The sequence below is a fragment of the Coregonus clupeaformis genome, chromosome 16 (assembly GCF_020615455.1).
Source record: "Coregonus clupeaformis isolate EN_2021a chromosome 16, ASM2061545v1, whole genome shotgun sequence".
Lineage (NCBI taxonomy): Eukaryota > Metazoa > Chordata > Actinopteri > Salmoniformes > Salmonidae > Coregonus > Coregonus clupeaformis.
The window spans coordinates 24,837,111-25,125,468 of record NC_059207.1 but is presented as its reverse complement, the minus strand read 5'-3'; the positions used below and the strand labels follow the sequence as shown (position 1 = coordinate 25,125,468).

Below are 288,358 nucleotides of genomic sequence, written 5' to 3'. Positions count from 1 at the left end.
TACATAGTCTCTGACGTCATCTGTGAGGGAATCCCACCAGTATTTTCGGCTGATGAGTCGTGTAGTTCGAGTGATTCCGGGATGACCAGATCCCAGCGACGTGTGGCACCATTCCATCAGTTGAGGTCGAAGCGGAGCTGGTACAAACACCTTAGACACCGGGGTTTCTGGAGGGGCTGGTTCCGCTTGTAGGCTCTCCTGAATAGTGTCATCGATAGCCCACCTCACAGGACCAGCACGGCAACTCATGGGGAGGATAGGTTCTGGTTCCACGGGTCTTTCCGCGCGGCTCGAACCGTCGGGAAAGCGCGTCCGCCTTACCATTCTTGGACCCGGGGATATCAGAGACAGTGAATCGGAAACAGTTGAAGAATAAAGACCACCTTGCCTGTCGGGAGTTCAGTCGTTTGGCACTGTGAAGATACTCCAGGTTGCGGTGGTCCGTGAGCACTTGGAACGGATGCTCTGCTCCCTCCAACCAATGTCTCCACTCCTCCAGTGCTAACTTCACCGCCAGTAATTCACGATTACCTACGTCGTAGTTCTGCTCGGCCAAATTCAGTTTCCTTGAAAAGAAAGCACAGGGTCGTGATTTAGGCGGCTCACCTTGGCGTTGGGATAACACGGCTCCAACTCCAACCTCCGAGGCGTCCACTTCCACGATAAACGGCAAGGTAGGGTCCGGCTGACATAAAATAGGAGCGGTGGTAAAGCGTTGTTTCAACGTCTCAAACGCACGCACTGCCCCCTCCGTCCAGTTCAGACCGCGACCCTTGTAGCTGGTCATCGCCGACAGGGGAGCTGCGGTTGTGCTGAAATTACGCACGAACCGTCTATAGTAATTGGCAAACCCTAAGAATCTCTGGAGCTCTTTCACCGTCTGGGGTTGAGGCCAGTCTTGTACCACTTGCACCTTGGATTCATCCAGTTTAACCCCGTCGGGAGTGAGTATGGCCCCTAGGAAGGAAATCGTAGTGACATGGAATTCACTCTTTTCTGCCTTCACGAACAGAGAATGTTGTAGGAGCCGATCCAGAACCTGTCGTACATGGGACACATGTTCACTCAGAGAGTTAGAATAGATTAGGATGTCATCAATGTACACTATAACAAAGCGATCAATCATGTCCCTGAAAATGTCATTCATGAACGCCTGGAAGACTGAGGGCGCGTTAGTAAGTCCATAGGGCATGACACAGTATTCATAGTGTCCTCGATGTGTGATGAAGGCGGTCTTCCATTCATCCCCTTCTCTAATGCGCACCAGATTGTACGCACTCCTGAGGTCCAGTTTACTGTAGATTGAGGCCTGCCCCACCTGCTCGAGGGCTGCTGGGATCAAAGGAAGAGGGTAACGATTTTTGATGGTAATATCGTTCAAACCTCGATAGTCTATACAAGGACGCAGTCCGCCATCCTTTTTCTTAACGAAGAAAAAACTGGATGCGGCGGGAGACGTAGATGGGCGAATGGCCCCTTGCTGTAGCGCCTCATCAATATACTTGCTCATCGATTCTCGTTCCGGCTGTGACAAAGGGTAGATTCTTCCACGAGGAGGTGTAGCCCCGGATAGCAGATCAATCGCGCAGTCCCAGGCCCGATGAGGTGGTAACACGGTAGCCCTCTCCTTGGAGAACACCTGTGCGTAATCCTGGTATTCTGTTGGAACAACAGTAGACACCGCACCCTGCGCATCCTCCACAGTAGACGTTTTGCACGGTAAATTGAGGCACTCTGCCCTACATACCTCACTCCAAGCAGTGATATCGCCAGATTTCCAGGAGATGACCGGATCATGGGTGACGAGCCAAGGGGTGGCCGAGAACTAGCGGCTCCCGTGGAGCGGAGATGACGAACAGGATGATGTTCTCATGGTGTATGGAGCCCACTTGTAACTTTATTACCTCTGTCCGGTGCGTAATGAACCCAGTGCCCATGGGCTCACCGTCTAGCGCGTTGACTCGCAGGGGAGGTTGAATTGGGATAAGTTGAACTCCCAATTCCTCAGCGAGACCCATATCCATAAAACTGGCAGCCGCCCCGGAATCAATAAGACCTTCCAACCTGAGCACTCTCTCTCCGACCGATAAGGTAACTGGCACATACATTTGTTTAGATGTAATGTTGAAAACTTGAGTCTCACTCACCGGTTTGGTAGTTCCGAGGCGATATTCTGGGGTACGGTTTGGTCTTACCGGACATTGACGAATGAAATGACCCGACTGACCACAATACAGGCATAGTCCGTCTTGCCGACGTTGTTGTCTCACCAAACTTTGTAAGGGCGACCGTCCCAGTTGCATGGGTTCCTCCTCAGATTCTCTCCTCCGCTCTGTCGATTGCTTAGGACCTGTGACCGAGGGCTCCCGGACTGCGGATACCTTGTGTTGCACTATCAAATTATCAATAGAGATGGTTATGTTGATAAATTCATGTAGCGCAGTGATATCTCCCCGACAGGCCAACTCAGTCTGTACTTCTTTGCGCAGCCCTCTTCGGAAAACGGTGAGCAAAGCAGTCTCGCTCCAGCCGCTACCAGCTGCTATAGTCCGAAACTCTAATGCGTAATCGGCTACTGTGCGACGGCCCTGCTGAAGTTCACATAGTTGGTCTCCCACGCTACGCCCAGATACTGGGTGGTCGAACACCTCTCGGAACAGTCTCTTAAACTGAACTTCCACATTTAACTCGGGAACCTCAGCTGCCCATAGCGCAGTAGCCCAATCCAGTGCTCTTCCCGTTAGCAGAGAAATCATGAAATCCACCCTGCTACGGTCATCGGAAAACATAGTACGATTATAGGACATATACAGGGACGTCTGGAGTAGAAACCCCTGACATTTGCCAGGTTCCCCATCGTACTTAATCGGTAGAGAAATCGGAGGTGCATGACGAGGACTGACCGTGCTCGGGGTGGTGCCTTCAGCCGCACCAGCGTTGAGTAGCTGCAGGAGTTCATCCATCCGTTTCTCCTGTATCTCCCATCGCCTCTGTAATTCCGCTGGATCCATGGTTTTGGCGAGGTATTCTGTAATGAATACTCGGACAGAGTGGTAAGATCCAATCGCAGAATTGCGATGCTTTATTAGAGTACAGACAAGGGAATAGCTTAATCGTGGTCTGGCGAGCTGTGGTCAAAACCGGGCAAGGCAGAGACAGGCAGAGGTACCAAGGGAGCGGGCGTAGTCGTAGTCGAGGGCACGGGCACGGGCACAGGTACAGAGTACGGTAATCACTGGGATAGACAAGCAGAGGATTAAGCAATTCGGGGAGTCAAACAACGAAGCACAGGTCTGGTACACTGGTAATCAAAACAAACTATCTTCTCTCTCTCTCTCTCTGAACAAAACGCTTAGCAAGTCACAAAGGAACAATACCTGCACCGACTGAACTTCTGAGCACACCTTATATCCTACACTAATTACTGACAGGTGTGCTCAGAACTCAGGTGAAACAGATCGAGTCTGATGACTCCCCCTCTCTGTAGATCGGGGAAGTGTCAGACTCTGTCTAGACCCAGCCAACCCCCGATCCCTTACAGTAAGTGTCATTCAAAAGCATTATGAAGCATCTAAATATATTTGGATTTGATTAGAGCTTTGATCAGCAAGAACATTCAAAGCTGAATATTAAATACATTTTATGAGCCCTACATTAACGACATTAATGAGCCCAAGCCCAAAAAAGCCCAAATGATTGTGCTATTATCCAATACAAATATAATATAGCCTACTGCACATTATGCGTGACAGAAAAACATAAAAGCCCATAGATGTAGCTAGCTATATGCTCTCTTGGGTAAATAAATTAAACTAGCTCCAGTAGGCTCATCTTTTTGAGTGTGAACTGTGTTACTGTTTTGTATTGTATTATACTGTATTATATGGACTGGAATTACACACATCCTTCAAACCATGGTAAAGCAGAAGAGAACATACGATTCTGGTGCAGCACGTGATCTATAAAGTTATAGGCTAGCGAATTTGGTTTTAATTTTGAAATATAATAGGGCATTTGTATAATTAGTAGGCTGACCCATTTATACCTTTCATAATATTTCCCCTAATGTTATTAGCCTACCTTCTCTTTCTCTCACTATTGTTGCTTCATTCCTTCCTCGCTTTCAACAGTTAAATGAAATAAGTTTCATTGTCCTTATCTTCATCATTCTAATAACATCCTTGATAATATAGGACTAGAATTAGATGCAGAAGGCTTTCACCTCCCTTCACAAAGATTGAATGGTTATGGGTCTGAATAAATAACTGTTATAGCCTACCGCCATCACGTGTTCGCTCTTCTTTCAAACTACCCATGAGTTCTATTGGCTGCTGTATTTAACATTCAGCGAAAAAAGCTTGCGTCCCTATTCGAATAGTCTATTGGTATAAGAAATGCAAAAAAAAAAGAATGTCCAGCAAGCTATTCTAGTCTAGCTTTTCCTGCATGGGACTCCAAGAGCTAAGGAGCGTTTTTTAAGGAGAGGCTATAAGTATTTCGCAAGAGACCGGGGCTATAAGTTAGAAGTTAGGTTATGCATAATAAGCTAACTAATTTCTAACTATCATTAATTAGCTAAATATGAGGCTAATAATGCATTGAATGTATTACCTGAAGAGGTAGACTAGGACATCTATATATAGAGTTATATATCGATCTAGAACAGGATAATCTATTTTGGATTTTGATGGAGAGTTGATGAAGAGAGAGAAAGACTGCGAAAGAGTGCTCGCCCATGCACTGATTTAAAGCAATGATACTTGAGTGATAGGCTATTTTAAAACTCTGCAGCTGCAATTTAAAAAATTACAATCTTTACAACAAAAAAACAAGGTGACCCCAGAAAGCCAGATGGAGATGGGTAAATTAGACGCACATTCAATCTTTGTCACAAACTCTTTATATTACTATAGCATAGACTATGCGTTAGCAAATGTAGGCCTACCTGTCACAAGAAAAAAAGTTACCATGATGAGATGACAGGTCTACATGCACATTTTAACAACGTGATTTAACCAATTGAAGTTGGGAAGATAGATGGCAAAAATGCAGAATGGTGTTAAACGCCTGTAAACAGCTTGGGGAATAAAATTATTTAACAGATTTTATTAGGCCTACTGATCTTACTATCTATTTGTGAGCTACTCATTGATAGCCCTAGAGCCACCTGGACATTCAGTTTTCTGCTAAGTTGCAACCTTTGGTAGGCTGATTGAAGGCTACTCAGAGTTAGAGTCTGCGGTACAGCAAAGCCTAATCAAACATGCCCGTGCTCATCATGGTGCATGCAGCTCAAATGATACATATGTAACAACACCATTGGACTAACACCATCAGACATGAAACAACGATACAACTGTAACAGCATAACAAAATTGATCAACAATTTTCTTTTGCAGGTGCCTTTTCATTTTAAACACCAGTGGTTTAACTAGTGCTTTCTAACTGCACTGTGGCTTGTGAGTGGTCAAAACTTTTCATCTTGAGGCGACAGGGGGAGTGGGTGCAAAATGCAATCTGTTAACCCATAAGAGTCTAAGCCCTGTCTAAGTCAGGGGAGGGTGGGTTCTACTAAGCTATATGGAATTGTTTTAAGAAGGTCATACGAAGGGTAATTTTGCTATTTTGAATTTGACTCCTTGAAGTATCCCCACCAAAATGTTTTGGGCCTTATTGCTATTAGCCCATATAAATGCATTGAAAAACAGATTCACTACATGGAATAACAGATAGTCCCCCCCAAAAAAAATCTAATGGAAGTTTGTTCTGAAGTGTCTGTCCTATATCTGAGAGATACAAGAAAGATCAGGCCTCCCGAGTAGCGCAGTGGTCTAAGGCATTGTATCGCAATTAGGAAGTTGCAGCGATGAGACAAGATCGAAAAAGGGGGTACATGTATTTAACCCCTTATTTTTTGGCACTAAACAGTCTCCATATATACTTCCATTCATTTTTTCAACTGAATCACTGGACCTTTAATACCAGATCATCGCAACTAGCAAGCTGCAACCAAATGGATGTAGTTGTTGGCTAATCAGCCCTGAGCTAGCCTCGAGCCAGGCCCATCTCCCGGCTATCTACCTCTCTGTCAACCGGACGGGACCTCCTAGTGTTGACATGGAGCCCCGCCGATCCAACACGACTGGTCTGCCGACGAAATCGTCTGATGTGGTTTCAACAGGCTTCCCGTTACGACGTCGACCACGAAGATCCATCTGCTAGCCCCGGCCCGCTAGCACACGCAAGCCGTGGCCTCTTGCTCGCCAGTGCTGTAGAAGCCCCCGAACTACCTCCAAACTCTCCTATTGCTGTTCACCAGACCTTATGATAACTCAGCTATACAGCTGATGCCTGCTGGACTGTTCCTTTATACGGTACCGCATCCTGTTTATGTTTAGCCTCAGCCCAAACTTTGTCGCCATTACCAGCTGTTGTCTTAGCTCTCACGAATAACACCTGTGATTGCTTTATTCCTCTCTCCCATGTCAATATGCCTTATGTACTATTTCACTGTAGATCCCCCAGCCCAGCTCAACCTGCCTTAGATAGCTCCTTTGTCCCACCCCCCATACACGCGGAGACCAACTCTATCGGTGCCTCCAGTGACGCTATCTCTTTCATCGTTACCCAACACTTAGGTTTACCTCCACTGTACTCATATCCTTCCATATCCTTGTCTGTACATAATGCCATGAATCTATTCTACCACGCCCGGAAATCTGCCCCTTTTTTTCTCTGTACGCAATGCACTAGAAGACCAGTACTTAAAGCCTTTAGCCGTCTCCTTATTCTACTCCTCCTCTGTTCCTCTGGTGATGTAGAGGTTAGCCCAGGCCATGTAGCCCCCAGTATCACTCCTACTCCCCAGGCGTTATCATTTGTTGACTTCTGTAACCGTAAAAGCCTTGGTTTCTTGCACGTTAACATCCGAAGCCTCCTCCCTAAGTTTGAGTTATTCACTGCGTTAGCACACTCCGCCAACCCTGATGTTCTAGCAGTGTCTGAATCCTGGCTTAGGTAGGCCACCAAAAATTCAGAAATGTCCATCCCCAACTACAACATTTTCCATCTCGATAGAACTGCCAAAGGGGGTGGGGTTGCAATCTACTGTAGAGATAGCCTGCAGAGCTCTATTGTACTATCCAGGTCTGTGCCCAAACAGTTTGAGCTTCTACTTATACAAATCCACCTTTCCAGAAATAAGTCTCTCACTGTTGCCGCTTGCTACAGACCCCCCTCAGCCCCGAGCTGTGCCCTGGACACCATATGTGAACTGATTGCCCCCCATCTATCTTCAGAGTTCGTACTGCTTGGTGACCTAAACTGGGATATGCTTAACACCCCGGCCAAACTACAATCTAAACTAGATGCCCTCAATCTCACACAAATTATCAACGAACCTACCAGGTACAACCCTAAATCTGTAAACATGGGCACCCTCATAGATATAATCCTGACAAATGTACCCTCTAAATACACCTCCGCTGTCTTCAACCAGGATCTCAGCGATCACTGCCTTATTGCCTGCGTCCGTAATGGGTCCGCGGTCAAATGACCACCCCTCATCACTGTCAAACGCTCCATAAAACACTTTAGCGAGCAGGCTTTTCTAATTGACCTGGCCCGGGTATCCTGGATGGATATTGACCTCATTCTGTCACTAGAGGATGCCTGGTTGTTCTTTAAAAGTGCTTTCTTCTCAATCTTAAATAAGCAAGCCCCATTCAAAAAATTCTGAACTAAGAACAGATATAGCCCCTGGTTCTCCTCAGACTTGACTGCCCTTGATCAGCACAAAAACATCCTGTGGCGTACTGCATTAGCATCGAACAGCCCCCGCGATATGCAACTTTTCAAGGAAGTCAGGAACCAATATACACAATCAGTTTTCAAACAGAAATTTGCATCATGTATCACTAACTCCAAAAAGTTTTGGGACACTGTAAAGTCCATGGAAAATAAGAGCACCTCCTCCCAACTGCCCACTGCACTGAGGCTAGGAAACACTGTCACCACCAATAAATCTACAATATTCGAGAATTTCAACAAGCATTTTGCTACAGCTGGCCATGCTTTCCACCTGGCCACCACTACCCCGGCCACCAGCTCTGCACCCTCCGCTGCAACTTGCCCATGCCCCACCCCACCCCGCTTCTCCTTCACACAAATTCAGACAGCTGATGTTCTGAAAGAGCTGAAAAATCTGGACCCCTACAAATCAGCTGGGCTAGACAATCTGGACCCTTTCTATCTAAAATTAGCCGCCGAAATTTTCGCGCCGCGGTCATCCCCCTCTTCAAAGGGGGTGACACTCTAGATCCAAACTGTTACAGACCTATATCCATCCTGCCCTGCCTTTTGAAAGTATTTGAAAGCCAAGTTAACAAACAGATCACCAACCATTTCGAATCCCACCTTACCTTCTCCGCTATGCAGGTCAAAATTCACAAGGCCGCAGGGCCAAAAGGATTACCAGGACGTGTACTCCGAGCATGTGCTGACCAACTGGCAAGTGTCTTCACTGACATTTTCAACATGTCCCTGACTGAGTCTGTAATACCAACATGTTTCAAGCAGACCACCATAGTCCCCGTGCCCAAGGACACTAAGATAACCTGCCTAAACGACCCGTAGCACTGACGTCTGTAGCCATGAAGTGCTTTGAAAAGCTGGTCATGGCTCACATCAACACCATTATCCCAGAAACCCTAGACCCACTAATTTGCATACCGCCCCAACAGATCCACAGATGATGCAATCTCTATTGCACTCCACACTGCCCTTTCCCACCTGGACAAGAGGAACACCTACGTGAGAATGCTATTCATTGACTACAGCTCAGCATTCAACACCATAGTGCCCTCAAAGCTCATCACTAAACTAAGGATCCTGGGACTAAACATCTCCCTCTTCCTGACGGGCCGCCCCCAGGTGGTAAGGGTAGGTAACAACACATCTGCCACACTGATCCTCAACACGGGGGCCCCTCAGGGGTGCGTGCTCAGTCCCCTCCTGTACTCCCTGTTCACCCATGACTGCATGGCCAGGCACGACTCCAACACCATCATTAAGTTTGCCGACGACACAACAGTGGTAGGCCTGATCACAGACAACGATGAGACAGCCTATAGGGAGGAGGTCAGAGACCTGGCCGTGTGGTGCCAGGATAACAACCTCTCCCTCAATGTGACCAAGACAAAGGAGATGATTGTGGACTACAGGAAAAAAATTGAGGACTGAGCACGCCCCCATTGTCATCGACGGGGCTGTAGTGGAACAGGTTGAGAGCTTCAAGTTCCTTGGTGTCCACATCACCAACGAACTATCATGGTCCAAACACACCAAGACAGTCGTGAAGAGGGCACGACAAAGCCTATTCCCCCTCAGGAGACTGAAAAGATTTGGCATGGGTCCTCAGATCCTCAAAATATTATACAGCTGCACCATCGAGAGCATCCTGACTGGTTGCATCACCGGCTGGTATGGCCTCCGACCGCAAGGCACTACAGAGGGTAGTGCGTACGGCCCAGTACATCACTGGAGCCAAGTTTCCTGCCATCCAGGACCTCTATACCAGGCGGTGTCAGAGGAAGGCCCTCAAAATTGTCAAAGACTCCAGCCACCCTAGTCATAGACTGTTCTCTCTGCTACCGCACGGCAAGCGGTACCGGAGTGCCAAGTCTAGGTCCAAAAGACTTCTCAACAGCTTCTACCCCCAAGCCATAAGACTCCTGAACAGCTAATCATGGCTACTTGCACTGCCCTCCCACCCCATCTTTTTACGCTGCTGCTACTACTATTTATGCATAGTCACTTTAACTCTACCCACATGTACATATTACTTCAACTACCTCAACTAGCCGGTGCCCCCTCACATTGACTCTGCACCGGTACCCCCCTGTATATATAGCCTCCCTACTGTTATTTTATTTTACTTCTGCTCTTTTTTTCTCAACACTTTTTTGTTGTTGTTTTATTTTACTTTTTTATTAAAAATAAATGCATTGTTGGTTAAGGGCTGTAAGTAAGCATTTCACTGTAATGTCTGCACCTGTTGTATTCGGCGCATGTGGCCAATAACATTTTATTTTATTTGATATGCAATCCGGTTTCCGAGCTGGTCATTGGTGCACCTCAGCCACGCTCAAGGTCCTAAACGATATTATAACCGCGATCGATAAAAGACAGTACTGCGCAGCCGTTTTCATCGACCTGGCCAAGGCTTTCGACTCTGTCAACCACCGCATTCTTATTGGCAGACTAAATAGCCTTGGTTTCTCTAATGACTGCCTCGCCTGGTTCACCAACTACTTCTCAGATAGAGTTCAATGTGTCAAATCGGAGGGCCTGTTGTCTGGACCTCTGGCAGTCTCTATGGGGGTGCCACATGGTTCAATTCTCGGGCCGACTCTATTCTCTGTGTATATCAATGATGTCGCTCTTGCTGCTGGTGACGCTCGGATCCACCTCTATGCGAAAGACACCATTTTTTATACACCTGGCCCTTCATTGGACACTGTGTTAACAAACCTCCAAACGAGCTTCAACGCCATACAACACTCCTTCCGTAGCCTCCAACTGCTCTTAAACACTAGTAAAACTAAATGCATGCTCTTTAACCGAACGCTGCTTGCACCCGCCCACCCGACTAGAATCACTACTCTCGGCGGGTCTGACCTAGAGTATGTGGACAACTACAAATACCGAGGTGTCTGGTTAGACTGTAAACTCTCCTTCCAGACTCATATTAAGCATCTCCAATCAAAAGGTAGATCTAGAATCAGCTTCCTATTTTGCAACAAAGCCTCCTTCACTCATGCTACCAAACATGCCCTCGTAAAACTGACTATCCTACCGATCCTTGACTCACTAACTTTAAGCGTCAGTTGTCAGAGCAGCTTACCGATCACTGCACCTGTACACAGCCATTCTGAAATTAGCCCACCCAAATACCTCATCCCTATATTGTTATTTATTTTGCACCCCAGTATCTCTATTTGCACATCATCTTTTGCACATCTATCATTCCAGTGTTAATTACGAAATTGTAACTATTTTTGCACTATGGCCTATTTATTTATTGCCTTACCTCCATAATTTACTACATTCGCACACACTGTATATATATTTTCTGTTGTATTTTTGACTTTATGTTTTGTTTACCCCAAATGTATACTATTGCACTGCTTTGCTTTATCTTGGCCAGGTCGCAGTTGTAAATGAGAACTTGTTCTCAACTGGCTTACCTGGTTAGAGGGTTAATTATATCATATAAAATTGACATATCTATTTAAATACAGACTAGCTCAAAACATTACAAATCATTGAAAATGACAAATGATCATTTTCTAATAAAAAAGTGGCAGTGAAAAAATATACATTTGCACCCCTATTTTGAAAGTCTGGTTGACGGTGCTCCATTTGCTCCATTGCTCATGCGCCTATGGTGGCATTCTTCAAAGTCATAAAGAGTGGAAGCTATTGAAGCTTTAAGGAAGTCTTTGTTTAATGTAAAGTAAATTTAAAGTCCCAAAATGCAAACGTAATTGCTGTTGATTGGAGGGATGAGGTCCCTGAACCAAAGAGGTCTCTGAAACAATTACAGTTGGTTATATTCATGAAAGTCTTCAGGGGTGGAAGCTGTTGTCACGAACGTCGTATGAAGGAGTGGACCAAAGCGCAGCATTAGTTGCGAACATACTTGCTTTATTTAATTAAAGCATACACACGAAATAACAAAACAATAAACGACTCGTGAAGTCCTCAGTGACAATGACCGAACACGGAACAAAAACCCACCACACCCAAGGGAAAACATACAGTTTAAATATGGCTCCCAATCAGAGACAACCCACAACAGCTGACACTCGTTGCCTCTGATTGGGAGCCACTCTGGCCAACATAGACATAGAACAACTAGACACTCAAAACACAGCACATAAACACACGGAATCTACACACCCTGGCTCAACATATAAAGTCCCCAGAGCCAGAGTGTGACAGTACCCAAAGGCGCGGACTGCGACCGCGCCTCAACAAAACCCAAACAGGGGAGGGCTGGGTGGGCATTCCTCCTCGGAGGCGGCTCCGGCTCGGGCTTGACCACCACCCTTCCATAATTCCCCCGTAGCGCCCCTGGTCGGTCTGACCCGCTGGCTGGATCTGGACTGGACATCGACGGAGCGGATTGCTTGCGCTCCGTTGTGGAGCAGCTGACCGGTACCTGATCAGGCACCCGGACTGACGACGCGCACCCCTGGCTTGGCGCGTGAGGCAGGAACGGACCGGACCTGGCTGACGATCGCCCCCTGGCTTGGTGCGTGGAGCAGCAACGGACCGGACCGGGCTGACGATACGCACCCCTGGCTTGGTGCGTGGGCGAACGGGCCTCACCCGGACTGACGACTCGCACCCTTGGCTTGGTGCGTGGAGCAGTGACGGGCCGGACCTGGCTGACGACTCACACCCCGGGCTTGGTGCGAGTAGCAGGAACGGGCTGAACCAGGCTGACGACTCGCACCCCTGGCTTGGTGCGAGTGGCAGGAACGGGCTGGACCAGGCTGACGACTCGCACCCCTGGCTTGGTGCGAGTGGCAGGAACGGGCTGAACCAGGCTGACGACTCGCACCCCTGGCTTGGTGCGAGTGGCAGGAACGGGCTGGACCAGGCTGACGACGCACACCGTAGGCTTGGTGCGTGGAGCAGGGACAGGCCGGGCTGGGCTGGCGACGCACACCGTAGGCTTGGTGCGTGGAGCAGGGACAGGCCGGGCTGGGCTGGCGACGCACACCGTAGGCTTGGTGCGTGGAGCAGGGACAGGCCGGGCTGGGCTGGGCTGGCGACGCACACCGTAGGCTTGGTGCGTGGAGCAGGAACAGGCCGGGCTGGGCTGTCGACGCACACCGTAGGCTTGGTGCGTGGAGCAGGGACAGGCCGGGCTGGGCTGGCGACGCACACCGTAGGCTTGGTGCGTGGAGCAGGAACAGGCCGAACCGTACTGGGAACACACACCACTGGCCTTAAACGGGGATCAGGAACGGGCCGGACCGGACTGGCAATACACCCCAGTACCTCTCGCCGTGCCTCTACAACTTCCTTCCCTCCTCTCGCCAATGGCTCCCGTAACCCGGTGGCCTTCTCTCCTCGTCTCCCATTTCGCCCTGTGGCAGCCTCCTGCTGCCCAGTCGCCCATGCCGTGTGCCCCCCCCTAAAAAATTATTGGGGGTGCCTCTCGTCCTTCCGACGATGGCACTGCTGACGCCGCTGCTCCTCTCTCGCCAGGGCCTTAATCCTACCCCAAGGTCCCTTGCCCCCGAGCATGTCTTCACAGGACCACGATTTGCCCACCTGGGCCATCGCCAGCCTCTCCATCTCCTTTCCTGGCGCTTCCTCCCATGTCCAGTCTGCCTGCTCCTGGACACACTGCTTGGTCCTTTTACGGTGGGTTTTTCTGTCACGAACGTCGTATGAAGGAGTGGACCAAAGCGCAGCGTTAGTTGCGAACATACTTGCTTTATTTAATTAAAGCATACACACGAAATAACAAAACAATAAACGACTCGTGAAGTCCTCAGTGACAATGACCGAACACGGAACAAAAACCCACCACACCCAAGGGAAAACATACAGTTTAAATATGGCTCCCAATCAGAGACAACCCACAACAGCTGACACTCGTTGCCTCTGATTGGGAGCCACTCTGGCCAACATAGACATAGAACAACTAGACACTCAAAACACAGCACATAAACACACGGAATCTACACACCCTGGCTCAACATATAAAGTCCCCAGAGCCAGAGTGTGACAGCTGTTGACATTTTAAGGAAGTATATTTTAGGTTAAGCAATTAAAATTCATAGAAAATAGCCAAAGTCCAAAATAAAAACTGTATTTCCATTAATTGGAGGAACCCTTTGCATTGATGACAGCATTGCACACTCTTGGCATTCTCTCAACCAGCTTCATGAGGTAGTCACCTGGAATTCATTTCAATTAACAGTTTAATTTGTGAAATTCCTTCCATTCTTAATGCGTTTGAGCCAATCAGTTGTGTTGTGACAAGGCAGCGGGGGTATACAGAAGATAGCCCTATTTGGAAAAAGACCAAGTGCATATTATGGCAAGAACAGCTCAAATAAGTAAAGAGAAGCGACAGTCCATCATTACTTTAAGATTTGAAGGTCAGTCAATATTTACAATTTCAAGAACTTTGCAGTCGCAAAAACCATCAAGCGCTATGATGAAACTGGCTCTCATGAGAACTGCCACAGGAATGGAAGACCCAGAGTTACCTCTGCTGCAGAGGATAAGTTCATTAGAGTTACCAGCCTCAGAAATTAAAGCCCAAATAAACACTTCACAGAGTTCAAGTAACAAACACATCTCAACATCAACTGTTCAGTGGAGACTTTGTGAATCAGGCCTTCATGTTCGAATTGCTTAAAAAAAAAAAAAAACACTACTAAAAGACACCAAAAAGAAGAAGAGACTTGCTTGGGCCAAGAAATACGAGCAATGAACATTAGACAGGTGGAAATTTGTCCTTTGGTCTGGATTCCATATTGGAGATTTTTGGTTCCAACCGCTGTGTCTTTGTGAGACGCGGTCTGGGTGAACGGATGATCTCCGCAAGTGTATTTCCCACGTAAAGCGTGGAGGAGGTGGTGTTATGGTGTGGGGGTGCTTTGCTGGTGACACTGTCTGTGATTTATTTAGAATTCAAGGAACACTTAACCAGCATGGCTACCACAGCATTCTGCAGAGATACGCCATCCCATCTGGTTTGGGCTTAGTGGGACTATCATTTGTTTATCAACAGGACAATGACCCAACACACCTCCAGGCTGTGTAAGGGCTATTTTACCAAGAAGGGGAGTGATGGAGTGCTGCATCAGATGACCTGGCCTGCACAATCCCCCGACCTCAAACAAATTGAGATGGTTTGGGATGAGTCGGACCGCAAAGTGAAGGAAAAGCAGATAAAAAGTGGTCAGCATATGTGGGAACTCCTTCAAGACTGTTGGAAAAGCATTCCAGGTGAAGCTGGTTGAGAGAATGCCAAGAGTGTGCAAAGCTGTCATCAAGGCAAAGGGTGGCTATTTGAAGAATCTCAAATATAAAATATATTTTGATTTGTTTAACACTTTTTTGATTGATGATTCCAAAATGTGTTATTTCATAGTGTTGATGTCTTCAGTATTATTCTACAATGTAGAAAATAGTAAACATTTCGAAAAACCCTTGAATGAGTAGGTGTTCTCAAACTTTGGACCGGTAGTGTAAATGTAATTAATATTGATAGAAAATTGTCAGTAAAGAAATAAAAAAGAATTGCCATTGATTGGAGGGATGAGGTCCCTGAACCAATAACAAACATTTGGTTGTATTCATGAGAGTCTTAAGGGGTGGAAGCTATTGAAGTTTTAAGTAAGTAAATTCAATAAAATTCATAAAAAATAAACTAAGTCGAAAACTACAAAAGTAATTGCCGGTTGATTGCAGTGATGAGGTCCTTGAAGCAATAACAGTTGGTTGTATTGGTTGTATTCATGAAACCCTCCAAAATGTCATTAATTTATAAAAGCTATTGAAGTTAAGGAAATATTTTTAATGTAAAGAGAATGTTAATTGATAGAAAATAGCACCCCCCCAAAAAAGGAATTGCCGTTGATTGTAGGGATGAGGTCCCTGAAACAATAACAGTGTTTTGTATTCATGAAAGTCTTATAGGGTGGCACTGGCGTACCAGACACCCCCGCAGCCCCCACAAGGCAGGGGGGCCCACGAGCTCTGGGGGCCCATGTGCCTGTCATCGATGTCAATTTTTTAAAATGGAATTAATCCTTTTAACTGTAACCCTCCAAATAGTAATTCATTCATACATGTTTTTAATTTCCATATGTACTAGGAAGCTAAGTGTTTGTTTCTTGGGCTTCAGGAATGTGACTGAAAAAGTGCCCCAGGTCGATTTTACTAATTGAAGGTAGAAGGGGGATATCAGCGAACAAATGCCGTGGTCAGGGCTACAACAGCGCCAGTGCAATGAGTGGAGCTTACTCAGGTGTTCAAAAGCTCATATCAGACCGAGTGCCTAATGCTTCTTATGTAGTTCTTTATGAGTTTTAGTTTAGAAAACGATATCTCCGCAGAATCTACAGTTACAGGGATGGTAAAAACAGCTTGATTGCCATAGCATCATTAGTGAAACTCGGCACAAGGGAGGAGTGCTTCAAATACAGCAGTTCTGCAACATCTTTAATTGAGCCTCTCATTCTCCTTAATTGCCGGTCTCAACACGTTACGGAAAGAGATTAACTGTATAGGAAGCAGTGGGGACAGGTCGTCTGGCTACTGGACAGTCAATAAATTGGCAGATGCAAACAGATTATCATATTTAGCGGACACCAGTTCTTGAGGGGTTGAACAAATTTTTTTTGTTTTTACTGGTGTACCGACATTTGAGTTGTGTGGTTGCAATATCAACAGTCCCTTATGTCTGATAAATCTTGGCATGCATCAATCAAGACTGAGTTTAAATTGTGTGCAGTACAATTGACATACACCACATGACCAAAAGTATGTGGACACCTGCTCGTTGAACATCTCATTCCAAAATGATGGACATTAATATGGAGTTGGTCCCCCCTTTGCTGCTATAACAGCCTCCACCCTTCTGGCAAGGCTTTCCAATAGATGTTGGAACATTGCTGCGGGGACTTGCTTCCATTCAGCCACGAGCAATAGTGAGGTTGGGCACTGATGTTGGGGGATTAGGCCTGGCTCCCAATCGGCATTCCAATTAATCCCAAAGGTGTTTGATGGAGTTGAGGTCAGGGCTCTGTGCAGGCCAGTCAAGTTCTTCCACACCGATCTCGACAAACCATTTCTGTATGGACCTCACTTTGTGCACGGGGGCATTGTCATGCTGAAACAGGAAAGGGCCTTCCCCAAACTGTCGCCTCAAAGTTGGAAGTAAATAATTGTCTAGAATGGCATTGCATGCTATAGCGTTAAGATGTCCCTTCACTGTAATTAAGGAGCCTGAACCATGAAAAACGTTCTATAAGATCATCTTCATCAGCTAACGTCACTTCTTGTGAATTTTTAAGCATTTTTGTCATCAAAACAAGCACATAAAGCACACAAAGGCTTCATAATTCATAAAGGTCATGTTGACTGACTGATATTATCTCATAGAACAACATGTGTAAGATCTCAGACCATATTTTCTGCGTTTTTCCCAAAACTTTCTCCATTAACTTCCTCCATAGGAATGGCTGAACGAACTAGAGGTACTTATTTCTACTTTTTAGGACTACAAGCTGGCGAGCATTATAAGTGCATAATTGAACCCCAATTCATACCTCAGGCCACATCAGGCCTCCAAGTAGGGTTGCAAAAGTCTGGTGACTTTCGCCAGATTAAAAAAAAATCCTGGTTGAAGGATTTCAGATTTGCTGCTTTTGTTTCCAGGAATGTTCCAACCATAATTTCTGGAAAACCTGGGTATTTTGGGAAAGTTACCAAAATGTTGCAACCCTACCTGCAAGTCACATTATACTGGCTTGTAAAGTGATGTGTAATTCCTATTGAAAAATCAGTAGTGATGTTACGTTTGATACCGGAGCTCCGTGGCATGCTTCGAAATCACTAAGCAGCTAACTTTGAAGCAGTGTGCCGATGCGTGTATCACTTTATCAGAAGTATGTCATTAATGACGTCCGAAGCTTCGTTTGATCATGAGCTTTTTCAAACCGTGTTGCAAAATGTGTGATCCCACTGATTTCACCAGGGTTTCAGTGCTTTCTTCGATTCCAAGCTGCTCTCAAACACCGACCTCTACTGGACACCGTACTTGCAAATATAATTAGGATTTTGTACAAAAAGTTTCACTTGACTGGTAGTTTAGCAGGTAGAGTAGGGAACTATGGAACATTCAGGGATTTGAGGGTATGTGCTTGAATCCTGTTGAAGACACACTATTTTGAAAATAGTTTTATGTAAAACCACACTCTGCACTGTTGTTCAAATAATTTGTTTTATTTAGTATAGTATAAGCTTCTGTCTTAAGCATCCTAAATAATGCCATAGATTAAGTATGAGAAAAACAGTCAACTTGAAGGCAAAAAAATGGAAGCATGATGTAAGATGCAAACCTGGTTTTCCAACTGATTATAGGCTACTGAAGCCAACAACGTATCAATGCGCCGCGGAGTTTTGATGAAAACAGTGGAGAGAAAAAATATATATATTCACACGCTGCTATTTATTGCTGACCAGCAGAAGTCACTAACGTGCATTGTGAAAAGATAATGAAGCTCAGAGTAATGAATCGTTCTTCAGCACAATTTGCTGAAAGCGCGAAAGCCTTCAGAAAGCCTTGATTTCCCATCACTAGAAACCAGACAGAATTAGGACATCCAACAGCTGGAATTTGTATTAACCTGCAACCTACATTCAGAATACATTCCAAGGTTAGAAACATTGTGAGGAGACTACCTAAGGCATTTAAAATGGAACAAACATTTCATTAACGAGTGCAAAAAATCTTTGTTTGTTATTTATCTTTGTGTAGCATAAGATTAATCAATCAATGTACATGCACAAACATACAGTTGAAGTCGGTAGTTTACATACACTTAGGTTGGAGTCATTAAAACTTGTTTTTCAACCACTCCACAAATTTGTTTTTAACAAACTATAGTTTTGGCAAGTCGGTTAGGACATCTACTTTGTGCATGACACAAGTAATTTTTCCAACAATTGTTTACGGACAGATTATTTCACTTATAATTCACTGTATCACAATTCCAGTGGGTCAAAAGTTTACATACACTAAGTTGACTGTGCCTTTAAATGGCTTGGAAAATTCCAGAAAATTACGTCATGGCGTTAGAAGCTTCTGATAGGCTAATTGACATCATTTGTGTCAATTGGAGGTGTACCTGTGGATGTATTTCAAGGCCAACCTTCAAACTCAGTGCCTCTTTGCTTGACATCATGGGAGAATCCAAATAAATCAGCCAATAACTCAGAAAGATAATTGTAGACCTCCACAAGTCTGGTTCATCCTAGGGAGCAATTTCCAAACACCTGAAGGTACCACGTTCATCTGCACAAACATTAGTATGCAAGTATAAACACCATGGGACCACACAGTACCACCCAGGAAGGAGACACGTTCTGTCTCCTAGAGATGAACTTACTTTGGTGCGAAAAGTGCAAATCAATCTCAGAACAACAGCAAAGGACCTTGTGAAGATGCTGGAGGAAACAGGTACAAAGTATCTATATCCACAGTAAAACGAGTCCTATATCAACATAACTTGAAAGGCCGCTCAGCAAGGAAGAAGCCACTCCTCCAATAACGCCATAAAAAAGCCAGACTACAGTTTGCAACTGCACATGGGGACAAAGATCATACTTTTTGGAGAAATATCCTCTGGTCTGATGAAACAAAAATATAACTGTTTGGCCATAATGACCATCGTTATGTTGGGAGGAAAAAGGGGGTTGCTTGCAAGCCAAAGGACACCATCCCAACCGTGAAGCACGGGGGAGGCAGCATCATGCTGTGGGGGTGCTTTGCTGCAGGAGGGACTGGTGCACTTCACAAAATAGATGGCATCATGAGGAAATAAAATTATGTGGATAGATTGAAGCAACATCTCATGACATCAGTCAGGAAGTTAAAGCTTGGTCGCAAATGGGTCTTTCAAATGGACAATGACCCCAAGCATACTTCCAATGTTGTGACAAAATGGCTTAAGGACAACGTAGTCAAGGTATTTGAGTGGCCATCACAAAGCCCTGACCTCAATCCTATAGAACATTTGTGGGCAGAACTGAAAAACCGTGTTCGAGCAAGGAGGCCTACCAACTTGACTCAGTTACATCAGCTCTGTCAGGAGGAACGGGCCAAAATTCACCCAACTTATTGTGGGAAGCTTGTGGAAGGCTACCCGAAATGTTTGACCCAAGTTAAACAATTTAAAGGCAATGCTACCAAATACTAATGTAAACTTCTGACCCCTTGGGAATGTGATGAAAGAAATAAAAGCTGAAATAAATCATTCTCTCTACTACTATTCTGGCATTTCACATTCTTAAAATAAAGTGGTGATCTTAACTGACGTAAAACAGAATTTTTACTAGGAGTAAATGTCAGGAATTGTGAAAAACTGACTTGAAATGTATTTGGCAAAGGTGTATGTAAACTTCCGACTTCAACTGTAGATATTGAAACAAACAATTCTAAAAATCAACCTGCAATAGAGCATGCTGGGAAATATGATAATGATGTGTGTGGTTTTGATTCAAAGTGATGTGTATAAGTTTCAGGCTCCTGTATTAGGGTTGAACTAAGTCCTCAAAATAAGGCCTTATGTTAAATAAAAAATGTTTTTAATGACAACATATTCACTTAGTGAAGTCCATAGGACCGGAAATGAATGAATGCAACAAACATGTCTCTGTTACTAACAAATACAGTCATGGGTGCTAACTACAATTTACTAGAAAGGCAAGACACTCTGGGAAATATTTGAATAAGGCTTTACACTAAGCAGTGTGTTGATTTAACACTTTGTGTTTGTTTTTTTGTGGATGTTTTTTTTTACAATGGAGAATTTTGCTTTGTAGTTAAAGGGATATCAAGGTTCAGTGCAGTCAGTGCAGTCAGACTACTCTGGGGTAGTCTCAGGAACCCCAGTTGCTGCTTAAACCACAGGGCTGGACTTCATAGAGCAGCTCAGATTAGGAGTGCTGATCTAGGATCAGGTCCCCCCAGTCCATTCATTATAATCTAAAAGGCAAAATGTATCCTACATCAGCACTCTTACTCTTTATGAATATTGGCCCTGTTCTCAGAAGTAAACGACTCCAAACTGAGAGGGGCCGTTGGAACAGCTCGATATCTGTGGAGTCACAAGGACTGGTAGGCTGGCTCTGATCAGGTTAGGTTCAATCCCTGATGTTTGCTGGATCTCAGACTACCGATTTATTTTGCTATATATTTTATTTGCTCACTGCAATGTTGTGTAATGCTAGACTATGATTTTATAGATTGACCCAGAGTGGAAGGTAGTTGAGGTGAATGAAGTGGGTTATTAGAGTCACGGTGAGGCACCATGGAGTCTGCTCTTTCTCTCTCTCTTGCTCTCTGATGAATATGCTGCTTGTTGTAATGGAGACAGATGCTGTGCTGATGTCTCTGTTCAGGAAGTGACCACTGATCACAGCAGAACAGGAACAAGGGTCTGGATGATCACAGCAGAAATACATCACATCATTCACTGTGGGCAAAATATTAAGCTGTCTCATTCTCTTACTGTAGACACTGGTCTCATATTACACTGCAGCCATTCCAAATCTGAAAAACTTTATGGATATTCATGGGTGATTCCGTGGAATAGTCAACCTGAGCATGCCCAAATAAAGTTAGTAATTTCCAAATTAAACCATGTTTACACTTATCCTTAAGGTCCATATGTTGGGGTTCATGCTTTATTTGAAACGTTTAAGTAGGAAATTACATGAATTTTGTCCATTTCAGAGTTTGAGGCCAAGTCTCAAAAAAGGCTTTTCAGTCAATCATATTTCATGGCTTTTTGAAAGAGCTCACATAGCTTGCTTCTCCACTCACAGCTGTCCCCCAATTGTAATGATGAGGATGAGATATTAATGAAACAATACAGACCAAATTGAAGTGTCTAGAATTGTGTTGTAAAGATAATGATGACTTGGACAGGCAATGTAACATTCATAATGTTTTTTAGGAAACGTTTTTGTATAACATGCACCTTACATCGGATCGTCTTGATCATCTCTGTAAAGCTAACTTTCATCAAGGTTATATATGATCTATATGGTCTTTTCATTGTCAGTATTCTTTTTCAGCGTTATGATATCAGTAACATCGATAACAATTTTGGATGTGTTGGATATTGATTAATCAAATCTTAGCTTCAAAAGCTTGTACATTCACCACATGGTGTGTGCTTGTTCATGTAGTATTCAGACTTTTACAGAAGCAATTGTTGATATCTTGAAAAAGTATATGCTGAAATGCATTTCATATACATGGCAGTACAGTTTTTTTTTTTTTTTAGATAGAAAGATGTCTGGTTATAAAACAATCTGTGCATAGTCCTGCTTATGGCATAAGTGGTTGGGGGCGGGTGGGTGGGTAGATACACTATATACACAAGAGTATGTGGACACCCTTTCAAATTGCTGGATTCTGCTATTTCAGCCTCACCCGTTGCTGACAGGTGTACAGTATAAAATCGAGCACACAACCATGCAATCTCCATAGAGCTCAGTGACTTTCAACGTAGCACCGTCATAGGATACCACCTTTCCAACATGTCAACACATTTTTCAAATTTCTGCCCTGCTAGAGCTGCCCCGGTCAACTCTAAGTGCTGTTATTGTGAAGTTGAAACGTCTAGAAGCAACAACGGCTCAGACGTTAATTGGTAGGCCACACAAGCTCACAGAACGGGACCGGCGAGTGCTGAAGTGCATAGCGAGATTGGTGTGGAAGAACTTGACTGTCCTGCAGAGACCCCTGACCTCAACCCCATCGAACACCTTTGGGATGAATTGGAATGCCGACTGCGAGCCAGGCCTAATCGCCCAACATCAGTTCCCAACCTCACCAACGCTCTTGTGGCTGATTGGAAACAAGTCCCCGCAGCAATGTTCCAAAATCTAGTGGAAAGCCTTCCCAGAAGACTGGAGGCTGTTATAGCAGCAAAAAGGGACCAACTCTATATTAATGCCCATGATTTTGGAATGAGATGTTCGATGAGCAGGTGTCCACATACTTTTGGTCATGTAGTGTATACACCGTATCAATGAGGTAGTACAATAGAGGAGAAATCATGCACAAAGAAGCCTACACAATCGCAAAGCACTTGAAATATATGCACGCAGCACACATAGCTAGTTTCAGCAGAATATCAGGCAGCAAGAACCCAATTCAGACTTAGAAAATATACGCCTTTCCTATGCACTTCTCAGTAGTTAGTATTCAGAATGCAGGCGCGTAACGGGCTTTGCAGGCATGGTTCCCTTGCACTCACTGAATAAATTAAATTCAGCTGCTGAAAACCCTCCCCACTTGCTGGCCAACAGATTTTCTTGTGGATTTAATTCAATAGGGTTTTCAGTACATTTATCTAAAGCCATCACTAAGTACCTTTTAATTTGAATTTTCTCGTCAGACACTAGAACATATGGAGAGAACGTTCCAGAATATTAGGGATGAAGGAAAAAAAGCCATGTACAGTGCATTCGGAAAGTATTCAGATCCCTTCCCTTTTTCCACATTTTGTTTTGTTACAGCCTTATTCTAAAATGATTAAATAATGTTTTCCTCTCATCTATCGTCCACAATACCCCATAATGACAATGCGAAAACAGGCTTTTAGACATTTTTGCAAATGTATTAAAAATAAATACAGAAATACCTTATTTACATACGATTCAGACCCTTTGCTATGAGACTGGAAATTGAGCTCAGTTGCATCCTGTTTCCATTGATCATCCTTGAGAAGTTTTTACAACTTCATTGGAGTCTACCTGTGGTAAATTCAATTGATTGGACATGATTTGGAAAGGCACACACCTGTCTATATAAGGTCCCACAGTTGACAGTGCATGTCGATGGGGTGCTGATTGACAATCGTAGATGGATATTTATAGAGCTCTGATCAGGACAACAATTGATTATGGGTGTATAGTTTATGGAACAGCGGCGAAGATTTGTCTTCAGAAGCTGGACAAAATCCAGTATATAGCTTTAAGGATACAGTGGGGAAAAAAAGTATTTAGTCAGCCACCAATTGTGCAAGTTCTCCCACTTAAAAAGATGAGAGAGGCCTGTAATTTTCATCATAGGTACACGTCAACTATGACAGACAAAATGAGAAAAGAAAATCCAGAAAATCACATTGTAGGATTTTTAATGAATTTATTTGCAAATTATGGTGGAAAATAAGTATTTGGTCAATAACAAAAGTTTCTCAATACTTTGTTATATACCCTTTGTTGGCAATGACACAGGTCAAACGTTTTCTGTAAGTCTTCACAAGGTTTTCACACACTGTTGCTGGTATTTTGGCCCATTCCTCCATGCAGATCTCCTCTAGAGCAGTGATGTTTTAGGGCTGTCGCTGGGCAACATGGACTTTCAACTCCCTCCAAAGATTTTCTATGGGGTTGAGATCTGGAGACTGGCTAGGCCACTCCAGGACCTTGAAATGCTTCTTACGAAGCCACTCCTTCGTTGCCCGGGCGGTGTGTTTGGGATCATTGTCATGCTGAAAGACCCAGCCACGTTTCATCTTCAATGCCCTTGCTGATGGAAGGAGGTTTTCACTCAACATCTCACGATACATGGCCCCATTCATTCTTTCCTTTACACGGATTAGTCGTCCTGGTCCCTTTGCAGAAAAACATCCCCAAAGCATGATGTTTCCACCCCCATGCTTCACAGTAGGTATGGTGTTCTTTGGATGCAACTCAGCATTATTTGTCCTCCAAACACGACGAGTTGAGTTTTTACCAAAAAGTTCTATTTTGTTTTCATCTGACCATATGACATTCTCCCAATCCTCTTCTGGATCATCCAAATGCACTCTAGCAAACTTCAGATGGGCCTGGACATGTACTGGCTTAAGCAGGGGGACACGTCTTGCACTGCAGGATTTGAGTCCCTGGCGGCGTAGTGTGTTACTGATGGAAGGCTTTGTTACTTTGGTCCCAGCTCTCTGCAGGTCATTCACTAGGTCCCCCCGTGTGGTTCTGGGATTTTTGCTCACCGTTCTTGTGATCATTTTGACCCCACGGGGTGAGATCTTGCGTGGAGCCCCAGATTGAGGGAGATTATCAGTGGTCTTGTATGTCTTCCATTTCCTAATAATTTCTCCCACAGTTGATTTCTTCAAACCAAGCTGCTTACCTATTGCAGATTCAGTCTTCCCAGCCTGGTGCAGGTCTACAATTTTGTTTCTGGTGTCCTTTGACAGCTCTTTGGTCTTGGCCATAGTGGAGTTTGGAGTGTGACTGTTTGAAGTTGTGGACAGGTGTCTTTTATACTGATAACAAGTTCAAACAGGTGCCATTAATACAGGTAACGAGTGGAGGACAGAGGAGCCTCTTAACGAAGAAGTTACAGGTCTGTGAGAGCCAGAAATCTTGCTTGTTTGTAGGTGACCAAATACTTATTTTCCACCATAATTTGCAAATAAATTCATAAAAAATCGTACAATGTGATTTTCTGGAATTTCTTTTCTCATTTTGTCTGGTCATAGTTGACGTGTACCTATGATGAAAATTACAGGCCTCTCTCATCTTTTTAAGTGGGAGAACTTGCACAATTGGTGGCTGACTAAATACTTTTTTTCCCCACTGTATGTATTGGTGCATTTAAATCAACATCTGTATGTGCCTTACTAGTGGAGGCAGGTGAGATGTCTTTGGATTTACGGTGTAAAAATTGTCATTCGATTATTAGGTTGAAAAGCTGTGAGGTTGAGCATCCCATTGCTACTGTTGTAGATGACTATTGGGAATATACTAGTAGACAAGGCGGTGGTTTTGGTTGGACAGTTGGAAAGCTTGCTGATGAGAGTGGTTTGAGGGAATTGGAGGTTGACCCTTCTGTGGGGATAGGGGATGTTCCTCCATGGTTACTCCCAGATCCTGTTGTTGATCTAACCTTGGTAGAAAAAAGGAAAGATTGGTCAGAAGTCAGTGATATAGGGAAACTGGTTGACAATTACATTGGAAGAAGTTTTTATGCTTTTTTACCGCTTTTCACAGATGAATCCAAGGACCCAGATAGTGGGCGCACAGGAGCAGGCGTTTACGTTCCTGAATTTGATGTGCAGATATGTAGAAGACTAACAGATGAACTGTCAGTATACTCAGTTGAACTGTTGGTGATAATAGTTGCCCTCCAGTGGGTGGAGGACGCACAACCTGTTAGAATTATAGTATGGTCAGATTCTCTGTCTGTATTGAATAGTTTATCATATGGTAAGTCTAATAGGAGTGACCTACCATTGGATGTATTAATGTTATTATGGAGAATTGAGAGAATGAGTGTAGAAGTAAGATTCTGCTGGGTCCCAGCACATTTGGGTGTGGAAGGGAATGAAATTGTAGACCAGTTAGCCAAAATAGCTTTGAAACGAGATGTAATTGATATTAATGTTCCACTGGGTAGAGGTGAGGCCAATGTAATGTCAGAGCCATTTTGATTGATGTGTGGCAGAAGAGATGGGACACTAAGCACAAAGGCTGACATTTATATGCCCTCCAAAGAAAGGTCGGTGGACCAAGATTCAAAGGTCAGATTAGGAAGGGATAGGTGGTGTTTGCTCGATTGCGCTTAGGACATGGTTGGCAAGCATGTGAATGGTTTGTGTCTGGAGTGTATGGTCAATGAAACAGTGGAGCATGTGTTGTTATATTGCTGTAAGTATGTTGAAGAGAGGGAAAGATTGAAGTGTAGGGTCATTGAGGTTGGACGGGTTGGGGGGGTTTGGAAGGGATTTTGGGGATGGGGGAGGGTCTATTAGAAGCTCTTCTTTATTTTCTCAGAAGTACTGAGTTAGGTAGGAGGATTTAGAAATTTTGTAAACCGTGATTGACCACACACACCAGCACAGTAGGTGGAGGCATGCACCTTTAACGTTGGTTTGTGGACCGCCATTATATCTTAGAAGAAGAAGTGCATGTCAGAGCAAAAATCAAGCCATGAGGTCGAAGGAATTGTCCGTAGAGCTCCGAGACAGGATTGTGTCGAGGCACAGATCTGGGGAAGGGTACCAAAACATTTCTGCAGCGTTGAAGGTCCCCAAAAACACAGTGGCCTCCATCATTCTTAAATGGAAGAAGTTTGGAACCACCAAGACTCTTCCTAGAGCTGGCCGCCCGGCCAAACAAAGCAATCGGAAGAGAAGGGCCATGGTCAGGGAGGTGACCAAGAACCCAATGGTCACTCTGACAGAGCTCCAGAGTTCCTTTGTGGAGATGGGAGAACCTTCTAAAAGGACAACCATCTCTGCAGCACTCCACCAATCAGGCCTTTATGGTAGAGTGGCCAGACGGAAGGCTGTAACGTAACAAAATGTGGAAAAAGTCAAGGGGTCTGAATACTTTCAGAATGCACTGTATGTTAAATGCATCAGACAATGTATTTAATGTTTTTCAAATACATTACATTAATGTGTATATATATATATACAGTTGAAGTCGGAAGTTTACATACACTTAGGTTGGAGTCATTAAAACTCGTTTTTCAACCACTCCACACATTTCTTGTTAACAAACTATAGTTTTGGCAAGTCGTTTAGGACATATACTTTATGCATAATTTTTCCAAAATTGTTTACAGACAGATTATTTCACTTATAATTCACTGTATCACAATTCCAGTGGGTCAGAAGTTTACATACATTGAGTTGACTGTGCCTTTAAATGGCTTGGAAAATTCCAGAAAATGATGTCATGGCTTTAGAAGCTTCTGATATGCTAATTGACATCAGTTGAGTCAATTGGAGGTGTACCTGTGGATGTATTTCAAGGCCCACCTTCATACTCAGTGCCTCTTTGCTTGACATCATGGGAAAATCAAAATAAATCAGCCAAGACCTCAAAAAAAATTTGTGGACCTCCACAGGTTTGGTTCATCCTTGGGAGCAATTTCCAAACGCCTGAAGGTACCACGTTCATCTGTACAAACAATAGTACGCAAGTATAAACACCATGGGACCACGCAGCCGTCATACCGCTTAGGAAGGAGACTCGTTCTGTCTCCTAGAGATTAACGTACTTTGGTGCGAAAAGTGCAAATCAATCTCAGAACAACAGCAAAGGACCTTGTGAAGATGCTGGAGGAAACAGGTACAAAAGTATCTATATCCATAGTAAAAACGAGTCCTATATCGACATAACCTGAAAGACCACTCAGCAAGGAAGAAGACACTGCTCCAAAACCGCCGTAAAAAAGCCAGACTATGGTTTTCAACTGCACATGGGGACAAAGATCGTACTATTTGGAGAAATGTCCTCTGGTCTGAGGAAACAAAAATATAACTGTTTGGCCATAATGACCATCATTATGTTTGGAGGAAAAAGGGGGCTGCTTGCAAGCCGAAGAACACCATCCCAACCGTGAAGCATGGGGGTGGCAGCATCATGCTGTGGGGGTGCTTTGCTGCAGAAGGGACTGGTGCACTTCACAAAATAGATGGCATCGTGAGGAAGGAAAATGATGTGGATATATTGAAGCAACATCTCAAGACATCAGTCAGGAAGTTAAAGCGTGGTCGCAAATGGGTCTTCCAAATGGACAATGACCCCAAGCATACTTCCAAAGTTGTGGCAAAATGGCTTAAGGACAACAAAGTCAAGGTATTGGACTGGCCATCACAAAGCCCTGACCGCAGTCCTATCGAACATTTGTGGGCAGAACTGAAAAAGCGTGTGCGAGCAAGGAGGCCTACAAACCTGACTCAGTTACACTAGCTCTGTCAGGATGAATGGGCCAAAATTTACCCAACTTATTGTGGGAAGCTTGTGGAAGACTACCCGAAACGTTTGACCTAAGTCAAACAATTTAAAGGCAGTGCTACCAAATACTAATTGAGTGTATGTAAACTTCTGACCCACTGGGAATGTTATGAAAGAAATAAAAGCTGAAATAAATCATTCTCTATAGTATTATTCTGACATTTCACATTCTTAAAATAATAATAAATAATAATAAAATGAAGTGGTGATCCTAACTGACCTAAAACAGGGAATTTTTACTAGGATTAAATGTCAGGAATTGTGAAAAACTGAGTTTAAATGTATTTGGCTAAGGTGTATGTAAACTTCTGACTTCAACTATATATATATATATATATATATACACACACACACACACAGTACAAGTCAAAAGTTTGGACACCTACTCATTCAAGGGTTTTTCTTTATTTTTATTATTTTCTACATTGTAGAATAATAATGAAGACATCAACACTATGAAGTAACACATATGGAATCATGTAGTAACCAAAAAAGTGTTAAACGAATCAAAATATATTTTATATTTGAGATTCGTCAAAGTAGCCACCCTTTTCCCACTCTTGGCATTCTCTCAACCAGCTTCATGAGGAATACTTTTCCAACAGGAATGCTTTTCCAAGGAGTTCCCACATATGCTGAACATTTGTTGGCTGCTTTTCCTTCACTTTGCGGTCCAGCTCATCCCAAACCATCTCAATTGGGTTGAGGTCGGGTGATTGTGGAGGCCAGGTCATCTGATGCAGCACTCCATCACTCTCCTCGGTCAAATAGCCCTTACACAGCCTGGAGGTGTGTTTTGGGTCATTGTCCTGTTGAAAAACAAATGATAGTCCCACTAAGCTCAAACTAGATGAGCTGGCATATCGCTGTAGAATGATGTGGTAGCCATGCTGGTTAAGTGTGCCTTGAATTCTAAATAAAATCACTGACGGTGTCACCAGCAAAGTCCATATTGACTGACCTTTGTGTCTTTAAGTAATAATGGACTGTCGTTTCTCTTTGCTTATTTGAGCTGTTCTTGCCATAATATGGACTTAGTATTTTACCAAATAGGGCTATCTTCTGTATACCGCTCCTACCTTGTCATAACACAACTGATTGGCTCAAACACATTAAGAATGAAAGGAATTCCACAAATTAACTTCTAACAAGGCACACCTGTTAATTGAAATGCATTCCAGGTGACTACCTCATGTATCTGGTTGAGAGAATGCCAAAAGTGTGCAAAGCTGTCATCATGGCAAAGGGTGGCTACTTTGAAGAATCTAAAACATTTAATATATCTTGATTTGTTTAACACTTTTTTGGTTACTACATGGTTTCATATGTGTTATTTCATAGTTTTGATATCTTCACTATTACTCTACAATTTAGAAAATAATACAAATAAAGAAAAACCCTGGAATGAGTAGGTGTGTCCAAACTTTTGACTGGTACTGTGTATTTGGTAAGTATATTTTTAAATGAATTTGTAAATGTTTTTTTTAAAATATATTCCAACATGCATTTAAATATAAAAAATTTGCCAAATCATATAGTAGTGAAATGGTGACTGTCTTTACAGTGAAACTTTAATAGGCTATTTGTTATCACATTCACTTATGTCAGTCTCATTAAGACTGCAGAACTGGCACTGAACAAGCTTAACCTTTAATCAACTGAGCTAGTCCCCTGTAGCTCAGTTGGTAGAGCATGGCGCTTGCAATGCCAGGGTTGTGGGTTCCTTTCCCACGGGGGGCCAGTATGAAAATGTATGCACTCACTAACTGTAAGTTGCTCTGGATAAGAATGTCTGCTAAAATGACTAAAATGAAAAAAGAAAATGTAATCACAGAACACACCATAACACATTAACTTCCATGACAATCCTTCTCATGGAAGGCCATAAAACTCTAAGACAAAGCCACGCTCCCATCAATCCACACCTCCAAGTATTCTAATAGGCTGCCGCCGCTTCAATATCTTTTCTCAAAATGCATTTTTATTGTACTTGATACATACCAAAAGCACGAACATGCATTTAAATGACTACAAAAATGACTACAAACATGATACGTTATCGGTCATGTTGTGACTCCATGTCTTTCATGTGCATATAACACATAAACAAACAAACTTGACGAGAGCATTGCAACCAACGTCCAAAAGCAGAACTTAACATGTACTGGGTCGTTCCACGAAATGAGGACCTTTTGCATCCCTTTGATATGTTAAGTAGATATTATGCACCAATATTGAATTTTAAAAGCCTGTTATATGAAATGAAGTGACCTTTAATATAGACCACACACATTCTATAAATCAGATTTTCAATATGAATAAAGACTTGTGACTTCTAGGAAGATTTTAACCCACTAACCCCAAAAAATACTCAAAGTTTTCACCATCATTGTAAAGCTCTAGTTATTTAGTTTCTTTGACAAAGTTAAATATACTCATAGTCATCTCCTTTTCCGCACCAATTTGTAGATTAAAAAATACTCGAATCTTGTATAGTATTTAGGGTTAATAAAGTATTCATGAATAATAATAAAAAACTGCTTTGGAGAGCCTTTATGAACTAAATATATTGGTGAATCAAAAATACAGTGGTTCACTTCATACTGAATGTTGCCATATTCAACTGTACAATACACTGTAAAACCAAGTGTTTAGGATCTGAACACATAACTAAACACTTTCCCCTGCTCCAGAGTCCAATGGCGGCGAGCTTTACACCACTCCAGCCGACGCTTGGCATTACGCATTGTGATCTTAGGCTTGTGTGCGTCTGCTCGGCCACAGAAACCCATTTCATGAAGTTCCCGACGAACACTTATTGTGCTGACGTTGCTTCAAGAGGCAGTTTGGAACTCGGTAGTGAGTGTTGCAATCGAGGACAGACAATTGTTACGCTTCTACGCGCTTCAGCACTCGACAGTCCGATTCTGTGAGCTTGTGTGGCCTACCACTTTGCGGCTGAGCCGTTGTTGCTCATAGAAGTTTCCATTTCACAATAACAGCACTTACACTTGACCGGAGCAGCTTTAGCAGGGCAGAAATTTGACGAACTGACTTGTTGGAAAGGTGGCAATCTATGACGGTGCCACGTTGAATGTCACTGAGCTCTTCAGTAAGGCCATTCTACTGCCAATGTTTGACTATGGAGATTGCATGGCTGTGTGCTCGATTTTATACACCTGTCAGCAACAGGTGTGGCTGAAATAGCCGAATCCACTAATTTGAAGGGGTGTCCACATACTTTTGTACATATAGTGTACCTTAAAAAATAAGTAAGGGCGTGTATCAGCAAACCAGTCAGTATCTGGTGTGACCACCATTTGCCTCATGCAGTGCTCATCTCCTTTGCATAGAGTTGATCAGGCTGTTGATCGTGGCCTGTGGAATGTTGTCACACTCCTCTTCAATGGCTGTGCGATGTTGCTGGATATTGACGGGAACTGGAACACACTGTCGATCCAGAGCATCCCAAACATACTCAATGGGTGACATGTCTGGTGAGAACTGGGACATTTTCAGCTTCCAGGAATTGTGTACAGATCCTTACGACGTGGGGCCGTGCATTATCATGCTTAAACATGAGGTGAAGGCGGCAGATACATGGGCCTCAGGATCTTGTCACGGTATCTCTGTTCATTCAAATTGCCATCGATAAAATGCAATTGTGTTCGTTGTCCGTAGCTCATACCATAACAAAATAAATGACAGTATTATGAACATCTAAAGCAATCTCTGAAACTGTTAAGAAAACTTTATTGTTACTGTCCACCATCAGGCGCTCTGTTCAAAACGTTGACATCAGCAAACAGCTGTGCCAGTGAAGGTGAGCATTTGCCCACTGAAGTCGGTTACGACGCCAAACTGCAGTCTGGTCAAGACCCTGGTGAGGACGACGAGCATGCAGATGAGCTTCCCTGAGACTGTTTCTGACAGTTTGTGCAGAAATTCTTCGGTTGTGCAAACCCACAGTTTCATCAGCTGTCCGGGTGGCTGGTCTCAGACGATCGCGCAGGTGAAAATGCCGGATGTTGATATCCTGTGATGGTGTGGTTACACGTGGTCTGCAGTTGTGAGGCATGTTGGACGTACTGCCAAATTCTCTAAAACAACGTTGGAGGTGGCTTATGGTAGAGAAATTCACATTAAATTCTCTGGCAACAGCTCTGGTGGACATTCCTGCAGTCAGCATGCCATTTGCACACTCTCTCAACTAGAGACATCTGTGGCATTGTGTTGCTTGACAAAGGACACCTGTGTAAAGATCATACTGTTTAATCAGCTTCTTGATAAATGGCATATTATTATTATTATTATTATTATTATGATATGCCACACCTGTCAGGTGGATAGATTATCTTGGCAAAGGAGAAATGCTCACTAACAGCGATGTAACCAAATTTGTTAAAACATTTGAGAGAAATAAGCTTGTTCTGCTTATTGAAAATTTCTGGAATCTTTTGTTTCAGCTCATGAAACATGGGACCAATCACTTTACATGTTGCGTTTATATTTTATACGCAATGCCCACTGGAAAGAAAGTGTGTATACGGCATATACCTGTGTATAGACCCCACTACATCACTGAGTATACCCTTCTGTAGTGTCTTTTTTAAATGAAAGCCCACCTAAATATTCTGACTTCATCGAGTGTCCAGAAAATTGGGTTGGCAGTATAGGCAGATGTATATTTTCTCATTTGCATATTTTGTTACAGTGTTTCAGAAAGATCGTAATCTTTTTAAATATATATATATATATATATATATATATATATATATATATATATATATATATATATATATATATATATATATATATATATATATTTGTGTCTACATTCAACTGGTAAAGGTTCATTTTTTTATATATATATATATATATATATATATATATATATATATATATATATATATATATATATATATAAAGTGGAAAAAAAAGTAAAGGTTAGAGTGTGGTGCCTGGTCTTGTATACTATTCAGGCTACTTGTAATTACAAAATCCTAAGGTACTATGCTTTCTGCTCAGAGAAGGGCAGTATTTATTTTACATGTATTTGATATACTTATTTCAATTACTTTTGAGTGTTTTGTAATTTGTATTTCACATTCCTGAACTGCAGTCCAATGTATTTTATAACAAGATACTTTAGAGAGCTGTATTTTGTAATTTCAAAATACAAAATACTTTTCAACAATCCTGATAGAACATTATATAGGGCCTATTTCTTCTAAAATAAGTTGAAATTGAAAAAACTTTGTTGTTCACACACTAAATTTGTTTGATTTACAACTGCAAGGACATTTTAATGAAATAGTCAATAATTGATTTTGAGTTTTTGTTTGCCTACTTCAAATGTATTTTCTGTATTTCCTCAAAAACATTTTTTATCAAAATGTATTGTTAACAGTTTTTCTTATTTTATTTTCATACATTCTTTAGGGTATTTTATATCACGATACATTTTTATGAATCTTTGCCCATCTCTACAGTCATTCAAATGTTTATTCAAACGTGGTCTTGTCTGGGGCTGGAGCTCATTAGAATAATAATACCTAGCATGCTTAGCAAGTGTTCATTTTCACATTTTGGTAATTTAGCATCCAGAGCGACTTAAAGTGGATTAAATAAAGTAGATAAACGACCACATATCACAGTCATAGCATGCAAAATGCTTTTGTTACCATTACTGAGAATGTTGTTGAGGTTAAGGGGGGTACTTGCAAATGTATTTTGAAAATACAAGATACTTATATTTGAATTAAATACAATACTTATTTTGATACATTGGTCTTTAGGATACTTTGTATTAGTAACTTATGCCCATCTCTGCTTCTGCTGAACTTTTAAAAACAGTAAAAATGACAACGTTTTATGATCGATTTGAATGTCTATTTCAGACTCTGTAACATCCGTAACGGAGAGTGTAACATACTGTACATAAAGGTCATTTTTCCTCTCTAAAGTAATTTTGGAAATGACAATTTAAAAAAAGTATTGTTTTTGTGTTCAGCCAAGCCTTTTCTTCGAAATAGCTATTCATGTTTTGACCTAAGACTTACAACCTCAGACTTGCTAATATGTTCAGTCTCCCCAAAAAGCATATCCATTTCATGTAACATCCATAGCGCTTCTTATTTGCCAATATTTAGAAGTCCGCTTTCTCCTCATCAAAAGTTTAATTTATATTTTGTTTGTTCATTCTGTGAGACTTTAAAGTTGTGATTTTGCATGCAAATGTAATGTCTATAATACTGGAATCACAGGAATTTATCTTGATGTTGTACATCAAAACATCCACGTCTATTTTCTGTATGATATAGTAGGATGTGTTTCTAATGGTCTGTGTGTATGTCGTTCCTCATGAAATCAATCACCTTTTTGACCTCACTCCTGTTGATTTGAACAAATGGCTATGCAAAACGGATCAACATCTCCCAAATGGTTGGACAATCTAAAATTCACATTCCGACCATTTCTACTATGGGCAAACGTATATAAAGTGTGTGTGTGTTTCTCTCTCTCATCAGATGCTGTGGGGATGGAGTTGAGCAGAAGAGAGGTGCCTCTGTATGTGAGTATATCCCATTATTGGGTTGTGTTCCACTACCATAGATAGATAGATATATTAAATATTCAGAGCTGGTTCCAGCTAAAATTGCAGACAGTATGGATTTGGATTCGAACTAGAATTCCTTTCTATTGTTATATTGTCTATGTCCACCACCAACTCCTCCAGAGAAGGAGAGGAAATGGTTTGTGTTGTAGTGAACAATGAGAGAAGGGAGAAGGGGTCTCCTCTCCTCCCTCCTTGACTTTGGCAGGTTTTGAGAAGGTCTGAGGCTGGAGAGATTTTTATCCCCATACACAAGTTAATGGATGCGTCCCAAATGGCACCATACTCCTTAAATAATGCACTACTTTTGACCTGGGTCCATAGTGCTCTGGTCAATAGTAGTGCACTATGTAGGAAATAGGGTGCCATTTGGGGCGCCGCCAACGTTTGTGTCCCACAACACTGGAGATTTAGTAAAACTGATATGTTTCAAGTTTTGTCTCAAGCTTTTAACCCTGCGTGAGAGGGTAGTGATCAATGCTGCTACCTCGTTATCCAACCACGGTGCACGAATTGAGAAGCAAACTGAAGAGGAAATCAGAGGCTAGTGGAAGTTCATAAAAAACACTTCTATATCGATAAAACCAATGCTTTTCGGCCGTTAGCCATCTGTAAGAAAAAACGTGATGAAGGCTATGGGCATGTTGAGGAAATAGTCAAGGAATATTGATAGAAAGGTAAGGGTATATTGATTGACTGCAGACCTCTCGTTGCTCCCTGAGTAAGGTCAAAGAAAGGTGAGGGGTTGAGGAGTTCACTGCATACAGTATAACTAGTGACAGACTCAGACTTCTTATTTCCAAACTTGCATTTGCAATATTTAATGCAACATTCTAGCTTTCAACTTATCGATGAGCTAAAATTAAATTGATTAAAACCTCAGCCATCTCCCAAATGTCACCCTATTCCCTACACAGTGCACTACTTTTGACCAGAGCCCTATGGGCCCTGGTCAAAAGTAGTGCCCTATATAGGGAATACGGTGCCATTTGGGATGCAACATCAATCTAATCATGAACATTTTGGTTCTAGAGCCTTTTGTAGGTTTCTGAGACTGAGTCAAGTGAATGAACCAACAATGTGCTAGTGTATGTTCATCTGAAAATTAAAGTGATATTTTGGAGTCTATGGTGTGCATTTATATTCCATTGTCAAGAGAAAGAATGGTGGGTCATTCCACGAAATTAGTGCCTTTGATATTTTAAGTAAAAATTAGTGCCTTTGATATTTTAAGTAAAGATTGTGCACCAATATTGAATTTTAAAAGCCTGTTATACTAAATGAAGTGCTCTTTAATATAGACCACAAGGAGAATTCAATACATCTGAGTCTGAATATGAATATGATATAATGGCGCCGGAGGGGATGGCTGCTGTTTTACAGGCTCCTAACCAAAAGTGCTATTTCGTTTGTTTTTTCACTTATTGTGTACATAATGTTGCTGCTACAGTCTCTTATGACCGAAAATAACTTCTGGACATCAGAACAGCGATTACTCACCTCGCACTGGACGAATACTTTTTCTTTAACGAGTCTGACTAAGGATATACTGCTTTCTCGGGAATGGGCCCAAATCCCTGTCATTTGCATGAAGTAAAGAAGGAGAAAAAGGGGGCAGAGGTCGGGCTGCCTTCTGAGAATTCGTAGGTGAGTGAGTAAACTTCCACAACCATCCGTTCTATTGGCCAACGTGCAATCATTGGAAAACAAAATGGATGATCTACGATCAAAAATATCCTACCAACGGGACATTAAAAACTGTAATATCTTAAGTTTCACTGAGTCGTGGCTGAACGACGACACGGATAATATAGATGTGGCGGAATATTCCATGCATCGGCAGGACAGAAAAGCTACGTCTGGTAAGACGAGGGGCGGGGGTGTGTGTCTATTTGTTTATAACAGCTGGTGTGCGATGTCTATTATTAAAGAAGTCTCGAGGTATTGCTTGCCTGAGGTAGAGTACCTTATGATAAGCTGTAGACCACACTATCTACCAAGAGAGTTCTCATCTATATTATTAGTAGCCGTCTATTTACCACCACAAACCGATGCTAGCACAAAGACCGAACTCAACGAGCTGTATAAGGCCATAAGCAAACAAGAAAATGCTCATCCACTCCTAGTGGCCGGGGACGTTAATGCAGCCACACTTAAATCCATTTTACCTCATTTCTACCAGCATGTCACATGTGCAACCAGAGGAAAACAAAACTCTAGACCACCTTTACTCCATACACAAAGCTCTCCCTCGCCCTCCATTTGGCAAATCTGTTTCCTGATTTCTGCTTACAAGCAAAAACTAAAGCAGGAAGTACCGGTGACTTGCTCAATACGGAAGTGTTCAGACGACGCGGATGCTACGCTACAGGACTGTTTTGCTAGCACAGACTGGAATATGTTCTGGGATTCATCCAATGGCATTAAGGAGTGTACCACCTCATTGATGAAGCCGATGACTAAGTGCATCGACGACGTCGTACACAAAGTGACCGTACGTACAGTGCCTTGCAAAAGAAGTCATCCCCCATTGGCGTTTTTCCTATTTTGTTGCATTACAATCTTTAATTTAAATGGATTTTATTTGGATTTCATGTAATGGACATACACAAAATAGTCCAAATTGGTGAAGTGAAATGAAAAAAATTGCTTGTTTCAAAAAATGCAAAGAAATAAATAGCAGAAAAGTGGTGCGTGCATATGTATTCACCCCCTTGCTATGAAGACCCTAAATAAGATCTGGTGCAACCAATTACCTTCAGAAGTCACATAATTAGTTTAAAAAAGTCCACGTGTGCAATCTAAGTGTCACATGATCTCAGTATATATACACCTGTTCTGAAAGGCCCCAGAGTCTGCAACACCACTAAGCAAGGGGCACCACCAAGCAAGCGGCACCATGAAGACCAAGGAGCTCTCCAAACAGGTCAGGGACAAAGTTGTGGAGAAGTACAGATCAAGGTTGGGTTATAAAAAAATATCAGAAACTTTGAACATCCGACGGAGCGCCATTAAATCCATTATAAAAAAATGGAAGTTAGTTATGCACGCTCAAGGTTTCTGTTTTTTTTTAGTTATTAAAAAAAATATTTTGTTCACATCACCAAAAAAAACTGTCATGGTCCAAACACACCAAGACAGTTGTGAAGAGGTCATGACAACACCTTTTTCCCTCAGGAGACTGAAAATATTTGGCATGGGTCCCCAGATCCTCAAAAAGTTCTACATGCGCACCATCGACAGCATCCTGACCGGTTGCATCACCGCCATGTCAGAGGAAGGCCCAAAAAATCAAGTCATAGACTGTTCTCTCTTCTACCGCATGGCAAGCGGTACCGGAGCGCTAAGTCTAGGACCAAAATGCTCCTTAACAGCTTCTACCCCCAAGCCATAAGACTGCTGAACAATTAACCAAATGGCCGCCTGGAGTATTTACATTGACACCCCTGATAGTTGCTGGTTGTAAATACAATCTACACAGGACCTTCTAATCAGCAGGTTTCCATGGGTGGGAGTTTAGGCTTTTCATGGTGACAACACCATGCAGTAAATTGGTTAATAGACCAATAACAAACAGAGTTCCAAACCTCTCTGCCAATAACGGCTAGTTTTCAGTTTTCCCCTTGCCACTCAGACCACTCCCAGACAGTCCTAGCAAAATTATTGCTTGAGAAATAGTTTTTTGCAACAAAAAAACAACATGTTTTGCCCATTTTAATGGAAATCTTTTACACTAAGGTACTAAATTGATACACATAAATTATTTTATTATTATTTAACCTTTATTTTAACAGGGAAGACATATTGAGAAATAGGTCTCTTTTACAAACATGCCCTGTATATACAACATAAATATACACATTATACCTAACCTACAGTACCGTTCAAAAGTTTGGACACCTACTCATTCAAGGGTTTTTCTTTATTTTTTAAAACTATTTTCTACATTGTAGAATAATAGTGAAGACATCAAAACTATGAAATAACACATGGAATCATGTAGTAACCAAAAAAGTGTTAAACAAATCAAAATATATTTGAGATTCTTCAAATAGCCACACTTTGCCTTGATGACAGCTTTGCACACCCTTGGCATTCTCTCAAACAGCTTCACGTGGAATGCTTTTCCAACAGTCTTGAAGGAGTTCCCACATATGCTGAGCACTTGTTGGCTGCTTTTCCTTCACTCTGCCGTCCAACTCATCCCAAACCATCTCAATTGGGTTGAGGTCGGGGGTTTGTGGAGGCCAGGTCATTTGATGCAGCACTACATCACTCTCCTTCTTGGTAAAATAGCCCTTACACAGCCTGGAGGTGTGTTGGGTCATTGTCCTGTTGAAAAACAAATGATAGTCCCACTAAGCCCAAACCAGATGAGATAGCGTATCGCTGCAGAATGCTGTGGTAGCCATGCTGGTTAAGTGTGCCTTGAATTCTAAATAAATCACAGACAGTGTCACCAGCAAAGCACCCCCACACCATAACACCTCCTCCTCCATGCTTTACGGTGGGAACTACACATGCTTCAACAAAGTACTGAGTAAAGGGTCTGAATAGTTATGTAAATTTGATATTTCAGTTCTTTATTTTTAATACATTTGCAAAAATGTCTAAAAACCGGTTTTTGCTTTGTCATTATGGGGTATCGTGTGTAAATTTGAGGAAAAAAACAAATGTAATCAATTTTAGAATAAGGCTGTAACGTAACAGAATGTGGAAGAAGTCAAGGGGTCTGAATACTTTCCAAATGCACTGTACATATCTCCCTGGCATATTACATAATTTATGCAGCAGCATACAATATATTTTTGGACTCACCTTGTTGTGCTGTGCTCACTTGAACAGGAAGGTGGCGCGGCGGTCCTTGTGGGCAAATTTTTTCATCAAACTTTGTCATCAAAGTCCGGCATTCTCTGGATTTATGGTGACAACTGGGAACTCCGAAAAAAACAAGGTCGAATCATGACGTCAGTGATCTTCAGGTCGGAGCTCTAGAAAGAAGCCTGAGTTCCTGACTTGGAATTCCGAGTTGGATGACCGTTCAAAACGTATTTTCCCAGTCGGAGCTTGTTTTTTTACGAGTTCCCAGTTGTCTTGAACTCACTGAAGTCTGAGATTTCCCAGTTCTGAGTTTTCAGTTGTTTTGAATGCGGCAGAAGTCATGCTGGATTGACAGCATGGCCAATGTAGTCAAGCTTTTCTGGACCAGCCTCCCGAGTGGCGCAGCAGTCAAAGGCACTGCATTGCAGTGCTTGAGGTGTCATTACAGACCCGGGTTCGATCCCAGGCTGTGTCATAGCCGGCCGTGACCGGGAGACCCATGAGGCGGCGCACAATTGGCCCAGCATCACCCGGGTTAGGGGAGGGTTTGGCCAGCCAGGATTTCCATGGCCCATCGCGCTCTAGTGACTCCTTGTGGTGGGCCGGGCACCTGCAATCTGACTCGGTCACCAGCTGGACGGTGTATCCTCTGACACATTGGTGCGGCTGGCTTCCGGGTTAAGCAAGCAGTGTGTCAAGAAGCAGTCCGGCTTGGCAGGGTCGTGTTTCAGAGGACGCATGGCTCTCGACCTTTGCCTCTCCCGAGTCCGTAGGGGAGTTGCAGTGATGGGACAATACTGTAACTACCAATTGGGTAGAAAAAGGTGTAAAAAAACAATAATAATTCTGGTCCATGGTGTTGAATGTTTATCATTTTAAGCTTGGAAAAGAGACCCTTAAACCCAGACTTGGAATTTAGGTCACCCAGGATAATAACTTCTGATTTAATAAAAGATGACAACAAACTAGTTAACTTCTCGAGTGCACAAAGGTTAGCCGAGGGAGGATGGCAGACCCCTATAACAATGGCCGATGGGCGGCAGGTAGCTTAGTGGTTAAGAGCGTAGTGCCAGTAACCGAAAGATCGCTGGTTCTAATCCCCGAGCCGACTAGGTGAAAAATCTGTCGATGTGCCCTTGAGCAAGGCACTTAAACCTAATTGCTCCTGTAAGTCGCTCTGTATAAGAGTGTCTGCTATATGACTAAAATGTAAAAAAAATAACAGTTATGGATACATTTTTGCCCAGACAAAGGCTTAAAGATAGTGGCTGAAATGTTTTGGCAAAGGAAATGGATTTCAGTAAAGAGACAGAAATTATTTTCAATAAGAATGGCCACACCACCACCTTTACCCTGTCTGTCAGAGTCCAGAATGTCCCCAGAGATGGAATGTTATAAACTGACTTACATGGGCTTTGTTTGCTATCATGCAACAGCCCAAGCCCTCTATGTGATATGTAAACCGAGGGGTATTCAAGTTTATGGAATTCACATTTGATCTAAAAGCACTGGGTGGGCAGACGACAGTGGGCTTCTCTTTTTGTGCTAAGAATAGCAGATCTAAGAGTGGAGTTCAAACAAATAAGTACAACTTTACAACTGACAACACCCTTGGTAGTATAGACAACAGTACGACGATAATGCTTAGAAAGGATGGGAGGTATTACCTGAGCGGGGCTTGGTCTGTCTCTGAGTCAATATCTTTACGCAGCCTTGAAATGTGAAGAAAGGGTCCAGGCTCCTAGATGGTTTGGGTCGAGTCCATCATCTCTGTACAGCATCTTTTGTTTCCAAAAAGTGTCGAAATTGTCAATAAAAGTCATGCCAATAGAGTGGCAGTAGTCTTTAAGCCAGATATGAAGAGCTAAGAGCCTGCTGAACCTTTCACAGCCACGAGCCAGCGACAGCACGGGACCAGAGATAATTGGTTGCTTTTCAGAGCCTTTTAGGATGTTGATCAGCTCATTAAAATCCTGTTTCATAAGCTCTGATTTACCCTTTTTGATATCATTTGATCCCACATGCTCTACGACAGCAGCAGCCCTTGGCTGTGATATCCTTCAGCGTGGCCCCCGAGTAGCAGGGTTTTTGCTCCAGGAACTGAGAGGTGCCTCACCATGGAGCTACCAATGATGATTGCTGGAGGAAGGTGAGTGGCCGTGGACGTCTGGCCTTTTCTGAGCCTCCTTGACTGACGGGAGATGGGGGACGGAGGACCCACATCATCAATAGAATTCCTCTGAGAAGGGCGGGGCTGGAGCCTCAGACACCCTCGAGGCATGATGTGAGAGGGGGCTCGGGAGGGTACTGGCCTGTGGCAGTACCCCCCGAGTCGGACCAGAGTGAAGGAAAAGCAGCCAAAAAGTGCTCAGCATATGTGAGAACTCCTTCAAGACTGTTGGAAAACCATTCCAGGTGAAGCTGGTTGAGAGAATACCAAGAGTGTGCAAAGCTGTCATCAAGGCAAAGGGTGGCTATTTGGAAAATCTCCAAAATGTGTTTAACACTTTTTTGGTTACTGTGATGAGTACGAAGTATACGAAGAGGCAGGACGCAGACGCAGGAATTAACAAAGTCAAGGTTTACTTAACAATGAGCAAGAGAAATAACAAAGATAGCGTAAATGACACAAAGCTTAACAATCACACACAACATCATCCAGAACAGTCCAGGGCTAAATAGGGGTGGTGATGAGATGATGAGGTGCAGGTGCGCTGGAGGTGATTAAGGTGCGTTGGGTTTCCATTCCGGTGTTGCCGAGATGGTGGCTCAGTAGACCGGCGAATCAGAGCGCCGGAGGGGAGCAACGGGAGGAGACGTGACAGTTACTACATGATTCCATATGTGTTATTTCATAGTTTTGATGTCTTCACTATTATTCTACAATGTAGAAAATAGTACAAATAAAGAAAAACCCTTGAATGGGTAGGTGTGTCCAAACCTTTGACTGGTACTCAGCAAAAAAATAAATGTCCTCTCACTGTCAACTGCGTTTATTTTCAGCAAACTTAACATGTGTAAATATTTGTATGAACATAACAAGATTAAACAACTGAGACATAAACTGAACACGTTCCACAGGCATGTGACTAACATAAATGGAATAATGTGTCCCTGAACAAAGGGGGGGTCAAAATCAAAAGTAACAGTCAGTATCTGGTGTGGCCAGCAGCTGCATTAAGTACTGCAGTGCATCTCCTCCTCATGGAGTGCACCAGATTTGCCAGTTCTTGCTGTGATATGTTACCCCACTCTTCCGCCAAGGCACCTGCAAGTTCCCGGACATTTCTGGGGGGAATGGCTCTAGCCCTCACCCTCCGATCCAGCAGGTCCCAGCCGTGCTCAATGGGATTGAGATCCGGGCTCTTCGCTGGACATGGCAGAACACTGACATTCCTGTCTTGCAGGAAATCATGCACAGAACAAGCAGTATGGCTGGTGGCATTGTCATGCTGGAGGGTCATGTCAGGAAGGGTACCACATGAGGGAGGAGGATGTCTTCCCTGTAACGCACAGCGTTGAGATTGCCTGCAATGACAACAAGCTCAGTCCGATGATGCTGTGACACACCGCCCCAGACCTTGACGGACCCTCCACCTCCAAATCGATCCCGCTCCAGAGTATAGGCCTCGGTGTAACGCTCATTCCTTCAACGATAAACGCGAATCCGACCATCACCCCTGGTGAGACAAAACCGCGCCTCGTCAGTGAAGAGCACTTTTTGCCAGTCCTGTCTGGTCCAGTGACGGTGGGTTTGTGCCCATAGGCAACGTTGTTGCCGGTGATGTCTGGTGAGGACCTGCCTTACAACAGGCATACACACCCTAAGTCCAGCCTCCCTCAGCCTATTGCGGACAGTCTGAGCACTGATGGAGGGATTGTGCGTTCCTGGTGTAACTCGGGCAGTTTTTGTTGCCATCCTGTACCTGTCCCGCAGGTGTGATGTTCGGGTGTACTGATCCTGTGCAGGTGTTGTTACACGTGGTCTGCCACTGCGAGGATGATCAGCTGTCCGTCCTGTCTCCCTGTAGCGCTGTCTTAGGCGTCTCACAGTACGGACATTGCAATTTATTGCCCTGGCCACATCTGCAGTCCTCATGCCTCCTTGCAGCATGCCTAAGGCACGTTCACGCAGATGAGCAGGGACCCTGGGCATTTTACTTTTGGTGTTTTTCAGAGTCAGTAGACAGGCCTCTTTAGTGGCCTAAGTTTTCATAACTGTGACCTTAATTGCCTACCGTCTGTAAGCTGTTAGTGTCTTAACGACCGTTCCACAGGTGCATGTTCATTAATTGTTTATGGTTCATTGAACAAGCATGGAAAACAGTGTTTAAGCCCTTTACAATGAAGATCTGTAAAGTTATTTGGATTTTTACAAATTATCTTTGAAAGACAGGGTCCTGAAAAAGGGACGTTTCTTTTTTTGCTGAGTTATAAGTATTTCTTTCTTCAGATTTTTCAGGGGTTGTTGCAGCACCCTCAGCACCACTACTTCCCACGACTATGGTTACACACCCCCATTCTCTCATTTATGTTCAATATTAGCCAGTTCCACCTTTGAGACTTCCGCACCTGGTGTCCCATAGGTTGGGCTGGGGTTATGTTGAGGGCACGAATGAGATCGTGTGATGCATAAATTGGGTTAATTTCAATAGTCTGGTTTGCAGGATAGACAGGGTTGGACAGGAGAGTGTGTGAGATAGTTCGGGGGAGAGTCATCCATGCGTGTGTACCTGTGTTACGATGGTGGGAAACCAGGTCAGCTCTTGAGGTGAGTGGAAGAGAAACTGATAAGCTGATTCCCCAGTGAGAGAGATATAGGGACATTTGGGGGAGGGAGAGCGAGTGAGTGAGGGATACAAAGACACCCTAAGGGGCCCCTTTTGTCTACCTCTTCAATTCTCTATTTTACTGTATCTCATGCACCTTTAAATCCAGGAGCTATCCTGACAAGAATGGAAGACAACCAAGCCCTAAACAGTTGCTCTCCATTTGTCTTATATGTCTCAAAGAATGACTCCAAACTTGAGGGTCTGCAGATAACTTTCATTTTCATGCAAATATACCATTCACATCAATCTAAGGTTTCATGTGAAAGTATACACATCTCTAGTTATATGGCACACAGCTCCCAGATCAGTGGTCTTATGTGTTCTGGCCTGTGAAGATCAGGGTAGATCAGATCTGAGCAGAGACTGGAGCATTCCTCTTTTTATTGAGTTGGGGGGTAAGATGTCTTATGTCTTCATAAAGTATGCTGCGGTAGGATTTAGTGTACATCTTTACTAGATCATCCTGACTGTAAATGATCTTATCAAACACCTGTCTGTCTGTCTGTCTGCCTGTCTGCCTGCCTGCCTGCCTGCCTGCCTGCCTGCCTGTCTGCCTGCCTGCCTGTCTGTCTGTCTGTCTGTCTGTCTGTCTGTCTGTCTGTCTGTCTGTCTGTCTGTCTGTCTGTCTGTCTGTCTGTCTGTCTGTCTGTCTGTCTGCCTGCCTGCCTGCCTGCCTGCCTGCCTGCCTGCCTCCCCCCCCCATGTCTCTCTCTCCCCCCATCTCTCTCTTCCCCTGTCTCTCCCCCTCTCCAACCCCCCCTGTCTCCCTTACCCTCTCTATCCCCTCCCCTCAGGGGCAGGCCAAGGTGTTTGCATTGCTGCAGGCCCCAGACCCCTTGCCAAAGGAGGCAGAGATCTTCATCGTTCTAGAAGGTTCTACGCTTGCCCATGTCATCAGAGCCCAGAACGATGTCATGCTCTGCTTCATCGTGCCTGGTGAGAGAAATGGTGTAGAGTGAAGTTGTCCCTAGACACTGATCTGGGTTCAGTTGAGCATTTCCCCACTAGTGGTTAAGGTTAGGATTGGGGAGGAAAAGCTGATCCTAGATCTGTAACTAGTGGAAAGTTCACCCCAACGTAAGAAGGAGAGAGAGGGGGTCGGGGGCGGGGGTGTGAGTGTGTGTGTTGTGTGTAACTGCCATCGGAAAGATGACTATGACCGATGACTATGATCATCTCTATGACCAGTGTGTGTGCGTGTGCCCAGACTTCTCTGTGAGTGAACCCTGTTACCTCTGGGGATCAAACACAGTATGTGCGTCCCAAATGACACCCTATTCCCTACACAGTGCACTACTTTTGACCAGAGTCCTATGGTCAAAAGTATTACACTATATAAGTAATAGGGAGCCATTTGTGACGCACTGTGTTGCGTCTGAGACTGGGCTCTGAAAGGATGTAGTATCTTATCAGCTTTCTCTCAGGAGGGAAACGGTCAGACTCAGCACCTCATAAACAACACCAACAATGGAGAAACCCCTGGAGAACTGTACACTCTCCCCTGGCTGGCTGGCTACAATACACATTACTACACTACCACTCCCCTGTGGGTGTGTAGGTTTTTGCTCCATCTCAAACACTAGCAATCCTGATTCAACTAATCATCATGTCTTTAATCTAGCATAATTAGTTGAATCGGGTGTGTTAGTGCTGGGCTTGAACAAAAGCCTGCACACTGTGTGGCCTCTTGTTCTAAACGTGTTTTCTAAACAAAGTTTCCCCTAGGTACAGATCTAGGATCAGCTTCCCCTCTGCCGATCCTAAACTTAACCATTAGTGGGGAAAATTCTAAACCGACCCAAGATCCACGTCTAGGGGCAACTTCTCAGGTTGACGTTTATTGGAATGAGTCTTGTCCTTGAAGCAGAACTGAGCGATTTACTCTAGATGGACCAGCTGCAAAGTCAAAATTGGCTATATATGACTAGTTTCAGGAAACTAGGCATATGCCGCGGGTCACTACTTCACAGGAGAGCCATTTACTTTGCTAATTATAGCCTAATGTTAGCTAGCTAACATTGAACCAGGTTGGTTAGCTACCTGCAGATTCATGCAGGGTAGTAACGTCATGAGTTGGGATTATGGTTCATTGTTTACCTAGCTAGCTAGCTACATGTCTTAACAAAAGACTCCACTATGCAAGTAACCATTTTGGGTGCGTTCGTAAATTCAGTTTTGAGTATGCCAGAGCACAGAATAACTGATGAATTTCCAAACGCTCAACACCCGTTGAATATGGCCGGTGTCAGTAAAAGTTGGCAAAAAAGCATAATTAAATTGTTGCCAGCAGCACAGTTACAGGTCACCAATGCTCTGGATAACATGAAAACAACCAGCTTTACTAGGGCGAGTAAAATGGTCAGTGGGGTGTTCTCTCATTTGTGTCTGGAAGTAGTTAGCAAGCTAGCCAATTTTAGCCAGTTAGCTTGGGTGCTTGACTGCCGTTGTGAGGTCAGAACGCTCGGATCAACCCTACTCATCGGCCAGAGCGTCCAGTGTGCGCTCTGAGAGCAAAATGAGATGGGTGGGGCTTAAGCTTAAGAGGGTGTGAACGATGCTGAATGGGTGTAGACAAAGTAGAGCTCTCCAGTAGGTACCAAAACATTCAAAGGCCATTTTCTCAAAAGTGAGATTACAAGTTGATCAACTTTCAAAGCAGAATTACTTTCCCTTTGTTCCTCAAATGCAGTGTATGATATACAATTTTGTAGCTCTGTGTCGCTGCTTTTATCCAATGTAAAAAACACAATTTCAAATTTTGCTACATAAGGCTGAATCAAGGCGGTTGGTCACATATTGTAAAAATTCATAAAAACGAGCTTTTGATCTTCATTTAAGGTTAGGGTTAGGCATTAGGGTTAGCAGTGTGGTTAAGGTTACGGCTTAAGGTTTAAAATCAGATGTTATTACTTTGTGGCTGTGCCAGCTAGTGACTACTCTGCAAAGCTGCCTCCAGAACAAGATTCATGATGAAAAGCGCTAACCTGCGGCAACTTCCCCCTACCAGTGTTTCCCAACTCCAGTCCTCGAGTATACCCAACAGTACACATTTTTGTTGTAGCCCCGGACAAGCACAACCGATTCAACTTGTCAACTTATCATCAAGCCCTCGAGTTGAATCAGGTGAGTTTGCCGGGGAAACAACAAAAATGTGTGCTGTTGGGGGTACTCGAGGATTGGATTTGGGAAACACTACTCTACACAGTTGTAAACACTCTGTGGTGTGACATCCTGTCCCATTGTTCTGTAGGTCATAATCTGGCTGAGACTGTCTCAGTCTGTGCTTACCTCTACTCTGAGACCACACCCTTTACCTGTGTGGGAGGGTCCAGGCTCAAGTATGTCCAGGATGACGCCCAGGTAGGGTTGGCACAAACACACACACACACACACACACAGACACATACACACGAGCATGTGCACAAACATAAACAATTACGCAAACACAAACACACACACACACACTAGCAACAATCATTGAAATTGTTAAAAGGTTTTAAAAACAATTATAATAAATCCAACGGTTGGAACATTTGGATGAAGATACTCCAAACTGAATTTTGTAAAAAATTAAATATATAATCCAGCATATATTGACTGAATTGTAGCACATAAAACATTTTACTGGAGCTGACAAATAATGAATGGAGTTCAGAGATTTTGGTGGGAATTCAGGCATTCAATTTATTGAAAAATTTCACTATTGTTTTTCGTAGAATGTACTCATACAGTATATATATTTTCTTATTGTACCAGCTATGTTTTTGTGTGTGTGTGTAAAAATAAAGACAATTATATGTGCACAATTTGCATAAATACACTGGGTGTATTTGCATATATGAATGAATTAGCATAAATTGGAGGAACAGGGCTGCAACCACTAAAGCCTGTCGCATGCTTCTCAGTCATTAGAGATTCTACAAATAGCCACCCTTTGCCTTGATGACAGCTTTGCACACTCTTGGCAAAGGGTGGCTATTTGAAGAATCTCCAATATAAAATATATTTTGATTTGTTGAACACTTTTTTGGTTACTACATGATTCCATATGTGTTATTTCATAGTTTTGACATCTTCACTATTATCCTATAACGTAGAAAATAGTAAAAATAAAGAAAAACCCTTCAATGAGTAGGTGTGTCCAAACTTTTGACTGGTACTGTATGTGACATGGTACAGGTGTCTTCTTTTTTTATGCCCATAACCATGTGTGTGAGGTGTATACTTTTGTTTCAAAGTAGATTTGTTTAAGAAACACTCTGTGTGACCCTGATTTAGCCCACTGCAGTAAAAGGTTTTAAGGGAGTATGCGAGGCACAGATGTTCGCTTCGCTTCAACTAGCCGAGTTCTGTTAGGAGCAAACCGAACCTAGTATGCGGGTGCCTTTACTCTGTCTACCCTACCTGCACTCACCTGCACTATCTAGACTGCCTCATTAATTTCTGTTGTTGTCGATTTCTCTTGCGTATTTCAACAAGTGTGTCAATAGCAGGATACCATCTGATTAAAAATCAACACGCTTGGCTCTCGATTACACCTATCTAAAAATACCTTACATTGTTTGCGAGATCAGACACAATATCACTATAATCCGAGTGTTCCTTTTCGGAAGTTGCTTTTATTTCAGCGCATCTAATTTGTAAACATTTCAAATGTATTAATTTATTTGTTTTTTCAATTACACAAAAAATTAACATTCATCAAAGTAAAGTTATCTTTCTTCTCTTTCTTGTGGTGTAAGTGTCGAGACAGTGCGTTAAATCCTGACAAAGCTTTAACATTCTTATAGATTCAACGGAAAGACACTAAGTCCCATTGAGCCCATTTCAGCCATTGTGTGTTGACAGGTAGTTATGAACATTTCCACGGTCATAACGTAAATGGGGAAAAAACAACAGGCACAAGCAAGAGTATGAAAGAGTCACAATCAATCAAAGCAATTAATACAGCAGATACAGTGACAAGTGGATTTTGCACCACTCAAATACAGGAAATAGATGGCTATAAAAGATAGATCCTCCGTTGGGGTGGCATGCACATTGCTACACACACAAACACACACACACACACGTACAGTGGGGAAAAAAAGTATTTAGTCAGCCACCAATTGTGCAAGTTCTCCCACTTAAAAAGATGAGAGAGGCCTGTAATTTTCATCATAGGTACACGTCAACTATGACAGACAAAATGACAAAAAAATTCCAGAAAATCACATTGTAGGATTTTTAATGAATTTATTTGCAAATTATGGTGGAAAATAAGTATTTGGTCAATAACAAAAGTTTCTCAATACTTGGTTATATACCCTTTGTTGGCAATGACACAGGTCAAACGTTTTCTGTAAGTCTTCACAAGGTTTTCACACACTGTTGCTGGTATTTTGGCCCATTCCTCCATGCAGATCTCCTCTAGAGCAGTGATGTTTTAGGGCTGTCGCTGGGCAACATGGACTTTCAACTCCCTCCAAAGATTTTCTATTGGGTTGAGATCTGGAGACTGGCTAGGCCACTCCAGGACCTTGAAATGCTTCTTACGAAGCCACTCCTTCGTTGCCCGGGCAGTGTGTTTGGGATCAATGTCATGCTGAAAGACCCAGCCACGTTTCATCTTCAATGCCCTTGCTGATGGAAGGAGGTTTTCACTCAACATCTCACGATACATGGCCCCATTCATTCTTTCCTTTACACGGATTAGCCGTCCTGGTCCCTTTGCAGAAAAACATCCCCAAAGCATGATGTTTCCACCCCCATGCTTCACAGTAGGTATGGTGTTCTTTGGATGCAACTCAGCATTCTTTGTCCTCCAAACACGATGAGTTGAGTTTTTACCAAAAAGTTCTATTTTGGTTTCATCTGACCATATGACATTCTCCCAATCCTCTTCTGGATCATCCAAATGCACTCTAGCAAACTTCAGATGGGCCTGGACATGTACTGGCTTAAGCAGGGGGACACGTCGTGCACTGCAGGATTTGAGTCCCTGGTGGCGTAGAGTGTTACTGATGGAAGGCTTTGTTACTTTGGTCCCAGCTCTCTGCAGGTCATTCACTAGGTCCCCCCGTGTGGTTCTGGGATTTTTGCTCACCGTTCTTGTGATCATTTTGACCCCACGGGGTGAGATCTTGCGTGGAGCCCCAGATCGAGGGAGATTATCAGTGGTCTTGTATGTCTTCCATTTCCTAATAATTGCTCCCACAGTTGATTTCTTCAAACCAAGCTGCTTACCTATTGCAGATTCAGTCTTCCCAGCCTGGTGCAGGTCTACAATTTTGTTTCTGGTGTCCTTTGACAGCTCTTTGGTCTTGGCCATAGTGGAGTTTGGAGTGTGACTGTTTGAAGTTGTGGACAGGTGTCTTTTATACTGATAACAAGTTCAAACAGGTGCCATTAATACAGGTAACGAGTGGAGGACAGAGGAGCCTCTTAACGAAGAAGTTACAGGTCTGTGAGAGCCAGAAATCTTGCTTGTTTGTAGGTGACCAAATACTTATTTTCCACCATAATTTGCAAATAAATTCATAAAAAATCTTACAATGTGATTTTCTGGAATTTCTTTTCTCATTTTGTCTGGTCATAGTTGACGTGTACCTATGATGAAAATTACAGGCCTCTCTCATCTTTTTAAGTGGGAGAACTTGCACAATTGGTGGCTGACTAAATACTTTTTTTCCCCACTGTATACACTGGGGTTGGCACAATGATCAAAATTACAAAATTATTTTCCTTTTGGTTAAGGTTGAGAAGAAGTGTGGTCAATGATGCAACACAAATCAATTTGGTTGTTTACCAACATTTATGGTGATAAAAGCAGCTATGGTGGTATAATATGATCATAATATAATATTGTATGTGAAGCACTTTGCACTGCTATTATTGTACGAAACATGTTATTTAGCAAAAATATAAAGACATTTTCCATATGCACAAAAAGCTTATTTCTCTCAAATGTTGTACACATTAGTTTATGAGTATTTCTCCTTTGCCAAGATAATCCATCCACCGGACATGTGTTTCATATCAAGAAGCTGATGAAACAGCATGATCTTTACACAAGTGCACCTTGTGCTGGGGAAAGTAAATGCCACTCCAAAATGTGCAGTTTTATCACACAACACAATGCCACAGATGTCTAAAGTTTTGAGGGAGCGTGCAATTCACATGCTGACTGCAGGAATGTCCACCAGAGCTGTTGCCAGAGAATTGAATGTTCATTTCTCTACCATAAAATGCCTCCAACGTTGTTTTAGAGAATTTGGCAGTATGTCCAACCGGCCTCACAACTGCAGACCACGTGTAACCACGCCAGCCCAGGACCTCCACATCCGGCTTCTTCACCTGCGGAGTAATCTGAACCAGCCACGTGGAAAGCTGATGAAAATGTGGGTTTGTACAAGCAAAGAACTTCTGCACAAACTGCCAAACTATCTCTTGACCTGACTGCAGTTTGGCGTCGTAACCGACTTCAGTGGGCAAATGCTCACCTTAGATAGCAACTGGCACACTGGAGAAGTGTGCTCTTCAAGGATGAATCTCAGTTTCAACGTCGTGTCGGCAAGCAGATTCAATGTTGTGAACAGAGTGCCCCATGGTAGCGGTGGGTTTATGGTATGGTTAGGCAAAAGATAGGGACAACGAACACAGTTGCATTTTATCAATGGCAATTTGAATGCACAGAGATCTTGAGGCCCGTTGTCGTGCCATTCATCCGCCGCCATCACCTCATATTTCATCATGAAAATGCACGGCCCCATGTCGCAAAGATCTGTAAACAATTCCTAGATGCTGAAAATGTCCCAGTTCTTCCGTGGTCTGCATTCTCACCAGACATGCCACCCATTAAGTATGTTTGGGATGTTCTGGATTTATGTGTTGGACAGCATGTTCCAGTTCCCGCCAATATCCAGCAACTTCGTACAGCAATTGAAGAGGAGTAGGATAACATTCCACAGGCCACAATCAACAGCCTGATCAACTCAATGCGAAGGAGATGTGTCATGCTGCAGGATGCAAATGATGGTCACACCAGATACTGACTGGTTTTCTGATCCACACCCTCACCTTTCTTTAAGGTATCTGTGACCAATAAATGCATATCTGTATTCCCAGTCATGGGAAAGTCATAGATTTGGGTCTAATGAATTAATTTCAATTGACTGATTTCCTTATATGAAATGTAACTCAGTAAAATCTTTGAAATTGTTGCATGTTGCGTTTATATTTTTGTTCAGTGTAAATACAGATTTATTTGGTTTAATATTATTGTCCCAACCCTACCCACAGGATCTGGCTGAGCACCTAGTAACCCACGGTCACCGCTTGAGCTCCAGGGACCACAGGGAGCTGAGCAGCCGCTTCTGCCTGGGCGAGGAGAACTCTCGCTGGGCTATGGACCGCCGTGTGGCCCTGGCCATGGCCAACTTGGATATCCCCCACACCTGGAACGTACTGGCTAGTCCTTCTGGAGAGGGTGAGAGGGGGTTTCTTTACATGATACAACTGCTAGGTCTAAGTTGCACGTGACATTTGTATTGTTTTCATACAATACAAGCATCAACATAGAGAGCTGACTGCTTGGTCTAAGTCAATGCATACAATAAAGAAAATACTTTACAAGTATGGAGTTGCAGATGTAGCCACACGTGTTACAAAATAATTATTGTGTGAGATTATTTAGGATGAGTGAAAAGTTGGACAGAATTCTTAGTAGTTGTTCTCATTGTCTTTGCTCAACCGTGGCTGTGTCCAAGCCTCCAAATAAGTTGAACTCTTCAACTTTTATTTCCTCTATTTCTTTATCTCCATTCCTTCCATCTCTTCTCTCTTTCCTTTGTCATTCAGTTCATTTTTGCAAGCTGGCTGCCCAGCAGTCGGAAGTGGCCATGGCTACATGGCATGTGGAGCTCTGTTAAATTCATCAATGCCAATTAACCAGCGTGTTATTTGATTAGGAGAGCTTCACGGACTGGAAGTAGCCCTAGGGTATAGGCAGGGTTAAATAAGCGTGTGTGTGTGTATGTGTGTGTGTGCACCTGCGTGTGTATTTGTCTGTGTGTGTGCGCGTGTGTTTGTGTTTCACGTGGGTGTGTATAGACCTCTAACGTAAATGACAAATCTCATTAAGGCATTAATGTAGTTATGGCAGTCTGTTTCATAGCAAAACGACACAAATGTCTCTCCATGAATTTCCACAGTTAAGTGATCTAATTGGGTAACATGGCCTATGACATCAGACTTTTACCATTGTGAGCATAATACAGTGGGGAAAAAAAGTATTTAGTCAGCCACCAATTGTGCAAGTTCTCCCACTTAAAAAGATGAGAGAGGCCTGTAATTTTCATCATAGGTACACGTCAACTATGACAGACAAAATGACAAAAAAAATCCAGAAAATCACATTGTAGGATTTTTAATGAATTTATTTGCAAATTATGGTGGAAAATAAGTATTTGGTCAATAACAAAAGTTTCTCAATACTTTGTTATATACCCTTTGTTGGCAATGACACAGGTCAAACGTTTTCTGTAAGTCTCCACAAGGTTTTCACACACTGTTGCTGGTATTTTGGCCCATTCCTCCATGCAGATCTCCTCTAGAGCAGTGATGTTTTAGGGCTGTCGCTGGGCAACATGGACTTTCAACTCCCTCCAAAGATTTTCTATTGGGTTGAGATCTGGAGACTGGCTAGGCCACTCCAGGACCTTGAAATGCTTCTTACGAAGCCACTCCTTCGTTGCCCGGGCGGTGTGTTTGGGATCATTGTAATGCTGAAAGACCCAGCCACGTTTCATCTTCAATGCCCTTGCTGATGGAAGGAGGTTTTCACTCAAAATCTCACTATACATGGCCCCATTCATTCTTTCCTTTACACGGATTAGTCGTCCTGGTCCCTTTGCAGAAAAACATCCCCAAAGCATGATGTTTCCACCCCCATGCTTCACAGTAGGTATGGTGTTCTTTGGATGCAACTCAGCATTCTTTGTCCTCCAAACACGACAAGTTGAGTTTTTACCAAAAAGTTCTATTTTGGTTTCATCTGACCATATGACATTCTCCCAATCCTCTTCTGGATCATCCAAATGCACTCTAGCCAACTTCAGACGGGCCTGGACATGTACTGGCTTAAGCAGGGGGACACGTCTCGCACTGCAGGATTTGAGTCCCTGGCGGCGTAGTGTGTTACTGATGGAAGGCTTTGTTACTTTGGTCCCAGCTCTCTGCAGGTCATTCACTAGGTCCCCCCGTGTGGTTCTGGGATTTTTGCTCACCGTTCTTGTGATTATTTTGACCCCACGGGGTGAGATCTTGCGTGGAGCCCCAGATCGAGGGAGATTATCAGTGGTCTTGTATGTCTTCCATTTCCTAATAATTGCTCCCACAGTTGATTTCTTCAAACCAAGCTGCTTACCTATTGCAGATTCAGTCTTCCCAGCCTGGTGCAGGACTACAATTTTGTTTCTGGTGTCCTTTGACAGCTCTTTGGTCTTGGCCATAGTGGAGTTTGGAGTGTGACTGTTTGAAGTTGTGGACAGGTGTCTTTTATACTGATAACAAGTTCAAACAGGTGCCATTAATACAGGTAACGAGTGGAGGACAGAGGAGCCTCTTCACGAAGAAGTTACAGGTCTGTGAGAGCCAGAAATCTTGCTTGTTTGTAGGTGACCAAATACTTATTTTCCACCATAATTTGCAAATAAATTCATAAAAAATCTTACAATGTGATTTTCTGGAATTTCTTTTCTCATTTTGTCTGGTCATAGTTGACGTGTACCTATGATGAAAATTACAGGCCTCTCTCATCTTTTTAAGTGGGAGAACTTGCACAATTGGTGGCTGACTAAATACTTTTTTTCCCCACTGTATGAAAACCCCACTTACCCTCTGTTTTAATATTTAGGGTATATTAGGCATAAGTGAATATAGAATAAGTGGTAGATGGAGAGTTCACCGCTAAATCCAAGTTTGTACGATGTTTTCATACCTAAAAAGTGGATAGAGTAAAGTTATCCGCTCGACTTGAGACCACCTTTGAGGTACCAGCTTCATGCATACAACCCAGTTGTAGGGTTATGGGACCAGCCAGGCAGTATGGAGGTGGTTAGTGGGCCTTTATTAGGGTAAACTGTAAACTGTGTTAACTAGGTTAGTAGAGCAGAGGTGTACAGTTTAGCAGAGGAGATAATTTGGACAGACAGCAGTGTTGGAAGTGGGTCACTGGATGTTGGTTATTGAGTCCTAATTGAAGTTACATACCTCTCTCTCTCTCCCTTACACCCTCGCTCTCTTTAACTCTCTCTCTCTCTCTCTCTCTCTCTCTCTCTCTCTCTCTCTCTCCCTCCCTCTTTTCCACCCTCTCTCTCCCTTCCATGCTCCCTATTTCTCTCTCTCTCTCTCTCTCTCTCTCTCTCTCTCTCTCTCCTTTCCTCCCTACCTCTCTATCCCCCCTCTCTCTCTCCCCACCGCCTCTCTCCTCTTCCCTCTCTCCCTTTCTCTCCCTCTCCCCCTCTCCCTCTCTCTCTCTCCCTTACACCCTCCCTCTCTTTACCTCTCTCTCTCGCTGTCTCTCTCTCTCCCTCCCTTCCACCCTCTCTCTCCCTTCCATGCTCTCTCTCTCTCTCTCTCTCTCTCTCTCTCTCTCTCTCTCTCTCTCTCTCTCTCTCTCTCTCTCTCTCTCTCTCTCTCTCTCTCCCCTTCCCCCATCAGAATTGTGTCCCAGAGAATCCCCTCTTCACTTGGCTGTGCGCTGGGGTCTGTGTTGTCTGGCTGAGCTGCTGCTGTGCCAGCCTGGAGGACTGATGGCAGTGACTCTGCCCAACGAGGAGGGGGTCACCCCCCTGCAGCTAGCACACAACAGCGGGCACACACAGCTACTGGAGCTGCTCACACAGTAAAATATATACCATTACATTATATTACATCAGACTATTACTCGTATATACATCTGTATACTATGAAAAAGGGGTAAGCAGGCACACAGAGCCTCTGGGGCTGCTCACACAGTCATGCCCAATTCCAATTCGACCTCTAGCTCTATACCCTTGTGGAGAAATGAGAGGATTGGATAGGTGGAAGCAACATGGCAAAAAGGTGTAGCTGTTAGATAGAAACTCCTTGAAACCTCATCCAAATCAGATAAGCATGCAAAAAATATGTGAAAGGTGAAAATGGGAATTTCTGATGTGGTATGTCCTACCAATGTGGCCTACTCATGAAAATAAATAATGATTAAGCTAATCTTTCCAACCCATGTCAGAATATTATTAAAATATAGAATGATAGGGATCTATTTAAGGGTTAATTATAACCCTCATGTCTCTATTCCCAAGATGTGACAGGATCATTGATGGCACACTCCCACACTGAACACTGTCACATTCAGACACACACATTTGGCACTGTATAGTTGACTGTCACTTGGCATTTTATGCACTTGAGTTGGTCTCTTAAGTCACATGCTAAACTGAGGAGATGCCATGTGGTCACTCTTTCAGCTACTGCTCTAGTGTACACACTACATGGCCAAAAGTATGTGATTTGGCTATTTCAGCCACACCCGTTGCTGACAGGTGCATAAAATCGAGCACACAGCCATGCAATCCCCATAAACAAACATTGGCAATAGAATGGCCCGTACTGAAGAGCTCAGCAACTTTCAACTTGGCACCATCATAGGATGCCACCTTTCCAACAAGTCCGTTTGTCAAAGAGCTGCCCCGGTCAACTGTAAGTGCCGTTATTGTGAAGTGGAAACGTCTAGGAGCAACAACGGCTCAGCCCCGAAGTGGTAGGCCACACATTTTACATTTACATTTTAGTCATTTAGCAGACGCTCTTATCCAGAGCGACTTACAATTAGTGAGGGCCCCCGTGGTTCTGAAGCATGTAGAGCGTACAAATCGTCTGTCCTCGGTTACAACACTCACTATCGAGTGCCAAACTGCCTCTGGAAGCAACTTCAGCACAATAACTGTTCGTCTGGAGCTTCATGAAATGGGCTTCCATGGCCGAGCAGCCACGCACAAGCCTAAGATCACCATGCACAATACCAAGCGTAGGCTGGAGTGGTATAAATGAGAATGCTACCTGCCCCAATGCATAGTGCCAACTGTAAAGTTTGGTAGAGGAGGAATAATGGTCTGGGGCTGTTTTTCATGGTTTGGGCTAGGCGCCTTAGTTCCAGTGAAGGGAAAACTTAATGCTACTGCATAAAATGACATTCTAGACGATTCTGTGCATCCAACTTTGTGGCAACAGTTTGGGGAAGGCCCTTTCCTGTTTCAGCATGACAATGCCCCCATGCACAAAGCGAGGTTCATACAGAAATGGTTTGTCGAGATCGGTGTGGAAGCACTTGATTGGCCTGCACAGAACCCTGACCTCAACCCCATCAAACACCTTTGGGATGAATTGGAACGCCGACTGCGAGCCAGGCCTAATCGCCCAACATCAGTGGCCAACCTCACTAATGCTCTTGTGGCTGAATGGAGCTAGTCCCCGCAGCAATGTTCCAACATCTAGTGGAAAGCCTTCCCAGAAGAGTGGAGGCTGTTAGAGCAGCAAAGGGGGGACCAACCTGATTTTGGAATGAGATGATCAATGAGCAGGTGCCAACATACTTTTGGTCATGTAGTGTCTCTCTGCCCTAACAATGAGAGTCGTTGTCCACAAAGCATTACGGCGGGCTGTCAAGCTCCTGTCTATTCCTCTTTTTGGATTGGTGGATACATCTCATTATTTGAATACATTTATGAATATTCAATGAGGTTTGTTAACGTCAACCACATGTATTCAACGGAGACAATGTAGTGTACATCACAACATGTTTGCCGTCCTTTTAATTAATTGAGTGTAAATTGTGTGTATTTTATTGCTTTTGTGTGATTCCTGCTTGCCGACCAAATTTCCCTTTGGGATAATTGATTGATCGGTTGATTGATTGAATGATTCATTGCCTGTCTTTCGTTAGCCCCCCCAACCCCCTGGCCACACCCCCGGCGGGTCTGTCCCAGGTGTGGGTGGTCCACTCTCATCTGCTGAGGTTCTGTCACGACTCAGAGAACCTGACGCTGACAGTCCGACAGAACCCACAGTGGAACCACCAGCAGAACCGACAGCCCGATATTCTCCTCCTGAGAGACAGACTGAGAGATGACAACTTCCTCCGACAGGTCAGTAAAATTCAAATTCAAGACTTGAAATGTCAGATACAGTGAGGGAAAAAAAATATTTGATCCCCTGCTGATTTTGTACGTTTGCCCACTGACAAAGACATGATCAGTCTATAATTTTAATGGTAGGTTTATTTGAACAGTGAGAGCCAGAATAACAATAAAAAATCCAGAAAATCGCATGTCAAAAATGTTATAAATTGATTTGCATTTTAATGAGGGAAATAAGTATTTGACCCCTCTGCAAAACATGACTTAGTATTTGGTGGCAAAACCCATGTTGGCAATCACAGAGGTCAGACGTTTCTTGTAGTTGTCCACCAGGTTTGCACACATCTCAGGAGGGATTTTGTCCCACTCCTCTTTGCAGATCCTCTCCAAGTCATTAAGGTTTCGAGCCTGACGTTTGGCAACTCAAACCTTCAGCTCCCTCCGCAGATTTTCTATGGGATTAAGGTCTGGAGACTGGCTAGGCCACTCCAGGACCTTAATGTGCTTCTTCTTGAGCCACTCCTTTGTTGCCTTGGCCGTGTGTTTTGGGTCATTGTCATGCTGGAATACCCATCCACGACCCATTTGCAATGCCCTGGCTGAGGGAAGGTGGTTCTCACCCAAGATTTGACGGTACATGGCCCCATCCATTGTACCTTTGATGGGGTGAAGTTGTCCTGTCCCCTTAGCAGAAAAACACCTCCAAAGCATAATGTTTCCACCTCCATGTTTGACCGGGTGATGGTGTTCTTGGGGTCATAGGCAGCATTCCTCCTCCTCCAAACACGGCGAGTTGAGTTGATGCCAAAGACCTCGATTTTGGTCTCTTCTGACCACAACACTTTCACCCAGTTCTCCTCTGAACCATTCAGATCTTCATTGGCAAACTTCAGACGGGCCTGTATATGTGCTTTCTTGAGCAGGGGGACCTTGCGGGCGCTGCAGGATTTCAGTCCTTCACGGCGTAGTGTGTTACCAATTGTTTTCTTGTTGACTATGGTCCTAGCTGCTTTGAGATCATTGACAACATCCTCCCATGTAGTTCTGGGCTGATTCCTCACCGTTCTCATGATCATTGCAACTCCACAAGGTGAGATCTTGCATGGAGCCCCAGGCCGAGGGAGATTGACAGTTCTTTTGTGTTTCTTCCATTGGCGAATAATTCCACCAACTGTTGTCACCTTCTCACCAAGCTGCTTGGCGATGGTCTTGTAGCCCATTCCAGCCTTGTGTAGGTCTACAATCTTGTCCCTGACATCCTTGGAGAGCTCTTTGGTCTTGGCCATGGTGGAGAGTTTGGAATCTGATTGATTGATTGCTTCTGTGGACAGGTATATTTTATACAGGTAACAAACTGAGATTAGGAGCACTCCCTTTAAGAGTGTGCTCCTAATCTCAGCTCGTTACCTGTATAAAAGACACCTGGGAGCCAGAAATCTTTCTGATTGAGAGGGGGTCAAATACTTATTTCCCTCATTAAAATGCAAATAAATTTAATTGTTTTTGATTTGGATTGTTTGGGATTTTTTTGTTGTTATTCTGTCTCTCACTGTTCAAATAAACCTACCATTAAAATTATAGACAGATCATTTCTTTGTCAGTGGGCAAACATACAAAATCAGCAGGGGATCAAATACTTTTTTCCTCACTGTATACTGTACATCTCCCAACAGGAGATCAGGGTTCAATCCCTGCGTCCACCCTTCCCACTGTTTCTCTCACTTGTGTTAAACAAATGAAAATATATTTGAGATTTGAGATTCTTCAAAGTAGCCACACTTTGCCTTGATGACAGCGTTGCACATTCTCTCAACCAGCTTCATGAAGTAATCACCTAGAATGCATTTCAATTAACAGGTGTGCCTTCTTAAAAGTTAATTTGTGGAATTTCTTTCCTTCTAAATGCGTTTGAGCCAATCAGTTGTGTTGTGACAAGATAGGCGTGGTATACAGAAGATAGCCCTATTTGGTAAAATACCAAGTCCATATTATGGCAAGAACAGCTCAAATAAGCAAAGAGAAATGACAGTCCATCATTACTTTAAGACGGAAAAAGTTTATTCAAGTGCAGTCGCAAAAACCATGAAGCACTATGATGAAACTGGCTCTCATGAGGACCGCCACAGGAATGGAAGACCCAGAGTTACCTCTGCTGCAGAGGATAAGTTCATTAGTTACCAGCCTCAGAAATTGCAGCCCAAATAAATGCTTCACAGAGTTCAAGTAGCAGACACATCTCAACATCAACTGTTCAGAGGAGACTGTGTGAATCAGGCCTTCATGGTTGAATTGCTGCAAAGAAACAAATACTAAAGGACACAGATAAGAAGAAGAGACTTGCTTGGGCCAAGAAACACGAGCAATGGACATTAGACCGGTGGAAATGTGTCCTTTGGTCTGGAGTCCAAATTTGAGATTTTTGGTTCCAACCGCTGTGTCTTTGTGAGACGCGGTGTGGGGGAACGGATGATCTCCGCATGTGTATTTACCACCGTAAAGCATGGAGGAGGAGGTGTTATGGTGTGGGGGAGCTTTGCTGGTGACACTGTCTGTGATTTATTTAGAATTCAAGGCACACTTAACCAGCATGGCTACCACAGCATTCTGCAGCGATACGCCATCCCACCTGGTTTGGGCTTAGTGGGACTATCATTTGTTTTTCAACAGGACAATGACCCAACACACCTCCAGGCTGTGTAATGGCTATTTTATCAAGAAGGAGTGATGGAGTGCTGCATCAGATGACCTGGCTTCCACAATCCGCCGACCTCAGCCAAACTGAGATGGTTTGGGATGAGTCGGACCGCAGAGTGAAGGAAAAGCATCCAACAAGTGCTCAGAATATGTGGGAATTCCTTCAAGAGTGTTGTAAAAGCATTCCAGGTGAAGCTGGTTGAGAGAATGCCAAGTGTGTGCAACACTGTCATCAAGGCAAAGGGTGGCTATTTGAAGAATCTCAAATATAAAATATATTTTGATTTGTTTAACACTTTTTTGGTTACTACATGATTCCATTTGTGTTATTTCATTGTTTTGATGTCTTCACTATTTTTCTACAATGTAGAACATAGTAAAAAATAAAGAAAAACCTTTGAATGAGTAGGTGTTCTAAAACCTTTGACCAGTAGTGTAGCTGCGAGCAGCAATGAACGGGGTTCACGGGATGACAAAAAGGACACAAGATCAGTTGGATAACAAAGCAAGCACTCTATCATGTTGGAACTATCTTAATTTATGTGCAATCATGAGTCTAAATACAAAATCTGGAGTGAATCTGACGTATGGTTGATGAGGAGAAGATACTTTTTTGCTTTAGTGTCATATATGCAAATAATGAGTTGTTAATCGTTTCCTTGTTTTTTGAGACAATCATACAATCAAAACCAAATTCAGTGTGGTTCATCTTAGGGATATCCATGATAGCGATGATAGATTTTAAGTTGATAGGCCACTGTGGAGTGGTTTAAATGGACATGTAAAATCAGATTTTTGATTTGTCAATAACTTAGCCAAGTTAAGACATGTACCATGGGCATACATTCCAAATGTAGTGTCATTTGGTCCTATGGTTCATGAGAAGAAGATTTTTGAAGAATTTTTAGCATATTTTAGCATATTAGCGTATGTGCTAATATGCGTCTACTGGTATAGTGTGGCCATCTTTGAATGCATTAACGTTATTTTCTCAAAGTCTTTAGGGCCCATTGTGATGAGTCCAAAGACCATATTTGGAGTGAATCTGACTTTAAGTCCATGAAATAAGATTTTGTATGATAATTTTAAGCATTACCATTACATAGTCAAAAAGTGAATTGTTAATAGTTTTTTTTATTTTTTAAGATATCAATGCCAAACCTAACATGATTCATAGTGGCAATGTATTTGATGACCCTAAAAAGTTGGTAGGCCATTGTGAAGTGGATTTACAAATGATTTAAATGGACACGTAAAATCTGATTTCGTGATTTATCAATAACTCAGCCATCTCTTAAAGACATGCTCCGGTACAAACCTCTTTCTTTGGGCTGGATGTGTCAATGTGTAGCTCAATCATGCATAATCTATGAGCAGAATTACTGTCTTACCTCAATTAGACATGAAATCCCTAGTTTTCTTGAAGCTGTGCTGCACCATTTGTCCTAAATTTCCCCCCACGTGGACTAGCCCCCTAGCAATTTGAGTTCTAGCCAATGAGCTTCAGCCCCTCGCATTTGATTGACAGCTAGCAAGAGGCTTGTCCAGCGGTATCCAATGAGGTTTTATGGCGGGTCCAACGGATCAGTGGACACAGCAGACAGACAGAGAGAGAGTGAGCAATGAGGTGGTGCACATATCTGCACATATGTGATGTAGTATGCAATTTTCAGGGACCACTTTTGGCTTGTGAGTGCTACTTTCAGAACTACTGTCTAAAAAGTATACAAAAGTAACGGAGAATCTCTTTATTCAATCCCTTAGCTTTTCTTAAACCAAGTTAAGAGAAGTTTTCCAAAATGTCCAAGATGGAGGAAACTCTATCCTGACGGACCTTATGGGTCCTTGAGGCAAATTTGTTCAGCATGAGGAAAGGCACCAACATACAAAGTCTTAAGTCTCAAGGTCAACCGGGGTGGCAGATATGTGGCAGATAGGATTGGCAGATAGGGTTTAAGTGAGACTGCTAATAACAGTGCCGCCTATAGGCCAATCTTGGCCTCTAGTGTCTGCCAAATTAGAAAAAAGTTACCAATCTATGCATGAGTTATTTGACACTGTGAACCCCTAATAATTGACTGACGGAATTGAGATGGAATTGATGCCAATCTGATAATAACATAATTTTACTGTTCTCGTTTATTTACTGTTAGATCAAGGCCCTGAGAAGAGGGCAGTCAGAGACCATACTGGAGAAAGAAGAACTAGTGGATGAACCAGGAGAGAATGGTACTTTAGTTTGTTGTGTGTGTCCCAAACGGCACCCTATTCCCTATATAGTGCAGTAAGTGCCCAAAGGATGCATCATTTGTCTTTGTCTGTGTAATTTCATCAATCCATGTAGTCCAAAGCGCTTGTTCTAGCTAACACAGCCTGTTCCACTCTGGGTAGATATGCTCATAGGCAGTGATCCAGGATCAGCTTACACTCCCCAAATCCTAACCGTAACCAGGGGGCAACCTCATCCTACTCCGACTTTGCGAGGACAGGAGGGCCCAATCGCAAATCGACCCCTAAACCCTACAACCTATGCATTTGTGGAGATCTGACTGGATTTGACAGGTGTAAGCAATATGGCAATAGCTCCATCTTGCCCTCTGATAGACTAGGTGGAAGTCTCACCAATTTGATTTGATTTTGTGGAAGCTAGATCAATGCCCTGAGAAGAGAGCAGTCAGAGCCCATACTGGAGAAAGAAGAACTAGTGGACGGGATTAGCCCAAGCTCTCGTTGGCTCAGATTGTTTGAATCACTGAACTGTATTGCCCTCCACTGGGATATAGGAGTACTACCAGTCTAAGTAAACCAAGCCCAAGCTGACCTATCTGTTTTATATAGTCTGAAACTGACTAGCGCACGGTGAGGCAACTTTAACTTTATGCCCATGACCTTTATGTAAATTATGCATTGCACAATAGCTTGAGTTAAGTGCTCAAGATGGGATTCATTCTAAAGTGGACAATTGGGTGTGTTAGTTTGAACCCATTCTGGACTCATCATTCCAGCTTGTAAATAGTATGCATTAAACCAGAGTGAATGAGTGACTATTCCTCTCAAAGTTGGATGTCGAATACTCGAAAATATAACTGGCACAGGCCTTGCAGGCAGACAGGGCAGGCCCAGTGTGAGTTCCAAATGGCAAGGGCCCATAGGGTCTCTAAACGTTCTCCAAACCTCTCTCTCTCTCCCTCTTCCAGTGTCCTAAAATGTATTCATTAATGTGTACACTGCCACTTAAAGGACTAAAGAACTCCCCTACGTACGGACGCAATTAATGGCGAAATTCTAACCCTAACACTAATTCTAACCTTAACCCCCTAGAAATAGCATTTGACCTTGTGGGGACCAACAAAATGCACACACACACACACCCTTTAAACCCACTATTCTCCTTTGAGATCCCTCTTTCAAAGTCACTGAGATCTCTTCTTCTAGCCATGGTATTTGTATTTGTATTTATTATGGATCCCCATTAGCTGCTGCCTTGGCGAAACTACAAAATGGCGATCCTGTGTAGTTGTGTAGCCAAAATATGCAGACGTGCGCAGACCCGCAATTTGTAACTCTACACAAGATCGGCATTTTGTGTAGCTAATGCGTTCTTGCGTTGTGTACATAGGTAAGGTATGAATTAGGCTGAAAGACTAATGCAGAATTACCCTTCATGTTGTCTGACTGGTGACTGATTATGCACCATGGCCTTGGATAGCAAAGAATCGATCTCATTTATGAATGGTCCAGGGTTGGGGTCAATTACATTTAACTTCTAGTCAATTCAGAAAGTAAACCAAATGCTCCTAATTAAAAAACATTGAAATGGAATTAATCCCAACCCTGGTATGGAGTTGGTAGCATTCTATAGACTTGCATATGGAGCTCAAATACAAAATTGCAAAAATTAAGGAAACACTACGAAGTATATTGAAAGCAGGTGCTTCCACACAGGTGTGGTTCCTCAGTTAATTAAGCAAATAAAACATCTGATTATGCGTAGGGACATGCCCAGTTGCCCATTATTAAAAATGCCCAGTTGGCCATTATTTTGTATACCATAACTTACGTGTCATGGCTTTACACCCCCTGCTATATTGTGGATAAAGAGTTACCTCTCTAACAAAACACAGAGGGTGTTCTTTAATGGAAGCCTCTCCAACATAATCCAGGTAGAATCAGGAATTCCCCAGGGCAGCTGTCTAGGCCCCTTACTTTTTTACATCTTTACTAACGACATGGCACTGGCTTTGAGTAAAGCCAGTGTGTCTATGTATGCGGATGACTCAACACTATACAAGTCAGCTACTACAGCGACTGAAATGACTGCAACACTTAACAAAGAGCTGCAGTTAGTTTCAGAATGGGTGGCAAGGAATAAGTTAGTCCTAAATATTTCAAAACCTAAAATCATTGTATTTGGGACGAATCATTCACTAAACTCTGAACCTCACCCAAATCTTGTAATGAATAATGTGGAAATTGAGAAAGTTGAAGTGACAAAACTGCTTGGAGTAACCCTGGATTGTAAACTGTCATGGTCAAAACATATTGATACAACAGTAGCTAAGATGGGGAGAAGTCTCTCCATAATAAAGCGCTGCTCTGCCTTCTTAACAGCACTATCAACAAGGCAGGTCCTACAGGCCCTAGTTTTGTCGCACCTGGACTACTGTTCAGTCGTGTGGTCAGGTGCCACAAAGAGGGACTTAGGAAAATTGCAATTGGCTCAGTACAGGGCAGCACGGCTGGCCCTTGGATGTACAGAGAGCAAAAATTAATATGCATGTCAATCTCTCCTGGCTCAAAGTGGGGGAGAGATTGACTTCATCACTACTTGTATTTGTGAGAGGTATTGACATGTTGAATGCACCGAGCTGTCTGTTTGAACTACTGGCACACAGCTCGGACACCCATGCATACCCCACAAGACATGCCACCAGATGTCTCTTTACAGTTCCCAAGTCCAGAACAGACTATGGGAGGTGTACAGTACTACATAGAGCCATGACTACATGGAACTCTATTCCACATCAAGTAACTCAGGCAAGCAGTAAAATTAGATTTAAAATACATACAAAAAAATAAACCTTATGGAACAGCGGGGACTGTGAAGAGACACAATCAAAGACACAGACACATGCATACGCACACAAGATAACATACGCACTATACACACACATGGATTTTGTGTTATAGATATGTGGTAGTAGAGTAGGGACCTGAGGGCAGACACTTACTGTGTTGTGAAATCTGTTGTGAATGTATTGTAATGTTTTAAAAATTGTATAACGGCCTTAATTTTGTTGGACCCCAGGAAGAGTAGCTGCTGCCTTGGCAGCAGCTAAAGGGGGTCCATAATAAATACAAATACCATGGCTAGAAGAAGAGATCTCAGTGACTTTGAAAGAAGGATCTCAAAGGAGAATAGTTGGTTTAAAGGGTGTGTGTGTGTGTGCATTTTGTTGGTCCCCACAAGGTCAAATGCTATTTCTAGGGGGTTAAGGTTAGAATTAGTGTTAGGGTTAGAATTTGGTTTAGGGTTTGGGTTAGGAGATAGGGTTAGATTTTTGGGTTAGGGTTAAGGTTAGGGTAAGGGTACGGGTTAGGTTTAGGGTTAGGGTGTTAGGGAAAATATGAATGGGAATTGAATGGGACTGAATTGTATGTCCCCACAAGGTTAGCTGCGCAAGACTGTGTGTGTGTGTGTGTGTGTGTGTGTGTGTGTGTGTGTGTGTGTGTGTGTGTGTGTGTGTGTTTGTGTTTGTGTGTGTGTGTGTGTTGTGTGTGTGTGTGTGTGTGTGTGTGTGTGTGTGTGTGTGTGTGTGTGTGTGTGTGTGTGTGTGTGTGTGTGTGTGTGTGTGTGTGTGTGTCTCAGTCACCAGATCTCAACCCAATTGAACACTTATAGGAGATTCTGGAGTGGCGCCTGAGACAGCATTTTCCACCACCATCAACAACCCAACGTTGTTGCCACTTCATTTCAACCCAAATAAATCTATGTGATGATGTTGAATGAATGTGGAAAACTAATTTTGTCTTTTTTTTCACCCAAATTTTAACCTAAATCCAATGACATGGTGAAATGTTTTGTTGATTTCACTTTGAATTTATTTTAGTTGACAACTCAACCAAATGTAAATCAAATCTAGACGTTGAATTGACGTCTGTGCTTAGTGGGAAAACACCAAATTATGGAATTTCTCGTGAAAGAGTGGTGTTGGATCCCTCCAATAGAGTTACAGACACTTGTAGAATCTATGCCAAGGTGCATTGAATCTGTTCTGGTGGCTCGTGGTGGCCCAACACCTTATTAAGACACTTTATGTTGGTGTTTCCTTTATTTTGGCAGTTACCTGTATGTCATATAGAGCAGTCTTTGAACAACTACTGGACTTGTTTTGAATGGCTGTTTCAAATGTTATCATTTCTGTCTGACCTTATCATCATCATCATGCTTATGTTACCTTTTCTTTGTCAAGGTTTGTATCCTGTCATCACTGCAGGCAGTACAGCTACAGTAGACAATGTGAGTAGTGACTAAGAAATACCTTTTACTCTTTGAGTATTACCTATATGACCCCAAACTCTTTATTTTACTCCACATACTGTATATGAAAGTTCATTCAACCGGCTAAATTCACTGCTGAATGGTAGAATGTTGGCTAAAACAGAACATCGGGGATTTGTGTTCTGATTCAATACTCTACATTGTTCCATTCTGAGTGGCGCAGTGGTCTAAGGCACTGCATCGCAGTGCTAACTGTGCCACTAGAGATCCTGGTTCGAATCCAGGCTCTGTCGCAGCCGGCCGCGACAGGGAGACTCATGGGCGGTGCACAATTGGCCCAGCATCGTCCAGGGTAGGGGAGGGAATGGCCGGCAGGGATGTAGCTCAGTTGATAGAGCATGGCGTTTGCAACGCCAGGGTTGTGGGTTCGATTCCCACGGGGGGGAAGTATAAAAAAAATATGTGTTCACTAACTGTAAGTTGCTCTGGATAAGAGCGTCTGCTAAATGACTGTAATGTAAATGTATTGTTAGGGTGTTCGAGTTGGTATCAAATTGGTGAAAAGTAACTTTTATGAGAGGTGTGGTGTGTGCGTGCTCGTGTGTGTGAGGTGTTTGTGTTCATGTTCATGGTCATATTGTGCTACATCCTTCAGGATAGGTTTATGTGATGCAGGTGGAAGGAAATTGACTACACGTACACACACTCATACACACACAAACACACGCACAGACATGGGCGTGTGTACAACACACACAGAGAGTCCAGGTACCATGCACAAACCTTCTTCTCACTCCCATTTTTCTCAGCCTGTGTAGCATTGTGAAAAGACTCTGTGTCGATGTCTCCATTCAGGACTTGGAGGAGCCCCTCATGTTTTGTCTAAAAGAAGAAGAAGAAGAAGAAGAAGAAGAAGAAGAAGAAGAAGAAGAAGAAGAAGAAGAAGAAGAAGAAGAAGAAGAAGAAGAAGAAGAAGAAGAAGAAGAAGAAGAAGAAGAATCCCTGACATACTCTGGTAAGGCTTTTTATGACTCATCAGATCACAGTATTTCAGGGCCCTTGTTCATAAAGCCTCTCAGAGTAGGAGTGCTGATCTAGGATCAGGTCCTCTCTGTCCATGTAACCGTATTCATTATAATCTAAAAGGCTTTATGAATACAGGGCAGGTGTATCATTAAATAATTCACACAAAATTAATTTCACTGTGAATGTGGGCTATAGCTTCCTTCCTACCATAGATTGTTATGTTTGTAACTGAATCTAGAACATCAGTCTCATTTTAGAACGTGACTGTCTCACAGCTAAAGGGAAAGCGCGAGAGAGAGAGTTGTTAAAGTGCAAGACTTTGACGCTGCTCAAGTGAGGAGACCTCATCTGCAGGATCTAATTAGTGAACGGAAAAGGAAGATTTTGGCTAGCAGACTCCACAAGGACACCATTACTGTACTGTACCTCAGAGAACCACACACCTCTCTCTCCCTCTCTTTTGCATAGTCTCTCACCACTTCTCTCTCTCTCTTCCAGTCTCTCTCCCTCGTTCCTTTCCTTGTCTCCCCTAGCCATAATCTCTCCACAGAATGTAGGATCATGTTTCTGCTTGCTGGCCTCCACTGGGCCCTTCCACACATTTCCTGGTGTCCTTTCGCTCTGCATTAGCTGTGATTATTGCTCTGGGTAAACGTTGGCCATATGCACAGATATGGGATCAGCTTACCCTTCCCGAGATTCTTACCTTAACCATTTGCGGAGAAAACACAAAACCACTAGACCTTAGATCATGGTCTAGTGGTACTGGGTTTGGCTGACCTCTGGTTGGAGAAAAGTTTGAGACGGTGAGAACATCCTGCGGGTTAATGATTGGCTGGTGTGAGCCTGAAGCAGACACATTTTGCATCCCAAATGGCCCCCTATTTCCTACATAGTGCACTACTTTTGACCAGCCCTGGACAAAAGTAGTACACTATGCAGGGAAAAGGGTGCCATTTAGGAATAATCAGACACATGTCTCTGGGTTAGAATGTTGTGGCTGTATGCTCAGGGCTCGAGGTTTAACACTTGGCACTGGACAGCTGTAATTGTAATATGTTGCGGTCTCTGTTGTTTTCACCCTGTATGGTTCAGCCATTTTAGTGACTAAAATGTGTGTGCATTTTTGTGTGTGGGTGGGTCTGTGTGTGTGTGCATGCATGTGTGCGTGAGTGTGGGTCTGTGTACGTTTTGTGTATGTGTGTCAACAGATTTACTAGTCTCTCTGTTCTTTGTATTGGTTGCCACACACACTATCACACACACAATGGTAGTGGAGTAAAGTGGACACACACATACAATCAATTTTAAATCCTCATCACAAATACCAAACATGACATGTGAAAAATATTTGTCAGGCTCAAAATATTTGTCAGGCTCTCAAGCATTACAAATGACCTCAAGTGTTTTTGTTAACAAGTTTGTGGAGTATGACAAATATCCACAAAGCAATTTGTATCCCCTGAAATATGGTGCTCTGACTGCAGTCAATTTGGTAACTAATAGACAAACATAACTCCAGTAAATGAAGTTTCAGTCAGGGGATGAGGAATCTGGAGTGTAGTTTTCATGTTCCTTCTGTTCCTCTCTTGATAAACTGGCTCTTTATTGCTCTTTCTCTCCACTTAACCTGTACCGCTCTCTAACCCTCTGTCCCTATCCCCTTGCCCCCTCTTGCTACCACTCTCCCTCCTTTTGTTTACGCTCATCCTCCTCTACACCTTGATCTTCCCACACCATCCTCCACCGAAATCCTACTCTCCCTTCTCCAACCTTTAGTTCACCTCACCCTCTCCCCCCTTATGCCCTCTCCCTGCCACCACTCCTCTTCTCCCTCTAGTCATCGTTTTAATCCGAGTTTAGTGAACAAACCGCAAAGGCCACTTCATCCTGAGGGCCTCCCTTCTACTGCCAGCAGGCCAATGCATGGATGAACTAAAGAAAGGGGTTCTGTGTAAGTCAGGGGGAAAGAGAGGGAGGAAAGGAGGGTGGGAGGGAGAGAGGAGGAGGAAGAAGGGGGGTGAATGGGGGTTGCCAAGGCTTTGCTGAATGCACATTTTCAGTTTTGGGAGAAAAGAGTATGAATGGAGGATCTGTCGTTAAAAAAACGCTTGCTGATTCTTGTTGTGTTCCCTGTAGAAGTAGAAGCTACTGTACTCCAGCGTCAGGGAAAGAGAGAGAGAGTTGTTAAAGTGCCAGACTTTGACGCTCCCTCTTTCCTCTCCTCGTCTCCTCTTAAGGCTTTTGTCTGAAGAGTTGTTGCAGCCAACTGTAGTGGAATAAAGAGGACACACAGTGTCTCTGTTTTTCTCTTTATTTTTCTCTCTCAGCCCTCCAGGGGGCGTACAAACTGTGTTTGGATATAGAACAATGTGTGTGTGTGTGTGTGTGTGTGTGTGTGTGTGTGTGTGTGTGTGTGTGTGTGTGTGTTTGTGAACTCTCTGGGAGTCTCTGGGTTTCTTTGTGCTGCTGCTGCCTGTTTCCACTCTACTGACATGGCAATCTGCCTTGAAACCCCTCTGTTTCTCAGTCACTATCCTCTCCAAGAGCTTTCTTCCTTTCTGAAGACTACTGAAGACTCTGGTTATGTCTACTTTGACCATATGGGCCCTGGTCAAAAATACTGCACTATTTCGGGAATAGAGTGTCATTTGGGATCCAGCCTCTCTCTGAGGACACCTTTAGAACGTTTCTCTGTGCATATGAGTGTTGTGGTCGTGTGTTTAGTGAGTAGTGTTGTGCCCTGGGCTTGTGCAGTAGGGGGAGGTGTAGTGCTGCCGTGTGTGTTGTGTTCTTTACACAGCGTTAACTCTCTAGGACTGAGGTTAATTATTCTTATCTATGACTTGTCTGACTCTAACTGACCTCCTTGTGGATTCCTCAGGTCAGGACCAGCTGTCTGGCCCTGTGTTTGTCTTTCAAGATTATCTGAGGCGGGCACTCCTCTCTACTCTGTTTCTCTCTCTCTCTACTTCTCCTTTAGTCATTCTTTATCCCTCAGTCACTCGTTCCTCCTCCCCTCCTCATGTTCTGGTCTCTCCTCCTCTCGGCTGTGCATGGTGGGAAAGAAAGAGAGACTGGACGGGAGAGGGTAGGATACAGCGAGGGTTGGGGCAGAAGGGATAAAAGAGAGAATGGAGGAGGAGAAGGTGAGAAAGCAAGAGAAAAAAGAGACAAAGAAAGCGGTCTCGATATGCTAGATGATTTGGAGTTTTGAGGGGGCACAGAGTAGGAGGGGGGGGGGTTTGGCGGGGGAGAAGGGGGAGGGGGAGATGGGGGAACATGCTGGCTCACTGCTGAAGTGTCAGTGTCTGCACTCCGCTGAGACTCAGATGGAAGGAAGGAGTAAACTGGCGTAACCTCACAGTCCAACCAAGACTCCTGAACTGAAGAACAAACTGAATGTACAAGAGAATATCCAACCTAGAGGAAAATTGAAGTTCAGTAAAATATATATATATTTTGTTTAAACCAAAGTGTTTTGGTGTTAAAGCCTTGGTCAGGCTGCAGGGTGCTCTGAGACTCATAGACGAAACACAGAGTCATGGATTCAGACTCGGACTCTCCTTTTAACTACTCCTGGCCCTCTTTCCCCAAGATGAGGATACGCAAGAAGGCGGGCAAGCAAGGTAACACTGGGACTATTTGACATGTTTTCATTTCTTTTTAATTTTTTTATGAAACCTTTATTCATCCAGGTTGGTCTGGATTCAATTTAGTTTTCAAGAAAGACCTTGGAGTCTCCTATGCTTTAACTATCCATTGATTGCAATTTACATTTATGGTTAAATGTGGTTCAATGGATTGTGAGAGGATCACATTCCATGTGGACTAAATGCTTGAATTTAGAATATTTTTCAGAATGTGTTTTACTTTTCCAAAGTTTTCCCTTAGTGGAACATCTCCTTGAAAACAATCTGGTCACTGGGATGTTGAGAGCAATGTCCAAATATTTGTGACTGCATCCTTACTTTGTTGCAGAGTATGACCGAGTTAAAGGGATAGTTAAACCAATTTACAAAATTACCCTGTAAGCAGTCTATAGACAAGGTATGACAGCAATCTATGCTTTGGTTTTGATTACCTTGCTACTGTCTCCAAATGCTATTTTTATTTATTTTTTTGGCCCAAAAACACATTCCAGTCAATATCCCCGATATTAGCATTTGTTGCACTTCATGTCCAATATCCATGTTCTGTTTGTAATGAGTTGGTACATAGCAGATGCTCTTCAGTAAGTCTGTGTTTCTTTACCTATCTCATCCTTCATGTCCCTAAGCCATACAAGGTTTACAGGAAATCTTGGAGTGAGATTCAAAATGCTATATTCCACAAAGACATCAGCACCCGAATCCCTTGAATAATGATAATCACAGTCTTCTTGGCATTGATGTTTCAATGTTTATTTTACAGCATCAAAGTGAAATTGCCCTTTTTTTCTTATTACCCATACTTAGCTGTAAACAGTCGCAGTGAGAGTGTGTTTGCTAATGATGTAACTGGGATAGCTGACAACTAATAGTGGAAGGTCAGACATTCTCTCTAGGATAACGGATTGGCTCGCAGCTTGCGACAGACATCTCCTTAGGCCAGACCACACGCTCTTCCTATTCTGGCAGGGAGAGCATAAATACACCCCGCCTAGAGGTTGCCCTCTACATGACTGTTGCACTTCATTGACAGTGATGGACACTGTCTGTGGCTACTCAACTACCAAGCTGAAATATTTGTATTTTCTTACTATAACTGATTTCACTGATAGCTGCTTTATTGAGGAACGTTTTCTTGCAATGACTGTGATATGTGGTTGTCTTATCTACCTTATTTTAGTTCAGTTTATTAATTAGATCAAAACAAACCCCCAAATTCATCGAGGATTACACACAATAAAGTCTCATCATTGCAGTTACATCGTAGGGTACGTTCAAATTGTCACAGAAGACATCAAACTGTTTTTTACTTTCTTTTTAAAGCTGCCCAGAGAGGACGTCATTTTTATGGGCAGAGGCAACTCATTCCACTCTGATGCTCCAGTATACAAGAAAGTTCCTTTCGCAGCATTACTCCTGAACCTGTATAAGCACACATTAGCAACACCTGATCTGGTGCTGTGATTGTGTGCATCGCTAACATGGGGAAAGTAATCAGTCAGATATCTGGGCGCAAAACGATAAATACTCCTGTAAACCAAACACAGTCTAATCTGGGAAACCCTAGCCTCAACATGCAGCCAGTTGAGTTTGTTAAAGCAGCTCCTGCCTATGTGAGTATGTGGACTCACCTTCAATACTACCCTGATCAGCTTATTCTGGGCTATCTGGAGCTTCCCTTCCAGAAGCTTAGATAAGCCCCCAAACCAGGAAGTACTAGCGTAGTCAAAATGGCATTGAATGAGGGCAGTGTCGCGCACTCTCGTGGAGTCCTTATCAAGCAGCTTGGACATTCTAGCAAAAAACTTGGTCCTGGCATTAACCTTCCCTAGCACTTCAATGGCCATGCTTTGTTGATTTTATCAACAAAGTAACCCCTCTTAGCTTCATCCACCCTGCTCTGTGCTTCATTTCTGTGAAGTTTACAGTGCATTCGGAAAGTAGTCAGACCCATTCACTTTTTCCACATTTTGTTACGTTACAGCCTTGTTCTAAAATGGATTAAATAAATAAATGTCCTCATCAATCTACACACAATACCACATAATGACAAAGCGAAAACAGGTTTTTAGAAATGTTTGCAAATGTATTACAAATAAAAAACTGAAAAACCTTATTTACATAAGTATTCAGACCCTTTGCTTTGAAACTCGAAATTGAGCTCAGGTGCATCCTGTTTCCATTGATTATCCTTGAGATGTTTCTACAACTTGATTGGAGTCCACCTGTGGTAAATTCAATTGATTGGACATGATTTGGAAAAGCACACACCTGTCTATATAAGGTCCCACAGTTGACAGTGCATGTCAGAGTGAAAACCAAGCCATGAGGTCGACGGAATTGTCTGTAAAGCTCAGAGACAGGATTATGTCAAGGCACAGATCTGGGGAAGGGTACCAAAAAAATTCTGCAGCATTGAATGTCCCCAAGAACACAGTGGCCTCCATCATTCTTTAAAAAAAAGTCAAGGGGTCTGAATACTTTTCCGAAAAATCAGGCAGCTCTTGAGAGTTCTTACATTTCTTAAAGGCCTTATTCCTTGCTTGCATAGATTCTAGAATCTCATGATTAAACCAAGGGATAGATCTCTGTTTTACTCTGACCTGTCTAAAGGGAGCCATCAAATTCACCACGTCAAGGAATCTTCATTTAAAGACTTCCCAGGCACTGTCTACCATTACACTATCCAGCACAGGTGACTTGTCAATTTTACCCACTTGCTCCCTAAACATTTCAACACAGTATTTTTTGAGTCCTCTGATTCGAATAGTTGAATGCACTGATTGTAAGTTGCTTTTGATAAGAGCGTATACTAAATGACCAAAATAGAATGTACAATTGGGCTGGTGTCAGCCCAGGCGAACCCTACTCTTGGCCTAATCACTATTCCAATCAAGATAAGTGAGATTATGATATATTTTTCATGGACATGGTTTATTAACACAGATTTGTATAGTAGCTAGGCTGTATTTGAAAAGTTGTTGTCCCAAACTGGCTGGTAGGCCTGTCTAAATTGGGGGTTTTGCACAGCATGATCATGATTTGGCTGATAATGGGGGCCTCGAGGAGCCGATGTGGGGGCCTCAAGGGGAAAAAATGTGCTGGTGTCTGTTAGAAATGCCCGGGCAGATATCTGGTCCCAGTCCGTGTCAGTCCCTGTAGAGTATGGAAAGAGTTTTGTAGAATCACAGTATTTTGGTGTCGAGAAATTCTCTCTGTAATGGTTAAACAGTTCAGCTTTGGGAGAGATCGAGTTACTGCCATGTCTGTTTCAACACTGCTGAACTCTTTCTTCTCCTGTTGCACTGTGGGATGTTATACGCGATAACACACATTATTACCTCATAATTGAGATTGACACTATCAGATGTTGTAAGTGTTATTTCTGTTATTCTTATGAAGATTAGGTGAATGGAGTCCAGTCCACAGTGTATTCTTGCTTAATGAAAATGTTATCTGCATAAACATGTGACTGGCTGAATAAATGATGATATATGTCCAATTTAAGTGTTCATTTTGTTCAAGTATACACACTGTGTGGGAGTCAGTTTTCCTGGTTGTTTTTGCACCTCTCCCATGCATCTGTGAGGTATCAGGTGTACAAAAGTGTATTTCTTAATTATTCGTGAAACTGAGCTCTCCGGCTGAGTAATATGTGAAAACGTAAACACACACATTGTAATGATTGGAACAGGATTGATTGACTGCACAGGTGTCATAGCACAGAATAGGTTTTTGGACTTTAGAGGAGGTTATTTGAATGATTTACCTGTTCTCAAGAACAGTTCAAGTTAAATAATTATAGCTATCTTTTAGCCAAGATTTTGTTATTTTGCACTCTCCCAATTACTTCAATTTCCATGATGTATGCTGGTCTTGAGCAAGTGTAACTATTCACTCTATGACATTGTGATAACATTGTGTGCTCATTTGATTTCACAATCAAATCAGGTCTTTACAGTCTTGATAAACATGCCTCACAGGTGATCACTGTTTAAATCTTGTGTTTTTCCAAGGGGTTATTTTCTCAAACGAAGCACAACAGCCCCCAAACAGAAGGGAACCTTGGAAAAGGCCCTTGTGACAGCTCTGCCCCCTCCCTCTCTTTCTCTCCCTCCTTCCTCCACCCCCCTCTCTCTCTCCCAAGGGTCTGTGAGCTGGTTGGAGGGCAAGCTCTGTTTTACTGGAAACTCTAGAAACCTGGCTGTAACTACTGTCTTTGTCTCTACCTCTGTGGAGCTCTGGCTGCTGGAGCTCTAGCTGGGCTGAGGTCCTCAACTGGAAAGTTCATGCTCATGCTACGCCGTCAAAGACAGATTCAATGCACTCTTTGATTGGTAAAAGGTTCAAATGCCTTTATTGCTTTGGAGTATATGAAGGATAAAGAAATATCATATATTCCATTCCATGACACGTGGTACTTTGTTGTACTTTAATCAGCGGTGTTTCTACCACTGACACCAGTGCTTGTCCTGTCTGATGCTTCATCAGTAATATGTGCTGCCTATCTCAGTCTTATTCTCCTAGTTAACTGATGTTAAACACTAATCTCATCTCTGACAGTAATGTTCACAGAGTCTCTGAGACGGCTGCTGCTGTTGGCTTATAGATACAATGGGTGTCTGTCTATGCTTTTTTATAGTCTAGATGGTTGTTGTAACTAGATGGTTGTTGTAAAACGACATGATCATTCTACAGTGGTCTCTGCAGTGTACGCTCAAACTGGTGTGAATAGAACACTTCATTAGAACGTCTAGTTACTATTGACGCAACAGTCCGCGTTTGAGCTGTCCACAGTTTTTTTCACATATTTTTCTTTGCACAAACACAGTCTTTACAACATTATGTCCTCAATGTGAGCAGTTTAATTTTGAATGCAATGTTCAGACATTCACATAAATAGCAACAGCATAACACAATTCTCATCCAAATGTAGGCTACATTAGTTCTAGCGATAACTGAGTAAAGAGTGAGCTAAAATAAGCGGTCATATTTGAAAACATTCGGATAATGGAAACACTTGGTTTGTTATTTTAACAAAAACATCTTTGTTAATCATAAATACCGGACTTGTTTTTGCATGGATTCCGTGACACGGTTAGCTTTTAATAGCTAGGACTGCTATTTCTTGTCCTGGAATCCTGCTTGAAAGAGCTGCTAACCTAGCTAAGTTGCTAACGTTATCCATCCAGCTAACAAAGTTAGTCCCAGATGCCGAAAAGCAGCCTACACAAATTAAAATTTAATCATGTGCATGTCAATCTCTCCTGGCTCAAAGTAGAGGAGAGATTGACTTCATCACTACTTGTATTTGTGAGATGTATTGACATGTTGAAAGCACTGAGCTGTCTGTTTAAATGACTAGCACACAGCTCAGACACCCATGCATACCCCACAAGACATGCCACCAGAGGTCTCTTCACAGTGCCCAAGTCCAGAACAGACTATGGGAGGTGCACAGTGCTACATAGAGCCATGACTACATGGAACTCTATTCCACATCAAGTAACTGAGGCAAGCAGTAGAATCAGATTTAAAAAACAGATAAGAATACACCTTATGGAACAGCGGGGACTGTGAAGCAACACAAACATAGGCACAGACACATGCATAAACACCCATGATAACATACGCACTATACACACACGTACACATGGATTTTGTGTTGTACAGTGCCTTGCAAAAGTATTCATCCCCCTTGCCGTTTTTCCTATTTTGTTGCATTACAACCTGTAATTTAAATTGATATTTTATTTGGATTTCATGTAATGGACATACACAAAATAGTCCAAATTGGTGAAGTGAAATGAAAAAAATAATTTGTTTCAAACATTTCAAAAAAATCAATAACGGAAAAATGGTGCGTGCATCTGTATTCACCCCCTTTGCTATGAAGCCCCTAAATAAGATCTGGTGCAACCAATTACCTTCAGAAGTCACCTCATTAGTTAAATAAAGTCCACCTGTGTGCAATCTAAGTGTCACATGATCTCAGTATATATACACCTATTCTGAACGTCCCCATAGTCTGCAACACCACTAAGCAAGGGGCACCAACAAGCAAGCGGCACCATGAAGACCAAGGAGCTCTCCAAACAGGTCAGAAACAAAGTTGTGGAGAAGGACAGATCAGGGTTGGGTTATAAATAAATATCAGAAAATTTGAACATCCCACGGAGCACCATTAAATCCATTATTTAAAAAATTGAAAGAATATTGTCACGCCCTGGCTCTGGGGACTCTAGTATGTTGAGCCAGGGTGTGAGTTTTCATTTGTGTTCGTTCTAGTATTGTGTTTCTATGTTGGCCAGTGTGGTTCTCAATCAGAGGCAACGTGAATCAGCTGTTGCTTGTTGTCTCTGATTGGGAACCATACTTAGTCAGCCTGTTTCCCACAGTATGGTGTGGGATCTTGTTCCTTTTGGTTTGTGTTTGTACCGTAGGACTTCACGTATCGTTTGTTGTTTTGTTCGTGTAACATTAATAAAAAGCATGTTCGCATTCCACGCTGCGCCTTGGTCCTCCTCTGTATACGACTATCGTGACAAATATGGCACCACAACAAACCTGCCAAGAGAGGGCCGCCCACCAAAACTCACGGACCAGGCAAGGAGGGCATTAATCAGAGAGGCAACAAAGAGACCAAGATAACCCTGGAGGAGCTGCAAAGTTCCACAGCGGAGATTGGAGTATCAGTCCATAGGACCACTTTAAGCCGTACACTCCACAGAGCTGGGCTTTACGGAAATGTGGCCAGAAAAAAGCCATTGCTTAAAGAAAAAAATAAGCAAACACGTTTGGTGTTCGCCAAAAGGCATGTGGGAGACAATTTAGCTTTTTGGCCATCAAGGAAAATGTCTGGCGCAAACCCAACACCTCTCATCACCCCGAGAACACCATCCCCACAGTGAAGCATGGTGGTGGCAGCATCATGCTGTGGGGATGTTTTTCATCGGCAGGGACTGGGAAACTGGTCAGAATTGAAGGAATGATGGATGGCGCTAAATACAGGGAAATTCTTGAGGGAAACCTGTTTCAGTCTTCCAGAGATTTGAGACTGAGACGGAGGTTCACCTTCCAGCAGGACATTGACCCTAAGCATACTGCTAAAGCAACACTCGAGTGGTTTAAGGGGAAAAATTTAAATGTCTTGGAATGGCCTAGTCAAAGCCCAGACCTCAATCCAATTGAGAATCTGTGGTATGAACTAAAGATTGCTATACACCAGCGGAACCCATCCAACTTGAAGGAGCTGGAGCAATTTTACGTTGAAGAATGGGCAAAAATCCCAGTGGCTAGATGTGCCAAGCTTGTAGAGACATACCCCAAGAGACTTGCAGCTGTAATTGCTGCAAAAGGTGGATCTACAAAGTATTGACTTTGGGGGGTGAATAGTTATGCACACTCAAGCTTTCTGATTTTTTTGTCTTATTTCTTGTTTGTTTCACAATAAAAAATATTTTGCATCTTCAGAGTGGTAGGCATGTTGTGTAAATCAAATGATACAAACCCCTAAAAAATCCATTTTAATTCCAGGTTGTTAGGCAACAAAATAGTAAAAATGCCAAGGGGGGTGAATACTTTCGCAAGCAACTGTACATCTGAGTTTCATTATTTCAAATGCAAATTATAGATTAATTTTTACCATGAGCATCTGTAGACCATCAAAATGTAATTATGCTTTCACAACACACCACATTCTCCTCCTGGTACTCCGCTACCGTTTTCTCAACTGCACTGAAAGTTGGTATGTCTTTCTTTACTCCATGCAAAGAATGTTTGAAATCAAAACAAAGTCGTCTCCAATCCTACTTCCGTGTTCTAGTCAAGGATTTTGGTAGTAGATATTTATGTTCTTATTTCAGATGTGAATAGCACAGTAGACCAAGGTGTAATACACTTTAAGTTTTTGTTTACGTTTTTGGGAAAAGTGGTCAAGGTAGCTGATATGTGTCAAAAGACACAGTTTACTCATTGTCTCATGTTTAGAATGTGCTCCCTCATTGTTAATATTTGAGAGTTCTGAAATGTTCCATGGCAGTTAATTCAACAGTGTGAAGCTAAATTAGGTGATGTGGTTACTAAAACAGTGGTACCTCTTGATTGGTCGTAGACAACACTTAGGCTTCTACTTCCAGCTTATACGTACTATATACATTTTACGGACACAGTATATTTTACATTAGTTATCTTTTTTTTGTTTTTAGTCCCATCCTTCAGTTACACTCAACCCCTCCCATCTATCTCTGAACACCATCTAGTTTAGATTTTTATTTGCCATATATTTTTCAACTGTGCTGTGATGTTTGACAAAAGTTCTGAAGCTTTCTATTCTCATAATTTCTACAGATTGTAAATTAAAGATAAACATTTTTGCTAAGAGTATTATTATATTATTGATCGATTAACTATAACTGTTTAAATCACCAGCAGTGCTATTTGCAGAGTTAGCTCCAGGTAAATGTTGCAATTATTCAGCCATTCCTGAACCTGTGACCAAAAACAAGCTACATATTTACATTTACATTTTTGTCATTTAGCAGACGCTCTTATCCAGAGCGACTTACAGTTAGTGAGTGCATACATTTTTCATACTGGACAGTACCAAAACAAATGATCTAATGATTCTGTCTCTTCACAGGAAAAATCTGCAGAGCTGGTTGTATCTCTCATTTATACAGTATAACACTCTATTGGTTGCAAAAATTTTGTATAATCATTTCAATAGAAAAACTGTAAGTTTTGAATCCGGTGTCATTTTCTGTAACAGTTCATAAACCATGTGCAACGGAATCGGTACATCGAAAATCTCTTCCCAACTATTTTGCAATCAATTTTTTGGGTCCTTCAATGAAACTCGTATACTTTTTTATTAATCACAATTTTCTTTAACCAATTTTGATCTTTAATGCAGGGCCAACAGACAAGATCCTTACTTTCTCCCCCTTCCACTTGCCTCTTCCATTTTTGCGGTAATGCTGCAATTAGTTCGTTGTAATTTTGGATAGATAAGACATTTCCATATATTTTTGGTAGCTGCATGTGTGACATAACTCCACCAGTCGTATTTATTTGTATTTGTATTTATTATTGATGATATATATAACAAAGATTATACAGTTTTCAAACATTTTTTCCATAATATTTGTTGTAATATTTGTTTTGTCTTTTCTGGTGGATTAAACTGAAATTGCAACCAACTTTCTATGGCTTGTTTTAAAAATAGCAATATTTAGGAGATTATTTCATTTTCAAATAATCGAAAGTGAGAGGTTGTAATGTGAATAAAGGGAAAAAGGCCATTCTTGAACACAGGGTGGGCCATTTTTACTAATCTGCTAGAGAACTAGTTCGGATTTAAGAATAGCGTTTGTATGACTGAAGCCTTTAGTGAGAGGTCTAATGCTTTAATATTTAATAATTTTTGCCCTCCAAAATCATATTCATTATATGAATAGGCCCGTTTAATTTGGTCTGGCTTGCCATTCAAAATAAAATGGAATATTCTTTGCTCATATAATTTAAAAAAACAAGTTGTTAGGTGTAGGCAGGGCCATAAGCAAATTGGTAAACTGGGATATGACTAAACCTTGGACTGTATATAATACAATCGAGGTGAGGTCATTGGAAATGATTTTGGCGGTTGATCTACTTCTGTTCTGTGGGTGGCACTGTGTGCTCTTTTTGAAGGATGGGTCCCGGTCTCTCGGGGGCTTTGGGATCTGGGGGGACGGGGTGGTCTGCTAGTCACTGGGACGACAACCCAACTTGGGATGGGGGGACGTTTTAGCAGGTGTAATAGTGGAGAACAATTGGAGGTTTACTTAGTAGCAATGCAAATATCATGGTACAGCTACTGTATATGGACACTCAATCATTATGGTACTTTTTAATGTTAAGTTTACAAACATATACAGTGCCTTTGGAAAGTATTCAGACCCCTTGATTTTATCCATATTTTGTTACGTTACAGCCTTATTCTAAAATGGATTAAATTGTTTGTTTTTTCTCTTAATCTATACACAATACCCCATAATTAAAATTTTTGCTAATTCACTACAAATAAAAAACTGAAATATCACATTTACATAAGTATTCAGACCCTTTACTCAGTACTTTGTTGAAGCAACTTTGCAGCGATTACAGCATTGAGTCTTTTTGGGTATGACACTACAAGCATGGCACACCTGTATTTGGGGAGTTTCTCCCATTGCTCTCTGCAGATCCTCTCAAGCTCTGTCAGGTTGGATGGGGAGAGTTGCTGCACAGCTACTTTCACGCCTCTCCAGAGATGTTCGATCGGGTTCAAGTCCAGGCTCTGGCTGGGCCACTCAAGGACATTCAGAGACTTGTCCCAAAGCCACTCCTGCGTTGACTTGGCTGTGTGCTTAGGGTCGACGTCCTGTTGGAAGGTGAACCTTCGACCCAGACTGAGGTCCTGAGCGCTCTGGAGCACGTTTTCATCAAGGATCTCTCTGTACTTTGCTCCGTTCATATATGCCTCGATCCTGACTAGTCTCCCAGTCCCTGCCGCTGAAAAACATCCCCACAGCATGATGCTGCCACCACCATGCTTCACCGTAGGGATGGTGCCAGGTTTCCTCCAGACGTGACGCTTGGCATTCTGAAAACTTATGTAAATAAGGTATTTCTGTTTTTTATTTTTAACAAATTAGCAAAAAATTCTAAAAACCTGTTTCGCTTTATCATTATGGGGTATTGCCACCATTTGCCTTGATGATAGCTTTGCACACTCTTGGCATTCTCTCAACCAGCTTCACCTGGAATTATTTTCCAACAGTCTTGAAGGAGTTCCCACATACACTTGTTGGCTGCTTTTCCTTCACTCTGCGGTCCGACTCATCCCAAACCATCTCAATTTGGTTGAGGTCGGGGGATTGTGGAGGCCAGCTCATCTGATGTAGCACTCCATCACTCTCCTTCTTGGTCAAATAGCCCTTACACAGCCTGGAGGTGTGTTGGGTCATTGTCCTGTTGAAAAACAAATGATAGTCCCACTATGCCCAAACCAGATGGGATGGCGTATCGCTGCAGAATGCTGTGGTAGCCATGCTAGTTAAGTGTACCTTGAATTCTAAATAAATCACAGACAGTGTCACCAGTAAAGCACCCCCACACCATAACTCCTCCTCCTCCATGCTTTACGGTGGGAACTACAAATGCGGACATCATCCGTTTACCCGCACCGCGTCTCACAAAGACACAGCGGATTGAACCAAATATCTCACATTTGGACTCCAGACCAAAGGACACATTTTCACCGGTCTAATGTCCAAGCAGGTCTCTTCTTCTTATTGGTGTCCTTTAGTAGTGGTTTCTTTGCAGCAATTCGACCATGAAGGCCTGATTCACACAGTACCCTCTGAATAGTTGATGTTGAGATGTTTCTGTTACTTGAACTCTGTGAAGCATTTATTTGGGCTGCAATTTCTGAGGCTGGTAACTCTAATTAACTTATCCTCTGCAGCAGAGGTTACTGGTTCTTCCATTCCTGTGGCGGTCCTCATAAGAGCCAGTTTCAGCATAGCGCTTGATGGTTTTTGCGACTGCACTTGAAGAAACTTTCAAAGTTCTTGAAATGTTCTGTATTGACTGACCTTCATGTCTTAAAGTAATGATGGACTGTCATTTCTCTTTGCTAATTTGAGCTGTTCTTGCCATAATATGGACTTGGTCTTTTACCAAATAGGGCTACCTTGTCACAACACAACTAATTGGCTCAAACGCATTAAGAAGGAAAGAAATTCCACAAATTAACTTTTAACAAGGCACACCTGTTAATTGAAATGCATTCCAGGTGACTACCTCATGAAGCCGGTTGAGAGAATGCCAAGAGTGTGTAAAACTGTCATCAAGGCAAAGGGTGGCTACTTATAAGAATCTCAAATATACAATATATTTTGATTTGTTTAACACTCTTTTGGTTACTACATGATTCCATATGTGTTATTTCCTAGTTTTGATGCCTTCACTATTATTCTACAATGCAAAAATAAAGAAAAACAGTTGAATGAGTAGGTGTGTCCAAACTTTTGACTGGTAGTGTACATTAGCAAAAATTTCTAAAAACCTGTTTTCGCTTTCAGTATGGGGCATTGTGTGTAGATTGATAAGGATTTTTATTTATGTAATTAATTTTAGAATAAGGCTGTAACATAACAAAATTGGAAAAAGGAAAGGTCTAAATAGTTTCCGAATGCACTGTATGTAAATGTTAACGCATTTGCGTAAAATAACACACTGACAGTAACTCTTGAACCGTTCAAGCTAGAGATACCAAACCAATTTTCACATGTTCAGGCTATCCTAACTTCAAATTCTTAAAAACATTTATCTGTATAAACGTGCATTAATTTGCATAACATATACAACCAACTTTAAGTCTTGAACCGTTCAAGCTATAGGCACCAAACAAACTTTCTCATGTTCAGGCTTTCTTGAATGTTTTATCAACTATAACTATTCACATTAGCATAAATTAGCATGAAATAACTCACCAACAGTAACTCTTGAACCGTTCAAGCTACAAACACCAAACCAACTTAATCATGTTCACCCCCCTCTTCGGAGGACAGCTCTGTCAGGTTGGATGGGGAGAGTTGCTGCACAGCTACTTTCACGCCTCTCCAGAGATGTTCGATCGGGTTCAAGTCCGGGCTCTGGCTGGGCCACTCAAGGACATTCAGAGACTTTGTCCCGAAGCCACTCCTGCGTTGTCTTGGCTGAATACTTTCCAAATGTACTGTACATATCAATCAATTTTCAATCAATTTTATTTTATATAGCCCTTCTTACATCAGCTAATATCTCGAAGTACATATCATTCTGTTTGTGAGAAGAATTTTGTATAATAATTTAAAAACTATGTTTTGAATCAAGCGTTGTTTTGTGTATCAGTTAACCATGTGCCACGGAATCGGCACATCGAAAATCTTTTCCCAACTATTGTCAGAATGCGACGGTGAAATGCGGTAGGCGAAGTCAAATGCAGGACACAGAGCTTACTGGAAACGTACTTTACTCGAAAGTAACCAGTGTAGAAAAACAATCTCCACATAAGGAGGATAAACAACCCGCACACGAACACTGCCGATGACGAATACAATAACACACAACACACAATGAACGACAGAGGGTTAAATAGGGAATACAATACAACATAATGGGGAAAAGGTGTACACAATCAGGACAAAACAAGTCAAAGACCGAAACATAGATCGGTTGGCAGCTAGTACTCCGGGGACGACGAACGCCGAAGCCTGCCCGAGCAAGGAGGAGGAGCAGCCTCGGCTGATTCCGTGACAGTACCCCCCCCCCTTGACGCGCGGCTCCAGCCGTGCGCCAACCCCGGCCTCGGGGACGGCCAGGAGGACGCGGAGCAGGGCGAGTCGGATGACTCCGGTGGAAGTCCCTCAACATGGAGGGATCTAGAATGTCCCTCCTGGGGACCCAGCACCGTTCCTCCGGACCGTACACCTCCCACTCCACGAGATACTGCAGGCCCCTCGTCCGACGCCTCGAATCCAACATGGAACGGACTGAGTACGCCGGAGCCCCCTCGATGTCCAACGTGGGCGGAGGAGTCTCTCGTACCTCACTCTCCTGGAGTGGACCAGCCACCACCGGCCTGAGGAGAGACACATGGAACGAGGGGTTAATGCAGTAATTAATGGGCAGTTGTAACCTATAGCATACCTCGTTCAATCTCCTCAGGACTTTAAAGGGCCCCACAAACCGCCGACCCAGCTTCCGGCAGGGCAGGCGAAGGGGCAGGTTTTGGGTCGAGAGCCAGACCCGGTCTCCCGGTGCATACACCGGAGCCTCACTGCGGTGGCGATCGGCGCTCGCCTTTTGCCGCCTGATGGCCCGCTGCAGATGGACATGCGCAGCGGGCCAAGTTTCTTCCGAGCGCCGAAACCACTCGTCCACCGCAGGGGCTTCGGTCTGGCTCTGATGCCAAGGTGCCAGAACCGGCTGATAACCTAACACACACTGGAAAGGCATAAGATTAGTGGACGAATGGCGGAGGGAGTTTTGGGCTATCTCTGCCCAGGGAATATATCCCGACCACTCCTCTTGCCGGTCCTGGCAATATGACCTCAGAAACCTACCCACATCCTGGTTAACTCTCTCCACCTGCCCATTACTCTCGGGGTGAAAACCTGAGGTAAGGCTAATCGAGACCCCCAGACGTTCCATAAATGCCCACAAGACTCTAGAGTTGAACTGGGGACCCCGATCAGACACTATATCCTCAGGCACCCCATAGTGCCGGAAGACGTTGTAAACAGGGCCTCCGCAGTTTGTAGGGCAGTAGGGAGACCTGGCAGGGGAATGAGACGGCAGGCTTTAGAAAACCGATCCACAACGACCAAGATCATAGTGTTCCCCTGGGAGGGAGGAAGGTCCGTGACAAAATCCACCGATAGGTGAGACCACGGCCGTTGTGGAACGGGTAGGGGTTGTAACTTCCCCCTGGGCAGGTGTCTAGGTGCCTTACACTGGGCGCACACCGAGCAGGAGGAAACATAAACCCTCACGTCCTTAGCTAAGGTTGGCCACCAGTACTTCTCACTAAGGCAGTGCACTGTCCGACCAATACCCGGATGACCAGAGGAGGGTGACGTGTGAGCCCAGTATATCAAACGGTCGCGAACCTCGAGCGGCACGTACCTCCGACCCTCTGGACACTGTGGAGGGGTAGGGTCGGAACGTAACGCCCGCTCAATTTCCGCATCCACCTCCCACACCACCGGTGCCACTAAGCAAGACTCCGGGAGTATGGGAGTGGGCTCAATGGACCTCTCCTCTGTGTCATATAGTCGGGACAGGGCGTCTGCCTTAGCGTTCTGGGACCCTGGTCTATAGGTGAGATTAAATACAAAGCGGGAAAGAAACATTGACCACCTTGCCTGGCGAGGATTCAGCCTCCTCGCTGCCCGGATGTACTCCAGGTTACGATGGTCAGTCAGAATGAGAAAAGGGTGTTTAGCCCCCTCAAGCCAATGTCTCCACACCTTCAGGGCATGAACCACAGCCAGCAGCTCCCTATCCCCCACGTCAAAATTGCGCTCCGCCGGACTGAGCTTCTTAGAATACAAAGCACAGGGGCGGAGTTTAGGTGGTGTACCCGAGCGCTGAGACAGCACAGCGCCGATCCCAGCCTCGGAAGCATCCACCTCCACCTGAAATGCCAAAGAGGGATCCGGGTGCGCCAGCACCGGAGCCGAGGTAAACAAGTCCTTCAGACGTTTAAACGCCCTGTCTGCCTCAGCTGACCACTGAAGGCGCACCGGACCCCCCTTTAGCAGAGAGGTAATGGGAGCTGCTACCTGTCCAAAGCCCCGGATAAACCTCCGGTAGTAATTGGCAAAACCCAAGAAGCACTGCACCTCCTTTACCATGGTGGGAGTCTGCCAATTATGCACGGCAGAAACGCGGTCAATCTCCATCTCTACCCCTGACGCGGACAACCGATGTCCCAGGAAGGAGATGGACTCCTGAAAGAACAGACAGTTCTCCGCCTTCGCATACAGGTCATGCTCCAACAGTCTACCAAGCACTCGACCCAAGAAGCACCAGGGACACATGCTCGGCTCGTGTAGCGGAGTTTATTAGAATGTCATCAATATATACCACAACACCCTGTCCATGCAAGTCCCGGAAAATCTCGTCCACAAATGATTGGAAGACTGAAGGAGCATTCATTAACCCGTATGGCATGACGAGGTACTCATAGTGACCCGAGGTGGTACTGAATGCTGTCTTCCACTCATCTCCCTCCCTAATGCGCACCAGGTTGTACGCGCTCCTGAGATCCAATTTTGTGAAGAATCGCGCCCCGTGTAATGACTCCGTCATACTAGCAATCAGAGGGAGAGGATAGCTGTATTTTATGGTGATCTGATTTAGACCACGGTAATCAATACACGGGTGTAAACCCCCATCCTTCTTCTTCACAAAAAATTTACTTGAGGACGCAGGGGAAGTAGACGGCCGTATGTACCCCTGTCTCAAAGATTATGTGACGTAGGTCTCCATAGTGGCCGTCTCCTCCTGAGACAGAGGATACACGTGACTACGTGGAAGCGCAGCGCCTACCTGGAGGTCTATCGCACAATCCCCCTGTCGATGAGGTGGTAATTGAGTCGCCTTCTTCTTACTGAAGGCGAGAGCCAAATCGGCATACTCAGTTGGAATATGCAAGGTGGGAACTTGGTTCGGGCTTTCCACCGTCGTTACCCCTATGGAAACGCCTACACACCGCCCAGTACACTGATCAGACCGTCCCTGGAGAGCTCTCTGCTGCCATGAAATGTTGGGGTCATGAGCTGTTAACCAGGGAAGCCCCAACACCACGGGAAACGCAGGAGAATCAATCAAATACAAACGTACGATCTCCTCATGACCCTCCTGCGTTTTCATCCGGAGAGGCGCTGTGACCTCCCTAATTAATCCTGACCCCAACGGGCGGCTATCTAGGGCATGAATGGGGAAGGGCACATCAACAGGTACGATAGGAATCCCTAACTTATAGGTGAACTGGCGATCAAAAAAATTCCCAGCTGCGCCTGAATCTACTAGCGCCTTATGCTGGGAGTGAGGAGAAACCTCGGGAAACACCACTTTAATACACATATGATCAGCAGAGAGCTCTGGGTGAGTTGGGTGCCTACTCACCTGGAATGACTCATCAGTGCGTCGCCCACTGCCTCGATTCCTAGGAGACCCTCCCCAGCACCGACCAGCAGTGTGTCCTCTGCGGCCACAGTTGGTGCAGGGGACGGCCTCCCTCCTGGTCTCCCTCCTGGTCTCCCTAGCACCAGCACCCCCGAGCTCCATAGGGGTCGGCTCGGAAGTGCTGGGGGATGGAATGGACGGCCCCGAATCCGGACGTCCGCGGGTAGCCAACAGGGTATCCAGGCGAATCGACGTGTCCACCAGTTGATCAAAGCTGAGGTTGGTGTCCCTGCAGGCCAATTCCTGATGCATGTCCTCCCTCAGGCTGCATCTGTAGTGGTCGATGAGGGCCCTCTCATTCCATCCCGTGTTGGCAGCTAGCGTCCGGAAGTCCAGCGCGAACTCCTGCGCGCTCCTCCTCCCCTGTCTAAGGTGGAATAGATGCTCACCCGCCGCTTTACCCTCTGGGGGATGATCAAATACTGCCCCGAAGCGGCGGGTGAACTCCGCATAGCTGACCGTAGCGGCGTCTATCCCACCCCATTCAGCATTGGCCCACTCCAGCGCCTTGCCGGACAGACAGGAGATGAGGGCGGACACGCTCTCGTATCCCGAGGGCGCCGGGTGAATGGTTGATAGGTAGAGTTCAACCTGGAGTAGGAAACCCTGACACCCGGCCGCAGTGCCATCATAAGCCCTCGGGAGCGAGAGCTGAATCCCACTGGACTCCGGAGATGGAACGATGGGTATGGCTGATGGTGGTGGTATCGTAGGAGGAGGTGTGGGCAAACCTCCACTCTCCCATCGCCTCAAGGTGTCCATCACCCCTTGCATGGTGGTGCCCAGGTGCTGGATCATGGCCTCTTGGTGGATTACACGCTCCTCCAGTGATCCACTTGGCACCGCCGATCCTGCTGACTCCATGAAGTTGTGTTATTCTGTCCGAATGCGACGGTGAAATGCGGTAGGCGAAGTCAAATGCAGGACACAGAGCTTACTGGAAACGTACTTTACTCGAAAGTAACCAGAGTAGAAAAACAATCTCCACATAAGGAGGATAAACAACCCGCACACGAACACTGCCGATGACGAATACAATAACACACAACACACAATGAACGACAGAGGGTTAAATAGGGAATACAATACAACATAATGGGGAACAGGTGTACACAATCAGGACAAAACAAGTCAAACACCAAAACATAGATCGGTGGCAGCTAGTACTCCGGGGATGACGAACGCCGAAGCCTGCCCGAGCAAGGAGGAGGAGCAGCCTCTGCTGATTCCGTGACAACTATTTCGCAAACTGTTCAGTCTATCTTAATTTCTAATTCTTAAAGACTTGTACCAACTATATAAATGTGCATGAATTTGCATAAGATAACCCATCAACAGTAAGTATTGTACCGTTCAAGCTATAGGCACCAATGAACTTCATTCTTTGAAATGTGTATCAACTATAACTATTTAAATGTGCATACATTTGCATAAAATAACTCACTGACATTAACTCTTGAACCGTTCAAGCTAGAGACACCATACCAATTTTCACATGTTCAATCTATCCTAACTTCAAATTCTTAACTTTTATCATCTATAGCTAGATAAACTTGCATTAATTGTGTGGTCAGTGGTTGTGCGGTTGTGGTCAGTAGATGAGGTCAGTAGTTGTGGTATTTCGTTTTGGTCATTGTTTTTGTGGTTGTGGTCAGTAGTTGTGGTTTAGTAGCTGTGGTCAGTAGTTGTGTGGTTGTGGTCATTAGTTGTGTGGTTCAGTAGTTGTGCGGTCAGTAGTTGTGGTATTTAGTTTTGGTCATTATTGTTATGGTTGTGGTCATTAGTTGTGTGGTTCAGTGATTGTGTAGTTCAGTAGTTGTGGTTAGTAGTAGTGTGGTTGTGGTCAGTAGTTGTGTTATGTGGCTGTGTGCTTCAGAAGTTGTATGGTCAGTAGTTCTGGTCAGTAGTTGTGTACTTGTGGTCAGTAGTTGTGGTCAGTAATTGTGGTCAGTAGTTTTGTGGTTGTGGTCAGTAGTTGTGGTCAGTATTTGTGTGGTTGTGGTGGTGATTAGTTGTGTGGTTCAGTAGTTGTGTGGTCAGTTGTTGTGGTCAGTATATGTTTGGTTGTGGTCAGTAGTTGTTGTCAGTAGTGGTCAGTAGTTTTGGTAAGTAGTTGTGTGGTTCGGTAGTTGTATGGTAAGTAGTTGTGTGTTTTTTGTCAGTAGTTGTGGTCAGGACTTTTTGGTCAGTAGTTGTGTTGTTGTGGTCAGTAGTTGTGTTGTTGTGGTCAGTAATTTAGGTCAGTAGTTGTGTGGTTGTGGTCGGTAGTTGTGGTCAGCAGTTGTGGTCAGCAGTTGTGTGTTTGTGGTCAGTAGTAGAGGTCAGTAGTTGTGCGGTTGTGGTCAGTAGTTGTTGTCACTCTTCACCCTCGCCATAATTTTTGCCTACACTGCCACATGTGCTCCTCTGTGTCTGTGAGTATCCATAGCAATGGCTCTGTTTGGGCTGCTCAATGATGAGATAGAGAGTTGTTAGCTGACTTTAGCTAGCTACTTTTTGTCACTCTAAACTCCGGCAAACAACTGTAACTTATTATTGGTTGAAGCTATTCCTAAACAGTTTTCAGATTTGAGAAGTAGATTTCATATGCGCTTAGTTTTAGTCTAACTTGTTGGGGGAGTGGTGAAAATGGCAGTTGTTTGGAAAAAGTTTTGAAATAATATGTTAATTCAGTTACTAAAACAGCTGTATCGTTAGATCCGTAGAGGATATTTTTGTTGTTGCGAACAGATTTGAGTAGCAGAGAAGTAGATGAAGATGTCATACTGTCACGCCCTGACCTGGAGAGACTGTTATTCTCTAGATAGTTTGGTCAGGGTGTGAAACTCTATGTATCGTATATCTATGTTTGGCCGGGTGTGGTTCCCAATCAGAGGCAGCTTTCACTCGTTGTCTCTGATTGGGGATCATACTTAGGCAGCCAGTTTTCCTGCCTGGGTTGTGGGATCTTGTTTTTGTTCCTGTTTGGCTTGTTTCGTGTATAGCCCATAGGACTTCACGTTTTTTAGATTTTGTTATTTTGTCTAGTGTTTATTCTTCACTAATAAACATGTACGCATACCACGCTGCACCTTGGTCTGACCCGTCTCTCAACGATCGTGACAGAAGATCCCACCAAAAACGGAACAAGCAGTGTGCCCAGGAGCAGCAGACACCCTGGACACAGGTGGGGAAGTCGTTTTGGACTTGGGAGGAGATATTGGCTGGTAGAGGACCCTGGGCGAAGGAGGAAGCCCAAGCAGGAGAGGAGAAACGGCGACCCAAAAGGACTCGGTCACAAAGAAAGCCAGAGAAGCAGCCCCAATAAAACATTTTGGGGGGGCACACGGGGTGGTTAGCGGAGCCAGGGTTCAGAGCAGAGCCAACTCCCCGTAGTCACGCTAAGAAGCGTGTGACCGTGCAGGCTCCGTGTTATGCTGAGATATGCACTGTCGCCAGTGCGCGTGCACAGCCCAGTGCGTCCTGTGCTAACGCCAGGCACGTACTTTGCGGAAGTGGGCATCCAGCCAGGACGGGTTGTGCCAGCTCTACGCTCCAGACCTCCAGTGCGCCTCCACAGTCCGGTACGCCCCGTACCTGCTCCCCGCACCAAACCAGTGGTGCCTGTCACCAGCCCGGTACGCCCCGTACCTGCTCCCCGCACCAAACCAGTGGTGCGTGTATCCAGTCCGGTACGGACCGCGCCAGCTCCTCGCACCAAACCAGTGGTGCCTGTCGCCAGCCCGGTACGCTCCATACCTGCTCCCCGCACCAAACCAGTGGTGCATGTATCCAGTCCGGTACGGCCCGTGCCAGCTCCTCGCACCAAACCAGTGGTGCGTGTCTCCAGTCCGGCACGACCCGTGCCTGCTCCTCGCACCAGACCAGTGGTGCGTGTTCGCAGTCCAGCAAACACGCACCACTGTGGGATCTTGTTTGTGTTCCTGTTTGGCTTGTTTCGTGTGTAGCCCATAGGACTTCACGTTTTCGTTGATTTTGTTATTTTGTCATTTTGTCTAGTGTTTATTCAGCAGTTGTGGTGAGGTGTGTTCAGGAGTTGTGGTCAGTAGGTGTGGTCAGTAGTTGTGTTTTTTGTGGTCAGTAGTTGTGGTCAGTAGTTGTTGTCAGACGTTTTGGTCAGTAGGTGTGGTCAGTAGTTGTGTGGTTGTGGTCAGTAGTTGTTTTTTTGTGGTCAATATTTGTGGTCAGTAGTTGTGTTTAGTTGTGGTCAGTAATCGTGTGGTTGTTGTCAGTAGCCGTGTGGTTGTGGGCAGGAGTATGTTTTACAGGAGTTGTGGTCAGTAGTTGGTGTCAACAATTGTGGTCAGTAGTTGTGTGGTTGTGACAGTAGCTGTGTGGTTGTGGTCAGTAGTTTTGGTCAGAGGTTTTGGTCTGTAGTTGTGTTGTTGTTATCAGTAGTAGTGTTGTCAGTAGTGTTGTGGTTGTTGTCAGTAATTGTGGACAGTAGTTGTGTTTTTTGTGGTCAGATGTTGTGGTCAGTAGCTGTGGTCAGAAGTTTTGGTCTGTAGTTGTGTTGCTGTGGTCAGTAGTTTTGTGGTTGTGGTAAGTAGTTGTGATCAGGAGTTGTGTGCAGTAGCTGTGGTCAAACATTGTGTTCTGTAGTTGTGTGGTTATACTTATTTTCCACCATAATTTGCAAATAAATTCATTACAAATCCTACAATGTGATTTTCTGGATAGTTTTTCCTCATTTTGTCTGTCATAGTTGACGTGTACCTATGATGAAAATTACAGGCCTCTCTCATCTTTTTAAGTGGGAGAACTTGCACATTTGGTGGCTGACTAAATACTTTTTTCCCCCACTGTAGCTGTGTGGTCAGTAGTTGTGTGGTTGTGGTCAGTAGCTGGGTGGTTGTGGTCAGTACTTGTGGTCAGTACTTGTGGTCAGAAGTTGTTGTCTGTAGTTGTGTTGTTGTTATCAGTAGTATTTTTGTCAGTAGTGTTGTGGTTGTGGTCAGTAATTGTGGAGATTACTTGTGTGGCTGTGGCCAGTAGTTGTGGTCAGTAGTTGTGTGGTTGTGGTCAGTAGTTCTGGGCAGGCGTTGTGTGCAGTAGCTGTGGTCTGATGTTGTTGTCAAATATTGTATGGTCAGTAGTTGTGTGGTCACTAGTTGTGAGTTTGTGGTCAGCAGTTGTGGTCAGGGATTTTTGTTAGTGATTGCGGTCATTAGTTGTGTGGTGCAGTAGTTGTGGTCAGTAGTTGTTTGGTTGTGGTCAGTAGTTGTGTGGTTATGGCCGGTAGTTGTGTGGTTCATTAGGTATGTGGTCACTAGTTGTGTTGTTTTGATCAGTAGTTCTGTGTTTTTGGTCAGTAGTTGTGGTCAGGGATTTTGGTCAGTGTTTTTGGTCAGTAGTTGTGTGGAACAGTAGTTGTGGTCAGTGGTTGTGGTCAGTAGTTGAGTGGTTGTGGTCAGCAGTTAAGTAGTTGTGGTCAGTAGTTGTGGTCAGTAGTTGTGTTGTTTTCAGTAGTAGTATTGGCAGTTGTGTTGTGGTTTTGGTCAGTAATTGTGGACAGTACTTGTGTGGCTGTGGTCAGAAGTTGTGATCAATAGTTATGGTCAGCAGTTGTGGTCAGGAGGTGTGTCCAGGAGTTGTTTTCAGGAGTTGTGGTCAGTAGTTTTGGTCAGTGGTTGTGGTTAGTAGTTGTGTGGTTGTGGTCAGTAGTTTTGTTTTTTTGTGGTCAGTAGTTGTGGTCAGTAGTTGTGTTGTTGTGGTCAGTAGCTGTGGTCAGTAGTTGTGGTCAGTAGTTGTTTGGTTATGGACAGTAGTTTGTGTGTGGTCAGTAGTTGTGGTTATGGTCAGTAGTTGTGTGGTTCAGTAGATGTGTGGTCAGTAGTTGTGTAGTTGTTGTCAGTAGTTGTGTGTTTTGGTCAGTAGTTGTGGTCAGGGTTTTGGTTAGTGATTGTTGTCAGTAGTTGTGTGGTGCAGTAGTTGTGGTCAGTAGTTTTTTGGTTGTGGTCAGTAGTTGTGTGGTTTTTGCCAGTAGTTGTGTGGTTCAGTAGATCTGTGGTCACTAGTTGTGTGATTGGGGTCAGTAATTGTGTGTTTGTGGTCAGTAGTCATGGTCAGTGATTTTGGTCGGTAGTTCTGTGGTGCAGTAGTTGTGGTCAGTAGTTGTGTGGTTGTGGTCAGTAGTTGTGATCAATAGTTGTGGTCAGTAGTTGTGTGGTGCAGTAGTTGTGGTCAGTAGTTGTGTGGTTGTGGTCAGTAGCTGTGTGGTTGTAGTCAGTAGTTGTGGTCAGTAGTTATGGTCAGAAATGTTGGTCTGTAGTTGTGTTGTGGTTGTGGTCAGTAATTGTGGACAGTACTTGTGTGTGAAGTTGTGGTCAATAGTTATGGTCAGCAGTTGTGGTCAGGAGGTGTGTTCAGGAGTTGTGTGTTTATTGGCAGTAGCCTTGTGGTTGTGGTCATTAGTTGTGGTCAATGATTTTGGTCAATGTTTGTGGTCAGTAGTTTTGGTCAGTCGTTTTCTGGTTATGGCCAGTAGTTGTGTGGTTCAGTAGATTTGTGGTCACTAGTTGTGTGTTTGTGGTCAGTAGTTGTGGCCAGGGATTTTTGTCAATGTTTGTGGTCAGTTGTTTTTGTAGTAGTTGTGGTCAGTTGTTTTTGTAGTAGTTGTGGTCAGTAGTTGTGTGGTTGTGGTCAGTGGTTGTGGTCAGTGATTGTGGTCAGTTGTTTTGGTCAGTTGTTGTCGTCAGTAGTTGTGTGGTTCAGTATATTTGTGGTCACTAGTTGTGTGTTTGTGGTCAGTAGTTGTGGCCAGGGATTTTTGTCAATGTTTGTGGTCAGTTGTCTTTTGCAGTAGTTGTGTGGTTGTGGTCAGTGATTGTGGTCAGTTGCTTTGGTCAGTTGTTGTCGTCCGTAGTTTTGTTGGTCAGTAGTTGTGGTCAGTATTTTTGTGGTTCATTAGTTTTGGTCAGTAGTTGTGTGGTTGTGGTCAGTAGTTGTGTGGTTGTGGTCAGCAGTTGTGGTCAGGGATTTTGGTCAGTGTTTGTGGTCATTAGTTGTGGTCAGTAGTGGTGTGGTTGTTGTCAGTCGTTGTGTTTTTGTGGTCACTAGTTATGGTCAGTATTTGTGTGGTTGTGGTCAGGAAATATGTTCAGTAGTTGTGTTCATTAGTCGTGGTCAATTGTTGTGTGGTCAGTGGTTGTGGTCAGTAATTGTGGCCAGTAGTTGTGGTCAGTAGTTGTGTGGATGTGGTCAGTGTCTAAACTACAGTTGTTGTGTGTTAAACCTAAAAGAAGTGCAATGAGAAGTGATCAGGTGAATTATGAAGGGAGTGAACGGTGGCAGTTGTTTTCCGAGGCAGTTGTTGCTAGTCAACAGTTACCTTGGCTGACCTGCTCCCTCTATGGCGAAACCAGTGTGAGAAACACTACATTTGTGCTTTTAAACTAAATAAATACTGCACTCCGACCCACAAAACGTATTTGCTAAATTCATGATAGTGTTTTTAGACAAAGCAAGGAAAGTGAACTTCAAAACGTGATATCAATTTCTTGGAATTAGCAGCCTTTCGTGATAAGTAATGCATCTGCTAGCTTCTGCCATGACTTACTGCATCTAGAAAGAGAGCAGTTGATGGGTTACTAAAACAGCTCTATCTATTGATTTGTAGAAGCTATTTCTAAACACAGAGCAGTAGAGGAAGATTTAATATGCTATACATTTTGTCTGACTTGTTGGGGGAGTTGTCAAAACGGCGGCAGTTTGCAAAAAGTTGGGGAAAATATTGTTAATGCATTTGTATTTTGTATTTGTATTTATTAAGGATCCCAAGGCAGCAGCTACTCTTCCTGCGGTCCTGCAACATTAAGGCAGTTATATACAATTTAAAATATCACATCACATTATATTTCATAACACTTTACCCAATACATTTAGTGTGTTCCCTCAGGTCACTACTCCACTATCACATATTTACAATACAACATTTATGTGTACGTGTGTGTAGAGTGAGTGTCTAAATGTATATGTGTATGTACCTGTGTGTGTGTGTCTCTTCACAGTCCCCGCTGTTCCACAAGGTGTATTTTTACCAGTTTTTTAAATCTGATTCTACTTTTTGCATCAGTTACCTGATGTGGAATAGAGTTCCATGTAGTCATGGCTCTATGTAGTACTGTGCACCTCCAATAGTCCGTTCTGGACTTGAGGACTGTGAAGAGACCTCTGGTGGCATGTCTTGTGGGGTATGCATGGGTGTCTGTCTCGGTTCATTCAGCTCGTCGACACCTCTCAAAAAAACAAGCAGTGATGAAGTCAATCTCTCTTCCACTCTGAGCCAGGAGAGACTGACATGCATGTCATCAATGTTAGCTCTCCGTGTACTTTTAAGGGCCAGCCGTGCTGCCCTGTTCTGAGCCAACTGCAATTTTCCCAAGTCCCTCTTTGTGGCACCTGACCACACTACTGAACAGTAGTCTAGGTGCGACAAAACTAGGGCCTGTAGGACCTGCCTTGTTGATAGTGCTGTTAAGAAGGCAGAGCAGTGCTTTATTATGGACATACTTCTCCCCATCTTAGCTACTGTTGTATCAATATGCTTTGACCATGACAGTCTACAATCCAGGGTTACTCCAAGCAGTTTAGTGACCTCAACTTGCTCAATTTCCACATTATCCATTACGAGATGTAGTTGAGGTTTAGGGTTTAGTGAATGATTTGACCCAAATACAATGCTTTTAGTTTTGAAATATATTCAGGACTAACTTATTCCTTACCACCTATTCCGAAACTAACTGCAACTTTTTGTTAAGTGTTGCATTTATTTCAGTTGCTGTAGTAGCTGACGTGTATAGTGTTGAGTCATCCGCATACATAGACACACTGGCTTTACTCAAAGCCAGTGTCATGTCGTTTGTAAAGATTGAAAAAAGCAAGGGGCCTAGACAGCTAACCTGGGGAATTCCTGATTCCACCTGGATTATGTTTGAGAGTCTTCCATTAAAGAACACCCTCTGTGTTCTGTTAGACAGGTAACTCTGTATCAACAATATAGCAGGTGGAGTAAAGCAATAACGCATACATTTTTCAAGCAGCAGACTATGATCGATAATGTCAAAAGCCGCACTGAAGTCTAACAAAACAGCCCCCACAATCTTTTTATCATCAATTTCTCTCTGCCAATCATCAGTCATTTGTGTAAGTGCTGTGCTTGTTGAATGTCCTTCTCTGTAAGCATGCTGAAAGTTTGTTGTCAATTTGTTTACAGTAAAATAGCATTGTATCTAGTCAAACACCATTTTTTCCAATAGTTTACTAAGTGTTGGTAACATGCTAATTGGTCAGCTATTTGAGCCAGTTAAGGGGGCTTTACTATTCTTAGGTAGTGGAATGACTTTTGCTTCTTTCCAAGCCTGGGGACACACACATTCTAGTAGGCTTAAATTGAAAATATGGCAAATAGGAGTGGCAATATTGTCCGTTATTATCCTCAGCAATTTTCCAGCCAAGTTGTCAGACCCCGGTGGCTTGTCATTGTTAATAGACAACAATACTTTTTTCACCTCTTCCACACTCACTTTACGGAATTCAAAATTACAAAATTATACTTGGATGTGTAGTGTCAGCAATTGTTGCTGGCATGTCATGACTCAGTTTGCTAATCTTGCCAATGAAAAAATTATTAAAATAGTTGACAATAACAGTTGGATTCGTGATGAATGAGCCATCTGATTCAATGAATGATGGAGCTTTGCCTTTTTCCCCAAAATTTCATGTAAGGTGCTCCAAAGCTTTTTTTACTATCATTCTCTATGTCATTTATCCTTGTTTCATAGTGTTGTTTCTTCTTCTTTTTATTTAGTTTAGTCACATGATTTATCAATGTCACGAGTGGAGTGTAGTGGGATGTGGAATCACACGCAGGACACAGAGAATAAATCCAAAGCACTTTAGTGAAAGTCCTTGAGTAAGCCCAAAACCGAACACAGGTCACGGGCGCAAACAAACGCACACTAGAACAAAACATCAGTATGCACAAAGTGCAGGTCTCTCTACAATATAATCCAAAATTGAGAGAGAGAGCAAAACACAGAGCAAAACAACCACACGACAGCAGAACAATTACACACAACACCTAAACTAACAACAAGGAACTAAATAGGGTGCTTAATGAGACATAACACAAAACAGGTGTGACAAACAGACAAAACCAATCAAACAAGAAACATAGAACGGTGGCAGCTAGTACTCCGGAGACGACGACCGCCGAAACCTGCCCGAACAAGGAGGAGGGGCCGCCTCGGCCGAAACCGTGACAGTACCCCCCCCTTGACGCGCGGCTCCAGCCGTGCGCCGCCCCGGCCTCGGGGAGCGACCAGGAGGACGCGGAGCAGGGCGCGTAGGATGACCGCGATGGAATTCGGTCAGCAGGGACGGATCCAGAATGTCCCTCCTCGGCACCCAGCACCGCTCCTCCGGACCGTACCCCTCCCACTCCACGAGATATTGGAGACCACCCATCCGGCGTCTCGAATCCAGGATGGTCCGAACAGTGTACGCCGGAGCCCCCTCGATGTCCAACGGGGGCGGAGGAGTCTCCTCAATCTCAAAGTCCTGGAGTGGACCAGCTACCACCAGCCTGAGGAGAGGCACATGGAACGAGGGGTTAATATTCTTGTAATCAATGGGCAGTTGTAACCTGTAACACACCTCGTTCAATCTCCTCAGGACTTTAAAAGGCCCCACAAACCGCCGACCCAGCTTCCGGCAGGGCAGGCGGAGGGGCAGGTTTCTGGTTGAGAGCCAGACTCGATCTCCAGGTGCGTACACTGGCCCCTCACTGCGGTGTAGGTCGGCGCTCGTCTTCTGTCGACGGATGGCTCGCTGCAGATGGACGTGTGCAGCGTTCCACGTCTCCTCCGAGCGCCGCACCCACTCATCCACAGCAGGGGCCTCGATCTGGCTCTCATGCCAAGGTGCTAGAACCGGCTGGTACCCTAACACACACTGGAAAGGGATTAGTCTAGTGGAGGAGTGGCGGAGAGAGTTCTGTGCCATCTCGGCCCAGGGCACATATCTCGCCCACTCCTCCGGCCGGCCCTGACAATATGACCTCAGAAACCTACCCACATCCTGGTTGACTCGTTCGACCTGCCCATTACTCTCCGGGTGGTAACCCGAGGTAAGGCTCACCGAGACCCCCAACCATTCCATAAAGGCTCTCCAGACTCTGGAGGTAAACTGGGGGCCTCGATCGGACACTATATCCTCGGGTACCCCGTAATGCCGGAAGACGTGAGTAAATAGAGCCTCAGCGGTCTGTAGGGCAGTAGGAAGACCCGGCATGGGAAGGAGACGACAGGCCTTCGAGAACCGATCCACAACGACCAGGATGGTGGTATTCCCTTGTGAGGAGGGAAGGTCGGTAACAAAATCCACCGAGAGGTGAGACCAGGGTCGTTGTGGAACAGGCAGAGGTTGTAATTTACCCCTGGGCAAGTGTCTGGGCGCCTTACACTGGGCACACACTGAGCAGGAGGAGACATAAACCCTCACATCCCTGGCTAACGTTGGCCACCAGTACTTAGTACTAAGGCAGTGCACTGTCCGGCCAATACCTGGATGTCCAGAGGAGGGTGACGTGTGAGCCCAATAAATCAGCCGATCCCGAACCTCGAGCGGGACGTACGTCCGACCCACCGGACACTGTGGAGGGCTAGGGTCGGTGCGTAATGCCCGCTCGATCTCCGCATCGACCTCCCACACCACCGGTGCCACCAGACAAGACTCCGGTAGTATGGGAATGGGCTCCACGCACCTCTCCTCCGTGTCATACCGCCGGGACAGGGCATCTGCCTTCCCGTTCTGGGACCCAGGGATGTAAGTGATCTTGAACACAAACCGGGCGAGAAACATAGTCCATCGAGCCTGGCGAGGATTCAGTCTCCTAGCTGCCCGAATGTATTCCAGGTTACGGTGGTCGGTCAGAATGAGGAAAGGGTGTTGAGCCCCCTCAAGCCAATGCCTCCACACCTTTAGGGCCTGTACTACGGCTAACAGCTCCCTGTCCCCTACGTCATAATTTCGCTCCGCCGGACTGAGCTTCTTAGAATAAAAAGCACAGGGGCGGAGCTTAGGTGGTGTGCCGGACCGTTGTGAAAGAACTGCCCCGATACCGGCCTCAGACGCGTCCACCTCTACTTGGAAGGGTAAAGCGGGATCCGGGTGCGCCAGCACTGGAGCCGAGGTAAACAGGTCCTTCAGTCTCCCAAAAGCCCTGTCCGCCTCAGCCGACCACCGCAAGCGCACCGGACCCCCCTTCAGAAGAGACGTTATGGGAGCTGCCACCTGTCCAAAACCCCGGATAAACCTCCGGTAGTAATTCGCAAAACCCAAGAACCGCTGCACCTCTTTAACCGTAGTTGGGGTTTGCCAATTACGCACGGCAGACACCCGGTCAACCTCCATTCTCACCCCTGACGCAGACAACTGGTAACCCAAAAAGGAGACTGACTCCTGGAAGAACAGACATTTCTCGGCTTTGACATACAGGTCATGCTCCAACAGTCTCCTCAATACCCTGCGCACCAGGGCTACATGCTCGGCCCGAGTAGAACTGTACACAAGAATATCATCTATGTACACCACTACTCCCTGCGCCTGCATGTCCCGGAAAATCTCATCTACAAACGATTGGAAGACTGATGGAGCATTCATTAACCCATATGGCATGACGAGATACTCGTAATGGCCGGAGGTAGTACTAAATGCTGTCTTCCACTCATCGCCCTCTCTAATGCGCACCAAGTTATATGCGCTCCTGAGGTCCAATTTTGTGAAGAACCGTGCCCCGTGTAATGACTCCGTCATGGTCGCAATCAGCGGGAGTCGATAACTATATTTCACAGTCACCTGATTGAGACCGCGGTAATCAATACACGGACGCAAACCTCCATCCTTTTTCTTCACAAAAAGAAGCTCGAGGACGCGGGAGAAGTGGAGGGCCGTATGTATCCCTGTCTCAGAGACTCGGCAATGTAAGTCTCCATTGCCCTTTTCTCCTCCTGTGACAAAGGATACACATGGCTCCGCGGGGAGCGCAGCTCCTGTCTGGAGGTCTATCGCACAATCCCCCCTGTCTATGAGGCGGCAACCGTGCCGCTCTGGTCTTACTAAACACGAGTGCCAAATCCTCATACTCAGGCGGAATGTGCAGTGCTGGCATCTGGTTCGGGCTCTCCACCGAGGTCGCCCCTACGGAAACACCCAGACATAGCCCCTCACACTGAGCAGACCACCCTTTAAGAGCCTTCTCTCGCCACGAAATCGTAGGATCATGGGTAATCAACCAGGGAAGCCCCAGTACCACCGGATACGCAGGAGAGTCGATCAGATAGAGTTGAATCGTCTCCTCATGACCCCCTGCGTCATCATCCTAAGTGGCGCCGTGACCTCCCTAATCAACCCAGATCCTAACGGACGACTATCTAAGGCATGTACAGGGAAAGGCTTATCGACTGGAAGGAGGGGAATCCCTAACTCAACACAGAATTTACGATCTACAAAATTCCCAGCTGCGCCTGAATCGACTAGCGCCTTATGCTGGGAACGAGGTGCAACCTGTGGGAAACAAACAGGTAAGGTAATGTGTACGACAGAAAGCTCTGGGTAAGTAGGGCGCCTACTCACCTGGGAGGACTCCCCAATGTGTGACCTGCCATCTCCCTCACCAGGGGACCCTCCCCAGCACCTAGCCGCGGTGTGCCCTCCGCGGCCACAGTTGGTGCAGGAGACTGCCCCCCTCGGGCTCCTTCCTCTCCTCCCTCTAGCGCCAGCACCTCCGAGCTCCATCGGGCTCGGCTCGGAGGCGCTGGAGGGTGGAATGGGAGGCCCCCACCTGGGACGTCCGCGGGTCGCGAGCAGGGTGTCCAGCCGAATGGCCATGTCCACCAACTGGTCAAATGTTAGTGTAGTATCCCTGCACGCTAACTCTCTGCGGACGTCCTCTCGAAGGCTACATCTAAAGTGGTCTATGAGGGCCCTCTCATTCCACCCTGCATCTGCCGCTAGAGTCCGGAACTCCAGCGCAAACTCTTGAGCGCTCCTCATCCCCTGTCGGAGGTAGAATAGACGCTCCCCCGCCGCCTTCCCTTCTGGTGGATGGTCGAAGACAGCACGGAAGTGGCGGGAGAACCCCGCATAGGTGACTGTGGCGGCGTCTATTCCCCTCCATTCGGCGTTGGCCCACTCCAACGCCTTGCCGGTGAGACAGGAGATGAGGGCGGAAACGCTCTCGTATCCCGAGGGCGCCGGGTGTATGGTGGCAAGGTAGAGCTCCACTTGTAATAGGAACCCCTGACACCCGGCAGCGGTGCCGTCGTACGCCCTCGGGAGCGAGAGCCGAATCCCACTGGGTTCCGGTAGTTGGACGGGCGGGCTGACCGATGGTGATGGTGCGATAGGTGGGGGTGTGGGTACCCCGCTGGTCTCCCATCGATGGAGGGTGTTCATGACGCGGTCCAAGGCGTGCCCGATTTGGTTGATCCGATCCTCTTGACCACGAAGACGCTCCTCCATGATCTCGGTAGGTGCGGGTGCTCCTGCTGATTCCATCAGATGGTGTGTAATTCTGTCACGAGTGGAGTGTAGTGGGATGTGGAATCACACGCAGGACACAGAGAATAAATCCAAAGCACTTTAGTGAAAGTCCTTGAGTAAGCCCAAAACCGAACACAGGTCACGGGCGCAAACAAACGCACACTAGAACAAAACGTCAGTATGCACAAAGTGCAGGTCTCTCTACAATATAATCCAAAATTGAGAGAGAGAGCAAAACACAGAGCAAAACAACCACACGACAGCAGAACAATTACACACAACACCTAAACTAACAACAAGGAACTAAATAGGGTGCTTAATGAGACATAACACAAAACAGGTGTGACAAACAGACAAAACCAATCAAACAAGAAACATAGAACGGTGGCAGCTAGTACTCCGGAGACGACGACCGCCGAAACCTGCCCGAACAAGGAGGAGGGGCCGCCTCGGCCGAAACCGTGACACTCAATTTGTAATACATTTGCCAATCGGTTGTGCAGCCAGAATTATTTGCCATTCCTTTTGCCTCATTCCTCTCAACCATACAATTTTTCAATTCCTCATCAATCCATGGGGATTTAACAGTTTTTGCAGTCATTTTCTTAATGGGTGCATGCTTATTAGTAACTGGAATAAGCAATTTCATAAATGTGTCAAGTGCAGTGTCTGTTTGCTCCTCATTACACACCACAGACCAACATATATTCTTTACATCAACAACATAGGAATCACTACAAAACTTATTGTATGACCTCTTATACACAATATTAGGCCCAGCCTTTGGAACTTTGGTTTTCCTAGATATGGCTACTATATTGTGATCACTACATCCAATGGATTTGGATACTGCTTTCAAACAAATCTCTGCATCATTAGTAAAGATATGATCAATACATGTTGATGATTTAATTCCTGTACTGTTTATAACCACCCTGGTAGGTTGACTGATAACCTGAACCAGGTTGCAGGCACTGGTTACAGTTTGAAGATTTCTCTTGAGTGGGCAGCCTGATGACAGCCAGTCAATATTTAAATCACCCAGAAAGTATACCTCTCTATTGATATCACATACATTATCAAGCATTTCACACATGTTATCCAGATACTGACTGTTAGCACTTGGTGGTCTATAGCAGCTTCCCACACGAATTGGCTTTAGGTGAGGCAGATGAACCTGTAGTCATATTACTTCAACAGTATTTAACATGAGATCCTCTCTAATCTTCACAGGAATATGGTTCTGTATATAAACAGCAACACCTCCACCATTGGCATTTCTATATTTTCTGTAAAACCTTGTATTGCTACCACTGTATCATCAAAGGTATTAAAGAAGTGAGTTTCAGAGATAGTCAGAATATGAATGTCATCTGTTACTAGCAAAGTATTGATTTCATGAACCTCGTTTCTTAAGCTACATATGTTAACGTGGGCTATTTTGAACACTTTTTTTCTGGGATACTCACTTGTTTTTATTGCTTTACTAGGAAGCTTAGCAGCAGTAAATGTGCTCATGTTCTTTATGTTAGTGCACGGTGAGCTGCACACAGTGGACTGCCTCCTCGGGTACACCGGCTCAGTGCTAACAGCATAGATCTGGTTCTTAGGCACATGATTACTGCACACAATAGCTGTAGGATCAGCGGTGGCATTCAGGGCAGTTAAAGGGACATAAATTAGTTTACTTATATTGTGTCTACTGACGCCCCTGATGTAATGTACATTTGCTGAAGCATGGTTGAAGGGATTTTTATCAAAAGTCACAATGTTTACTCCTCATTGTCTCATGCTTAGAATGTGCTTCCCCATTGTTATAATGTGAATGTTCTGAAAGGTTTCATGGTAGTTAATTGAACAGTGTGAAGTTAGTTAAATTAGTTGATGTGGTTACTAAAACAGCTGTACGTTTTAATTGGTAATAGTTATTTCTGTTCTTATTTCCAGCTTTGAATAGCAGAGAACTAAAGGAAGATTTCATTCCATCTAACTTTTTGTCTAACTTGTTCGGAAAGTGGTCAAAACAGCAGTTGTTTCAAAAAATTGATAGAAAAAGTTGTTGATGCAGTTACTAAAACAGCTGTATCGTTAGATCTGTATGAGATATTTCTGTTCCGATTCCAAATGTTCAGTGTAAATGAAGTTTGATTTTAGTTGAATGATGATATAATGATTAGAACGTTTTATGCTATTGTTTGGGGAGAGAATTATGATGGTGCATCTAGTGATGACAGCTCTTTAAATGCATTTTTGTGGTAGTTGAAGACCTACTGATTGCTAGGTGTAGTTCTATCTAATAAATAAACTCTTTAGGCTAACAGTGATCACTGAAAAGTAATGTTCCTGAAGAAAATGTGGTGTGCTTGCTAACTTGTTTTAAAATATGTATGGGTTTGAAATCACTTATAGTAGTGGTATTGTCTGTAGTAGTAATGGTGGTGACTGGTTATAGTTTTAAAACTAGGTAGATGAAAATATTGATTGATTGATTGCTTGATAGTATAGGATAATCTGAACATGTCAGTGTTGTGTGGTCAGAAGTTGTGTGGTTGTGGTCAGTAGTTGTGTTGTTGTGGTCATACGTTGTGTGGTTCAGTAGTTTTGTGGTTAATAGTTGTGTGGTTGTGGTCAGTAGTTTTGGTCCGAAGTTGTGGTCAATAGTTTTGGTAAGTAGTTTTGGTAAGTAGTTGTGTGGTTCATTAGTTGTGTGGTTGTGGTCAGTAGTTGTGGTCAATAGTGGTCAGTAGTTTTGGCAAGTAGTTGTGTGGTTGTGGTCAGTAATTGTGGTAAGTAGTACTGGTCAGTAGTTGTGGTCAGTAGTTTTGTGGTTGTAGTCAGTTGTTGTGGTCAGTAGTTGTGTGGTTCAGTAGTTGCGTGGTCAGTAGTTGTGGTCAGGAGTTGTGTACAGTAGTTATGGTCTCTAATTGTGTTGTTGCAGTCAGTAGTTGTGTGGACAGTAGTTGTTTTATTGTGGTCAGTAGTTGTGTGCTTGTTGTCAGTAATTGTGGTCAGTAGTTGTGGTCAGTAGTTATGTGGTTGTGGTCAGTAGTTGTGTGGTTTTGGTCAGTAGTTTTGGTCAGTAGTTGCGGTCAGTGATTGTGGTTAGTAGTTGTGGTCAGTTGTGGTAGGTAGTTGTGTTCAGTAGTTGTCAGTAGTTATGGTCAGGAGTTGTGTGGTTGTGGTCAGTAGTTAAGGTCAGGAGTTGTGTTCAGTAGTTGTGGTCAGAAGTTGTGTGGTCAGTAGTATTGTGGTTTTGGTCAGTAATTGTGGTCAGTATTTGTGTTCAGTAGTTGTGTGGTAATGGTCAGTAGTTGTGTGGTTCAGTGGTTGTGTGCACTCTTAGAAAAAAGGCTCTGGAAAGTGCCTTCAGAAAGCTTTCATGCCCATTGACTTATTGCACATTTTGTTGTGTTACAGCCCGATTTCAAAACAAAATACTTTTTTTTTTCTCACCCATCTACACACAATAACCCATAATGACAACGTGAAAACATGTTTTTAGACATTCTTGCAAATTTATTGAATATGAAATACAGAAATAGCTCATTTAAATAAGTATTCACACCCCTGAGTCAATACATGTTAGAATCACCTTTGGCAGCGATTAATGCTGTGAGCCTTTCTGTGTCTGTAAGAGCTTTGTTCACCTGGATTTTTCCATATTTGCACATTATTCTTTTTTAAATTCTTCAAGCACTGTCAATTTGGTTGTTGATCATTGATAGACAGCCATTTTCAAGTCTTGCCATACATTTCCAAGGTGATTTAAGTCAAAACTGTAACTAGGCCACTCAGGAACATTCAATGTCTCTTGGTAAGGAAATCCAGTGTATATTTGGCCCTGTGTTTTCAGTTATTGTGCTGCTGAAAGGTGCATTTGTCTCCCAGTGTGTGTTGGAAAGCAGACTAAACCAGGTTTTCCTCTATAATATAATAATAATATGCCATTTAGCAGACGCTTTTATCCAAAGCGACTTACAGTCATGCGTGCATACATGTTTGTTTTTTTTGTGTATGGGTGGTCCCGGGGATTGAACCCACTACCTTGGCGTTACAAGCGCCGTGCTCTACCAGCTGAGCTACAGAGGACCACTAGGATTTAGCCTGTGCTTAGCTTTATTTCATTTCTTTTTATCCTAAAAAAAACTCTGTAGTTCTTGCTGATGAGCATACCCATCACATGATGCAGCCACCATCATGCTTGAAAATATGAAGAATGGTAGTCAGTGTTGTGTTGGATTTGCCCCAAATATAACACTTTGTATTCAGGACATAAAGTACATTTCTTTGCCACATTTTCAGCAGTTTTACTTTAGTGCCTTATTGCAAACAGGATGTTTGTTTTGGAATATTGGTATTCTGTACAGGCTTCCTTCTTTTCACTCTGTCAAATAGGTTAGTATTCTGGAGTAACTATAATGTTGTTGATCAATCCTCAGTTTTCTCCTATCACAACCATTAAACTCTTAAAGTCACCATTGGCATCATGGTGAAATCCCTGAGCGGTTTCCTTCCTCTCTGGCAGCTGAGTTAGGAAGGATGCCTGTATCTTTGTAGTGACTGGGTGTATTGATACTTCATCCAAAATGTAATCAATAACTTCACCATGCTCAAAGGGATATTCATTGTTTTTTTTGTTTTTTTTTAACCAATCTACTAATAAGTGCCCTTCTTTGCGAGTCATTGGAATACCTCCCTGGTCTTTGTGGTTGATATTAAGGCTATGTGAAAGGTTATAGACCTACAGTCAGTGTCCAGATTTCAGTTTTCTTCTAACCCTTCTGAATAGTAAGCAACAGTTCCCTTGACGTGACATAGGCCTGTTTGAAGTCTTGTGACTGTCGAATTTGTATACCGCCTCACAATCATCACACATAACATAGCCAGCACCGCTATCATCCTCTTTTACCACTTCACCAAATCTTTCCAAACATTACTTTTCTGGCCATACCTTCTCTTTATTTTCACAGCTTGTCTCTTATTAAATTAAACTCTGACGTTGTCCATTTTGCCTCTGTGGATGACGTTAACTTTTTCTGCCCTTTCCCAAATTCATTTGGAAATTGTCATGTGGGCTATTTGGCTCTTGTACAGTTAGGCCTAAAATGTAGGCTTATGCACTAATGCCAGATAGCCTAAAATAATGAAAGAAAAACCCAAATGTAGCCTATAGATATAAATTAAATTATACATTTATGGATTCTTTAAGGTATTGTTGTCTCTTTATTCAACCCGCCTGCCACCCACCCACTCTTCATCCACACAATATTTCATGACCCTAAACCCGCCCCCCCCAGCAGATTTGCGGGTTAGGAGTCAACCCATGAGTCACTACCCTATATGGAACCCAAGGTTCATTGAACCAATTTTGGTTCAGTGAATAAGAACCCCTGGCGTTCTGATCAAAGAACCCGACAACATGTGTTCTATATACAGTTGAAGTCGGAAATGTACATACACTTAGGTTGGAGTCATTGAAACTCGTTTTTCAACCACTCCACACATTTCTTGTTAACAAACTATAGTTTTGGCAAGTCGGTTAAGACATCTACTTTGTGCATGGCATACAGTGAGGGAAAAAAGTATTTGATCCCCTGCTGATTTTGTACGTTTGCCCACTGACAAAGAAATGATCAGTCTATAATTTTAAAGGTAGGTTTATTTGAACAGTGAGAGACAGAATAACAACAAAAAAATCCAGAAAAAACGCATGTCAAAAATGTTATCAATTCATTTGCATTTTAATGAGGGAAATAAGTATTTGACCCCCTCTCAATCAGAAAGATTTCTGGCTCCCAGGTGTCTTTTATACAGGTAACGAGCTGAGATTAGGAGCACACTCTTAAAGGGAGTGCTCCTAATCTCAGCTTGTTACCTGTATAAAAGACACCTGTCCACAGAAGCAATCAATCAATCAGATTCCAAACTCTCCACCATGGCCAAGACCAAAGAGTTCTCCAAGGATGTCAGGGACAAGATTGTAGACCTACACAAGGCTGGAATGGGCTCCAAGACCATCGCCAAGCAGCTTGGTGAGAAGGTGACAACAGTTGGTGTGATTATTTGCAAATGGAAGAAACACAAAATAACTGTCAATCTCCCTCGGCCTGGGGCTCCATGCAAGATCTCACCTCGTGGAGTTGCATTGATCATGAGAACGGTGAGGAATCAGCCCAGAACTACACGGGAGGATCTTGTCAATGATCTCAAGGCAGCTGGGACCATAGTCACCAAGAAAACAATTGGTAACACACTACGACGTGAAGGACTGAAATCCTGCAGCGCCCGCAAGGTCCTCCTGCTCAAGAAAGCACATATACAGGGCCGTCTGAAGTTTGCCAATGAACATCTGAATGATTCAGATGAGACCAAAATCGAGCTCTTTGGCATCAACTCAACTCGCCGTGTTTGGAGGAGGAGGAATGCTGCCTATGACGCCAAGAACACCATCCCCTCCGTCAAACATGGAGGTGGAAACATTATGCTTTGGGGTGTTTTTCTCCTAAGGGGACAGGACAACTTCACCGCATCAAAGGGACGATGGACGGGGCCATGTACCGTCAAATCTTGGGTGAGAACCTCCTTCCCTCAGCCAGGGCATTGAAAATGGGTCGTGGATGGGCATTCCAGCATGGCAATGACCCAAAACACACGGCCAAGGCAACAAAGGAGTGGCTCAAGAAGAAGCACATTAAGGTCCTGGAGTGGCCTAGCCAGTCTCCAGACCTTAATCCCATAGAAAATCTGTGGAGGGAGCTGAAGGCTCGAGTTGTCAAACGTCAGCCTCGAAACCTTAATGACTTGGAGAAGATCTGCAAAGAGGAGTGGAACAAAATCCCTCCTGAGATGTGTGCAAACCTGGTGGCCAACTACAAGAAACGTCTGACCTCTGTGATTGCCAACAAGGGTTTTGCCACCAAGTATTAAGTCATGTTTTGCAGAGGGGTCAAATACTTATTTCCCTGATTAAAATGCAAATCAATTTATAACATTTTTGACATGCGTTTTTCTGGATTTTTTTGTTGTTATTCTGTCTTTCACTGTTTAAATAAACCTACCATTAAAATGATAGACTGATCATGTCTTTGTCAGTGGGCAAACATACAAAATCAGCAGGGGATCAAATACTTTTTTCCCTCACTGTAAGTAATCTTTCCAACAATTGTTTACGGACAGATTATTTCACTTATAATTCACTGATTATTGATATTATATAAACTAAGTTGACTGTGCCTTTAAACAGCTTGGAAAATTCCAGAAAATGATATTATGGCTTTAGAAGCTTCGGATAGGCTAATTGACATCATTTGAGTCAATTGGAGGTGTACCTGTGGATGTATTTCAAGGCAAACCTTCAAACTCAGTGCCTCTTTGCTTGACATCATGGGAGAATCCAAATAAATCAGCCAAGAACTCAGAAAAGAATTTTTTGACCTCCACAAGTCTGGTTCATCCTTGGGAGAAATTTCCAAATGCCTGAAGGTACCACGTTCATCTGTACAAACAATAGTACGCAAGTATAAACACCAAGGGACCACGCAGCCGTCATACAGCGCAGGAAGGAGACGTGTTCTGTCTCCTAGAGATGAACGTACTTTGGTGCAATCCCAGAACAACAGCAAAGGACCTTGTGAAGATGCTGGAGGAAACAGGTACAAAAGGATCTATATCCACAGTAAAATGAGTCCTATATCGACATACCCTGAAAGGCTGCTCAGCAAGGAAGAAGCTACTGCTCCAAAACCGCCGTAAAAAAGCCAGACTACGGTTTGCAACTGCACATGGGGACAAAGATCGTACTTTTTGGAGAAATGGCCTCTGGTCTGATGAAACAAAAATATAACTGTTTGACCATAATGACCATCGTTATGTTTGGAGGAAAAAGGGGGTTGCTTGCAAGCCAAAGAACACCATCCCAACCTTGAAGCACAGGGGTGGCAGCATCATGCTGTGGGGGTGCTTTGGTGCAGGAGGGACTGGTGCACTTCACAAAATAGATGGCATCATGAGGAAGGAAAATTATGTGTATATTTTGAAGCAACATCTCAAGACATCAGTTAGGAAGTTAAAGCTTGGTCGCAAATGGGTCTTCCAAATGGACAATGACCCCAAGCATACTTCCAAAGTTTTGGCAAAATGTCTTAAGGACAACAAAGTCAAGGTATTGGAGTGGCCATCACAAAGCCCTGACCTCAATCCTATAGAAAATGTGTGGGCAGAACTGAAAAAGCGTGTGCGAGCAAGGAGGCCTACAAACCTGACTCAGTTACACCAGCTGTGTCAGAAGGAATGGGCCAAAATTCACCAATTTATTGTGGGAAGCTTGTGGAAGGCTACCCGAAATGTTTGACCCAAGTTAAACAATTTAAAGGCAATGCTACCAATTACTAATTGAGTGTTTGTAAAGAAATAAAAGCTGAAATAAATCAATCTCTCTAATATTATTCTGACATTTCACATTCTTAAAATAAAGTGGTGATCCTAAATTACCTTTTACTAGGATTAAATGTCAGGAATTCTGAAAAACTGAGTTTAATTGTATTTGGCTATGGTGTATGTAAACTTCTGACTTCAACTGTAGAACGTTTAGAGGTGCCATATATGAAGCAAGCAATAAAACCCTTTTTGGTTCTATCCAGAACCTTTTTTTCGAAGAGTTTGGTTGTGGTCAAGTGTCTAAACTACAGTTGTTGTGTGTGAAAACTCAACGAAGTGACCAGGTGAAATATGAAGCAAGTGAATGGATACAGTTTACAGTGGCTTGGCATTTTTCCTATTTTGTTGCCTTCAAATCTGGAATTAAAATGGATTTTTTGGGGATTTGTATTATTTGATTTACACAACTACACAACATTTTTTTTGTGTGAAACAAACAAGAAATAAGACAAGAAAACAGAAAACTTGAGCATGCATAACTATTCACCCCCCCAAAGTCAATACTTTTTAGAGCCACCTTTTGCAGCAATTACAGCTGCAAGTCTCTTGTGGTAAGTCTCTATAAGCTTGGCACATCTAGCCACTGGGATTTTTGCCCATTCTTCAAGGCAAAACTGCTCCAGCTCCTTCTAGTTGGATGGGTTCCGCTGGTGTACAGCAATCTTTAAGTCATACCACAGATTCTCTGTTCGATTGAGGTCTGGGCTTTGACTAGGCCATTCCAAGATATTTAAATGTTTCCCCTTAAACCACTCGAGTGTTGCTTTTAGCAGTATGCTTAGGGTCATTGTCCTGCTGGAAGGTGAACCTCCGTCCCAGTCTCAAATCTCTGGAAGACTGAAAAAGGTTTCCCTCAAGAATTTCCCTGTATTTAGCCCCATCCATCATTCCTTCAATTCTGACCAGGTTCCTAATCCCTGCCGATTAAAAGCACCCCCACAGCATGATGCTGCTACCACCATGCTTCACTGTGGGGATGGTGTTCTCGGGGTGATGAGAGGTGTTGGCTTTGCGCCAGACATAGCGTTTTCCTTGAAGGCCAAAAAGCTCATATTTTTTCTCATCTGACCAGTGTACCTTCCTCCATATGTTTGGGAAGTCTCCCACATGCCTTTTGGCGAATACCGAATGTGTTTGCTTATTTTTTCTTTAAGCAATGGCTTTTTTCTGGCCACTCTTCTGTAAAGCCCAGCTCTGTGGAGTGTACGGCTTAAAGTGGTCCTATGGACAGATACTCCAATCTCCGCTGTGGAGCTTTGCAGCTCCTTCAGGGTTATCTTTGGTCTCTTTGTTGCCTCTCTGATTAATGCCATCCTTGCCTGGTCTGTGAGTTTTGGTGGGCGGCCCTCTCTTGGCAGGTTTGTTGTGGTGCCATATTCTTTCCATTTTTTAATAATGGATTTAATGGTGCTCCGTTGGACGTTCAAAGTTTCTGATATTTTCGAATAATCCAACCCTGATCTGTACTTCTCCACAACTTCGTCCCTGACCTGTTTGGAGACCTCCTTGGTCTTCATGATGCCGCTTGCTTGGTGGTGCCCCTTGCTTAGTAGTGTTGCAGACTCTGGGGCCTTTCAGAACTGGTGTATATATACTGAGATCATGTGCACACAGGTGGACTTTATTTAACTAATTATGTGACTTCTGAAGGTAATTAGTTGCACCAAGTCATATTTAGGGGCTTCATAGCAAAGGGGGTGAATTCAAATGCACGCATCACTTTTCCGTTATTTATTTTTTAGAATTTTTTGAAACAAGTAATTTTTTTTCATTTCACTTCACCACTTTGGACTATTTTGTGTATGTTCATTACATGAAATCCAAATAAAAATCTATTTAAATTACAGGTTGTAATGCAACAAATAGGAAAAACGCCATGGGTGATGAATACTTTTGTCAGGCACTGTATCTCTATCTAATCAGAGCAGCAGGATCAACGTACAGCCTGCACTTCTCTTTACAGACAGGAAAACTAGCCGGTTTAGTTATTTTGAGCATGGGGCATGATTCTGAGAAGGAGGACGAAGCTAGTGAGCATTAGAAATCTATTCTGTATCATTCCAAGGACGTTGATTTTTGGTCCAGTTGGATCAAATCTGAACAAATTACAGACATCTATGTTTCACAAGTTTGAAAAGCACAGTACAGTACAGTAGAGTAGAGCACAGCATAGTACAGTACATTACCATTCAATACACAGTACAGTAAAGAAAAGTATAATATAGTACAGTACAGCACAATACAGTAGAGCACAGTAGATTACAGTAAAGTAAAGAAAGGTCAAGTATAGTTTACTGTATTGGACCCTTCTTTACTCTAATTGACTCTACTCTATGAACTAAACTGTACTGTACTTTACTGTACTCTACTGAAATAAAATGTACTGTACTCTACTGTACTGTGCTGGATACCGTACTGTACTGTATTCTACTGTACTCTACTGAACGAAACTCGACTGTCCTGTACTGTACCGTACTGTCCTCTACTGTGCTCTAATGTACTTAACAGTGTCGTACTGTAATGTGATGTTCAAACTTGTTAAACATAGCCTATGATTAATTCAGATTTGGATCTGGTCCTTACCGACCAAATGTGTACTTGTTTGGGGGCTGAGCTCCTTAGAATAATTCCCAGCATGATTTGCTTTGTTTGTTTTTACATTTACATTTGGGTCATTCAGCAGACGCTCTTGAGGCTATCTCCGTGTTAAAGTAGTCAATTTTCTTCTTCTTCATTGGCTTATTGCTCCCAACTCATAGGAATCCCCACCCAGTTGACTGCACTAAAATGACAATGTCCATGCTACAACGGGTTATATACATGATGAGTCCTCTATCTATCTTAATGACAACAGGCACAACTCCGATATAAAGTATTTTTTTTTTCAATGTTGCCGAAATGCCACGTGAATTCACTTTAATCAGTGCAGTCGTAAGAACCTAACCATTACGAAACTTATATTAGATCAAATAAGCCTCATGTAGCAAATTAGCAATTACATTTTTGTTGACTGAATTCTACACTCAATGACCTCCATACAAAAATTCCTCACTTCGTGGGCTTACTTTCGTGGACAGACTTTGGGCTGCATAAATCCTTTCGCTTCGCCTCTTCCGCTTGAATTTGACCCGAAAACAACGAGGAAGTCTGCCGCAGTGTCCGTATGTCAAGCAAAGCTCTTAAGCATGCCAGCCCGCTCTTAATTGACACTGATCAAAAATATAAACGCAATATGTAAAGTGTTGGTCCCGTTTTTCATGAGCTGAAGTTAAAGATCCCAGAAATGTTCCATAAGCACAAAAAGCTTATTTTTCTCAAATGTTGTGCGCAAATTTGTTTTACATCCCTGTTAGTGGGCATTTCACCTTTGCCAAGATAAACCATCCACCTGACAGGTGTGGCATATCAAGAAGCTGATTAAACAGCATGATCTTTACACATGTGCACCTTGTGCTGGGGACAAAAAAAGACCATGTGCAGTTTTGTCAGACAACACAATGCCACAGATGTCTCAAGTTTTGAGGGAGCGTGCACTTGGCATGCTGACTGCAGGAATGTCCACCAGAGCTGTTGCCAGAGAATTGAATGTTAATTTCTCTACCATAAGCATCCTCCTTCTTTGTTTTAGAGATTTTGTCAGTGTGTCCAACCGGCCTCACAACCGCAGACAACATGTAACCACATCAGCCCAGGACCTCCACATCCGGCTTCTTCACCTGCGGGATCATCTGAGACCAGCCTCCTGGACAGCTGATGAAACTGTGGGTTTGCAGAACAAAATAATTTCTGCACAAACTGTCAGAAACCGTCTCAGGGAAGCGCATCTGGGTGCTCGTCGTCCTCACCAGGGTCTTGACTTGACAGCAGTTTGGCGTCGTAACTGACATCAGTGGGCAAATGCTCACCTTCGATGGCCACTGGCACACTGGAGAAGCGTGCTCTTCACGGTTGAATCCCGGTTTCAAGTGTATGGCGTTGTGTGGGTGAGCGGTTTGCTGATGTCAACATTGTGAACAGAGTGCCCCGTGCTGGCTGTGGGGTTATGCTATGGGCAGGCATAAGCTACAGACAATGAACACAATTGCATTTTATTGATGGCAATTTGAATGCACAGAGATACCGTGACGATATCCTGAAGCAAATTGTAATGCCATTCATCCGCCGCCATCACCTCATGTTTTAGCATGATAATGCACAGCCCCATGTCGCAAAGATCTGTACACAATTCCTGGAAGTTGAAAATGTGCCAGTTCTTCCGTGGCCTGCATACTCACCAGACATGTCACCCATTGAGCATGTTTGGGATGCTCTGGATCGACGTGTACGACAGCATGTTTCAGTTCCCGCCAATTTCCAGCAACTTCACACAGCCATTGAAGAGGAGTGGGACAACATTCCACAGGCCACAATCAACAGCCTGATCAACTCTATGCGAAGGAGATGTGTCGCACTGCATGAGGCAAATGGTGGTCACACCAGATACTGACTGGTTTTCTGATCCACGCCCATCTTTGGTATCTGTGACCAACAGATGCATATCTATATTCCCAGTCATGTGAAATCCATAGATTAGGGACTAATGAATTAATTTCAATTGACTGATTTCCTTATATGAACCAGGTAAAATTGTTGCACGTTGTGTATATTTTTGTTCAATGTATATTTAGTTCGATTCGCCATTAGTTCAGCATCTGAACTGTGCGTAATACTGTCAATGATGTGTTTTGGCTAGCCACTGTACAGTTAGGTTGCTGTTAGAAGCAGCACTTAATTGAAATCATAAAACTGCTCTCTGTGGTGAACGTTTTTACTTTACGTTTGCGTGCGCCACGGATTACCATTAAATTTCACCAGTAGGCTATAAATTGCATGTTGGCCATTTGGGTGAAAACTGAGGTCTTTCCCACATCTGGTAGATTTAAATCTAGGTTAAGACAAGGTTACACAACATACAAACGTCTCCTGAGTGGCGCAGTGGTCTAAGGCACTGCATCGCAGTGCTAGCTGTGCCACTAGAGATCCTGGTTCGAATCCAGGCTCTGACCGGGAGACTCATGGGCGGCGCACAATTGGCCCAGCGTCGTCCAGGGTAGGGGAGGGAATGGCCGGCAGGGATGTAGCTCAGTTGATAGAGCATGGCGTTTGCAACGCCAGGGTTGTGGGTTTGATTCCCACGGGGGGCCAGTATAAAAAAAAAAAATGTATTCACTAACTGTAAGTCGCTCTGGATAAGAGCGTCTGCTAAATGACTAAAATGTAACTGTAATACAAGCGTAACTATACAACATCTTTAAACCATCTTTGTATGTGACAGAAACACACCCTCACAAACATACTTTCACAAATTGTTCTCAAAAACACAGGGGATAATATTCCCACAGAATATGGAAAGCCATCCCAGTAAGCAAAATCACGTGCATTTCAGGTGCTGAATGAAAGGTTAGAAGATGTATTTTCCAGATGTCAAAAATGTGTCTCATAAGGATGTTGAAAATACTTCTTATATGGAAGTCTTAATTATGTATTTTCTGGACATTGAAATCAGGTGCGTTTTAGGTGCTGAATGAAAGGTAAAAATACATATTTTCAGGACATATATGTCATTTACAGACATTGAAAATGCATATTCTGGGGCATTTTTTGCTGTACTGTGCTGTCCAAACTTGTGAAACTGGACCAAATCTGAACCAATCATAGACATCTACTGTATGTTTGGGCTAAATCAAGGCCGTTCCGGACCAAAAATCTATGTCAGTGGACGTTGAAACCAAGGCAGGTCCGGACCGCACCAAAATAATACAAAAAAAAGACAGAGGACTAAAAAAGTTGTGAATTGAGAGGGAACAGTCTTGAACCAGTGACCCTGTGGTGCACAACCTCCTGAGCCCTTAAGGTCAATATAATGTTGGAGGCCATAGATGAGAGGAAAGGGGGAGTGAGGAGGCCACCTACATTGTTGAGATACAGCCCTAGTCTGTGTTGGGGTCTCCTGGGTGTCAGCCTCCTGGTCCCAAACAAAGACAAGCTACCGAACAGGATGTATGATGTCACATCCTGTGTTTGTGAGACATGACCAGGCATTTATGTGGAAACCACATAGTGAGCCAAACATACTGTAGTTACATACTGTACTAATGTACTAAACTGACCTTAACTGATGCCTTAATAAGTGTTTATATTAGTTGTTTTAATTGCAATGTGTGTTTGTACTATTTGAAGCACCCTGTCAGCCTGGAATTGCCCCTTGGAATTAATAAATGTGTATTGTATTGCACTAGTAGGAAAGCTAACTAATAACGTAATATAAAATGTTCCCTCTCTCTCGGTGTGTAGAGAAGAGCCAGTCAATGAGGGGGGCCCAGGCTCTGTCCTCTACTCTGGCTGCTGCCTCCAGACTCTCAGCCATGATCCACCGACCAGGGAAGGACCAGGTGTACGCCAATGCCATGCTGGTGGACCAGGTGAGTTGTCATAACCAGGTTATAACCAGGTAGATTCTGGTGTACCAGGTGATCCGTCATAACCAGGTTATAACCAGGCAGATCTGGTGGACCAGGTGATCTGCCGTAATGAGGTTATAACCAGGTAGATGCTGGTGGACCAGGCGAGCTGTCATAACCAGGTTATAACCAGCCATAACCAGGGATTGGACTGATTTTGTCCCAGACACTGATCTCTCACCTTTGCCCCTGCTCAGGTGGATGACCAGGATATAAAGTACTGTTCTCCAAGGGAAGAGGAGGTGAGCTCTGTGCCACAGTTGAACAGCCCTGCCTGGGACTCCTTCTTTGGTAGTCTCCCTGGCTCCACAGCTCCTCATAGGTTCCAGGCCTTCCCCCTTCCTTCCTCTCCCTCGGCCTACCCCTTTCCTTTCTCTGGTAGTAGTCAGAGGGGGAGCATCCAGCCGTCCGTCTCCCTCTCCTCTGGGCTCAGTCAAAGAGGAACCAGTCGGCCTGAGGAGACCTGTGTACTGAGGTAAGTTCCACACCCAAACACCCGCACTCTGCTCTACCATGCTTGGTTAGTTATAGTTAAGTAAGGTCAAAAGCTGACCAAAAATATTTCCGGGGGTTTCATAATATGTTATTGTTGCATACTTACTGGGGTCTCAAAGATCTCCATGTTAATGTATTTTACAATGCAATTCCTCTAAAGGTGTCAAACAAAAACAAAAACCTAAACTAACTTAAACGTAAAATAAGCTTTTTGGTCCACTACTGTATCCAGTACAGTAGCTGTACTCAGTACCACGTGAGTCAGAGCAGTAGGGGTTAAAGTTACAGGAAGTCACAATGAACCGTTCTCTTTGGTCAAGACGCCGGAGTGAACAGATACTGAACAGTGCGATCATTCTGTACCCATGGACTTATGGTTTCAGCTTCTTTTACGAAATACAAAATTATGAATATTTATCAAAGTTTAGTAGAAACTAAATGTACTAAAATGGTCATTGGTACAGTGAGGGAAAAAAGTTGTTGATCCCCTTGTCATGAGCCCTCTCACTCCACTGGGTTACCACCTTAAGTTGTTTCCACTCTGCTCACCACTCTCTCTCTACTCAGCCTAACTAGCTCCACCTGTCCCTGCTCTGCTCGGCTCTAATTACTCTGCCAGCTGCGCTGCATTACCCACTAACCTCTCCCAGTATTTATAGCCCTGTCTTTCAGCTCTCCTGTGTCAGATCGTCTGCAAAGCTCACACCCGGAACCTGTTTGCTCGCGCTTCTGGCTCACCCTGGTTTTGTGACCCCGGACCTGCCTGGTTTTTGGATACTCTTCTGCCTCAGGAGATCCAGACCTGCTCTGCCATTACGACTCCTGACTACTCTTCAATCCCGGTAACTCTGACCAGCCTTCTGCCTTGCTACTACGTATTTTGGATTTCCCTTGAACTGTACTGCTGCCTGGTTTCATTTCGCCCCGTTGTGTCTGTGTTTCCTCCCCCCAGGACTTCTGGACCACCAACCACCGGCGTCATCGGACGCATCGCTGCCACTGGGGGAGGCACAGACCCAGCACATCGGACGGGATAACCCCTGGAGCCTTCACTCACTCCCTACATCCCTTTCCCCTTAAGTTTAAATAAACTTTCTGGTGTGACGCAATTGTGGTCCTCTTGTCGTCTGTCTGAAGCGTGACAGTACGATCTGACCATTATGGACTCAGCGCACACTTCCCCCGACATGGAAACCGAAGAACCTGAGCAACCCACCGCCATGCTACGCCTGGAACACACTGAGAGAGAGCTAGGCCGCATGAGCGGCGACATCACCTCTCTGCTTCAGGCCGGCTACCAACAGCATCAGCAGTTCCAGCAGCACCAGCAGCAGTCCCAGCAGCAGCAACAACAACTCGCCATGATCATTCAACTCCTCACCAACCTGACCCCAGCCAGTCTGCCCACCAGCCCTGCCCCCGAGTTACCTGCCCCGGTCATTGCAGCCGCTGCTCCGGAACCCAAGATTGGAAACCCCGAGCGGTTCAACGGCGATTCTACCCAGGTCCGGCCATTCCTGACTAGCTGCCGACTTCAGTTCTCCTTGCAGCCAAGGACCTTCGCCACGGAGGGGCTAAGGTTGGGTATGCCATCACTCACCTGACGGGCCGAGCTCGACTCTGGGGAACAGCAGAGTTCGAACGTCAAACCCCCGCATGTGCAACCTTCGACCGGTTTGCCGAGGAGATGCTGAAGGTGTTTGACCTGGATTCACCAACCGCAGAGGCGTCTCGTGAACTGTTCAGTATTCGACAAGGCAGACGTACAGTCGCAGACCATTCCATCGACTTCCGAACCCTGGCTAGACGAAGTTCTTGGAACACACCATCGTTGGTGGGACGCGTTCTTCCATAGTTTGGCTGACTATATCAAGGACGAGTTGGTCTCCCATGAACTGCCTTCCACTCTTGATGAAGCCATCGCACTGACTGTCAGGATCGACAGAGGGATACAGACCCGTCGTCGTGAGAGGGGGCGCCAAGGTCCACCTACTACCGGCATTCGGAGAGATCCGACTGGGCTCCTGTCATCTACTGCCACTCACCCAGTTCAGCTTGATCAGTCTGAGCCTATGGAGATTGGGCGAGCCTCTCTCACTCCTGCAGAGCGCCAGCGACGCTTCACCTCAAACCTCTGCCTCTATTGTGGAGGTGATGGACATCGTGTGGTAACCTGCCCTTTAAAGGGCCGAAGCTCACCGGGCATAGGGGGAGTCCGGTTGAGTTCAATGACCATCCAGTCCTCCGACCGCAAACCCCTGCTGCAAGTTCACCTCCGCCTCCCTGACTCAACTCACACCCTGGCTGCTCTGGTGGATTCTGGCGCCGAAGCCAACATAATGGACATCAAGCTGGCACGCCAACTGGGACTGGAGAACCTCCGTTTGACACCTCCTATTCCTGCCCGGGCACTGGACGGACACTTACTCGGATCGGTCACTCATGTCACGGCCCCGGTCTCGATGGGTCTGTCCGGAAACCATCAAGAAACTATCCAGTTTCACCTGCTCCCCTCTCCAGGCCAACCCCTCATCCTGGGTTACCCATGGCTCCGCCCGGCACAACCCTCAGCTCGACTGGGTGACCGGGGTGATCAGGGAGTGGGGAGAGGACTGCCACCGTACCTGCCTGCTTGCCGCCGCACTACCCCCTCGGCCAGTACCTACTAACTCCGCTCCTGACCCCTCCAAGGACCCTGTGTCGATTCTGCCAAGTCCCTGCATCGTTGCAGCTCTGACCTGGGCTGTTGAGGAACAGGTGCTGGAGGCTCTCCGTAACCAGCCAGGTCCCAGCACTTGCCCAGCTGACCGCCTTTTTGTCCCCGAAGACCTGAGGTCCCAGGTCGTTCAGTGGGGACATGACTCCCGCCTAGCTTGTCACCCTGGCTCCACCCGCACTTACAACCTGCTCGCCCAGAGGTTCTGGTGGCCCTCTCTGAGGAAGGATGTACGGGAATTCGTCCGAGCCTGCCCCATCTGCAACCAACACAAGTCGTCCTGCCAGCCCCCAGCCGGATTGCTGCAGCCCCTGCCTGTGCCCAGGAGTCCGCTGGTCCCTGCTGCGCCTTGTCCTCCTCCTCCACGGCTCGTCGATGGTGGTCTGGTTTACACCGTCCGCCGCCTGCTTCGGTCCAGACGGAGGGGTAGGGGTCTCCAGTACCTCATTGACTGGGAGGGCTATGGACCTGAGGAAAGGACCTGGGTGCCAGCTAGTCGGATTGTGGATAGGACTCTCATCACCGCTTTCCACCAACGGCATCCTGATCAACCTGCAATCCGTAGGGGCCGCCCCAGAGGGTCTCTAACCGTCCTGCCCGCTCGGCTTCCTGTCCTGTGCCTGATCCTGTCTCGGGACCTGTCCCATCTCCCGACCACGGCCCTCCGGCTTCCTCCGAGGATGAGGACGTTCGCTCGGACCGTTCGGAGGAGTTCCTAGCCCTCCTCCGGCTCCCCTCCTCCCGCCCGGCGTGGTGTTGCTCTTGGGACTTCTGGGGCCGTCCCTTGGGGGGGTTCTGTCATGAGCCCTCTCACTCCACTGGGTTACCACCTTAAGTTGTTTCCACTCTGCTCACCACTCTCTCTCTACTCAGCCTAACTAGCTCCACCTGTCCCTGCTCTGCTCGGCTCTAATTACTCTGCCAGCTGCGCTGCATTACCCACTAACCTCTCCCAGTATTTATAGCCCTGTCTTTCAGCTCTCCTGTGTCAGATCGTCTGCAAAGCTCACACCCGGAACCTGTTTGCTCGCGCTTCTGGCTCACCCTGGTTTTGTGACCCCGGACCTGCCTGGTTTTTGGATACTCTTCTGCCTCAGGGAGATCCAGACCTGCTCTGCCATTACGACTCCTGACTACTCTTCAATCCCGGTAACTCTGACCAGCCTTCTGCCTTGCTACTACGTATTTTGGATTTCCCTTGAACTGTACTGCTGCCTGGTTTCATTTCGCCCCGTTGTGTCTGTGTTTCCTCCCCCCAGGACTTCTGGACCACCAACCACCGGCGTCATCGGACGCATCGCTGCCACTGGGGGGAGGCACAGACCCAGCACATCGGACGGGATAACCCCTGGAGCCTTCACTCACTCCCTACATCCCTTTCCCCTTAAGTTTAAATAAACTTTCTGGTGTGACGCAATTGTGGTCCTCTTGTCGTCTGTCTGAAGCGTGACACCCCTGCTGATTTTCTACGTTTGCCCACTGACAAAGACATGATCAGTCTATAATTTTATTGGTAGGTTTATTTGAACAGTGTGAGACAGAATAACAACAAAAAAATCCAGAAAAACGCATGTCAAAAATGTTATAAATTGATTTGCATTTTAATCAGGGAAATAAGTATTTGACCCCTCTGCAAAACATGACTTAGTACTTGGTGGCAAAACCCTTGATGGCAATCACGGAGGTCAGACATTTCTTGTAGTTGGCCACCAGGTTTGCACACATCTCAGGAGGGATTTTGTTCTACTCCTCTTTGCAGATCTTCTCCAAGTCATTATGGGAGATTGACAGTTCTTTTGTGTTTCTTCCATTTGCAAATAATCGCACCAACTGTTGTCACCTTCTCACCAAGCTGCTCCCTTTAAGAGTGTGCTCCTAATCTCAGCTCGTTACCTGTATAAAAGACACCTGGGAGCCAGAAATCTTTCTGATTGAGAGGGGTCAAATACTTATTTGTAACATTTTTGACATGCGTTTTTCTGGATTTTTTTGTTGTTATTCTGTCTCTCACTGTTCAATAAACCTACCATTAAAATGATAGACTCATCATTTTTTGGTCAGTCGGCAAACGTACAAAATCAGCAGGGGATCAAATACCTTTTTCCCTCACTGTATGTGCTCTCTCTCTCTCTCTCTCTCTCTCTCTCTCTCTCTCTCTCTCTCAGTTCCAGTCTGGACCCAGTAGAGTGTGACAGTGGGGAGGAGGACACCCTGTGCCAGTCTCCCCCCTCCCTCCCCATCTCCTCTTCTCCATGGCAACGCCCCACCCTGCATACCAGCTCTGGGTACGAGAGGGACTCCTTTGACACCTCACCGGACTTCAACCGTACACACTCTGACAATTCACACACACCTTCCAAGGTACTTCACACACATACATTCAGACTGCACACACTTACCTGCCAAGGTTCTACATAGACAGATGTGTGATTGTATTGTGCTGTTATAGTTAGGCCCACATTTGGTTACTAGCTAAATGTGGCTGAAAGCATCACTTACTATCTCTCATTTTAATGATTCTCCCTTCCCTACTAATCCATGTTTCTTTTTTTTAGGGGGTAGATCAGCTTTAATATTGCAGATAGATTGTAACTTCCATCAATGTAATTGTCTGCTTCACTTCCAATCCCCCATATATTTTTTCCCGCAAAAATATATATACATACAGTGAGGGAAAAAAGTATTTGATCCCCTGCTGATTTTGTACGTTTGCCCACTGACAAAGACATGATCAGTCTATAATTTTAATGGTAGGTTTATTTGAACAGTGATAGACAGAATAACAACAAAAAAATCAAAAAAGACACATGTCAAAAAATGTTATAAATTGATTTGCATTTTAATGAGGGAAATAAGTATTTGACCCCTCTGCCAAACATGACTTAGTACTTGGTGGCAAAACCCTTGTTGGCTATCACAGATGTCAGACGTTTCTTGTAGTTGGCCACCAGGTTTGCACACATCTCAGGAGGGATTTTGTTCTACTCCTCTTTGCAGATCTTCTCCAAGTCATTATGGTTTCGAGGCTGACGTTTGGCAACTCGAACCTTCAGCTCCCTCCACAGATTTTCTATGGGATTAAGGTCTGGAGACTGGCTAGGCCACTCCGGGACCTTAATTAGCTTCTTCTTGAGCCACTCCTTTGTTGCCTTGGCCGTGTGTTTTTGGTCATTGTCATGCTGGAATACCCATCCACAACCCATTTTCAATGCCCTGGCTGAGGGAAGGAGGTTCCCACCCAAGATTTGACGGTACATGGCCCCGTCCATCGTCCCTTTGATGCGGTGAAGTTGTCCTGTCCCCTTAGCAGAAAAACACCCCCAAAGCATAATGTTTCCACCTCCATGTTTGACGGTGGGGATGGTGTTCTTGGGGTCATAGGCAGCATTCCTCCTCCTCCAAACACGGCGAGTTGAGTTAATGCCAAAGAGCTCGATTTTGGTCTCATCTGACCAAAACACTTTCACCCAGTTCTCCTCTGAATCATTCAGATGTTCATTGGCAAACTTCAGACGGGCCTGTTTATGTGCTTTCTTGAGCAGGGGGACCTTGCGGGCGCTGCAGGATTTCAGTCCTTCACGGTGTAGTGTGTTACCAATTGTTTTATTGGTGACTATGGTCCCAGCTGCCTTGAGATCATTGACAAGATCCTTCCCGTGTAGTTCTGGGCTGATTCCTCACCGTTCTCATGATCATTGCAATTCCACGAGGTGAGAGCCCCAGACTCCTCTTGCATGGAGCCCCAGGCCGAGGGAGATTGACAGTTATTTTGTGTTTCTTCCATTTGCGAATAATCGCACCAACTGTTGTCACCTTCTCACCAAGCTGCTTGGCGATGGTCTTGTAGCCCATTCCAGCCTTGTGTAGGTCTACAATAGTGTCCCTGACATCCTTGGAGAGCTCTTTGGTCTTGGCCATGGTGGAGAGTTTGGAATCTGATTGATTGAGGTGTCTTTTATACAGGTAACAAGCTGAGATTAGGAGCACTCCCTTTAAGAGTGTACTCCTAATCTCAGCTCGTTACCTGTATAAAAGACACCTGGGAGCCATAAATCTTTCTGATTGATAGGGGGTCAAATACTTATTTCCCTCATTAAAATGCAAATCAATTTATAACATTTTTGCCATGCGTTTTTCTGGATTTTTTTGTTGTTATTCTGTCTCTGACTGTTCAAATAAACCTACCATTAAAATTATAGACTGATCATTTCTTTGTCAGTGGGCAAACGTACAAAATCAGCAGGGGATCAAATACTTTTTTCCCTCACTGTATATATACATACACATACACATACAGTACATACATACATACATACATACTGTGATGTCACGAGAGGCTGTGTCCTGGAGGGACGTTACATCCCCCTGAGGTGGCTGCAAACCCAGACAGCTATGGCTCCATCTGCTGGTATGGTCGGGAACTCCACCCCTCTATGGCCAATCTTCCCACGCAGCTGAAACAAATGAGGAGCTGATGAGCTGAAGGTTTGGGAAGGGAAGAGACACACTGAGGGAGTGTGTGGGGGGTGAAGAGACACAGTCTCCAACCTGGGCTCTCTGGAGGACAAGAGTGCTGCACGTCCACTTCCATGAGGAATATAAGGATTTGGAGATACTTACCTTTGGGAAATACTCACCTTTGGATATATGCACCTGTGGAAATACGTGAGAGACATTTGGAAGGACTTTTTGCTGGGTTGGCCACTAGCTGCAACGTGGACTACAGTAAGGCTGGGGAAAAGTTATCTGAGCGAGTGAGAATTATGATTTTGGATGTGGAAGAGACATCCCTGAACTGTTAACCCTTAAAGAGCCACAAGAGAACAGAATTTTGTTATATTTTCGTTAATTTCCCAAGACCTATAATAAAATCCTTGTTTTGTTTGAACCTTGTCTCCTTGCACTACTTGAGCAATCCCGCTGAAAGCTGTGTAGCCTCTCGTGACGTCACAGATGGTGGAGAATACGGGCACGCTCAGCGTTAATAGTGCATGTCAGAGGAGGATATCGAAGGTTTGATCACCCAGTTTTCCAAGTTGGCCGTAGGCTCCCCGCCCGACTGAAATGGAGGACATATTGAAAGCCCTTGTTGCTGGCCAGCAAGCCCAGATGCAAGCAAACGTGGCTCTCTTGGAGGAGCAAAAGAAAGCCAACCTTCTGAAGGCAGAGGAATTGCAGTTGCAGAGACAGAGGGTGGTCCAAAATACCCGCCCAATAAAGGCAAGTGACTTCATATCTAAGATGGGAGCTACCGATGACATTGAGGCATACCTGCATGCATTTGAGGCCACGGCCACTAGGGAAGCCTGGCCCAAGCAACAGTGGGTTGGTCTGTTAGCCCCCCTTTCTAACCGGGGAATCGCTGAATGCTGTCCGGGACCTGGGCCCTGACCAGGTTACTGACTATGATGCCCTGAAGTCTGAGATCCTCAGCAGATATGGACTCACAAAGTTTGGTATGGCCCAGCGCTTTCACAGTTGGACCTTCCAACCAGACCAACCTCCTCGGGCGCAGATGCATGAACTTGTCCGAATCGCAAGGAAATGGCTGGATCCGCAGAGGAATACAGCAGCGGCGGTGGTGGAGGCCGTTGTGGTGGATCGTTACCTACGCGCCCTGCCTTATGAGGCAAAACGGTTCATCAGTCAACAGGCCTTGACCACGGCTGATCTGACCGTGGAAGCTGTGGAAAAGTACCAGGCCACAGCGGAGATGCTGAATGCTTCCCGAAAAGACCCCAGGAGTGCGGCCCCACCACAAATGGGAAGAACCCGTCCAAAGGACCCCAAGGTCTCGAACCCAGCCACGTCAGGACTTATCCCGGCTCCAGGGGGAGCCAGAAACCAGGCGGGTCCAAGAAGAGTACACCAGGAGGGGGAAACTCGACAGTGTTACCGGTGTGGGGAGATGGGACATATCTCCTGGCAGTGTGGGAAACCAGCCGATGAACCTATGCCCACTGCGGAGTCCTCCAGCTCAGCACCCACACACCATTTTGCCTCGCTCTTGGGAGTCGTAGATGGCGGCCCAGATCGACCCCCCACCTGCCCGGTAACTGTGAATCACCATGATGTGGAGGCCTTACTGGATTCTGGTAGCCGGGCCACCCTGGTGCGTAAGGATTTGGTGGGCCCAACGTGTCTGACCCCGGGGAAAGTCCTCCCAGTTTCCTGTGTCCATGGGGACACCAGAGAATACCCCATTACTGAACTTACAATGACCAGCACACGGGGAACCATACACACGACGGCGGGGGTGGTTGATTCCCTCCCCGTCCCTGTCCTAATTGGACCGAGACTGCCCAGCCTTTTACCCACTCTGGAGAGAGTCTCAGGAGAGGATAACCCGAGTACCTCGGAAACGGAGAGGCAAGACTCATCCTGGGAAGGCTCCGGTGCAATCCTCCGAATTACTCACTCCCGCCCGGGCTCTGATAGGGATGGCAGGTGCCCAGACCGACACAGAGACGGAGCTACAGAATCTGGACAAAGAACTGTCTGGTCTGAAGGGGACCGCTGAGAGGTATCGTTTGTTAAAGCAACAGTTAGACATGAAGACAGAAGAGTTAGATATCCTCCAGGCTAAACTCCAACAGAGCTCCTTCCATAAGCAACAGGAGGAGCTGGAGAGGCTGCGCAGGACCATCGAGGAGTGTGAGGAGACCCTGCGCAGTAGTAAGGAGGTCCAGAAGAAGGCAGAGGAGAAGTACAAGGTGTTGGAGAACAAGATGAAGAATGCGGAGGCAGAGAGAGAGAAGGAACTGAAAGCTGCTCAACAGAAGCTAAACTCTGCTAAAACCAAGGCTGATGCGTTCAGTAAGAAACTCAAGGAGAGACAACAGGAGGCTGAGTCCCTGGTCCTAGAGGTGGAGGAGTTGAAGAGAGAGCAGGCTGGCAAGCACCACGGCAATGCGGACGCCCTCTCCCGGCGTGATGCCTTCTTCGCTGCCTTTACCCCGACGAGGACGTCGGTCCCGAGGAGGGGGATGTGTGATGTCACGAGAGGCTGTGTCCTGGAGGGACGTTACATCCCCCTGAGGTGGCTGCAAACCCAGACAGCTATGGCTCCATCTGCTGGTATGGTCGGGAACTCCACCCCTCTATGGCCAATCTTCCCACGCAGCTGAAACAAATGAGGAGCTGATGAGCTGAAGGTTTGGGAAGGGAAGAGACACACTGAGGGGAGTGTGGGGGGGTGAAGAGACACAGTCTCCAACCTGGGCTCTCTGGAGGACAAGAGTGCTGCACGTCCACTTCCATGAGGAATATAAGGATTTGGAGATACTTACCTTTGGGAAATACTCACCTTTGGATATATGCACCTGTGGAAATACGTGAGAGACATTTGGAAGGACTTTTTGCTGGGTTGGCCACTAGCTGCAACGTGGACTACAGTAAGGCTGGGGAAAAGTTATCTGAGCGAGTGAGAATTATGATTTTGGATGTGGAAGAGACATCCCTGAACTGTTAACCCTTAAAGAGCCACAAGAGAACAGAATTTTGTTATATTTTCGTTAATTTCCCAAGACCTATAATAAAATCCTTGTTTTGTTTGAACCTTGTCTCCTTGCACTACTTGAGCAATCCCGCTGAAAGCTGTGTAGCCTCTCGTGACGTCACAATACATAGACATATAAATACATACATATACACACATACATACATACATACATACATACATACATACATACATACATACATACATACATACATACATACATACATACATATAAATACATATACATGTTTGGACACACCTACTCATTCAAGGGTTTTTCTTTATTTTTACAATTTTTTACATTGTAGAATAATAGTGAAGACACCAAAACTATGAAATAACACATATGGAATCATGTAGTAAACAAAAAAGTGTTAAACAAATCAAAGTATATTTTATATTTGAGAATCTTCAAATAGCCACCCTTTGCCTTGATGACAGCTTTGCACACTCTTGGCATTCTCTCAACAAGCTTCACCTGGAATGATTTTCCAACAGTCCTGAAGGAGTTCCCACATATGCTGAGCACTTGTTGGCTGCTTTTCCTTCACTCTGCGGCCCGACTCATCCCAAACCATCTCAATTTGGTTGAGGTTGGGGGATTGTGGAGGCCAGGTCATCTGACGCAGCACTCCATCACTTTCCTTCTTGGTCAAATAGCCTGGAGGTGTGTTGGGTCATTGTCCTGTTGAAAAACAAATGATAGTCCCACTAAGCCCAAACCAGATGGGATGGCGTTTCACTGCAGAATGCTATGGTAGCCATGCTGGTTAAGTGTGCCTTGAATTCTAAATAAATCACAGACAGTGTCACCAGCAAAGCACCCCCACACCATAACACCTCCTCATCCATGCTTTACGGTGGGAAATACAGATGCAGAGATCATCCGTTCACCCACACCACGTCTCACAAAGACACAGCGGTTGGAACCAAAAATCTCCAATTTGGACACCAGACCAAAGGATACATTTCCACCGGTCTAATGTCCATTGCTCGTGTTTCTTGGCCCAAGCAGGTCTCTTCTTATTATTGGTGTCCGGTAGTAGTGGTTTCTTTGCAGCAATTCGACCATGATTCACACAGTCCCCTCTGAGCAGTGGATGTTGAGATGTGTCTGTTACTTGAACTCTATGAAGCATTTATTTGGGCGGCAATTTCTGAGGCTGGTAACTCTAATGAACTTATCCTCTGCAGCAGAGTTAACTCTGGGTCTTCCATTCCTGTGGTGGTCCTCTTGAGAGCCAGTTTCATCATAGCGCTTGATGGTTTTTGCGACTGCACTTGAAGAAACTTTCAAAGTTCTTGAAATGTTCCGTATTGACTGACCTTCATGTCTTAAGGTAATGATGGACTGTTGTTTCTCTTTGCTTATTTGAGCTGTTCTTGCCACAATATGGACTTGGTCTTTTACCAAATAGGGCTATCTTCTGTATACCCCCCTACCTTGTCACAACACAACTGATTGGCTCAAATGCATTAAGAAGGAAAGAAATTCCACAAATTAACTTTTAAAAAGGCACACCTGTTAATTGAAATGCATTCCAGGTGACTACCTCATGAAGCTGGTTGAGAGAATGCCAAGAGTGTGCAAAGCTGTCATCAAGGCAAAGGGTGGCTATTTGAAGAATCCCAAATCTCAAATATATTTTGATTTGTTTAACACTTTTTTGGTTACTACATGATTCCATATGTGTTATTTCACAGTTTTGATGACTTCACTATCATTCTACAATGTAGAAAATAGTTTTAAAAAATAAAGAAAAACCCTGCAATGAGTAGGTGTGTCCAAACTTTTGACTGGTACTGTATATATACATATCCTTTAAAAATATATATTTTCCTTTATTACTTTCCAACCCCACCACCCCTCCCCTAATTGGAGTAAACTAGTGAACAACAATGCTTAGGCCTCTACTTCCAGCTTATACGTAATATATACATTTTTTGGACAATTTTACAATAGTTCTATTTTGTTTGTTTTTACTCCTGAACTTCCTTTACCCTCAAATCATTTTCATGATGTCCATCCGGTTTGCTTCTGTATGCCATATCTTTCAAACTGTGCTCTTTCACAAAAGTTCTTAACCATGGTTCTGGTGTGTTTCCCTCAGGATCAGTCAGACCCACAACATCGTCTGCGCTCTTACTCCTACTCCTCCCCCAAGGCCCAGCTTTCACGTCCCCTGTTAACCCGAGATGTAGCAATCTCCGACCTGACAGAAGGTCAGTCACCTTTAACCCCTGACCCCTGACTTCTCTCTCCCCAGGGCCATCCACCATGTGTCAGACAGAAGCCTGTTTAGGATAGCTTTGCAGCTGGGTTCTCTCTGTAGCTCTTCAGGAGCTGGGGTAAACACAGTGAACTGTGTGTGGGTTTGGTTTGGTTTCGGGGAAATGTTGTGGTTCTTTATGGGGAGATTGTTTTGTTTCTCTCATGGGGAAATGTTTTGACATTGCTACCATTTGTCTGTTGTTGTCCTTTTTCTCCTCCTGTTCTTTCTTTCTGTGATCTGTTCTTCCTCCTCTCTCTTTCTGTGATCTGTTCTTCAACAGCAGCTCTTTCCTGTGTGAGTACCCTCTCTCTCTGTAGGGGTCTGCTGGACCTGGGGCTTTAGAAATATTCTAGGTTACATCCTAGAATGGCACCCTATCCCCTATATAGTGCACTACTTTTGACCAGAGCCCTAGGGGCCCAGGTCAAAGGTAGTGCACAACACACTCACTTGCCAAGGTTTAACATAGACAGACGTGTGATTGTATTGTAGCCCCTAATGTTGACCTTTTCCTTCACAGATGACATACTCAAACTGTCAATATTTATTTTGACATTATTTTACTCGTTGCCACGGTCCAGATTTACCAAGCAATTGCACAGTTGATTTTAATCGCTAAGAGTCTATTGACACACCCGTGCATAGTAAGTAACAAAATTCAAAAAATCCCCATCAAAATCCATCAGTTTATTAACGTATAGATATATGCACGGCATCCGCCTATGTCGGCCTTCTGCGGTGGAAGGTGGCCGAGCTACAGCAGTGTTTCAGACCATGAGACATCCCGAAAATCGGTCTTTTCACAAAAACATCTGTAGCGTCTCATCTTTCCTCTATTAAAAGATGAAATTCTCACGAAAACGAACGATCGTGTTCTCCGTTTTGCTCTACGACCCACACAAGTGTCACTGGACTCATCTGACGGTAACCCGCTACCGGTTAAAAAAATGAATGGAAGTATGGAGGTAGTTTTGTGGCAACAAAAAAAAGGGTTTAAATATGTGTCCAAAAAACACAAATAGTTCCTGACCTTTCTTATATCTCCTAGGTATAGGACAGACATTTCAAAACCTTATTGCTTATGATTAATTTGTCTGTTTTGCCATTTATGAATGTGTTCTTCAATGCATTTCTAAGGGCTATAGTAGTAAAGGCCAAATTCAATATGTTATCCCCCCAAAAAATGTATACAGTGTCTTGCGAAAGTATTCACCCCCCTTGGCAATTTTCCTATTTTGTTGCCTTACAACCTGGAATTAAAATTGATTTTTTTGGGGGGATTGTATCATTTGATTTACACAACATGCCTACCACTTTGAAGATGCAAAATATTTTTTATTGTGAAACAAACAAAAAATAAGACAAAAAAATGGAAAACTTGAGCGTGCATAACTATTCACCCCCCCAAAGTCAATACTTTGTAGAGCCACCGTTTGCAGCAATTACAGCTGCAAGTCTCTTGGGGTATGACTCTATAAGCTTGGCACATCTAGCCCCTGGGATTTTTGCCATTCTTCAAGGCAAAACTACTCCAGCTCCTTCAAGTTGGATGGGTTCCGCTGGTGTACAGCAATCTTTAAGTCATACCACAGATTCTCAATTGGATTGAGGTCTGGGCTTTGACTAGGCCATTCCAAGACATTTAAATGTTTCCCCTTAAACAACTCGAGTGTTGCATTAGCAGTATGCTTAGGGTCATTGTCCTGCTGGAAGGTCAACCTCCGTCTCAGTCTCAAATCTCTGGAAGACTGAAACAGGTTTCCCTCAAGAATTTCCCTGTATTTAGCGCCATCCATCATTCCTTCAATTCTGACCAGTTTCCCAGTCCCTGCCGATGAAAAACATCCCCACAGCATGATGCTGCCACCACCATGCTTCACTGTGGGAATGGTGTTCTCGGGGTGATGAGAGGTGTTGGGTTTGCACCAGACATAGCGTTTTCCTTGATGGCCAAAAAGCTCAATTTTAGTCTCATCTGACCAGAGTACCTTCTTCCATATGTTTGGGGAGTCCCCCACATGCCTTTTGGTGAACACCAAACGTGTTTGCTTATTTTTTCTTTAAGCAATGGCTTTTTTCTGGCCACTCTTCCGTAAAGCCCAGCTCTTTGGCGTGTACGGCTTAAAGTGGTCCTATGGACAGATACTCCAATCTCCGCTGTGGAGCTTTGCAGCTCCTTCAGGGTTATCTTTGGTCTCTTTGTTGCCTCTCTGATTAAAGCCCTCCTTGCGTGGTCCGTGAGTTTTGGTGGGTGGCCGTCTCTTGGTAGGTTTTTAGTGGTGCCATATTAGTTCAATTTTTTTATAATGGATTTAATGGTTCTACGTGGGATGTTCAAAGTTTCTGATATTTTTTTATAACCTAACCCTGACCTGTACTTCTCCACAACTTTGTCCTGACCTGTTTGGAGAGCTCCTTGGTCTTCATGGTGCTTAGTGGTGTTGCGGACTCTGGGGCCTTTCAGAACAGGTGTATATATACTGAGATCATGTGACAGATCATGTGACACTTAGATTGCACACAGGTGGACTTTATTTAACTAATGAGGTGACTTCTGAAGGTAATTGGTTGCACCAGATCTTATTTAGGGGCTTCATAGCAAAGGGGGTGAATACATATGCACGCACCACTTTTCCGTTATTTACTTTCTTGAATTTTTTGAGACAAGTTATTTTTTTCATTTCTCTTCACCAATTTGGACTATTTTGTGTATGTCCATTACATGAAATCCAAATAAAAATCAATTTAAATGACAGGTTGTAATGCAACAAAATAGGAAAAACGAATGAATACTTTTGCAAGGCACTGTACCTTCTGGGGTCCTACAATTCTAAATCAAATGGCTAAATGATCCATTGTGTGACAATCTTAAAACAATTCGATATGTTAGCTTAGTAGAACCCCCCAGTTTAAAATCAGTTGTGCAATTGCTTGGTAAATCTGGACCATGGCAACAAGTAAAAGTTGGAGTATTTCATCTGTGAGTATGTCGTCTGTGAAGAAAAAAGGTATGTATACGATGAATATGATGCAATATCCCAAAAACATTAACATTCACCATACATTTTTATTAATGTTGGATTTTGCAATCTTAGCAAATCTGTCCTAGGTATAGTTGACTGTATATTGATCATTGCTTGTGTTCCAAATGGCACCATATTCCCTATATATTGCACTACCTTTGACCAGAGCACTCTCTGCCCTGGTCAAAGGTAGTACACTATATAGGGAATAGGGTGCCATTTGGGACATAAACATTAACTCTGCTTCTGGTGTTTATGAGTTGATGGGGACTCCTGTTGAGTCTCACTTTCCTTGTTACTCACATTACTGTCATTCCGTGTAACCCTTTCAGAGCATATAGACTTCAACTTGACTGAGACACCCAGAGAGAAGAGGTACGGACAATCTTTCATTCTACAGTATTTATTTTAGAGTCTTTGCAATGCCCCACCTCTCTAGTGTGTGTGTGCATGCATGCGTGCGTGTGTGTGTCTCTGTGGGTGTGTGTGCGCATTTGTGCGTGTGTGTCTGTGTGTGTGTGTAACACAATCTTAGTTGCCCCTCTAGTTTAGCCATGTGGTCAGGGTCTGGCTGGGCAGGATGTGACATACTTCCTGTTACACGGCCCACAGGTCAGAATAAGCTCTGATTACAACCTAAAAATAACCCCAAATACACACACACACACACAAACAGGGCTTTCCTAGACATCTGAACTCAGACACGACTTTTAGAATGCAGTAGTTTTAGAAGTGATACTTATACAATAACAAGTTGCATCATAGTTCTGAAACAGATATAATTGTTGATTTGTATTTATTTACTTGTCCACAAGGTTTTATTTATGTGATGACGTTATCAGATTTTGTTTGTAAAGAGTCTTTTCCATGTACGTTTTTTTATCATTCATGGTGACTCATACTTACATCTCAGCTCATCTCACTAACGTCTCAGAAATATGAGGTCTCATTCCCTAATATATTGCCATCGCTAAAGAAACATTAATGCATCGCTAACAGCAGAGAGATCATATGAGAGATGATGGTATATATATGAGAGATGATGGTATAGCTAGTTAACTACATACATTATCTCAGGTAACACACAGACAATCTTACCCCATCTCTACAACATCAACATTCTAAATGGTATCCATTTTAACACAGATGGATGATGTCCATATTATTGTCCAGATAATTGCCAGTCTGAGTGGTACAACCATATGTAGCGCATTAGAGTAGAACAATACGATGTTAAATGTCATCAACTTATAGTTGTATAGATGTATGTCTTCACAATCTAGAGTATGTAGCTATTCATACTACCTTTGTGACTCGACACTGCTTTAGCCCGCTGAGCTAAAGCCGAGAAGCTAACACGAGTCTTCAGGTCTAAGACAATGTTACTCATCAAATGAACGTTCTTCCCTATGAATGTAGCTCAAGCTGAAACTGAAAGTGTTTGAGTCGTATGATGATCTGCACTGAACAAAAATATGAACGCAACATGTAAAATGTTGGTCCCATGTTTCATGAGCTGAAATAAAAAATCCTTATTTCTCTCATATTTTGAGCACAAATGTATTTACTGGACATCCCTTTTAGTGAGCATGTTCTCCTTTGCTAAGATAATCCATCCACCTGACATTTACATTTTACATTTTATTCATTTAGCAGACGCTCTTATCCAGAGCGACTTACAGTTAGTGAGTGCATACATTTTCATACTGGCCCCCCGTGGGAAATGAACCCACAACCCTGACGTTGCAAGCGCCATGCTCTACCAACTGAGCTACAGGGGACTATCAAGAAGCTGATTAAAAAGCATGATCATTACACAGGTGCAGCTTGTGCTGGGGACAATGAAAGGCCACTTTAAAATGTGTAGTTTAGGGGGCTGCTGTGGAGTATTTATGTCTGTAATAAAGCACTTTTGTGGGGGAAAAACTCATTCTGATTAGCTGGGCCTGGCTGCCAAGTGGGTGGGCCTATGCCCTCCAAGGCCCACCCATGGCTGCACCCCTGCCCAATCGTGTGACATCCATAGATTAGGGCCTAATGAATTTGTTTATTCCTTATATGAACTGTAACTGAGTCAAATCTTTGTAATTGTTGCATTTATATTTTAGTTCAGTATGTATTCAGACAGATGAGAAAGAGTGGGAGAGACAGTGGGAAAGGTGAAGACGGGGATCGAACTCCAGTCTCCAGGGTTGTGTACGTTAGGGTTTAATAGTGGGTACCAGGTTACCGAGATGTAATCAATTATTTCTATGAACAACATGAAGTGAAATGGAACTGTTAAATTATATGAAATGTCTACAGCTGTCCTCTCTAAGGCCTTTTCTGCTCTGCTATCTGCATGATCAATCATCAAAGCTCAGGGTGGGGACAGACAGCGAATCTCATATAGAGCGCAGTTCCAAATGCATGTATCATCTCATCAGCTGGTAACTTTTTTTCTTGTGACAGGCAGGCTACATTTGCTGTATCATAGCCTATGTTACAGTAATATTAGGACTAATATATCTGAATGTGCGTTTAATTTACACATGTTCATCAGGCTTTCGGAAGTCACCCTATTAATTTAACGGTTATCTTTTATTTTTTTTACAACCAAATCTCTATTTTTTATGTACAGTGCATTCGGAAAGTAAGACCCCTTTACTTTTTCCACATTTTGTTACATTACAGCCTTATTCTAAAATTGATTAAATAAATACAAATCCTCATCAATATACACACAATACCCCATAACGACAAAGCAAAAACAGGTTTTTTGAAATGTTTGCAAATTTCTAAAAATAAATAAAAATAAATACCTTATTTACGTAAGTATTCAGACCCTTTGCTATGAGACTCAAAATTGAGCTCAGGTGCATCTGTGGTGACTTCAATTGATTTTTGTATTTATTTCACCTTTATTTAACCAGGTAAGCCAGTTGAGAACAGGTTCTCATTTACAACTGCGACCTAGCCAAGATAAAGCAAAGTTGGATTGGACATGAAAGGCACACACCTGTCTATATAAGGTCCCACAGTTGCCAGTGCATGTCAGAACAAAAACCAAGACTCTTCCTAGAGCTGGCCGTCCGACCAAACTGAGCAATCGGGGGAGAAGGGCCTTGCTCAGGGAGGTGACCAAGAACCCGATGGTCACTCTGACAGAGCTCCAGAGTTCCTCTGTGGAGATGGGAGAACCTTCCAGATGGACAACCATCTTTGCAGCACTCCACCAATCAGGCCTTTATGGTAGAGTGGCCAGACGGAAGCCACTCCTCAGTAAAAGGCACATGACAGCCGCTTGGAGTTTGCCAAAAGGCACCTAAAGACTCTCAGACCATGAATGTGCTTCCTCCAGACGTGCCAAGTGTCACGTCTGGAGGAAACCTGGCACCATCCCTACGGTGAAACATGGTGGTGGAAGCATCATGCTGTGGGGATGTTTTTCAGCAGCACTGACTGGGAGACTAGTCAGGATCGAGGGAAAGATGAACGGAGCAAAGTACAGAGAGATCCTTGATGAAAACCTGCTCCAGAGCACTCAGGACCTCAGATTGGGACAAATGTTTACCTTCCAACAGGACAGCGACCCTAAGCACACAGCCAAGACAACGCAGGAGTGGCTTCAGGACAAGTCTCTGAATGTCCTTGAGTGGCCCAGCCAGAGCCCGGACTTGAACCCGATCGAACATCTCTGGAGAGACCTGAAAATAGCTGTACAGCGACACTCCCCATCCAACCTGACAGAGCTTGAGAGGATCTGCAGAGAAGAATGTGAGAAACTCCCCAAATACAGGTGTGCCAAGCTTGTAGCGTCATACCCAAGAAGACTCAATGCTGTAATCTCTGCCAAAGGTTCTTCAACAAAGTACTGAGTCAAGGGTCTGAATACTTATGTAAATGTAATATTTCCGTTTTTTATATTATTATAAATAAATAAAAACAGTTTTTGCTTTGTCATTATGGGGATTGTGTGTAGATTGATGATGGGGGAAAAACAATTTAATCTATTTTAGAATAAGGCTGTAACGTAACAAAATGTGGAAAAGTCAAGGGATCTGAATACTTTCCGAATGCACTGTAAATGGCATGAAGCCTAGGTCTAAGTCCTTAGATCGCAATATGTACTAAGGTAACATATGGAATTGTTTTTGATCATTTAGCCATTTGATTTTGAATTACAGTGGCTTGCAAAAGTATTTCCACACCTTGGCAATTTTACAGTTTTGTTGCCTTACAACCTGGAATTAAAATTGATTTTGGGGGGGTTTGTATCATTTGATTTACACAACATGCCTACCACTTTGAAGATGCAAAATCTTTTTTGTTGTGAAATAAGCAAGAAATAAGATGAAAAAAAAGAAAATTTGTGCGTGCATAACTATTCACCCCCCCCAAAGTCAATACTTTGTAGAGCCAGCTTTTGCAGCAATTACAGCTGCAAGTCTCTTGGGGTATGTCTCTATAAGCTTGGCACATCTAGCCACTGGGATTTTTGCCATTCTTCAAGGCAAAACTACTCCAGCTCCTTCAAGTTGGATGGGTTCCGCTGGTGTACAGCAATCTTTAAGTCACACCACAGATTCTCAATTAGATTGAGGTCTGGGCTTTGACTAGGCCATTCCAAGACATTTAAATGTTTCCCCTTAAACCACTGGAGTGTTGCTTTAGCAGTATGCTTATGGTCATTGTCCTGCTGGAAGGTGAACCTCCGTCCCAGTCTCAAATCTCTGGAAGACTGAAACAGGTTTCCCTCAAGAATTTCCCTGTATGTAGCGCCATCCATCATTCCTTCAATTCTGACGAGTTTCCCAGTCCCTGCCGACATACCCACAGCATGATGCTGCCACCACCATGTTTCAATGTGGGGATGGTGTTCTCTGGGTGATGAGAGGTCTTGGGTTTGCATCAGACATGGCGTTTTCCTTGATGGCCAAAAATGTTAGTCTCATCTGACCAGAGTACCTTCTTCCATATGTTTGGGGAGTCTCCCACATGCCTTTTGGTGAACACCAAACGTGTTTGCTTATTTTTTTCTTTAAGCAATGGCTTTTTTCTGGCCACTCTTCCGTAAAGCCCAGCTCTGTGGAGTGTACGGCTTAAGGTCGTCCTATGGACAGATACTCCCATCTCCGCTGTGGAGCTTTGCAGCTCCTTCAGGGTTATCTTTGGTTTGTTTGTTGCCTCTGATTAATGACCTCCTTGCCTGCTCCGTGAGTTTTGGCAGGTTTGTTGTGGTGCCATATTCTTTCCATTTTTTTATAATGGATTTAATGGTGCTCTGTGGGATGTTCAAAGTTTCAGATTTTTTTTTATAACCCAACCCTGATTTGTACCTCTCCACAACTTTGTCCCTGACCTGTTTCGAGAGCTCCTTGGTCTTCATGGTGCCGCTTGCTTGGTGGTGCCCCTTGCTTAGTGGTGTTGCGGACTCTGGGGCCTTTTAGAACAGGTACATATATATATACTGTATATATATATATATATATATATACAGTGGGGGAAAAAAGTATTTAGTCAGCCACCAATTGTGCAAGTTCTCCCACTTAAAAAGATGAGAGAGGCCTGTAATTTTCATCATAGGTACATGTAAACTATGACAGACAAATTGAGAAATTCCAGAAAATCACATTGTAGGATTTTTTATGAATTTATTTGCAAATTATGGTGGAAAATAAGTATTTGGTCACCTACAAACAAGCAAGATTTCTGGCTCTCATAGACCTGTAACTTCTTCTTTAAGAGTATCCTCTGTCCTCCACTCGTTACCTGTATTAATGGCACCTGTTTGAACTTGTTATCAGTATAAAAGACACCTGTCCACAACCTCAAACAGTCACACACCAAACTCCACTATGGCCAAGACCAAAGAGCTGTCAAAGGACACCAGAAACAAAATTGTAGACCTGCACCAGGCTGGGAAGACTGAATCTCCAATAGGTAAGCAGCTTGGTTTGAAGAAATCAACTGTGGGAGCAATTATTAGGACATGGAAGATATACAAGACCACTGATAATCTCCCTCGATCTGGGGCTCCACGCAAGATCTCACCCCGTGGGGTCAAAATGATCACAAGAACGGTGAGCAAAAATCCCAGAACCACACAGGGGGACCTAGTGAATGACCTGCAGAGAGCTGGGACCAAAGTAACAAAGCCTACCATCAGTAACACACTACGCCGCCAGGGACTCAAATCCTGCAGTGCCAGACGTGTCCCCCTGCTTAAGCCAGTACATGTCCAGGCCCGTCTGAAGTTTGCTAGAGTGCATTTGGGTGATCCAGAAGAGGATTGGGAGAATGTCATATGGTCAGATGAAACCAAAATAGAACATTTTGGTAAAAACTCAACTCGTCATGTTTGGAGGACAAAGAATGCTGAGTTGCATCCAAAGAACACCATACCTACTGTGAAGCATGGGGGTGGAAACATCATGCTTTGGGGCTGTTTTTCTGCAAAGGACCAGGACGACTGATCCGTGTAAAGGAAAGAATGAATGGGGCCATGTATCGTGAGATTTTGAGTGAAAACCTCCTTCCATCAGCAAGGGCATTGAAGATGAAATGTGGCTGGGTCTTTCTGCATGTTAATGATCCCAAACACACCGCCCGGGCAACGAAGGAGTGGCTTCGTAAGAAGCATTTCATGGTCCTGGAGTGGCCTAGCCAGTCTCCAGATCTCAACCCCATAGAAAATCTTTGGAGGGAGTTGAAAGTCCGTGTTGCCCAGCGACAGCCCCAAAACATCACTGCTCTAGAGGAGATCTGCATGGAGGAATGGGCCAAAATACCAGCAACAGTGTGTGAAAACCTTGTGAAGACTTACAGAAAACGTTTGACCTGTGTCATTGCCAACAAAGGGTATATAACAAAGTATTGAGAAACTTTTGTTATTGACCAAATACTTCTTTTCCACCATAGTTTGCAAATAAATTCATAAAAAATCCTACAATGTGATTTTCTGGATTTTATTTTGTCATTTTGTCTGTCATAGTTGACGTGTACCTATGATGAAAATTACAGGCCTCTCTCATCTTTTTAAGTGGGAGAACTTGCACAATTGGTGGCTGACTAAATACTTTTTCCCCCCACTGTATATATATATATACTGAGATCATATGACAGATTATTTGACACTTAGATTGCACACAGGTGGACTTTATTTAACTAATTATGTGACTTCTGAAGGTAATTGGTTCCACCAGATCTTATTTAGGGGCTTCATAGAAAAGGGGGTGAATACATATGCACTTACCACTTTTCCGTTATTAATTTTTTTGAATTTTTTGAAACAAGTAATTTTTTTAATTTCACTTCACCAATTTGGACTATTTTGTGTATGTCCATTACATGAAATCCAAATAAAAATCACACACCCGTCCTGCACAGCTGCATAGGGGAAACGGTTTGAGTCGCACAAAATGGAATATAACATGTGGAATGACACAAGTACAACATCTAAAGATCTCCATCACTATACTGAGAGCTTTGCCCTTTCTAAAAGGACATATTTGGATGTCTTTGGAGTCTTTGTTCATGTTGGATTAGGAAGTGAATCATAAAAAAGGTATCTAGACCCTTCTATAATATGCCATTTACATCAAAAATAATGATTTGGTTGTATTTGGTCCTCTGTAGCTCAGCTGGTAGAGCACGGCGCTTGTAACGCCAGGGTAGTGGGTTCGATCCCCGGGACCACCCATACACAAAAATGTATGCGCGCATGACTGTAAGTCGCTTTGGATAAAAGCGTCTGCTAAATGACATATTATTATTATTATTATAAAAAATATTACTTTTCCTTTAATTGTAAATATAATTGCAGCTGCAAAGTTTTAAAACAGCCTGTCACCCGAATATTGTTGCTTTAAAGGGTAGGAAGCATGAGTTTATACTCACCAGTGTGTGGTCAAAGACTTAGTAACTTAGACTTAGTAAGTTGTAGTCACGATCTGGTTAGCTATAAGTACAAACATAGTTATGTTTTTGGGTTATTACATATTTATTAACTTATTTCCGGATATCTTCTCAAATACCCACAATGCATTATTTCTCAACATCATATGGAGGATCTACTCTGTGCTACCGAGGTCGTATGCTTGCTCAGTAGCTAGCTCAAGCTTGCTAATGTTAGCCACACCCCATGCTCTTCACATACTTTGTGGCTGTGTTATCTAGTCGGAACCCGTTGGCGCGGCAGGCTCTGGTGCCTTTTTGCTGTGGGCACTAGCAGTCCTCGTCTGTTCTCCTTTTATTTATTTTAATTTTTTGGCATGTTCTCTGTGAAGAAGGCTACGGGAGTTTTGTAACTTTTTCCACCTTGGCTTAGGGCTGCACACTAGCTGACTGAGACGAAGCGGATTTAACTTCTTTAGGAAAACAGCCCTAATGTTGGAAACAAACATCATTATTTTGTCATCCAAAATCACATTTATTTTCCAAGCTATAGCACACAATATTTTACATACAGCAGGTTTTTAAAGTTCCAAAGAGTTTTGTCTGCTTCACTGTTGCTACTCTGTTTATTATTTATGCATAGTCACTTTAACTCTACCCACATGTACATATTACCTCAATTACCTCGACTAACCAGTGCCTCCACACATTGACTCTGTACCGATACCCCCTGTATATAGCCTCCCTACTGTTATTTTATTTTACTGCTGCTCTTTAATTATTTGCTTCTTTTTTTTTCCTGCGTTGTTGGTTAATGGTTTGTAAGTAAGCATTTCACTGTAATACCTGTTGTATTCGGCGCATGTGGCAAATAAAATTTTATTTGATTTGTTTTCATTTTTGCCATGGAAAAAATATTATGATACTCGTATCGTCACAGCCCTATCTGGAATCTATCTATTTTGGATTTTTCTCCCAAAAAAATTAAATGAAAAGCTGAAATAAGTATTCAACCCCTTTGTTATGGCAAGCCTAAATAAGTTCAGGAGTAAAAATGTGCTTAACAAGTCACATAATAATTTGCATGGACTCACTCTGGGTGCAATAATAGTGTATAACATGATTTTTGAATTTCAAACACAGATTCAACCACAAAGACCAGGAAGGTTTTCCAATGCCTCGCAAAGGGCACTGCTCAAAAAAAGTAAAGGGAACACTAAAATAACACATCGTAGATCTGAATGAATGAAATAAACTTATTGAATACTTTTTTCTTTACATAGTTGAATGTGCTGACAACAAAATCACACAAAAATTATCAATGGAAATCAAATGTATCAACCCATGGAGGTCTGGATTTGGAGTCACCCTCAAAATTAAAGTGGAAAACCACACCACAGGCTGATCCAACTTTGATGTAATGTCCTTAAAATAAGTCAAAATGAGGCTCAGTAGTGTGCGTGGCCTCCACGTGCCTGTATGACCTCCCTACAACGCCTGGGCATGCTCCTGATGAGGTGGCGGATGGTCTCCTGAGGGATCTCCTCCCAGACCTGGACTAAAGCATCCGCCAACTCCTGGACAGTCTGTGGTGCAACGTGGCTTTGGTGGATGGAGCGAGACATGATGTCCCAGATGTGCTCAATTGGATTCAGGTCTGGGGAACGGGCGGGCCAGTCCATAGCATCAATGCCTTCCTCTTGCAGGAACTGCTGACACACTCCAGCCACATGAGGTCTAGCATTGTCATGCATTAGGAGGAACCCAGGGCCAACCGCACCAGCATATGGTCTCACAAGGTGTCTGAGGATCTCATCTCGGTACCTAATGGCAATCAGGCTACCTCTGGCGAGCACATGGAGGGCTGTGCGGCCCCCCAAAGAAATGCCACCCCACACCATGACTGACCCACCCCCAAACCTCATACCACCCTCATGGAGTCTGTTTCTGACCGTTTGAGCAGACACATGCACATTTGTGGCCTGCTGGAGGTCATTTTGCAGGGCTCTGGCAGTGCTCCTCCTGCTCCTCCTTGCACAAAGGCGGAGGTAGCAGTCCTGCTGCTGGGTTGTTGCCCTCCTACGGCCTCCTCCACGTCTCCTGATGTACTGGCCTGTCTCCTGGTAGCGCCTCCATGCTCTGGACACTACGCTGACAGACACAGCAAACCTTCTTGCCACAGCTCGCATTGATGTGCCATCCTGGATGAGCTGCACTACCTGAGCCACTTGTGTGGGTTGTAGACTCTGTCTCATGCTACCACTAGAGTGAAAGCACCGCCAGCATTCAAAAGTGACCAAAACATCAGCCAGGAAGCATAGGAACTGAGAAGTGGTCTGTGGTCACCACCTGCAAAACCAGTCCTTTATTGGGGGTGTCTTGCTAATTGCCTATAATTTCCACCTGTTGTCTATTCCATTTGCACAACAGCATGTGAAATGTATTGTCAATCCGTGTTGCTTCCTAAGTGGACAGTTTGATTTCACAGAAGTGTGATTGACTTGGAGTTACATTGTGTTGTTTAAGTGTTCCCTTTATTTTTTTGAGCAGTGTATATGTGTGTGTATCTATGTATGTATGTATGTATGTATGTATGTATATATATATATATATATATTTTATTTTTTATTTTTTTATTTTTTATTATTATATATTTTTTTTTTGTTATGCGAGAAATAAAACGTATGGGGGATTGGAAGTGATGCAGACAATTACATTGATGGAAGTTACAATCTATCTGAAATATTAAAGCTGATCTACTCCCTAAATTAAAAATAAAATAAAAAGGGCACCTATTGGTAGAGAGGTAAAAATTAAAAAGCCAGACGTTGAATATCCCTTTGAGCATGAAGTTATTAATTACAAAGTCACTACAAAGATACAGGCGTCCTTCCCTACTCAGTTGCCGGAGAGGAAGGAAACCACTCAGGGATTTCAACATGAGGCCAATGGTGACTCTAAAACAGTTACAGAGTTTAATGGCTGTGATAGGAGAAAACTGAGGATGGATCAACAACATTGTAGTTACTCCACAATACTAACCTAATTGACAGAGTGAAAAGAAGGAAGCATTCTATACAGAATCAAAATATTCCAAAACACGCATCCTGTTTGCAATAAGCCACTAAAGCAAAGTTTTGGTTTTTGCCCTAACACTACACAGCTGATGATTATTTGAATCAGCTGTGTAGTGCCAGGGCAACAACCAAAATGTGCTTCCCTTGGGTTCCCGGGGACCGAGTTTGAGAAACCCTGCTCTAAAGTAATGCTGCAAAAAATGTGGCAAAGCAATTCACTTTTTGTCCTGAATTCAACGTGTTATGTTTGGGGCAAATCCAATACAACACTTTACTGAGTTCCACTCTCCATATATGTTCAAGCATAGTGGTGGCTGCATCATATTATGGGTATGCTTGTAATTGTTAAGGACTGGGGAGTTTTTCAGGATAAAAAAGAAATGAAATGGAGCTAAGCACAGGCAAAATCCTAGACGAAAACCTGGTTCAGGCTGCTTTCCACCAGATACAGGGAGATGAATTCACCTTTCAGCAAGACAATAACCTAAAACACACTGGGGTTGCTTACCAAGAAGACAGTGAACTTTCCTGAGTGGTCAAGTTACATTTTTGACTTAACTCTTCTTGGAAATATATGGCAAGACCTGAAAATGGTTGTCTAGCAATGTTAAACAACCAATTTGACAGTCCTTGAAGACTTTTGAAAATTATTTTGGGTAAATGTTGCACAATCCAGGTGTGTAATCAGTTTTGGTAATCAGAGGCTGTATAGGAGGTGGAGTGGTTTCACTTCATTTCTGAGTATATAACCAGCTTCTCAGGCTCCATCTCTGTGTGCTTCATTCTTTAGCCAGAGGACTCCTGATATATCCAGGAGTGATAAGTATAATTTTTGTCTTTATCTGTTGTCTAGGACTGTCTTTTTGCTAGCTATGGCCATCTACTTTAGTAGGCTGCCTGTCTTCTCAGGAGCCTACTTGGTGTGTGAACTGCTGACTGCTATTAACTTGCAGATGATTGTTGACACATCAACCAGGATTAAGGGGCATGGCAATTTGTGACTGTTTTTTTTTGGTAATCAGTGGCTCGATCTCCAAGGCATTCAAAGTTGATCACCAAACATTTTGGTAAAAAACAACAACGATAAAGCCCTGCGTTCCTAATTATTTGTATTTTTTTTGCACTGTTGGCGGTAGGTGCACTTGATTCAGCAGCCCTAGCTCTGGGAAGGTAAAGTGTTCCCATTTTAAACCATTTCATGTGTCTGAAGGTAGAACCAAAGATTTTTATAACTAACCGAAGATAGACTAGAGCCTGTCCTTTCCAATGGGAACAAAGGAATCATAGTGGGCAGAACAAGGTGGACAGAGCCAAGCACGAGCTAGTGAGATCCTATTGGCACGTTCTAACATTTATTTGCATATTTTCATTAGGGAACGCCTACTCTGTTAAGTGCGCGTGTGCAATAACTAAATTCGCCCTTGCACTCCTTCTAAACAGCGCAATTTTTTGAAACTTTGGCAAAGGGTAAAGTCTACAAAACACATTCCACTCTGTTTTGTACAGATTCTAGTTTTGGAAACAGAAAACCGTATGGAGATCAAATGTTTCATCGATAATAAAATTTGCAGAATGTTGGCCAAAATCCATCTCACTCCATCTTCTCCCACTGGGCTTCCTCTCATCACCATATTTGGTAGTGAGTGAAAATGCCAATTGGAAGCTTCACATTTATACATCTGGTGAAATATCTGTCTCATTGTTCTATCTGTGTTAGAACTCTGCATACCCGGCAGGCCCAGAGAGCAAATTAAGTGCACCTATAGGCCTACCACTGGCCAATCAGATAGCTCAGATCATCGTGTCTGCACAGTTTCCTCGAGCCATAGGCTGTAAAAAAGAAGCACAGCAAAGTTGATACTGTAGGATTTTAAAAAGTTTAAAACCATGACTAGAGAGAGACTCAATTAATACAGCAAATAACTGCTGTTTTTATAAGTTCATGTTCAAGTTGTTATTCAGCACTGTCAACACTTTGTTCATCACTTTTATAAGCCATAAATGCGCGTTCTCCCTACTTTCACTAAGGCTACAACCAGCACTGCAGCTGCAATGAATGAGAATAGCAAAGTGTTTCAATAAGCTTGCATTGTTATTATTAGCACCTTGTGTACTTTTTCATATCAAGGAATATTTCACTTTCTCTGGTCATAGGAGTAACAACATGAATTGATGCATGACGCAGAAATAATGTAATGCGACTTGAGTTTCACCATCAGCTGGAAGACTGTGTCCCTTTTCTCAGTGGAGGAGGAAGGGAGAGCGGAGGGACGGTGAGTCGGGTGAGAGGCAGCCTCACTGCTGCACTCTCCCTCCCACCCTCCCTCCCATCAGATGCAGGCCATCAGTCCAGTAAAATAAAGCGAATTATTATACTCACTCAGCTGTGCCTCACAAGTAATACAACACATGATCTATACCAGTGTGATCATATACTTAACATTTTGAAATATAATTTCAAAATGGTCTGAGAAGAACAACATTGGCAGGGCAATTCAAGCATAGCCAATATGTAATGATAATGTATTGAGCCTATAGCTTACTACAAACCTCATTGCTATAGAACTGTTTTTAATAGGTTCATGTTGCATAGGTTTATGTTTTTAAGTGATGTTAAAAAAAAAATCTGAGCGGTAGATTTCGGCTTGCCTTTGGACTCAGAAAGTGATCTTGACTCAGAAAAGGTTGGTGACCACTGCTCTAATCAAATCCAGACATATTTATATGCAACAGTTCCGGTTTTGGCGGGAAATACCGGGAAAGGTGATTTATTCTCAGGATGGAACATTTGTAAAAAACCTGGAAAATATATTTAACCCTAGCGTACATGTGCTTAGACCGCCTGTGCAGTAGTCTCAAGATCTGTTGAAAAGGTTTTAAGACATACATGCTAAGCAGTGACCACCAGAACTCAGTCATCCAGTGTGTTTCACCATAGGGATGTGGGTTTCCGTAAGCGGGCCCAGTCTGCTGAGGATGAAGGCAGCTTGTCATCATCACTCCAACACCTCACCCTCTCAGAGTTCCTCAAAGAGTATGTCCCATTTCACTAGTCTGGCTCCCATGTCACGCATGAGTAGCGCTAGACACGCCTGGCATAACCTATAATAACCCATTTACCCTGGCCGCCATTTTCTTAAACTAAGCCTGGTATGTTTTCCCTGGTTACAGATCTAGGATCAGATTCCCCTCAGCCAATCTTAACCTTAACCATTAGTGGGGGAAAGGCAAAACTGACCTATGATCAGTATCTAGGGGCAACTTCACCCTACTCCGCCTTGTTCACCCACTCGAATCCTTTTTTAAAACTAATTTAATAACAACTCTATATGACACCTACCTCTTTACAAAACTGAACCATACCGCAACTTCTTAACCAACCATGATACACTTGTCTTAACCCTATCCTAAAGTTAAAAAAAAGATATATATATAGATATATCTTTTTTTTACCCTTATTTTACCAGGTAAGTTGACTGAGAACACATGATCATTTACAGCAACGACCTAGGGAATAGTTACAGGGGAGAGGAGTAACCCTTCATCGCTACTTTGTCCAAGTGGGGCTCCTACCTGATGTCAACTATGATTCTAGCCAATGGCAGGATAGTTAAGGCTGAATCTCAAATGGCACCCTATTCCCTATGTAGTGCCCTACTTTGACCAGGGCCCAAAGGGCTTTTGTCTAAAAGTAGGGCACTATATATGGAATAGGGTGCCATTTAGAAGGCGGCCTTGTCTATGAAGTCTGTTACATCAGATGTTATCTGTATGGCTCAGTTCTGCTTTGTCATGGAAAGACTGTGTATTGCATTGCATGTACTCTAACTGTCCTCCTGCATCTAACAGAATACATTTCACTTGGAATGCCTACTGTACCTACTAGTAGTGTTATGAATAGCTGACATATTATGTGTCAAGGTCATGCCATGAATAGCATTGAGACATAATTTAAACTGTTGGGTTATTCCAAACTTCCCAAGTATGTTACTAAGAGTGATGGTGTTGTAGACCAGGGGTGGCCAATCCTGGAGGGCAATCAATTTATCATGGTCTTCAATCTCTAGACCCTGAATAGTTTTATTCAGGTGTTAATGTGTTTGAGTTTACCACCCCTGGTCTAGATTAATGAGATAAACCTAGCTAGCCTGGGTCACAATCTGTTTGTGCTCTTGCCAACTCCATTGCTCATTGTCAAGCCATACAGCATGACAATTCCATAGGAGTTGACAAGAGAGCAGAAACAGACTGTGACCCAGGCTAAAACCTAGCTTCACTGTACTATGGCATGTCATACTGAAATTCCTTTCCAAAAAACAGGATTCAGGACGAGGAGTGGGATAAATACATAATTCCCTCCAAGGTTGAGTCAGAGAAATACAAAGTCAGCAGAACCTTCAGCTTCCTGAAGAGCAGGATGTCCAGCCCTCGTAACAAGATCAAGGTGAGAGCTCCGGGGTGAAGTTTCCCCTAGGTACAGATCTAGGATCAGCTTCCCCTCTCCCAATCCTAACCTTAACCATTAGTAGCGGAAATGCAAGACTGACCCAATATCAGCATCTAGGGGCAAATTCACCCTACGTACGCCCAGGCGATACAGACAATAAACACTCTGTTGGTTATTCCCCAAGTTACAACAAAATATACTGTAGTACTAAAGCAAAATCCAGTTCTTGGGATAAAAGTTTAAGATTATCCAAACCAGACCTGCTACTGGAGGACTCTCCCACAAAAACCTTTAAACACCTCTGTCAGGATTCCTATGCTGGGGAGCCATTGTCTGGGAATGGTGCCTTTACTTGGGGAAGAGAAAATTCCCTTTCCATACATCTTAGCAGCGGGACACAATGAAAATATCCAAAAAACATTCCATTATACACCATCACTCATATACACATGTGCACGGAAAAGCATACACAAATCAAATTAACTTTTATTTGTCACATGCTTCCTAAAAAACAGGTGTATGCTAAAAGTGAAATGCTTACTTACGGACTCTTCCCAACATATATAATAGAAAAATAATAACACGAGGAATACAATGAGTAACGATAACTTGGCTATACATATGTATTACTGTGCAATAGAATGTGTCACTGTTTACACAACATTAGCAGGTAATAGCAACATCTGACTGTGCCTCAATCTATCTCTCTCTCAAGCGCTCTCTCTTCCTCACTGGTACACCAAATTAAAACACACACACACAGACCCCCTCATGGCTTTGGCTTCTCTGTGGCTTTCTGCACTGCAGGTGAAGGAGGGTAAAGAGAGGACTGGAAAGGAGAAGACAGGAGCAACTAACGTACACCAGTTTGTGCCAGTCTCTCCCTCAGGACCCTCTGGGCTGTCTGTATATGTGGCCTGTGACAAGCCCTTCCCTGTGAAGGAGTTGCTGCAGTGTACCAGTGAGTACTGTACTTTTTGTCGCTCTCTATTCCCTGTAGGGGACCATTGCTCAGGTCTTTAGCCATGTCTAATACCAATCCAATTTTATTGATAATTAGAATGTATTTATGCAATCTTTGATGCTAACATGGAGGATAGTTTGGTCAAACTCTAGTATCTGATCACTGTGACAATTAACATACTGAGTGAAAGTCATGAAATGTCACTTCCTCCCTAGACTGCTCTCTGAGTGTCCATAAGGGCTGTCGTGACTCGGCTGCAGCATGTGGGAAGGTATGGGTCACCTACTGAACATATTATTTCACCTTTGACCCCATGAGTACTGTATATCACTGAGAACTAATGCTACGTTCATGACGTGTGTTCGGAAATACAACTTCTAAACTCGGAGCAACAAGTTGTATGCATTCATGTGCTTTGAATTCAGAGAGAATGACAATTGGCTAATGACTAACTACTTACTTCAATCATAAACGAGAATTACGGCTAACATGCTCGCAAACAAACAAATTATAGTGTTCAAAAACATATTTATGTAAAAACATTTTGTTGTTTATATTTAACTGCCGAAAATGATGTCATCAAGGTAATTGCTTTGGTAGGTGATGTCAGAGTTCAGCATGTCGGAGAAGTTTCCGATTTGTACAGTAATTACAATTGGAGGGCCATTCAAATATATTTTTTACCCTCGGAAACTAGAATTTCCAAGTTTCAGACATGTTTTGAACGCAGCATAAAGAACATGGAGACCTATGCTAGGATCCTATTCATGCTATAGCTGAGCTGGGAGAAACATGGCATCCAGGCTAGCTTTGTCTTGTAAATGTACTCATTAGACATATGACATGACATATGACCACTGGCGATTTTATCTTGGTGGGGCAAAAAAACTTTTTTTTAAATATGGATGCATGCCAGCAAAGCCACTACATAACACTAAACAATACATTAATTGCACTATAATGGTGACAAACGGTGCCCACAAACTGTTCAGGCCTATGTAAAGCTGTCCAAACAGCAGAGTCCCAACAGCAGTCCCAGCACGTTACCACTGCTACACCTGGCTGGCAGAGAAACAGTTCATTCAGCCTCATTTACTGCCTTTTAAAAAAACATAGCTGATATGGCTGAGTTGCTTAAACAAATGTGGTTTCTACTGACAATTGAGATGTACAAACTATGGCATAAGGGAACGATGAGCGGATAAGAGGCAATATGTAATTTCGATTGAAACATTACTGAGCGAGCTAGGACGGACGTAGTCAATATAACTATTTGTTCAGCACTTTTGAAATGTACAGCAACATAATTCAGAACATGGGCCGTTCTTACAGTATTCTCCCTGTACACCAAGTCAGAACTGTAGGATCAATAAAGGGGGCATATAAGCAGAAAATGAAAGCTCTTACAATATTCAATGATTACATTTTTCTAAAATAGTCTATAGGCTACATGTGCAACACCAAGTCACAACAGTAGACGAAATTAAGAAGGGAAAAGGGACCAAATCATTAGTGTGAGGCACATGGGCTACTAAAAGCTTACTACACAACATACACTTAAATAATAAAATAATAATACTTAGTATTACTTTCTTAGCTACAGTATATATATATATACAGTGGGGAGAACAAGTATTTGATACACTGCCGATTTTGCAGGTTTTCCTACTTACAAAGCATGTAGAGGTCTGTAATTTTTATCATAGGTACACTTCAACTGTGAGAGACGTAATCTAAAACAAAAATCCAGAAAATCATATTGTATGATTTTTAAGTAATTAATTTGCATTTTATTGCATGACATAAGTATTTGATACATCAGAAAAGCAGAACTTAATATTTGGTACAGAAACCTTTGTTTGCAATTACAGAGATCATACGTTTCCTGTAGGTCTTGACCAGGTTTGCACACACTGCAGCAGGGATTTTGGCCCACTCCTCCATACAGACCTTCTCCAGATCCTTCAAGTTTCGGGGCTGTCGCTGGCCAATACAGACTTTCAGCTCCCTCCAAAGATGTTCTATTGGGTTCAGGTCTGGAGACTGGCTAGGCCACTCCAGGACCTTGAGATGCTTCTTACGGAGCCACTCCTTAGTTGCCCTGGCTGTGTGTTTCGGGTTGTTGTCATGCTGGAAGACCCAGCCACGACCCATCTTCAATGCTCTTACTGAGGGAAGGAGGTTGCTGGCCAAGATCTCGCGATACATGGCCCCATCCATCCTCCCCTCAATACGGTGCAGTCGTCCTGTCCCCTTTGCAGAAAAGAATCCCCAAAGAATGATATTTCTACCTCTATGCTTCACGGTTGGGATGGTGTTCTTGGGGTTGTACTCATCCTTCTTCTTCCTCCAAACACGGCGAGTGGAGTTTAGACCAAAAAGCTCTATTTTTGTCTCATCAGACCACATGACCTTCTCCCATTCCTCCTCTGGATCATCTAGATGGTCATTGGCAAACTTCAGACGGGCCTGGACATGCGCTGGCTTGAGCAGGGGGACCTTGCGTGCGCTGCAGGATTTTAATCCATGACGGCGTAGTGTGTTACTAATGGTTTGCTTTGAGACTGTGGTCCCAGCTCTCTTCAGGTTATTGACCAGGTCCTGCCGTGTAGTTCTGGGCTGATCCCTCACCTTCCTCATGATCATTGATGCCCCACGAGGTGAGATCTTGCATGGAGCCCCAGACCGAGGGTGATTGACCGTCATCTTGAACTTCTTCCATTTTCTAATAATTGCGCCAACAGTTGTTGCCTTCTCCCCAAGCTGCTTGCCTATTGTCCTGTAGCCCATCCCAGCCTTGTGCAGGTCTACAATTGTATCCCTGATGTCCTTACACAGCTCTATGTTCTTGGCCATTGTGGAGAGGTTGGAGTCTGTTTGATTGAGTGTGTGGACAGGTGTCTTTTATACAGGTAACGAGTTCAAACAGGTGAAGTTAATACAGGTAATGAGTGGAGAACAGGAGGACTTCTTAAAGAAAAACTAACAGGTTTGTGAGAGCCGGAATTCTTACTAGTTGGTAGGTGATCAAATACTTATGTCATGCAATAAAATGCAAATTAATTACTTAAAAATCATACAATGTGATTTTTGTTTTAGATTCCGTCTCTCACAGTTGAAGTGTACCTATGATAAAAATTGCAGACCTCTACATGCTTTGTAAGTAGGAAAACCTGCAAAATCAGCAGTGTATCAAATACTTGTTCTCCCCACTGTATCTCCCTGGCATATTACATAACTTATACAGTAGCATACAATACATTTTTGGATTCACCTTGTTGTGCTTGAATAGGAAGGTGGCGCGGCGGTCCTTCGTGGCCAAATTTTGTCATCAAAGTCTGGCGTTCTCTGGATTTATGGTGCTTTCAAGACAACTGGGTTTTGGAGAAAAAAAAACAAGGACGAATCATGATGACGTCAGTGATCTTCAGGTCGGAGCTCTAGAAAGAGGCCAGAGTTCCCGACTTACAATTCCGAGTTGGATGACGGTTCAAAATGTATTTCCCCAGTCGGAGCTCATTTTTTCCCGAGTTCCCAGTTGTCTTGAACTCACTGAAGTCAGATTTCCCAGTTCCGAGTTTCCAGTTTTTTTTTGCAATGCTTGCAGTTAGCGACTGATTCCTTCCAAACCACTCATTGTTGAATTTGTGATTTCCAACTTGTTGTGTTATGTTTGTCAAACGTTTGATCGTTTTATCTATAATTTCTCTTCATTATTTATCTTCATATGACAAGGATTAAAAAGGATTTGCCAGTAGATTGTCGACTTGATTCATGATGATGACTGCTAGCTAAGATTTTGAAAGTATGATGTTGACATGATCAGTCCAATCAAAGCTACTGTAGATATAACATGATTTGACGTCATTTTATGTGGCCAATGACCTTGAGCCATCTTGGATGGGCACTTCTAATGTAACTCTATGGCAGCACCCAAGGTGCTTGAATTTTTTAGAGCTCTACCCTTAGATTTGGCGGTGACGTAGTGTCCCCATGAGTGACAGAACACTGAGCAAATCACAGCACAACTAGAAAACATTACCATCCCTACGCTCCATATTTTCCGCTGGCTGCCCCACCACCACATAAAGCACTGAGCTAGGCTGAAACACCTGCATTTTGGAGCTGCCTTACTCAAGAAAGCAAAAAGAGACCAAGTTTGTATGCGGCTTTATTAACTCAATGAAATGTTTTTTTCTTTTACATTGTTTGCAAACTGATATGTGACATGCAAAACAGGTGGGGCTCGTGACCACCCCCATACTGTTAAGTCAATCTCAAGTGCACATTAGAGAAGGCTAGTAGTTGTACTGATAATCAACTACTAAGTAAGTGCTACTAATAAATATTGATTTGATTATCATGTCCTCAGAGGCCTCTGGAGAAGAATGTGGCGATATTAAAGACCAAATCTCTCCCGCACAGTAAGTTAGCTATTCCTCCTCTCCTCTACTATCGGCATTCATCAACCTCCTCCTCCTTTTCTCTTTCATCTCTCCTGCAGAGTAAGTTAGGTATTCCTTCCTCCTCTCTGTTAACGTGTTAAAGTTTAATGGGGGCCAGGGACTGTGTGTGTGTGTGTGTGTGTGTGTGTGTGTGTGTGTGTGTGTGTGTGTGCCTGCAGTGAGAGGACATTGAGCAATTCTCACACACTGAATGAATGAGCCATTGCGAGGTCAGATCAGGTGACTGAAGGAGACATTCACAGTTTTGATCATTTGAAACAAAATTAGCAGAATTGTTGTTGTTAAATACAAATCTAATGGAGCTGGATGAATGTTGTCATCTTTGACATGTTCCCTTTTCTCCCCCCCCCACCTCTCTCTCCCCCCAGACTCAGTGATGAGGGAGGGTTCCACTGCCCCCCTCACCTCTTCCTCCTCCCTCCTCACCATGCTGCCCCGAGGCAGAAAATATATGACTACTCCCCTCTCTAAGAGCCCCTCTGAGTCTACAGACAGGTGAGGACACACACACACTCCACAGGTCTCTCCAGCTTCACTAACAGATCCCGTCTTGCACTCTCTAGGAGGCTGAGTGATGCTGTGGGGGTCGGTGTGGACAGTGACGTGTGGAGCAGCTGCTCCCTTAGTGAAGAAGGGGTACAGGTAACAGGGACCCCCCCATCCACAGACCATCAATCCACCACAGAGGGTAAGGGCTTGAACTGTACAACTGCACAACACCATGGTATTAGAAGGACCAGACCTGTTAAACTACATAATCAACGCATACTGTAAACAAATAAAACAGAAAAGATTCAACAGCACACCCCCTGGACAGGATGCTAGTCTATTTCAGGTCCTTCCCTAATCATTTGACCTTTGCCCCCCCTCCATCAGAGTCAGTCGACACCCCCCTGCTCAGCGACCTATCGGCTGACCTGCTGGGGTTTGAGGTGGAGTCCTGGAGTCTGGCCGTCACAACTGAGTTCTGCAGAAAACACGACAAACACACCGTCAAACGACAGGATGTCATCTACGGTGTGTTAGTGTGTGTGTGTGCATGTGTGTGTGTGTGTGTGTACGCACATTGGTCATTTGCACATGACAAAGGAATGGCAACACCTTTCAGTGTCTCACATCTACGGTATGTTGGTGTGTGTGTGCGCACGTGTGTGTGCATGTACACCTGTGTGTGCGTGTGTGCGTGTGCATGCGTGTGTGTGTGAACAGGCATGTATACATAATCCTCTCTCTGTCTGTCTCTCTCTCTCCCCATGTAGAGCTGATGCAGACAGAGTTGCACCACATCCAGACACTGACGGTGATGTCCGAGGTGTTTCGTCGAGGGATGCTGGACGAGCTCCAACTGGACTGGGAGTGTGTGGCTCGCATCTTCCCCTGTCTGGATCCTCTCCTGCTCTTCCACAGGAATCTCTTCGGATCTCTACAGGAGCGGCGATACGCCTCAGCCCAGCCAGGACACCCACGCAACTACTGCATCCACAGTATAGGGGATATACTGTTGCAACAGGTGGACACGCACACACAACAACAGATGCAAACACAAAAGCACGTATGCTTATTACTCACATGCGCATTCACTGTGAACACTCATACACACACCACATTTACACACTTCTGGACAACTCAAGGCCTATTCAATATCCCCTATTTCTGTTGTTAGTTCTCAGAAGACAACGCTGTGAAGATGAAGCAAGTGTACGGAGAGTTCTGTAGTCACCACACGGAGGCTGTCAACGTCTTCAAAGAGCTGCAGCAGCAGAACAAGAAGTTCCAGGTGTTTCTCAAAGTATGTTTCTGACAGAACCTTTCCTTTTTAGTCCAACTTGGTTTTTATATTTGGTCAATGGTTTTCATAAGGAGGGATTGTACAGGATGATTTTTACCTTGGTTCCTCCTCCTCCTCATGAGAGAAAATGCAGCTGAAAACAAGACGCGTCTTGGAGGTGTCGTTTTATGTGTTTTTTGTGTGTGCTATTACACTTTTCTTACGACTACCGATGCCACTTAGGCCGTGTTCAACCGGAAAAGTAGTTTTTCGGCAACAGCTCATCTTTAAAATGTGGATATCTTTCACTCAACACACACCAGTTGTTGTCTCTTCTACAGCAACAGAGTAACAACTCTCTGGTCAGAAGAAGGGAGGTGCCAGAGTTCATCCTGCTAGTGACTCAGCGCATCACCAAGTACCCTGTACTACTGGAGAGGATACTGCACTATACAACTGGTCAGTTACAAAGAGGGGGAGAAGGAAGGAAGGAAGGAAAGAAGGAGAGAGAGTGAGAGAAAGAGAGAGAGAGAGAGAGCACGCATGAGAGAGAATGTATATGTCTCTGCTTCTTTGCACTATGTATACAACTAAACAATGAAACTGTGTCAAGTATGCCAGTATAGATCGTGTATAGCCGCTGAATTGAAGCATTGTGTTCCTCCTACCTCCAGAGGGCAGTGAGGAGCACACTGAGCTGTCGCGGGCACTCACTCAGGTACGTGACATCATCACTGCAGTGGACATGAGCGTGAGCGAGTACGAGAAGGGCCAAGAGCTGCAGGAGGTGCTGAGTCGCGTGGAGAACAAGAGCCTGGCCAAGCTGAAGAGTGGCAAGGTGTTCCGCAAGCACGACCTGCTAGGGCAACACCAACAGAGGGCTCTACAGCACAAGGGACTTGTCTACTGGAAAACTGCTACGGGACGACTGAAAGGTAGGGTGAGGTCAGTGCGTGCGGTGTGTTTAATAATTATATATTTTTTAAAGGAGTGTGGCAGTCCTACTCCTTTTATATACATTTTACATTTACGTCATTTAGCAGACGCTCTTATCCAGAGCGACTTACAGTTAGTGCATACATTATTATTATTATTATTATTTATTAATTTTTTCATACTGGCCCCCCGTGGGAATCGAACCCACAACCCTGGCGTTGCAAACGCCATGCTCTACCAACTGAGCTACATCCCTGCCGGCCATTCCCTCCCCTACCCTGGACAAATTGTGCGCCGCCCCATGGGTCTCCCGGTCGCGGCCGGCTTCGACAGAGCCTGGATACGAACCAGGATCTCTAGTGGCACAGCTAGCGCTGCAATGCAGTGCCTTAGACCACTGCGCCACTCGGGAGATATGATATGCTATGATAGGATAGATAAAGTGGAAAGATAGAGGAGAGAGTTTCTGAAATAGCAGTTGGCCAAATTCGAACCCATGCTGCAGCGGTATGGGTTCTGGAGGCAGTGGCTTATACTTCTGGACGACCCTAGGCAACAACAGTGTCTATTATAACAATCTCCCTCACCCACTCTCTTTGCAGACACCCTGGCTCTGCTGCTGACTGATGTGCTGGTGTTCCTGCAGGAGAAGGACCAGAGGTTCATATTTGCTGCCGTGGTATGCCAGTTTGGTCATTCTCGTTACATTACACTCCAATCATTATTTCATTACCTCATGCCTTATCTGCAATTACATTACCTACCTAAAAAGATAAGAAAATCCCCCAAAAAGTAACAAAAATGAATTCTTAAAGGGATGCTTGATTTTGGCAATCAAGCCCTTTGTCTACTTCCCCAGAGTCAGTTGAACTCATTAGTGTTAGCGCAATGACTAGAAGTATATGGGGACAGCTAGCATGATTGGCTTGTGAAACTACCTTTAAATAGCAACGCGCATGCCCCACCCACCTGAGGATCTGTCTTTTTTAGCCATCTATTTCCTGTGTATGAGGGGTGCAAAATCCATCTCGCTGGATTGATTTCTTTAATTTTACTACTTTTTCATACTTTTGCTTGTGCCTGTCGATTTTTCCCGTTAATGTTACGACCAAGGAAATGTTTGTAATGACCTCTCAAACACATCCCTGTAATGGCTGAAATGGGTTCAATGGGATACATTGGCTTTCCGTTGAATCTCTAAGAAAGCTTCGTCAGGGATTTAACGCATCGTCTCGACACTTATATCACAAGAAAGAGAAGAAAGATAACTTTATTTTGATGGCTGTTAATATTTTGTGGAATTAAAAGAAATAATAATGTAATACATTTGAAATGTTTACAAATTAGATGCGCTGAAATAAAAGCAACTTCTGAAAATGAACACTCGGATTATAGTGATATTATGTCTGATCTCGCAAACAATGTAAAGTACGTTTAGATAGGTGTTATCTTGAACCAAGTTTGTTGATTTTTAATCTGAGGGTATCCTGCTATTGACACACTTGTTGAAATATACAAGAGAACGCAACAACAACAGTAATTAATAAGGCAGTCTAGATAGCGCAGGTGAGTGCAGGTGGGGTAGACAGAGTAAGTGTTTGGTGGTTGCAGCCCTGTTCCTCCCCTTTATTTTAATGTATTCATATATGCAAATACACCTATGTAATTATGCAAATGAGGCACATATAATTGTATTTATTTTAACACAAAATATTAACAAAATAACTGATGCAAAAAGAACATGTATATACAGAATGACTGCATTCTAAGAAATAAGTAAGTAAAATTTGACAATAAATTGAATACATGAATTCCGCCCAAAATCACAGAACTCATTATTTGTCCGTGCCAGTAAAACATTTTATGTGCTATAATTCAGTCAATAGCTGATGGATTATACATTTCTAAAAGTTTGGAGTATCTTCATCCATTGTCCAACTGTAGCATTTATTAGAATTGTTTTTAAAACCTTTTAACAATTTCGATGACCGTTGCTACTCTAACTTCCTTCATACTGAATGCAGAAACATAAAAATGGTATCCACGAGTTCATCTCTGGGGAAGTAGATAACATATTTAATTGCCTAAATCCTGAAGTATCCCTTTAATGGTGAAACAGCCACGTCCCTTTGTGATATTACAACAGCAAAGAAGTTACTGAAAACAACTAACAAAGTTTTTTTCCCCTCGGACATCAAAAGCACAATATGTACAGCAATTTGTTTTTACCATGCTGCGCGACAGTCCTCACCTCGGCAACAAAAACAAGAACAACGGTGTTGGGGTGGCCAGTGGCACTGTTTCCCCCTATTGCAGATTACATCTTTAAGTAGATATACATGTAATTACATTGCATTTTGAAAGTATTCAGACCCTTAACTTTTTTTCACATTTTGTAACATTACAGCCTTATTCTTAAATTGTTTCCCCCCCCCCCCCTCATCAATCTACACACAATACCCCATTATGACAAAGCAAAAACCAGTTTAAAAAAAATGTACATTTAAAAAATAAATAAACAGAAATATCACATTTACATAAGTATTCAGACCATTACTCAGCACTTTGTTGAAGCACCTTTCGCAGCGATTACAGCCTCGAGTCTTCTTGGGTATGATGCTAAAAGCTTGGCACACCTGTATTTGAGTTTCTCCCATTTTTCTCTGCAGATCCACTCAATCTCTGTCATGTTGGATGGGGAGTGTCGCTGCACAGCTATTTTCAGGTCTCTCCAGTGATGTTCGATTGGGTTCAAGTCCAGGCTCTGGCTGGGCCACTCAAGGACATTCAGAGACTTGTCCCAAAGCCACTCCTGCATTGTCTTGGCTGTGTACTTAGGGTCTTTGTTCTGTTTGAAGGTGAACCTTCGCCCCAGTCTGAGGTCCTGAGCGCTCTGGAGCAGGTTTTCGTTTAGGATCTCTCTGTACTTTGCTCCGTTCATCTTTCCCTCGATCCTGACTAGTCTCCCTGTCCCTGCCGCTGAAAACATCCCCACAACATGATGCTGCCACCACCATGCTTCACCGTAGGGATGGTGCCAGGTTTCCTCCAGATGTGATGCTTGGCATTCAGGCCCAGAGAGTTCAATCTTGGTTTCATCAGACCAGACAATCTTGTTTTTCATGGTCTGAGAGTCCTTTAGGTGCCTTTCGGCAAACTCCAAGCGGGCGGTCATGTGCTTTATACTGAGGAGTGGCTTCCGTCTGGCCACTCTACCATAAAGGCCTGATTGGTGGAGTGCTGCAGAGATGGTTGTCCTTCTGGAAGGTTCTCCCATCTCCACAGAGGAAGTCTGGAGCTCTGTCAGAGTGACCATCGGTTTCTTGGTCACCTCCCTGACCAAGGCCCTTCTCCCCTCAGTTTGGCCAGGCGGCCAGCTCTAGGAAGAGTCTTGGTGGTTCCAAACTTCTTCCATTTAAGTATGATGGGGACCTTCAATGCTACAGAAATGTTTTTGGTACCCTTCCCCAAATCACACAATCCTGTCTCGGAGCTCTACGGACAATTCCTTCGACCTCATGGCTTGGTTTTTGCTCTGACATGCACTGTCAACCTTATATAGACAGGTGTGTTCCTTTCCAAATCATGTCCAATCAATTGAATTTACCACAGGTGGACTCCAATGAAGTTGTAGAAACAACATCAAGGATGATCAATGGAAAGAGGATGCACCTGAGCTCAATTTCGAGTCTCATAGCAAAGGGTCTGAATACTTATGTAAATAAGGTATTTTTGTTTTTAATTTGTTATAAATGTGCAAATATTTCTAAAAACCTGTTCGCTTTGTCATTATGGAGTATTGTGTGTAGATTGATGAGGAACAACATTTATTTAATCAATTTTAGAATAAGGCTGTAACGTAACAAAATGTGGAAAAAGGGAAGGGTTCTGAATACTTTCCGAATGCACTATACATGGCATGAGAGCAATTTAAAGGGGTAGACTGGGATTGGTACTATCATTTTAATTTCATGGATGGTCAGTCCTTGCATCCATAGTTCCGTCTATGAATTTGAGAGTGTATACATTTCTCCAGCCCCATCATTCAGCTGTTTTCCAAAAAAGTGCCGATGTGACTGCTTTGTTGTTGTTTAAATCCCAGAATGCCCATTTAATGTAATATCAAATGTCGCTCACTACTGAAATCTCAAGGTGGATGTTAGAACGATTTCCATGCTCTACTCATTTTAATAAAAAAAAAGTTGCAGAACTCCGGTACTTCACTTAGAATAGGCTGAAAAGTAGACAAAACAAAAAAGGAGAAAGAAATAGCAAAGAATAATTAAACTAAACAGGGAACCAGGGAGAACCGGCAGTCAGACAGGACGCCAGTAGTGCTCTCTCCCGGAAATGATCTTGTTTAAACTGTCCCTCCCCAGGACCAGAAGCCCCCAGTCATCCCCCTGCAGAAGCTGATTGTGAGAGAGGTAGCCAATGAGGAGAGAGGGATGTTCCTAATCTCTGCCTCCTCAGTGGGGCCTGAGATGTACGAGGTTCATACCTCCTCGAAAGAAGAGAGGAACGCCTGGATGAGACACATACGACGGGCCGTAGAGAGGTGTGTTTATAATAATAATAAGCCATTTAGCAGACGCTTTTATTCTAAGCGACATACAGTCATACATTTTAGGTACTGGTGGCCCCAGTGGGAATCAAACCCACGACCCTTGGCGTTTCAAGTGCCATGCTCTACTGACTGAGCCACACACTGTGTGTGTGTGTGTGTGTGTGTGTGTGTGTGTGTGTGTGTGTGTGTGTGTGTGTGTGTGTGTGTGTGTGTGTGTGTGTGTGTGTGTGTGTGTGTGTGTGTGTGTGTGTGTGTGTGTGTGTGTGTGTGTGTGTGTGTGTGTGTGTGTGTGCATGCTTTTTCTACTGGTTAGAATTAATGTTAGGGTTACAATTATGTTAAGGGTTAGGAGCTAGGGTTAGTTTTAGGGCTAGGAGCTAGGTTTAGGGTTAAAGTTTGGGTAAGGGTAAGAGTAGGGGTTAGGGAAAATAGGATTTTGAATGGGACTGAATTGTGTGTCCCCACAAGGTTGGCTGTACAAGACTGTGTGTGTGTGTGTGTGTGTGTGTGTGAGTGATATTTTGTCCCTAAACCCCTGTGCTGTGTGTTAGTTGTCCTGAGGAGGAGGAAGAGAGAAGTGTTGAGACTGAGGAGGTCAGACGGAACACTGAGCTGAGAGTTCAGAAGATCCACAAACTCCAAGGTATGACACATCAGTCATCCCTTCACATTCATCATGGACTTAACCATTCCCATTTCAGACACTTTGTTGCGTTTTTATTAACTTTTTGGGGGTCTGTAATCCATGGCTCGGTTTTCTTTAAATAGCCATTACAAACTTCAGCTGACTTTATTACCATAGATTACATTTTCTCCTGGCCAATAGACTCATTTCAGGTTGAGGAACCATCCAACATTACGTTGCAATATACAGGACTTCCCTTTAAACTGAGTGTGATCCATGGTCTATATCGTTGTTTCAGACACCCTGGCAAGTCAGGACCAGCGTATCTGCAGTGGTCTGGAGGAGAAGCTACAGCTGTATGCAGAGCTGACAGAGTTAACCCTTCACACGCCAGAGCCCCTGCCACAGCACCTACTGGTCCAACCAGACCCTGATGCTCAGATGCCACCGCAGACCACTGCACTACTCACAGCTGCACTCAAAGAGGGTGAGAACCACAGGCACACTACGCACAGCTGCATCCTCACCTTTTATATTAGAGAGTATATTGAGAGATATCTCTTTTCTCTTTCCTCACTCGCTCTCTCTCTTGCTCTCTCTCGCTCTCTCTCTTTGTATGTAGCGGAGAAGCTGATGTCTACCCTGCAGGCCAGTGAGGCCCCCACTGAGCCCAGCAACAGCCCCCCTGTCAGAGTTCCAGAGTACTGCAGCTACAAGAGCCATTGCAGGATCCAGGAGTCACCCGCTGAGTGTGAGTCACTACTCTAACCCTAACCCTAATAACCCCCTACCTCTATCCCTAACCACAACCTCCAACGACTATGGAATTACCCAGGAATTGCCCACAGAGAGTGAGTATGAGACACACAACCACACATTAAAGGAATAGTTTACCCCGAAATAGAATGAATGTCAAAAGTGGTAGATTCTACTATAATCATGAACTGTTTCTTTAAATGGACTGTTTTTGGCGTCCTCCCCCTGTAGTGGACTATCTGAGCACGCTCAGTGTGAGCTCGGCCTCTCTGGTGTCGGATGGCGAGTGGGCGGGGCCAGACACCATCTTGTGGCACTCTATAACCGAGCTGAGGAGAAGAGACACCAAGGGAACACCAATGAAGGTGTGTGTGTGGATAGGTGTGGGTTGGTTCTTCTCCCCATGAGGACAAAGTCTATTTTGAGTTTAGGCGTTAGGGTTACAATTAGGATTAGGGTTAGAATTAGGGTTAGGGTAAGGGTTAGTGGTTAGTGGTTAGGTTTAGGGTTAGGGTTAAGAGTTAGGGTTAGGTTTAGGGTTAGTGTTACGGGTTACGGGTTAAGGTTAGGGTTAGGTTTAGGGTTAGAGGTTAGGAAAAATAGGATTTTGAATGGAAATACATTTTAGGTCACCACAAGGACAGAACATAACGTACGTGTGTGTGTTTGTACGTGTGCTCGTGTGGCAAAGGAATGCCAACAGATGTCATAGTTTTATCTCTGTCCTCCTGTAATGGCATATTTTATCCTGCAGGTGGCACAGAGTGTCCAGAGCCTGACCCAGTTGCTCTACAGTCTGCAGGTGAGAAACGGCACACTCTCTTTAACCCTAGTCATCAAACAACCCCAAGGTGGTAGCATCCCTTAGCCTGGAAGGCTACTTATAGCCATCACCAAATTACTTAAACCTATTTTGATCCATTCAGATCTGCCCACACCAAAGGGTTTAGGGTCTAGGAGGATGGGCCTGGGTCTATGTGTAAATACCATGTAAATACTATGTATTGGTGTGTGCAGGCAGCTGTGACCATCCAGGACAGCTGCTATGAGGTCCAGAAGCTCCTCCTACTGGAGCTAGAGAGCCTGCCCCCACACACCCCCTCCTGTCTCCATGGCAATGGGGCCCAGGAGCAGGAGAAACAGCAGAGTGCTGAGAAGAAAAAGGAGGAGGTAGAGAGGAGGAGTGTGGAAAGGAGGAGAGAGGAGGTGGAGGGGATTCAGAAGCTACAGGGGAGGCTGAGACAGGACCAGCAGCGCTGGGAGAGAGAGTGTCTGGCCAGGGAGAGACAACAGGTAAACACTCACAATACATTATCTTGTCATAACACTGACTTAAGAATTACATAGGGTGACATAGTAGTGCCAAAGCACAATCTGACAGGAGATTAAGGGTCTGGTCAAGGAGAACACTACATAAGACACTCATAACGCTGATATAAGAATGACATAGGGTGACATAATAGTGTCATAGCACATTATGTTCATTCTAATCCTTTATTAACTAGCTAGCATCCCATCTCTCTGATGCCAATACTCCTGAGTGGCGCAGTGGTCTAAGGCACTGCATCGCAGTGCTAACTGTGCCACTAGAGATTCTGGTTCGAATCCAGGCTCTGTCGCAGCCGGCCGCGACCGGGAGACTCATGGGCGGCGCACAATTGGCCTAGCGTCGTCCAGGGTAGGGGAGGGAATGGCCGGCAGGGATGTAGCTCAGTTGATAGAGCATGGCGTTTGTAACGCCAGGGTTGTGGGTTTGATTCCCACGGGGGGCCAGTATAAAAAAAATATATGTATTCACTAACTGTAAGTCGCTCTGGATAAGAGCGTCTGCTAAATGACTAAAAATGAAAAATGAAAAATTAATACTCTTCTTCTGCATACAGGGGGAGCAGGAGAGTCTGCTGGAGCAGCGTGAGCGACAGTGCCACCTGGAGGCTGAGAGGCTGCGCCGCGAGCGGGAAGAGCTGGAGCAGCAGCTGTTGGAGTACCAGCAGAGCCTAGAGAGGCTGAGGGAGGGCCAGAGGAGCGTGGAGAGGGACAGGGACAGGGTGGAAGCCGAGCACAGGCTGCTCCAGAGCTGGAGACACAACCGCCAGAGTTCCCTGCCCATTATGATACCGCTGGACCTGGACCAGGTGGGCGGTAACCTCTTCCCAAGGCTAATTGGTGCAGATAAGCCTGGAAGAACAATGACTCAAATCTGGCCTATGTTGGAGTACATTTTTTAAATAATAATAATTTCTGAACTTAGCAAATCACACGATTGCAAGTCGTGGCTCCGAATCAGAAAACGTGTGTGTGGGTGTGGCAGTAAAATCATTCCCCTAAGTTTGAGATGATAAACGGTAGCTAGCTAACTTAATGTAGACGCCTTGCTGGCTATACATCCAAATATGTGTGGTCAATGTGTGTCAATCTTGTGGGGAAAACAAATTATCCTAATAAAAATGATAGAATGGACTCAAACAGCTGAAATCTCCATGTTGCATCAGAAGTGGTGTTCGGGGGAAGGTTTGGAGAGAGGTGGTTGATTACGGCTCGATAATACCAGGACAGACCTCTAGCGACCAAACTACCAGTCACCAGTCGTTTTCAATGGGGGCAGGAAACACAAGGATACATTCAGTGACTTAACAGTCGGCGACTATGAGCTCGGTGACAACAGCTCAGAAAGTCCCAAGTTTATGCAAATTGGCAACGACATGGCCGTATGATAACCAATCAGAGGAGGGAGGGTCTCCCTAGCAAGCTTTTGAAACCATGCTTTTGACACTTTGATGTTGTGCATGCTGTTTAGATATATACACCCACAAAGGAAGAGCTTGAAGATTCCTTACTGATTTGTAGCTTCCGGTATAATCAAAACATTACAGATTAAGCCAATGGCTATGAATCTGGACTTTTTTCCATTCTTTCTATTGGGTTAACGAAGGTCATAATTGGCACATTGATCCACCAGACCTTCCGAGCATTGTGTGAAAGTGTCTGGTGAACAAGATTAGGTGGGTGGGGAGGGGACAAGGAGGGAAAGGGGGGGGTGAAAGATGGTGTGAGACAGAAAGGGAAGGAGTGAGTGAATATGTGAATCTAAGAGAGAAAAATGGGAAATATGAACGAATGTGTAAGGTGGGGTGTGGGGGTTGGTAGGATTGTGTGTGTCTGTGTTTGTGTGAGTGTGCTCTGCTGAAATGTACTCCTACTTTCTTCTCCCCACCCTCTCCCCCTCCTCAGGTGTCCAACCACAGTCGGTCAGGCAGCCTGGACGGCAACGAGGCTGCTCTCCTCCATTCCCTCCAACAGAATCGTCTCCACCACAACCAGCACCAGAGCCTCCACTCTGGGCTGAGGAAGAGCCAGGACAGCCCCAATCACAGCCCAATCCATAGCCCCAACCTGAGCCTCAGGCCCAGCCTCTACAACAGCCTCAACACTCTGCTCAGCCAGGCCCACAGTAAACCAGCCACAGACTCACTGACACACCAACACTATGCCCACCCCCAGCACAGCCACCTCCAGCCAGGAAACTCCCCAAACAACCCCTTTGGGAGCAGGTTCACCACAGGACATGAGGCGCCCAATAATAACAGTGAGTATGATGCTGTGATAGACCGCAGATCTGTGTGGATCTCAGAGGATTTGTATGGTTTAAGCCAGGGTTTCTCAAAGTGGGATCCGCGGGTACTGCGGCCAGATAAAAATAAAAACATTACATTACTAACAACAACATATTAAACAAATAAGTTTAATGAGTGTAATACAATACAATACCTTGTAATATTATTAATCTATAATTGATGTTCTTAACCCTGGGCAACAAGGGCCTGGGAGGCTCACAGGGATATTGGTATATCCACAGTACTCCACCAATTATACATTTTTCAACTCAATACTTAATGTATAAAAAAACAACAACATAAATGCACTGTAATTTAAGATTTAAAACTGTCAAGTTTTCTCTCTGCCTCATGGCAAAATTTGTAGAATTGCAGGACATTAACTTTAAAGCTGCAACAACAAAAAATATCTCTGTCCCATTAAAAAATGGGTAGAATTGCAAGAAATTTGCTTGAATTATTTTCCCTCAGACGTCAAGAGATGGGCCTTTAAAATGTTCCTTCCAGGGCCCGATAATTGGTTCATTGGGCTGTGCACTGCCAAAGCAATAGTAGAACTCCTTGTATGCTATTTTTTATCTCGCTTGAGTTGTGTTCTGATTATGAGGGGGTCCCTGATGAATTTGCTATCACAAAAAGGGGTCCCGGACAGGAAAAGACCCTGGTTTAAGCAATGTGGTAACAGTTACCCCACCTTGTTCTCTGATATGCTAGGTGGAATTTTGACATGTTTCTTACAAATATGTAGTCCTTTCTGATCCACACAAATGCATATAGGGAGGGGCAAGAGGTTGATGGAGGTGCAAGGGGTTGATTTGGGATCGGCCGATAATGTTGCTTGTTTTCTTCTGTCAGATTTCAGCCCTCCTCGGGACAGGCTGACCCTGGGGTTGTTGCGTTCATTGGGGTCAGAGGTCACAGGCCTGGGTCTGTACGAGGAGAACTTCCCTGCCTCGGCCTCCCTCACTCCCCTCCTCACACCACAGGCCTACCTCTCTTTGGATGGACAGAACGGGGAGGATGGAGGAGAGGAGAACATTGTGTACCTCTGAGGAATGCAAGACTGATGGAGTGATGGGGGAGAAGTGTGCAGTGCCAGCTGCCTTACGTACATCTGTCTAGAATGTACCCCCTCTCTGCCTTTGTGTGTGCGTGTGTGTAAAGTGTACAGTATGAAGTGTTATAATTAGTTCCTATGTTTTTGACAAAAAATGGGAATGCAGGGCCGTAACTAGGGTTTGAGTTTTAGTGAGGTCCGGAAGCGACGAAACAAAAACGCATTACATTTTTAGAACTGTATTGTTTGCATTTTGATTGCATTTTAATGTTGGCCTATAGGGAAGATAGGCCATGTGGATATGTTCATATTAAAACATAAATTTTTGTTTGATAAGATCAGTACAGAATTTCTCAGGGGACCTCACATCGGGCCCCGACCCCAAGTTTAGGAACCACTGTACTAACCTCTCTCTCTGCTTGCTTCCTCTCTCTTTCTCGCTGTCTCATCTGCTTCCTCCTGCATGCATTGCAGCCTGCCTTAGCCTCAACACTGAGCGCCACATCACTGTCTGTCTCAGTAGCCTACTCTCTGTAAAGCGAAGTTATTATGATAACTTAGTAGTGTATTTTTTGCTCCTGCTGAGGTAGGCTGCGTTTAACATAAGCTTCTTACTTCATCCTTCTAGCTGGCTAATACTAGCCAGAGCCCTTCAACTTACTGCAATAGAAGTCTCTGCCGGCAGATAGCCACCTGACTGACATATCTATAAGCGACTATTTACAAGTTGTGCACTCATTTTCTGAGAATTTTTTTGTTTGTTTGTTTGGGTGATGTCTGTAGACACGACTGGATTAGCGGGACAGTTTTAAATTGCCGGCATCTCGCAAACACACTGTCAGCAGTGTCTCTAGACTAGTTGCCTATTGAGCTGACTGCGAGCTGGGGTAGGTCCTTTCACGTCGCTCTCTGCCTGTGCCGCGAGAGGGCAGATTTAGCAGTTTGAGAGAGTAGTGAATGTGCTGCTAAAAAGGCAAATCCGGGAAGCAAATCTGGGGAACGCAGGCAAACATAATGAACAAACCACTGTTCATGATTCCACTCATTCGCAAAGAGGCAGGCGTGATTACAATTGGGCAATCGTTCGACAGGGATGCTGACCCATGTTGACTCCAATGCTTCCCACAGTTGTGTCAAGTTGGCTGGATGTCCTTTGGGTGGTGGACCATTCTTGATACACACGGGAAACTGTTGAGCGTGAAAAACCCAGAAGCGTTGCAGTTCTTGACACACTCAAACCGGTGCGCCTGGCACCTACTATCCATACCCTGTTCAAAGGCACTTAAATCTTTTGTCTTGCACATTCACCCTCTGAATGGCACACATACACAATCCATGTCTAAATTGTGTCAAGGCTTAAAAATCATTTTTTTACCTGTCTTCTCTCCTTCATCTACATAGATTGAAGTGAACTTAACAAGTGATCATAGCTTTCATCTGGATTAACCTGGTCATTATATGTCATGGAAAGAGCAGGTGTTCTTAATGTTTTGTATACTTGTAATTTTTTTGTCCTCATATTTAGTTATTGCCATGACTGAAAGTATGATCTTTAAGGAAATACTATTGCATTTTGTCAAGTTTTGAGTTCCTGTATGTAATCAGAAATAAGAACGCATTTTTATTTGCGGGAAATATGTGCCTTATCGTACACACTCTTAGAAGTAAAGCTGCCTGGAACAACCTTTTTGGGCTGAACCTTTCCAGTTCAAAAAGGTTGTTTGAGGAACCCCTCTTCGAGGAACCGCTGTGTAAAGATTCAAACCGGAACCTTTTTGTGATGGGAGGGGTTCAGTTCTGAACCTTTTTAATAATATATTGTAGAGGTGGCAGCCTATTTGAAGATTGGAGGCATGGCTTATTGGAGGCGTGGTTTTCAGATAGTTATTTTTAGGGACCCATGAGATTAAATGTAATTCCTGTTCATCATCTTAAATTTGTATACTGCAAATTTCAATTTTTCATCAATATTTATGCATTTTACATATTCTAATATAATAATAATAATAATTCTTATTATTATTATTTCATAATAATAATATAAACATAGCTGATTACATGTAGTAATACATTTTAACTATTCCAACTTTGGGAATTGCAAAGGCTCTTGAGGAACTCCTAAATCTCTGTAAGCCTCATTGAAGCTACAAAACTGTCAGTGTTCAACTTTAACATGTGAAGACAATAGAACAGAACAGATGAACAGGAATGACATTTAAAAAATATATTTATATCTTAAAGCCACGCCCCTACTAAGCCACGCCTCTACTCCATGGTTCCTCCAGGAACCTGTTATTACATTGCAACATTAAAGGTTCCTCCAAGAACCTCTCAACTAACCAAAGGTGCAAATATGAACCATTGACTAGCAATAAGTCCTTGAGGAACTCCAAGTGTTCCTTGAGGATATCTGGGGTTCCTCGAGTCGCCGCTAATTCTAAGAGTGCAGTATGTGTTGTATGTAAGTAACCCTCTCTTTAGTGGATACTCAAACCAATGTGCCTTTGTTCCCAAATGCTCCTAAAAACTATAGGTATTTCAATGTGGTGTGCTTTGTGTTATTGTGCTTCTCTTGTCAAACCTAGTTGCACTTGTATGATGGTCTTAATTTCCCTCGTTGAATTACAGGGATGCAGGGCACTCCCATAAGAAGTTAGGACACACTCTTCAGTGTTAAAGGTGTAGTTTGTTCAAAAACTATATTTTAGTATTTTGTTCACTAATCAGCTGTAAAAAAACTAAAAAACTAATCAGCTGTCAAGATAAAGCAATTTCATTACACGGCAAAAACTGAACAATTAAAAAAATCACTGATGACATGCACATTTTGGGGGGATTTTTGGGGATCTCTTTGAGTTTTTATCTACTAGGGCTTAAAGGGAAGATGTTTGGGGGTGGGGGGTGCTGCGATTTTTTGTTGTTGTTGCATGCGCTACAGACGGCTATATCGGTCCGCTAATACAGGACTAGTAAAGGCCAAGTGCACTACTTTTGTGGAAAAAATATATAATTGTATTTTTATTTTTATGAATATATTTATTTTTATCCTGATTTTTCAGGGGGCGCTGCAGCACCCTCAGCACCCCTACTCTACTATGTGCCAAATGTCCGTTGTCAAGATGTTTGTTTAATATAGCTTGCTTATTACTCTAAATAGAAAATACAGCTTACATATTTGTTGGTTTATTTTGATTTTGTTTCTTTGTTATTTATTGTGACATATTCATGCACTGTTTGTATAATGTTATGTTTTTGTTGATGTTGTGTAATATGGATGTTTTCCGCATTAAGTTGTAATATCTGTATAATTGAAAGAAACCTGTGCCTTGTGCCATATTAACTAAATACTATAAAATGCATAACCAACAATTATATAGCGTTTTTATTTTGGGTGGATAGTCCACAGTTTTATATAGGCTGTCTTGTTCCCATCCGTGCCAGGCTACTATCAATGGAATAGCCTATGCAATTACTCAATAATATTACATTTTCAACGTCATGACGTCCTCCCCAAAATATTTACTGACCTTAGATCAGTTTCCAGGCAACTACATCCAACTCCCATCAGCAACAGGCTGCCATTGGACAGATTTAGTCCATATGCTGAAGGCTGCTTTACCACAGTGCCCTCTAGTGTCCCCTCAACTCCTACTCAAACAACCACATTATTGCTCAATACTGAGCCCGTCGGCTGACAATGCCCAATGTCAATATCATAACTACTTCTAATTCACTCCTGGACGTCAACTCACAATCAGTCAGTGTGGACAGTGAATGAACACCTGTCTGGAGGAACAGAGGCTACAAGGACCTTCAGCAACATTAGACCTGTAGTTTTACTAGTATCATTCATTTGAACAGGACAGTTTGCTCTGAGAGGTTAGAGGATGCACTGCGGTATATCCTGGTTTATTAATGTGCTTATGTTCCTTTTAACTTTCTCTGTATATCTAAATGGATCCTGCTTGGAATCAGGTAAGACCTTTTTTGTATGAAGTCAAAGGTCAACTCAAAGTTGTATAGTGTAGTATTGTAAGTGTACATAGCAATTTACAGTCAGATTAAATGTATGATCTACACAGAAACAGATGTGATTGTTGAATTAAGAGCATGCCTATAAGAGAGCTAGCTATATGTTGTTGTTTTAGCAGGCAGTAAACCTCCCCGGCCAATAATCTCTGAGCTGAAGGCTAATGTTGCTACACAGAGCCTTGTGGTGAGGTGGCAAGTCAACCACACTGGTTTAGCAAGCGAAAGTGGTGATACTTATGAAATACAGATCGGACGCACAGTCAACCTCATTATCGTTCACAACGTGAGTAACGCTGTTCAGGCCATTTGTCCAATTGATTGATTATGTATGTGTTTGTTTGCTAGCAGAACCATTGTCTTGTATTACTGTATACAGTGCATTCGGAAAGTATTCAGACCCCTTGACATTTTCCACATTTTGTTAAATTACAGCCTTATACTAAAATTGATTAAATCGTTTTTCCCCTTATCAATCTACACACAATACCCCATAATGACTAAGCAAAAACAGGTTTTTAGAATGTTTTGCAAATTTAAAAATGAAATATCACATTTACATAAGTCTTCAGACCCTTTACTTTGTTGAAGCACCTTTGGCAGGGATTACAACCTAGATTATTCTTGGGTATGACGCTACAAGCTTGGCACACCTGTATTTGGGGAGTTTCTCCCATTCCTCTCTGCAGATCCTGTCAAGCTCTGTCAGGTTGGATGATGAGCGTCGCTGCACAGCTATTTTCAGGTCTCTCCTGAGATATTCGATCGGGTTCAAGTCTGGGCTCTGGCTGGGCCACTCAAGGACATTCAGAGACTTGTCCCGAATCCACTCCTGAGTTGTCTTGGCTGTGTCCTTAGGGTCGTTTTTTTTATTTTTTATTATTTATTTCCCCTTTATTTAACCAGGTAAGCCAATTGAGAACAAGTTCTCATTTACAACTGCTACCTGGCCAAGATAAAGCAAAGCAGTGCAGAAAAAACAACAACAACACAGAGTTACATATGGAATAAACACAACGTACAGTCAATAACACAATAGAAAATCTATATACAGTGTGTGCAAATGTAGTAAGTTATGGAGGTAAGGCAATAAATAGGCCATAGTGCAAAATAATTACAATTATAATTTAGTATTAACGCTGGAGTGATAGATGTGCAGAAGATGATGTGCAAATAGAGATACTGGGGTGCAAATGAGCAAAATAAATAACAATGTAAATAACAATATGGGGATGAGGTAGTTGGGTGGGCTAATTACAGATGGGCTGTGTACAGGTGCAGTGATCGGTAAGCTGCTCTGACAACCGATGCTTAAAGATAGTGAGGGAGATAAGTGTCTCCAGCTTCAGAGATTTTTGCAGTTCGTTCCAGTCATTTGCAGCAGAGAACTGGAAGGAATGGCGACCAAAGGAGGTGTTGGCTTTGGGGATGACCAGTGAGATATACCTGCTGGAACGCATACTACGGGTGGGTGTTGCTACGGTGACCAATGAGCTAAGATAAGGCGGGGATTTGCCTAGAAGGGATTTATAGATGACCTGGAGCCAGTGGCTTTGGCGACAAATATTTAGTGAGGGCCAGCCAACGAGAGCGTACAGGTCACAATGGTGGGTAGTATATGGAGCTTTGGTGACAAAACGGATGCGCTGTTGGAAGGTGAACCTTTGCCCCAGTCTGAGGTCCTGAGCGCTCTGGAGCAGGTTTTCATCAAGGATCTCTCTGTACTTTGCTCCGTTCATCTTTCCCTCGATCCTGACTAGTCTCCCAGTCCCTGCCGCTGAAAAATATCCCCACAGCATGATGCTGCCAGCACCATGGTTCACCGTGACACTTGGCATTCAGGCCAAAGAGTTCAATCTTGGTTTCACCAGACCAGAGAATCTTATTTTGGATGTTCTGAGTCCTTTAGGTGCCTTTTGGCAAACTCCAAGCAGGCTGTCATGTGCCTTTTACTGAGGAGTGGCTTCCGTCTGGCCACTCAACCATAAAGTCCTGATTGATGGAGTGCTGCAGAGATGGTTGTCCTTCTGGAAGGTTCTCCAATCTCCACAGAGGAACTCTGGAGCTCTGTCAGTGACCATTGGGTTCTTGGTCACCTTCCTGACCAAGGCCCTTCTCCCCCGATTGCTCAGTTTGGCCGGGCGGCCTGCTCTAGGAAGAGTCTTGGTGGTTCCAAACTTTTCCCATTTTAGAATGATGGAGGCTACTGTGTTCTTGGGGACCTTTTTTGGTAACTTCCCCAGATCTGTACCTCAACAAAATCCTGTTTCGGAGCTCTACGGACAATTCCTTCGACCTCATGGCTTGGTTTTTGCTCTGACATGCACTGTCAAGTGTGGGACCTTACAGTGCCTTGCAAAAGTATTCAAAGTCCTTGGTGTTTTTCCTATTTTGTTGCATTACAACCTGTAATTTAAATGGATTTTTATTTGGATTTCATGTAATGGACATACACAAAATAGTCCAAATTACTTTTTTCAAAACATTCGAAAAAAACAAATAACGGAAAAGTGGTGTGTGCATATGTATCAAAGTCAAAGCCCAGACCTCAATCCAATTGAGAATCTGTGGTATGACTTAAAGATTGCTGTACACCAGCGGAACCCATCCAACTTGAAGGAGCTGGAGCAGTTTTGCCTTGAAGAATGGGCAAAAATCCCAGTGGCTAGATGTGCCAAGCTTATAGAGACATACCCCAAGAGACTTGCAGCTGTAATTGCTGCAAAAGGTGGCTCTACAAAGTACTGACTTTGAGGGGGGGTGAATAGTTATGCACGCTCATGTTTTCTGTTTCACCCCAAAAAATGTTTTGCATCTTCAAAGTGGTAGGCTTGTTGTGTAAATCAAATGATACAAACCCCCCCAAAATCTATTTTAATTCCACGTTGTAAGGCAACAAAATAGGAAAAATTCCAAGGGGGGTGAATACTTTCACAAGCCACTGTATATAGACAGGTGTGTGCATTTCATTTTTTTTTTTACATTTTTACGTCATTTAGCTGACGCTCTTATCCAGAGTGACTTACAGTTAGTGCAAAAATTATTATTTTCATACTGGCCCCCCGTGGGAAACGAACCCACAACCCTGGTGTTGCAAACGCCATGCTCTATCAACTGAGCTACCTCCCTGCCTGCCATTCCCTCCCCTACCCTGGACGACGCTGGGCCAATTGTGCGCCGTCCCATTGGTCTCCCGGTTGCGGCCGGCTACAGCAGAGCCTGGATTCGAACCAGGATCTCTAGTGGCACAGCTAGCACTGCGATGCAGTGCCTTAGACCACTGTGCCACTCGGGAGGCCCTTTCCAAATCATGTCCAATCAATTGAATTTGCCACAGGTGGACTCCAAGTTTTAGAAACATCTTAAGGATGATCAGTGGAAACAGGATGCACCTGAGCTCAATTTTGAGTCTCATAGCAAAGGGTCTGAATACTTATGTAAATAAGATAGTGCTGTTTTTAATTTGTAATAAATGTGCCAACATTTCAATATGGATTATTGTGTGTAGATTGATGAATTTAATCAATTTTTAAATAAAGCTGTAACGTAACAAAATGTGAAAAAAGGGAAGGGGTCTGAATACTTTCCGAATGTACACAGGAAGGGACTTGACAGCAAGACAATAAACAAAGACATGACAGCAGGACAATAAACATGACACAAGACAGTTAAAGTCAGTACTACCAGTCAGATTTTACTGTTCTGTGTTTTCATGTGTTTCATTTCTGATTTCCATTCCATAGAGTAAGGTGAGTGGCTGTCCTGTGGGTAGTGACTCAGCGCTAACATGGACCTGGGTGTCTACTCTGCCTTTACAATGTGCTGACCATTCAGTCAGAATACGACGTTTCTGCAGCCACGTAGACCCAAGTGACTGGAGCCAATGGAAGACCAATTATGGTGAGAAATATAGTTGTTCATGGGTGTTAGAAAATGCTTCTAACACTTGTCATGTTGGTGTATTGAATAGAAAGTGGTACAAAACACCTCAAGATAAAAACATAATATTCAAAATCAGTAAGTTAGACTAAATATTAGCATTTCATATATTCGCAGTTAATATCATTCAATCTGGATAATAACACAAAACAGATCATAAGGCTAGAGAAATATATCGACAAATATTACAACAACACGCAACACCCAAACATGACTGAAGATAAGCGTGGAGAGCCGATCCCCAAAAGGAAACGCGACTCATCGACTGATACAGATGATATATGCTTTTCACCACTGGGTATGGTAAGTGTGGAAAGCGACCTGTTGAAGTCAATAAATGACAAATTGGGCATACTAGAATTGGTCAGTAAAGACGTAGAAGAGTTGAACGCGAGTCTTCAAATGAATGATGAAAACGCTTTGGTAATGGAGAAAGAAACCAACAAATTAAAAGTGACAGTCTTTAAAATGGAAACGGACGTTAGTGAACTAAAAAAGGAGAACAACCTTCTGAGAGAAGCCTTACTAGACATCCAAACTAGATCGATGAGGGAAAATCTAGTACTTACGGGTATTCAGGAAAAGGAGGGAGAAATAACAGAGAATATTATGAAGGACTTCCTGCATACAGCGCTACAAATCCCACTCGAGGCTGTCGGTAAAATCCAACTCGAACATGTACACCGTTTCGGAAAAAGAGGACAGAAATATGAGCGCCCAATCGTTGCCAAATTTACTTTTTTTAAAGATAAAGCTATGGTGAAAAGCCTAGGAAAAAGAATTGCTGGCACGAAAATAGGCATGAATGATCAGTTCCCGAGGGAGATTGTAGAAAGGCGCAAAGTTCTGTATCCAATCTTCAAGGAAAACAGATTAAAAGGGAAACGTGTTGCACTCGTGGTGGATAAACTATATTTTGACAACCAAATGTTCAGAGACACAAAGACTACTCCATGGCTATTCTAAAAGTTGTAATAGAGGAGTTGAATATTGGAGCACCTGATACTAGCAATGATAGGGATTGTAATATTAAATAACATTTATAGTAAGTATAGTATTTTATAAAAGGATGAAACGTATAATACATCTTTAAATACAAATAATTAGAACATGGCTTTTTTTGCGGGAGGTTGTTGTGGTTGGTCCTGTGTTCTCTCTGGCATCCTTTCCCCCTTGCAGCAGATGTGGATGCGGGTGCGTTTGCACGCTCTGCCCATTTCTTCCGCAGTCAACCATGTGGTGTGCATTTTTGTGTTTGAAAAGGTGTGGCGTTAAGTGAGTGAGAGGGGAAATGGTTGCATATCCCAGAGCCGACCGGGGGTCTATGAGCAGGGGTAGTGAGAGAGAGCTTTCAATTTTGTGTAGATGAGGGATATACATTTTTAAATATAGTATATATCTAATCTAATTTTTCATTGTCCTATCATGATGGAAAGATCCCTAACCCTATAACCTGGACACCCACCTGAGCGACCCATACACCAAAGATAAGTTCCCATCTCTTTTATGGACCTGCTGTGAGTATGCAGCCTAAACAGATAAATAAATGCGGTCAGAGACCTACTTGAGCAGCACCGCCCCCTCAAGATTCTGAGCCTGCCTGGCAGGGTTGGTCCTACAAAGCCAGAGCCCCCTGATGAGAGAGCATAATATACAAGGAAATTCTCAAAGCTGCTAATGAGAACCTTGACGACCTTTTACCTAGCCGGTGGGGATTCCGGTGGGGTACGCCCACCCAGGTAGTGGCATTGCTGGCAACACTGGCTGCAGTAACCCATGGGGAGGGGGTCACACTCGGACAATCAGAGAGGGGGTTTATCATTGTGGCCCAGGTGGCACAAAATAATCAAAGGTCTGACCGCACGGAGATGCTTGGGAAAATGGTTACAACAGGGGATCAGAGTGTTTGTGTCTCAGGTGAAGAGGGTGGATCTGATCTCCATCACCTAGGACTTGACATAGATTAAGTAGATTAATCAAATCTCACATTGTTTTCAATTTCTGCTCAATCTGCATGCTTTCTCAATCAGCTTTAACTGTATGTGCACTCGTAAATCAGGTTATTTCTCGAGTTGGGCTCTGGGATACAACAGCCGTTGAGTATCTGATTTTATGGTGGATTGTGGAGGAGGGGAGTTGAGTGTGTTGGAGTATGTGAGTGTGCGTGTGTGCTTGTCTGGCATCTGTTGTGGGGTGGTGGGGATGTTGGGGGGGGGAGGGGGGGTATGGGATGGACCACGGGAATTATTTGCTAGGATAATAATTGCTTGTCAATGAATGAAATTTAATACAATGGCAATCCGGGTTATATGTTAGAATCCTACGCGTGAACTGCCGACATTATTACGCATATTAATTGATAATGATGGAAAATAGGATATGCATAATTTTTTTTTAATAGTTATATATATATATATATATATAGAGAGAGAGAGAGGTGAAAGCATTGGAAATGCTTTTGGCGGTTAATCTGCTTCTGTTTTGTGGGTGGCACTGTGTGCTGTTTTCGATGGATGGGTCCTGGCCTCTCGGGGCCTTAGGGATCCGGAGGGACGTGGGTGGGATGCTGATCACTGGGATGACGGCACAATTTGGGATGGGGAGGGGCTTTAGCGGCGGAATTAGTGGAGAACAATTGAAGGGTTACTCCGTAGCAATGGAAATATCACGGTACAGCTATATGGACACTCAATCATTACGGTATTTTTTATTGGTAAATTTACAAACATGTATAATGATAAATAGACTTGAAACTTGTATCTCATTATGGTGTATGGTGAAATAAGTATAGCCAGTTATAATTGTAATGGCTTAGCTGATAATACCAAAAGAAGAACAATATTTACATGGCTCAAAGAGAAGGAATATAATATCTATTGTATACAGGAAACTCATTCAACAATTCGAGATGAAGTAGCGTGGAAAAAATAATGGGGGGGGGGGGAGAAATATACTTCTCCCATGGGCAAAGAATTTCAAAAGGGGTGATGATATTAATTAATAGTAATTTTGATCCGAATGTGCAAATTGTCAAAATAGATACGCAAGGTAGATGGATTATTTTAAATATGTTATTGGACCATAAACAGATATGGCTCATTAACCTTTACGGACCAAATAATGATGATCCACAATTCTTTGACAATATATATAATAAATGATCAACCCTGCAAGCAATTCAAGACAATATTATTATGGTGGGGGATTATAATACTGTTTTAAATAGCTCAATGGACCGTAAAGGAAATCACACCACAAACAATCACCCACATGCTCTCAAGGAAATTGTGAATGTCATGGATACATTAGAATTAGTAGATATATAGAGGCTTAAATATACTGATCTAGTGAGATATACATGGCGGAGACTGAATCAAGCTAGTCGTCTTGACTTCTTTCTTATCTCATTCTCGTTGGCAACAAAAGTAAAAAAAAGTGTTGATAGGGGACAGAATGCGGTCGGACCATCATATAATAGGCATATACATTACACTTACTGAATTTCCACGTGGGCGAGGATATTAGAAATTGAATCAATGCCTATTGGATGATAATTTATTTATAATTAGAACAAAGGAATTTATAACTGACTTTTTCCAACATAACATAGGTACAGCGAATCCCCTTATTGTATGGGACACCTTTAAATGTGCCTTTAGAGGCCATGCAATTCAGTACTCATCTCGAAAACAAAAGCAATTTAGGTCAAAAGAGTTTATACTAAGAAAGGAAATAGAAAGTCTAACAGAACAGATAGATGGCAATAAAAACTGTAACATAGAGGCTCAGAATAAATTAGAGGAAAAACAAAAAGAAATGGAGAAACTTATTCAAGAAAGATCAAGTGTAATATATTATAAAAATAAAGCAAACTGGATGGAATATGGGGAAAAATGCACAAAATTATTTTTTAATCTTCAACATAGGAATGCTACCAAAAATAACTTAATGAAACTGGTTACAATTGACGGAGTCACCCATAATTCACCAAATTATATTTTGAAGGAAGAAACAAAGTACTTAGCATATGTTTTCTTTTCAGTCGCCTCCATCTCCTCTAACTGAAGCTAATTGTAGAGATTGTTTTTCTATTGATAATGTCAAATTAACAGCCACACAGAAAGACTCCTGTGAAGGTGAAATTACAGAGGAGGAACTTCTGGATGCAATTAAAGACTTTAAGTCTGGGAAAACTCCAGGGTTGGTTGGCATACCAGTCGAGGTATACCAAACCTTTTTTGATATACTAAGAGGACCGTTATTAGCATGTTTTAACCACTCCTATGTAAATGGTAGATTATCTGACACTCAAGAAGAAGGTCTTATTTCATTATTACTGAAACAGGATACAAGTGGAAAATATAAAGATCCCCTTACACTTCAGAGTTGTGATGCAAAAACCCATGCAAAATGTATAGCGCATAGAATTAAAAAGGTATTGTCGGATATTTTTCATTCTAATCAGACAGGTTTTTTACATGGAAGATACATTGGAGATAATATAAGGCAAGTATTGGAAACAATAGAACACTATGGAAAATATGGGAAACCAGGCCTGCTATTCATAGCAGACTTCGAAAAGGCATTTGATAAAGTTCGACTGGGGTTTATATATAAATGCCTGGAGCATTTCAATTTTGGAGAATCTCTTATAAAATGGGTCAAAATCATGTATAGTAACCCTAGGTGTAAAATAGTAAATAATGGCTATTTCTCAGAAAGTTTTAAACTGTCAAGAGGAGTGAAACAAGGTTGTCCACTATCGGCATATCTATTTATTGTGGCCATCGAGATGTTAGCTATTATTGTAGCTATGTCATTGTACGCTGATGATTCATGTTTTCTTTTAAATCCACAACTAGAATCCCTCCACAGCCTCATAGAGGATCTAGATACATTTTCTAACCTCTCTGGATTACAACCAAATTATGACAAATGTACTATATTACGTATTGGATCACTAAAAAATACAATTTTTACATTACCATGTAGTTTACCAATAAAATGGTCTGATGGTGATGTGGATATACTCGGAATACATATCCCAAAGGAAATAAATGATCTCACTTCAATACATTTTAATAGAAAGTTAGCAAAAATAGATAAGATCTTACTATCATGGAAAGGAAAATACCTGTCAGTTTGTGGAAAAATCACCCTGATTAACTCTTTAGTATTTTCCCAGTTTACCTATTTGCTTATGGTCTTGCCTACTCCTAGCGAACAGTTTTTTGAATTATATGAGAAAAAATATTCAATTTTATTTGGAACGTCAAGCCAGACAAAATTAAAAGGGCATATTTATATAATTAATATGAATTCGGAGGACAGAAATTATTAAATATTAAAGCATTAGACCTATCATTAAAAGCTTCAGTCATACAAAAGTTATACTTAAATCCGAACTGGTTCTCAAGCAAATTAGTAAGATTGTCTCACCCAATGTTCAAGAATGGCCTTTTTCCCTTTATTCAGATTACAACCACTCATTTTCAGTTATTTGAAAAGGAAATCATCTCCCAAATATCACTATTTCTAAAACAAGCCATAGAAAGTTGGTTGCAATTTCAATGTAATCCTCCAGAAACGACAGAACAAATAATGCAACAAATATTGTGGTTAAATGTACTAATTGACATAAAACCTTTTATTTTTTGACAAAATGTTTAAAAAAGGTATAATCTTTGTAAATGATATATTCGGTAGGACTGGTGGAGTTATGTCGCACATGCAGCTAACAAAAACATGTGGAAATGTCTGGTCTACCCAAATTTACAACCAAATAATTGCAGCCTTACCGCAAAAATGGAAGAGGAAAGTGGAAGGGGGAGAAAGTAAGGAACTTGTCTGTCGGCCTTGCATTATAGAACATAATTGGTTAAGGAAAACTGTGATAAATAAAAAAGTATATCAGTTTCACTTAAGGACCAAAGGATTGACAGCCATCCCATATAGATTGCAAAATAGTTGGGAAGAGATCTTTGACGTACCGATCCCATGGCATAGTGTTTATGAACTGACATGCAAAACGACACCGGATTCAAAAATTAGAATCTTTCAATTTAAATTATTATATAAAATTCTTGCTACCAATAGAATGTTATTTATATGGGGGATACAATCTTCCCAACTCTGCAGATTTAGCTGTGAAGAGACAGAATCATTAGATCATTTGTTTTGGTTCTGTCCATTTGTAGCTTGTTTTTGGACACAGGTCGAGGAATGGCTAAAGAATTGCAATGTTTACCTGGAGCTAACCTTGCAGATAGCATTACTGGGTGATCTGAAAAGTCATAGTCAATCGATCAATAATATAATAATACTTTTAGCAAAAATGTTTATTTTTAATTCACAATCTGTAGAAGCAATGAGAATAGAAAGGTTCAGAACTTTTGTAAAACATCACAGTACGGTTGAAATATATATGGCAAATAGAAATCCTATATTGATGGTGTTAAGAGATAGATGGGAGGTATTGAATAGAGTTGAAGGATGGGACTAATAACAAATAACAACAAATAATAACAAAGATATATATGTATATATATATATATATATATATATATATATATATATACAGTGGGGAAAAAAGTATTTAGTCAGCCACCAATTGTGCAAGTTCTCCCACTTAAAAAGATGAGAGAGGCCTGTAATTTTCATCATAGGTACATGTCAACTATGACAGACAAAATGAGAATTTTTTTTCCAGAAAATCACATTGTAGGATTTTTTATGAATTTATTTGCAAATTATGGTGGAAAATAAGTATTTGGTCAATAACAAACGTTTCTCAATACTTTGTTATATACTAGGGGTGTAACGATCCATCTACTACATCGATGTATCGATTTATATTCCTATGATCCAACTACATCGATCTGTGCTCGGCGAGTTGGCCTTTTGGACAACATATATCAATCTAACATCGTTTTAAAATGTAATAAATCGATTGTATCGATACTAGGAAATAACCCATTGGATTTAAGCACGTCAGACTTTATATGGATGTTTTTTCTTAGCACTTTTAATGATAAAGGCTTTAAACATTACTCGATTCAGTCTGCCTATCCGTGACGTCATCGCCCCGCGCCAGCAGCAGCGCAAAGGCGCAAAGACAACAAAACATAGCATGGCGGACGACAGAGGAGAAGCCGACGAGCGAGAAATTATCAAGCCACCATTGCGGTCCTTACAAGAAACAGGAATCTAGGAAACTTCACCTGCACTGTCCAGTATCCAGGTATTTATTTCAGTCACACTGGTTGAATTTTTGGCTAAAAGGTTACTGAATCGATTTCAAGTCACTGAATCGTTTCGGATCGTATCGTTCTAATGAACCAATATCGTCCTTGAATCGTATCGACAACCACGAATCGTGATACAAATCGAATCGTTGTTAAAACGAATCGTTACACCCCTATTATATACCCTTTGTTGGCAATGACACAGGTCAAACATTTTCTGTAAGTCTTCACAAGGTTTTCACACACTGTTGCTGGTATTTTGGCCCATTCCTCCATACAGATCTCCTCTAGAGCAGTGATGTTTTGGGGCTGTCGATGGGCATCACGGACTTTCAACTCCCTCCAAAGATTTTCTATGGGGTTGAGATCTGGAGACTAGCTAGGCCACTCTTGGACCTTGAAATGCTTCTTACGAAGCCACTCCTTCGTTGTCTGGGCGGTGTGTTTGGGATCATTGTCATGCTGAAAGTCCCAGCCACGTTTCATCTTCAATGCCCTTGCTGATGGAAGGAGGTTTTCACTCAAAATCTCACGATACATGGCCCTATTCATTCTTTCCTTTACACGGATCAGTCGTCCTGGTCCCTTTGCAGAAAAACAGCCCCAAAGCATGATGTTTCCACCCCCATGCTTCACAGTAGGTATGGTGTTCTTTGGATGCAACTCAGCATTCTTTGTCCTCCAAACACGACGAGTTGAGTTTTTACCAAAAAGTTCTATTTTGGTTTCATCTGACCATATGACATTCTCCCAATCCTCTTCTGGATCATCCAAATGCACTCTAGCAAACTTCAGACGGGCCTGGACATGTACTGTCTTAAGCAGGGGGACCCGTCTCGCACTGCAGGATTTGAGTCCCTGGCGGCGTAGTGTGTTACTGATGGTAGGCTTTGTTACTTTGGTCCCAGCTCTCTGCAGGTCATTCACTAGGTCCCCCCGTGTGGTTCTGGGATTTTTGCTCACCGTTCTTGTGATAATTTTGACCCCACGGGGTGAGATCTTGCGTGGAGCCCCAGATCGAGGGAGATTATCAGTGGTCTTGTATGTCTTCCATGTCCTAATAATTGCTCCCACAGTTGATTTCTTCAAACCAAGCTGCTTACCTATTGCAGATTCAGTCTTCCCAGCCTGGTGCAGGTCTACAATTTTGTTTCTGGTGTCCTTTGACAGCTCTTTGGTCTTGGCCATAGTGGAGTTTGGAGTGTGACTGTTTGAGGTTGTGGACAGGTGTCTTTTATACTGATAACAAGTTCAAACAGGTGCCATTAATACAGGTAACGAGTGGAGGACAGAGGAGCCTCTTAAAGAAGAAGTTACAGGTCTGTGAGAGCCAGAAATCTTGCTTGTTTGTAGGTGACCAAATATTTATTTTCCACCATAATTTCAAATAAATTCATTAAAAATCCTACAATATGATTTTCTGGGGAAAAAATTCTCAATTTGTCTGTCATAGTTGACGTGTATGATGAAAATTACAGGCCTCTCTCATCTTTTTAAGTGGGAGAACTTGCACAATTGGTGGCTGACTAAATACTTTTTTCCCCCACTGTATATATATATATATATAATTATTGTAAAATTAACTGTGTCCATAAGGTGTAGATAGTAAGTATAGACTGGAAGTAGAGGCCTGGGCATTGTTGTTCACTAATTTACTCCAAGCAGGGAAAGGATGGCGGGGTTGAAAAGTAATAAAGGGGGGTATACAGTGGGGAGAACAAGTATTTGATACACTGCTGATTTTGCAGGTTTTCCTACTTACAAAGCATGTAGAGGTCTGTAATTTTTACCATAGGTACACTTCAACTGTGAGAGACGGAATCTAAAACAAAAATCCAGAAAATCACATTGTATGATTTTTAAGTAATTAATTTGCATTTTATTGCATGACATAAGTATTTGATCACCTACCAACCAGTAAGAATTCCGGCTCTCACAGACCTGTTAGTTTTTTCTTTAAGAAGCCCTCCTGTTCTCCACTCATTACCTGTATTAACTGCACCTGTTTGAACTCGTTACCTGTATAAAAGACACCTGTCCACACACTCAATCAAACAGACTCCAACCTCTCCACAATGGCCAAGACCAGAGCTCTGTGTAAGGACATCAGGGTTAAAATTGTAGACCTGCACAAGGCTGGGATGGGCTACAGGACAATAGGCAAGCAGCTTGGTGAGAAGGCAACAACTGTTGGCGCAATTATTAGAAAATGGAAGAAGTTCAAGATGACGGTCAATCACCCTCGGTCTGGGGCTCTATGCAAGATCTCACCTCGTGGGGCATCAATGATCATGAGGAAGTTGAGGGATCAGCCCAGAACTACACGGCAGGACCTGGTCAATGACCTGAAGAGAGCTGGGACCACAGTCTCAAAGAAAACCATTAGTAACACACTACGCCGTCATGGATTAAAATCCTGCAGTGCATGCAAGGTCCCCCTGCTCAAGCCAGCACATGTCCAGGCCCGTCTGAAGTTTGCCAATGACCATCTGGATGATCCAGAGGAGGAATGGGAGAAGGTCATGTGGTCTGATGAGACAAAAATAGAGCTTTTTGATCTAAACTCCACTCGCCGTGTTTGGAGGAAGAAGAAGGATGAGTACAACCCCAAGAACACCATCCCAACCGTGAAGCATGGAGGTGGAAAAATCATTCTTTGGGAATGCTTTTCTGCAAAGGGGACAGGACGACTGCACCGTATTGAGGGAGGATGGAAGGGGCCATGTATCGCGAGATCTTGGCCAACAACCTCCTTCCCTTAGTAAGAGCATTGAAGATGGAGTCGTGGCTGGGTCTTCCAGCATGACAACGACCGAAACACACAGCCAGGGCAACTAAGGAGTGGCTCCGTAAGAAGCATCTCAAGGTCCTGGAGTGGCCTAGCCAGTCTCCAGACCTGAACCCAATAGAAAATCTTTGGAGGGAGCTGAAAGTCCGTATTGCCCAGCGACAGCCCCGAAACCTGAAGGATCTGGAGAAGGTCTGTATGGAGGAGTGGGCCAAAATCCCTGCTGCAGTGTGTGCAAACCTGGTCAAGACCTACAGGAAACGTTTTAGATTCCGTCTCTCACAGTTGAAGTGTACCTATGATAAAGATTACAGACCTCTAAATGCTTTGTAAGTAGGAAAACCTGCAAAATCGGCAGTGTATCAAATACTTGTTCTCGCCACTGTATATATAAAAAACATGGGGGATTGGAAGTGATGCAGACAATTACATTGATAGAAGATACAATCTATCTGCAATATTAAGCTGATCCATCCCCCCCAGAAAAAATAAATACAAAAATAAAAAATAATAATACATTTTTTTTTTTATAAAAACACTTGTCATGTCATCAGATCTGTGTGCCTTGGCACTTTTTAAGAAAGTGGACCTCTTCCTTTTCCTCTTCTCTTTTTAACTATCATCTCATCAAAGTTGTGCAATCATGACTCTTGCTAGAGTCTGGGGATTTTTGCTTGTTTAATTCTGTGATATTTATGTAAAAGAGGCTAAACAAGTAAAGGTTAACCTCATCCCCAGGCTTATTGCACAAACACATTGGACTGAAGTTTCATTATGAAACTTCAAATGCTTGTTTCTGGTATGCTTGGAAATAGTTCAAAAATAAATTATGTTGATTGTGAAACAACAGACATGATAGGCCCAGGTCAAGGTACCATACATTAGATAGGGTCACAGACCTGCTCACTGCGGCCTTGAGTTATGAGATATAGACTTGATTATGTCATGTTTAAAATCACATGGGTACATACATCATTCTTATCAATATTCGTGACATTTGAATAAACATTTTAGGAGGAGTAGCCTTAATTGGTTTTAGCCCCTTAGGGGCTTGGACCCCTAATAATCTATATCTCCTCATTCCCCATCCAGGAGCCCAAGAGACAGTGGACAGAGTTTGGAAAAAGACCAAGATGTTTCCCTACCAGCAGGTGTTAAAGGAGGGCTCCACTATCTTGTTCTGCTGTGTCCCTCCTAGAGGCGTCCACATCACCAATATGACCTTCAACTCCACCACCAGCTACCCCCTGATCAACATCACTCACCGAGTCACAGCCATCGCTGTCCACAACCTAAACATCACACAAGCGTCTGGCTCCGGGGTGTACTCCTGGTGTGAGGATACAACAGAGAAGAGGAACAACTACTGCTCCAACTTCATCAGCTGTTAGTATGGAGGAGAGTTTTCTTGCCCATCTGACCTCTATCACAGGGCTTTCATAGAACTGTCATAACAATGTTATAGCAGATCTCACAAACGTTAAAGCAATTTACATTGTCCTAGGCATACGTTAGCCTGGTCATTCCTCCTATGCAGTGCCTTTTGGACCTCATACCTTATTAGGGAAAAAGTATACATTTAAAATATATATATAATTCTGTCAGAAAAAGGACGTTTGAAATTCAGAAAAACATATTGGTCAAACTCAGGCACATACATCCTAATAATTATAGGCAGATTGTTCAAACATGGACCATCAGATATTTCCACCCTGTTAGGGGCATACACTAACTATCTGAAAGTGTTAACAATACATGTACTGCATATATCTAGATTTAGATTTTCTAAGACATCAAATGTCCCTTATCCTATCACATTCATTTTCCCCCTTAAAATAATGATAAAACAATGATTATTGAGTGAAACATATGCTATTATCAGAAACAGCGCTTTATTTGCAGCCTCTTCTATCTCTACAAGTTGCCAGAAAATGAATAACATTTGATGGTATTGTCAAATTATGATTTTAAAATACTGACCTAACAGGGTGGAATGAAGCATGACATGCTGGAAAGCAATAACAGGGTGGAACTACAGTGAGGGAAAAAAGTATTTGATCCCCTGCTGATTTTGTACGTTTGCCCACTGACAAAGAAATGATCAGTCTATAATTTTAAAGGTAGGTTTATTTGAACAGTGAGAGACAGAATAACAACAAAAACGAATGTCAAAAATGTTATAAATTGATTTGCATTTTAATGAGGGAAATAAGTATTTGACCCCTTCTCAATCAGAAAGATTTCTGGCTCCCAGGTGTCTTTTATACAGGTATTGAGCTGAGATTAGGAGCACACCCTTAAAGGGAGCAGTTTGTTAACTTGCTCCCAATCTCAGCTTGTTACCTGTATAAAAGAAACCTGTCCACAGAAGCAATCAATCAATCAGATTCCAAACTCTCCACCATGGCCAAGACCAAAGAGCTCTCCAAGGATAATAATAATAAATAATATGTCATCCTCTCCAAGGATGTCAGGGACAAGATTGTAGACCTACACAAGGCTGGAATGGGCTACAAGACCATCACCGAGCAGCTTGGTGAGAAGGTGACAACAGTTGGTGCGATTATTCGCAAATGGAAGAAACACAAAATAACTGTCAATCTCCCTCGGCCTGGGGCTCCATGCAAGAACTCACCTCGTGGAGTTGCAATGATCATGAGAACGGTGAGGAATCAGCCCAGTACTACACGGGAGGATCTTGTCAATGATCTCAAGGCAGCTGGGACCATAGTCACCAAGAAAACAATTGGTAACACACTACGCCGTGAAGGACTGAAATCCTGCAGCGCCCGCAAGGTCCCCCTGCTCAAGAAAGTACATATACAGGGCCATCTGAAGTTTGCCAATGAACATCTGAATGATTCAGAGGAGAACTGGGTGAAAGTGTTGTGGTCAGATGAGACCAAAATGGAGCTCTTTGGCATCAACTCAACTCGCTGTGTTTGGAGGAAGAAGAAGGATGAGTACAACCTCAAGAACACCATCCCAACCGTGAAGCATGGAGGTGGAAACATCATTCTTTGGGGATGCTTTTCTGCAAAGGGGACAGGATGACTGCACCGTATTGAGGGGAGGATGGATGGGGCCATGTATCGCGAGATCTTGGCCAACAACCTTCTTCCCTCAGTAAGAGCATTGAAGATGGGTCGTAGCTGGGTCTTCCAGCATGACAACGACCCGAAACACACAGCCAGGGCAACTAAGGAGTGGCTCCGTAAGAAGCATCTCAAGGTCCTGGAGTGGCCTAGCCAGTCCCCAGACCTGAACCCAATAGAACATCTTTGGAGGGAACTGAAAGTCTCTATTGCCCAGCGACAATAATAATAATAATAATATGCCATTTAGCAGACGCTTTTATCCAAAGCGACTTACAGTCATGCATGCATACATTTTTGTGTATGGGTGGTCCCGGGGATCGAACCCACTACCCTGGCGTTACAAGCGCCGTGCTCTACCAGCTGAGCTACAGAGGACAACCCCGAAACCTGAAGGATATGGAGAAGGTCTGTATGGAGGAGTGGGCCAAAATCCCTGCTGCAGTGTGTGCAAACCTGGTCAAGACCTACAGGAAACGTATGATCTCTGTAATTGAAAACAAAGGTTTCTGTACCAAATATTAAGTTATGCTTTTCTGATGTATCAAATACTTATGTCATGCAATAAAATGCAAATTAATTACTTAAAAATCATACAATGTGATTTTCTGGATTTTTGTTTTAGATTCTGTCTCTCACAGTTGAAGTGTACCTATGATAAAAATTACAGACCTCTACATGCTTTGTAAGTAGGAAAACCTGCAAAATCGGCAGTGTATCAAATACTTGTTCTCCCCACTGTATGTAACTGTAATTAGTAATTGTAATGAAATTAGCAACAAATCTGTATCTAAATATACATAAGATATAAATATATTATGCAAATACAAGTATATATTTGCATTAGTAATTTATTTACTATATTTTCTAACAACATTTCCACCCTGTTAGGTGCATTTTCCAGGTGGAACCTAACAGAGTGGAACCTAACAAGGTGGAAATTTGAAATAGCTCTGTGGGTGATTAAGATTGAGCTACAGTAGCATAATGGTAAACACTTTTAGAGGATTTTAAATTCTATATCAAACGTACTTTAACATTTTGAAATTTGAATCATTTTCTCTATAATTTAGCTTAACAGGGTGTATGAGTGAAACAAACAGATTAACATCATAAAACATGGAAAAATAGATAAAACCGAGTATTTATATTTGTGACCCGTTTCAAGAAGCTAGGCGTATGTCGCACGTCACTTTTATTTTTATTTGTATCAAAATGCGTTCTTTGGCAGAAATGCCTTTTGGAACATGTGAACTTTCATGTACCTTAATAACAAACGTGTATGCCATCTGTAAATACAAATACAATTGTTAAATTACGACCCTAGTTGGTTTAGTCACGGAAAAAGACAGGAACCTTCCTGCTACCCATGATTAGCAGAGATAATGGATGGGCTGGACATGCCGAGAGATAGATTCAGATTGGTCTGCCATGTAGCACGCTTCTGTCTATAACATGAGCTGCTCAGTATGTGTAGATAATCCTTGCTACCGTGGCTTTAAAAAAACATATAACTTCAGCCATGGAGAAATGCAAAAGTGTTGCTACTGCTCTCAACAACATTGCTGCCCAGAATTTAGCAGGCGCTATCGACAAAGATCAGTGGGGAAAAGTTGTGATTGACTACTTTCTGCACACGGTCAGTGTGAACAACAACGGGCCAAATAAGCTGTAGCTAGCTACAAACCAAACGGGAAAAAACGTGTATACGGTTAAGAGTCTAGCTACATTTTCAGATATTATATGTTTATAATTTTGTCCGAAAGTTGTTTTCATTGCAAATTAAAGCAAAGACTTATCAATGACCCAAACCCAGCTCATTTAATCCCTACCATTGTGTCGCTAAATTTTCATAATGCTTCAGTAAATGTACATTATCCCAGGGAAGACACAATGTAAGTAACCTCATTTATGTTCCTCTTACTTCCCTGATTACCTCTGCTGATCCTACAGCTATTGTATGCAGTAATCATGTGCCTATGAACCAGAGTTATACTGTTAGCACTGAGGCGGTGTGCCCTAGCAGGAAGTCCACTGTGTGCAGCTCACCCAGGACTAACAAAAATAATCTGAGCATGTCTACCTCTGCTAAGCTTCCAAGTAAAGCAATATAACCAATCAAGCATTCCAGAAAAGTGCTAACAAATAGCCCACGTTAACATATGTAGCTTACGAAACAAGGTTCATGAAATCAATAATTTGCTAGTAACAGATGACATTCATAATCTGTCAATCTCTGAAACTCACTTAGATAATACCTTTGATGATACAGTGGTAGCAATACATGGTTATAAGATCTAAAGAAAAGTTAGAAATGCCAATGGTGGTGTGGCTGTTTATATTCAGAACCACATTCCTGTAAAGCTTAGAGACTATCTCATGTTAAATACTGTTGAAATAATATGGCTACAGGTTAATCTGCCTCAACTAAAGCCCATTTTGGAAGGAACCTGCTATAGACTACCAAGTGCTAACAGTCAGTATCTGGATAGCTTGTGAAATGACTAAAGGTTCATCTGCTTCACACCTATTCTGGTGTGAAGATGCTATAGACCACTAAGTGCTAACAGTAGGAATCTGGATAACGTGTGAAATGCTTGATAATGTACACTACCGGTCAAATGTTTTAGAGCACCTACTCATTCAAGGTTTTATTCTACATTGTAGAATAATAGTGAAGACATCAAAAATATGTAATACCACATATGGAATCATGTAGTAACCAAAAAAGTGTTAAACAAATCAAAATATAGTTGAGATTTGAGATTCTTCAAATAGCCACCCTTTGCCTTGATGACAGCTTTGCACACTCTTGGCATTCTCTCAACCAGCTTCATGAGATAGTCACCTGTAATGCATTTCAATTAACAGGTGTGCCTTCTTAAAAGTTCATTTGTGGAATTTCTTTCCTTCTTAATGTGTTTGAGCCAATCAGTTGTGTTGTGACTAGGTAGGGGTACACATAATCCATATTATGGCAAGAACAGCTCAAATAAGCAAAGCGAAACAACAAACCATCATTACTTTAAGACGTGAAGGTCAGTCAATACGGAAAATGTAAAGGACTTTGAACGTTTCTTCAAGTGCAGTTGCAAAAACCATCAAGCGCTATCATGAAACTGGCTCTCATGAGGACCGCCACAGGAATGGAAGACCCAGAGTTACCTCTGCTGCAGAGGATAAGTTCATTAGAGTTACCAGCCTCAGAAATTGCACCCCAAAAAGATGCTTCACAGAGTTCAAGTAACAGACACATCTCAACATCAACTGTTCAGAGGAGACTGTGTGAATCAGGCCTTCATGGTCGAATTGCTGCATAGAAAGCACTACCATAGGACACCAATAAGAAGAAGAGACTTGCTTGGGCCCGGAATCACAAGCAATGGACATTAGACCGGTGGAAATGTGTCCTTTGGTCTGGAGTCCTAATTGGCGATTTTTGGTTCCAACTGCTGTGGCTTTGTGAGATGCTGTGTGGGTGAACAGATGATCTCCGCATTTGTTGTTCCCACCTTAAAGCATAGAGGAGGAGGTGTTATGGTGTGGGGGTGCTTTGCTGGTGACACTGTCTGTGATTTATATAGAATTCAACGCACCCTTAACCAGCATAGCTACCGAAGCATTCTGCAGCGATACGCCATCCCATCCGGTTTGGGCTTAGTGGGACTATCATTTAATTTTCAACAAGACAATGACCCAACACACCTCCAGGCTGTTAAGGGCTATTTTACCAGGAAGGGGAGTGATGGAGTGCTGCATCAGATGACCGTGCCAACACAATCCCCTGAACTCAACCCAATTGAGATGGTTAGGGATGCGTCGGACCGCAGAGTGAAGGAAAAGCAGCCAAGAAGTGCTCAGCATATGTGGGAACTCCTTCAAGACTGTTGGAAAAGCATTCTGGGTGAAGCTGGTTGAGAGAATGCCAAGAGTGTGCAAAGCTGTCATCAAAGCAATGGGTGACTATTTGAAAATGTTTTGAATTGTTTATCACTTTTTTGGTTACTACATGATTCCACATGTGTTATTTCATAGTTTTGATGTCTTCACTATTATTCTACAATGTAGAAAATAGTAAAAAATAAAGATATGAGTAGGTGTGTCCAAACGTTTGACTGGTAGTGTATGTGTTATGTGTTTACATCCCCTGCTATATTGTGGATAAAGAGTCACCTGTCTAACAGAACACAGAGGGTGTTCTTTAATGGAAGCCTATCCAACATGATCCAGGTAGAATCAGGAATTCCCCAGGGCAGCTGTCAAGGCCCCTTACTTTTTTCAATCTTTACTAACGACATGCCATTCACTTTGAGTAAAGCCAGTGTGTCTATGTATGCGGATGACTCAACACTATAGACGTCATCTACTACAGCGACTGAAATGACTGCAACACTTAACAAAGATCTGCAGTTAGTTTCAGAATGGGTGGCAAGAATTAAGTTAGTCCAAAATATTTCAAAAACTAAAAGCATTGTATTTGCGACAAAACATTCACTAAACCCTAAACCTCATCTAAATTTTGTAATGAATAATGTGGAAATTGAGCAAGGTAAGGTGACTAAACTGCTTGGAGTAACCCTGGATTGTAAACTGTCATGTTCAAAACATTTTGATACAACAGTAGCTAAGATGGTGAGAAGGCTGTCCATAATAAAGCGCTACTATGCCTTCTAAACAGCACTATCAACAAGGCAGGTCCTACAAGCCCTAGTCTTGTGGTACCTGACCACACAACTGAAAGAGGGATTTAGGAAATTTGCAATTGGCTCAGAACAGGGTAGCACGGCTGGCCCTTTGATTTACACAGATATCTAACATTAATAATATGCATGTCAATCTCTCCTGGCTCAAAATGGAGGAGAGATTGACTTCATCACTACTTGTATTTGTGAGAGGTATTGACATGTTGAATGCACGAGCTGTCTGTTTGAACTACTGGCACACAGCTCAGACACCCATGCATACCCCACAATACATGCCACCAGAGGTCTCTTCACAGTCCCCAAGTCCAGAACAGACTATGGGAGGCTCACAGTACTACATTGAGTCATGACTACATGGAACTCTATTCCACATCAAGTAACTGATGCAAGCAGTAAAATTAGATTTAAAAAACAGATAAAAATTTGCCTTATGGAATAGAGGGGACTGTGAAGCAACACAAACATAGGCACAGGCAGATGCATACAAACACACAATAACACACGCACTATACACACACGGACACATGGATTTAGTGTTGTAGATATGTGGTAGTAGAGTAGGGACCTGAGGGCAGAAACTTCATGTGTTGTGAAATCTGTTGTGAATGTATTGTACTGTTTTTTTAAATTGTATGAACTGCCTTAATTTTGCTGGACCCCAGGAAGAGCAGCTCCTGCCTTGGCAGCAGCTAATGTGGGATCCAAAATAAATACAAATACAAATACAAAGCATACTGTTAGCTAGCTAGTGAACTTTAGCTTGCTGGTTCGCTAGCTAATGTTACATGAATGGTCTGTGTAGTAATATTATGTGTTTCTCAGAAATGTGCATTGCTAGTTATAGCCTAATGTTAGCTAGCTAGCTAAAACTTAAAACTGTGGCTGGGGGGTGGTTATAGCATTTATTTCACATGACCCATCAATTTAGAGTGTCTGGGTTAGCATAATCTAATAATTATAAAATATATATATATATATATATATATATATATATATATATATATATATATATATATATATATATATATATATATATATGTATAATGTTTTTATCTGGACACTTTCAAAGTCAGATTAGGATATGGGCCAAGGACTAGATAAAGTCTATTTTTACCTGGAGTTTTTCCTTATTGTAGGCTAGTACTTAAAGCACTTTTAGTCTTGAAAGCTTTGGTTGTTTACTACACTACCTTAGTCACTCTGTTTAGCACATGGCCTCACGTGAATCCTTAAAGAGATGGGTGGGGCTAAGTCTTAAGAGGGTGTGAACGATGCTGAATAGGTGTAAACAAAGAAGAGCTTTCCAGTGGGTGTACCAAAACATTCAAGGGCCATTTTCTAAAAAGTGTTAGGTTGATCAACTTTCAAAGCAGAATTACTTTCCCATTGTTCCTCAGCTGGAGTGTATGATCTACAATACCATTTTGTAACTCTCTGTGTCTTTTTTATCAAATGTAAAAAACACAATTTCAAATTTTGCTACATAAGACCAAATTGATGCGGTCGGTCACATTTATTTAGCTTTGCACATTGTTTTCGTACCAAAAAATTATGACACTTCCTGAATGTGATGTCATTGTTGGAAGGGGCTGTTTTTTTAAAGGGGAATTACTACAAACTAACAGGGTGGAAAGTGAAATCAGAAAATCTTAAATACAATAATAAATATAATAATCATGAAAAAAAAGTTTTTTGTGAGAGAGATTTTAAGTAGGATTATAAAACAACAAAGACAGATTTGGAATATTGTATTGTTTAATGGCTTATATTTCTCATAGAAATGGATGAATAGCACTCGGGATGTGGCAAAAACACCAACATCCACTAAAAACAAAATGCATAAAATGCATAAACTTCTCTTTGAGATCCATAACTTTGTGTTTTTATGCTAAAGGTCACCTAACTTTATATTTAAAGCCCTTTGGAATCCACATTTTACACTAAATAAGAGGTGATATTTCCTGGGGACAGAAAAGGCACTGCATTGTAGGAATGACCTAGCCAACTAAATACGTTTCATGACTGTGTTAATTCAGTTGCTCCACTGAAATTCCACATACGTCATTAAAGGTCCAATGCAGGCGGTCTTTTCAAACAGCTCTTACACTAAAATGACATTATTATAATTTGCACAATTTCACAGTATTATACTAACTTCATAGTTTGGAAAAATATAAAACATAGGAAAATCACTGTTTTGACTGCACTGGGCCTTTAAGACAATTGAAGCAAGAACATACATTTTTTGAAGAAAATGTACCTTTTCTAGTTCACCTCACCATTACTTTATGTTTGTGATCCAGTTTCTCCCCAGAGGCTGGCGAACCTGAGCTGCGGGACTGAGGACCTGAGGACTGTTACCTGCACCTGGAACCCTGGTAGACCTGCTAACCTGTATGAACCCTACAGACGCACACATACCCTTCACATCAAGTGAGTCCACACACACACACATGCACATGCACGTGCACGCATGCGCGCACACACACACACACACACACACACACACACACACACACACACAAACTCGTATAGCTCCTCCCACCAGCCTCTTCTGGTGTTCTTTCTCTCAACGGATTATTAGCACGTTGAGGCATAATGATCAAACTGTGTCAGACACATCTCTTACCTATCCCTCCACTGTGTTTGTACAGGAATTCTGGTGAGGATCCTATCAAGTGTGGTGAGTGGTCCTGCAGGTTCCAGGCTGTCCCAGGCTTAGAGCAGTACGATGTCTCAGTGGTTGTCAGAAACCAGCTAGGAGAGGAGACACAAAGCTACAGCTTCAACATCACTGACAGAGGTGAGGACAGGAAATACTGAGAGAAATGTCATACAGCTCTTATATGATAACACTGTCTATGGCTAACATTCAATGATTAACGTCATTGAACACAGTATCCTATTGCTCCTAATTTATGTCCCTCTAAATGCCCTGAATGCCTCTGCTGATCCTACAGCTATTGTATGCCGTAATCATGTGCCTATGAACCAGATTTACACTGTTAGCACTGAGCCGGTGTGCCCTAGGAGGAAGTCCACTGTGTGCAGCTCACCCTGCACTAACATAAATTACATGAGCACACAAGCTTCCCAGTAAAGCAATATAAACAAGTAATCATTCCAGAAGAAAAGTGCTCAAAATAGCCAACGTTAACGTACAGTGGCTTATGAAAGTATTCACCTATTTTGTTGCCTTACAACCTAGAATTAAAATGGATTTTGGGGGGGTTGTATCATTTGATTTACACAACATGCCTACCACTTTGAAGATGCAAAATAATTTTTATTGTGAAACAAACAAGAAATAAGACAAAAAACGGAAAACTTGAGCGTGCATAACTACTCACCCCCTCAAAGTCAATACTTTGAGAGCCACCTTTTGCAGCAATTACAGCTGCAAGTCTCTTGGCAAATCTGCTCCAGCTCCTTCAAGTTGGATGGGTTCCGCTGGTGTACAGCAATCTTTAAGTCATACCACAGATTCTCAATTGGATTGAGGTCTGGGCTTTGACTAGGCCATTCCAATACATTTAAATGTTTCCCCTTAAACCACTCAAGTGTTGCTTTAGCAGTATGCTTAGGGTCATTGTCCTGCTGGAAGGTGAACCTCCGTCCCAGTCTCAAATCTCTGGAAGACTGAAACAGGTTTCCCTCAAGAATTTCCCTGTATTTAGCACCATCCATCATTCCTTCTATTCTGACCAATTTCTCAGTCCTTGCCAATGAAAAACATCCCCACAGCATGATGCTGCCACCACCATGCTTCACTGTGGGGATGGTGTTCTCTGGGTGATGAGAGGTGTTGGGTTTGCGCCAGACATAGCGTTTTCCTTGATGGCCAAAAAGCTCAGAGTACCTTCTTCCATATGTTTGGGGAGTCTCCCACATGCCTTTTGGCGAACACCAAACTTGTTTGCTTATTTTTTTTTTAAGCATTGGCTTTTTTTCTGGCCACTCTTCCGTAAAGCCGAGCTCTGTGGAGTGTATGGCTTAAAGTGGTCCTATGGACAGATACTCCAATCTCCGCTGTGGAGCTTTGCAGCTCCTTCAGGTTATCTTTGGTCTCTTTGTTGCATCTCTGATTAATGCCCTCCTTGCCTGGTCCGTGAGTTTTGGTGGGCGGCCCTCTCTTGGCAGGTTTGTTGTGGTGCCATATTCTTTCCATGTTTTAATAATGGATTTAATGGTTCTCCGTGGGATGTTCAAATTTTCGGATATTTTTTTTTATAACCCAACCCTGATCTGTACTTCTCCACAACTTTGTCCCTGACCTGTTTGGAGAGCTCCTTGGTCTTCATGGTGCCGCTTGCTTGGTGGTGCCCCTTGCTTAGTGGTCTAAGGCACTGCATCGCAGTGCTATCTGTGCCACTAGAGATCCTGGTTCGAGTCCAGGCTCTGTCGCAGCCGGCCGCGACCGGGAGACCCATGGGCGGCGCACAATTGGTGCAGCGTCGTCCAAGGTAGGGGAGGGTTTGGCCGGCAGGGATGTGGGTTCGTTTCCCACGGGGGGCCAGTATGAAAAAATAAAAAGACATGTATGCATTCACTAACTGTAAGTTGCTCTGGATAAGAGCGTCTGCTAAATGACTAAAATGTAAATGTGTTGCAGACTCTGGGGCCTTTCAGAACAGGTGTATATATACTGAGTGTATATATATCATGTGACACTTAGATTGCACACAGGTTATCAGTCAACCTACCAGGGTAGTTACAAACAGCATTGGAATGAAATCATCAACATGTATTGATCACATCTTTACTAATGCTGCAGAAATTTGCTTGAAAGCAGTATCCAGATCCATCGGATGTAGTGATCACAATATAGTAGCCATATCTAGGAAAACCAAAGTCCCAAAGGTGTATAAGAGGTCGTACAAGAAGTTCTGTAGTGATTCCTATGTTGTTGATGTGAAGAATATTTGTTGGTCTGTGGTATGTAATGATGAGCAACCAGATGCTGCACTTGACACATTTATGATATTGCTTATCCCAGTTACTGATAAGCATGCACCCATTAAGAAAATGACTGTAAAAATGGTTAAATCCCTGTGGATTGATGAGGAATTGAACAATTGTATGGTTGAGAAGGATGAGGCAAAAGAGATGGCAAATAGGTCTGGCTGTATAACCGATTGGCAAACATACTGCAAATTGAGAAATCATGTGACTAAACTGAATAAAAAGAAGAAGGAACTGCATTATGAAACAAAGATAAATTACATAAAGAATGATAGTAAAAAACTTTGGAGCACCTTAAATGAAACGGTCATTCATCACAAAACCAACAGATATTGCCAACTACTTTAATTATTTTTTCATTGGCAAGATTAGCAAATTTAGGCATGACATACCAGCAACAAATGCTGACACTACACATCCAAGTATATCTGACCAAATTAAGAAAGACAAGCATTGTAATTTTGAATTCTGTAAAGTGAGTGTGGAAGAGGTGAAACAATTATTGTTGTCTATTAACAATGACAAGCCACCTGGGTCTGACAACTTGGATGGACAATTACTGAGGATAATATCAGACGATATTGCCACTCCTATTTTCCATATTTTCAATTTAAATCAAATCAAATTTTATTGGTCACATGCGCCGAATACAACAGGTGCAGACATCACAGTGAAATGCTTACTTACAGCCCTTAACCAACAGTGCATTTATTTTTAACAAAAAAGTAAAAATAAAACAACAACAAAAAAAGTGTTGAGAAAAAAAAGAGCAGAAGTAAAATAAAATAACAGTAGGGAGGCTATATATACAGGGGGGTACCGTTGCAGAGTCAATGTGCGGGGGCACCGGCTAGTTGAGGTAATATGTACATGTGGGTAGAGTTAAAGTGACTATGCATAAATAATTAACAGAGTAGCAGCAGCGTAAAAAGGATGGGGTGGGGGGGCAGTGCAAATAGTCCGGGTAGCCATGATTAGCTGTTCAGGAGTGTGCCCCCAGGCTTGGAGGGAAGCAAAAGTCATTCCACTATCTAAGAATAGTAAAGCCCCCTTTACTGGCTCAAATAGATTTTGTATGTTTGCCCACTGACAAAGAAATGATCAGTCTATGATTTTAATGGTCTGTTTTAATGAACAGTGAGAGACAGAATAACAACAACAAAATCCAGAAAAACGCATGTCAAAAATGTTATAAATTGATTTGCATTATAATGAGGGAAATAAGTATTTGACCCCCTCTCAATCAGAAAGATTTCTGGCTCCCAGTTGTCTTTTATACAGGTAACGAGCTGAGATTAGGAGCACCTAATCTCAGTTTGTTACCTGTATAAAAGACACCTGTCCACAGAAGCAATCAATCAATCAGATTCCAAACTCACCACCATGGCCAAGACCAAAGAGCTCTCCAAGGATGTCAGGGACATGATTGTAGACCTACACAAGGCTGGAATGGGCTACAAGACCATCGCCAAGCAGCTTGGTGAGAAGGTGACAACAGTTGGTGTGATTATTCGCAAATGCAAGAAACACAAAAAACTGTTAATCTCCCTCGGCCTGGGGCTCCATGCAAGATCTCACCTCGTGGAGTTGCAATGATCATGAGAACGGTGAGGAATCAGCCCAGAACTACACGGGAGGATCTTGTCAATGATCTCAAGGCAGCTGGGACCATAGTCACCAAGAAAACAATTGGTAACACACTACGCCGTGAAGGACTGAAATCATGCAGCACCCGCAAGGTCCCCCTGCTCAAGAAAGCACATATACAGGCCCGTCTGAAGTTTGCCAATGAACATCTGAATGATTCAGAGGAGAACTGGGTGAAAGTGTTGTGGTCAGATGAGACCAAAATCGAGTTCTTTGGCATCAACTCAACTCGCCGTGTTTGGAGGAGGAGGAATGCTGCCTATGACCCCAAGAACACCATCCCCGCCATCAAACATGGAGGTGGAAACATTATGCTTTGGGGGTGTTTTTCTGCTAAGGGGACAGGACAACTTCACCGCATCAAAGGGACGATGGACGGGGCCATGTACCATCAAATCTTGGGTGAGAACCTCCTTCCCTCAGCCAGGGCATTGAAAATGGGTCGTGGATGGGTATTCCAGCATGACAATGACCCAAAACACATGGCCAAGGCAACAAAGGAGTGGCTCAAGAAGAAGCACATTAAGGTCCTGGAGTGGCCTAGCCATTCTCCAGACCTTAATCCCATAGAAAATCTGTGGAGGGAGCTGAAGGTTCGAGTTGCCAAACGTCAGCCTCGAAACCTTAATGACTTGGAGAAGATCTGCAAAGAGGAGTGGGACAAAATCCCTCCTGAGATGTGTGCAAACCTGGTGGCCAACTACAAGAAACGTCTGACCTCTGTGATTACCAACAAGGGTTTTGCCACCAAGTACTAAGTCATGTTTTGCAGAGGGGTCAAATACTTATTTCCCTCATTAAAATGCAAATCAATGTATAACATTTTTTACATGCGTTTTTCTGGATTTTTTTGTTGTTATTCTGTCTCTCACTGTTCAAATAAACCTACCATTAAAATTATAGACTGATCATGTCTTTCTCAGTGGACAAACGTACAAAATCAGCAGGGGATCAAATACTATTTTCCTTCACTGTAGTTTCAGAGTGGGTGGCAAGGAATAAGTTAGTCCTAAATATTTCAAAAACTAAAAGCATTGTATTTGGGACAAATCATTCACTAAACCCTAAACCTCAACTAAATCCTGTAATAAATAATGTGGAATTTGAGCAAATTGAGGTGACTAAACTGCTTGGAATATCCCTGGATTGTAAACTGTCATGGTCAAAACATATTGATACAACAGTAGCTAATATGGGGAGAAGTCTGTCCATAATAAAGTGCTGCTCTACCTTCTTAACAGCACTATCAACAAGGCAGGTCCTACAGGCCCTAGTTTTGTCGTACCTGGGCTACTGTTCAATCGTGTGGTCAGGTGCCACAAAAAAGGACAGGAAAATTGCAATTGGCTCAGAACAGGGCAGCACAGCTGGCCCTTGGATGTACACAGAAAGCTAACATTAATCATATGCATGTCAATCTCTCCTGGCTCAAAGTGGAGGAGAGATTGACTTCATCACTACTTGTATTTGTGAGAGGTATTGACATGTTGAATGCACCGAGCTGTCTCTTTGAACTACTGGCGCACAGCTCGGACACACATGCATACGCCACAAGACATGCCACCAGAGGTCTCTTCACGGTCCCCAAGTCCAGAACAGACTATGGGAGGCGCACAGTACTAGATAGAGCCATGACTACAAGGAACTCTATTCCACACCAAGTAACTGATGCAAGCAGTAAAATTAGATTTAAAAAACAGATAGAAAAAACACCTTACGGAACAGCGGGGACTGTGAAGCAACACAAACACAGGCACAGACACATGCATAAACACCCATGATAACATACGCACTATACACACACTTATACATGGATTTTGTACTGTAGATATGTGGTAGTGGTGGAGTAGGGGCCTGAGGGCACACAGTGTGTTGTGAAATCTGTGAATGTATTGTAATGTTTTTAAAATTGTATAAACTGCCTTAATTTTGTTGGACCCCAGGAAGAGTAGCTGTGGCCTTGGCATTAGCTAATGGGGATCCATAATAAATACAAATACCACCTTTAGTGTAACACATTTTTGATCAACAGTGGTATCTAGATCATAAGATGTATTGTATTTGCATGCTGTGTGTGTGCAGTGTTCCCAGTCCCAGAGGGAGTGAGAGTGAGTCCAGGGGTGACTGAAGCCAACGTGTCCTGGGTTGTGAGGGGGAACGTGTCTGGGGTGGAGCTCTTATGCCAGGTCACAGCAGACCCAGTAGAGCCTAGGAGACAGACACGCCAGGCTGAAGCAGCAGACCTACAGAGCACATCCATGGTGAGGAAAACTCAGTCATTGACAGGTGACAAAATTAAATTATCAATATAGCTCACACTAGCTCATCAGCTTTGACAGAATGGTCTCTTGTCCATTCTGACATGTTTTTAGTGGCTATACTTCAAATGTGTGATTTTTTGTCTAGACTGATAGAACTACACCCCACTTCCACTGATGGATCAGGGGTGTACTCACAAGGAACCAAACGGAAGCAAACGGGACAAAATGGGGAAGGACCTACCTGAATTTGTCCAATAGAAACTCTTTGTTGCGCACCGTTTTCGATTGCAAAATGTTTTGCTACAGTTTGCATTAATGAATACACATCAGGTGTTCCAATGGGGTCTGATGTAAACCCAGTGACATTCTGTCTTGTCTTGTGGCTGTGTTAGCATCAGTTGTGCAATGGTGGCTCGGATGACCGTTGTGATGTCAGCCTGGAGCAGCTCTCGCCCAACACCCGTTATGCCACCAGGGTTCGTTGTGCTGTGAATGTGAACCTAGAGGGAGAGTGGACACAACCCACGCTCTTCACTACCTGTGAGTCCTATCATAGTGGAGTGGTGAAGTTACTGCTTTTTGAAGGTTTATTGATGGGTTGTTGAACCCTCTTCCTGCTTCTTTGTGCAGACCCCCTGGTGAGGCTGGATGTGTGGAGGAGGGTCAGATTGCTGTCCCATGGCCAGCGCAACGTCACTCTGCTCTGGACCCCGGTGAGGCCTGACTGCTGGATGAGATGAAGGAGAGGAGACGAGGAGAGAAAGCCAGTTCAGATTATTGGTTTATTGAGTGTTGAACCTGGTCTTACATTGTGTGATCAAATCTCAGCAGGCATTTGTTTTGTCCAGCACATGAACAACTCTCTCTTTCTCCTCAGCAATTCAGTGGCTCGGCGTCTAGTGTAAAAATCCAGGGCTACAAGGTACGCTGGAGGCAGGAGGGACACCAGTGGCTCCTGTGGAGGGATAGAGAGCAGACACAGACATATATCTCCATTGGCCCAGGGCAGTGTGACATGATCATCCAGGCTGTTATTCAGCCTGGCTCCTCCCCCCTAGCCCACATCACCATACCTCCGGTGGAGAGAATAGGTCAGTTATCAACACCTGTGGCAATAGAGGGCTTGCAGTTGCGTCACAAATCACCTAGCAACCACACCAGGCGCCATGTTAGATGACCAGAGTCAATCTAGTGGAAGTCCTGCAATCGTCCACATGGCTGGTTGCGTTTTGCTAGCAGCGGAAACTTCAGGAAGATTGCCCTTTATTTCATCTTTCTAAGGACCCAGAAAACAGATGCAGTGGGAGAACCTATTCAAGTAAGTAAATACACTGCTCAAAAAAATAAAGGGAACAGTAAAATAACGCATCCTAGATCTGAATGAATGAAATAATCTTAGTAAATACTTTTTTCTTTACATAGTTGAATGTGCTGACAACAAAATCACACAAAAATTATCAATGGAAATCAAATGTATCAACCCATGGAGGTCTGGATTTGGAGTCACCCTCAAAATTAAAGTGGAAAACCACACTACAGGCTGATCCAACTTTGATGTAATGTCCTTAAAACAAGTAAAAATTAGGCTCAGTAGTGTGTGTGGCCTCCACGTGCCTGTATGACCTGCCTACAACGCCTGGGCATGCTCCTGATGAGGTGGCGGATGGTCTCCTGAGGGATCTCCTCCCAGAACTGGACTAAAGCATCCGCCAACTCCTGGACAGTCTGTGGTGCAACGTGGCGTTGGTGGATGGAGCGAGACATGATGTCCCAGATGTGCTCAATTGGATTCAGGTCTGGGGAACGGGCGGGCCAGTCCATAGCATCAATGCCTTCCTCTTGCAGGAACTACTGACACACTCCAGCCACATGAGGTCTAGCATTGTCTTGCATTAGGAGGAACCCAGGGCCAACCGCACCAGCATATGGTCTCACAAGGGTTCTGAGGATCTCATCTCGGTACATAATGGCAGTCAGGCTACCTCTGGCGAGCACATGGAGGGCTGTGCGGCCCCCCAAAGAAATGCCACCCCACACCATGACTGACCCACCGCCAAACCGGTCATGCAGGAGGATGTTGCAGGCAGCAGAAAGTTCTCTACGGCGTCTCCAGACTCTGTCACGTCTGTCACATATGCTCAGTGTGAACCTGCTTTCATCTGTGAAGAGCACAGGGCGCCAGTGGCAAATTCCAAACGTCCTGCACGGTATTGGGCTGTAAGCACAACCCCCACCTGTGGACTTTGGGCCCTCATACCACCCTCATGGAGTCTGTTTCTGACCGTTTGAGCAGACACATGCACATTTGTGGCCTGCTGGAGGTCATTTTGCAGGGCTCTGGCAGTGCTCCTCCTGCTCCTCCTTGCACAAAGGCGGAGGTAGCAGTCCTGCTGCTGGGTTGTTGCCCTCCTACGGCCTCCTCCACGTCTCCTGATGTACTGGCCTGTCTCCTGGTAGCGCCTCCATGCTCTGGACACTACGCTGACAGACACAGCAAACCTTCTTGCCACAGCTCGCATTGATGTGCCATCCTGGATGAGCTGCACTACCTGAGCCACTTGTGTGGGTTGTAGACTCCGTCTCATGCTACCACTAGAGTGAAAGCACCGCCAGCATTCAAAAGTGACCAAAACATCAGCCAGGAAGCATAGGAACTGAGAAGTGGTCTGTGGTCACCACCTGCAAAACCAGTCCTTTATTGGGGGTGTCTTGCTAATTGCCTATAATTTCCACCTGTTGTCTATTCCATTTGCACAACAGCATGTGACATTTATTGTCAATCAGTGTTGCTTCCTAAGTGGACAGTTTATTTCACAGAAGTGTGATTGACTTGGAGTTACATTGTGTTGTTTAAGTGTTCCCTTTCTTTTTTTGAGCAGTGTATATATTTTTAATTATAAAAAAATATATATGTATTAAAGCTAGCTACAGGAACTTATTGTGCAGGCTAACTAAAATGAGCTGCTAGCTTTACATACGGTATAGCTAGCTAAGTGAATTAAACATCACCATCTAACAATGAGCTAACTTCATATTAGCCAATTAGCTATCTTTTGATGTATTTATCATTGTAATTTAAAAACTCAAACTCAAAATGCATTTGTAGCTAGGTAGCTAGCTAGCTAACAGCCATGGGATAGGGTGAAAGGATTAGCTAGCAGTTCCAGCTGTCAAAGAAGGGAGAGAGTAGGCTACTCTGGATAGGGGAGGTACCTTTGTGGGAGGACATTATGAAACAATTCTCCAGTTCAAGTCCCTAGTGATAAACATGGTCATAACCATGTCATAATATGTCATAACAGCTGACATAACTTGTCATAACCTGTCATAATATGGTCATAACACTGTCATGTGACATATATTGCGTTATTTTATGGCTGGTTATGACACCTACATGAGAATGTCAAAACCAACAAAAACTCCCACGGTAATAATTTTATGGCTGGTTATGACACCTACATAAGTGTCAAAAAAAATAACACTTTCAAGCTAAGGGAAACTTCTTGGCAGGGAAAAAAACTACATTTGAATAAATGTGGGTTTCGAAACTCTTACAGTATGTAGGTGTCATAACCAGCCATAAAATAACGCAATATATGTCACAACAGGTGTAAACATATGGGCCATGACAGTGTTATGACCATATTATGAAAGGTAATGACAAGTTATGTCAGCTGTTATGACATATTATGACATGGTTATGACCGTGTCATAACGTGTTATGACGCTGGGTGTCAAGTAAAGTGTTACCCTTCTTTTTGTTCACTTAAAATTATGCTTTAGTAATAATAGCCTACTTGTTACTAAGATGTCTAACCTTTACATATGAGTTAGAATACTTGTACACTTTGAAATTATATGAGTGTTGATTCTTTGAAGGGAAGTGTTTAAACTTGTTTTAATTGTTACCTTAAAACTATTAAAGATGAACTAGTGTCAATGTTGATTAATTACAGATCACAATCCTGCAGTAAAGAAGGGAAGGGAATCTCATGAATTTCTCTGTGTTTCTGTGTTGTATTCTCAAATGAACATGACCTACCTTTTTGTTCAGTTGTAACCTCTCCAATTAGTTTTATTTGATTGTCAATCTTTTTTCAGGATATCAGCCATGTGAACCCATTTTGCAGCTGATGATAATGGCGTGCAACGCCAATGCAGCCATAGGCCTACAGCAGTGGTTCCTAACTCTAGGCCTCGAGTACCCCCAACAGCACACATTTTGGTTGTAGCCCCGGACAAACATACTTGATTCAACTCATTGAGGGTCTGATGATTAGTTGACAAGTTGAATCAGGTGTGCTTGTCCAGGGCTACAATACAAATGTGTACTGCCGGGGGTACTCAAGGACCGTAGTTGGGAACCACTGGCCTACAATATGATGGCATTAGCCTTATGGGCATTTGCAATGCACCCCTTGACATTGCGCTTCTGAAACAGAATAGCTGAATTTATACATTGCTTATATATTGTTGAGATACATGTATATCTTCTCAATTTAAAAATGATACCAGTAGACAACGTATGAGGCTAATCATTATACTAGATGTTGTACATGCCTTGAGCTGACATGAAATTGTTTAGTGCAAATCCAACCCTTGTAATCTAGGTAGTGAAATGTCTGGAAGCAGGAGATGATGGGATCATTTGCTTAAAACATATACACAACTACTTCTATCAAGTTCAATGCCAGATTCTTTTTTCTCCCAAAAGGTCTGAGTGGCACTTGGAGGTACCACTGTGATAATGAAGATGGCTTGCCTAAGACTACCACAACAATTCAATTGTCTAAATGTGTATAAATTGAAAAAGAAAGAGAGAATAGTTAGGCTATAAAAAAATACATTTTATTCAATGGCGCAAGGCACCCATACAACAATATAGCCTATTGTTAAAGTACAGTATGTTTATAATTTTCATAAACAATAGTATTTTACATGTTGTTCCAAATTACATTTTATATATTCATATGGTCTAAGGGGTCACTTTTGTTATGACGACAAGGTGAAGGTGCTCTCTATTCAAATGGCACAACAGAATCATTCAGATTGACCAAAGCACAGCATATGACACCGTCTCCTTCCATATCTAGAAAAGCACGAAGTAGAAGTAGAAACTGATGCTGCTGCAGCATTGCTCATCTTCACAGTGGGAATCCAGTAGACATGGGTGTCTAGATAGAGGTCAGCTGGTGAACCTACAGTACATAAAGAAATGAAAAGCACACCAGCTGTTAGAATATCACTTCTTCAGGTCAACTATACCATCAGGGCTCTTGATTATTTGGTTGTGTTTAATTCATTCAGGTGTTTTATTGTCATATAAAGATTAAATATATTGTTTGGCCGGAACAACCAATAGTCAACACAGCAGGTTGTCCTATCCCATTGAGGCATTTGTTCTATGCTGTGACATTTCAGCTGTCAGGGTTCAGGTCTTGACAGGCAAAAAGGTTTCTTCGCTTTTCTGATAGTTCTTGAGTCTTATCTCCTCTGTGTACATTTTTTCTCTTCTGTTGTCTTTCCTGCCTTGTTAGAACCGTCAAATACTGCACAGAAAATGACCGCGGTGATGAATCAACTAATTCTAGGCGCTGTTACCATGCAGTTTGGGGTAGCCACTCAGCTGTTGTTGTCGGAGTAATTCATGCGATGGTCTTCCAACATGGCCGCCAGGAGGATTCGTACGTCAACTGCAAGCCCTCTATACCTGCCTGCTTTGTGCCAACACCAGTACCAAAACGTCCGTACCAACGTATTTTCCAATTCTTGTGCTGAAACCTGTTCTGATACCTGAGCCAACTTTTTGTCTTACTTCTGTTACAGTTGTACACAGGTTGCTCTTCTTTGGGCCTACAGCAGTTCTGTAAGTGAGACTGTCTCTAGCTCTCTTATTGTCTTTCGTCCAGAGTCTCCTCGGAGTGTTACGCGTGTGAGTGGCAGTGCCAGCGGAGGGTTCCACCTCATCTGGGAAGAGCAGGAAGCTGTCACTTGTGGGTACACTGTGGAGTGGTGCACAGTGGGAAGCGGAGTTCCCTGCATTCTGCAATGGAGGAGGGTGCCAGTGGGAAACACGTCAGTGTCCCTACCAGCAGGTATCACACAACAGGTTTTCACACACCACCATTTCCCTTGTTGGTAACATTTTACACAAAGTTGCTGTCTAGTAATGCTGTAATTACAGTAGTAACAAGGAAAAAGGAAACCGTCCAAATTCTGTTTCAATTTAAAGCCTACCCTGCACTACTTTTTAGTTACAATATGTCTATTTTGCAGGAGATTTTAAAGCGGGCCATAGGTACACCTTTGATATATATGGCTGCACTGACGAAGGAGACAAACTACTGGGGATCCGCACTGGCTACTCCCAAGAACTCAGTGAGTGGGTTACGCTGTGATTATGTGGTGTGATAAATAAGGTTGTGGAAGTTGTAGGGGGTGTCTCTCTCTCTCTCTCTCTCTCCCGTTTAACCCCTTCCCCTCTCTTTCTCTCTTCCTCCTTTCTCTCAACCTACAGAGCCTGTCCAGTATCCCAGGCTGGTTGAGCCTGTTAGAAGAACATCCTCTTCTGTGACACTGGAGTGGCGTTACCATGAGGACGACCACTCTCACCCAGGGTTCATCACTGGTTACTTGGTAACCGTGTACGAGGCCTGGTCCCAGAGGTCACCAGGTCATGTGCCAAGTGGGTATCATCAATGTCATGGGTAACAAGCAATTCAATTTAAGAGAAGTCATGAGAAGATTTGTTCCTCTGACACACTGTGTTTCCTGTTTCTAGGTCCTTTTACCAAGATGGTGGCGGACCCCCACAATAAGTCTGTAACCATAGCAGGACTGCAGGAGCACCAGAAGTACACCTTCCATCTGTGTGCACTCACTAATGCTGGACCAGGCCCGCAAACTACCATAACTGTCAGGACCCAGACAATCCGTGAGTCCAACTCTGGCTGGAGCACTCTAGGGGAAGGGACAGACTGGGTCATACTGAAATTACCTTATTAAAACCTCTTAAATGTTAAGTCCCCTATTTAGGGGACTTTGAGCGGTTCTGGACTGGTTCCGACCGACATTTCTGTGTACAGAACGCTCTGTTAAACGGCGCAGCATCAACTGTTGTGCACACCATGAAAGCTCTGGTTGTCCCGCTTCACATGCCGCTCTCAGCTCTCATCTGAGATGCAGTTTGTGAAATATGACACCTCATTTGCATAGGGAGTGAAACTTCCAATTTTCTGGCCTATCCAGACAAAGGATCGATTTCCTCTGGCTGTGAACTGCGCAGCTCAGCATACGATAGGCATATGAACAGGGAGACCCTAGCGATTGCAGCAAAGGCAGTCTCATCTCGCTGTGAGGTTCTCATATGGATTTAGAGTTCTCAACATGAAAAAAATACAAAATAATTTCATGGAATTGAAACAAGACCACTTTCTCTTGGTCACAGAGGGATGAACTCACTGTGCTTAAAGCTGAAGTCAGCAGGCATTTGAATGTCGTCTCTGCGTCACTCAGAGGATGCTGGGCAGAAAATGCTCTGTCATCAGTTATATTAAATGGTGCCAATCTTGTACTGTCACTAAGTATGATCATATTTATTTGACAGTTATAAGAAAGGTGAAATATTATAATAAGTCATTTATAATTTGATTGTTACTATATTTAGAATTTCAATCATTTCATGCCCTATTCCCCCAATTTCGTTGAATAGGAAAAAAAATCATACTGTGTACTTTGTGTCCTCAAAAGTGACTGCATGTCAGCAATGTATAAATATTTTTTACCAGAAAGGTGAGATTTTGATATTTCTGGCAGTACAGTAGTTACTAGGTATTGTTTATGGCTTTCTCATGATAAACAATAACTTTTGGGTATGTCTATTTAGGTGGGATTCTACTTTTTGACATTACATTTAACCTGTGAAATAAAGCCTCATTTCCCGTAGACACTCAATTATGTGGGGTGTTGCTCACTCTTTTTAAATCTGAAAGCACATTTGTATTTTGGATCATGACATTCTGAGCCCAGTAGTAATGAACTGGTGTTACAGTATGTGCTGCTGTGTCCTGTGACAGCCTCTATTCTCCTGGCTAAGATCTTAACTCCTCTCCTGCTGCTGTTGGGGCTCGCCATCCTCCTGTGTCTATTCTGGAAAATGTGAGACACTTTAAACACTATCCATTCAACATAATCATGCAGAATTCATTTTTCAAGATTAGCATTGGTCCTATGGCATCCTTAACAGTCAATGTGTAATGTGAACCCTGTCTAACCTCCTCTGTGGCTATCCTCCAGGCTGAGAAGTTGTATAGTGGAGGTGTTTGGGTACCCGGCTGGGATGAACATCAAACCCATTGAACTGGACCACCACCTATATGAGGTACAGTGCAGTTCTATACAGGCTTTCATATGTCTCATGTCTCGTGTGTCTGAAGTTGATGAGTACTGCCTCTTTGTCCGACGTGTTTTCTCTCATTTGGATTTACCTTAAACAGATGACAATAAACAGATGTACAGCATGTTATAGTCATAATTATTGTTTTGCAATCTGATAAAATGACTGTGCAACTTCTTGCCTGATTCCATTCATCCTCTATTCTGTCCATACCATCTACAGACCAGTGAGAGGCTGCGGTGTCTCAAGGTGGGGGACTGTGTCTGCAGTGACATCGAGATCCTGAGTGTCAGGCCAACCATGTCAGAGAGGACGCCTCTCATTCACCCCAAACTCCCCCACCTTTCTTTGTCTTCTTCCTCTTTCACCACCATTCCCTCCTCTTCATCCTGCCCTGTGCACCCTTCCTCCTCTTCATTCATGTCTTCCTCCTTGACCACCCTCTCACCTTCCTGCCCATCCCCTTCTACTCAACACCTGCACCAAAAAGGGTACTGTCCACAGTCACCCACAGAAGTCTGGGATAGCTCAGTATGGACAAGCCTCACAAATATAAGTTATGTTCCCTCTATGGGAGCGGCGCAGTCCATTGAGATGAAACCAATCAGAGTCACAGACAGCAGTGACATCTCCAGCTCACCAATCAAGCTCTCCAATCTCATCACCAGTGAGCCTTCTGAGGGGCCGCAGTTACAATCAGGGGCATTATTGGAGAATATTGATGGATACATCACCACTGACTCCTTAGTTAAGTCAATGACTGTATATATGAATGGACAAAGCCATTGATCACGTTACACCATTCATTCCTATTTGAAGACTTAATAGCGCACTGAAGCCAAATTAAGTCGGTCATGGAGACATAACATGCTTAGTTTGAACTACTCCAGGAAGTGACGTTGCAGGCTAGCTCAGTGCTGCACCCTCTCATTGAGTAACTTAAGTTGAAGGCCTGTTGGCTGCCGTTAGCAACTAAATGATCCTTATAAATCAAATCAAATTGTATTTGTCACATGCTTACTTACGAACCCTTTACCAACAATTCAGAGATAAAAAGTAAGAAAGAAAATGCAAAGAAAAAAGAAAAAAAAGGAAATAGTAACACAATAAAATAACAATAACGAGGATATGTACAAGGAGTACCGATACCGAGTCAATGTGCAGGGGTATGAGGTAGTTGAGGTAATTTAGATAATATGTACATGTAGGTAGGGATAAAAGTGACTAGGCAATAAGGATAGATAATAAACAGCATAGCAGCAGCGTTTGTGAAGAGTGTGAAGTGTGTCTAGGTGTGAGTGTGTGTTTGTGTGGCGTCAATAGGTATGTGTGTGAGTATTTTGTGTGTGTGAGCGCATGTAGTGTGTGTGTGTGTCTATGTGTGTCTTGGAGTGTCAGTGTATTATGTGTGAGTGAGTATAGAGCCAATGTAAGTGCTAAATAAAGGTGGGGGGGGTTAATGCAAATAGTCTGGGTAGCCATTTGATTAGCAGTCTTATGGCTTGGGGGTAAAAGCAGTTCAGGAGCCTTTTGGTCCCCGAGTTGGCGCTACGGTACCGCTTGCCATGCGGTAGCAGAGAAAGTCTATAACTTGGGTGGCTGGAGTCTTTGACAATTTTTTGGGCCTTCCTCTGACAGCGCCTGGTATAGATGTCCTGGATGGTACGGAGCTAAGCCCCAGTGATGTACTGGGCCGTACGCACTACCTTCTGTAGCGCCTTGCTGTCAGATGCCATGCAGTTGCCAAACCAAGCGATGATGCAGCCAGTCAAGATGCTCTCAATGGTGCAGCTGTAGAACATTTTGAGGATCTGAGGGCTCATGCCAAACATATTCAGCCTTCTGAAGAGGCGTTGTCGTGCCCTCTTCACGACTGTGTTGGTGTGTTTGGACCTTGATAGGTCCTCAGGGATGTGGACACTGAGGAACGTGAAGCTTTCGACCCGCTCCACTACATGTGAATGGGGGCGTGCTCTGCCCTCCGTTTCCTGTAGTCCACAATCAACTCCACAATCAAATGTTATACTGTAACCTCTTCTGAGTGCGATTTTAAAATAATAATAATAAGGACACACACCACATGACCAAAAGTATGTGGACACCTGCACGTTGAACATCTCATTCCAAAATCATGGGCAATAATATGGAGTTGGTCCCCCCTTTGCTGCTTTAATAGCCTCCACTCTTCTGGGAAGGCTTTCCACTAGATGTTGGGACATTGCTGCGGGGACTTGCTTCCATTCAGCCACAAGAGCATTAGTGAGGTTGAGCACTGATGTTGGGCGATTAGGCCTGGCTCACAGTCGGCGTTCCAATTCATCCCAAAAGTGTTCGATGGGGTTGCGGTCAGGGCTCTGTGCAGGCCATTCAGTCAAGTTCTTCCACACCGATCTCGACAAATAATTTCTGTATGGATCTCGCTTTGTGCACGGGGGCATTGTCATGCTGAAACAGGAAAGGGCCTTCCTCAAACTGTTGCCAGAAAGTTGGAAGCACAGAATCGTCTAGAATGTCATTGTATGCTGTAGCGTTAAGATTTCCCCTTCACTGGAACTAAGGGGCCTAGTCCGAACCATGAAAAACAGTTCCAGACCATTATTCCTCCTCCACCAAACTTTACAGTTGGCACTATGCATTGGGGCATGTTGCGTTCTCCTGGCATCCGCCAAACCCAGATTCGTCCGTTGGACACCAGATGTTCATCACTCCAGAGAATGCGTTTCCACTGCTCCAGAGTCCAATGGCGGCGAGCTTTACATTACTCCAGCCAACGCTTGGCATTGCGCATGGTGATCTTAGGCTTGTGTGTGGCTGCTCAGGCATGGAAACCTATTTCATGAAACTCCCAACGAACAGTTATTGTGCTGACGTTGCTTCCAGAGGCAGTTTGGAACTCAGTAGTGAGTGTTATAACCGAGGACAGACAATTTTTATGCGGTTCAGCACTCTGCGGTCCCGTTCTGTGAACTTGTGTGGCCTACCACTTCGTGGCTGAGCCGTTGTTGCTCCTAGATGTTTCTACTTCACAATAATAGCACTTACAGTTGACCGGGGCAGCTCTAGCAGGGCAGAAATTTGATGAACTGACTTGTTGGAAAGGTGGCATCCTATGACGGTGCCGCGTTGAAAGTCACTGAGCTCTTCAGTAAGGCCATTCCTACTGCCAATGTTTGTCTATGGAGATTGCATGGCTGTGTGCTCGATTTTATACACCTGTCAGCAACGAGTGTGGCTGAAATAGCCAAATCCACTAATTTGAAGGTGTGTCCACATACTTATATTAGAAGCAATTATTGGTACCATGATTGTCTTCTAAATATTTGTGTATTTACACAGACAGACCATGAAGATTGCCATTTTTCCATTCACTATAATGGGGATCCTGTTTTCTGCAAACAATGCCTGCAGTACCGCGGTCGGCCTTGAACTTCCGTGCTTCAATGACAGGGGGCAGTCGTTCTCCCCTGAGTTAAGTAGTCAGTCTGATTCTGAAAGGTCAGGGGTCAAGATCTGTTGGTGGGATATTTTGCTGTGAAGATGACAATTACATGTATGTACAATGTGTAGGGTTCAAATAACACATTAATAATTTGAGCTGCTCTGAAAAAAGTGGGTTGGACCAAAGTTATTACAGAAGTTTTATGCATATGGTGATGTCCTGATTTGTACTAGTTCCATTATTTTAACCTGGACTGTGTGTTGTTGTGTTTAGGGCAATGAAAAATGTGCATAATGTGTTCTATTTATATTGTGTACTATATCTCATGTAAATAGACTCATTCACTTTCTCAGATTAAAGTATGTTAAATCCATTAGGCATATTCAATCCACGCCAATATGTCCACACCATCAACTCCCTGCTCTTAAGTAAATATGATTGTCTGTAGAAGTGTATTCTTTAACATTTTGAGGCCCTTCAGATCTACACAACTTACTCAATACTCATGTTACTCATCATATTCCTCTCTCCGCATTGCCCGTCTGCAGTGCAGACTTTTGAAAATGTTGTGGTTGTGAAACCGAAAGAATATTGCCTCAACAAGCTGATTAGCCAACATCCTCTCAGTATCAAATTTAAAATCTGAGGGGAAATGGCTCCATACAAACCGCTGGGGTGAATGTGAATCATAAATGCAACTTCAATAATATCTTTCTAAGGTCTGTCTAAGCTACTGTATACTCTCATATAGGGGCTAAGTTCGAGGGTTAATTGTAGCCTACATAATTTTTTAACAGCCGTTACAGTTCAGAAACCAAATACCTTAGATTAGATGTCATTCCATGCGACCTGGAATCAGGGGTAGACGTAACATTGTAAATGTAAATCCGGGACAATCCAATTAGTATGATATGTTACGTTTCGTATGGTATGTATTAATTTGTGGATGTCCATCATCCATTTTCTATGATATGTTACGAATTCCAATTTGTTGTGGCTAATTTAGCTAGGTGGCTAATGCTAACATGTGGGTTTTTTCATCGTTTAACACAATTCCATATGTATTTCATAACCCCTTATTTTGAGGGCCTAGTTTTATCCTTGTAAATGGGCATGAAAGCCACAATGTCAAATCAAAATAAAATTGTATTGGTCGCGTACACATATTTTGCAGAAGTTATCACAGGTGCAGCGAAATGCTTATGTGTCTAGCTTCAACAGTGCAGTAATACATAACAATACAAAACAATACACTCAATCCAAACAATAAAAATTAAGAAATTAAGAAATATCAGAAAGAGCAATGTCAGAGTCCGGCATTGGTGTGAAATAGACAGTATGGACAGTATATGAACAGAAAAGGTGTGTACAGCAGTAGTTAGATAGGCTAGAATACAGTATATAAATATGAAGTGGGTAAAACAGTATGTAAACATTACTAAACACCAGTGTTCAATGACTATGTACATAGGGCAGCAGTCTTTAAGGTGCAGGGTAAAGCATCGGGTGGTAGCCGGCTAGTAACAGTGACTAAGGTTCAGGGCAGGGTAGTTGGCGGAGGCCGGCTAGTGCTGACTATTTAACAGTGATGGCCTGGAAATAGAAGCTGGTTTTCAGTCTCTCGGTCCCAGCTTTGATGACCAGTACTGTCTACGCCTTGTAGATGGTAGAGGGGTGAACAGGCCGTGGCTCGGTTGGCTGACACCCTTGATGATCTTCTTAGCCTTCCTGTGACAGCGGGTGCTGTAGATGTCCTGGAAAGTAGGCAGTGTGACCCCGGTGATGTGTTGGGCTGACCGCACCATCCTCTGGAGTATATTGTGTACTATATCTCATGTAAATAGACTCATTCACTTTCTCAGATTAAAGTATGTTAAATCCATTAGGCATATTCAATCCACGCCAATATGTCCACACCATCAACTCCTTGCTCTTAAGTAAATATGATTGTCTGTAGAAGTGTATTCTTTAACATTTTGAGGCCCTTCAGATCTACACATCTTACTCAATACTCATGTTACTCATCATATTCCTCTCTCCGCATTGCCCGTCTGCAGTGCAGACTTTTGAAAATGTTGTGGTTGTGAAACCGAAAGAATATTGCCTCAACAAGCTGATTAGCCAACATCCTCTCAGTATCAAATTGAAGATCTGAGGGGAAATGGCTCCATACAAACCGCTGGGGTGAATGTGAATCATAAATGCAACTTCAATAATATCTTTCTAAGGTCTGTCTAAGCTACTGTATACTCTCATATAGGGGCTATGTTCGAGGGTTAATTGTAGCCTACATAATTTTTTAACAGCCGTTACAGTTCATAAACCAAATACCTTAGATTAGATGTCATTCCATGCGACCTGGAATCAGGGGTAGACGTAACATTGTAAATGTAAATCTGGGACAATCCAATTAGTATGATATGTTACGTTTCGTATGGTATGTATTAATTTGTGGATGTCCATCATCCATTTTCTATGATATGTTACGAATTCCAATTTGTTGTGGCTAATTTAGCTAGGTGGCTAATGCTAACATGTGGGTTTTTTCATCGTTTAACACAATACCATATGTATTTCATAACCCCTTATTTTGAGGGCCTAGTTTTATCCTAGTAAATGGGCATGAAAGCCACAAAGTCAAATCAAAATAAAATTGTATTGGTCGCGTACACATATTTTGCAGAAGTTATCACAGGTGCAGCGAAATGCTTATGTGTCTAGCTCCGACAGTGCAGTAATAAATCAAATCAAATCAAATCAAATGTTATTGGTCACATGCGCCGAATACAACAGGTGCAGACATTACAGTGAAATGCTTACTTACAGCCCTTAACCAACAGTGCATTTATTTTAAACAAAAAAAGTAAAAAATAAACCAACAACAAAAAAAGTGTTGAGAAAAAAAAGAGCAGAAGAAAAATAAAGTGACAGTAGGGAGGCTATATATACAGGGGGGTACCGTTGCAGAGTCAATGTGCGGGGGCACCGGCTAATACATAACAATACAAAACAATACACTCAATCCAAACAATAAAAATTAAGAAATATCAGAAAGAGCAATGTCAGAGTCCGGCATTGGTGTGAAATAGACAGTATGGACAGTATATGAACAGAAAAGGTGTGTACAGCAACCTTCTTTTCAAAATGGTTGACGAAGTCATCCACAGAGAGGGAGGAGGGAGGAGGAGGAGGAGGAGGATTCAGCAGGGAGGAGAAGGTGGCAAAGAGCTTCCTAGGGTTAGAGGCAGAGGCTTGAAATTTAGAGTGGTAGAAAGTGGCTTTAGCAGCAGAAACAGAGGAAGAAAGTGTAGAGAGGAGGGAGTGAAAAGATGACAGGTCGGCAGGGAGTCTAGTTTTCCTCCATTTCCGCTCGGCTGCCCGGAGCCCTGTTCTGTGAGCTCGCAATGAGTCTTCAAGTCACGGAGCAGGAGTGGAGGACCGAGCCGGCCGGGAGGATAGGGGACATAGAGAGTCAAAATATGCAGAAAGGGAGGAGAGGAGGGTTGAGGAGGCAGAATCAGGAGATTGGAGGGAGAAGGATTGAGCAGAGGGAAGAGATGATAGGATGGAAGAGGAGAGAGTAGCGGGACAGAGAGAGCGAAGGTCGTGACGGCGCATTACCATCTGAGTAGGGGCAGAGTGAGTAGTGTTGGAGGAGAGTGAGAGAGAAAAGGATACAAAGTAGTGGTCGGAGACTTGGAGGGGAGTTGCAGTGAGATTAGTAGAAGAACAGCATCTAGTAAAGATGAGGTCAAGCGTATAGCCTGCCTTGTGAGTAGGGGGAGACGGTGAGAGGGTGAGGTCAAAAGAGGAGAGGAGTGGAAAGAAGGAGGCAGAGAGAAATGAGTCAAAGGTAGACGTAGGGAGGTTAAAGTCACCCAGAACTGTGAGGGGTGAGCCATCCTCAGGAAAGGAACTTATCAAGGCGTCAAGCTCATTGATGAACTCTCCAAGGGAACCTGGAGGCCGATAAATGATAAGGATGTTAAGCTTGAATGGGCTAGTGACTGTGACAGCATGGAATTCAAATGAGGAGATAGACAGATGGGTCAGGGGAAAAAGAGAGAATGTCCACTTGGGAGAGATGAGGATTCCTGTGCCACCACCCCGCTGACCATATGCTCTCGGGGTATGCGAGAACACATGGTCAGACGAGGAGAGAGCAGTAGGAGTAGCAGTGTTTTCTGTGGAAATAGAATACAGTATATACATATGAGATGAGTAATGCAAGATATGTAAACATTATTAAAGTGACTTGTGTTCCATTTCTTAAAGTGGCCAGTGATTTCTAGTCTATGGCTATAGGCAGCTGCCTCTAATGTGCTAGTGATGGCTATTTAATATAGAGGCGAAAGAAACACACACCTATTTAGGCGAGGTGCTGGCTAACGGAGTAGAACACTTGAAAAAGAAAAGGAGAGCCGCACACTCTAGGAGCTCAGCTGCAATAATTTATCTGATTGTTTTTTACAAATTATTTTGATTCGACAGAATTGGCTGTAGGGCAAACTGTTTTTCAAGGGAAGTGGGTGACAACTATCAGCCCTCAACAAACTGTTATGATCAGTAGGTTTCCTGTAAAGATCAGTGTATAGAACATTTATTCTCACACAAAATCAGAAGATCAAGGAAACTGATTTGACGTGTGTCAGATTGCATAGTAAATCTCAGGTGCTCAGAACAAGAGTTAAGAAATGCATGGAATGCCTGGAGCTGTTTTGAATCACCCCTCCATAGAACAAAAATATCATCAATGGACCGTTTCCAAATAATAATGTTAGGCAAGAAAACATTTTTGAGAGGATTGAAAATTGACTGTTTCTCCATGTAACCCACATTCAAATTAGGATAGTTAGGAGCCATAGGGGTTCCCATAGCAGTACCCTTCGTCTGAATAAAGAAATAATTTAGAAACATGAAGTAGTTGTGTGTGAGTACTATTTCAGCCAATGTTATAATGCATGCACTGGAAGGTAGTTCATTTGGGTCACGTTGCAGAAGAAAATGTTCCATGGCTTCAATACCGCCCTCGTGTGGAATATTCGTGTGTAACGACTCAACATCAAAAGTAACTAACAAGGTATTATCAGGGAGAGGATCAAGAGATTCAATAATAGAGATCATACTGCTGGTGTCCTTTACAAAGGAGGGGAGCTTTTTTATTAGACCACTCACAGAACAGCTTTGACACCACAATAGAGATTCAGACATTCTTTCGTACATTGAGACTTAGGGAGTTCTTCTGTCCCATAAATGATAAGAGTCCAAATGTTGATGTGTCAAGTATGGGTGAGACGAGTGTTCAGGTTATGGGTGACACAATAGAGAATGTCATTTCCCACAGAACAAATACCCCTTTTCGAGCCAGATCCTGAAATCCCTCCCTTAGAAACATACTACAGATTGGTGGAAAAAGATGTGTCTCAGATTCTGAATAAGAAACGAGAATACAGAGTCTACAATAATCTCCCTAAAGAACAGAGACAAGCATTGGATGATTAAAAAAAGTATTCCACTTTGATAGTGCGTAATGCTGATAAGGACGGAGCTGTGGTGTTGTTAAACCGTGATGATTATGTGAATGAGACAATTGAACAATTGTCACATGACCCTACACCACTGTTCAAAGATGAGATTCACTATCTTAGTCAACAACCCACTGGTACACTCCCTTGCACTAACTTTATTGTTGAACTTGCTGAGATTGTTCTGACTAAAAACGTTTTCATGTTTGAAAATGGCATGTTCATTCAACAGAAGGGAACTGCTATGGGTAGTAACATGGCACCGAATTATGCCAATCTATATGTGGGGTTGTTTGAGAAGAATTTGATTTTCAGCCCTAACAATCCGTTCTTGCGCCATATCAAGCTCTGGAAACGCTCCATTGATGACATATTCCTTCTCTTCCAGGGCACCGCAGAGGAACTTCCTCGATAGAAGCAGTGAACATTTGAAATTCACTCTCACCTTTGATGAGCATGAAACAACTTTTCTGGACATTTTGATAAAGAGGGAGGGGGGTGGCTTTAGCACGGACCTATAAAGGAAGCTGACGGACAGGAATTCCCTGTTACGTGGAGACAGCTTCCACCCTACACCCCTAAAAAAGAGCCTCCCCATCAGCCAATACAGTCGCATTCGCAGGATTTGTAGTACACAGACTGTCTGGATGAGCGTTTCAGACAGTGGGGTTACCGGGAGGAATGGCTGCATGACGCAAGGGATCGTTATAAAAATATGACCCAGGATGACAGTCTCACGCCCAAACCACCCCGCCCTCCTGACCAAGACGTTCAATGCTTCCTTCAGTACTCCCCACTTGGTAAACAGTTCAACCCTATCATTAAAAAACACTGCAACATCTTGAGCACTGATCCACAATTGGAAAATACGTTTAAAGAACCTCCACAGGTATTCTTCAGACGCGCCCCCAACATTAGTCAAATGATGGTGAGATCTGATCTTCCACCGGTGCCACGAAGCACCTTCCTAGACAATGTGCCGGATGGTAATTACAAATGTGGCCGATGTACCCAGTGTACGAACAAATGCACATTGTTCAAATGCATGATGGGTGTATGGGCGGGTATTCCAACAGTTGCCATACATAATCATTTTACTGTTGCCTAGGTTTTAACTTGAACCCATTTGTATGTAAACTCAGCAAAAAAAGAAACGTCCCTTTTTCGGGACCCTGTCTTTCAAAGATAATTTGTAAAAATCCAAATAACTTCACAGATCTTCATTGTGAAGGGTTTAAACATTGTTTCCCATGCTTGTTCAATGAACCATAAACAATTAATGAACATGCACCTGTGGAACGGTCGTTAAGACACTAACAGCTTACAGACGGTAGGCAATTAAGGTCACAGTTATGAAAACTTAGGACACTAAAGAGGCCTTTTTACTGACTCTGAAAAACACCAAAAGAAAGATGCCCAGGGTCCCTGCTCATCTGCGTGAACGTGCCTTAGGCATGCTGCAAGGAGCCATGAGGACTGCAGATGTGGCCAGGGCAATAAAGTGCAATGTCCGTACTGTGTGACGCCTAAGACAGCACTACAGGGAGACAGGACGGACAGTTGATCGTCCTCGCAGTGGTAGACCACGTGTAACAACACCTGCACAGGATCGGTACATCCGAACATCACACCTGTGGGACAGGTACAGGATGGCAACAACAACTGCCCGAGTTACACCAGGAACGCACAATCCCTCAGACTGTAACGACTTCCTCCGAAGCTGCCTCCTCTCCTGGTTCGGGCAGGCTTCGGCGTCACCGGCCTTCTAGCCACTGCCACTCCTCATCATTCCATTAGTTTATTACACACACCTGGTTCATATCCCCTCATCAGTACCTGTATAAGTGTTCCCTCTGCCCCCTTGTCTTTGATTGTTTACTGTGAGGAGAGTGAAGCTCGGTTGAGCTCCTTGTATTTTGTTTTGCCGGGTTATTTTCCCCGTGTGCCTTGTTGATTCCAGTGCGCCTCATTGCTGCATCACTCTGTATTCTGGAATAAATCCTGTTATTCTGTGATTTACCCTCCTGCGCCTGACTCCTTCAAATCATCTATCACAGAATCACACACCACCATGGAATCAGCAGGAGAGGAGCACATGCCTGGAGTCGTGACACGGGTCCGGGATCATTCGACGATGCTGGCCAGCTTGGGAGAAGCGATGGATCGGGTTCTCCAGGTCATCCAACGCCTGGAGAGGAGAGGACCCGATTGGGTCTCCCGGTCACGGCCGGCTGCGACACAGCCTGGGATCGAACCCGGGTCTGTAGTGACGCCTCTAGCACTGCGAGTGCCCCACTCGGGAGGCCCACCTGAATTTGTCCAATAGAAACTCTCGTTTGCAACTATTGGACTACACCCTAGATCGGCTAGATGCAGGCTAGAGTGTGCAAGTTGGTATTGAATGTGTCACTTTCTGTCACCTCAAATCTTTCTCTCGACCTGTGTGCACCTACATTGTAAACTTTCATTCATAGGCTAGGTTGTAGCTACCTCATGATGGGTGTATGGACAATTAGAGTATCATATAGTAGCCTAAATCTATCAATGTTACATTGAACTGGGTGAACGGAATATGAATGACAGTCATCCAATATACTGTAACAGAAATAAGGCCATGCTCATAAAACATTTTTGCAGCCTCCCTCATCTTAAACGGCACCGACTGCTACTGGTACGTACACATTTACATACACAGTGAGGGGGAAAAGTATTTGATCCCCTGCTGATTTTGTATGTTTGCCCACTGACAAAGACATGACCCGTCTATAATTTTAATGGTAGGTTTATTTGAACAGTGAGAGACAGAATAACAACAAAAAAATCCAGAAAAACGCATGTCAAAAATATTATAAATTGATTTGCATTTTAATGAGGGAAATAAGTATTTGACCCAGAGGTGTGGACTCGAGTCATGTGACTTGGACTCGAGTCAGACTCGAGTCATGAATTTGATGACTTCAGACTCGACTCGACAAAATGTACAAAGACTTGCAACTCGACTTGGACTTTAACATCAATGACTCGTGACTTGACTTGGACTTGCGCCTTATGACTCGAGAAGACTTGCTACGAGGACTTGTAATGACTTGCAAAGGCTTGCTAAGAGGACTTGAAATGACTCGAAACTAAAATGTAGGACTTTGGACTCGACTTGAGACTTGATGGCTTTGACTTTTGACTCGACTTGGGACTTGCCTCATCTTTGACTCGACTTGACTCGGGACTCGAGGTCAAAGACTTGAGACTGACTTGCATAACAATGACTTTGTCCCACCTCTGATTTGACCCCTCTGCAAAACATGACTTAGTACTTGGTGGCAAAACCCTTGTTGGCAATCACAGAGGTCAGACGTTTCTTGTAGTTGGCCACCAGGTTTGCACTCATCTCAGGAGGGATTTTGTTCCACTCCTCTTTGCAGAGCTTCTCCAAGTCATTATAGTTTCGAGCCTGACGTTTGGCAACTCGAACCTACAGCTCCCTCCACAGATTTTCTATGGGATTAAGGTCTGGAGACTGGCTAGGCCACTCCAGGACCTTAATGTGCTTCTTCTTGAGCCACTCCTTTGTTGCCTTGGCCGTGTGTTTTGGGTCATTGTCATGCTGGAATACCCATCCACGACCCATTTTCAATGCCCTGGCTGAGGGAAGGAGGTTCTCACCCAAGATTTGACGGTACATGGCCCCGTCCATCGTCCCTTTGATGCAGTGAAATTGTCCTGTCCCCTTAGCAGAAAAACACCCCCAAAGCATAATGTTTCCACCTCCATGTTTGATGGTGGGGATGGTTTTGTTGGGGTCATAGATAGCATTCCTCCTCCTCCAAACACGGCGAGTTGAGTTGATGCCAAAGAGCTCCATTTTGGTCTCATCTGACCACAACACTTTCACCCAGTTCTCCTCTGAATCATTCAGATGTTCATTGGCAAACATCAGACAGCCCTGTATACAGTTGAAGTCAGAAGTTTACATACACTTAGGTTGGAGTCATTAAAACTTGTTTTTCAACCACTCCACACATTTCTTGTTAACAAACTATAGTTTTAGCAAGTCGGATATGACATCTACTTTGTGCATGACACAAGTAATTTTTCCAACAATTGTTTACAGACAGATTATTTCACTTATAATTCAATGTATCACATTTCCAGTGGGTCAGAAGTTTACATACACTAAGTTGACTGTGCCTTTAAACAGCTTGGAAAATTCCAGAAAATGATGTCATGGCTTTAAAGCTTCTGATAGGCTAATTGACATAATTTGAGTCAATTGGAGGTGTACCTGTGGATGTATTTCAAGACATACCTTCAAACTCAGTGCCTCTTTGCTTGACATCATGGGAAAATCAAAAGAAATCAGCCAAGACCTCTGGAAAAAAAACTGTAGACCTCCACAAGTCTGGTTCATCCTTGGGAGCAATTTCCAAACACCTGAAGGTACCACGTTCATCTGTACAAACAATAGTACGCAAGTATAAACACCATGGGACCACGCAGCCGTCATACCGCTCAGGAAGGAGACGCGTTCCGTCACCTAGAGATGAACGTACTTTGGTGCAAATCAACCCCAGAACAACAGCAAAGGACCTTGTGAAGATGCTGGAGGAAACAGGTACAAAAGTATCTATATCCACAGTAAAATTAGTCCTATATCGACATAACCTGAAAGGCCGCTCAGCAAGGAAAAAACCACTGCTCAAAAACCGCCATAAAAAAGCCAGACTACGGTTTGCAACTGCACATGGGGACAAAGATCATACTTTTTGGAGAAATGTCCTCTGGTCTGATGAAACAAAAATAGAACTGTTTGGCCATAATGACCATCGTTATGTTTGGAGGAAAAAGGGGAACGCTTGCAAGCCGAAGAACACCATCCCAACCATGATGCATGGGGGTGGCAGCATCATGCTGTGGGGGTGCTTTGCTGCAGGAGGGACTGGTGCACATCACAAAATACATGGAATCATGAGGAAGGAAAATGATCTGGATATATTGAAGCAACATCTCAAGACATCAGTCAGGAAGTTAAAGCTTGGTTGCAAATACGTCTTCCAAATGGACAATGAGCCCAAGCATACTTCCAAAGTTGTGGTAAAATGGCTTAAGGACAACAAAGTCAAGGTATTGGAGTGGCCATCACAAAGCCCTGACCGCAATCCTATAGAAGATTTGTGGGCAGAACTGAAAAAGCGTGTGCGAGCAAGGAGGCCTACAAACCTGACTCAGTTACACCAGCTCTGTCAGGAGGAATGGGCCATAATTTATTGTGGGAAGCTTGTGGAAGGCTACCTTAAACGATTCACCCAAGTTAAACAATTTAAAGGCAATGCTACCAAATACTAATTGAGTGTATGTAAACTTCTGACCCACTGGGAATGTGCTGAAAGAAATAAAAGCTGAAATAAATAATTATCTCTACTATTATTCTGACATTTCACATTCTTAAAATAAAGTGGTGATCCTAACTGACCTAAGACAGGGAATTGTTACTAGGATTAAATGTCACGAATTGTGAAAAACTGAGTTTAAAAGTATTTGGCTAAGGTGTATGTAAAGTTCTGACTTCAACTGTATGTGCTTTCTTGAGCAGGGGGACCTTGCGGGCGCTGCAGGATTTCAGTCCTTCACGGCGTATTGTGTTACCAATTGTTTTCTTGGTGACTATGGTCCCATCTGCCTTGAGATCATTGACAAGATCCTCCCGTGTAGTTCTGGGCTGATTCCTCACCGTTCTCATGATCATTGTAACTCCACCAGGTGAGATCTTGCATGGAGCCCCAGGCCGAGGGAGATCGACAGTTATTTTGTGTTTCTTCCATTTGCGAATAATCGCACCAACTGTTGTCACCTTCTCACCAAGCTGTTTGGCGATGGTCTTGTAGCCCATTCCAGCCTTGTGTAGGTCTACAATCTTGTCCCTGACATCCTTGGAGAGCTCTTTGGTATTGGCCATGGTGGAGAGTTTGGAATCTGATTGATTGATTGCTTCTGTGGACAGGTCTTTTATACAGGTAACAAACTGAGATTAGGAGCACTCCCTTTAAGAGTGTGCTCCTAATCTCAGCTCGTTACCTGTATAAAAGACAGCTGGGAGCCAGAAATCTTTCTGATTGAGAGGGGGTCAAATACTTATTTCCCTCATTAAAATGCAAATCAATTTATAACATTTTTGACATGCGTTTTTCTGGATTTTTTTGTTGTTATTCTGTCTCTCACTGTTCAAATAAACCTACCATTAAAATTATAGACTGATCATTTCTTTGTCAGTGGGCAAACGTACAAAATCAGCAGGGGAGCAAATACTTTTTTCCCTCACTGTATATAATATATATGTATATATGTGTGTGTGTGTGATGGGATGTATAGACATTATGGACAGTATGTGGATAGAATATTTAGTACATCTGTAGAATATGTAGGATAGAGTAGTATACAGTGGGGAGAACAAGTATTTGATACACTGCCGATTTTGCAGGTTTTCCTACTTACAAAGCATGTAGAGGTCTGTAATTTTTATCATAGGTACACTTCAACTGTGAGATACGGAATCTAAAACAAAAATCCAGAAAATCACATTGTATGATTTTTAAGTAATTCATTTGCATTTTATTGCATGACATAAGTATTTGATCACCTACCAACCAGTAAGAATTCCGGCTCTCACAGACCTGTTAGTTTTACTTTAAGAAGCCCTCCTGTTCTCCACTCATTACCTGTATTAACTGCACCTGTTTGAACTCGTTACCTGTATAAAAGACACCTGTCCACACACTCAATCAAACAGACTCCAACCTCTCCACAATGGCCAAGACCAGAGAGCTGTGTAAGGACATCAGGGATAAAATTGTAGACCTGCACAAGGCTGGGATGGGCTACAGGACAATAGGCAAGCAGCTTGGTGAGAAGGCAACAACTGTTGGCGCAATTATTAGAAAATGGAAGAAGTTCAAGATGACGGTCAATCACCCTCGGTCTGGGGCTCCATGCAAGATCTCACCTCGTGGGGCATCAATGATCATGAGGAAGGTGAGGGATCAGCCCAGAACTACACGGCAGGACCTGGTCAATGACCTGAAGAGAGCTGGGACCACAGTATCAAAGAAAACCATTAGTAACACACTACGCCGTCATGGATTAAAATCCTGCAGCGCACGCAAGGTCCCCCTGCTCAAGCCAGCGCATGTCCAGGCCCCTCTGAAGCTTGCCAATGACCATCTGGATGATCCAGAGGAGGAATGGGAGAAGGTCATGTGGTCTGATGAGACAAAAATAGAGCTTTTTGGTCTAAACTCCACTCGCCGTGTTTGGAGGAAGAAGAAAGATGAGTACAACCCCAAGAACACCATCCCAACCGTGAAGCATGGAGGTGGAAACATCATTCTTTGGGGATGCTTTTCTGCAAAGGGGACAGGACGACTGCACCGTATTGAGGGGAGGATGGATGGGGCCATGTATCGCGAGATCTTGGCCAACAACCTCCTTCCTTCAGTAAGAGCATTGAAGATGGGTCGTGGCTGGGTCTTCCAGCATGACAACGACCCGAAACACACAGCCAGGGCAACTAAGCAGTGGCTCCGTAAGAAGCATCTCAAGGTCCTGGAGTGGCCTAGCCAGTCTCCAGACCTGAACCCAATAGAAAATCTTTGGAGGGAGCTGAAAGTCCTTATTGCCCAGCGACAGCCCCGAAACCTGAAGGATCTGGAGAAGGTCTGTAGGGAGGAGTGGGCCAAAATCCCTGCTGCAGTGTGTGCAAACCTGGTCAAGACCTACAGGAAACGTATGATCTCTGTAATTGAAAACAAAGGTTTCTGTACCAAATATTAAGTTTTGCTTTTCTGATGTATCAAATACTTATGTCATGCAATAAAATGCAAATTAATTACTTAAAAATCATACAATTTGATTTTCTGGATTTTTGTTTTAGATTCTGTCTCTCACAGTTGAAGTGTACCTATGATAAAAAATTACAAACCTCTACATGCTTTGTAAGTAGGAAAACCTGCAAAATCGGCAGTGTATCAAATACTTGTTCTCCCCACTGTATATACAGCAATAGTTGAATAGGATGGCCTAGACTAGAATACAGTACATACATATGAAATGAGTAAAACAGTATGTAAACATTATTAAAGTGACCAGTGTTCCATGTCTATGTACATAGGGCAGCAGTCTCTAAGGTGCATGGCAGAGTACTGGGTGGAGGCCGGCTAGTGATGGCTATTTAACAGTCTGATGGCCTTGAGATAGAAGCAGTTTTTCAGTCTACACAAGAAATAACTCATATTGATAACCATCTAGATGTCACCGTGATACAGTCTACTCCAGGGATCATCAACTAGATCCAGCCATGAGCCAATTTTTTCTTGAGCGATGGTCAGGGGGCCAGAACACAATTACAAATAATTTGTAGACTGCAAATTGACCACAAGAAGCCCAAACAGATATAATATTTGACTAGAACTATAATTTAAAAGTTTGCTTACATTTTTATACGATCACATACCGGGCATATCTCTCATTTCCAAAATAAAAATCACTTGGAGCTGATTTGGTGGTGTTTTTACCGTCTTTTATGTCCAACAATAAAAATTATAATAAAACAAGTTTATTTATTTATTTTTGCTCAGAAAACTTGGGGGGCTAACCCCCACTTCTCCTTATATGGTTCCTTTCAAAACGCCCACTGCACGGAGAGATGACATATCAGTAGGTGGCAGCATAGAGAGAGACGACATCGCAGTTGGAACCTATTGGTTACAACCCCCACATAGAGCAGATGAGATTTGACACAATGGCCCTATATGGCCTGCTCACCTATGTGGTCAATGCTCATTCATAAACTTAATCTCCCTCGGAAGAAAAGCGTCTAGACATTATTGCCCCATGCTTCTTGCCTAGCATTTGGTTTGGTACTGCCTCGCTGTTTGCCTATCCAACCTGTGCAACTTTATTTTTTATATTTTTTTATATCCACCATGCCATGAACGTGACGAGACTGACAGCTTCTCTGATCCAGGCGAATTCATTTAACAGGATCATTATAATGGATATATACTGAATACAAAGAGTTGGCAATAGAAATGTAGGTAAAAGAAACAAAAATGTACATAGTTTGCTGTCATGTCAGCAGCTTGATGTGATTGTGTGTTAGCTTTAGTCAGCTAGCTAGCTAGCAAAGGAGAAGTAACATTAGCCTAGCTATCCTCCATAACTATCTTATTGACTCGACAATCAGCTGGTTGTTGCCTATTTATAAATGATTTATTAAATCATTATTTGCTGAAGTTCTTGGTACCTATTTATACATTATTTATTTTTGTTATTGTCTCTCATCCTCATTAAACTTCTGCTAGCTAGCTACATGCAAATTATTTGTTTAGCATAGCAACGTGGAATGAATATAATTAATTACTGGGTCAAAACATGAGAATAGAATTAACGACCAGCCTGTTTGGTTAGCAACTTCAGAACTAACAACTGACTTTTGCCCGGACTAAATCATCTGGTGGAAGGATAAAATTAATTTAATAATTAAAATAACGTTGTTTTCTTTATACGTCCATATCGTGCCAATGTGGGCATTTAGCTGTGATGTTTGTAAATAGCTACAGTTAATCACTAAATTCAAAAGTAAGATTAATCGATTAACTTGGTGTGCTAATAGAAATCTTGAGATGTTATGAAATAAGACCTGTTGTAGGCCTATATTCTATAATAAATTATGTGAGACCTTATCCAGTAAGCAACTTCATTATAGAGTCCTGCCTATACAGACATTTCTCTTTGAGCTGAACCCTAAACTGTGGCCTATTTGTTTCAGGAAACTTTAGAGAGGAGTAGAAGGCACTCAAGTTTAACCAGCGCATGAAGTCTTGCTATTTTAATAATGGAACAAAATACATTTTCACTAAATGTTCAAATGTTCACAATAGCATCGACTATTGTGATGTAACAATTGCTACTACTCTAATATTTACATGTCCACTGTCGGTTCACTGGACTTTTATTGGACCCTCAGGTATGCGGACACTACCGATGTAGCTAATAGGCAACACTAAGTACTGGGTCCAAAATTACAGTTTTGCTGCACAACTTTCACTGCAGTTTAACTTTTGTAAGGGGATCTCTCAGACTCAGGACTTTCCCCTTTTTTTGTTTGTTTGTGCGCAGGACACTTCTCTCTCTCTCTCTGGGAGAGAGATTCCTATTCAACCACTACATAAATATACCTATTTTATGACTAACAAATAGCCTAGTATAATGTGTGGATATATAAATGTCTGTATTTACACAGTCCATCCTTCTGTGTGGATATACAGGTAGCTGCCAAAATAAAGGAAACACCAACATAGTGTCTTAATAGCGCGTTGTACCACCAGAAGCCGCCAAAACAGCTTCAATGCGCCTTGGCATAGATTCTACAAGTGTCTGGAACTCTATTGGAGGGATGTGACAACATTCTTCAATTGTGTTGAGATCTGGGACTGAGACACACACACACACACTTTAAAGCCCCCTATGCTCTTTTGAGACCCCTCTTTCAAAGTCACTGAGATCTCTTCTTCTAGACATTGCAGACAAAATAACGGACAACTGGGCATTATGATACATGACACTAAGCATGATGGGATGTTAATTGCTTAATTAACTCAGGAACCACAAATGTGTGGAAGCACCTGCTTTCAATATACGTCATTTCCCTCATTTACTCAAGTGTTTCCTATATTTTGGCAGTTACCTGTATATCCACACAATATACTAGGCTATTCATTATTGTTTTCCTAGGGACTGCCAGGTCTAGCTTGATTAATAATACCAACTTGTTATTTGGAGTGTACTAGAGGACCCTGAATTTTGTATTTTCTTTAGACTTTCAGAAACCCCTTGTGATAATATACCATAATAATATATCCGTAAGCTTACCCTATTCAGGATAATGACCTGAAGATAGCCTACAGATTATTCTACATTTGAGCTGAGCCAGCAAACCATAGGCCTATATTTTAAGAAACGATTATGACCGAAGCTGTTATTTGCATATTTGCATGTAGCACAAAATAAACCTTAGTGTTTTTCGCCTGGTTTGACAATGGCAGCAGCACATATGATGTAACAATTATCCCATTACTATGTCAATTATATACATGGCCACTTTGTCAGTTACCCCAAACATCACATTGTATGAAGGGCAGGATCTTTTAAATCTGAGATCTGTGTGTAATTTGGTCAAAACACACACAGATCTCAAATTTGGCCCAGCTAATATTGGAAATATATTTTTTCTAAGTAAAATGTACAAGACTATAGACACTATAACTGCCAACCAACCCATTAAATAACTACACAGACATATTCTAATTTTTTGGTGATATCATAGACATCTTATTTAAACTATTCATATTGCATGACATCACATCGACATGCAGAACCAAGGCATACATCCAAACTCTATGTTTTTGTGATTTCCACTTTGAACATATCACAAAAAACACAGTAGGCCTAAAATATAATTACATAGTATATATGTAATATGTAAAGTACAGTGGGGGAAAAAATGTATTTAGTCAGCCACCAATTGTGCAAGTTCTCCCACTTAAAAAGATGAGGCCTGTAATTTTAATCATAGGTACACGTCAACTATGACAGACAAAATGAGATTTTTTTTCTCCAGAAAATCACATTGTAGGATTTTTTATGAATTTATTTGCAAATTATGGTGGAAAATAAGTATTTGGTCAATAACAAAAGTTTCTCAATACTTTGTTATATACCCTTTGTTGGCAATGACACAGGTCAAACGTTTTCTGTAAGTCTTCACAAGGTTTTCACACACTGTTGCTGGTATTTTGGCCCATTCCTCCATGCAGATCTCCTCTAGAGCAGTGATGTTTTGGGGCTGTCGCTGGGCAACACGGATTTTCTATGGGGTTGAGATCTGGAGACTGGCTAGGCCACTCCAGGACCTTGAAATGCTTCTTACGAAGCCACTCCTTCGTTGCCCGGGCGGTGTGTTTGTGATCATTGTCATGCTGAAAGACCCAGCCACGTTTCATCTTCAATGCCCTTGCTGATGGAAGGAGGTTTTCACTCAAAATCTCACGATACATGGCCCCATCCATTCTTTCCTTTACACGGATCAGTCGTCCTGGTCCCTTTGCAGAAAAACAGCCCCAAAGCATGATGTTTCCACCCCCATGCTTCACAGTAGGTATGGTGTTCTTTGGATGCAACTCAGCATTCTTTGTCCTCCAAACACGACGAGTTGAGTTTTTACCAAAAAGTTATATTTTGGTTTCATCTGACCATATGACATTCTCCCAATCCTCTTCTGGATCTTCCAAATGCACTCTAGCAAACTTCAGACGGGCCTGGACATGTACTGGCTTAAGCAGGGGGACACGTCTGGCACTGCAGGATTTGAGTCCCTGGCGGCGTAGTGTTTTACTGATGGTAGGCTTTGTTACTTTGGTCCCAGCTCTCTGCAGGTCATTCACTAGGTCCCCCCTTGTGGTTCTGGGATTTTTGCTCACCGTTCTTGTGATCATTTTGACCCCACGGGGTGAGATCTTGCGTGGTGCCCCAGATCGAGGGAGATTATCAGTGGTCTTGTATGTCTTCCATTTCCTAATAATTGCTCCCACAGTTGATTTCTTCAAACCAAGCTGCTTACCTATTGCAGATTCAGTCTTCCCAGCCTGGTGCAGGTCTACAATTTTGTTTCTGGTGTCCTTTGACAGCTCTTTGGTCTTGGCCATAGTGGAGTTTGGAGTGTGACTGTTTGAGGTTGTGGACAGGTGTCTTTTATACTGATAACAAGTTCAAACAGGTGCCATTAATACAGGTAACGAGTGGAGGACAGAGGAGCCTCTTAAAGAAGAAGTTACAGGTCTGTGAGAGCCAGAAATCTTGCTTGTTTGTAGGTGACCAAATACTTATTTTCCACCATAATTTGCAAATAAATTCATTAAAAATCCTACAATGTGATTTTCTGGAGAACCTATGATGAAAAGTACAGGCCTCTCTCATCTTTTTAAGTGGGAGCACTTGCACAATTGGTGGCTGACTAAATACAATTTTTCCCCACTGTATATTGTGTCTCCATAAAATCCTAATAAAGTTTTCAGTCTTGTGGTCTAGTGCGAGTCCTCACGGAGCGGTCTTTTTCATTTGGGAGTCACTATGAGTTCCTTGTGTTTAGATGTAGCATAGTGAGTTCTGCATTCAACAATGTATGATGAACAGTTTGGCTTCTCTCAATTTTTTTTGTTTTGAAAATACAAATAAAACTAAACAAACTTAGTTATTTGGTGTGCGTCCTCTTTTTCTGACTGTTGAACAGTAAAAAATATGAGCTGAAGCACACCCCAAAATGTTTGTAGAGGTGCAAACCAACAGATGGAAAACTGCATAAAAATAAAGAAGAACAGTCAGAAACTCAGGAAAGTGTCTGTTCAAGGTACATTCATGTTTGACCATGAAATTCCTCACAGTAGCTAGGTTTCCATCCAATTGGCGACTGATTTTCATGTGCATATTCTAAATTCCGCATAAAGAAAAACATGCACATTTTCCCACCAGTTTGCACCAAATGAACTTGTTGCAGATAAAAATCAGTCGGTGACGCACACATTTTATGTTTCGCGTAAGTTTTCATGTATCGAATAAAAATCTAAAGTTCAATGTGTTTCCATCGCATTTTCAACTCCGATAGTTTTGTCACAAAATCTGTTGCGTTAAATAGCAAATGTGCCTAATCTGGCCTTGGCACCTGCGCTCTAGCCGATACATTTCTGGTAGGCTAGTCTACATGAGGAGATTATTATGGATAATGATATTTTTATTTGTGAAATGGCAGTCAAGCATCGATCATCATGTCACCAGAATAAGACCCTCGATATTTTTGGAAAGGAGCATCAATATCACCGTGCACTTTCACCACCCTGTGAAGTTCATAATTTATTTAATCTGTAACCTAATAAACTGCATGGTTTCCCAAGTTGTAGTGGGAGGACTACACACCATGTCATCGCGTTTACTTCGAAATGATGGCGTTTCCACCGCAATTTCTCGCATAATTAATTTTACCGACACAGAAATATCCCACCATGTCGAACGAACAAATGATCGGTCAGCATTTAGAAAATTGTACCGAAACTTCCATCACAGCGGTCTTCTTTTTTCTTTATACGGTATGACAGACACATGCGTACACATGCTAACACACACACACGTACACATGGATTTTGATTTGTAGATATGCGCAAGTAGAGTAGTGGCCTGAGGGCACACACTTAGTGTTTTGTGAAAAGTGTTATGAAATGTAATGTCATATAATATTTTTAATTGTATATAAATGCCTTGCTGTTGCTGGACTCCAGGAAGAGTAGCTGCTGCCCTGACAGCAGCTAATGGGAATCCTTAATAAATACAAATACTTTACTCGCATAAAAACTGTGGATGGAAACATGATTAGTAATGTTGAAAATCAGCGCCAAAAATACACATTTTAAACTTTTGAGCACTCAGTTGCCCAACAAATGTATGACAAAGCATGGAGTAATTAATGGTGCTTCTATGACTTAGGCAGCCCAATTTTGATCATTTTTTCACTAATTGGTCTTTTGACCAATCAGATCAGCTTGGTAAAAGATCTGATGTAATTGGTCAAAAGTCCAACTAGTGGAAAAAAGGATCAGAATCGGGCTGCTTGTCTAAAAGCAACCAAATAAAAAAATCGGCATTCTAGCCAAATTATGTTTGGATGAAATAACAAAAGGAAACTAAACAACCAAAATAGGGTCACTCTTCTCTTTTACTTCACTCTCTGTTACAGCAAGGTTTAAAACAGCACACAATTAATTTAATGGTGTACTGTACAAAATTCTATGGAAAGTTAACAAAGTCGGTTTGAATGACCTTAAATCAACAAGTAAAGCAGTTATCAACCTGAGGTTTATAAAATCAATGACATGGAAGTGTTGGCCTACAACGCTATTGGCTCATCTTTCAATGGAAATATCCTGTAACCAGAGGCAAATATACCTTAGCTTATGGCACATTAAAGTTAGCATATAGCATTGTCATCTATGAAATTGGGAAAAAAAACTATTTGTATCTTTAACAGATAAAAAATAAAAACTTTGAGAAATAAATCAAATCTAGATGCGTTTGTATTTACATTTACAGAGGACATGATTATAGAGTTGACAGTTTAAACAGTGGAAATTGAACTAAACAGCTAAGAGAATACACACCCATACTCATTCACGAGCTTAAAATTGACAAATCTGTACAGTCATAGTAGCTTCAATATCTGCAAACTGCAGGTACAAATCCTCTACGTATTCATCATATTGCTGTTTTCTTCGGCAAATATTTCCCAATTATACTGAACAAAAATATAAACGCAACATAAGAAATGTTGGTCCTGTGTTTCATGAGCTGAAATAAAATATCCCAGAAAGCTTATTTCTATCAAATTTTGTGCACAATTTTGTTTACATCCCTGTTAGTGAGCATTTCTCCTTTGCCAAAATAATCCATCCACCTAACAGGTGTGCATATCAAGAAGCTGATGAAACAGTATGATCATTACACAGGTGCACCTTGTGCTGTGGACAATAAAAGGCCACTCTAAAATGTGCAGTTTTGTCACACAACACAATGCTACAGATGTCTCAAGTTTTGAGGGAGCGTGCAATTGGCATGCTGACTGCAGGAATGTCTACCAGAGCTGTTGCCAGAGAATGTAATGTTCATTTCTTTACCATAAGCCACCACCAACATCGTTTTAGAGAATTTGGCAGTACGTTCAACCGGCCTCAAACGCAGACCACGTGTAACCACGGCAGCCCAGGACCTACACATCCGGCTTCTTCACCTGCGGGATCGTCTGAGACCAGCCACCTTGACAGCTGATGAAACTGTGGGTTTGCAAAACCTAACAATTTCCACACAAACTGTCACGACACAGTCTCAGGGAAGCTCATCTCCATGCTCATCGTCCTCACCAGGGTCTTGACCTGAATACAGTTCGGAATCGTAACCGACTTCAGTGGGCAAATGCTCACCTTCCATGGCCACTGGCATGCTGGAGAAGTGTGCTCTTTATGGAAGAATCTCAGTTTCAACTGTACCGGGCAGATGGCGTGAACAGAGTGCCCTATGGTGGCGGTGGGGTTATGTATGGCCAGGCATAAGCTACAGATAACGAACAATTGTATTTTATCGATGGCAATTTGAATGCATAGATAAACCGTGATGAGATCCTGAGTCCCATTGTCGTGCCATTCATCTGACGCCATCACCTCATGTTTTAGCTTTTTGTGCGTATAGAAAATTGCTGGGATCTTTTACTTCAGTTCATGCAACATCGGACCAACACGTTACATGTTGAGTTTATATTTTTGTTCAGTGTATTTTTGTTCAGTGTACAAACAGGCCTAGTTACACATCAAACAATATCAATATTCTCTCTCCATACAGTGCATAAGGACAGTGTTCAGACCCCTTGACTTTCTCCACATTTTGTTATGTTACACCCTTATTCTAAAATTTATTATTTTTTAAAAATTATATTTGTTATCAATCTACACACAATACCCCATGATGACACAATTAAAACAGGTTTTTAGACATTTCTGCAAATAAATCAAAAATACCTTATTTACATAAGTATTCAGACCGTTTGCTATGAGACTCGAAATTGAGCTTAGGTGCATCCTGTTTCCATTGATCATCCTTGAGGTGTTTGAACAACTTGATTGGAGTCCACCTGTGGTAAATTCAATTGATTGGACATGATTTGGAAGGGCACACACCTGTCTATATAAGGTCCCACAGTTGACAGTGCATGTCAAAGCAAAAACCAAGCCAAAAACCCAGCATTGAAGGTCCCCAAGAACACAGTGGCCTCCATCATTCTTAAATAGAAGCTTGGGACCACCAAGACTCTTCCTAGAGCTGGTCGCCAGGCCAAATTGAGCAATCGGGGGAGAAGGGCCTTCGTCAGGGAGGTGACCAAGAACCCGATGGTCACTCTGACAGAGCTCCAGAGTTCCTCTGTGGATATGGGAGAACCTTCCAGAAGAACAACCATCTCTGCAGCACTCCACCAATCAGGCCTTTATGGTGGAGTGTCCAGATGGAAGCCACTCCTCAGTAAAAGGCAAATGACAGCCCGCTTGGAGTTTGCCAACAGGCACCTAAAGGACTCTCAGACCATGAGAAACAAGATTCTCTGGTCTGATGAAACCAAGATTGAACTCTTTGGCCTGAATGCCAAGCGTCATGTCTGGAGGAAACCTGGCACCATCCCTATGGTAAGGCATGGTGGTGGCAGCACCATGCTCAACGGCAGGGACTGGGAGAATAGTCAGGATCGAGGGAAAGATGAACAGAGCAAAGTACAGTGATCCTTGATGAAAACCTGCTCCAGAGCGCTCAGGACCTCAGACTGGGGTAAAGGTTCACCTTCCAACAGGACAACAACCCTAAGCACACAGCCAAGACCACGCAGGAGTGGTTTCGGGACAAGTCTCTGAATGTCCTTGAGTGGCCCAGACAGAGCCCGGACTTGAACCCGATTGAACATCTCTGGAGAGACCTGAAAATAGCTGTGTAGCGACGCTCCCCATCCAACCTGACAGAGCTTCAACAAAGTACTGAGTAAAGGTTCTGAATACTTATGTAAATGTGATATTTCAGTTTTTTATTTGTTATGATTCCTTGCCCAACAGCAGGGCTGTTTATAGTACAGTAGTATGGCACATATGGATGGAATTTACATACTTTCTTAGGAATTGAGCAAAACACGCACGCACAATTGTAAAATTACGGAAGCATAAATTACTAGCTGCATTATGAGTCCAAACATTTATCTTCTGTGCTTTCCACATCATCCCTTATTTATCCCTTCACAAGGTTATAATTGATTTAGTTGTGCAATATATAAAAGTTGTGCATGCTACAAATATTAGTCAAGAGACTCTGGACACAAAACTGGTGTAAAAATAGATCAGCGAATGCAGAGCACTGCCTGGTTAAAGGATTACTACACTCAAAAACTCTTATTATTCTGTCCATTATTCCACTTGTAATACAATCCCCCATGTCAGCAGTCAAGTTTTCAAGATAGAGCACTTTCAGTCCAGTACTGCCTTGATGATGCGTTTTGCATTATATTGTTTTTGAGTGTATTATTTATTTAAGAGAGCTAACCGTTCAAAGTACCAAAAGCACATCCAGCAGATGTTACATCTGAAGGTTGCATATGTGACAAGAATAGCAGTTTTTTTCCCCGCAAATCATACTAATGCTCACTGGAATAATAGCTTTATAGTAAGGCAAATAGCTTAAAGTATTCTATTTCTTCTTGTACTTCTTCTTGAGGCGAATAAAGACAAGGTCGGAACATGGATCAGCATCTCTGAGAACGTTCACTGATTACTAAGGTCAAATGGACTATACACATACAGTACCAATGAACAACAACACATGCATCAACATTAAATCCATCCCAAGACATCCATATTAGGAAGAGAAACCTGGGACAAGGTTTTGGCACTTTCATGATCACTGGCAGCAAGTCTGTTGACACAAACATTCTCAACCTGTTGTCAAAGAACTCAAGACAGACATTTTAGAGCTCTAAAACAGGACAACAAAAAGTTAGATTATTAAATGTCTAACAAACACGATACCATAACAGAGAATTAAGGTTAAACTAACGTGCATTACCATACAAACTGTGGGAGTATGTATCGGAAGCTATCGATACACTTGGCTACTCATTCATTGCCGCTGCGGCGCGAGTGGAAGTAGAGAGAAGCATGTTTTATGTTTTGTAATATTGTTGAATAAAAACAGTGTAGACAGTGCTGAATAAAACGTAGACAAACAGCAACTCTGATGTATTCTTTGACAGTCTCTCTCTGGTCATGGTTTTAAAAGTTATGAAATCTCACGTAGGCTAGTATCAAACTTCGCTGTGGCTTTGATCGTAGAAGCTGTAGGTAGGCACAGTGATTTGAGTTATCCGATTGGCCAGCGCAGTAGGCGCACTTGATTTAGCCACAGATCGCCCGGTCTGCCGGGAAGGCGGAGTTTGTCTTTTCAGACAAATTCAATGGTTCAAAATGGGAACACTTTGCTTACCCGGTTTGCAGGGCTTCTGAATCAAGTGCACCTACTGCCAACAGTGCAAAAAAAAAAAAAGGAGCGCAGGCCTTTATCATTGGCTTTCCTACAGAAATGTTTGGTTATCGACTAGGAATGATTTGAAGATCGACCAGTCGATCGTGATCGACCGTTTGGTGACCACTGATCTACAGTGTATATACTCCCTTGTTCATGTGTGTGTATACATTATATACTGTCCTCTGTCCTAATCCACCCATGTAAAGTAAGCGATCTCATCCAGATCCACAGGATAATCAGTCAGATGCATGGGTCCTTTATCAAAGTGTTCTCCCTTGTAGCTCCTCCAGCGCCCAGCGGGCAGGTAGATATCTCTCTCCTGCTTCCCAGGCTCTAGTACTGGAGCCACCATCAGGTCATCCCCGATCAGGAACTGGGAGTCGATCTTATATGCCGCCTCGTCGTCATTGGCGATCCACCAAAGGGGCCGTATGATTGGGTCTCCCGTGTTGAGGACCTCCCCCGCCAGTTCTAAAACTCTGGGGGCCACCAGGGACTCGTGGAGTGCCGTGAACTTGAGGGCTATCGCCACCACCTGAGCACACACACATACATATACAGTACCAGTCAAAAGTTGACACACTTACTTATTCCAGGGATTTTCTTTATTTTTACTATTTTCTACGTTGTAGAAAAACCCTTGAATGAGTAGGTGTGTCCAAACTTTTGCCTTCAGAAAGTATTCATATCCCTTGACTTACTCCATATTTTGTTGTTACAACCTGAATTCAAAATAGATTAAATAGATTTTTTTCCCCTCATCTACACACAATTACACATAATGACAAAGTGAAAACATGTTATTCAAAATGTTTGCAAATGTATTGAAAATGAAATACATACATTTAATTTACATAAGTATTCACACCCATGAGTCAATACATGTTAGAATCACCTTTGGCAGCGATTACAGCTTTGAGTCTTTCTGGGTATGTCTCTAAGAGCTTTGCACACCTGGTTGTACAATATTTGCAATAAATAATATTTATTATTGTAATAATATTTGTAATATTTACTCTTTTCAAAATTATGCAGCCACCACTATGATTGAAAATATAAAGAGTGGTACTCAGTAATGTGTTGTTTTGGATTTGCCCCAAACATAACACTTTGTATTCAGGAGAAAAAGTTAATTGCCTTTTCACATTTTTTGCAGTATTACTTTAGTGCCTTGTTGCAAACAGGATGCATGTTTTGGAATATTTGTATTCTGTACAGGCTTCCTTCTTTTCACTGTCAATTAGGTTAGTATTGTGGAGTAACTACAATGTTGTTGATCCATCCTCAGTTTTCTCCTATCACTCCTAAACTCTGTAACTGTCTTAAAAGTCACCAATTGGCTTCATGGTAAATCCCAGAGCGGTTTCCTTCCTCTACGGTAACTGAGTTAGGAAGGACGCCTGTATCTTTGTAGTGACTGGGTGTATTGATACACCATCCAAAATGTAATTAATAACTTCACCATGCTCAAAGGGATATTAAATGTCTGTTAAAAAAATTAAAAAAACATATACCAATAAGTGTCCTTCTTTGCGAGGCATTGGAAAACCTCCCTGTTCTTTGTGGTTGAATCTGTGTTTGAAATTCACTGCTCAACTGAGGGACCTTACAGATTATTTTAAATTGCACACAGTGTCCATGCAACTTATTATGTGACTTGTAAAGCACATTTGTACTCCTGTACTTATTTAGGCTTGCTATAACAAAGGGGTTGAATACTTATTGACTTAAGACATTTCAGCTTTTCATACATTTGTAAATATTTTGAAAAAAATAATTCCACTTTAACATTATGGGGTGTTGTGTGTAGGCCAGAGACAACAAAATCTCAATTTAATCCATTTTAACTTCTAGCTGTAACACAACAAAATCTGGAAAAAGTCAAGGAGTGTGAATACTTTCTGAAGGCACTGTATTTTAATAATTTAGCAGACACAATAGCCATTAGAATAAGGAGGCTTGAACAACCATATACGAACAGTAAAACAGTGTATTTATGTGTGTGTGCATCTCACCTCACTGTCGTAAGCCCAGGGTGGTATAGAGAACTGCATGGCAGGCATGAAGGCAGACATCTCGAGCCAGCGGATGTACAGCTCTCTGTCTGGTAGACCTGGGTCCCCAACACTCCCTATAACAACAGAATGGCAAAAAATCCACGTGTGGGGTGATGAAACAAATGTATTTAGTTGTTAGACATTTTTATATATAAAATAATAAGTAGCGTATAGTTTAACATTTGTGCACGCTTTTCTCTTCCGCAATTCCAACAGCTGTTGCAAAGGGGATGTGGGGTAGGGCACACGTCACAGGCTGATTTGAAATCACTTCCGCGGTAGGATACACCTGGGCATCCTCTGCCAGAGGAGGCAATCGAGGACAGGAGGAAACTCCTCCATTCACCCATGAATTGGCACACTCCTACATATGGCGACTACTTATCAGTTTACGGGTCACAGAGGAGAAGAAGACAGGATGGACTTTTACCCTCTTGAAAAAAGGCCAATGTGTACTACACAAACAACAATAAAAATTGTGATACCAACCGGAGGTGCGGTTAGGATAGGTGTTCCCTCCGATTATATCAGGTAGGACGAACTGGTAGCCCAGGATACTGATGGTAAGTACTGTCGGTATGATCGACTTGAGTCCCAGCTCATAACCCCACACAGAGTCCCTGTCGATGATCCGGAAGAAACAGGAGATGTTCTGACTCTGGTAGCCCACCCTCAACTCTGCACGCTCTTTAAAGGGGGCCGCCATCTCTGTGTAGCGCCGTGTGAACGTCGACGGGTCCTGGAGCGGATTCAGAGTACTGAACTGCAGAGGGAGATAGCTGGTCTCCCCGGCATCAAACTTAAAGGAGACCACGTCGTAGAGGGTTTTGAGAGAGCGGAGGTGGGAGGAGTACCACTCGCGGGCTTCGGGGTTGGTGAAATCCAGGATCCCGCCAATCCCGTTCCACCATCGCACTAACGCGGGGAGTTCACCGTCCGGCGCGCGTACGAACAGCCCTCTCTCCACCCCGATGCCAAAGTTCACAGAGTCGTAGTTGACAAACGGGTGCGTCCACAACGAAACCAGGAAGCCATCCTCTCGTAGCTTCTTGAACATGCCGGTGGCGTTGGGGAATTTCTGTGGGTCGAAGTCGAACTCTCCGTAGCTGGTCGTGTAGCGGTCATCAAGCTCCAAGTGTGAGCAAGAAAAGCCGTGGGCGGTGATGTCGCTGGCGTAGCGGAGCAATTTGTCCTGGTCCACGGAGTTCTTATGGATTGCCCAAGTGGACCACACGGGATGCCTGAACACCTCTGCTGATGGCACCTTGTTGGGCTTGTTGAAGTAGCGACGCACCTGACAAAGACAGATGAAAAAAACAACAACATTCAAATAGAGAATTATTAGCATCAACACAATACGACAATCTCCCCCTCTCCCTTTCTCTCTCTCTCTATCCTCACTCTCTCCATCTATAATCCTCAATATCTGTATCCTTCTCTCTCACAGAGAGGGTACAGGGAAAGACAGAAGGTTCTGGGAGGACAACAAGAGCGAGAAAGAGAGTGGCGCAATCCCAAATCGTCCTCTACACCCTACGCACATATGATCGGAGAGGATTTTACAGGTGTAAGCAATCTGGTAATAGCTCCCCCTTGCCTTCTGATAGGTGGAAGTTTCACCATATTGCTTATACCAATTAAATACACTCAGATTTCCACATTTTAGGGGACGATTTGGGATTCCCCCACTCTCTTTCTCTCTCACTATCCTCCAGTGCCTTCGTCTTTCAATGCATGCAGGCAGGCAGGCAGATGCGATAACTAATAGGTGCAATATAGTATGAGAAATTCCTCACCATGTACTTGTGTATAGAGGTGACATCAGCGCCCACACACACTCTGTAGCTGAGTTCCGGTAGGGGGCGCTGTCCCGGGGCTGGCCTGTAGGGAGATTCCTGGTAACGAGCCTGGAACCTCAGCGTCCGGTCCTGCTCATCCCAGCCCAGGTGGAACGGTACAGAGTCATTAATCTTAATCGCCGTAGCGTTCGAAGACAGCCAATAGCGTTCGATGATCCCCCCGAAACCGTTCCGACTGGAGTAGACGTCGCTGGTAATGAAGGGGCGTGGCTCTTCCCGGCCCTGGATGCTGATTGGCCAGCCCCTTCGTACCAGCCCCTCCGCCCCTCCGTACCAATGCGAGCCGTTGGTCATGGCCATGGCATGTTCCACGGAATTTTCGTGTTCTAGCTCCTCCCAGCGCACGCGGTAGCACATAACTACGGACTTCTGGGCAACCGTCTGGATGAAGAAGTTGATCTTGCCTGAATCTGATTGGCTGCAGCTCAGGGTGTCGCCATCCTTAGAACAAGAGTTCAGGTCCAAGGTCCCAGACCTGAGAGAGCAAGAGAGAAAAAGAAAGCAGAGAGAGCGAGAGAGCAATAAAGAGAGAGTGAGAGAAAGATGCTTACTTTGCTGTATAAGGAAAAGCATAAGCACAAGCTCATGCTAGTAGTAGCAGTAGCACTAGTACTGTATAATGCTTTCACAGTATATAAAAGTCCCTCCACGATTTAGCAAAATCAAAAATGCCCCACATATTATGCAAGGCCTTGTAAATTTGGCTAATCACTATTAGGCTACCGCATAAAACCGTCAAATCACCGCAATATTACCACATAAAACTGATCACGCACTACAAAAAGAGGGCTCGCCATTTTAACCAATTGCCGCACTTTTACAGCATAGAACGGTTCAATCAAGCCAAACACCAACAAACTTTTCCCACAGTCAAGCCACACATCAACAAAGCATTTTTGCTGGCAAATGTTTAAAAAACACAGCAAAATCCTGGAGGGACTGACATGTCTGTAAATAACACAAAGGAAGGAATATAGGGAAATATAATTAAACTGTGTCTATTTCATAGTAAAACATACCATAGCACTTTTAGCCAGTACAGTGTGAATGCAGATTACTGTTCAATAAAGTCTGTGTGTATTTTTGTCTATATGATTTTGCTGCTGAGCTTGTGACCCAATCAATGTCCCCCGAGGGCTTAACAATGTCACTACCATTATCCATCTATTTACTACAATGGATAAATAGGATCATTTTGGTCATAAAGTCAATCTAGTCTAAAACGGGGTTTGGAACCTGAGTGCATCACAATGAGTAAATTAAGGTTGAGTTTGGATTACAATTATGTCAACAATTAATTCCCCCTTTTGCCAAGCTCCATGTGCAAATCGCCCCTCTGCCCACTACGCTTCCCTTCATTGAATAGGTTCCGTTCAAAGGATCACGGCCGTTTTAGACTGAAAAGCCCTATGCAGATTGCGACAATGCATGCGTCCAGCAGGATGCACAGCCAACCATGGTTTGCATGCCCTGCTGAAGGAGCCTACTGTGCGGAATAGGGTGTTGGAGTTTGTTGGTCCCCAATGGTAGCGAGTACACCAGTAACTAGAACATAGACTGCTGGTTATGTATCTGGCTATGTATATTTTGATAATCATTATCACCATCATCGCTAGCATCGCTGATGTTAGCTAGCAAGCTACCTAGCTAACGTTAGCCTACCTCAATACAAATTGGATTTTGCTTGGAAACACAATAACATTTCAAAAGAGGGGGTTGGGGTGGGGTGGGGGGGCAATGCAAATTATCCGGTTAGCCATGATTAGCTGTTCAGGAGTCTTATGGCTTGGGTAGAAGCTGTTAAGAAGCTTCACTCTGCTACCACTTGCCGTGCGGTAGCAGAGTGAACAGTCTATGATTAGGGTGGCAGGAGTCTTGGACAATTTTTAGGGCCTTCCTCTAAAACCGACTGGTATAGAGGTGCTGGATGGCAGGAAGCTTGGCCCCAATGATGTACTGGGCCGTACGCACTACCCTCTGTACTGACTTGCGGTCGGAGGCCGAGCAGTTGCCATACCAGGTGGTGATGCACCCAGTCAGGATGCTCTCGAAGGTGCAGCTGTATAACTTTTTGAGGATCTGAGGACCCATGCCAAATCTTTTCAGTCTCCTGAGGGGGAATAGGCTTTGTTGTGCCCTCTTCACGACTGTCTTGGTGTGTTTGGACCATGATAGTTTCTTGGTGATGTGGACATCAAGGAACTTGAAGCTCTCAACCTGTTCCACTACAGCCCCGTCGATGAGAATGGGGGCGTGCTCAGTCCTCTTTTTTTTCCCTGTAGTCCACAATCATCTCCTTTGTCTTGATCACGTTGAGGGAGGGATTGTTATCCCGGCACCACACGGCCAGGTCTCTGACCTCCTCCCTATAGGCTGTCTCAACGTTGTCGGTGATCAGGCCTACCACTGTTGTGTCGTCGGCAAACTTAATGATGGTGTTGGAGTTGTGCCTGGCCATGCAGTCATGGGTGAACAGGGAGTACAGGAGGGGACTGAGCACGCACCCCTGAGGGGCCCCCGTGTTGAGGATCAGCGTAGCAGATGTGTTGTTACCTACCCTTACCACCTGGGGGCAGCCCGTCAGGAAGTCCAGGATCCAGTTGCAGAGGGAGGTGTTTAGTCCCACGGTCCTTAGCTTAGTGATGAGCTTTGAGGGCACTATGGTGTTGAATGCTGAGCTGTAGTCAATGAATAGCATTCTCACATAGGTGTTCCTCTTGTCCAGGTGGGAAAGGGCAGTGTGGAGTGCAATAGAGATTGCATCATCTGTGGATCTGTTGGGGCGGTATGCAAGTTGGAGTGGGTCTAGGGTTTCTGGGATAATGGTGTTGATGTGAGCCATGACCAGACTTTCAAAGCACTTCATGGCTACAGACGTGAGTGCTACAGGTCGGTAGTCATTTAGGCAGGTTATCTTAGTGTTCTTGGGCACAGGGACTATGGTGGTCTGCTTGAAACATGTTGGTATTACAGACTCAGTCAGGGACATGTTGAAAATGTCAGTGAAGACACTTGCCAGTTGGTCAGCGCATGCTCAGAGTACACATCCTGGTAATCCGTCTGGCCCTGCGGCCTTGTGAATACTTACCTGCTTAAAAGTCCTACTTACATCAGCTACGGAGAGCGTGATCACATAGTCATCCGGAACAGCTGATGCTCTCATGCATGCTTCAGTGTTGCTTGCCTCGAAGCGAGCATAGAAGTGATTTAGCTCATCTGGTAGGCTTGTGTCACTGGGCAGCTCGCGGCTGTGCTTCCCTGTGTAGTCTGGAATAGTTTTCAAGCCCTGCCACATCCGATGAGCGTCGGATGTGGCAGCTAAATCATGTCTGACCACAACAACGTACTAACTAGCAGCAACAAAGTTACCAACCCAGGGCCATAGCAAAACAGGTCACAGTTAGTTGCATATTGTAATGGCGTCACCAGCCTGAATCCAATCTGGTGCCGGTCAGTCTACATCTGCAAAGCATAGAATTAGCTTCCAAACGAGATTTCTTTAGCTATGTCTATAATTGAGGGATGATGACAACCATTAACCCTGTTATTCTGTTAGACAAAGTGCACAGTTGGGTGCCAGACTGATCCCCTGGTCATGAACGGATGCCGGGACCTACCAGAAGGAGCAAAGGTGGGTATCATAACATGTCCAGCAATAGTTTAGCTACCTATTTTCACAGCTTGTCAAGCAAGACCTCAGAATAAAAGTGTGTCATGTGACACCTCCTCCGTTGTTGCCAGAGTCTCCCTCGACTCCTATGAAAAGGACACGCCATCATGAGGCCTCTGATAGTGACCAGAGTTACTGCCCTGATGACACAGACAGCTTCATCGACAGGTAATGTGTGAAATGTGAAAAGTTGTATTAAAAAAATAGACTGCTTGATAAACTAGTAGGCTAATTTCCCAGCCAAGTAGATCAAACTAGTAGAGTCATTTTAGTTGTGAAGTGCATTACCAAAAAGCTTTGTCCTTTCTTTAGAACAAAATGCAATTTACTGTCTATTTGCTGTCTATTATTTCACTCTGTCGCAGGCCCTCCCAGTCAACACCACCTCATAAGATTGCCTGCTGCAGTTGTTCGAGAGATGTCCAATATGCAGTGGAACATGCAGCATAGCTTAGCATCATGCAGACATGCGCGCGCTGTAAGCATTCCTATGAATGGAACAGTCAGCCACACGTTGGCAAGTATCCAGCCAGAAACCTTCACCTGTCTGCGGCAACAGCTTTCAAAGGCTCATCATTTGTACAAACACAGAAGGTAACCCACTTCATTACCTTGATACATTTGATAACCCAATTGTGAAACATAATTTATGTAAACGTACATTATTCGTTGCTTATTTCTTCTTCTTAGAGTATACAAAACATTAAGAACACCTGCTCTTTCCATGACAGACTGACCAGGTGAAAGCTATGATCACTTATTGATGTCACTTGTTAAATCTACTTCAATCAGTGTAGATGAAGGGGAGGAGACAGGTTAAAGAAGGATTTTTAAGCCTTGAGACATGGCTTGGGTATGTGTACAATTCCGAGGGTGAATGGGCAAGATAAAAGATTGAAGTGCCTTTGAACGGGTATGGTAGTAGGTGCCAGGAGCACCGGTTTGAGTGTGTCAAGAACTGCAACGCTGATGGTTTTTCACATTCAACAGTTTCCCGTGTGTATCAACAATGGTCCACTACCCAAAGGACATCCAGCCAACTTGACACAACTGTGGGAAGCATTGACGTCAACATGGGCCAGCATCCCTGTGGTACACTTGACACCTTTTAGTCCATGCCTAAACGAATTGAGGCTGTTCTGAAGGTGAAAAGGGTGCAACTCAATATTAGGAATGTGTTCCTAATGTTTGGTACACTCAGTAGCTCCACTATCTTTTCTACATACTTTCTATCTGGTTTTACTTGTTTACTCGTGCTGCTGCTAATTGAATATAGGGGAAACACTTCATCACACAGAAATGTAGAGCTACAACAGAGAGATGAAACACAGAGGCCTACTACTCAGATGGCATAGAGAGACAAATGACATGCATGGTTAGCACAAAAAGATTGGGAACATCATTTTAACACACACCTGAAGGCCATAGTGAATATGACCGCCCCAGCCTGGTTGCGAATGGTGAATCCATCCCCTTGGAGGTCTAGCAGTTCAGCCTTCAGCAGGTGGGCTTTCCGGAGCGATACAGAGTAGTAACACCAGGAAACCACTGCTGCTAGCACTAGCATACAGCCTAACATACCAGCCACCACCAGAGGGCGACGATCAAGTCCCAGCTTCCTCTTCAGAGGGGACCCAGGGCCCACAGGAGCTGTACTGTGATCCCCTGGACCACCCGGCACTATCTGGTACATACTACAGGGGAGTCCTGGGACACTGGGGGCCTTTGGGTGAGTGTAAGAGGCCTTGGGCCCTTAACAGAGACTGACAGAATAAAATAGGTTATAATACAAATGTAAAATGTGGGTGTGTCTGAGGCATGAGGGGTTGATGTCTGTCGTTCTCCTCTGGCTTCTGTTTCAGTCCTGCACCATATCCATCATGGTAGGTGTGTTTCTGGAGGAAGAACAAAGGTTATAATTCAGCTTCAGTAAATGACAAAGATAAAGAAGTAGGCACAAGTTCATAATGTTCATAGTTCAGGCAGTATTTGCCCTGCAGGGTGTAATTTGGAGGCACAGCCTGAGCTCACAACTTCTACAAGGTAGTAGTAGCCTAGCCATGCCAGCCACATAATTTTCCTAAAGCACAGACTTATTTGTTAGCTAAGCAATTCAGTAGGCTAATGATAGTGATCTAGTTGGGTCTCTGAAATGGCAGGTTGCGTGTGATTCCTCCTGGGTCAAGGCTTGGGCAAGACTGTTGTTATAATAATATGGGCAGCATTTAGCAGACACTTTTAATCCAAGGCATGTTACAATACAGTACAGACCTTTCTTTTTGTATGCCATCTCATGGGCCAGATATATTTCATTTCTAGGCCTATGTGACATGACCAGGAAAAGCTCAGAGCTCTAAAAGCATATTTCAAATCTTTCTGTGGTTAGGAATAAACTCCTGTTCCTAGCAATTCCATATGCGACACTGGCCTGCCACAGTAAACCCTGCTGGATAGAAGTGTAGGCCTAGCTAGCCGCTCCAACAGCACACAGGATCAGAGATGGCTGCTAGCCATGTCCCAGATGACCCCCACACACCGCAGGTAGGCTAAGGCTAAGGTTTAAAAACACCCTGTCAGCAAGTCTCAATGGCTGATACAGCACCACCATAAGGGCAGGGCACCTTGTGAACCAGTAAATATCAGTCAACAGCAAATGTTCAAAAAGTATTTGATCCCCTGCTGATTTTGTACGTTTGTCCACTGACAAAGAAATTATCAGTCTATCATTTTAATGGTAGGTTTATTTGAACAGTGAGAGACAGAATAACAACAAATAAATCCAGAAAACAACGCATGTCAAAAATGTTATAAATTGATTTGCATTTTAATGAGGGAAATAAGTATGACCCCTTCTCAATCAGAAAGATTTCTGCCTCCCAGGTGTCTTTTATACAGGTAACGAGCTGAGATTAGGAGCACACTCTTAAAGGGAGTGCTCCTAATCTCAGTTTGTTACCTTTATAAAAAGACACCTGTCCACAGAAGCAATCAATCAATCAGATTCCAAACTCTCCACCATGGCCAAGACCAAAGAGCTCTCCAAGGATGTCAGGGACAAGATTGTAGACCTACACAAGGCTGGAATGGGCTACAAGACCATCGCCAAGCAGCTTGGTGAGAAGGTGACAAGAGTTGGTGCGATTATTCGCAAATGGAAGAAACACAAAAGACCTGTCAATCTCCCTCGGCCTGGGGCTCCATGCAAGATCTCACCTCGTGGAGTTGCAATGATCATGAGAACGATGAGGAATCAGCCCAGAACTACACGGGAGGATCTTGTCAATGATCTCAAGGCAGCTGGGACCATAGTCACCAAGAAAACAATTGGTAACGCACTACGCCGTGAAGGACTGAAATCCTTCTCAAGAAAGCACATATACAGGGCCGTCTGAAGTTTGCCAATGAACACCTGAATGATTCAGAGGAGAACTGGGTGAAATGTTGTGATCAGATGAGACCAAAATGGAGCTCTTTGGCATCAACTCAACTCGCCGTGTTTGGAGGAGGAGGAATGCTGCCTGTGACTCCAAGAACACCATCCCCACCGTCAAACATGGAGGTGGAAACATTATGCTTTGGGGGTGTTGTTCTGCTAAGGGGACAAAACAATTTCACCTCATCAAAGGGGCGATGAACGGGGCCATGTACCGTCAAATCTTGGGTGAGAACCTCCTTCCCTCAGCCAGGGCATTGAAAATGGGTCGTGGATGGGTATTCCAGCATGACAATGACCCAAAACACACGGCCAAGGCAACAAAGGAGTGGCTCAAGAAGAAGCACATTAAGGTCTTGGAGTGGCCTAGCCAGTCTCCAGACCTTAATCCCATAGAAAATCTGTGGAGGGAGCTGAAGGTTTGAGTTGCTAAACGTCAGGCTCAAAACCTTAATGACTTGGAGAAGATCTGCAAAGAGGACTGGGACAAAATCCCTCCTGAGATGTGTGTAAACCTGGTGGCCAACTACAAGAAATGTCTGACCTCTGTGATTGCCAACAAGGGTTTTGCCACCAAGTACTAAGTCATGTTTTGCAGAGGGGTCAAATACTTATTTCCCTCATTAAAATGCAAATCAATTTATAACATTTTTGACATGCGTTTTTCTGGATTTTTTTGTTGTTATTCTGTCTCTCACTGTTCAAATAAATCTACCATTAAAATTATAGACTGATCATGTCTTTGTCAGTGGGCAAACGTACAAAATCAGCAGGGGATCAAATACTTTTTTTCCCCTCACTGTGTGTGTGTGTATATATATATATATATATAATAATAATAATAATAATATGCCATTTAGCAGACGCTTTTATCCAAAGCGACTTACAGTTATGCGTGCATACATTTTTGTGTATGGGTGGTCCCGGGGATCGAACCCACTACCTTAAATGGTTTCTCTGGTTTTACTATTTTATAGGTATGTGTTTGGGTAAAAATAAAAATGTTGTTTTATTCTATAAACTACTGACAACATTTCTCCCAAATTCCAAAAAAAAATATTGTCATTTAGAGCATTTATTTGCAGAAAATCACAACTGGTCAAAATAACAAAAAAAGATGCAGTGTTGTCAGACCTCGAATAATGCAAAGAAAATACCTTATTGTTCATTTTTAAACAACACAATACTAATGTTTTAAATTAGGAAGAGTTCAGAAATCAATATTTGGTGGAATAACCCTGATTTTCAATCACAGCTTTCATGCATCTTGGCATGCACTCCACCAGTCTTTCACATTGATGTTGGGTGACTTTATCACAATCCTGCCGCAAAAATTCAAGCAGCTCGGCTTTATTTGATGGCTTGTGACCATCCATCTTCCTCTTGATCACATGCCAGAAGTTTTCAATGGGGTTCAGGTCTGGAGATTGGGCTGGCCATGACAGGATCTTGATTTGGTGGTCCATCCACACCATGATTGACCTGGCTGTGTGGCATGGTGCATTGTCATGCTGGAAAAACCAAACCTCAGAGTTGGGGAACAATGTCAGAGCAAAAGGAAGAAAGTTTTCTTCCAGGACAACCTTGTACGTGGCTTGATTCATGCGTCCTTCACAAAGACAAATCTGCCCGATTCCAGCCTTGCTGAAGCACCCCCAGAATAATCACAGATCCTCCACCAAATTTCACAGTGGTTGCGAGACACTGTGGCTTGTAGGCCTCTCCAGGTCTCCGTCTAACCATTAGACAACCAGGTGTTGGGCAAAGCTGAAAATTGGACTCATCAGAGAAGATGACCTTACTCCAGTCCTCTACGGTCAAATCTTTATGGTCTTTTGCAAACCTCAGCCTGGCTCTTCTTTGCTTCTCATTGATGAAGGGCTTTTTTCTAGCTTTGCACGACTTCAGCCCTGCCCCTAGGAGCCTGTTCCGAATCGTCCTCATCGTGCACTTCACCCCAGCTGCTGTTTGCCATTCTTTTTGTAGGTCACTTGATGTCATCCTACGGTTGTTGAGTGACATTCGAATGAGTTGGCGGTCATCCCGGTCAGTAGAGAGTCGTTTTCGCCCTCTGCCGGTCTGTAGCTTTGTTGTCCCCAATGTCTGCTGCTTGACCTTGTTCTTATGAACCGCCATCTTTGAAATTTTAAGGATGGAAGAAACCTGACGATCACTGTATCCCTCTGCCAGTAAAGCCAGAATTGAACCCTTCTTTTCTCACACAAAACTTTCCTTTTCAACTCTTTTGGCATGGTCAATAGGTATTTTTTGATTATTATTATTTTTGAGGTACTATTAGCACTTTTTTTGCCATTCATCTGGTCCTATTGCAAGAGGATAGTATACTTTTCTTTGATAAATAAGATTTGGTTCAGGTGATCACCTAATCAGTACCTAATTCAGTAGAATGAAGTGTGCCTGTGTTGGAATTCAACAGACACTGGAATGGAATGGCTGTCATACATGTAGAGATGCAGATTTAAGAACAATTTGCAGTGGTCTCTTAATTTTTTCCACAGCTGTGGGTAAATATATATATATAGTGGGGAGAACAAGTACTTGATACACTGCCGATTTTGCAGGTTTTCCTACTTACAAAGCATGTAGAGGTCAGTAATTTTTATCATAGGTACACTTCAACTGTGAGAGATGGAATCTAAAACAAAAATCCAGAAAATCACATTGTATGATTTTTAAGTAATTCACACTCACTCAAACAGACTCCAACCTCTCCACAATGGCCAAGACCAGAGAGCTGTGTAAGGACATCAGGGATAAAATTGTAGACCTGCACAAGGCTGGGATGGGCTACAGGACAATAGGCAAGCAGCTTGGTGAGAAGGCAACAACTGTTGGCGCAATTATTAGAAAATGGAAGAAGTTCAAGATGACGGTCAATTACCCTCGGTCTGGTGCTCCATGCAAGATCTCACCTCGTGGGAAATCAATGATCATGAGGAAGTTGAGGGATCAGCCCAGAACTACACGGCAGGATCTGGTCAATGACTTGAAGAGAGCTGGGACCACAGTCTCAAAGAAAACCATTAGTAACACACTACGCCGTCATGGATTAAAGTCCTGCAGCGCACGCAAGGTCCCCCTGCTCAAGCCAGAAGTTTGCCAATGACCATCTGGATGTTCCAGAGGAGGAATGGGAGAAGGTCATGTGGTCTGATGAGACAAAAATAGAGCTTTTTGGTCTAAACTCCACTCGCCGTGTTTGGAGGAAGAATAAGGATGAGTACAACCCCAAGAACACCATCCCAACCGTGAAGCATGGAGGTGGAAACATCATTCTTTGGGGATGCTTTTCTGTAAAGGGGACAGGACGACTGCACCGTATTGAGGGGAGGATGGATGGGGCCATGTATCGCGAGATCTTGGCCAACAACCTCCTTCCCTCAGTAAGAGCATTGAAGATGGGTCGTGGCTGGGTCTTCCAGCATGACAACGACCCGAAACACACAGCCAGGGCAACTAAGGAGTGGCTCCGTAAGAAGCATCTCAAGGTCCTGGAGTGGCCTAGCCAGTCTCCAGACCTGAACCCAATAGAAAATCTTTGGAGGGAGCTGAAAGTCTTTTTTGCCCAGCGACAGCCCCGAAACCTGAAGGATCTGGAGAAGGTCTGTATGGAGGAGTGGGCCAAAATCCCTGCTAGAGTGTGTGCAAACCTGGTCAAGACCTACAGGAAACGTAAGGTCTCTGTAATTGCAAACAAAGGTTTCTGTACCAAATATTAAGTTCTGCTTTTCTGATGTATCAAATACTTATGTCATGCAATAAAATGCAAATGAATTACTTAAAAATCATACAATGTGATTTTATGGATTTTTGTTTTAGATTCCGTCTCTCACAGTTGAAGTGTACCTATGATAAAAATTACAGACCTTTACATGCTTTGTAAGTAGGAAAACCTGCAAAATCGGCAGTGTATCAAATACTTGTTCTCCCCACTGTATATATATACACACACACCTTTAAAAAAATATATTTCCCTTTATTACTTTCCAACCCCATCACCCCTTCCATAATTGGAGAAAACTAGTGAACATCAATACGTAGGCTTCTACATTCAGCTTATACATACTATATACAGTTGAAGTCGGAAGTTTACATACACCTTAGCCAAATACATTTAAACTCAGTTTTTCACAATTCCTGAAATTTAATCCTAGAAAAATTCTCTGTTTAAGGTCAGTTAGGATCACCACTTTATTTTAAGAATGTGAAATATCAGAATAATAGTAGAGAGAATTATTTATTTCAGCTTCTTTCATCACATTCCCAGTGGGTCAGAAGTTTACATACACTCAATTAGTATTTGGTAGCATTGCCTTTAAATTGTTTACCTTGGGTCAAACGTTTCAGGTAGCCTTCCACAAGCTTCCCACAATAAATTGGGTGAATTTTGGCCCATTTCTCCTGCTAGAGCTGGAGTAACTGAATCAGGTTTGTAAGCCTCCTTGCTCGCACATGCTTTTTCAGTTCTGCCCACAAATATTCTATAGGATTGAGGTCAGGGCTTTGTGGTGGCCACTCCAATACCTTGACTTTGTTGTCCTTAAGCAATTTTGCCACAACTTTGGAAGTATGCTTGGGGTCATTGTCCATTTGGAAGACCCATTTGCGACAAAGCTTTAACTTCCTGACTGATGTCTTGAGATGTTGCTTCAATATATCCACATAATTTTCCTTCCTCATGATGCCATCTATTTTATGAAGTGCACCAGTTCCTCCTTCAGCAAAGCACCCCCACAGCATGATGCTGCCACCCCCGTGCTTCACGGTTGGGATGGTGGTCTTCGGCTTGCAAGTTATCCCCTTTTTCTTCCAACATAACGATGGTCATTATGGCCAAACAGTTCTATTTTTGTTTCATCAGACCAGAGGACATTTCTCCAAAAAGTACGATCTTTGTGCCCATGTGAAGTTGCAAACCGTAGTCTAGCTTTTTTATGGTGGTTTTGGAGCAGTGGCTTCTTCCTTGCTGAGCGGCCTTTCAGGTTATGTCGATATAGAACTCGTTTTACTGTGGATATAGATACTTTTGTACCTGTTTCCTCCAGCATCTTCACAAGGTCCTTTGCTGTTGTTCTGGGATTTATTTGCACTTTTTGCACCAAAGTACGTTCATCTCTAGGAGACAGAACGCTTCTCCTTCCTGAGCGGTATGACGGCTGTGTGGTCCCATGGTGTTTATACTTGCGTACCATTGTTTGTACAGATGAATGTGGTACCTTCAGGCGTTTGGAAATTGCTCCCAAAAATGAACCATGTTTTTTCTGAGGTCTTGGCTGATTTCTTTGGATTTTCCCATGATGAAGGTAGGCCTTGAAATACATCCAGAGGTTCACCTCCAATTGACTCAAATGATGTCAATTAGCCTATCAGAAGCTTCTAAAACCATTACATCATTTTCTGGACTTTTCCAAGCTGTTTAAAGGCACAGTCAATGTAGTGTATGTAAACTTCTGAACCACTAGAATTGTGATACAGTGAATTATAAGTGAAATAATCTGTCTGTAAAGATATGTTGGAAAAATTACTTGTGTCATGCACAAAGTAGATGTCCTAACCGACTTGCCAAAACTATAGTGTTTGTTAACAAGAAATGTGTGGAGTGGTTGAAAAACGAGTTTTAATGACTCCAACCTAAGTGTTTGTAAACTTCCGACTTCAACTGTACATTTTATGGACACAGTCAATTTTACAATAATTATATTTTGTTTGTTTTTACTCCTGAACTTCCTCTACCCTCAACCTCTCCGATCACTTTCATGATGTCCATCCGGTTTGCTTCTATATGCCAAATCTTTCTAACTGTGCTCTTTCACAAAAGCTCTCAACCTATAACCTATATACTTATTATGGACACAGTATGCTTTACATTAGTTATATTGTTGTTATTAGTTGTTATTAGTCCCATGCTTCAACTCCATTCAACACCTCCCATCCATCTCTTAACACCATCCATGTTGGATTTCTATTTGCCATATATTTTTCAACTGTACTGTGATATTTTACAAAAGTTCTGAACCTTTCTTTTCTCCTTGTTTCTACAGATTGTAAATTGAAAATAAACATTTTTGCTAAAAGTATTATTATATTATTGATCGATTGACTATTACTTTTCAGATCACCCAGTAGTGCAGGGTTAGCTCCAGGTAAATATTGCAATCCTTTAGCCATTCCTGGACCTGTGTCCAAAAACAAGCTACAAATGGACAGTACCAAAACAAATGATCTAATCATTCTGTCTCTTCGCAGCAAAATCTGCAGAGCTGGGAAGATTATAATTTAAATTGAAAAAAAAGTTTTGAATCCGGCGTCGTTTTGTGTATCAGTTCATAAACATTATGCCATGGAATCGGTACGTCAAAAATCTCTTCCCAACTATTTTGCAATCTATATGGGACGGCTGTCAATCCTTTGGTCCTTAAATGAAACTGATATACTTTTTTATTTATCACAATTTTCTTTAACCAATTATGTTCTTTAATGCAGGACCGACAGACAAGTTCCTTACTTTTTCCCCCTTCCACTTTCCTCTTCCATTTTTGCAGTAATGCTGCAATTATTTGTTTGTAATTTTGGGTAGAGCAGACATTTCCATATGTTTTTGTTAGCTGCAGGTGCGACATAACTCCACCAGTCCTACCTATGATATCATTTACGAAGATTACACCTTTTTTTTAACATTTCTTCAAAAATTAATGTTTTATTTTCTATGAGTATATTTGAGTTTAACCACAATATTTGTTGCATTATTTGTTCTGTCTTTTCTGGAGGATTACATTGAAATTGCAACCAACTTTCTATGGCTTGTTTTAGAAATAGTGATATTTGGGAGATGATTTCCTTTTCAAATAACTGAAGAGGTTGTAATCTGAATAAAGTGAAATCTGTAATTTTTGTCCCGTCCGAATCTGCCATGTCAGTCATCTGCCATGTCCAGCCAGCCTACTGTGTTTTGAGATACGTCTGAGTTTTACAGGTGTTGCTCGCGGTTTGCGCAAGAAAACAATAACTGATTTGATAAATTGAACTGAGTGCTGCGTATAAGCTATAAATGAATGGCCTACGTGTAGCCTATCAACTTTCACAGTGAATGCTTTTGTTTATATGTTTTGTGCGTATGAATTGAATATTGCCAAATGCATCAGTAAAAAATATTGAGCCTATTTAACTTGTAAGTCGCTCTGGATAAGAGCGTCTGCTAAATGATGTAAACGTAAACGTATTTAATGCAACCCTTGCTGTTAATAGATCGCAAAGCAGCAGCATACAACTGACCTAAACGTTTGGAAATGATAAGTTAACTTTCTCATCCATAGCCTTAAAATGCATCTCAAGTGCAATTGCACAGTTTAGCTCTGGCTGGGGGGCATTTAGGCTGTCCTAATGATTATGATCACACTTCCTCAACTCAAATATTATGGCAACACTATGGGATAGATGGTTTGGTATGGTTTAGAAACTTGGGAACCAAGCTTGAGTTATCAGTGTGGCCCTATCACCTCAACATGTTGAAATACTGTATCTTCACGCCTAAAATAAAAACCTCCAGGCTTCCGTCATAACTGTCAATTTATTGAGAAAAATATATAAAAAAATTACAGGGGGCAGTTCTGAAAAAACGAATCCCGTCCGAATCGTCCTCTGGAAAAACAGACATTCTGGAGTAATAATTACATAACCAACGTTCTCTAGTAATACTTGTCCTGTGCTAATAGGTCTTTGGTCACGTGCATGCGATGCATACATGTGTCATGTAAAGAGAGCAAGGGTTGAGGGAATAGGGAATGTCTTTCATAAACAAATGAAGGATTTCGGTAACAGAACTTTTCAGTCAGAAATAGCTGAAAGTATGCTGCAGCTTCAGCAACACAAACAGCGCGATAAACCCTTTGATGTTCTGTGGTGGTCGCTGCAGCAGGGAGGAGAGAGAGACAACAGGTGCTAGTCACAGTCTCTCGCTGTCTTATTTTTTTTTTGTTAACAGCGCAGCAAGTCTGAGCAATCAAATCAATTGCTGGTTGGACTCCCTCTAGTCATTTGTGTGTCTTAACTATTTAATCAAACCGTGTGCTTAAAGCATCAGACGCGCTCAGTGAATATAGTTGATTTGATTAAAAAACATAGGATGTGTCAATATATGGAAAATAACACGTTTAAAAATTGACCAATCGATTGGAGAACAGACGACTCTTGGTCGACCAAGAATTTTTTTTGTTGGTGACAGCCCTAAACTGGGCTGTGTTTACAGCTGTGGTCGTGAGTAGATGGACTTGTTTAGAGATCAAATCAAGAGCAGCATGTAGCCACGTGTGCACATTTTGTTCATATCCTTTGCTAGTTAGTGAGTAATTAGCCCAGTTATATATAATTTGTAGTCAGCAATAGGGGAGTGATTGCTTCCTACAAGATCACAAAACATGTACATTTCTAGACATCTTCGAAAAATAGCCAATTTTTTGTCTTAAAGGGGCAGTGTTTTATTTTGAGACAGGCTTGAATAAGCTAAGTAGCCAATAGGCAGAGGGTAGCATAATTTGTCAGATTCTCTGTAATAATGGTATGGGAATAATAATGCATTTTATTTTGTAAAGTGGTTTCTTGCATCAAACACCACCACAACCTTTTCAGTCACCACCTTGTCTGAAGGACAAGTGATAAACAGGTTAATGCCAAGCCCTGCATGTTTTTTTCAAAAGTCTCATGGAATGTAGGCCTACATTGAACACCACACATTGGCTGCTACTGCAGGCTGAATGATAGAACAGCTATTTCCATGTTAACATGTTATGGGATGCATTTTCTCCATTGTTTTTGATGGTAGGCCTCTCTGGTAGGCCTACATTATGATCAAATGGCCACAGTAGCCTACTTGGCCACTGTTAAAACTAACTTAAAGTGGGTACAGCCTCAGTGTTCACAGTAAACGGGCGCTGGAAGTTGCACAGAACTTTCACAATGTTCAAGTTTGCGCTCAGCAGACCTGGAATTTTTTGAGGGAGCATTGGTCATAAGCACATAAGTGTAAAATAACAGTACTTAACATGATAAGTATAGGCTCCAGTACACTGGTCTGGCCTAATCTGTATTAAAGGTAGCAGTCAGAGCCAGAACACAGGTGGGTAAAGTGCCTGTTTGAAAATTAATCATTGGCTTTGATACTCTGATTGGTTAGAGACGATCCAATCGCTGATGACTTTGTTTCGTACAACGCCCCTCGTCACCACAAATGACTTCAATGAAGGCAGTCTTAGACTGAAGTATGTAGCGAACGACAGAGGAAGATTTAGTGAGTCATCAGGCTAGGGTAAATTACTCTGACGCTACAGTAACAGTTGAGCCAGATATCTCTAATCATAGTGACCAAGTGAGCATAACGTAAGAACACAGGTACAGTCGCCTAAATGTAATGTTTTGATTTATTCTGAATAACATAAATGGCCACTTTCGTAACTTCCTCCAAAACAAAACACATTCCTGAAAATATGTTACTACAGATGATGTCAGTCCTTTCAGTTTCAATGTATTGCAGTGTGAAATATGTCAAGCCAAGTTTCTACAACAATCACGTGCAACACTAGGCCTATGTTTGTGGTTCAGTGAGCAAAGCCTACCATTTCAGTATTCAACCTAGCTAGGTCGCAAGCAGCCCATTCATAGACGCTAACTACCTTTAGCGCCTATTGATGTAGGTACCTTCTTCACGAGGGGCTCTTAACAAAAGCCCTGACGCTCTAAACGTTAACACGCATCGCTTGAGGTACGGTTTTGGAAACATAAGGAACGTATCTTTCATATCAGTGAGAATATATTTTCAAAAAACTAAAAGGTAAAATTACTACACACCTTTATAGGTTTAGAGATCCCACATGGCCATATCTCCATGTTACAGCACGGAAGACAGATGCGGCCACCTGTGCTAATTACCAATCTAGCGTACTCAGAAAACCTGTGTGTAAGCGTAACTGGGGAGGAAGTGTAGTTCGTCAATTGGAGGCACAGACAGCGTATGGATCTGTGCAAAATAGCGATTTGAAATAATTTCACATTCGAATAGTATCATACATTTTTGTCGGATATCCAGATATTCCAAATACATGTTGTTTTTTTTTACGTATGCTTTTAACCTGAGCACTGCTGCGCGAGGGAGAGGCTGGCGCTCTACTGCTGAAGCTGCGGAGGTTATATGGGCGGTGTGTGTAGCGAGCAGACGGAGGGAGAGAGAGAGAGACGCCAAGGTAACTACAGCTAAGACTAGCTAACTTGTAGCAGCCACTATTTTATTTATCATCCCACATAACAGTGCCTGCCTTGACTGGAATAGCCTAGAGAAGATTGCTAGGCTAATTGAGGGCACATGCTGCGCTTTCCCCCCCAATCTCATTCAGATAAAACAGCCTAGCTGTTGGTTGATCATTGTAGCCTACTCCTTGTAATTTTGCTAACTTTTAATTCTGTAATTTTATTGGTGAACTCTCACTCCACTTGCTACACATTGAGCCTCTTTGCCGCTTTGATTGGCCAACATAAACAACAAGCTACACATGAAGGCTACCAGTCAGCTACCGGTATTTTTTCAGTCTTAAAATCAGGTTAAAATAGGCCTATATTAGGCAATAATTTGTTTTTCTCGCAAAAAAGAATACTCACACAAGTATTTCAATACTATCGTCTAGGCTTGGGGTATTTGGAAAGAGCCACGGGATGGTTTTTTAATACCATTGAAACTATTTCTTAAAAGTTTAAGAAATTTGAATATTTTTAGCTACTTAAGTAAATACCTGCAGTGAACTTGTGCAATACGTTAGGAGATAAAGAAGGTCGTGTTTTTCATTTCACCTGGCCATAATTTTTCATTTGAAGCTTACCGGTAGTCCCCAGTCACGTGGTGTTTGATAACAAGCACACAACGACGAGAGACCAGAGCCTTGTGAGTCAACCAATGTTGTGCAGGACGCGCCAGGTGATCTAGTTACAGTATGGAATTCAGAGCTGTCCCCAACAAAAAATTAAAACGTGTATTTTTTCCCATACAGTGCATTCGGAAAGTATTCAGAACCTTTGACTTTTTCCACATTTTGTATCATTACAGCCTTATTCTAAAATTGATTAAATTGGTTTTTTTTCTCATCAATCTACACACAACAGAAAACGTCACACTTCCGCGTTGTCGTGCTGTATGTTGCAACTTGGCTACCTGCCAAACTTTAGGTTTTTTAATTTTAACCGTTTAAATCAAAACACATTTAACAACATCTTCGTTTTTTCCTCGCAGAACTTTTTTCATTCAACTTTTTCGCCACGGACGCTTTAGTACCTGGATACCAACAACCGAGCCAGGCTACCAAGAGCTCAACCCCTACAACGCTCTCTATAGAACTACTAAAGGAAAGTGCTTATTTCCAGCGTGTGAGTGTGACTCCAGTTGTTGGCCAGTACATGCTGGAGCTGTATGTTTTGTATCCCCCACGACTACAGACACTGGGGACACGCCCGTCACAGCTCTGAGAGGCCACACCAAACGCTAACACACAGCCGGGCCGGTGCGTAGCAAGGAACACCTGCCCCCCTGCGCTTCTCTCTCGCTCTTCACATTCAACGAGAGACAGACTCATTGTCCGCCACTGCTTCTCATTGTCCGTAAATGAATGCATGTCGGAAACAGAAAGAAGAACAAGAATCGTTCTAGGCGCGCCGGACTTAAGACTTTCAAATCACTTTGAGCGCCTGTACCAGCTGTCTTCTACCGGGGACTTGGGTGTTCCCTCCATGGCTGTGGATGTCCCTCCAGCTATCTCTCCCTGTCCTAGTCAATCAACTGCCGGGGCACAGCCTGGACCACCCAGCCCCCCTCCGCTGGGCCGAGCTCTCTGGATCAGAGCGCTGTCCCTTTGGCTGTTGTGGCCTGCACGCAGCCGGCGTCTCAGCAGCCCTCTTCTCAGGTGAGTTCTGAGGCTCTGGCCTCGCAATCAGCTTCGAGACACGGCAGAGGCTGGATCATTCCGTCTATTTTGATAGGGAGTTTGATGGTGAGGCATATATCTGTACCTGGGGCAAAGACTTTCTGTTTTCCTGGGGCAAAAGTTCAGAATATCACCAGATTGCTTCCCGAGGCTGTGTGTCAGTCACCGGGGGCTGATACTTTCATTGTTCATGTGGGGTCGAGTGACATTATGAAGGGCGGTTCAGAACAGCTGAAGATGGATTTTAAAGTACTGATTGAGTCACTACTTGACACCAACAAACGCCCCATAATATCTGGCCCTCTGCCCTCCCTAAATTGTGGCATTGAACGGTTCAGCAGACTTTTAGCCCTCCATAACTGGCTACGAGACTATTGCAGCTCTGTGGGTGTAACATTTATTGACAATTTTGATACCTTCTGGAAACAAAGCTTGTTTTATGAGGATGGGATCCACCCAAATCATGGATTCTTTCACAGCATTATAAGGCTGTGTTGAGACAATGACCCAAGCCCAGCTCATTCAATCCCTACCATTGTGTCGCTGAGTTGTCATAATGCTTCAGCAAATGTACATTTTCACAGGGGCGTTGGAAGACACAATGTAAGTAACCTAATTTATGTCCCTCTTAATGCCCTGAATGCCTCTGCTGATCCTACAGCTATTGTATGCAGTAATCATATGCCTATGAACCAGAGTTATACTGTTAGCACTGAGGTGGTGTGCCCTAGCAGGAAGACCACTGTGTGCACTAACATAAATAACTCGAGCATGTCTACCTCTGCTAAGCTTTCCAGTAAAGCAAGAAAAACAATCAAGCATCCCAGAAAAGTGTTAAAAACAAGCCACGTTAACATACGTAGCTTAAGAAACAAGGTTCATGAAATCAATGATTTGCTAGTAACAGATGCCATTCATATTCTGACAATCTCTAAAACTCACTTAGATAATACCTTTGATAATACCGTGGTAGCAATACATGGTTATAAGATCTACAGAAAAGACAGAAATGCCAAAAGGTGGAGGTGTGGCTGTTTATATTCAGAACCACATTCCTGTAAAGCTTAGAGAAGATCTCATGTTAAATACTGTTTAAGTAATTTGGTTACAGGTTCATCTGCCTCACCTAAAGCCCATTCTGGTGGGAAGCTGCTATAGACCACCAAGTGCTAACAGTCAGTATCTGGATAACATGTGTAAAATGCTTGAATATGTATGTTATATCAATAGAGAGGTTTTTTTTCTGGGTGATTTAAATATTCACTGGCTTTCATCAGGCTGCCCACTCAAGAGAAAGCTTCAAACTGTAAGTAGTGCCTGCAACCTGGTTCAGGTTATCAATCAACCTACCAGGGTAGTTACAAACAGCACAACAATGAAATCATCAACAAGTAATGATCACATCTTTACTAATGCTGCAGAAATGTGTTGGAAAGCAGTATCGAAATCCATTGGATGTAGTGATCTCAATATAGAAAACCAAAGTTCCAAAGGCTGGGCCTAATATAGTGTATAAGAGGTCATACAATACGTTTTGTAGTGATTCCTATGTTGTTGATGTAAATAATATTTGTTGGTCCGTGGTGTGTAATGAGGAGCAACCAGACGCTGCACTTGACACATTTATGATATTGCTTATCCCAGTTACTAATAAGCATGCAACCATTAAGAAAATTACTGTAAAAACTGTTAAATCCCTGTGGATTGATGAGGAATTGAAAAATTGTATGGTTGAGGGACGAGGCAAAATAAATGGCTAATAGGTCTGGCTGTACAACCGATTGGAAAATGTACTGCCAATTTAGAAATCATGTGACTAAACTGAATAAAAAGAAGAAGAAAATACACTATGAAACAAAATATAAATTATATAAAGAATGACAGTAAAAAGCTTTGGAGCACCTTAAAATGAAATTTTGGGCAAACGGAAAAAATCATAACAAAACCCACTGATATTGCCAACTACTTTAATTATTTTTTCATTGGCAAGATTTGCATTACATGCCTGCAACAAACACTGACACCAAGTATATCTGACAAAATTATGAAAGAAAAGCATTGTAATTTTGAATTCCGTAAAGTAAGTGTAGAAGAGGTGAAAAAAGTATTGTTGTCTATCAACAATGACAAGCCACGGGGGTCTGACAACTTGGATGGAAAATTACTGGGGATAATAGCGGACGGCATTGCCACATCTTCAATTTAAGTCTACTAGAAAGTGTGTGCCCTTAGGCCTGGAGGGAAGCAAATGTTATTCCCCTACCTAGGGATAGTAAAGCCCCCTTTACTGGCTCAAATAGCTGACCAATCAGCCTGTTACCAACACTTGGTAAACTTTTGGAAAAAATGTTCTTTGACCAGATACAATGCTATTTTACAATAAACAAATTTGACAGACTTGCAGCACGCTTATAGGGAAGTACATTCAACAAGCACAGCACTTACACAAATGACTGATGATTGGCTGAGAGAAATTGATGATAAAAAGATTGTGGGGGCTGTTTTGTTAGACTTCAGTGTGGCTTTTGACATTCGATCATGTCCAAAATGGCTTAAGGACAACAAAGTCAAGGTATTGACTTGTTGTCAGAACTGAAAGTGTGTGCGAGCAAGGAGGCCTACAAACCTGAGTCAGTTACACCAGCTCTGTCAGGAGGAATGGGCCAAAATTCACCCAACTTATTGTGGGAAGCTTGTGGAACGCTACGCGAAACATTTGACCCAAGTTAAACAATTTAAAGGCAATGCTACCAAATACAAATTGAGTGTATGTAAACTTCTGACCCACTGGGAATGTGATGAAAGAAATAAAAGCTGAAATAAATCATTCTCTCTACTATTATTCTGACATTTCACATTCTTAAAATAAAGTGCTGATCCTAACTGACCTAAAACAGGGAATTTTTACTTGGATTAAATGTCAGGAATTGTGAAAAACTAAGTATAAACGTATTTGGCTAAGGTGTATGTCAACTTCCGACTTCAACTGTAGCATTTAGGCTCTATAAAATGAAAGAAAAAATAATACTTAGAATTCAGTAATAATTAAACGCTATACAGTGCATTTGAATTCATTTTTAGAAACACGAGTTTGGCCAGTCTTTGGTTTGAGGATCATGCAGTGAGCTATGCTTGAGTTTATTAATTTAGCCTAGCAGATGCTCTTATATTCCCATGCTCTTATCACAGTCAACACAAATCTATTTTGTAACAACAATATCATGGAATAAAATAGAACAAATGAGAAAATTATAGTTTCCCAAATGAAAAAAATTCACAAGGGCATATAGGCCTACCTGATGATATGCGGCAGCTTTTTCTCAAATTTGTTGATGGTCAGATACTTCAGTTGTAACTGGTTCCGTTGCGCTCAATTTTTACAGTTGATAGACAACTTTAGCACTGTTCCAGACTATCCTCTTTTTAAACAATAGCCTGTATAGAAGTCAAAAGGACTCTGGTGCTGCAGCGTGCGCTCATTGGTTGTCATGCTCTGTTGTGGTATTAAAACAGATTCTGCTTGTCTCCAGTTGTAAAATGACATAAAATTGCATGAAATGAGTTTATAAAATGACAATTTTTTCATTAAGATGATAGATTCATGCAGTGCTTTTATTATAATGGATATCTTTTCACCCCTACCCTTGTCAGCGGTGGTCTGCGAATCCACAACCTCCTGGCTACTTTGCATGTAATGCTTACAAAATGAAGAAAATGCGTATCTAAGGCTCTGGTCTGTACTAGGAGCAGTGGTGACCCGTCATTCAGGGCAGGTGGGGTTGAGCCCCACCGGTTTAGCATAAAACAAAACTAAAAAATAACATTGTGCCTGTTTTGCATGTTATTTTGGCATTAACTTGTGTTACATCATTTTGCAATCAATGTAAAAAAAATATATATATATATTTTTTAAAAAGTGTTTCTCAAGTAAGGCAGCTCCAAAATGCAGGCGTTTCAGCCTAGCTCAGTGCTTTCTGTGGTGGAGGGGCAGCCAGCGAAAATACAGAGTGTAGGCTAGGCATTGGTAATCTTCTCTAGTTTCGCCGTGATTGGCTCAATGTTTTGTCACACATGGGGACACTACGTCACCACCGAATCTACAGGGACAGCTAGGCAGTTTAAGCCCCCTTGGGTGTTGCCATAGATTTACATTAGAAGTGCCCATCCAAGAAGGCTCAAGGTCATTGGTCACAGATAAAATAACTTCGAATCACATTATATCTACTGTAGCTTTGATTGGACTGGTCAACGTCATATTTTCACAATCTTAGCTAGCAAGCTAGACAAGCAGTCATCATAAATCACGCTGACAATCTACTGGCAAATCCTTTTCAATCCTTAAAATGCATCGGTACTCATCGGCCATTGGACATAAACATTACACAACAAGTTGGAAATCGCAAAGCAATCACTATTTTGCTTCCCCTGCCTGCTATTCGGTGGAGAGGGTGTGTGGTCCAAGTCTGGGTTTAAGGATTTAAAACATCTGTCTGAAAGGGTCTCTTTTCCAAGCTTAAAAGGATAAATATTCACACGCAACACGATGGGCCAGTAAAGGTTGAATACATTAGCCATGCTGTCAATCCAGCATGACTTCTGCCGCGTTTTAAAACAACTGGGAACTGGGAAATCTCAGACTTCAGTGCATTCAAGACAACTGGGAACTCTGACTGAGAAAATACGTTTTGAACGGTCATCCAACTCGGAATTCCAAGTCGGGAACTCGGGCCTCTTTCTAGAGCTCTGACCTGAATATCACTGACGTCATGATTTGACCATTTTTTTTTTTCGAGTTCCCAGTCGTCTTGAAAGCACCATAAATCCAGAGAATGCCAGACTGATGACAAAGTTTGCCCAAAAGAAGGACCGCCAAGTCCGTTCAAATGAGCACAACAACGGTGAGTCCAAAAATATGTCTTGTATACTGCTGCATAACTTATGTTTACAGTAGCTAAGAAAGTAATAGTAAGTGTATGTTGTGTAGTAAGCTGTTAGTAACCCATGTGTCTTGCCCTAAGAATTTGGTCCCTCTCCCCCTACTGTTCTGACTTGTAGCCTATAACCTGTTTTAGAGAAATGTCATCATCAAATATTGTAAGAGCTTTCATTGTCTGCTTATATGTCCCCATTATTTATCCTACGGTTCTGACTTGGTGTACAGGGAGAATACTGTAAGAACCACCCATGTTCTGAATTCTGTCGCTGTACATTTCAAAAGTGCTGAACAAATAGTTATATCGACTACTCACTCATTAATGTCTTAATCGAAATTACGGCTCATTGTTCCCTTATGCCATAGTTTGCCAAATTGTTATCTTGCTTTGTTAGGTCTCTCAATAGTATCTTATTCTTCATTTTAGGCAATGTTGGAATGCTTTCATTGTTTTGTTCTCTGTTTTGCTTACTTTGTATAATTTGTATAATTAGCTCATGTGCTTTTCTTCAAGAGGAGGGGATAGCTGTTGGGTCTGTAACCATGTCTGCCAGTGACAGTCTTCACATTCAAATATATTTTTTCAACAAATAGGTCAGTAATAGACCCATGTAATTCCAGCTGATATTGCAAAATTGTTTTGTTTGCGCAATGCTCTGTCTGTGCGTAGGTATATTATCTATAAAAGTGGTTCCTCGTGATTGTATTTTCCTTCCTTTTTAGACCACATAGGCATAATAAAATAATAAAATGTTATTTAGTGGCTTTGCTGGCATCTCACATTTTTTTGGGACTTTTTCCAACCAAGATTTACATGCTAAACTCGCCACTGCCTAGGAGTAAGGGTAAACGGTAGGCATGTTCTCTCCACTTTATGTTTTAAGTATTATTTTGGGTCAGTTTTTTTTATTCTTTTCTTTAAGTGTTCAGCGAGGGTCGGGTAAAAATATAGTTTACTTATGGGAGGGCCATCCACTTTCTTTTCAGAGAGTTCTCCAGGTATCCCTCATAAATAACGTACAGTCACTAAACATAATTATTAGGGAAATCGTTCGTCTTGCAAAGCATGTAAAACGTTTTAAACGAACTATTATATTAATCTGACTATCCACAATAATCGTGTTATTGTGTGCATGTAACCGTGCTCAATGTAACCAAACATTGTCATAAATGCTGTAACCAATTTGTCCAGTTGCCCTAGCTAGCTATTTGTTTTGTGCATTGATCACGCAAAACGAGCTATCCATTCGCATGTGAATGACAAAAAGTTAGTGCCTAAGCATCAACACTTTGTCCGTAAACAGATAAACACTGGGCTAAAACCAGACAACTTTGTCTAAATAAATCATAAATGTTAAGATTAACGACAAATAAATTCTCCATTACCTTAGAACCAGCCACAGCACAGGAACTGTGTTCTTCGTCCTCTTCTTCTTCTTCTGTGGATTTTATATGGTGGTTGGCAACCAACTGTAAGGTGCATTACCGCCACCAACTGGACTGGAGTGTGGACCAGAAGGTCTAAATTCTACACAATATTCTAATCTCCCTAAGGAAACGAAATACATAATTAAATAATACATCCCCTGAAGATTTCCCCAGCCGTTCACTTAATCCTGGCTCTGCAACTCCATTACTCCTCAAATCTAACAACAATCTCTCCCTTTACCGCACATATTTCTGCCACTGAAATAGAACATGTTCCGCTGTCTCAATCTCCTCCTGACAATGATCACATCTCCTAGTCGGATGTTTCCCCACCAATTTCGATTTTAATAGCCTTGTGTGTCCCAGTCTTAGCCTTGTGATTACACTTTCCTCCCTTCTCTCTCGACCTGAGGACCACCCTTTCTCTCCCTGTTCCATAACTCTTGCCATTTGTTTTTAACCACTGTTCTTATTAACCCATTGGCTTCTGCTTTACTGATTGACAATTCCATCTCAACATCATGATGTTTAAGAGCCTGCTTGGCGATAACATTCACCTCCACATGAGCAGGTACCCAGAGGAACATCACAAATACCCCCATCTGTTTCACCCTATACAAGCACTGCAAAACCTCATTCAATACATCCTGTCTGCTCTGAGACACAAATGAATTTAAGCTCATCAGTGCTGCACAGGAGTCAGAGCAGATGACTACTCTGTCTGGCCTCACATTCTCCACCCACTCTGCAGCCAATAGTATGGCCAATAAATGATACAATGCTCTTTTTGTCACTGCCTCCTTAAACTCAGGAACACTAAAAGCTGCACCTGTCGCTCCTGTTTTAGGGTCCTTATATCCATCTCTGAATATATGCAAGAAAGCATAGTATTGTGTTCTTAAATGTTCACTTACAACTGAATCTACTCCTTCGTCAACATCTCTTACCCTCTCAAGAAACCCTAGATCTATCACTGGCTGAGGGAGAAACCAAGGTGGGATAGATGGAAGAACCACAGAGGGGCTAAACTCCCTCCCAAACAACCCCATCTCTCTCGCCATGCAATTGCCTATCCACCCAAAGCTTGTAATCAGATTTTGTTCCCAGCACTCTAGGAGTACCTTTTTTGTAGGATGTGTAATCTTATGTCCTTGTAGATTTACCCAATATGTCATGGCTGGCTGTTGTCTTCTTAACTTTAACAGCATCTCTCCCAACTCTACCTGCATCGCTGCCACCGGGGAGATCCTGAGTGCTCCACAACATATTCTTAGGGCTTGGGCCTCGATGACATCTACCTTTTTTAAAGATGTCTGATCCATATTCTACACTTCCATAATCCAGTGATGACCTTAACAGCGCTATATATAGCATTTTAATTGCCATTCTATCTGCCCCCAACTCCATTCCTGACAAGCAATGTGTCACACCAAGTGCTAACAGTCAGTATCTGGATAACATGTGTGAAATGCTTGATAATGTCAATCAACAGAGGGGTATACTGTATTTTCTGGGGGATTTAAATATTGACTGGCTTTCATCAGGCTGCCCACTCAAGAGAAAGCTTCAATCTGTAACTAATGCCTGCAACCTGCTTCAGGTTATCAATCAACCTAATACAAATACAAATACAAGGGTAGTTACAAACAACACAGGAATTAAATCATCAACATGTATTGATCACATATTTACTAATGCTGCAGAAATGTGCTTGAAAGTACTATCCAAATACATCGGATGTAGTGATCACAATATAGTAGCCATATCTAGGAAAACCAAAGTTCCAAAGGCTGGGCCTAATATAGTGTATAAGAGGTCATACAATATGTTTTGTGGTGATTCCTATGTTGTTGATGTAAAGAATATTTTTTAGTCTGTGGTGTGTAATGACGAGCAACCAGACGCTGCACTTGACACATTTATGAAATTGCTTATCCCAGTTACTAATAAGCATGCATCCATTAAGAAAATGACTGTAAAAACGGTTCAATCCCCGTGGATTGATGAGAAATTTAAAAAAGTGTATTGTTGAGAGGGATGAGGCAAAAGAAATGGCAAATAAGTCTGGCTGCACAACTGATTTGCAAACGTACTGCAAATTGAGAAATCATGTGACTAAACTGAGTAAAAAGAAGAAGAAAATACACTATTAAACAAAGATAAATGACAAAGAATGATAGTAAAAAGCTTTGGAGCACCTTAAATGAAATTCTGGGCAAAAAGGCAAACTCCGCTCCATCATTCATTGAATCAGATGGCTCATTCATCACAAAACCAACTGATATTGCCAACTACGTTAATTATTTTTTCATTGGCAAGATGAGCAAATTTAGGCATGACATGCCAGCAACAAATGCTGACACTACAGATCCAAGTATGTCTAAACAAATTATGAAAGACAAACATTGTGATTTTGAATTCCGTAAAGTGAGTGTGGAAGAGGTGAAAAAATTGTTGTTGTCTATCAACAGTGACAAGCCACCGGGGTCTGACAACTTGGATGGAAAATTACTGAGGATAATAGCAGACGATATTGCCACTCCTATTTGCCATATCTTCAATTTAAGCCTACGAGAAAGTGTGTGCCATCAGGCCTGGAGAGAATCAAAAGTCATTCCCCTACCTAAGAATAGTAAAGCCCCCTTTACTGGCTCAAATAGCCGACCAATCAGCCTGTTACCAACCCTTTATAAACTTTTGGAAAAAATTGTGTTTGACCAGATATAATGGTATTTTACAGTAAACAAATTGACAACAGACTTTCAGAATGCTTATAGGGAAGGATATTCAACAAGCACAGTATTTACACAAATGACTGATGATTGGCTGAGTCAAATTGATGATAAAAAGATTGTGGTGGCTGTTTTGTTAGACTTCAGTGCAGCTTTTGACATTATCGATCATAGTCTGTTGCTGGAAAAATTGATGTGTTATGGATTTACATCCCCTGCTATATTGTAGATAAAGAGTTACCTGTCTAACAGACAACAGAGGGTGTTCTTTAATGGAAGCCTATCCAACATAATCCAGGTAGAATCAGGAATTCCCCAGGGCAGCTTTACTGACGACATGCCACTGGCTTCGAGTAAAGCCAGTGTGTCTATGTATGTGGATGACTCAACACTATACATGTCAGCTACTACAGCAACTGAAATGACTGCAACACTTAACAAAGAGCTGCAGTTAGTTTCAGAATGGGTGGCAAGGAATAAGTTAGTCCTAAATATTTCAAGAACTAAAAGCATTGTATTTGGGACAAATCATTCGCTAATCCCTAAATCTCAACTAAATCTTGTAATGAATAATGTGGAAATTGAGCAAGTTGAGGTGACTAAACTGCTTGGAGTAAACTTGGATTGTAAACTGTCATGGTGAAAACATATTGATACAACAGTAGCTAAAATGGGGAGAGGTCTGTCCATAATAAAGCACTGTTCTGCCTTCTTAACAGCACTGTCAACAAGACATTTCCTACAGGCCCTAGTTTGGCCCACCTGGACTACTGTTCAGTCGTGTGGTCAGGTGCCACAAAGAGGGACTTAAGACAATTAGCTCAGAACAGGGCAGCACGGCTGGCCTTTAGATGTACACAGAGAGCTAACATTAATAATATGCATGTCAATCTCTCCTGGCTCAAAGCGGAGGAGAGATTGACTTCATCACTACTTGTATTTGTGAGAGGAATTGACATGTTGAATGCACCGAGCTGTCTGTTTGAACTACTGGCACACAGCTCAGACACCCATGCATACCCCACAAGATGTGCTACCAGAGGTCTCTTCACAGTCCCCAAGTCCAGAACAGACTATGGGAGGAGCACAGTACTACATAGAGACATGACTACATGGAACTCTATTCCACATCAAGTAACTCATGCAAGCAGTAACATTTGATTAAAAAAACTGATAAAAATACACCTTAACACAAACATAGGCACAGACACATGCATACAAACACAAGATAGCATACGCACTATACACACGTATACATGTTGTAGATATGTGGTAGTAGAGCAGGGCCTGAGGGCACTCACTTAATGTGTTGTGAAATCTGTTGTGAATATATTTTAATGTTTTAAAAATGGTATAACTGCCTTAATTTTGCTGGACCCCAGGAAGAGTAGCTGCTGCCTTGGCAAAATACAAAAACATTCAATATTTTATTTCCTTTGACTACTCTGTAAATATGCTCCGCCCATGTCATTTGAGTGTCAAAATAGACCCCCAGGAACCTAAACCCTCCCACCCTCTCCAGATTCCTTCCATACAACTTAAAATATATTTCCTCCCCAACCTTCCTTCTAGAAAAAAATACAGTCTGTGTTTTCTCAACTGAAAACGTGAAGCCCCACCTGAGGGATCACTGCTCAACTTCAGTAATCACTTAATGAACTCTTCTGGCTGTATGGGAAATATTTCTCCCTCTCTTCCACAGTGTCCCATCATCCGCAAACAATGACCTCCCATATCAGGTCTCACCTGAGAGAATACATCGTCAATCATAATAGAGAACAACAAAGGACTAATTACACTTCCCTGGGGGTACCATTATCTACCTCAGCTTTCTGACATAGAGCTCCACACCCTCAAAAATAAAATACTTTATCCAGTTAAAAACTGTTCATCCAACCCCAATATTATCCAGCTTGATAAGTAGGCCTTCCTTCCATATAATATCATAAGCCATCTCTACATCTAAGAAAATGGCCTCCTTATATGCCTGTGCCTTCCGTATGACTGACTCAAGGCACAGTACAGGATCCATCGTTCCCCTGCCTTTCCTGAACCCACTTTGATCTGGTGACATTAGTCCTCTACTCTCCAGAAAGTAAGTCAGCCTTTCCGTTATCATCCTTTCCATAAGTTTACATACACGCTATCGGCCTATAGCTTGAAGGACTAGTAGGGTCGTTGTTCCCTGGTTTCCGTATTGGCACCACTACCGTCTGCTTCCAACTTCCAGGAAGTTTCCCTTCCTGCCACACCTTATTGTAAAGGCCCAATACTTTCCCCATTGCAGTGTCACTGAGATGAGCCATCATGATGTAACACATCTCATCCTTCCCAGGAGATGTTACCCCAGCTTTAGCTAATGCTCTCTTCATCTCAGCCAACGTAAGAGGGTCATTCAATGCATCCCCCCAGGCACTGCGTTGAATACGGTTCTTCTTCTTCTATGGTATTATGGCAGTCCGCAAACATTTGTTATAGGTGCATGCCGCCACCTACTGTATGGGCTGTGTCCGCCTACTCCCATATGGAAAATAATCATGAAAATCAAATAAGAATCTTGTATGGCAGAAAATTATTTATACAAAAATCTAATAAGTAATCTAATAAGTATCTGGTAAGATTTTGTATATTTTGTCTTGTATGTCAATGGTGTATTGTATGTGTTAACTTATATGCCTTATGTGGGTTGAACACAATTGAATACATGATTGTGGTGATTTTCCTACAAAGATATGGTATGACATATATGAGACAAAATATATTAAATATATATGTGTCCTCTATGAGTATTATAAGAAAAGTGTATGTTCTGACAATGTAAACTCTACAAAATAAATGTTTTCCTAATAGGTTTGATATTGTCATCGTACAAAACCGCACGACAATTACTATAACAAACATACTTTATAGTATATACTGTATATATCAATTGTATATAAAATGTCATTGTCAGTTATGTGTACAAATGTGTATATAATTTGTATATCTAAAAACAATATTCTGGAATGAGTTTCCACGGTTAGATAACACATGCATGTTGACAAGACTGATTATTTATCCATATATAAATTATGCATGTCACAATATAAGAATCAAATAAAACCTTAACCGGTCCATTATAAGGGAAAGGATGATGAAGAGTCAACCTGTTAAGTATAACATCTTTATTAAGAGATGACGATTCCCTGATGATGATGCCAAACAGTCACTCACACATTGTCTACACAGTGCTGGAAATATTTTATCTGTACCAAACAAGGATGATAGCCCTTGGTAAATATTTCCCTGAAATATTTCCACAAGTGTAGTACAGTGCCTTAAAAAATACAGCTATATTGAGAAATAGGCCTACTGTATGGATGTCGTGTTTAAAGTAACTGTCCAGTGTTTCCAGATTATTTGTTACATTACAGCCTTATTCTAAAATTGACTAAATAAAAAATTGTCCTCAACAATCTACACACAATACCCCATAATGACAAAGCGAAAACAGGTTTTTAGAATTTTTTGCTAATATATCAAATAAAATAAACTGAAATATCACATTTACATAAGTATTCAGACCCTTTACTCAGTACTTTGTTGAAGCACCTTTGGCAGCGATTACAGCCTCAAGTCTTCTTGGGTATGACGATACAAGCTCGGCACACCTGTATTTGGGGAGTTTCTCCCATTCTTCTCTGCAGATCCTCTCAAGCTCTGTCAGGTTGGATGGGGAGTGTTGCTGCACAGCTATTTTCAGGTCTCTCCAGAGATGTTCGATCGGGTTCAAGTCCGGGCTCTAGCTGGGCCACTCAAAGACATTCAGAGATTTGTCCCGAAGCCACTCCTGTGTTGTCTTTGCTGTGTGCTTAGGGTCGTTGTCCTGTTGGAAGGTGAACCTTCACCCCAGTCTGAGGTCCTGACCCCTCTGGAGCAGGTTTTCATCAAGGATCTCTCTGTACTTTGCTCCGTTCATCTTTGCCTCAATCCTGACAAGTCTCCCAGTCCCTGCCACTGAAAAACATCCCCACAGCATGATGCTGCCACCACCATGCTTCACCGTAGTGATGGTGCCAGGTTTCCTCCAGACATGAAGCTTGGCATTCAGGCCAAAGAGTTCAATCTTGGTTTCATCAGACCAGAGAATCTTGTTTCTCATGGTCTGAGAGTCTTTAGGTGCCTTTTGGCAAACTCCAAACGGACTGTCATGTGCCTTTTACTGAGGAGTGGCTTCCATCTGGCCACTCTACCATAAAGGCCTGATTGATGGAGTGCTGCAGAGATGGTTGTCCTTCTGGAAGGTTCTCCCATCTCCACAGAGGAACTCTAGAGCTCTGTCAGAGTGACCATCGGGTTCTTGGTCACCTCCCTGACGAAGGCCCTTCTCCCCCGATTGCTGAGTTTGGCCGGGCGGCCAGCTCTAGCAAGAGTCTTGGTGGTTCCAAACTTCTTCCATTTAAGAATGATGGAGGCCACTGTGTTCTTGGGGACCTTCAAAGCTGCAGACATTTTTTGGTAGCCTTCCCCAGATCTGTGCCTGGACACAATCCTGTCTCGGAACTCTACGGACAATTCCTTCGACCTCTTGGCTTGGTTTTTGCTTTGACATGCACTGTCAACTGTGGGACCTTATATAGATGTGTGTGTGCCTTTCCAAATCATGTCCAATCAATTGAATTTACCACAGGTGGACTCCAATGAAGTTGTAGAAACATCTCAAGGATGATCAATGGAAACAGGATGCACCTGAGCTCAATTTCGAATCTCGTAGCAAAGGTTCTGAATACTTATGTAAATAAGGTTATTATGTTTTTTATTTTGTATAAATTAGCAAACATTTCTAAAAACCAGTTTTCGCTTTGGCATTATAGGGTATTGTGTTTAGATTGATGAGGAACATAAAAAAAAAAAAAAAATTTGAATAAGGCTGTAACGTAACAAAATGTGGAAAAAGTCAAGGGGTCTGAATACTTTCCGAATGCACTGTATAGCTAGTTCTGGACGCCCCAATTAGGTGATTGTTTTTGTGAAGGTCTCTGATGTGGCCCATTGGTAGATTGGCGTTATACATCATCAACTACTATTTCTCCCAGGCTCTCTCTGTCTCTATTTCAATCTCGCTCTCTGTGTCTGTCTTTATTCATTTCTCTCTTTTTATACCCCCGCCCTTCTCTCTTTCTGCACACCCATCTCAATCATTCATGTTTTTCACATGAGTGAGAGCAAAGTAAATCCTTGATATGATAACAGAAGGTCTCTGATGTGGCCTCTTGGTAGATTTACATTATACATAATTGTAGCTTGTCCAAAACAGTAAAATATGTTGGTATTACCACATGATCAACTAGTCTGTCTGTCTCTGTCTCTGTCTCTGTCTCTGTCTCTGTCTCTGTCTCTCTCTCTCTCTCTCTCTCTCGTTTTTCACATCATGAGTGAGAGCAGAGTAAATCCTTGATATGATAACATTATTGGCATGGTTTTTAATGAGGTGTTAATTTCTTTCTTAGGATACTGATGAGATTGTCAGCGATGTAGAAATGCCATATCAAACACCAGACCAAATAGCAGTACCGTTCACATGGTCCCAGGTGAGCATTACCCACCATGGGTTAAATTGTTATAGATGTGTTCATATGAGGGCTTAGTGTCGGTTATGTTTGATGTTAAGAAGAGCACTTCAGACCATTCTTTTTTGTCTCTTTTCAGGACTTTTCAGGACTTGCAAGAGACACAAAATGAATCAGAGGAGCATAGACAAGCAGCTGTCTTCAAAGTGGCTGAGGTGAGTGTTACCTAATATATAGTGAGTTCTGGATGCCCCAATCAAGTGATTGTTTGTTAAGGTCTCCCATTGGTAGATTGGCATTATACATCATGGAATGTTATCCAAAACAGTAAAATAGGTTGGTATTACCACAGCGTCAACTAGTATTTATTTCTCTCTCCCTCTCTCTCGCTCCCTCTCTCGCGCTCCTTTAGAGGAAGGACATTACTTTATTTCTCTCATGTGCTCTCGTGCTCTCTCTCGCTCATGTTTTTCAAATCATCAGAGCACCCAACAGAGGAAAGCCTTGATATGATAACATTATTGGCATTTTTTTTATGAGTTATTGATTTCTCTCTTACCAAGGATACTGATGAGATTGTCAGCAATGCAGAAATGCCAAACCAAACACCGGATCAAATAGCAACACCTGTCACATGGACCAAGGTGAGTGATGTAGATTAAGCTAATTAAATAATGTTGTATGACATTAAATAATCAAAGTTAAGTGACTTATTTAACTTAAGACAAACAAAGTAATGACAAAATGCACATTATTGTAACACTCACCCTCCCTCTCTCTGTCCTTTTTTGTGCAAAGTACAGTAGACCAAAGCAAGGTTATAATGCGGTAATGGAAAACTAAAATCAAACTGAACCTACATAATAAACTCCTAATATTGTTTCCTATCACTTGTAGGACAATGTCCCTCAAGAAACAGAGGATACCGGTGATGCCCACTCACATTGACTTACAGAAGACCAAAGTCACATCTCGATTATCTCCTTTGCTTTGAGACACGACACTACTGGTGTGTTGGTGGAAGACCTGCTGACACTTCTACGGTTACATTCTGCTGGGACAAGTGCACTTCCAGCAAGCAAGTATTTTTTAGAGAAGCCACTAGCTGGTATTGTAGATCAACTTCAACGTCATCATTACTGCAGAGTATGTACGAAGAACCTTGGCAATTCATAAACTAAAGAAGTAACACTCACATGTGTGTCCTGTTCTTAATCTGTAACAGTGAAGTTTAGAGGAAGGACATTTCTTTATCAATGTCCCATTAAAGGATCAACTGAAAAATCTTCTTGAGAATCAGGGTATGCATGATCTATGTTTTCGTTCTGATGACAGTAGTAGACATGTAATACGTGATATAGGTGATGGGACTTTATATCAGACCTTGAAGGCATACTGTGATAATGATTTATTGTCCCTTACATTTAATTGTGACGGTGTCTTTCAGTCCTTCAAATTCAGTATTTGGCCAATACTGTGTTGTGTCAATGAGATACCCCCAGAGAGTAGAGATAAGCATGTGCTTTTGTGTGGTTTGTGGTTTGGATCCAAAAAGCCAGATATGACCTGCTACTTCAAGCCTTTTGTGGAGGAATGTGCCACTCTTTCACAGACTGGCTTTGAGTGGCAGCATCACAGTGATCAGTCATGGAGACACGTGAAAGTGCACCCATTATGTTGTGTTTGTGATGCGGTAGCAAGACCATTACTACAGAACTTCAAACAATTTAATGGAGAGTATGGTTGTGGACTGTGCCTTCACCCTGGAGTGCAACACACAAGGGGAAATGGAACGTCAAGGGTTTACACATGTTTAGATGAGAAACCGAACGACAGAGATCACCAAACCACTGTGGAGCTAGGAGAAATAGCTGAGACTGAAGGTCAGACTATATTGGGCATAAAGGGCTCATCTGCCATTTTGGGTTTACCTAAGTTTGATTTGATCAATGGAATGGTCCCCTGACTAGATGCACTGTGTGTTACTTGGAGTATGCAGACAGATGGCCACTTTATGGATTGATTCCAAGAGCTATACACAGCTATGGTACATTGATAACTGTCACGGTTTCGGCCGAGGCTGCTCCTCTTCCTTGTTCGGGCAGGCTTCGGCGGTCGTCGTCTCCGGAGTACTAGCTGCCACCGTTCTATGTTTCATGTTCATTTGGTTTTGTCTGTTCATAACACCTGTCCCTTATTTGTGTCTTAATTGTTTCCCTATTTAGTTTCGTGTGTGTGGGTCAGGTGTTATGCGTGATTGTTTGTTGTCAGACTGCCTCTGATGTTTATTTTCTCTCGTTGTTGGCGTGTCCCGAGAGTTCGCACTGCGTGCGCTTTTCCTGTGTATTTTTCGCACTGTGTTTTGTGCGTAATTGTTTGCGCCACCCGGTTGGGTAGGCGACTATTTTTGTTCACGTGTTGAACAGTACTATAAAAGACGGTTGTAGTCATCCTGGTTCCTGCGCTTGATTCCTTCCACTCATCTACACACACCACTCTGACAGAATCACGCATCCTATCCATGGAATCAGCAGGAGCGACCGAGCCGACAGCCGAGATGGCTGAACGTCTTCGTGGCCAGGAGGACCGCATCAACCAGGTCTGTCATGCCCTGGAGGGGGTGATGAATACTCTGCACCGATGGGAGACCAGCGGGGTTCCCACACCTCCACGAACCGAACCAGCCCCATCGGTCAGCCCTCCTGTCTCATCTCCGGAACCTAGTGGGATTCGGCTCTCGCTCCCGAGGGCGTACGACGGCTCCACTGCCGGGTGTCAAGGGTTCCTGCTGCAGGTGGAGCTCTACCTCGCCACCGTACACCCGGCGCCCTCGGGACACGAGAGCGTCTCAGCCCTCATCTCCTGTCTCACCGGCAAGGCGTTGGAGTGGGCCAACGCCGAGTGGAGGAGAATGGACGCCGCTACCACGAACTATGCGGAGTTCTCCCGCCGCTTCCGTGCTGTGTTCGACCATCCACCAGAAGGGAAGGCGGCGGGGGAGCGTCTATTCTACCTCCGACAGGGGATGAGGAGCGCCCAGGACTTTGCCTTGGAGTTTCGGACCCTAGCGGCTGATGCAGGGTGGAATGAGCGGGCCCATATCGACCATTTCCGCTGCAGCCTCCGGGAGGACGTCCAGCGAGAGTTGGCGTGCAGGGACACTTCGTTGACTTTCGACCAGCTTGTCGACATGGCCATCCGGCTGGATACCCTGCTCGCCACCCGTGGACGTTCCGGGAGGGGGTTGCCCATTCCACTCTCCAGCACCTCCGAGCCGAGCCCTATGGAGCTCGGAGGTGCTGGGCGCTAGGGAACGGAGGAGGAGGAGCCCGAGGGGACCCGGCCCTTGCACCAACTGTGGTCGTGGAGGGCACACCGCGGCTAGGTGTTGGGGCGGGTCCTCCAGTGAGGGAGAAGGCAGGTCACGCATTGGGGGTCCACCCAGGTGAGTAGGCGCCCTGCTTACCCAGAGCTTTCTGTCGTGCACCTAACCTTGCCTGTTTGTTTCCCACAGGTTGCACCTCGTTCCCAGCATAAGGCGCTGGTAGATTCAGGCGCAGCTGGGAATTTTGTAGATCGCCAGTTCTGTATAGAGTTAGGGATTCCCCTCCTTCCAGTGGATAAGCCTTTCCCCGTCCATGCCCTAGATAGCCGTCCGTTAGGGTCTGGGTTGATTAGGGAGGTCACAGCACCCCCTTCAGATGATGGCGCAGGAGGGTCATGAGGAGAGAATTCAGCTCTATCTGATTGACTCTCCTGCGTATCCGGTAGTGCTGGGTCTTCCCTGGTTGATGACTCATGACCCTATTATTAGGTGGCGAGAGAAAGCTCTTAAAGGGTGGTCTGCTCAATGTGAGGGGCGGTGTCTGGGTGTTTCCATAGGGGCGACCTCGGTGGAGAGTCCGAATCTAATGCCAGCACTGCAGATTCCCCGAGTATGAGGATTTGGCACTGGCGTTCAGTAAGACTCGGGCGGCGCAGCTGCCGCCTCATAGGCGGGGGGATTGTGCGATAGATCTCCAGTCAGGAGCAGCTCTCCGCGGAGCCATGTGTATCCCTTGTCTCAAGAGGAGAGAAAGGCTATGGAGACGTACATCTCTGAGTCTCTTAGACAGGGATACATACGGGCCTCCGTTTCACCCGCTTCCTCAAGTTTCTTTTTGTAAAGAAAAAGGATGGAGGTCTGCGCCCGTGTATTGATTACCGCGGTCTCAATCAGATCACAGTGAAGTACAGCTATCCACTTCCTCTGATTGCGACTATGACGGAGTCACTGCACGGTGCGCGGTTCTTTACAAAATTGGATCTTAGGAGCGCATATAACTTGGTGCGCATTCGAGAGGGCGATGAATGGAAGACAGCGTTTAGCACGACTTCCGGACACTACGAGTATCTAGTCATGCCATATGGGTTGATGAATGCTCCCTCAGTCTTCCAATCCTTCGTCGATGAGATTTTCCGGGACATGCAGGGACAGGGAGTAGTGGTGTACATCGACGACATTCTGGTGTATAGTCCTACCCGTGCTGAGCATGTAGCCCTGGTGCGCCGAGTATTGAGGCGGCTGTTGGAGCATGACCTATATGTCAAGGCAGAGAAATGTCTGTTTTTCCAGAAGTCGGTCTCCTTTCTGGGTTACCAGTTGTCTGCGTCAGGGGTGAAGATGGAGGTAGACCGGGTGTCAGCTGTGCGTAATTGGCAGACCCCAACCACTGTGAAGGAGGTGCAACGGTTCTTGGGTTTTGCGAATTATTACCGGAGGTTTATCCGGGGTTTTGGACAGGTGGCAGCTCCCATAACGTCTCTGTTAAAGGGGGGTCCGGTGCGCTTGCGGTGGTCAGCTGAGGCGGACAGGGCATTTGGGAGACTGAAGGACCTGTTTACCTCGGCGCCGGTGTTGGCGCATCCGGATCCCTCTTTACCGTTCCAAGTAGAGGTGGACGCGTCAGAGGCCGGGATAGGGGCCGTTCTTTCCCAGCGTTCTGGCACTCCACCTAAACTCCGTCCCTGTGCGTTTTACAGTAAGAAGCTCAGTCCGGCGGAGCGGAATTATGACGTAGGAGACAGGGAGCTGTTAGCCGTGGTCCAGGCCCTAAAGGTGTGGCGGCATTGGCTCGAGGGGGCTCAACACCCTTTCCTCATTCTAACTGACCATCGTAACCTGGAGTACATCCGGGCAGCTAGGAGACTGAATCTCGCCAGGCTCGCTGGACTATGTTTCTAGCCCGGCTTGTGTTTAAAATCACATACATCCCTGGGTCCCAGAACGGGAAGGCAGATGCTCTGTCTCGGCGGTATGACGCAGAGGAGAGGTCAGTTGAGTCCACGCCCATACTACCGGAGTCTTGTCTGGTTGCTCCGGTGGTGTGGGAGGTTGATGGTGAGATCGAGCGGGCGTTACGCACCGACCCGAGTCCTCCACAGTGTCCTGTGGGTCGGACGTACGTTCCGCTCGAGGTACGCGATCGCCTCATTTGTTGGGCTCATACGTCCCCCTCCTCTGGCCATCCGGGTATCGGCCGGACAGTGCACTGCCTTAGCACGAAGTACTGGTGGCCAACGTTAGCTAGGGATGTGAGGATTTATGTCTCCTCCTGTTCGGTGTGTGCCCAGTGTAAGGCGCCCAGACATTTGCCCAGGGGTAAGTTACAACCCCTGCCTATTCCACAACGACCCTGGTCCCACCTCTCGGTGGATTTTGTTACCGACCTTCCCCCTCACAGGGGAATACTACCATCCTGGTCGTTGTGGATCGGTTCTCTAAGGCCTGTCGTCTCCTTCCCATGCCGGGTCTACCCACTGCCCTACAGACCGCAGAGGCTCTGTTCACCCATGTCTTCCGGCATTACGGGGTACCCGAGGATATAGTGTCTGACCGAGGCCCCCAGTTCACCTCTAGAGTGTGGAGAGCATTTATGGAACGGTTGGGGGTTTCGGTAAGCCTTACCTCGGGTTACCACCCGGAGAGTAATGGGCAGGTTGAACGTGTCAACCAGGATGTGGGTAGGTTTCTGAGGTCATACTGTCAGGGCCGGCCGGAGGAGTGGGCGAGATATGTGCCCTGGGCCGAGATGGCACAGAACTCTCTTCGCCACTCCTCCACCCAACTAACCCCTTTTCAGTGTGTATTAGGGTACCAGCCGGTTCTGGCACCATGGCATGAGAGCCAGATCGAGGCTCCCGCTGTGGATGAGTGGGTGCGGCGCTCGGAGGAGACGTGGGACGCTGCACACGTCCATCTGCAGCGTGCCATACGTCGACAGAAGACGAGCGCCGACCTACACCGCAGTGAGGGGCCAGTATACGCACCTGGAGATCGAGTCTGGCTCTCAACCAGAAACCTGCCCCTCCGCCTGCCCTGCCGGAAGCTGGGTCGGCGGTTTGTGGGGCCATTTAAAGTCCTGAGGGAGATTGAACGAGGTGAGTTATAGGTTAGAACTACCTGTTGATTACAAAAATATTAACCCCTCGTTCCATGTGTCTCTCCTCAGGCCGGTGGTAGCTGGTCCACTCCAGGACTTTGAGATTGAGGAGACTCCTCCGCCCCCGTTGGACATCGAGGGGGCTCCGGCGTACACCGTGAGGTCCATCCTGGATTCTAGACGCCGGATGGGGGGTCTTCAATATCTCGTGGAGTGGGAGGTGCACGGTCCGGAGGAGCGGTGCTGGGTGCCAAGGAGGGACGTATTGGACCAGTCCCTACTGACCGATTTCCATCGGGGTCATCCTGCGCGCCCTGCTCCGCGTCGTCCGGGTCGTCCCCGAGCTCCGGGTCGGCGCACGGCTGGAGCCGCGCGTCAAGGGGGGGGTACTGTCACGGTTTCGGCCGAGGCTGCTCCTCTTCCTTGTTCGGGCAGGCTTCGGCGGTCGTCGTCTCCGGAGTACTAGCTGCCACCGTTCTATGTTTCATGTTCATTTGGTTTTGTCTGTTCATAACACCTGTCCCTTATTTGTGTCTTAATTGTTTCCCTATTTAGTTTCGTGTGTGTGGGTCAGGTGTTATGCGTGATTGTTTGTTGTCAGACTGCCTCTGATGTTTATTTTCTCTCGTTGTTGGCGTGTCCCGAGAGTTCGCACTGCGTGCGCTTTTCCTGTGTATTTTTCGTACTGTGTTTTGTGCGTAATTGTTTGCGCCACCCGGTTGGGTAGGCGACTATTTTTGTTCACGTGTTGAACAGTACTATAAAAGACGGTTGTAGTCATCCTGGTTCCTGCGCTTGATTCCTTCCACTCATCTACACACACCACTCTGACAATAACAAACCCAGATAATTGACATACACCTTCTGTCTATGAAACCTCCAGGTAGTATTGCTCGAGTTCCAAGATCAGTAACTGAACACACATTTTGGAAGGCCCACGAGTGGCAACACTGGCTTCTTTACTATAGCTTGCCAGTCCTGAAAGGCATTGTCAAGGTAGATGTAGGTGGGTGTGGTGGTGGAATCAGGCGCAGGACGCAGAACGTTAGTCCAACAGACTTTAGTAGATGCACACAAAAACAATCACGAATAAATGCCCTGAGGCGAAAACTCCGCACGTAGGCGAAAATAACGGGCGCACTAACAGGTGCGACAAAACACTCCAAACAATATGGAGAAATAGCTCAACCGAGCAAACAGTAGAATAACAGCCTACCGGCACGACAGTAAAACAATAACACACAACACTAGACAAACACAACGAGAACTTATAGGACACTAATTACACTAAACGATAACAGGTGTAACAACAATCAGACAAAAGCAAACGAACATAGAAACATGCAACGGTGGCAGCTAGTATTCCGGAGACGACGAACGCCGAAGCCTGCCCGAGCAAGGAAGAGAGGCAGCCTCGGCCGAAACCGTGACAGTACCCCCCCCTTGACGCGTGGCTCCAGACGTGCGCCGACTCCGGCCTCGGGGACGACCAGGAGGACGCGGAGCAGGGTGCGTCGGGTGCCCACGATGGAATTCCGTCAGGAGAGACGGGTCCAAAATGTCTCTCCTCTGCACCCAGCACCGTTCCTCCGGGCCGTACCCCTCCCACTCCACTAGATATTGGAGACCCCCCATCCGACGTCTCGAATCCAAGATGGACCGCACGGAGTACGCCGGTGCCCCTCGATGTCCAATGGGGGCGGAGGAGTCTCCCTGATCTCACTTTCTTGGAGTGGGCCAGCTACCACCGGCCTGAGAAGAGACACATGGAACGAGGGGTTAATACTTTTATACTCAACAGGTAGTTGTAATTTGTAACACACCTCGTTCAACCTTCTCAGGACTTTAAATGGCCCTACAAACCGCCGACCCAGTTTCCGACAGGGCAGGCGGAGGGGCAGGTTTCTGGTAGAGAGCCAGACTCGATCACCAGGTGCGTACACCGGTCCCTCACTGCGGTGGAGATCGGCGCTCGCCTTATGACGACGGAGGGCCCACTGCAGGTGGACGTGTGCAGCGTTCCATGTCTCCTCCGAGCGCCGCACCCACTCATCCACCGCAGGAGCCTCGATCTGGCTCTGCTGCCAAGGTGCCAGAACCGGCTGGTAACCCAACACACATTGGAAAGGGGTTAGGTTAGTGGAGGAATGGCGTAGGGAATTCTGGGCCATTTCGGCCCAGGGAACGTACCTGGCCCACTCCTCCGGCCGGTCCTGGCAGTATGTTCTAAGAAACCTACCCACATCCTGGTTCACACGTTCCACCTGCCCATTACTCTCCGGGTGGTAACCCGAGGTGAGGCTCACCGAGACCCCCAACCGCTCCATAAAAGCTCTCCAGACTCTGGAGGTAAATTGGGGACCTCGATCAGACACAATATCCTCGGGTACCCCGTAGTGCCGGAACACATGGGTGAATAGTGCTTCGGCGGTTTGCAGGGCAGTAGGAAGGCCCGGCATAGGGAGCAAACGACAGGCCTTAGAAAACCGGTCCACAACGACCAGTATAGTGGTATTCCCCTGTGAAGGAGGAAGGTCAGTGAGGAAATCCACCGAGAGGTGAGACCATGGTCGTTGTGGAACGGGCAGGGGTAGTAACTTACCCCTAGGCAGATGTCTAGGCGCCTTACACTGGGCGCACACCGAGCAGGAGGAAACATAAACCCTCACATCCCTCGCCAACGTGGGCCACCAGTACTTGGCACTAAGACAGTGCACTGTCCGGCCGATACCAGGGTGTCCAGAGGAGGGTGACGTGTGAGCCCAATAGATCAATCGATCCCGAACCTCGAGCGGAACGTACTTCCGACCCTCCGGGCATTGAGGTGGACTAGGGTCGGTGCGTAACGCCCGCTCGAGTTCAGCATCGACCTCCCACACTAACGGTGCCACCAGACAAGACTCCGGCAGTATGGGAGTGGGCTCCACGGACCTCTCCTCCGTGTCATACCGCCGAGACAGTGCGTCTGCCTTACCGTTCTGTGACCCAGGGATGTACGTGATCTTAAATGTGAACCGGGTCAAAAACATATTCTACCTCGCCTGGCGAGGGTTCAGCCTCCTCGCTGCCCAGATGTACTCCAGGTTACGGTGGTCCGTCAAAATGAGGAAAGGGTGTTGAGCCCCCTCAAGCCAGTGCCTCCGCACCTTTAGGGCCTGTACCACGGCTAACAGCTCCCTGTCCCCTACGTCATAGTTTCGCTCCGCCGGACTGAGCTTCTTGGAATAAAAGGAACAGGGGCGGAGTTTAGGTGGCGCGCCGGACCGTTTGCGAAGCACGGCTCCTACACCGGCCTCTGACGCGTCCACCTCTACCTGAAATGGCAAAGAGGGATCCGGATGCGCCAGCACCGGGGCCGAGGTAAACAGGTCCTTCAGCCTCCCAAACGCCCTGTCCGCCTCGGCTGACCACTGCAGACGCACCGGACCCCCCTTCAAAAGAGACGTTATGGGAGCTGCCACCTGTCCAAAACCCCGGATAAACCTCCGGTAGTAATTCGCAAACCCCAAAAAACTGCTGCACCTCCTTCACAGTGGTTGGCGTTTGCCAATTACGCACGGCTGACACCCGGTCTACCTCCATCTTCACCCCTGACGCAGACAACTGATAACCCAAAAAGGAGACCGACTCCTGGAAGAACAGACACTTCTCTGCCTTGACATACAGGTCGTGCTCCAACAGCCTCCGCAACACTCGGCGCACCAGGGCCACATGCTCGACTCGGGTAGGCGAGTACACGAGAATGTCATCTATGTACACGACCACCCCCTGCCCCTGCATGTCCCTGAAGA

The 288,358-nt window shown here is 43.3% G+C and overlaps 3 protein-coding genes across 4 annotated transcripts; 2 read left to right on the top strand and 1 right to left on the bottom strand.

Moving 5' to 3' along the window:
• Positions 1 to 72,546: 72,546 nt before the first annotated feature.
• Positions 72,547 to 170,449, top strand: LOC121584568 (rho guanine nucleotide exchange factor 28). 2 transcript variants are annotated; one of them, XM_041900517.2, is made up of 29 exons: positions 72,547 to 72,866; positions 118,962 to 119,089; positions 119,326 to 119,603; positions 124,505 to 124,700; positions 131,949 to 132,060; positions 135,466 to 135,508; positions 149,024 to 149,119; positions 150,406 to 150,529; positions 151,340 to 151,493; positions 151,712 to 151,767; positions 155,869 to 155,920; positions 156,331 to 156,457; positions 156,526 to 156,650; positions 156,839 to 156,979; positions 157,222 to 157,472; positions 157,626 to 157,751; positions 158,072 to 158,189; positions 158,405 to 158,665; positions 159,269 to 159,345; positions 163,046 to 163,224; positions 163,785 to 163,876; positions 164,157 to 164,345; positions 164,481 to 164,609; positions 164,846 to 164,979; positions 165,369 to 165,416; positions 165,632 to 165,907; positions 166,498 to 166,749; positions 167,846 to 168,200; positions 169,084 to 170,449. In XM_041900517.2, the coding sequence occupies exons 1-29, from the start codon at positions 72,782 to 72,784 to the stop codon at positions 169,278 to 169,280; spliced, it is 4,401 nt and encodes a 1,466-aa protein (XP_041756451.1). In that variant the 5' UTR covers positions 72,547 to 72,781; the 3' UTR covers positions 169,281 to 170,449. The 2 variants fall into 2 exon arrangements, with proteins under 2 accessions (XP_041756451.1, XP_041756452.1); XM_041900518.2 differs by lacking the exon at positions 149,024 to 149,119.
• Positions 170,450 to 170,921: 472 nt separating this feature from the next.
• osmr (oncostatin M receptor) lies at positions 170,922 to 213,468 on the top strand. The gene is made up of 17 exons (XM_045225965.1): positions 170,922 to 171,036; positions 173,437 to 173,600; positions 177,058 to 177,214; positions 188,378 to 188,671; positions 197,387 to 197,516; positions 197,738 to 197,886; positions 203,775 to 203,953; positions 204,346 to 204,493; positions 204,584 to 204,666; positions 204,831 to 205,044; positions 209,863 to 210,048; positions 210,230 to 210,331; positions 210,471 to 210,638; positions 210,735 to 210,887; positions 212,029 to 212,110; positions 212,249 to 212,333; positions 212,571 to 213,468. The coding sequence occupies exons 1-17, from the start codon at positions 170,922 to 170,924 to the stop codon at positions 213,135 to 213,137; spliced, it is 2,976 nt and encodes a 991-aa protein (XP_045081900.1). The 3' UTR covers positions 213,138 to 213,468.
• A 25,530-nt stretch (positions 213,469 to 238,998) lies between these two features.
• Positions 238,999 to 269,896, bottom strand: LOC121584567 (myogenesis-regulating glycosidase). Its single transcript, XM_041900516.2, has 6 exons — positions 269,823 to 269,896; positions 249,508 to 249,987; positions 244,360 to 244,897; positions 243,053 to 243,857; positions 242,522 to 242,637; positions 238,999 to 241,041 (listed from the first exon to the last, which is right to left on the bottom strand). The coding sequence occupies exons 2-6, from the start codon at positions 249,783 to 249,785 to the stop codon at positions 240,694 to 240,696; spliced, it is 2,085 nt and encodes a 694-aa protein (XP_041756450.2). The 5' UTR covers positions 249,786 to 249,987; positions 269,823 to 269,896; the 3' UTR covers positions 238,999 to 240,693.
• Positions 269,897 to 288,358: the final 18,462 nt, after the last annotated feature.

What these genes read in the sequence shown, in the direction of transcription:
- LOC121584568 (XM_041900517.2), top strand. Translation starts at nt 72,782, where the DNA reads ATGGATTCAGACTCGGACTCTCCTTTTAACTACTCCTGGCCCTCTTTC. An exon ending in GGAGTTGCTGCAGTGTACCA is followed by an intron (nt 151,494 to 151,711) that starts GTGAGTACTGTA and finishes CTTCCTCCCTAG; the next exon opens with ACTGCTCTCTGAGTGTCCAT. An exon ending in TGCTACGGGACGACTGAAAG is followed by an intron (nt 158,666 to 159,268) that starts GTAGGGTGAGGT and finishes CTCTCTTTGCAG; the next exon opens with ACACCCTGGCTCTGCTGCTG.
- LOC121584567 (XM_041900516.2), bottom strand. Translation starts at nt 249,785, where the DNA reads ATGTACCAGATAGTGCCGGGTGGTCCAGGGGATCACAGTACAGCTCCT. An exon ending in ATATTCACTATGGCCTTCAG is followed by an intron (nt 244,898 to 249,507) that starts GTGTGTGTTAAA and finishes TTGCTCTCTCAG; the next exon opens with GTCTGGGACCTTGGACCTGA. An exon ending in CCTGGGCTTACGACAGTGAG is followed by an intron (nt 241,042 to 242,521) that starts GTGAGATGCACA and finishes GTGTGTGCTCAG; the next exon opens with GTGGTGGCGATAGCCCTCAA.
- osmr (XM_045225965.1), top strand. Translation starts at nt 170,922, where the DNA reads ATGTGCCTTATCGTACACACTCTTAGAAGTAAAGCTGCCTGGAACAAC. An exon ending in CTGCTCCAACTTCATCAGCT is followed by an intron (nt 188,672 to 197,386) that starts GTTAGTATGGAG and finishes TTTGTGATCCAG; the next exon opens with TTTCTCCCCAGAGGCTGGCG. An exon ending in ACACATACCCTTCACATCAA is followed by an intron (nt 197,517 to 197,737) that starts GTGAGTCCACAC and finishes GTGTTTGTACAG; the next exon opens with GAATTCTGGTGAGGATCCTA.